General features: G+C 44.9%; 1 protein-coding gene across 1 annotated transcript; it reads right to left on the bottom strand.

Moving 5' to 3' along the window:
• Positions 1–105,094: 105,094 nt before the first annotated feature.
• Positions 105,095–271,980, bottom strand: ESRRB (estrogen related receptor beta). The gene is made up of 8 exons (XM_007064172.4): positions 271,856–271,980; positions 209,829–209,891; positions 159,944–160,353; positions 148,311–148,427; positions 132,683–132,793; positions 131,575–131,736; positions 119,422–119,691; positions 105,095–109,468 (listed from the first exon to the last, which is right to left on the bottom strand). The coding sequence occupies exons 2-8, from the start codon at positions 209,840–209,842 to the stop codon at positions 109,224–109,226; spliced, it is 1,329 nt and encodes a 442-aa protein (XP_007064234.2). The 5' UTR covers positions 209,843–209,891; positions 271,856–271,980; the 3' UTR covers positions 105,095–109,223.
• Between the last annotated feature and the right edge of the window lie 16,378 nt (positions 271,981–288,358).

Below are 288,358 nucleotides of genomic sequence, written 5' to 3'. Positions count from 1 at the left end.
GGCAGAGACGGGCTCCACCTAACGAAGAGAGGGAAGAGCATCTTCGCAAGCAGGCTGGCTAACCTAGTGAGGAGGGCTTTAAACTAGGTTCACCGGGGGAAGGAGACCAAAGCCCTGAGGTAAGTGGGGACGTGGGATACCGGGAGGAAGCACAAGCAGGAGAATGCGAGAGGGAAGGGCTCCTGCCTCATACTAAGAAAGCAGGACAAACAGCAAGTTATCTCAAGTGCCTATACACAAATGCAAGAAGCCTGGGAAACAAGCAGGGAGAACTGGAAGTCCTGACACAGTCAAGGAATTATGATGTGACTGGAATAACAGAGACTTGGTGGGATAACTCACATGACTGGAGTACTGTCCTGGATGAATATAAACTGTTCAGGAAGGACAGGCAGGGCAGAAAAGGTGGGGGAGTTGCATTGTATGTAAGAGAGCAGTATGACTGCTCATAGCTCCAGTATGAAACTGCAGAAAAACCTGAGAGTCTCTGGATTAAGTTTAGAAGTGTGAGCAACAGGGGTGATGTCGTGGTGGGAGTCTGCTGTAGACCAATCGGACCAGGGGGATGAGGTGGACGAGGCTTTCTTCCGGCAACTAACGGAAGTTACTAGATCGCAGGCCCTGGGTTTCATGGGAGACTTCAATCACCCTGATATCTGCTGGGAGAGCAATAAAGCGGTGCACAGACAATCCAGGAAGTTTTTGGAAAGTGTAGGGGACAATTTCCTGGTGCAAGTGCTGGAGGAATCAACTAGGGGCAGAGCTCTTCTTCACCTGCTGCTCACAAACTGGGAAGAATTAGTAGGGGAAGCAAAAGTGGATGGGAACCCGGGAGGCAGTGACCATGAGATGGTCGAGCTCAGGATCCTGACACAAGGAAGAAAGGAAAGCAGCAGAATACGGACCTTGGACTTCAGAAAAGCAGACTTTGACAACCTCAGGGAACTGATGGGCAGGATCCCCTGGGAGAATAATATGAGGGGGAAAGGAGTCCAGGAGAGCTGGCTGTATTTTAAAGAATCCTTATTGAGGTTACAGGGAAAAACCATCCCGATGTGTAGAAAGAATAGTAAATATGGCAGGCGACTAGCTTGGCTTAACAGTGAAATCCTTGCTGATCTTAAACCCAAAAAAGAAGCTTACAAGAAGTGGAAGATTGGACAAATGACCAGGGACGAGTATAAAAATATTGCTCGGGCATGCAGGAGTGAAATCAGGAAGGCCAAATCACACCTGGAGATGCAGCTAGCAAGAGATGTTAAGAGTAACAAGAAGGGTTTCTTCAGGTATGTAAGCAACAAGAAGAAAGTCAAGGAAAGTGTGGGCCCCTTACTGAATGGGGAGGCAACCTAGTGACAGAGGATGTGGAAAAAGCTAATGTACTCAATGCTCTTTTTGCCTCTGTCTTCACAAACCAGGTCAGCTCCCAGACTACTGCACTGGGCAGCACAGCATGGCGAGGGGGTGACCAGCCCTCTGTGGAGAAAGAAGTGGTTCAGGACTATTTAGAAAAGCTGGACGAGCACAAGTCCATGGGGCCGGATGCGCTGCATCCGAGAGTGCTAAAGGAATTGGCGGATGTGATTGCAGAGCCATTGGCCATTATCTTTGAAAACTCATGGCGATCGGGGGAGGTCCCGGACGACTGGAAAAAGGTTAATGTAGTGCCCATCTTTAAAAAAGGGAAGAAGAAAGATCCTGGGAACTATAGGACAGTCAGCCTCACCTCAGTCCCTGGAAAAATCATGTAGCAGGTCCTCAAGGAATCAATTCTGAAGCACTTAGATGAGAAGAAAGTGATCAGGAACAGTCAGCATGGATTCACCAAGGGCAAGTCATGCCTGACTAATCTAATTGCCTTCTATGACGAGATAACTGGCTCTGTGGATGAAGGGAAAGCAGTGGACGTGTTATTCCTTGACTTTAGCAAAGCTTTTGACACGGTCTCCCACAGTATTCTTGACAGCAAGTTAAGGAAGTATGGGCTGGATGAATGGACTATAAAGTGGATAGAAAGCTGGCTAGATTGTCAGGCTCAATGGGTAGTGATCAATGGCTCCATGTCTAGTTGGCAGCTGGTATCTAGCGGAGTGCCCCAAGGTCCTGGGGCCGGTTTTGTTCAATATCTTTATTAATGATCTGGAGGATGGTTTAGATTGCACCCTTTTTGCAGATGACACTAAACACCGCTACAGACTAGGGACCGAATGGCTAGGCAGCAGTTCTGCAGAAAAGGACCTAGGGGTTACAGTGGATGAGAAGCTGGTTATGAGTCAACAGTCTGCCCTTGTTGCCAAGAAGGCCAATGGCATTTTGAGATGTATACGTAGGGGCATTGCCAGCAGATCGAGGGACATGATCGTTCCCCTCTATTCGACATTGGTGAGGCCTCATTTGGAGTACTGTGTCCAGTTTTGGGCCCCACACTACAAGAATGATGTGGAGAAATTGGAGAGAGTCCAGCGAAGGGCAACAAAAATGATTAGGGGACTGGAACACATGACTTATGAGGAGAGGCTGAGGGAACTGGGATTGTTTAGTCTGCGGAAGAGAAGAATGAGGGGGGATGTGATAGCTGCTTTCAACTACCTGAAAGGGGTTCCAAAGAGGATGGATCTAGACTGTTCTCAGTGATAGCAGATGACAGAACGAGGAGTAATGGTCTCAAGTTGCAGTGGGGGAGGTTTAGGTTGGATATTAGGAAAAACTTTTTCACTAGGAGGGTGGTGAAACAGTGGAATGCGTTACCTAGGGAGGTGGTGGAATCTCCTTCCTTAGAAGTTTTTAAGGTCATGCTTGAGAAAGCCCTGGCTGGGATGATTTAGTTGGGGGTTGGTCCTGCTTTGAGCAGGGGGTTGGACTAGGTGACCTTCTGAGGTCCCTTCCAACCCTGATATTCTGTGATTCTATGATAAGCTCCAATGACAGTCTATTTGTTGTCTATAGAGTATCTATTTGTATCTGACCCTTTTGAGGGGGTTATTTTCTCTCTCATACCTAATTCAGCTGTACTGTAACTAGAAAAACATGTTTTTTTACAAAAATAAATTGAATCATCCTCTAAAAGATGTTTTTTAATTAGAATGGGGGAGGGGAACGGTTGGTAACTTGACCTAGATTTGTGAATCCAAAAATTAGCTTGGAAGATTCACAATCCTCTGACTTTATTTGGTCAGCTGATGAGGCCTCAGATTCCTTTTGTTATTCTGCCCCCAACCCAACTCTTCTGAGTAACACGTTTTGTTCTGGTCTCTCACATTTAAAAAGAATATAGCAGAAATAGAGGGGATTCAGAGAGGGGTAATGAGTAGAGCTGTTTGGAAAATAGCCTTTCTTCCTATAAAATATTAAGGCAAAAAGGAAAAAAAACATGTCTAAAGTTTCCATGGAAAAGTTCAACTTTTCAGCAAAAATTTGAAAACTGAAATATTTTCACCAAAAACTGAACTAATTTATTTCAGAAATGTTGCGATGGTGCCTCATGGGAGCTTATAGTTCAGACGGCTCATGCGTCCATTGAGGCCAGGTTCCCTGGTTGGACTACATCTGGTCACCCTTCATGAAGTTCAGGAAGGCAGTTGCATCATGAGTATTCTGGCTGGGCTGCATAATAGGAGATGTAGTCTGGCTGGAGAGCCTGGGCCATTGAGTACAGTGGGACATGAGGAAATCAAACAACTCCTCCCAGGAGATACTGTGTGAGGATTTTATTTTATTTTTTATGATACTTCAATATTTTATGCAGAAAATGGACACTTACTGGAAAAAAAGAATTGTCTTGAAAATCCAATCTACTATTTGAAAAGAACAGTTTCAACAGAAAATTTTCATACAGTCCTATTGACAAGACTGATTAGATCATGGAAAAATTATCATATGAAGAGAAACTGTAAAGATTGGGATTGTTTACCTTTGAAACAAGAGGAATAAAAGGGAACCTGATAAAGGCATATAAAATAATAAATGATCTAGAGAAGCTACCTCAGAAACTTTTATTCTTCCTATCTCAAAATACAAAAACAAGGGGAAATTCAATGAAATTGAGAGCTGGCAGATTCAAAACTGGTGAAAGGGAATACTTTTTTTTTTTTTTTCAAATCATACATCCTGTGGAACTCATCGCCACAAGAGATCACTGAGGCCAAGAGTTCAGCAGGATTCAAAAAGGACTGGAGATCTATATGGATAACAAGAATATCCAGAGTTTGTTATAATAAATATTTTTTAAAACAGAGGAGTTTTGGAGAGGATATTAATGTTCATGTATCAGGATGGATATAAGCCATCCTCTATCTATGAGGGTTGGAGAGAATTTTCCTTGGGGTTATGCTATCCCATATTTGCCCACTGCAGGATTTGTTTCAGCTTTCTGAGTTAGTTGATACTGACCAGTGTGGGAAACATGATACTGGCCTAGGTGGACCAGTGGTCTGATTCAATATAGCTGTCTCTATGTAATGGATGGAGATCGCTTCCCCCTGAGATACGCTAATGTTCAGAAAAGTTGTGTGCACAGGGAGTAGTAAGAGAACAGGATGATGCCTCAAAAGGGGCATGAAAGGAGGGTGTGGAAACTTGTGCATTGAGGGAAGGGAAGGAAGGATAAAAATGCAAACCAAAATGAATATATATGGGCAAGATACTGAGAGCTGTCCCTGGGACATTTTCCAGGAGGACACTATAGGGGACTTCATGGAAAATGAGGTTCTTTGCTTTGATTGATTGATAGCCCCTATCTTCTGTTCTGCTTCTGGCCATGCATCTTTAGATTTGAGCTGGTATGTTGTGTTAGCACCAAAATTCCCTGTGAGAGAGAGATGCAAGAGCGACTTTCATAGGCAATGTGTGGGGGAGAGGCTGGAATGTTGGAGGTCCCTACAGTGGAACATAATGATGAGGGGTTTGGACAGTCAACCAGGGAACCATATATTAATCTGTTAGACCCATAGATGCCCCTTCTGGACTACCAGCATGTGGGTGTGACCTTTTTCTGTGGGAACTCCTCACTCCAGAACAGAATCTTTCCCTTTTTGATCCCCTCCTTCTGACTTCTTTGAGTTGGGCAGAGATGCACGGAGTGAGTGTGTATGGGCATGCACGTAGTCTAGCTGAAAGAATCTGTTACAAAAGAGATTCCACTTCATTATTGCTGGTGCGGAGGACCCCTGAGAGAGAGAGAGAGAGAGACATCAGTGGATTCAACGCATCACTGCCTGGTAACTCCACTTCACCGTTTGTCAATTACCAGGACTAATTTCTATTCAGCATTAGGTTTAGGTTAATTACAGTCAGGTTCCTTTCAATACTTAGGTTAATCACAGTTGGATGTTCCCTGTGGTCACCCACCGATCCCCCTGGGGGTCCATTGTAAGCTTTGTTTGCTGCTTGCATCCTCTGAATTCAGGCTGGGACTGAGGCAAGATGGGTCAATGCTTTATTAAAAAGCAGAGGGAGCACCTGCTACCCTGTAGATATTTTCATCATCTAAGCCTTCACTAAAGCTTTTAACCAAAGAATTGTGACCTGAGGTGCCTGAACGCAAGGGAGTCGCCATGTCCTTTATAAAGCTTGTAACACAGGCTTGGATGTTCGCATATACCTGGGCTCCTTGTGGAACTGTTCCCATGCAAGGTCAATCTTGGGGGACCTGCAAAGCCCAGAACTTCTGATTCAGGAGACCTATACATACAAAGAAGACTCTCCGCTTTCAGTTAAAATGTATGTTTCTAGCCTTTTATGTTATGGGAATAATCTCAAATCTAAACTGATTGCCCGTGTTGAGGGTTTCACTGATTTATCCTCAAGATCACAGGTAATTCACTGTTTTTACACATCTCTCCCTTGCAGCCTGTCAGGCTGGCCTCTGAGATTTTTATATCCCACAAACATGGGTCACTCAATTTTTTGGAGTTTGGGGTATGGTGGCCTAAAACAAGTTACAACTGTGAGGGTGGCTTCACTCAGGCTGGCTCTAGCCCACTGTGTTCTGTATCCTAGATAGTTGCCTGTGGCTGAGCTGGTTCCTGTACAGAAGAACTAGTCCAGCCTCTGGTCACAAAGGATGGACAGCTCAAGAGTGTGAGAGGCAGTGTGGTGTATGGGGTGAAGTATGTGACTGAATGCAAGCGACTCCTGTGTTCTAATGACTCCATCTATAGCATGGCCAGGCTACTTATTCTCTGCCTTAGCTTCCCCACACCCCGGGGGATCACACTGACTACCTCAGTAGGGGGTGGTGCTGACTAGGGGGTGGATCAGTTTATATTTGTAAGGTGTTACTATATCTGAGCTAACATTCACCAGAATGCACCCAAAACCTTCTGCTGGATCGGGGTGGGCAAACCCTTTGGCCCAAGGGCCACATCTGGGTGGGGATTTTGTATGCAGGGCCATGCATGTAGGGATGGGGTAGGGGGTTGGGATGTGGGAGGGGGTGCAGGGTGCAGGAGGGGGCTCAAAGCAGGAGGTTGGGATGTAGGAGGGGTGCGGCAGGGGGCTTAGGGCAGGCGGTTGGGGTGCAGGAGGGGTGCGGCAGGGGGCTCAGGGCAGGGGGTTGGGGTGTGGCAGGGGGCTCAAGGCCCCCTTGAGTGCGGGGTGCAGGAGGGGTTCGGGGAGCGGGCTCCGGCCTGGCGCTGCTTACCTTGAGCGGCTCCGGGGTGGCAGTGGCGCGCAGCGGGCCTAAGGCAGGCTCCCTGCCTGCCCTGGGCCTGCGCCACTCCCAGAAGTGGCCAGCATGTCCAGCAGTGGCTCCTGGGGGTGGGGTGAGGCAGGTGGTTCTGCTGCGTGCTGCCCTCACCTGCGGGTACCACCCCCGAAGCTCCCATTGGCCATGATTCCCTATTCCTGGCCAATAGGAGCTGTGGGGAGCAGTGCCTGCAGGTGAGGGCAGTGCACGGAGCCCTCTGCCCCCGCCCTCCCCCAGGGGCTGCAGGAACGTGGTGCCAGCCACTTCTGGGAGTGGTGTGGGGCCAGGGCAGGCAGGGAGCCTGCCTTAGCCCCGCTGTGCCATGGGCTGGCATCCTCACCTGTGGTGGATGGAGCTTGGCAGCCCCCAGCTGTCCTTTGGAAAAAGTCTAAGTGTTGCCACCTATGTAGACAGCCCAGCACTTGTCCTGGAGCACAGGAGGTTGCAGGCAAGCTGAAGATTTTCCTCCCCCTCTACTCAAAACAAGGTCATTTAAGTAGGAGGGGCAAAGAATTGCCTTTCTGAGCCTCCCCCAGTTGTAAATCTGCTCCCATGTGCAGTAGGGTGTTATTCTACTGGTTATTCTGCATATTGCCCTGGAAGCTTGTTTCACAGGATCACCGCAAAATCAAAGGGAAGGGGAATTGGTGCCCTTGCCGACTCACCAAGAGATGAAATTCCAACACTGGTCACCTGTACTGAAAATGTACTCTGAGCCAAAATGGTACCATCCAAGTTACCAGCTGGAGCTGTAAAGGGCAGAGGAGTCATTTTCCGGTTTTATCACATCTCTTATAAGGATGTCCTTCATGACAGGATGTATCATGGCAATCTGGTAAAATGCATAGTGATAATTAGCATGTTTATGGCAACCTGAATTGGAGGTTCATACAGCACATTGCCAACATTAATAATGTAACTTCACATCATACCCTGGAGATAGGCAGGTGTTATACCCAGTTTACAGATGGGGAAATCAGGGCATAAAGATTAAGTGACCGGCCTAAGATTGCAGATAAAGTCAGGGGCAGAACTTGAGCTAGAACCTCAGGAGTCCTGATTGCGAATCATGTATGCTAACCACTAGACCACATTGCCCATAAAGATACGAGAGAGGAGAAGTGCTGAACAACAGCTTGATAATGCTACTTCATGACAAAAAAATCTCTGAGTCATGCCCATTGGAATCGGAGTTCTGGTCTGGGATGGGATCCAACAGCATCCTTATGTTCCACTGCTCCCTTCCCTCCCTTGCAGTCATTGCATATAAGGCTCGAGGTCTGTTAGATGTCCCAAGTTAAGCAAGGTCAGAGCTAGTTTATACTTAGTTGGAAGCCCCTTCCAGAAAACCCAGAGTCGTGCTGCAATGGTACTGGTGTTTGTTTTTCTGTTGAGTCCATACTGACCAACTGTCCTGTCATGGTGCTTGACAGTGCTGTGCTTCTCGGAATACCATTTTTTAGAGGCAATATAAAACCAAGGCCCCATCTACGTGTGGCCATTACAAATCTCATGAGATGTTTATGTAAGTGTTGACATTAATCCTTTTGTCTTTGTCAAATTCTAACCATGCTAATTATATTCTCCTTCTGTAAACTCTCTTTGCATTTTTAGTTAGATACAATACTATTATTCACTTTCTGTCCTAAACTGTTATGTGAACTATTAAACTGCTGCCAAATTCCACCGCAGAGGTGGCTGCATTTAATTGTTAAAGTGATTTTTCTACACTTCACTTCTGTGATTTTTCTACCGATTTTTGTGATTTGTTGTAATTAAAGGCATTATAGGATAATTACCAAGTAATAGATGACAGACACATTCTTTCAAACTGATTAGCGAAGCTGAGGTCTAGAAATATTAGAAAGGCATCACACTCAGTACTCAGGCGAAGAGAGCATCTTGGATGATACCCCAGCAAACATCTTTGGCCAATAGCTGTGGGCCTTTCTAGGGAGGGGTGTGTGTGTGTGTGTGTGTGTGTGTGTGTGTGTGTGTGTGAGGGAGAGAGGGGAAGGGAGAGAGAGTGTGTGTGTGGTGGCGGGGAGAGAGGGAAATGAAAGAAAACAAACTGGGAAGAACACAGAGAATTTCCCCCTCCCTCTAGCCCAGTGTCTTGTGAATGTCCTGATGAGCCATGTTGATGGGATTCAAATTCACTCTGAAGATGTGAATAGAGTGGGGGGAATAAAGGAAGAAGAAATTTTGGAGCGCATTGAAGTTTTGATATAAATCACAAGCCTCCTACCTATCTGTTTGGACAGAATGTAAATGCAAGTGTGTTTCCTGGTGATAGTCCAGGTGATAGCCTCTTTGGAATTCCGTGGAACGGCCAACTGTCCACGCGTAATAAATGATGGCTATAAAGGAAAGTGATCCCAGCCCCGATACAGCAAGAGGCATTTGTTTATATTCTTATAATATGTATCAGATTGAATAGAAATGATCACTTAAAATTGACAAATGGAGAACAGAGAGATTTGGTGGGAATGCCAAAGCTCAGCCAGGGCTGGGCTGGCTACAAACTTTCTTCAGCAAAGATTCTCCATGGAATCCATGCACCAAGCCAAATGGGGTTTGAAATCATGGCTCGGGGCATGGGGGCTCATACATAATAGTGATCCACATGTCTCTGAGAACTGCATGATGGCAGGAAGGGTATTTTGTAGCTTGTCAGAAAGAGTGCTGTGGAACTTGTCCTATCTTTGTGGAGGCTGCCATTTTGGGGGGAGGTGCATCATTCCCAGTAGCTTTATTTCCACTGGAGAGTGGCACTCCTGTCATGAAATTTTAGCTCTTGTTTTGAAATGGGCTTTCAGAAGCGAAATCCCACCTCTACCACTACTTCCTGAGCTCCCCTATGGTATTACAGAAATAACAAGAGGCATATTGTCTCCTCCATACAGGGAGGGGATGGAAACTCAGTAGATCCCTGTTGGTGGAAGGGTTCCACCTCTGTGGCATCATCACCCCCTGAACTAAAAGAACTGGGAGGGGATTCCACAAGTAGAAACATTTAGATTCCTTTAGATGGGGGAGAAGCCTGGGTAAGGAACTGTGGCCCAATGTCAAGAAACAGCCCTGACTGCATCTCAGTCAGGAGTGCCTGGGTTATTACACATATTTAATCTATTTTCCTAAGTTAAGTATCCTCACACCTTCTTGTCAACTGTCTAAATGGGCCATCTTGATTATCACTACAAAAGTTTTTTTCTCCTGCTGATAATAGTTCATCTTAATTAATTAGCCTCTTACAGTTTGTATGGCAACTTCCACCTTCTCTGTTTGTATGTATATATCTTCTTACTATATGTTCCATTCTGTGCATCCGATGAAGTGGGCTGTAGCCCATGAAAGCTTATGCTCTAATAAATTTGTTAGTCTCTAAGGTGCCACAAGTACTCCTGTTCTTTTTGCGGATACAGACTAAAAAGGCTGCTACTCTGAAACCTCTAATACCTCCAGTGGCTCCTGGAAGCTTGGATGATCTCTCTCATTCCAGCTCTCTCTTTTCTTTTCCATATGATCTTGCATATTATAGCAGTCCCAAAAATCCAGTTGAAATTAACTTCTTCTTTGTCTTCTGCCCCCTTGCTTGCTTGATGCCCTGCTGGAATGTCATACAATGCTTACAGACTGGCACAAGAATGTCAGTCCCAAAGAACCTCTCACAGCATTATAAATGGAGATGTTTCTAGTCCTCTGGGTGGAAATACCTAGGGGGACCTTCAGGGAATGGGCATAAACCACTTCCTGTCCTGTTAGGGAATGCTGTCTGCTTTCTAAACACTCATGTCTCTAAACTCGTGTCTCTCAGGAGGTGTCCAAGTAGATAATGACATAGAGCTCCAGCTGAGGGCAGCTCAGCTCGCTCCAGCAGGAGGCACTGTAGGGAACAGGGAGAGAGTGCTGGCTGTGGGGGAGCTCTCAGCTACTGCAGTCCTAGTCTCTTCTAGCAAGAGGCGCTATAAGGAATGTGGTAGAGGTGCTGGTTCTGGCTGAGGTCCCAATACACCAATCGCAGCAGCAGGCTCTGTAGGAAATGATGCTCTATGTGCCCCTATATCCTGCATAGAGTCAGAGACTCATTTACTCTCAGCTGCCCTACAGTGGATTATATTGGAGTATGGGGAATGGGGCCAAAAGGGAGTCTGGTGGGACAAAGATGAGGAGGGTGTGAGAGAGCAGGATGAAAGACATGACAGCTGGGTATGGAAGAGGAAAGAGGGAGCCAACTAAAGGAACAAAAAGAGAGAAGGAATGAGCAGAAAAGTAATCATGTAATGGGGTATACTGGCCTTTTGGCCCCCTCTAGTGTTAGAGACTCCCTTGCAGGAACGTTGGAATAAAGAGAGGCCGTGGAAATGGCCTGGTAGCAGGAAGAGAAGTGGTCCTGGGGGATTAGTAGTTGGATCGGGAAAACCAAGACACTGTCCCTTTAAGGGCCCTGGACCAGGAGCCCTATAGGTTGGAACAGGGCTCCCCTCTCTCCCAACCAACAGGGGGAAGCTCTGAAGGAGGGCAGTACAGTATATATGTTGCCTTCTCCCTCAGAACAGGGACCGCACTGACAGGGAGAAGGGAGCCAGAGCCCCAGCCCCAGCTAGGAACGACAGGACTGGCAGCTCCATGAAGAACTGTCTGAGGCAGAATAAGAGCTCCGTGTGTGGCAGACAAGCCAGAGATGAGTATGAAGTTCTGTGTTGCTGAAATGGACTTTACATTTGGGACATTGAGGACTATTTTGAACTGATTTTGATGGTTAACCCAGCCCCAGGTAGTTGGTGGTAGTCATCTCGGACAGTGTGGGAAGCTTCTAAGGGTCCCCAAAGAGGGTGAACAGAGGGTGCTCCAGAGGCACCTCTGGCCATGAGAGGTGCTCAGTAAACAGCAACAGAACAAAAGAACAAAGAAGGGGAAAAGGGAAGAAGAGAGGAGAATATTAGACAGCCTGGAAGGACGAAGCTAAAGGCAGGAAATAAGCTACAGCTTAGACAAGAAAGATATTCCAAAAAACCTGAGCCAGCAGATGCAAGCAGGAAATACAGCAAAGGGAACATAGCATGGGTGAGTACTGTCAATTCCCACCTGGCCTCTCACAATCATGTGGCTCAGGTTTTATACTGAAAGGAGGCCTGGGGAGTAAAAGGTGGTAGCTATTTGCTGAATTGTGGACTCCGTTTTCTCTCTCCTTTCCAGCTCCCTGAACACTTCCATGCCCTTTTCTGAGGAACAGGTGTCCTGTTTTTTACCATGAAAGTCTGGTCACCCTGTACAGGGGATTGTGCTCGGAAGTGTTTTCCTACCATGCTTGGGTTCTGTGGTAATGGCACACCAGGAGGCCACTTGCCGTTCATTTCTATGCTGCAGCCAACAGGCTGGGATTGTCATGAGAGAGAACTGGACCTTTGTGTGACAGAAATCAGAGAGCACTCTTTTCAGCTGATATGATCAAGTGGATCTGGAATAGGGGACATGGACAAAGCTTTCCTATTGGCTGTCAGTGACTAGGTCATTAGTACCCAATAAATCGTAGAATCATAGAATATCAGGGTTGGAGGGGACCTCAGGAGATCGTCTAGTCCAACCCCCTGCTCAAAGCAGGACCAATCCCCAATTTTTGCCCCAGATCCCTAAATGGCCCCCTCAAGGATTGAACTCACAACCCTGGGTTTAGCAGGCCAATGCTCAAACCACTGAGCTATCCCTCCCCCACAATCTACCAATCCTTTTTGTAGAAGGTGGAAAATCCAATCCCATAGTGATTAAATGCTTCAATCCCTGCTTGGCCTGATGATTGTGTGCCAACATTTTTATGGCTGACTTAGAACAACGCTTCCTCAGCTCTCGTCCCCTAATGCCCCTACTCTACTTGCGCTACATTAATGACATCTTCATTATCTGGACCCATGGAAAAGAAGCCCCTGAGGAATTCCACCATGATTTCAATAGTTTCCATCCCACCATCAACCTCAGCCTGGACCAGTCCACACAAGAGATCCACTTCCTGGACACTATGGTGCTAATAAGCGATGGTCACATAAACACCACCCTATACCGGAAACCTACTGACCACTATTCCTACCTACATGCCTCCAGCTTTCATCCAGACCACACCACACGATCCATTGTTTACAGCCAAGCTCTACGATACAACCACATTTGCTCCAACCTCTCAGACAGAGACAAACACCTACAAGATCTCTATCAAGCATTCTTACAACTACAGTACCCACCTGCTGAAGTGAAGAAACAGATTGACAGAGCCAGAAGAGTAACCAGAAGTCACTTACTATGGGACAGGCCCAACAAAGAAAATAACAGAATGCCACTAGCCATCACCTTCAGCCCCCAACTAAAACCTCTCCAACGCATCATCAAGGATCTACAACCTATCCTGAAGGACGACCCATCACTCTCACAGATCTTGGGAGACAGGCCAGTGCTTGCTTACAAATACAAAGCAAATACTCACCAGCAACCACACACCACACAACAGAACCACTAACCCAGGAACCTATCCTTGCAACAAAGCCCGTTGCCAACTGTGTCCACATATCTATTCAGGGGACACCATCATAGGGCCTAATCACATCAGCCACACTATCAGAGGCTCCTTCACCTGCACATCTACCAATGTGATATATGCCATCATGTGCCAGCAATGCCCCTCTGCCATGTACATTGGTCAAACTGGACAGTCTCTACGTAAAAGAATAAATGGACACAAATCAGACGTCAAGAATTATAACATTCAAAAACCAGTTGGAGAACATTTTAATCTCTCTGGTCACTCGATTACAGACCTAAAAGTGGCAATACTTCAACAAAAAAACTTCAAAAACAGACTCCAACGAGAGACTGCTGAATTGGAATTAATTTGCAAATTGGATACAATTAACTTAGGCTTCAATAGAGACTGGGAGTGGATGGGTCATTACACAAAGTAAAACTATTTCCCCATGTTTATCCCCCGCCCCCCACCGCTCCTCAGATGTTCTTGTCAACTGCTGGAAATCATAGAATCATAGAATATCAGAGTTGGAAGGGACCTCTGGAGGTCATCTAGTCCAACCCCCTGCCCAGAGCAGGACCAACCCCCAACTAAATCATCCCAGCCAGGGCTTTGTCAAGCCTGACCTTAAAAACTTCTAAGGAAGGGGATTCCACTACCTCCCTAGGTAACGCATTCCAGTGTTTCACCACCCTCCTAGTGAAAAAGTTTTTCCTAATATCCAACCTAAATCTCCCCCACTGCAACTTGAGACTATTACTCCTTGTCCTGTCATCTGCTATCACTGAGAATAGTCTAGATCCATCCTCTTTGGATCCTCCTTTCAGGTAGTTAAAAGCAGCTATCAAATCCCCCCTCATTCTTCTCTTCCGTAGACTAAACAATCCCAGTTCCCTCAGCCTCTCCTCATAACTCATGTGTTCCAGACCCCTAATCATTTTTGTTACCCTTCGCTGGACTCTCTCCAATTTCTCCACATCCTTCTTGTAGTGTGGGGCCCAAAACTGGACACAGTACTCCAGTGTACTCACCAATGTCGAACAGAGGGGAACGATCACGTTCCTCGATCTGCTGGCAATGCCCCTACTTATACACCCCAAAATGCCATTGGCCTTCTTGGCAACAAGGGCACACTGTTGACTCATATCCAGCTTCTCGTCCACTGTCACCCCTAGGTCCTTCTCTGCAGAACTGCTGCCTAGCCATTCGGTCCCTAGTCTATAGCGGTGCATTGGATTCTTCCGTCCTAAGTGCAGGACTCTGCACTTGTCCTTGTTGAACCTCATCAGATTTCTTTTGGCCCAATCCTCCAATTTGTCTAGGTCCCTCTGTATCCTATCCCTACCCTCCAGCATATCTACCTCTCCTCCCAATTTAGTGTCATCCGCAAAGTTGCTGAGGGTGCAATCCACACCATCCTCCAGATCATTTATGAAGATATTGAACAAAACCGGCCCCAGGACCGACCCTTGGGGCACTCCGCTAGATACCGGCTGCCAACTAGACATGGAGCCATTGATCACTACCCGTTGAGCCCGACAATCTAGCCAACTTTCTACCCACCTTGTAGTGCATCCATCCAGCCCATACTTCTTTAACTTGCTGAAAAGAATACTGTGGGAGACCGTGTCGAAAGCTTTGCTAAAGTCAAGGAATAACACGTCCACTGCTTTCCCTTCATCCACAGAACCAGTTATCTCATCATAGAAGGCAATTAGATTAGTCAGGCATGACTTGCCCTTGGTGAATCCATGCTGACTGTTCCTGATCACTTTCCTCTCGTCTCAGTGCTTCAGAATTGATTCCTTGAGGACATGCTCCATGATTTTTCCGGGGACTGAGGTGAGGCTGACTGGCCTGTAGTTTCCAAGATCCTCCTTCTTCCCTTTTTTAAAGATGGGCACTACATTAGCCCTTTTCCAGTCGTCCGGGACTTCCCCTGATCGCCATGAGTTTTCAAAGATAATGGCCAATGGTTCTGCAATCACATCCGCCAATTCCTTTAGCACTCTCGGATGCAACGCATCCGGCCCCATGGATTTGTGCTCATCCAGCTTTTCTAAATAGCCCCGAACCACTTCTTTCTTCACAGAGGGCTGGCCACCTCCTCCCCATGCTGTGCTGCCCAGTGCAGTAGTCTGGGAGCTGACCTGGTTTGTGAAGACAGAGGCAAAAAAAGCATTGAGTACATTAGCTTTTTCCACATCCTCTGTCACTAGGTTGCCTCTCTCATTCAGTAAGGGGCCCACACTTTCCTTGGCTTTCTTCTTGTTGCCAACATACCTGAAGACACCCTTCTTGTTACTCTTAACATCTCTCACTAGCTGCAACTCCAGGTGTGATTTAGCCTTCCTGATTTCACTCCTACATGCCCGAGCAATATTTTTATACTCTTCCCTGGTCATCTGTCCAATCTTCCACTTCTTGTAAGCCTCTTTTTTGTGTTTAAGATCAGCAAGGATTTCACTGTTAAGCCAAGCTGGTTGCCTGCCATATTTACTATTCTTTCTACACATCGGGATGGTTTGTCCCTGTAACCACAATAAGGATTCTTTAAAATACAGCCAACTCTCCTGGACTCCTTTCCCCCTCATGTTATTCTCCCAGGGGATCCTGCCCATCAGTTCCCGGAGGGAGTCAAAGTCTGCTTTTCTGAAGTCCAGGGTCCATATTCTGCTGCTTTCCTTTCTTCCTTGTGTCAGGATCCTGAACTCGAGCATCTCATGGTCACTGCCATGATGGCCCACCTTGATTATCACTACAAAAGATTCTCCCCCCCCCGCTCCCCCTCCTGCTCTCCTGCTGGTAATAGCTCACCTTAAGTGATCACTCTTGTTACACTGTATATGGTAACACCCATTGTTTCATGTTCTCTGTGTATATAAATCTTCCCACTGTATTTTCCACTGAATGCATCCGATGAAGTGAGCTGTAGCACACGAAAGTTTATGCTCAAATAAATTTGTTTGTCTCTAAGGTGCCAAAAGTACTCCTTTTCTTTTTGCGGATACAGACTAACACGGCTGCTACTCTGAAACAAAGTACACAGTGCTCTGCAAAATGTAGAAACTACATAATCCCTGCCCTGTGTTGTCTACAATCTAATATAGACAAGACAAAGCACAGCACAACAGTTCAGGTAAGGGTAAGTATGAAGAGCAGAGATAAAGGTAGGTGTTCAGATACCGCAGAGGTGTGTAGTATAAACCGTTCACAGGCTCTATTAAATAGAGATCAGTGGTAAATAAGGCAGGAAGGATTTTTCTGTCAGACGCTGCGTCCTTCAGAATTTGCAAACTGTATTAAACAGTTGGGTGTGGCTGGTCTATTCATTTTAAGAAAAGGATCCCTAGTTTACATAGCTCTGTGAGATCCATTTGTGGAATGAATCCCCAAAGAGTTTGTAAATAAAGACTAAAGGAACAGGACACAATTCTGTGCCCCAAAGGCACACAGAGCACATTTCTGTCTTGATGCAGAGATGTTAATACCCCTGGGCCTCTTTCTGAAAAGGCTGTGTCAGTTTGTGCCAACCTTCATCTACAAAACTTTGCCTTGCCTATAAAATTACTGGTTTACAGCTCCCTGATGCCTGTGAGAGCACAAGAGTCTAAAACTGCTGCACAGCACAGGAAAAGCAGCAAAACTTTTATTCTGGGATCAGTGTCATTTGCATGTTGTGGGCAGTGGGGGAATTCTCAGGGTCTTTTTGAGATGAACAGGAAAATAAAGACATCTTTGGCTATTTTCTTGTCTTGTACCATGGTAAGTTTAGCTAGAAGTTTAGAAATTCCTCTCCCTCTGCAGCTGGACCCTGTGTAGCATCAGTCTCTGTCTTTGACTGGCAATAGCAGGATGTCCTCTTGCAGGTCGGAAAGGTGCATATGTCAAAATGAAGAGAGTCAATGGAACTGATCGGGGGGTGGAAATATGGACTTATGAGGAAAGATTTAAAGAGCTAAATATGTTTAGGAGATGGCATAAACGTCTGCAAGCCTAAAGATGAAGGAACAAAGGAAACTATTTTTGGGTGGTGCCTGGAGTTATAATTAAGACTAATGGAAAAATTTTATGTTGAATATCAGAGAAGAGCCTTAGTAATAGATTTCACTATTAGCCGGGGAATAGTCTCCCAAGGGTAATGGTGTGAGCTGCATTGCTTGGGACATTTTAAAACTCAGCTGGACAAAGCACTAGAAAATGTATGGTAGGGAACAATCCAGCATTGAACAACGGGTGGGCTGGAGTGACCTCTCTTCCAATTGATCTTTTCCATGTGCAGAAAATATCCCTCCTGGGGGGAGGGATAGCTCAGTGGTTTGAGCATTGGCCTGCTAAACCCAGGATAATGAGTTCAATCCTTGAGGGGGCCATTTAGGGATCTGCAGCAAAAATTGGGGATTGGTCCTGCTCTGAGCAGGGGGTTGGATTAGATGACCTCCTGAGATCCCTTCCAACCCTGATATTCTATGTAAAAACCTATTATACCTGAACATGTCCATAATATCCAAGAAAGGACATGGCAATTTTTTGAAGCTGTGCAGAGGCTTGGAATGTTGAATGTAGTCCCGGTAGCAATGGATTAATGTGCAAAGTGCCTCCAGAGGTGCATGACAATGCCATTCATCATGTTATTTTTATAGGTCCTGTGGTAGTACTTGGGCAGGATCACTGAGGGCACCATTGTGTTGTACGAACACATTGCAAGACATAATGCATGCCCCAAGGAGCTTACAATGGCCCTGCAGTTTATTATGTGGTTATTGCCCATATCGCCAATACTTCCAGAAATGGAGGCTCAAACCAAAGTCTGGAAAAACAGTAGTAAGTGCATTTCATCTTGATAATAGGAGTGCCAAAAACACACTGAAAGTAGCTTTCTGTGGTAAAAATGTGCAACATGATTACACCCCTACATACCTCGGAGTGAAACTCAACCAGACCCTCACCTTCCATGATCATCTTGAGAAGGTAGCTGCAAAGATAAAAACGAGAGCCAACATAATTCAGAAACTAGCAGGTACAACCTGGGGTGCATCGGCTTCAGTGTTGCGAACATCTGCAATGACACTTGTATATTTGGTGGCTGAATATTGTGCTCCGGTATGGAGCAGGTGCCGCCACATGCGACTTGTTGACAACCAGCTGAATACAGTGATGTGGTGCATCACCAGAACCTTTCAGTCGACTCCAACACCATGGCTACCTGTTCTGTCTAACTTTGCTTCCTGACTGATATACCGAACTGCTGTGACACTCTGCGAAGTTCAGCGAATCCAGGAAAACAGATGTCTTCCTATCCACCAAGACCTTGACAATGGCCCCCCCAACACCTTAAGTCCTGCAAGCCTTTCTGGGAACATTTGCTTAGCCTCATGCAATCGGGCTATGATCAGAAGGAGGTTTGAAAAGCAGATTGGGCTAAAAAATAAGCGCTTTGTGCAGGATACCACACAGCAGTTTCCTGGGTTCACCCTTCCATGGTCATCTTGGTCAACTCTGAAGCAAATCCGAACTAACTATGGTAGATGCAGACATCTAATGCACAAACGGAAAATCAAGGACTCCCCAGAGTACAAGTGTGGCTCCGCACAATAGACTATCAAACATCACCACCTACTGCCCTATCTATAAATATGAAGAAGTCATCACTGTAGTAAATTCTGCTCTTCCTGATGTAGCCACTTGGCTTGATCAACTTCAGGTGAAATTGTAGCTGCTGCTCTACACCAGCCATATGAAAGAAGCAGCAGCCCATATGTGTGGTGAGGAAGCACTATATAATTTTATAACATAGTGTTTAAAAAAACAAACAGGATGAGCGCCAAACCTCAGTATCCTAGAATTGAATGCCTTTGTCCTGGTCATTTGCCCCCATACCCACTGCTTTTGTTAGCTACGGATGCCTGTGTGACAGGGTACTGCCTACTGGCCAGTCCTCCCTGCCACATGGCATGGCCCTTTAAGAGACTGGGGGTAGGCTGATACAGACAGTGTGAGGAAATAGGAAAGGGGTCCTGGGAAGAAGTAGCATTTAGAAGGCATCCTGTTACTGAATCTGTAAGGGGCTGGGACCTGGAGCCCTGCAGCATGTGGGGGCAGGGCTTCCCTCTCACCCAGCCAATAAGGAATGAGCTGGAAGAGTTAGCCTCCTTCCTCTCACACCAGGGCAGATGCTTGTAGGCACTGCAGGGAGTAAGAAGGCTCCTGCAGGGCCCTGAGTTAGTGGGAAAAGACTGTGGCAGGGTTTGTCTACTGAACCCTCCCAGCCTGAGGCTGGAGGGACTGACTGGGAAAAGGGCCAGCTGGAGGAGCTGACTGAGGCTCTACAGCTTTCCTAATGTACAAAGCCAACTCCAATGAAGAGAGCAAGGAGAGGGACAGTGGGATTGTATGAGGTACAGCCCAGCACCAGGAGGAGGGCTGCAACCTCCTGAACAGGGGAGGAAACTGATCAGGATTCTTGCATGGACCCAGAGTGGGTGTAAACTGGAGCAGCTAAATAAGTGAGTTACCCTCTGTAGAATGGTTTCAGAGTAGCAGCCATGTTAGTCTGTATTCGCAAAAAAGAAAAGGAGTACTTGTGGCACCTTAGAGACTAACAAACTTATTAGAGCTGTAGCTCACGAAAGCTTATGCTCTAATAAATTTGTTAGTCTCTAAGGTGCCACAAGTACTCCTTTTCTTCTTCCTCTGTAGAATTAGTGAATAAACCAGTCCCTGCAAAGAAGGCTTGAGCTGATCTGGTCTGGGTAATTTTCTGAAAAGACCCAAGGGACACTGAGTGCAATATGCCTGCAGAGCCATGATAGACCACAAGGGGAGAGGAACATGCTCTCTGAAAGGCTGATCCTTTAAACCCTTGACATGTAGAGCTGACTTAAATGGAAGCTCTGTGTGAGATTGTTAGCATAGGGCACTAAATTGTAAATTGTGGGCGGGGGAGAAGAACTTGTCTTGTATCTATTTGCAAGGCACCATCCACGTGTATGGCATTACAGAAATAACAAACAATACTGGCTGCTGGACTTCCTTTGGCCTGGACACAAGAGATGCTGACAATGAGCTTTGGAAAGGACCGATTTTTCTTAACCAATCGGGAGCTGTCCCTAATGTTCCTAATAGAACTTGTGCTATGGTTGTTAAACAAGTGCAGTGTCTGTGGGGAAAATGTGACAGAAAACAAATACCGAAGTATTAAAAGTAACAGAGTGGCTGTCAGGAGATAGGGGTTGTATTCCTGGCTCTGCCACTAACTTTTGCGTGACTTTGGCAAATAATTTAATGTCTTTGTGCCTCAGTTTCCCCACCTGTAAAATGAAGATACTGTTACTTACTCTCCTTACTAAAACACGTTGAGATATTTTTTATGAGAAGCACTATAAGCGCTGATTTGTTATTAATAAATATGAATAGTCGTGATCACAGAGAAACACAGAACACCTACTCACTGACTTCTATGTTTTGTCATTTCTTATGGTTTAATTTTTCAAACCATCCTCACTGAAGTGTTCAGAGGCAAAACTCCACCCAGTGTTCAGTCTTACAAACCCCTATCAGTTCTCGTGAACTTATCTAGTAAATGTTTTTATTTTTATATTTTTTCCTAGCTATGCTACGCTGACCTAGTTTTGCTCTCTAGTTCTGCCCTAGAGCACTGGTATATGACCATAGCTTCTAGCATTAAGTATTAACATACTTTGTTTTCTACAGCTTTCGGCAGCTCTTTCTCACTAACTATTAAGTAGCTTTCATTGTTGTGCTACACACTCTACAGCTTCACTCTAGCAGCTGAGTATGAAGCTGATTGTTTTTACTTTTAACCCTTTTCCAGTCATTGAAGTTGAAAGTTTAAGTTGCTGTGTTCATTGGGAATATTATGTTTTTATTCACAGGATACATCTGTGCTGTAAGAAATTTCTAAACTGAAGAGAACTTAGTTATAAAGTTGGTGACAACGTTACATTGGGCTGCAGGACTCAATCCCTTCAGCATCCTGTACTGTTACTGGCATAGTTTTGAGAACTGTAGAGAGATATGTAACTATGAGCTTTGTTGATCTGATCTCTACTACTTGGCTATTCACACAGCAACAAGTGAACTCCCAAAGTCCTGTCCCTACCATGTGCTTGGCCTAAGTGTAAAAACCTGGCATGGGATGTCTGAGGGCAGAATTCTCTATTTTGGATGTTCTGCGGTTGGGTTGGGTCAGGACCAGGAGGGAGCGTAGTGATTTACCAGTCTGGTCTGAAACTTTGTTCTCTGGGCCCACAGTTAACATCCCAGTTTGCGCCCTTATATGTAAGGGAAGGGAGACAGGCTCCCATTTGTCTCTAGGGCATCATTCTGAACCTGGCTCCAGTTTGATTATGAGTAGAAGTTCTTACCGTCTGATAACAGGTTGGGGAAGTCTCGGTCCAGTTCCTAGTGAGTAAACATCTAAATTCAGTCCTTGGCTTTTCCAGTGAAACTGTCAAGGAGGCCAGTCACAACAGTTTGAATGAGCCATAAAAATCAAACTCCTCTCTTACCTGTGGAGGGGGTCCTTCCTCAGCCCTGCCCTATTACTCCGGCAAAGCAGTGGTGGAAAACCATGAATTGCCATTTTCTATGCTATCCTTTGTGAATCCTCCATCTCATTTCCAGTCTTAACTGAAAAGACACTTGTCTTCCTTCCGTGTGCCTCCCAACTTCTGACTCGGATACTATTTAATACTAGCAGTTGGCACCCTTCAAAAGGCTGCCGCTACCAATGTTGGTGTCTGTAGCATATTTGCTCACTGTTTTCTTGGTTAAAATACACTTAACTGATGACCTAGATGCCTTTTAATGCCATAAAGGTCAAAGTTCAAATTTGGGATTTTTTTGTGTGTGTGTTTACATGGCAATCCCCAAAGTATGAGCTGATTAGGATTCAAGGCTGTAGCTCTGATAGGCACCTGAATGTTTGACATCCAAAACTAAAGTCTGGTAACGTTTTGGTGAACTTGGCTAGTAAATTCAAAAGCCATCTTTCAAACAGGACCAGGAGGGAGCGTAGTGATTAACCAGTCTGGTCTGAAGCCTGTTTGTTCCAAAGGATGCCCTCAGTGTAGTGAGTTAGTTCAGAACAGGAGATCTCTGGTTCAGGGTAGAAATTCATAGAGGAAAGTTGACCTAAATCTATAAATAAAGAACAGTTAATTGTCCTTCTGACAAATGTAGCCATGAAAATGTGAATGAGTTTACCCTGCTTTTGCTATGGATGTTAACAAGGGGAACTAACTTGTCCTTTAACCAAGGCCTTGCTATATATTATACTAGGGGAGCCCAAACTTTGGCCACCCAAAAGCAGATCCCTGGCATCTTGCTAAGAGCCCAAGCGCCGTGGAATCTGCATAAAATGCAACAGGTTGCAGCTGCCCTTCTCTTTCACACCAAGGTATAGGTGGCCCCTGGAGATTACAGGACCTGGCCTGGCTGCTCGTTCAAGGTGGAGCATTGCATGTTAAGATCTCGAGGTCACACATCTATATTAGAGATGAGAGAACTACTGGGCTGCACTGCAGAAGCTCGTGGGCTGTATTTGGTTTGTGGACCATGCTTTGGCTACCCACGCTATATAATGTCTCATCTTCCAAGCCCAAGACTATAACTAATTGTGGGTCCTCCACCAGCTCTCAGTGGATCCAGCCTCAGGTTTCTGATGAGTTGCTGCTGCCTAGACAGGCAGCTACTTTAACTGGCCCCAGCTGTATGAAGCCGCTGACAGCTACTAAAAAAAAATGACCCCAGGTCTCTCTTGATTCTCCCACTTTGTACATTTCCTATCCCACTCCCTTTTGAGGTTTCCTTATTTTAACTTCTTGGGAATCTTTCTTTCCAGGTCTTCCATTTACTCTGTATCTTTTCTCTCTCTCCTTTTTTTTCTTTTAAAGGAAAACCCTGTCTTTTGTTCCTCCTCTTTGTTGGCTTCCTTTGTCTTTTCCCCCCTTCCCACGCTCTCTCGTTTCTCCCCTTTGTAGGTGCCTAGTAGCCAGAAAAAAGGGGGTGGATACCTGGGCCTGCAGCTTTGGCATGGAGTCACCTCCAGAAGCACATACCAAACACTTCTGGAATCAGCCAAAAGGACTGCAATAAAAACAATAGAGCTGGCATCATCTCCACTCCTCGCTCCCCCAGGGCTCCCTGGGCTGCATTTATTCACTATCGTTAACAAGGATGGTGCCCCTAACTCCCTCCAGGGTGCCTGGAAAATGTCACCCTGTGATGTTAGAGTTTTAATCTCATTCCCGAGCTCTTCCTTCTGGCTGTCTCCGACCGTCATGCTTGTATTCTCAGTTCTGTATTCTCTAGCCTAGAAGGCTGCCTCTTCGTTATGCTCCATTTTTGGGGAGAGGTGGGAGTCTGGAATCTCACCATTTCCTCGCTCCACCTTGCCTCCCTCCACTAAGGTTCCACATGTGGGTACCAATTCTGGCCAGAAAAAACTTGCCACAACTCCCTTTGGAGTTGCTAGTCTGGCTGAAGGGGGCTGCTGCAGAGTGGTGGGAGATAGGCCACCCACCTCAGCTCTACTTGCAAGGCTGAACGTGTTGTTTCTGCAGCACAGCCAGCCCAATGTGGGAAGGGCACATGATCTCAGGTTCCCATGAGGGGTGGGTACAGCCCAATGTATTGCCACCCAGCCCTGGTTTTTAATAGCAAGTTAACACTTTGTCCCTACCCAATATCTTTCACTCGAGGATCCCAGAGCACTTTACAAACACCATTGAATTAAGCCTGCCTACACCCTGTGTGAAGTGGGTTAGTATCTTTACCCATATTTTAGGGGATGGGGAAACTGAGGCATAGACATGAAGTGACCAGGGTCACACAGCGAATCAGTGGCAGAGTCAGGGTTAGAACTTGGCAGTCCTGGCTCTTCCCAGCTCTAACCAGTAAACCTTACTCCATCCCAGGGGTGGAAGGTAACCCCTGTGTCCTGACTGTCTCTGGCTCCAACTACTAGACTACATTCCCTCTCTTTCTCTCTTTCTTCAATACTGATCCTCCCACCTTCCTTTCTTCTTCATTACTTTGCTTTCCACTCTTGCTCTTCCTCCTCCCCATACCAACGAGCTCTAGGAGGAAGGAGCTGATAATGTAATAAGTCAGGGTGGGAAACTCCCCTCAACGTTCCTTCGTTCCCCCCCCACCCCTGTCCATACAAGATTGATAATGAAACCGATACCTTTCACCGGCGTAATTTTCATATTTAATGAGCGTGACTCAGAAACTATTACATTAATTAGTCAAATCCCACAAACCGTTAATGGTGCACGCGGTAATTAATATTGTATTCAATTAAAAGCTGACCCGTTTCAGGTGCCTTCCCCTGGTTTGGGGGGCTCTTTGGAGACGGCGTATGTTCCAGTGCCTGAGGCCAACCCTTTTATTTTTTTCCCCAGCAGTGGGTGAGGGAGGTATTCGTCTTTTCCGTCTTGCTTCTGTAGTTTTTTCTCCACGAACATATGCTGGGTTCTTTCCCCCCGTCTCTGAATGTGGCTGCTCTCGCTATACAGACAACCTGCTTTCTGTGATTTATGGGTTAGTCCAGCGCGGGGCTCACAGACTGGAAAATTTCCAGTTTACACAAGAATTCCCTGAAAAATGAGCTTGGTTAATTTATTTCTTTCATTAACGAGTTCAAACTCTGAGATAATCTTTCTGAAACCTGCCCCCTCCCCTACATGAACCCTGACAAGCTCAAGGCCCCCCTACCCGACTCCTAGCAGATGCTCAGGTTGACTCCTCAACTACCTGCAAACAAAGCCACAGAGATGAAACTCACTTTCAAAACTTCTGCAAAGAGGGATATTCTCATTGCTTGTGAGAGTGATTCCTGGCCATGTGCTCACATTCCAGGGCTGCTATTTCAGGGCTGGTAGTCTAGGTTCCCTAACAGATCCTGCACCCATTGAAGACACTGGGATTATGGCCTTTGGCTTCAAGAGAAACAGAGTCAGACCTTTGTGCTGGGCCTCTGTGTGTCACAGCTGCCCACTTCGCATTCAGCTGTGTGTATTCAATGGCTGCTCTGTACCCAGTCTCTCAAAAGCTGCCTGGTGGGTTAGGGGACATACAGGTCAACAGGAGGCAGTAGGTCCTAGCTGCTATCACTGTGATCTTTGTTTATTGAACTGATCCAGTTGCTAGGTAGCTTGGGAGATGCTGGTTACAGTGACCTCATGGTCAGGAGTTCTCTGCTTGAAATCCTTTGTTTAGGTTCAGGCCATTACTCCCGAATAACTTCTCCTCTTCATCTTTTCAGAACTATCCTGGCCTCAGGTTTTTAGAGTCTGTGCCCAGCTGCTGTCTTTGCTTCCTCTCTCCCATGCTGAACAGTTTTGGGATATGCTAATTCCTTGAGCATTTTTGGTGCCTTTCTTTGGACTCTGGTTTCCAGTGTTCCTGTGTGCCTGCTGTAGGCAGGGGCCAGAACTGAGCACAAGACTCCTATGCACTCTCCTAAGGCTGAACAAAGAGAAATGATCACTTCCTCTCAGTCTCACAAAGGATAGCCCTATAGATACGTCCCAAAATAGCACTGGTAATAGCATCACGCTGCACATGCCTGTTTAATTTGGTATCTGCTCTGACCCGTAGGTCCTTCTCTGGATCACTGCTCTCTAACCAGCTCCCTCCTGGCTTCTCTCTGTGTGTGGTATTATTCCCCCAAGTGTATTGCCACCATTTATCCATATTAAGTCTCTTTGGAACAGAACAAAGATCCTGTTGTCATGTATATATCCTAATATAACAAAGACCCAGGAATGGAAAATACAAAAAATGTTGATGCAATTGTTTCTAAATATTATATTTGTCTAAGTTTTGCAGGAGGGGTTGGCTGGCCTTTAAGGAAACATGTAATATTTTCAATGACAGCAGCGCAAATGTCTTTTAATTACCCTTTAGTAAACTTTGTAATTTAATAGGACTTACTGATTAGGACTCCGTATCTACAACCATTAGGCTCCTGCAGGTTATTGAGTAGTAGGTCCAGTAATTTCCATGTATAATACACTGACCTGCCCTCTGGTTCAGAAGAAATGATCATGCATTTACACTCTGTTTGTGTGGTGCTTGTCATATCTAGGTGGTTTGATTACATGGTATTGTTAGACTGTAAATTAGCTCTTCAAGGCAGGGACAGTGTCCTCTCTTCTGTTTTCTTTTACAGAGCACAAAGTTTGTACTTAACATATAATCATAATATGCCATCAACGTAGAAAGTGTATCTGGCCACTGATTAGTATGTGCAATATCATTAAATAGCTGGAAGTTACCAGCTGAGTAAAATGTTACCAGCCGCTTCAAACTGCTTATGCCAGAGGAATAAGGAAGGCATCAAGTTGGTAGAATGGGGTATAATTTATTTATACAACTAAATTAAGGGAAGGACACTGTGGGAATGAAACCTTGGAGCACGCCCAGTGTGAACTAAGGCTGGAATCTTTAAAGAGACCTAAGGGAAGTCAATGGGACTTGTGTGCCTAACTATCTCAAGCCTCTTTGAAAGTCCCAGTCTAATGTTTCCATCAGACTGAGCTGAGCACACAGGTAGCTGTTAAAACATGCTGGACCTGATTCTCCCCTGCCTTGCACCGTGTGTCTTCATTTACAATTGCGTAATGAGGGTGCTAAGACATTACCAGTAGGGCTGGGTGAATATCTGGCCGTTCCAAAAAACCAGAAAAAGAAATTCAGTTCAACCCCAATTGAAAGCAACATTTTTTCAGAATTTTTGGTAAATTGAAAAAAGTTGGAAAAACATCTTTTCAGATGGAACAAAATGTGTTGTTTCCTTGCTAAGCATTTCAAAAATAAAAGCAAAGAAAATGAAAGGCTAGATTCACAAGACTGGTGGTGGTGCCACCCACTCCTATAACTTTCAGCCCAGTGATTAGTGCACTCACCTGGGAAGTGGGAGACCCAGATTTGATTCCCCCCTCTGAAGCAGATATTTCTTATGACGTGTGGCAGCATTTCTGTCCTGGCTACCTAGCCCTCAGCTTGATCGAAATGGCAGTTCTCATCTGCATAAGCAAGTTATTGCATTCTGCATCTAAAACCTCGATTGTCATTTGGGCACTCCCAAATTTATGATTTAGAGGATAAAATCCCTATAACAGTCCCCCTGTGGCCTGAGATTCCTACTTCAGGGGTTGTTCTACATTGCTCTCCTTGCAGAGATGGTACTGTTACTTAGTAGTTGTATAACCATTATACCCAGGGGCTCCAATCAGGCGTAGGCCTGTGCAAACATACAGCCTCTGTCCCACAGAGTGCACAATTTAAAAAGTGGTAGATGCTTAAAAATGTCTTGGATAGACCTATGTTCTTCTCTCCTAGCTTCCTAATTGTTAAGTCCCATTGCCTTGTTATCTTTTCGCTTGAGTGAGGTGGGAGGAAGTTTTGTTTCATGGTCTCTGTGTGTATATAATGTCTTCTGCAGTTTCCACGATATGCTATGCATCCGATGAAGTGAGCTGTAGCTCACGAAAGCTCATGCTCAAATAAACTGGTTAGTCTCTAAGGTGCCACAAGTACTCCTTTTCTTTTTACGAATACAGACTAACACGGCTGTTACTCTGAAACCTGTCTTTTGTGGCTTTCAGCAGTTTTTGTACCTGCATTTGTTGAATCTTAGCTGGCCTGGGGGCACACTAGAACTCCAGAGTTACAAACACCTCAGGAATGGAGGTTGTTCATAACTTTGAAATGTTCGTAACTGTGAACAAAACATTATGGCTGTTCTTTCAAAAAGTTTACAACTGAACATTGACTTAATACAGCTTTGAAACTTTACTATGCAGAATAAAAATGCTGCTTTCTGTTTATTTTTTTTTAGTAGTTTACTGTATTCGCTTTTTGTTTGTTTGTTTGTCTTTGTCTCTGCTGCTGCCTGATTGCATACTTCCAGTTCCAAATGAGGTGTGTGGCTGACCAGTCAGTTCGTAACTCTGGGGTTCATAGCACTGAGGTTCTACTGTATTTTATTTCCTTTGCAGTGTGAGTGCTCCTAAGCGATGCATCTTTCCTCCCTGGCTGGTGGCTCTGCCCACAGGGGAGGAGACATTTTTGCTGCTGCGGCAACATCCATCCATGCCCATGTTAGCTGTGCGCAGCCAGATGGAGGTTCACTGACATAATTTGGTCTGTAAACCTGCCCATACATACACTTGCACGTACACATGCTCATGTCCATACTAACAGGCACATAAATATAAATACTTCTGCTGAAATCTGGCCTGATATAGTCACAAGGAGGCTGCATCTCAAGCCATATGTGAAGTGAATCCCTCTCTGTTGCCAGCGTGTTTCTTACAGATTGACCCTACAGCAAAAGGGTTTTAACTAAATGGCCCCAGATACTTTTGCCCTAACTATTTTCCCTCTGCCAGTAGCTTTCTGTCTGCCTGCCTGGTCATACACACAGCTCACTTGACTTCTTCCCAGAATACTGATCATCACTCTTGTGGCTTACAAACCCTTTCCTTCCCTGCCCTCCATCAGTACTTCTAGCCCTGTCTGTGCACACAGACCCCTCGCGCTCACACACTGCCTGGCTGAATCTGTAATTCTGCTCCTTGGCTGATGCCTAGTTTTCCACTGGCACAATGCATGCTGGTATCTTCCACCTGCTAATACTTTGGTTAGTGTCAGGAGACTATGCGTTATTCTTGGATGTGATCCACCCCTTGCTATTTTAGACCTTGACACCCCCTCCCACCGGTAGCTCTGTTGATACACCTCAATTCTGACCTACAGCAATCTCTGCTATTTCACTATTGCACCTTCCTTGGGTGCTATCCTGTCAGACTGTTGTGAGGTTTTGTGTCTAGCACAAAAACCAACAAGTTCTCATCTCTTGTGCGATGCGGCCAGGATTTGAATACTGGTGTGAAGAAGTGAGCAGCCACTATACTAACCCACTGTGCCATCCACACCATGTACCATTTGCTCTTACATATATTTGATGTTTCTAATTCTGTTGCGCTGTGCTGATGTCATAAACCAGGGTTTATGATGAATACCAATATTCCCGTGGCCCAGGGCCTGCCTGGGTTGTTTCCATCTGGAGGGGATATTGATGGTCAGTTATTTCTTTGATTAAATCCTGTTCGTGTGCATTCTTTGTAAATAGCATCCGGTTTCCCTGAACACAACAGGAACTAAAAGGAGGCAGTTTCCTTATTCAAAAATCTAAGCCTGCTTTCCAGCCAGTTCTGTGCCCCAAGGATCTCTGTCTTTGCTTCCTCTCAAGGTCATACTAGCCATGTTTCTCTGGGTTTCTGGTTCCTTTCTGCTTCGATCTGCACAGACAGACTCAGTCTCACTTATCAATGCCCAAACCGCTGCATTTTCACTCAGTCCTAGGAAAATCCCTTTTATTCTTCTTCAGGTGGTATTTGCTCAGGCCTTCTCATGTGGCCTGCACCTTGGATGGTGGTTTCAGTTGTTTTCTCTGTCTTAATCAATAAAGAAGCTTAATTGTTCTTACATTTAGCCTGAATGAAAGGGGCCTAGCATGCCCATCAGCGTCAGTGACATCTGTGATTTGCCCATAAATCAAAGACCTGCTTGATAGCAGCTACCAACACCCTCTAGCACAACAACGCAGTATGTTCTTGAGGGGTTGATTTTAAAGGTTGTAAGAATTCTTGTGCTAGTCTATTTGCAGCTAATCTTGAGGCCTCCTTTAATCCATGGGAGTTTGCCTAAGGATCTCAAAATTTGGCTTACTGGAAATAGGAACCACTACAGAAGGCAAGGCACATGCCTACTCTGCTGCTCGTGATGCTGGGGAGCCACTTGCAAGGGTAGATGCTTTCCAAGAACAGGGCAGGCAGTCCTGAATTTTGTGTGTGCATCTCTCCCCAGCGCAGGGAGAGAATCCAACAATATTTCACCCAAATGAGAAATGTTATTGTGCAGATTAAAGCCACGCAGCGCCTGGTTTTGTCTTTATTTATGCCTTTCTATTTCCTTCTCTGCTGACATGGGTGCACATGCCGGGAAGCACTGAAGGACATAATTGGCGTTGTGAAAAATTATTGGGAAGCCAGGACGTTCCTTTGCAGTGATCCCCCCCTTCTCTTTCCCATCTGTCACCATCTAATGTGACAAAGTTTTTATCGGGCATTGAGGCAGAGGAGATTAAAAGTAAATACTGCAATCAGGAAGCAGCTGGGGGGAAAATGTAACACATTTCACACTAAGCTGAACAGCTCATCAACTTAGCCTTGTATATCTACAGTGGGAGGGAGCTGAGGGAGGAAAGGCTGCAGGGGGATGGGAAAGTTCAGCATGCTCCTCTACGCTGGAAAGCTGGAGGGGATTGTGGTTTCCTATGTATGCAGGGCTCCCACTTTCGGACATTTGTTTTGCTTGGGGAGGAAGAAACCCCACAGCCTTGTCTTCCTTTTTGTGTAATACGGTCCTGTCAAGCAGTTTGTTTGCAGGCTCTGATCCATGTATTGATGTTTGTGCTCTAGGCTCCCCTCCCTGCTTTAGAGATTATCCTCTGTGCTGGTGTAACTTTTGGGTGGGCTAGAGTTCACTTCATTTCCCATCTCCAGTGCCTTAAAGATACCCTCAGCTCCCAGGGAAAGTAGCTGGAGATCCAGAATTCAGCCCCTAAGGATTTTCAGCAAGGATTGCACAGGGTCAACCACATTCAAGTCCCAAAAGGAACTAAAGAAATGAATTTAATTAAATAACTATAACGATAAATAACTATAAAGATAAAGAAACAAATAATAATCTAATTTTTACAGCATGACATGGCTATTTTATAATCCACAGACATTACCGTTTTGGTTATATATAAACATAAATAAAGAAAACTAATTAAAATCTGAACAGTTCAGTCCCCACAGAAATACAGTGAGAAGAAACTGAAAGTTCCCAAAAGCCTAGGTTTTGTTCACCTAAGTCTCAGTTAGAGTCTTTGATCACCAAATCTATACAGACTGCTGAGTCCAAAACAACATCTTCCCTCCACTTGCTTGTAGGAATTTTCAGCTGGAATCCATGCAGACTCTTCCTCTGCTGAATCACTGCTAGCCAGTCAGCTAACTGACACTCAGTTAAGTGTACAGATTAAAAGAAAACCCTCTTACAAGCAAATACAAAACTGAGAATAGCAAAATATAAATGACTCTTTCCCCGTTACTGCCTTTAAAGAAAAGTTGGTGAATCAGACTAGTTGAGACAATTTAACTAGAACAGTTTGGCTAAAATCAAAACAACATTCAAAGCATATAATTAAAATAGAAGTTGTTATATTTCCCTCCCAATTTCCCCTTGCTTTAATTAGCATTGCCCATGCTTCCCTGTTAGAGGGTTAAAAATATCACTAACCTGCTGCAAAATGCTTCAGAGTTAGGGACAACAGCCTGTTCCTCCTGGGCTCAGCTTATTCCAACTCACACAGGACAAATGGCTCCACCTGCACACTGTGGCAAGAGCCAATAGGCCAGAGTGGGGAACCAGGCCAGCCCCACAGGATAGGAGTCACTGTGGGGTGAATGTGGGTCAGGCTTGTTCTGCACCATTTCCCCCTCCAGAGAGTCCCACCCCCAGGGCAGAACTGGGCCCTCACCCCTCACATGCTTCCCCTTTAAATGACACTCTGCAACCCCTGGACTTTGTGCTATGCTACTGCCCACCTCCCACTCAGCTGGGAAGGCTCTAACCCCCATGAAGCATGGGGTACTCTAAACTCCTGTCACACAATCACTAGCAGCTCTCAGGCAGCAGTGAGGGATGGAACACATGTAGCTGAATGGGAGGCAGCGCACTCTGACTGGAACAGGCAAGGTCTTAGGCTGGTTAAGCTGAACATCCGCGAAGTTTGGGAATCACTGGCTTAAAGCACCTTTATACAAGGAGCTCTGATTTAATGGTGGATGAATTGACATGCATGCCGCTCCTCTGTCCACTTGACAAAGTGTCCAGGAGCACTAGGCAACTGAGAACTGGGGGTGGGGAGACTGAGAAGGACATGAAGGGTGGAGGTTGGGGATTAGCAGCAAGGTGATCTGCAAAGGGTTAAAAAAATTGAAAGTCCCATTCTCATTCTCTCTCTCGTACATATGCAGCAACTCAGTTTCTTGTATTTTGCTTAGTAATTGTTTTTCTTTTCACAAAGTTTGTGAAAGAGTGTGTTTCTTCCTCTTTTTTACACAATTAGTTTTGTGTGAATTCAGTGCTGGTGAAAGAGGCTGTATTGACAGCTCTGGAAGGTGTCAGAATCCTCTATTTATCCCTAGGGTAAATACAGCTTTCTATACACACCACCCCCTGCTAATGTGACTCACTCCAAGCTTGGAGTGAAATGGATCTTCCAAGGGGTGAAAGGAGTTCAGTTTCTGGAATCCATTCAGTCTTTGGCTTTTCTGCTGAGTGCCAGTATGGGGGGCAATTATTGGCACTTCTCCTCGTGGTTTATGTGAAGTAGACAGCTGTCCTGCTGGGAACTAAATTCAGACCCAGCACCTTTAGTTAATTTGATAAGGTCTCCCTATCACCAGCTCTGCAATCTTGAAGACACTTTCCCATTTTTGCAGGTGCAAAATCCTACCAGCCAAATGCTGAAAAAACAAATCTGTCATTTCCTCTTTGTGTGATATGCCTTTGACAGTGCTTGGTAACTTCCCGGGTTTTTGAAAATAGGGAGCGTGTTTCACCTCAAGTCTGTGATGGCTCTTGTGTGAGATGGGACGTTAGTGTGCTGTTTTGAGCAACAGAATTAGGTAACTCCAGGGGCTTGGAATGGGACTCAGTGTTACAGGTATAGACTTGGTACCGACTCACAATTGCCACAATCAGATTGCTGTTGGGTGGCCTATGAGAATTATGCTGATGATCTCGATCTGGGGCCATCCAGCTGGAACAACTTGGTCAGGTCATGGAATCTGTGCTCTGGGTACAGCAGAGGGAAAGCTGTGTCCAGATTCAGTACTTGGATTGTGCTGTGGCTCTGTGGCCTCTTTAGTGAAAACAAGGGTTTGCCGGCCATTGCAGCTGCCTGGCTCCAGTAGTCACTTATGACTATAGGATAGTCTAAAAGGCAAGGCACAAGCATGCCAAAAAAGGTGCACTCAATCAATTGCCATAATCAGAACAATCTGGTTCCATGGAGCTTCTAGGAGAGATTGTGGAAGGCCTCTGGCAAAGGCTTCCCCTTTAAGGAAATGGACAAGATAGGAACCTGTCTAGTCCTAAATGCATTGGCACTTTCTCTGATTTGGCCAGCCCAGCGGTAAGGGGAAGAGTTCTGTCTGTTTATGACTAGGAGTACTGACTTGAATAATAGAGAATGGATGGATGTTGTGGGGCACAAGAGTTATTATTCCCCCCACCAGGATGGGATAAAGTCCTGACAGTTATCTGAAGCACAACCTGGCATTTCACACATGAAATATTTGGCTCAGAGCTGTGTATAGTGGCCAAACATGGATGATGACCAGGAAGAAGTAGTAAAGGGATGTCATCAATGTTAAATACACAAGCAGACCTCTGTGCTGGCATGCCTTCATCTCTGGGAGTTGCCAGGACCCACATGGTTCTGCCCATGTATAGACTTTGCAGGACCTAACATGGGAAAAATGGTTCTAATCATAGTGGATGCACATCTGAAATGGTTAGAAGTCCATATGATGACCTCGGTGACCTCCACTGCTACCTATGAAAAGCTCAGACAGACCGATGTCATCCTTGGGCTACCAGGAGTACTTGTCACAGACAATGGACCACATTTTACATGCATGGGATTTAAAGACTTTCTGATCAAGAATGGGATTAAACATATTAAAACATCCCCATATCATCCAGTGGCCTTGCAGAGACAGCTGTAAGGACTTTTAAAGTGAGGTTGGAGAAGAAGATTTATGGGAGCTTGGGGACAAAGCTGGCTCTATTTCTTCTGAAATACAGAACCACTCCTCCACCTACAGGGAGCGTGAACCTGGCCCAGCTGTTGATGGAATGGAAGATAATTGGGACTTCATCCATCCTACAATGGAAGGGGGAGTGTTAAGGAAGCTAGTTTTTCAAAAACCCATGACAGTCATGCTAAAGACAGGGAGTTGGACACAAAGAATCTGCTCTATACCAAAAGTTTCAATGCTCGCCAGCCAACATGGATTCTGGGTACTATCCCAGAGCAAGTTGAACCTTGGTTATTTAAAATCTGTTTAAGTGATGGGCAAGTCGTAAGATGACATCAGGATCATGTCTGCTTGCAGAGTGATGTGCAAGCACCAGAGCCTTTGCCCTTGGGTGATGACCACCTGGAGGAACTGAGGCCAGGAGAGGATGCAGGTTTATCAGGAAATAGCTGAGATGGGGTATTGACAGACTTGCTGGACCAGGGCACTGAGGAAAGGGGGTCTCTGCTCCTGGAGGAGGCTCAGGCTGCTGCATGCAGGTGGTACCCTCTAAGAGAGAGAGAAGAGCCCCTGGTTATTTAAAAGATTTACATTCAGGATATAACATTGAGAGGAGAGGAATGTAGTAAAGTGGTCATCAAGGGGTTAACTGGGTTACAAGATTATTATGGGTTGGAGCTATGCTCCACCCCTCTCTTACTTTTGATAATTAGGGTGCGTTCCCCCACTCTCTTAGGTAGCTCAATAAAGCAGCATGTTCCCCACCTGCAGTACTGTAAGTAAGCGTGTTTCTTGTGCACTTTAAAAATGGTGGTTTGTTTACTTGTTTCTAGCTTTTAGATGCTCAAAAAATTATTATAGGCAGAGCTGGTAGAGCCACCTCTCTTTAAGAATGCCAGACTCTTCCAGCTTAAGACCTTGTTTTCAGTTGCTTATAACTTTGCCAAACTTAAACTGTTCAGGTTGAAATTTTCCATGCCAGGTGTTTGCCTCTGGCTGAAATTTTCTATAAAGGTTTCTGCTAAATAGTTAAGCTGTTTCTGAGAATAAGATCATAGAAAAACACATTGTTTCGCTGGTGTTAAAAAAAATTCTTATAATGTTTTTGTTGAGAAGCTCTAGTACCTCCATTCATTCCAGCTGGGGTTTGAAATTGGGAGTCCAGGACATCCCTTTGAAAATTCACCCAAATTTGGCCAAGTTTTAAGGCTCTGAAAAAACCTATTTGCATGTGCTCAATAGCAACTGGTTAGAGTTTGGATAGCTAAGTTCTCTGAAGAGCCTGTGTGCATTGAGAATGCTTCAGCCTCCTACAGCACCTGCCTGCTGACTGCACTGCACGTGTCTTCCTCACAGTGACTTGAGTATGCTCCACCATAGGCCTGCAGATGCTAAGTAGGACTTTCTGCCACCTAATCTCACAGAGATATTGTGAAGATCAATTCATTAATATTTGTGACGTGTTCAGACATTATGGTAGAAACACCCAAGAGGAAATTAATACTTTTTATATTCAGTGTGGGCTTTGGATTGTGTGCATTTTAAATGAGACCTGGGCTGCACATTGAATGAGGGCAAAAAGAAGTGTTGAATAACTACCCATTCACTAAGTGAAACAGGGGTCCCAGGGAGAAATAGTTTGTGATTATGCAATTTAAAGACTGGTTGCGTGGGTAACCTTAATTCTGGCATTTCCTAACTCTTATGAGTTTGCCATCTTAATGCTCTTTTAATGTTGGTTTGGGGTTGTTGTTGTTTTTTTTGTTTTTGTTTTTTAAAGAAATTCAGTGGTGTTTAGTTACAATTAAATGTTGCCCAATGGTCTTAAACAAGTGAGGTTTTTTTCTCTGTGTTTTTTATTCCTGAGCCAAGTTATAAGGAAAGAAACAACAGGGTTTTACATAAACATAGGTTCAGATAGAAAAAGCCAAGATTGGGCTATGATCCAGTAGCTATATGACTGGGTGTGGGCCTCTGCCTCTTGAGGGACCCCTACATTGCAGTAGCTGTTCTAGAATATCTTTGAGTGCCTGATTGGCCCTTCAGTCCCCAGCCTGGCTTCATTATGGTACACTTGTGGGAGATCTGCACAAAGAGTTAACCCTTTGCTTATTGGGATGTAGTTAGGGATCTGCATCCTATTGCATCTATTTCTTTATCTCCGCCAAGTTGTTCTCTCTGAGACCATCAACATTTCCCATGTAGTCTGCCTCTTTCTAGCATGCACTTAGAATTCGATAGTCCCTCCAAATGTCTTTGCCAATCTAGTTACTGTAATTTTCAAGGTACTTGCCCTTTCAGCCTCATTTTCAGTCTGTTTTAGCCTGTCTCTTCGTCGTCCTCCTTGATCCCACAGTAATGATAAGCTTGGCAACAGTCTGTGCACATAATAAACTTGAGAGAATTCTATTCATGTTTGTTATACTGTGCCCATAACTGTGGAATCTGAGGACAATCTCAATGGCAGATCAAGGAGGAAAAGAGACGGTCTGGGAAACAGGTGGCACATGCAGTTTTAACAGTGTGTTAATTCCTTTTGTCTCGGGGCACCTGAAAACTACTGCTTCTTGGTCAAAAGTGAAATGAGTTGGGTTATCTTAGCCTGATCCCTTGGGGATGTTTTTACACCACACAAGCATTGCATAACTTGACATGACTGCATTTGTGGTCAGAAGAGGATCCGGACTGGAACAGTACCAGGTGCTGTAGACGTGGTACCAGTGGTAAAGTTCCATGTGGGAATCTTGCGTAACGCACATCTATGCTATGCCTGGCATTAACCAAACACTATCAGCACCTCACTTTCATCAGCACCAAAATCACTGTGTTTTTTCAAATTAATGAAGCAGGGATGCTTTTATTTCAACACAGATATTTGACTGAATAGCTGGGAATATGCAAAACTACTGACAAGGTCATTTGCATTTTGTGTAAGTGATGAGCCCCTCTATCAATTCATTCATCCCTCAGTTCAGTGGCAGACATCGCTCATTGCTTCTATTTCTCAGGATATCCATCTGAGAAGAGCTTTGGTTAGATGGCACCAGTAGGTGAATTTAATGATCTCGTATAGATTCAGAGCCCTTGGGTAATATTATTTGTCATTATACAGTTACCCCTTTGCTAAAAGCTAGCAGGATTTGGAGCCTTGTGATTCAGTTTCCTATATGGAGAAAAGTTGGTAACATGGAGTCAGGTATTTCCGTAGTGTAATTTGTTTATTTACCAGATGTGCACATTCCCAATTCTTTGAATTGGGGTGATAACAAATGACAACGGAGGCCTCTCCCTCTAGCCCAGAGGTTCTGAACCAGGGGTATGTGTATGTCTGGGGGTACACAGAGGTCTTCCAGGGGGTAAGTCAATTCATGTAGATATTTGTCTAGTTTTACAACAGGCTACATAAAAAGCATTAGATAAGTCAGTAGAAACTAAAATTTCACACAATGACTTGTTTATACTGCTGGATCTACTCTATTATATGGTAATGTGATGTGCATATATGCACTGTATTAGATATGCCTGTTTTATGTCATTTACTGATGCATGCAGGCATGTTAATGAAGCTGAAGTTGTAGTTTAAGTGAGGTGAAACTTGGAGTACGCAAGACAAATCAGACTCCTGAAAGCGGTACAGTAGTCTGGAAATGTTCAGAACCACTGCTCTAGCGGAAAGCTCAGTTAAGGCACCTCCAGAAGCAGCTTGTACTCTGTATCAGTCTGAGAAGGCCTCACACAGGTCTCTCTCTGGTTAACATGCTCTCTGCTCCTCTTCCTACTGCCTGGTCTGCACCTAAAATCTAGGTCGACCTAACAGTGTTGGTTAGGGATATGAAATATTCACATCCTTGAGAGACGGAGTTTAGTTGACCTAAGCCCTGCTATACCCACAGCTAGGTTGATGGAAGCATTCCTTCGTCAATCTAACAACCACTGCTCAAGGAGATGGATTAACTACAGCGATTGAAAGCCCCCTTCCATCACAGTGGGAGGTGTCTGTGCTACTGCAGCATAGCTGCGTCTGTTCCACTTGTAGTGTAGACGTACCCTGACTCAGCTCCTGCCTTTCAACCTGTGAAAGCCCTAGTAAAAGGCTGCTCAGTGAGACTATGGCTTACGAAGGTGAGCCTGGGCATCTGTCCTCCTTTTGTGCAGATGTTTTGTGACACAAAGGAATCTCAGAGTTTCAACTGGCAGACAAAAAAGAGTGCTTTAATTTGTACAATACCCTTAATGACTATCTGGGGACAGTTACTGCATGGCATCTTTAACTTGTCCCTTTAGAATTTCATCCTAGTTACTTGTACATCAATGACTCTGAACATGCAGCCATTGACACCGTTCTATATAATAATATTATTAAGAGGAGAATTACCTGCTACTCCAATTGTATGCAGGCACCACCACCTTGGGCTATGATCTTGTCACCTTGCTAAGCAGAATCTGGCATGGTCAATACTTGGATAGGGAGACCTTCAAGAAATAGGTTGAGACGGGAAGTCCTATTGGTGGTTTACTGTGGCATTTTCCCAGCCCTAGGAGACACTGAGCTGCTAGAGATGCTGCTTTTGGGTGATGCACAAAACTGAGACCCTGAATGCTTGCATATTTTTATAACTGGCTGTCTCCTAGGTGTATTTTAAAGAGCTCATGTGTTTTGTTTGGGCAATACTGAGTACCATGATGAAGTGCAAGTAACTCAATGGGATTTATATGAGCTTTTGAAGTGGAGAATAAACCCCATAGTTTGCAGAGTAAATCAATTTGTAAAGCGCTTTGGGATCTTTCTGGATGAAAGGCTCTATATAAATGTGAGTCGTGACCATTCATCATTATTGAATATGAAATAGAGATATACACTCTATCAAGCAGCAGCAATAGGCCGAGGCTCATGATTGCTCACAAGGCCCAATCAATCATCAGATCACGGAATAAAGCAGCTAGAATAAAAAAGAAAGAGAACCCACAGCAAATCATTCCAAGCAATGCAATTAATGGGTGTCCAATAAAAATAGTGATCTCAGAACTGGGGAGCATGGGCTTTTCCTGAGCAGCAAAGTCCAACAGGGCTGCACAGTGCGGGAGACAGGAGTTAAAAGACAGACCACTCCCAGATGGTATACCAGCCATATACACATCTAGTAGGGGCTTGCTAAGAAAACTATGTATATTCTTTTCAGAATTACCTTTTATTCCATCTGGTTCGGTTTTCTGTTGAACTTTTCAGGCTATAAATCTGGGGATTGAGCTGTACCTTCTGCAGGTAATTAAGACACCATTCCAGTTATCACATCACAATGCAGCCACAGGCCAAATGTGCCCTGCCAGTCCCCGCCTTGGTCACTCTTATCTTTAGCATGCAGGTGTGGCCTATATAAAACTACAGGTCCCAAAATGCTGTTCTCCATCTTGATCTAACCAGGAGGAGGCTTGGCTCAAATAGAGAACAGGATGCTGAGATCTGTAGTCTCTTTTGGCTGTTAACCCTTATAGAAGATGAGGACTGCTGCAATCTGTTCCATTTTATGCCAGTTAGAAAGGGTAAAGCATGGGAAGCTCCTGTACTCGGTGCTATGAGATCCAGTATCAGCTGAAGGCTAACTGTGGACTAGAACAAAAAGTCCTCTGTCTTGTGAGGGAAGGCAGTGTCTAGTGTGATTTTTGACTGTGCTGAGAATGCTTTTGTCGTTCAAGCTCTTGAGGTGTTATGAAATATAATATTCTGCTCTCTTTTGTTTGTTCACTATTATAGAAGAGAGATTGAAAATTAATAAAATATAAGGGGGAATGGCATAAGACAGTAGGCAAGTAAAAGTACAATCTCGTTAAACATAATGCACGGAGCCACAGCTCAAGAAAGGAATGGCAGGTAACTTCCTGTCTGCTCTTCACACGGGCCATTCAGTTTCTTAGTGGAGGACTGCTGGCCAGGTATGGTCTGCACTTTCTATGTCTCAGCCTGCAGCCACCTTCATCTTTAATACAGAAGTGCAGCCCACAGATGCTACAGGTCCTAGTGTGTCCCAGTAAGCTAAGTGAGCTGGGACTGAGCTATCTCAGACACTGCTTCTATGATTAAGACTTTGCAAGGCTTTTGCAATCCAGTTTTGAATAAAGGCTAAGGACTTGTAAGACTGGGAGATGGACAGTTAGCAGCAGCCAGTCCATGGCTGTGGAAATCTTGTGCACATGAGTTCAGGATGAAGTGTGGTTGCCTTCAGGACAGAATGTAAGACCCACCTTTTACCAACACTTCCGCATAACATTGACAATCATTATTGGGCGGGGGGGGGGGGAGGGGGGAGGTGTGTGTGTGGAAATCTACCACTCTGCCTGTTGTCCGAATGGAGAAATGAATAAAATTAGAAGGATTAGATCATTAAAGACCTCCTGAGTCCTAGGCACCATGCCCAATCCTGGGGCGGGAGAGAGAAGAGAAAACTCAGGGTTAGTTGTAAATCTCTTGTATTTTATAATTTAGTAAGATGCTCCATCACTAAATGGTGGGCCTGGTATAAATGCCTGGGTGGATAGCATACCATTCTTCAAGTGATCTGCCTTCAGATCAAGCCGGAGCATAGCCTATGTTGGCCTGCCAATTCCATAGTCTACTTCTCAGTGTTAAAGATTGAGTTAAAGTGCCTGCAGTTTATTCCATTTTATGCCAGATGGAATGCAGCCCTTCATCTCCCCTTCTTTTGAGGGATCTGCTGCAGGCCAGCAAGCAGACGCTTACAAATGCTTCTCAGGTTTAGCTTAGGCACTGTCACAGGGTGAGTAGCATACACCGAACAGGGTATTAACCTCTGTGGGGATGCTGTTAAATGTAGTTGCAAAAATCATCAGTTTTACTTCTCATTCCAGCAGGTCCCAGAGAGCCTACAGTAAAGACAGCAGCTGATACTAGGGATGGAGGACTAGATAGATCCTTCGCTCATCTTCACTTCTTTTCTTCTCAGGGTTTGATTACTATATTATCAGAGCACCTAGGAATCCTAGTAATGGATGAGGACCCCATTGTGCTAGGCACTGTATGAGCACAGAACAAAGAGGCAATCCTGGCCCCAAGGGGCTTTGATGCACTCCTTCACGTCAGGGATTCCTTGCAGATTCCTTGCAGTCTCATACTCATTCACGTTTGATAGTCATCCAGCTTGTTCTGGAGTTGGGGTTGGGGTCTGTTGTGGGGCTTCACAAGTTCAAATAAACATTCACACTTACAGCAGCTAATCCAAACTTCGAATCCTTTCAGATTCCTCATCACGGATTTCTCTGGCACATCTCTAATCCATCCACATTTAACACATGGATAGCTTCACTTTTATTTCCTAGATCCAGAATTCTTATCTTTCTGCAGCAACATTGTAATTACATTGTTATTTCCAGCTACAATCGATAGCCTCTCAGTCGGGATTTAATAGCTTCGTGATTAATTAATTAGTTAATGTAGCTAATTTTATAACTTCTTGATTAATAGATTAATTAGAGAATGTTTGTACAGCACTTTGAAAATGTAAAGTGCTATATAAGTGCTAAGTATTATTATTAATTATTAATATTATTATTTATTATTCTGTCTCCGTTGGCCAAATCCTAGTGAATAATTAGTTCAGGCTGAGTGTTTTAATGCCGGACTTGGTTTCAACTGATAGCAAAGCATTTAGTGTTCAGGGCTTTGTTTGCACTAATGGATGCTAGTTCAGATCTTTGCTTTCTTTTACCTACATGCAGGTGTAATATCTTTGGGGAAAAATAAATGGGACAATATTAGCCATTTAAATGATCAACTAAGTAAAATATCTGTCCTGTTCCCTAAGGTCTGTGTGTACTGAATGTGCTTGTGTTGTATTTTTGTCTCTCTTCAGATTGCAAGCTCCTAAAGACAGGGACTGTATCTTTCTAGATTAGAAGGTTGTACAGTTGCAAGCCTGTTTTGGTACTTAACATTAATGTTGTGTTTGTGTAACTATCGGAAATGTCACCTGATGAACCTCCAGTCTCTATGGAAGTTAATACCACTCTTCAGCCAGCTCTACACTTGGAAGGCTATGCTGGTATAGCTATACCAGTATGCTACACCCGCAAAACAATCCTAGTGTGGACACATCTTATGCAGAAAAACTCAGCACATTTGCCAGTGTAGCCTACTTCAGCCCCCCCATCCCCAATGCCCCCATCTCCCCCCTCGCACCCCCCACGAATGAAACAAGTTATACTAGTAAAAGTGCAGTTTTACCCATATAACTGTATCTACATTTGGAGCTTTTGTTGGTAGAGCTCTGGCGATCAGGGATCACGTCACGGATCACACCTGTTCATGCCCCTGACCAGTATAGCTATGCCAGCAAATGTGTAGTGTAGACCTGGCCATACCGGACTGTACATTGTAAACTGTGCTGGGGCAGAGAGGAAGACAGGACAGAAGGGATGGGAACGAGCTCTGTGTTTGCAAAGGGATGGCTCAACTTTTCAGGTATGAGCAGTTAAAATTGAGCCAGTTAAAGCTGGTACATTGGGCAGAGTCTTAACAACTGTAAAATCCCCTAGACCAACCACAAAGAAAAGGAAATCCACTGTGAGTTTGGGGTGACGGGAGGGGGAAGAAAAAGAAAAAAGCCAAAGAAAAGATGGGGAAACTTCAGGTATAAGTCCTGGTGAGTGACAGAGATCTTTGTATTTGTTTGTAACCAAATACAGAACTAACTTCAGGATAAACTATAAAGCTGTTGCTTGAGATAGAACACTGGTTTAGGGAGGCCTTCTGGCATAGTGGTCTGAGCATAGGACTGAGAACCAGGAACACTCACATTCCAGGCCCCGCTCTGCTACTGCTGCCTTGTGTGACCTTGGGCAAGTAACGACTCTCTTTTTTGTGCCTCTGTTTCCCCCTTTTTAAAATAGGGATGATACTGACTGACCTCATAGAGGGGTAATGAGGCTTTCATCACTGGGTGTAATACACAGCAGAAGTGCTGAGGCCTTGTCTTTATGAGACAATTGCATTGGCTTAATTCAGTCTTTCCCAAACTTGGGACGCCACTTGTTCAGGGAAAGCCCCTGGCGGGCTGGGCCGGTTTGTTTACCTGCCGCATCCGCAGGTTCGGCCCGCCGCGGTTCGCCGCTGCAGGCCAATGTGGGCTGCAGGAAGTAGCACGGGCTGAGGGACGTACCGGCCGCCACTTCCCAGACGCGGCAGGTAAACAAACCGGCCCGGCCCGCCAGGGGCTTTCCCTGAACAAGCGGTTTCCCAAGTTTGGGAAACACTGGCTTAATTGATGGTGTGATTTTTAAACCAGTTTAGTCAAACTGGTGGTAATCCTTCTGCAGACATTCTTAATTCAAATTAAGAATGGCTTATTTCAGTTTAGCTTAAGTGGTTTAAGCTAAAGCAAAATAAGAGTGCCGTACACTGAAATAAGAGTACCTGTCAAGGGGTTTGCACAGGTTTAATTTAAATCAGTTTCAAAACCTATGTAGAATTTTCTCATGTAGACAATGCCTGTGTATTATTGCTAAGCTTTTCTTGATCAAGATACAATGTGGATGCAGCTGTTTCACCAGCAACCACATGGTTTATCAGGAAGTTATTAATAGAGTGGTCTTCAATGCAGTGTTGTATTCCTGAGTCTGCAGACTATCAGTTTCATTTCTTGTGTTGCTGCGCTGAGATTTGCCCAGCAGCAGCCACAGAGTAAAATTAAGAAGACTGATCAGTTTTGCACTACAGTTCAGAATCTGAGGTCAGTTATTACATTGCATTAGTTTTATGGCATTTATTTGCTCTTCAGCTTTGGTGAATTGTTAACCCTAATGACTCTGGAGAAGGTGAGAAAAGAAGAAGAGTGCAGTGGCGGTGTAGAGTTAGCTGGGCCTATCATACTTGCATGATCAGATTCTTTAGCAAGGAACTGACCTGCTCTTTCGGGTTCAGTCAGAGTAAGTCGAGTTCATTTTCTTGCCAATAAAGAAGAAAGGTGTATTTGCTTGAGGGCTCTTACATAGGGTGGGGTGAGCCCAGAAATGAGGGTTCAGAGTACAGGAGGAGGCTCCGGGCTGGGGCAGGGTGTTGGGGTGCAGGAGGGCATGAGGGCTCCGGCGGGGGGTGCAGGCTCTGGGGTGGGGCTGCGGATGAGGGGTTTGGGGTGAAGGAGGGGGGGCTCAGGGCCGGGGCAGGGGGTTGGGGTGCGGGAGGGAGCTTGGGTGCGGCTGGGGAAGGGGGGTTGGGGTGTGGGCTCCAGGAGGGAGTTAGGGTGCAGGAGGGGGTTCTACCTGTGGCAGGAGTTTGGGGTGTGGAAGGGCATTCAGGGTGTGGGCTCTGGCTGGGCGGCGCTTACCTCAGGTGGCTCCTGGTTGGCGGCACAGCAGGGCTAAGGCTGGCTCCCTGCTTACCATGGCTCTGTGCAGGTTCCGGAAGTTGCGGCATGTCCCTATGGGCCTCTAGTCGGAGGCACGGCCAGGCGGCTCTGCGCACTGCCTACCCCAGCAGGTGCTGCCTGCCTCTGCAGCTCCCCTTGGCTGCGGTTCCCGGCCAAGGGGAGCTGCGGAGCTGGTGCTCGGGGCAGGGGCAGCGCCGGGAGCTCCAGTGGCTGCCTATGCCACATGCCAGCTGCTTCTGGGAGCCACGCAGAGCCAGGGCAGGCAGGGAGCCAGCCTTAGTCCCGTGGTGCCGTCGACCGGACTTTTAGTGGCCTGCTCAGCCACCAGGGTCCTCTTTGTGACTCGGCAACCCTAGTGCAACCCTCTAGTTTGGACACTTCTATTTCAGTTTACAAGAGTGCCTTACATTAATTTAGCTTACATTGATTCCTTACCAGTTTCGGCTCAATTGATATTCCAAGATTTTAAAAAAAAGACATTAAGATGGTGATAAGGTTGAGGGTATACATCAGAAGCTTAAGGTTTAAAAAAAAAGGGGGGGGGCTTTTGCAGTTATCCCTAAATCAAGCAGTATAAGCACAGGATATTCAGATTTAAGGTTACATTTAAAAGAAATCCAAACATTTTATGGTATGGAAGTGCACGCTTAAGGCACCCAAGCAACCATAACTCTGCCTTGTAGTGATTATACAACAACTATATGATTATAACAATGGCATTTTAGTTTCTGTGGGCCCAGATTAGATTAAAGTATTTTTAAAAAACACCCCCCCTCCCCCAATGTTTTTTCTTCTCATGGTGTTGCTACAGGGCAGAGTTAATGTTGTATCTGCAGTTCCTTGTTGTGCTGTTGTTTTTTAATTAAAAATTTCATTTGTGACCACTAAGCAAAAGAAATGGTGAATGCTACCATTTCTAATGATATGAAGATACATAGTATCAACTTTAAATTATGTTTAAAAATTTAACTATTAAGGGCAGACTCACTGTTATGCCAGAGCAGCACAAAGCAGCCAGAATGCACCAACTAGTTAAAATGAGATTACAATTTCTTTACATTGCCAGAGCAGTGCAAAGCCGTCAAAATGAACTGGTGAATCTGGCCCATAATTTGTAGTTGACTTATTGGGTAAGAGCAGGGGTAGTCAATCCTTTTTTTTTTTTTTTTGTCAAGGTCCACATTTCTTGGTCAAGATATGGTCAAGGTCCAGATTCCAAAGAACATAATAAAAAACAACAATGATGATGATGATTAGCAAATAAACAGATTCCGGGGTCCATTCAAAAGTGTCTGGTGGTCTGCCTATTGACTACCCTTGGGTTAGAGAGTAGGGCTATGTGAGAGGAACCCAGTCTTGAGTTCCAATGTGTCTGCACTTTCAGTGTTCCCTGGCACTTATGCCTCAGTGCACAGAGAATGGCTGAGTTACCTCTGATGGCACAGTGACCCTAGTTTAAAACTGACCTGTCTGTAACCTATATAGTAACAATTGGATATAGGATTTGTTAATAACTTGATGTAATTGCAATTTATTTTATTCAAATATGGATTGTGCACAAGATTTCAATGAAATTTCGTCAAAGGGAAAGTTTGAGGAGTCTGTTGTTCTGTTACTGAAATAATTCTGGACAAAAAACCCAAAAAAACCACAGTATCAATGTGAAATTTCCTAAAGAACTCATTCTAAGGTAACTTAAACTCATTAAGTAATAACTGTACTTTTTGGTTTTTCATATGCAACAGAAGTTGAATCCCTGTTTAAGGGCAAAATGAAACTCCACCTTATTTATGGAGGCACTGGTGGTTTGGCTCCATAATTAATAAGGCACTTAAACAAAAAAGAGTCGTCCCCCCCAAGGGTTTGCATTAATTTAACTAAACCAGTTTCTAAACCACTTTAGTTAATTAGGCACACTTTTTTTGTGTGTGTAGACAAGGCCTTAGAGATGGGAGAGTTAATACTAGAGCTAGTTGGGATAAAGTTTTCAAGAAATTTTGTTCCCGTGTTTTAACCAACTCTAGTGAAATGTCATTGACTTGTAGTACCCACAACTGCCTTTCCTATTTTCATCAGGCACTTCCCACCTGCAGCTTGACAAGTGAGGTTGCAGGCCTATTGTTGTATGCTACATTATTTTTGTTTGCTTGCTAGGTTCATATCCTATAGGCCAACTTTCCCTCAAGTGTGGGGTACACCCCCACCCAGGGGATGAGAAGCGATGGGTGCATGGGGTACGGCCTTTAACAACAAATGCTGTGGTTGTAGGGGGGCTGTATCAGTTTAATTTTCCTGCAGGAAGCTCAGCTCTCAAAAGTTTATGAAATATGATTGCAGGCAGCAGCTGCATACAAGAATATCAGTCAGAGAGAGGCTAAGGCAGCAAACAGACTTCACTGGTGAGATGCACAATTTCTTAAATGAACTGCGCCACAACTGACACAAAGCATTTGTTCAGCATTAACCCTGTCTGTACGGGGAGCTAAGCAGCACTTATAAGGCTACCTGTAATACTGCCATCTGGCTATTCCCAAACCCTACAATGCAGCCCACAACTACCATCATTTTTTAACAGGAGGCATGGCCTATTGAGAGTAGAGGTCTTAGCATGCAGTGAAGACGGTCATTTGGATTGAGGTGAATTGCCAGCTGGAATTTGTAGTCTCTAGGAGTTGCACCACTGTATTGAAAAGGAGGGTGCCTGGGATCTGCTCCATTAATGCAAATTAGGTCCCGTGTGCAGGCTTCCGGCAAGTTGCTGATTAGGCTCCCAGTTAGGCAAAGTTTGGGTGACCCTGATCTGTTGAGTCACTAAAGCTGCCATTGCCTCTGTTGCTTTTCCTTTTTCCCAGCCCGTGCTTAACACTTGAGATGGTGCTTGCCCCTTATCTTCTTCCCTTTGTCGGGATGGAGGAACCTGTGCTGTGCGTTAGCGTCTCTGTGTGTGCGTGTGTGTCTGGCTGCCTGTCATTACAGCACTAATGGAAATACTGCACGGATCACAACTCTCAATTAGCTCCTTGGGAGATTGCTGTGACAGCCAGTTACTGAACAGCAAGGCCTGAAGGAATGAATTAATTTGTAGTACACGGCAGTTAGAGTCACAGTGTTAGCGATGGAATGAGACGGCAATAGACCCTGATTAGGCTCAGGTTGTGTGATGCAAAGGAGTGTTACCTGCAGGATGGCCTTTCCTTCTCCCTACTGCCACCCCCCCAGGACTGGGGATAGTTTCAGGCCATAGATGAGATGAGTGTAGTGATCTCAGTTTAGCTCTTGGAGGCACAGCCTGAGGCTATCTGGCAGCCAGCAATGGACATTCATTCTGCACAGACCAGGGCATGATGCAATCCAGCTGGCTTGGAGCCAGGCCAAAGCCACTAAGTGAGTAGTGTTCAGGGAGCGTAACACTATCTTTCTTTCTGTCTTCAAACAAGATCTCTCTTCCTTATTAGTTTAGATAAGTGTAGATCAGAGAGTGTACCCTGGGGTTGCTGCTCCCAGAGATGCTAGTGTCTTGGCTTCCTTGTGCAGCACAGGATCTCACTATGATATGGGGAGAGGCAGGAGTGAAAAATCTGCTCAGCATGCACTAGCAGGCAGGGAAGCTTGGAAGCGCATTCCCAGAACATGTAGGAATTGTCACACCTGAATAAACAGACTGAAGTTTTCAGAGCCGCTGCCTGGAGCCAGTTGTGCATCCTTTATTACCCTGAAGTTCCCTAGTACCCAGCCCACTACTACATTATTGCCCATAAGCCTCTGGAGCTGCTGCTGCCCAAAGGCAGCATGACATTCTCTCTGACCCTGAAATCTCCAGATCTGCTGCCCAGAAGTCTTACCCTGAAATCGTCTTATCCTAAAATCCCTGGGATTGCTGCCCAGACCTAGCCTTTCATTTTCTGTTGTATATGATTTTGTTTTTAGCGCTATATAGGGGTGCAGTTATAAACTGGTTTTTAGGTATACGGAATTAGATTTGTTAGGATGGTTTTGTTAGGGAGCTTTTCTCCCCCTCCAGGGAGCATCAGTCAACTGGAGAAAAGAACTGTGAAATTGATGAGGTGCTGGGAATTGTCATGATTTGAAAGGAGACAGGCCCTGGGCTCCAGAAGTGCGTGATCTGCAAGCTGGGTACAGGAGCAAGGTTGAAGCATCAGGGGAAGATTAGAACCTATGTGATTTGCACTGGAACAGCCCTTGCTAAAGACAGGAAGCAGGAAGGGATTTTTTCCTTTGGAGAGTTTTGTTTTTTAATGAATGTTGTGCTGGTGAACAGTACAGCGAGGCAGTCCTGTTGTTGATACTGATGTGTATTCTAGTAGCACCAAGAATGTGCTGGGTGCCGTACAGAAATGTATGAAAAGACAGTCCCTGTCCCAAATTGCTTACATTTTAAAAAGACAAACACATGAAGAGTGTGGAAAAGAGAAATGACTTGCCAGCAATACAAGCCCTACAGGCTGTTGCCCACTGTTTTTCAACAGCACAGGGCTAGCCCAAGCGGCACCAGTGGAAGCTTCCTCCGTTTACTTGGAGTGTGAGCTCTTTGGGGACAGGAACTATCTTTTTGTGCTGTGTTTGTTCAGTGCCTAGCACAAGGTTTGGCAGCCTTCCAGAAGTGGTGTGCCAAGTCTTCGTTTATTCACTGCAATTTAAGGTTTTGCGTGCCAGTAATACATTTTCACATTTTTAGAAGGTCTCTTTCTATAAGTCTGTAATATATAACTAAACTATTGTTGTATGTAAAATAAATAGGGTTTTTAAAATGTTTAAGAAGCTTCATTTAAAATTAAATTAAAATGCAGATCTTATCGGTGTAGTATGATCCTTCCTCTTGCTTTTCCTTGCTGAGTTTTCCAATGTCTGGCACGTATTTGGATACTTTAAGCTGCACACAGGCTTCTGAGTGATCAGTTGTTAACCAGCTCCGAGAGGGACAGGTTTCATGTGTGAAAATACCTATTCACACAGGTATGTGGATCCAAATGCTGAAAGCATTGCAAACGCAATTTTCTTCAAACAGTTAAATTTCACTGGCAGGGACGTCCAGCAGGTCAGAATAGAGGCCCCATGGTCTCTCTCGGTAGCTTCAAGTGCACGCCGCAGATCTCCAAACTTTGATGCCCACAATTCTGAGCTTTTTAACTGAATGAGCTGCATTTTGAAATCTTCAGCACCCATCCACTGAAATACAGACAAATCCAAGTCGCTTTCGTTGAACTTTTCAGGTTTAATTAGAAAAGAAAGCACTGGGCCAAATGGCTGGAAATCTTGAAATCTGTCAGAAAATTCTGATTCCAGTTCTTGCATGTACATTCTAATCTCAGCGTCAAACGCAGTGCGCTGTTCCACGTGGCGCGATAGTGATGTAAGCAGCAAATCAGGACTTAAAAATATCCCAGCACAGTGGCGCTGGAACAATTTTTAAGGTGGGGGTGCTGAGCTGTGGCCCCTCTTGCTCCAGTCTGCACCCCTCACTGCCCCAGGCTGGGACCAGTGGGCCACAGCTGGGGGCGGCAGCAGAGCCCTGGGCCAGCAGCCGGGACCCCAGGCCGGCAGTAGAGCCCCCCTGGACCGGTGGCCGGAACCTGGGGCCGGCAGCAGGCTGAGTGGGGCCAGTGAATGGAACCCCGGCTGGCAGGGGGCCAGCGGCCAGAACCCTGGCTGACGGGGCTAGTGGCCAGTACCCCAGGCCAGCAGTGGAGCCTTTGGGACTGGTGGCCAGGACCTGGGCAGTGTGAGTGCCACTGAAAATCAGCTGCAGAATCAAACCAGATTCCATTCAGCTCCTGTGGCTTAATGATTTGGGGGCTACTGGGGATAATGGAACCAACATTTAGGATTATGGCCCTTGCAGCATGGCCTGGCAAATAGTAGTTTAGGTCCACAGGCAGCATTGTACCAGGTGCCTGTTTATTTTCTTGTAGTTGTGTGTGTAAACAAGGTGAGCAGGCCCATCAGCCAGATTCTTCCTGTACACATCCTGCCTTGCGTAGCCTCCCGTTCTTCATGGGTCTTTGGGTCTGTTGCTTGTGTTCATTCTCATGTGGAGCAGGTGCCAATAGTCTCACCCTGGACACTGTAACCGGTGCTCCTGGGCTGCCCAGCCTCCCAGTCATTGTGCAGAACTCAGAAGCACCATTTTGCTTCAGTATCACTGTAACGTTATCTGATTAAAATATGACCACATAGATCATTGTTGCAACCACTGTTACATATTTGCAACAAATCTTGTGCAAAATGTGGCATGTAAGATGTCTATGAAAAAGTTATGATTTGCTGAATATCATTATGCTATTTGTATGCATGTATCATTTTTGTATTTGAAGTTATGAGTATTGGCTCTATACCTGTATTTCAAATGTTTGCTCCTGGGGTAACACCACAAGGCAGTTAGCCAGCACATCTTGAAGGGACTATTCAAATTAAGTGGCTCATCAAGGAACACTTAACTCACAATGAACCATGGGAGATGCCCATCTACACTGAGTGGACGTTCCATCTGAAATATAGGTAATGGCTTCCTGCAATGACTAAGTGAAATCAGGCATGCACAGGTGACTTGCCCATGTGACTCCAAATGCTCATCTTGTCATTTGTAATTTTCCACTAGCTATGCTGAGGGCTTTGTTTGGAACAATGGGTTTCCCTCCACATGGCAGAAGATATAAAAGGCCCTGGAGACCCCCTCCATTTTGCCTCTTTTCTGCTCCAGCCTCTGTACTATGAACTTATATTAATGGAAGCATTCTAACCAAGGAACTGAGGACCTTCCTATGATTTGAAAGCAGCCAGAGACTTGACTTAAGCCAACAGTTTATTCTATCTCTGCTACAAGCCTGAACCAAGAACTTTGCAATTACTCTATGTATTTGATTCCTTTCACCAATTTTAACTCACCTTTTTCTTTCTTTTTATGAATTAACCTTTAGATACTAAAGGGTTCACATCAGCATGATTTTTGGGTAAGATCTAAGTTATATATTGGCCTGCTTGTGTGGCTTGTCCTTTGGGATCAGAAGAACCTTTTTATTTGAAGAGATTGGTTTAAAGAACCACTCATCTCTATGTCTAATGTTCTCGGGGATAATACGAGGACTGGAATGCCTAAGCAGACTGCTTTTATGACTTCTTGTTAGCCAATGTGGTGAAACAGAAGTTTACCTTTGTTGCTGGTTTGGTATATCCTATGGGGGCTTAGCCACCAGTCTTGGGGTGTATCTGCCCTATTTTACAGCAGTTTGTCCTGAATTTGGCATCCTCAGTTGTGACCCACTGAGGCACAGTTACAATCACTTTCAGATATTTCTGGCCCAGGGTGTTTGGTGTGGATTCTGATGTGATTTAGTGATGTGACTTACCAGCATTTCTGGCGTGGGATGTACTGGTGTCTTCACTGTGATGTTGGCTTTGCACGATTGTCCTTTATTATTATTGTAGAAGTGTAGAAGCCCCAGGCATGGTCCAGGACCGTATTATGCTAGGCACTGTACAAACACAGAACTAAAAGAGGGTCCCTGCTCCAAGGAGCTTACAATTGAGGTATAAGACAAGAGACAACAAATGGGTACACACAGACTGGGGAATATAAGGAAGCAATGAGACTATTGGTCAGCATGATTGGCTGTGATCTCAGCACACCAGCAACATAATAGGGATTTTACATCTGCTGGTAAAGCTCCTCATATTGTCCACTGGCAGTGATGGGACACCAGTGCAGCAATTTCTCTGTATTATTCAAAACCCCTTTTCTCATGGTTGTATCTTGGCCAGTTAAGAAATCTGTTTCACTGCTGGAACCACTTGCTTTGGGCCTTGGGACTCACCTTCGCCCACTAAGCTAGTTAGGCCAGCACCTTATTTAAATTCCTCTGTGAATTTCTGTGGCTTGCAGCCTGAAGGCTAATCACCTTGTTGGCAGTGATGCCCATTTTCCCCACATGTAAAATGCAACAATTCTGTTTTGGGATCTGCTGGCACTTGCTTTGTCCAGATCTAAATGTGGACACAAGGAGTGGAGCTGAGGAGAATGGGGACTACTGTGGGGAAGTTCTTGGACCTAAAGTGGCAGACAGCTATCTGAACGTTGAGACAGGGAGCAAAACACAAACGAAGGAATAGGGGAAAACAGCCTCAAAAAGAGGCAGAGAAGAGAATGAGAGGAGAGGAAAATTGATAAATAAAAAAAGGTGACTTAAGTGAGAAGAGAGAGGGTGATTCTCTCCTGATTAGAATTCATGAACTCTGTTCTTACATTAAGTCTATATATGACACCTGGCCTTTAATGTGAAGCTGCCTACAAGCATTAAAAATTAAAAGCAGAAGGTAGGATCCATCCATCTCGGGCAGTGCTGCTCCCCTCCTATCTGAGCTCTGCACAAAGCTATTACACATTGATAAATTATTTTGGGTAATAGCTGAGATATTACATTGTTTCTGAGTGAAGGTAAAATCTCTCCATGACATGGGCATTTATCAGGAGCGCATTTCATCCTATTTATTATGGCCGAGACGAGATCGCGGGCTGCGGGCAGAGCTGGCACGGCGTACTGATCACCTCCCCCATCGCCTCCCTTCCCTCTGTCACTTGGGTGATGGGATATTGATGGAGCTCATGACAAGTTAATTATTAACTAAAGATATGCAGTTCACCTTTGCCAGGGGAGGAGGCATGGAGAGGAGCAATGATGGCTCTTTAAAAAAATATATCCATTGTGTTCCTGGAATTCTTTCCCCTCTACCCAGTACATGGTCCCCTCATTCTGCAGCCCCCAAATTAATGTACAAGTTGTTTGGAGCTCACCTAGGTCCAGGCATTGAGTAGGGATGGATGGAGCTCTGAAGATGTGGTGATTGGTTCAGTTAAGCTTCCAAAAGCTGAGATACTTACCCTGCTTCCTTCGGTCTGAAATAAGTGCTGTAGAAATCCTATTGGAACAACTACTTCTATGGTACTTGGCATCTCCGGTTCTTGTGCTGGCCAGAAAACTGACTTAGCCAATGGTGCTAGAGCGACAAAGGTTTGTTTGAGTTCTGAAAATGACTTTTTTTTTCTCTTTGTGGGGAAGGATTGTTCTCATTTGCTCAGAAGCCTTTCAGCCATCCCTGGCAGTGTGGAGTGCTGTGTGAAGGCTGGAGGACAAGGGCAAGAAGGGAATTACCGCAGCTAGTGTGGTTATGTGCTTGCTTGGGCACTCTCTCTCAATACTTCCTTGGGTGCTGGAGTAAGTGGGGCAGAGTTGTCCCCCATTACACTAGCATGCCAACTACCATCTTGGCTGCCACCAGGGATAGAACCAGGGACTTGAAGAGCTAAAAGTTTGAGTCTCTACAGCTTGAGCTAAAGTGCCTGGCTGTGTAGCTGGGGGGCTGTAACAGATTCACATCCTCTGTGGATCGGGCACGGAGAGGTATACACAGCACACACTGACCAGTGGGTAACATTAGCACATACTTTATCACATTAAAATATTAGAGTGACTGAAGGGATTGGGACCTGCATCTTTTTACCTTTAGTTTGGCAGTTCCTCTAGTAGTAGGTCACTCCCATCTGATGGCAGTTTGGCCTGTGTGAAATGAGTTTGGGTTCCAGTTGAGTTCTTATTGGACCCAGTGCCACATCTATGGAAAACCACCATGTTGGGGAGAAGTGAATAGAAGTTTGCCTTGCTATTGGCTATGCTATGCCTGTTCTGGGGAAATACAAGCTTCAGTCTCCTCAGAGGCCAGTTTTGTGCACTGTATTAGTGCTCTAGTCACAACAAAGGAAAATTGTCTGTCAAAGAGCATGTTGATTATGTGGTTTTACTAATATATGAGCAAATGGTATCTCTATATGTTGTAGGCTGCCACAGCAATGATCCATTTAAAATGCAGTCACAGGTAAAAGGATCATTACCTAGTAACCGAGGACCCCTCTCTCTGTCCCTGTCTGGAGACCTTCTAGAACTGCATTGGCTCTGCAGAGGCTCTCTTGTAAGGTTCATTCCTTAAGTGAACATTGGCAAAATTGGGGGGTTGTTTTGTTTTGCAAAACTAAAGGTGGTTTGGATTCAATTCCCAGTATTTACATCCTCAAAAAGTTAATGATGGTTTGGATAAATCACAGAGTTTTTCCATCATGTTAGGCCTCATCTTCTGGGGGTCAGGCCAGGGTTTTTCCTTACACTCTATACTCCAAGGTTGTGTCCTGTCATACTTGAAATGTCCCAAGAAATGGGGCTCTGGTTTTGGCCTATGTCTGCCTTCAAGTGTCATATCTTGGATACTAAGTCTGCCAGCTGGTGGTCAGAAACAAAAAACTATTTAGCCAAGCAATGTGGTATTTTCTTGGGACTGAAAATGGGGGCCCTATTCCATCCCTCACCATTTGAGTTTGTTCAGATTTGAACATGGGAAACTCGTTCCTGTTTGATGCCTATGTACAAGAGACCAATCTTTCTCCCCCAGGGATGTCATCGTACATTTCATTAGTGCCTCTCACATTGAAGTACCCCAAGGCATGTTACAGACTATGGTTAGGCATCTCCCCTACAGTGCAGCCACTTCCTGGGTGGATGGCAGTAGCCAATATGCAGCAGCACTGAACAATGGAAGGGAAAAGAGAGAATTATCTGCTTGATCCCTTTTCACTTTCTGATACCAGGGTCCCATGTTGGATTATTTGGAACCGAAGTGTCATCTAATTGATTTCCAACCTTTCTGCTTCCTGACCCCATGGTTCCAATGATTCTGAGCGAAAGCCACAGCTCCAAGAGATTGTGTTGAAAATCCTGTTAGCCTGCTGTGTCACTGCCTGAAAGACACCCAGTTTAGCCTGAGTAGGTTAAAAAAAATAGCCCATTGGACATAAATGTTCAAGCTCGATTCATCAGTGGCCTCGTCAGATTTAGCTCTTCCTTGCTGATACCACCCCTTTTGCTCCTGCATTAAAATTGCAGTTTATAAAAGCAAAACTTGCAGAGATTTCACCTGCTTCATCCATCTGGCTTTTATAAATCTTGGTCAAAAAGTTTTTAGTCCCTTGATGATATCAAAGGTTTTGAGAAAGAGAAAAGGGCCTGGCTCCTACCTGCAGGTAAGGTGAGCACTATCTGGAGTTTGATGGGTAGATAAGCTGTCTGGAGTCCAGGTAAAAAACTGCCCCACACTGCAGTAAGGCTAATCTCAACTGTCCTTGTCTGGTCATAGTGATTGGTCTGCCCTCTACTTAATATAATAAAATATATAATAAAAATATATTAGCAACCCTGAACCTTCCTCCTCCCTCCACTTTCCTTCAGGATCTTTCAAGGTTACAGGAGTTATGTAACATACTCACCTAAAAGAAACTGCATGAACTTATTGTCTTCACCCTTATTTCCTGCACCTTACCTTCCCAAAATGCCTTTCTTGTTGTTGTCCTCTCTTGCTGATGTCTTTTTTTTTTAATAGGGGCCAACTCTGCAATCACTTACTACAGAGTATAGTGCTTACTGCTATAATATGTGCGTTGAAGTGAGTAGGGCAATACTCATGGTAGTGAAACACTGGGCCTGACTCATCTCCCATCATCAGTAGGAGTCTTTCCCTTGATTTTAGTGGGAATTAGATCAGACCACATGCCCAGAAATAAGTGTTTGCAGGATGCAGCCCTTAGATTTGTGTAAGGTCTCCAGGGAAGAGACTCCATTTCCCTTTGTTTCATAAAACAGCCTGCACAACGACCGGCACCGTCTAGAGACAAGTCGGACATGATGAGTTGGTCACCCTCCCTGGCTTGGCACCACTCCTGATCTCCTTAGTCGCAGCACCATTCACTGGCACGGGGTTCCAGGCAAGGTTTTCCGACACCATTGGGGCGATGATCACTGGACCGGCATCGGTCCCCGGCACTGGTCTCTGGCACCAGACCCTAGGCACCGATCCCTGGCTCAGCACCAGTCCCTGGCGCAATATCCATTGGCGCCGCCATGGTCCTCATGGTTGAGATCGGCCTTGTTGGACTCGGATGCGGACTCCTTCTACTCCAGAAGCAGCTGTCACAGGTCAGGTAGGCACTGACGTGATGCACCAGTGGTCCCCTGGCATCTCCAGTGGCAGCTGCCTGCACAGTGGCCCTTTTGGACCCGCTGGGCTTATCACCAGGCCCAGGGCGCTCCTTCCAGGGGCTGCAGGTTGGTGGCCTCCAAAAATTGAGCTCCACCACTGCCTGCAGACCAACCTATGCCTCGGGGCTCTGAGACAATGCCGGCACAAGGACCGTCTCCCATTCAGGCCACTGCTACCATGACACTGGCCACTGCCAATGTCTCCAGCACTAGTCAGGAGGATGCAAGAGAGCTGGAGGGTCAGGAAGACCCTGCACCGCCTTTGGCCTCATCATCCTTGTTCCCGGATGAGGTGGTGGCAGGGGCTTCGGCCTCGGGACCACCCCTGATTGACCACAGAGCCCACCAAGACCTGCTCTGCAGGATTGCCCGCAACATGGGGTTGCAGGCAGAGGAAGTGGTCGAACCTGTGGTCCCCATGGTGGACATTTTGGCACCATAGGGGCTATCTAGAGTTGCTCTGCCATTGATAAAAACTATCTAGAGCAATATCAAGACACTGTGGCAGACCCCTGCATCCATTCCACCTACTGCAAAAGGGGTTGAGCGGAAATACTTCATACCTTGTGAAAAGCATGAGTGCCTCTTCTCGCACCCACAGCCTGCTCTTTGTTGGTGGTGTCTGCGGTAAACAAGAAAGAGAGACAGGGTCATCAGGGTCCGACTCCAGAGCTGAGTTTGCGGCAATAGTCGAGGAAGGGAAGGCAGTGGCATGAACCTCTTTGCAGGCCTTGATGGATGCTGTGGATTCTGCCGCCTGCATCCTTTCCTCCGGGATAGCCATGAGAAAGTCCTCATGGCTGCAGGCATCCGGGTTGCATCTGGAACTGCAGCAGACCTTACAAGACTTGCCCTTTGATGGGGCAGGCCTGTTCTCAGAGCAGATGGACTCCAGGCTGCACAGCCTAAAAGAAGGAGGGGTAGAAATGGCAGGCTCAAGCCTTCCCATCTGCCCTGCCCCCTGCTCCCGGGCAGGGCCTGACCAAGCCATCGTCGAGCTCAAAACAGGCCTTTTGAAGGTGTGCCCAAGGATGGCACACCAGCCATGTCACCGGATCCTTCCCCTTGTTTCTTGAATCATCTGTCCCACTTCTACCACACTGGGTCCCAAATAACATCAGACTGCTGGGTTCTTCACATGGTAGAAGTTGAATATTCTCTCCAATTCTGCTCCTCCCCTTCCTCCCACCCCTATTCCCTGTCCCTTCAGGGACCCTTCTCACAAGCAACTCCTTATCCAGGTGGCAACAGAAAGCCCTCCACTAGGGCCACATACCTAGCCAAGTGGAAAAGGTTCACTTTCTGCTCAGCATCGCACACCTCCACTCCAGGAGCCCATACCACTCATCCTGGAATACCTGCTGCAGCTGAAACATCATGGTCTTGCAGCGTCGTCCATCAAGGTGCACCTTGCAGCTATTTCGGCCTTCCACCCAGGAGCGGCCAGGCGTTCAATCTTCGCTAACCGTATGGTTGCCGATTTCTTCTTCTTCTGAGCGATTATACCCATAGGTTAGACAACTGCTCCCTGCATGGGACCTTAACCTGGTCCTCTCCAGGTTAATGTGGCCCCTCTTCGAACCACTGGTGACTTGCTCCCTTCTCTACTTCTCATGGAAGGTTGCTTTTCTGGTCACTGTTACCTTAGCAAGGAGGGTGTCGGAGTTAAATGCCCTCACTTCCGACCCCCACTACACAGTTTTCCATAAGGACAAGGTACAAGTTAAGTCAGACCTCACCTGGCCTTCCTTCCAAAGGTGGTGTCATATTTTCACACCAACCAGGACATTTTTCTGCCTGTCTTCTTCCCTAAAGCCTCACGCTAATGTCTGAGAACAGAGGCTCCACTCGCTGGACGTTTGGCAGGCGCTGGCCTTTTACATCAAGCGCACAAAACCTTTCCAGAAGTTGAACTAGCTGTTCATGGTGATTTGTGAACTGGATGAAAAGCCTCCTGGTCTCATCTCAGAGGATCTCATTGTGGATCACGTCCTGCATCTGGATGTGCTACAAGCTGGCCCTTACGGCGCACACCACAAAGGGGCAGGTGTCTTCAGCAGCGTTCCTGGCCCAGGTCCCAATACAAGAGATCTTCAAGGCAGCAACATGGTCCTCGGTACATGTGTTCACCTCTCATTACGCCATCGTTCAGCATGCCAGAGATGATGCAGCATTTGGCAGAGTGGTGCTCCTATCAGTATTTCCATAACTCTGACCCCACCGCCTAGGTAGGGCTTGGGAGTCACCTAATTGGAATTGATACAACAATCACTCGAAAAAGGAAAAATGGTTACTCACCTCCTCGTAACTGTTGTTCTTTGAGGTGTGTTGCTCATTTCCATTCCAATACCCACCCTCCTTCCCCTCTGTCGGAATAGCCAGCAAGAAGGAACTGAGGAGGGGCTGGGTCGGCTGGGGTATATATTCAGAACCATAAAGGCACCACCGGGAGCTGCTCAGGGAAAAACTTTCTGACGACTGTGCATGCAGCGCGCACATACTTAATTGGAATGGATATGAGCAACACATCTCGAAGAACAACAGTTACGAGAAGGTGAGTGTGACAAAGTTCCTCCTCTACCTTGGTGGGTCTTGCGCTTATTGGTGGATTCGCTCACCTTGGAGCTTCACAACAGCCCTCAGTTTGGCCGTTTTTATGAACCCACAATCCAGGTCAACTCCTCCTGTGTCTGACCAGGAGTTGGGAGGTTTGGGGGGAACCCGGGCCCGCCTTCTACTCTGGGTTCCAGCCCAGGGCCCTGTGGAATGCAGCTATCTAGAGTGCCTCCTGGAACAGCTGTGCAACAGCTACAACTCCTTGGGCTACTTCCCCATGGCCTCCTCCCAACACCTTCTTTATCCTCACCATAGGATCTTCTTCCTGGTGTCTGATAATGCTTGTACTCCTCAGTCCTCCAACAGTATGCGTTCTCACTCTCAGCTCCTAGCGCCTCTTGCTCCCAGCTCCTTACACGCGCACCAGAAACTGAAGTGAGCTCCTTTTTAAAACCCAGGTGCCCTGATTAGCCTGCCTTAATTGATTCTAGCAGCTTCTTGATTGGCTGCAGGTATTCTAATCAGCCTGTCTGTCTTAATTGTCTCCAGAAGGTTCCTGATTGTTCTGGAACCTTCCCTGTTACCTTACCCAGGGAAAAGGGACCTACTTAACCTGGGGCTAATATATCTACCTTCTATTACTCTTCTGTTGCCATCAGGCCCGACCCTGTTACCGTTTTTTATGTGGATATGCTGACCTATCAGCTATGGATACATTAATTTAGCTCTGACGCGTGGTTGGTGAATCTTTTTCTAGTGGTTAGTGGAAATTCACACAACCACCACAAGATTCAGCATGATTTGACAGAGCTGTGTGTAGGAGTATATCAGGACTGGAATAGCAGAGGATGCTTCAGGCCAGAGCTGAGAGGCACTGACAGAGTGGAATAGGAGGGTTACTACTGGTGAGAAATGAGGTGCATTGGCATAGCTGTATGTGGGTTGCAGGCACAGCTGCTGCCATTCTGCACTGAAATCTTGCTCCCATGATTTGTTCGTCATTCTTATGAGTTCAAAATTCACTTAAATTTTAAATACGATTTTGAAAGTGCTCCCAATAGAAGAGCACCTCAGCAAGGAAAGCTACCTTATTGAGGTCAGAACATGTAGGGATAAAGTGAGAGAGGCTAAAAGTCAAGTAGAGTTGGACCTTGCAAAGGAATTAAAACCAATAGTAAAAGGTTCTATAGCCATATAAATAAGAAGAAAACAAAGAAAGAAGAAGTGGGACTGCTAAACACTGAGGATGGAGTGGAGGTTAAGGATAATCTAGGCATGGCCCAATATCTAAACAAATACTTTGCCTCCATCTTTAATAAGGCTAATGAGGATCTTAGGGATAATGGTAGCATGACAAATGGGAATGAGGATATGGAGGTAGATATTACCATATCTGAGGTAGAAGCGAAACTCAAACAGCTTAATGGGACTAAATCGGGTGGCCCAGACAATCTTCATCCAAGAATATTAAAGGAATTGGCACATGAAATTGCAAGCCCATTAGCAAGAATTTTTAATGAATCTGTAAACTCAGGGGTTGTACCGTATGACTGGAGAACTGCTAACATAGTTCCTATTTTTAAGAAAGGGAAAAAACGTGATCTGGGTAACTACAGGCCTGTTAGTTTGACATCTGTAGTATGCAAGGTCTTGGAAAAAATTTTGAAGGAGGAAGTAGTTAAGGACATTGAGGTCAATGGTAAATGGGACAAAATACAACATGGTTTTACAAAAGGTAGATCGTGCCAAACCAACCAGATCTCCTTCTTTGAGAAAGTAACAGATTTTTTAGACAAAGGAAATGCAGCGGATCTAATTTACCTAGATTTCAGTAAGGCTTTTGATACGGTGCCACATGGGGAATTATTAGTTAAATTGGAAAATATGGGGATCAATATGAAAATTGAAAGATGGATAAGGAATTGGTTAAAAGGGAGACTACAGCGGGTCATACTGAAAGGTGAACTGTCAGACTGGCGGGAGGTTACCAGTGGAGTTCCTCAGGGATCGGTTTTGGGACCAATCTTATTTTAATCTTTTTATTACTGACCTTGGCACAAAAAGTGGGAGTGTGCTAATAAAGTTTGCGGATGGTACAAAGCTGGGAGGTATTGCCAATTTAGAGAAGGACCGGGATATCATAGAGGAGGATCTGGATGACCTTGTAAGCTGGAGTAATAGTAATAGGATGAAATTTAATAGCGAGATGTGTAAGGTCATGCATTTAGGGATTAAGAACAAGAATTTTAGTTATAAGCTGGGGACGCATCAATTAGAAGTAACGGAGGAGGAGAAGGATCTTGGAGTATTGGTTGACCACAGGATGACTATGAGCCGCCAATGTGATATGGCCGTGAAAAAAGTTAATGCGGTCTTGGGATGCATCAGGCGAGGTACTTCCAGTAGAGATAAGGAGGTGTTAGTACCATTATACAAGGCACTGGTGAGACCTCATCTGGAATACTGTGTGCAGTTCTGGTCTCCCATGTTTAAGAAGGATGAATTCAAACTGGAACAGGTACAGAGAAGGGCTACGAGGATGATCCGAGGAATGGAAAACCTGTCTTATGAAAGGAGACTCAAGGAGCTTGGCTTGTTTAGCCTAACTAAAAGAAGGTTGAGGGGAGATATGATTGCTCTCTATAAATATATCAGAGGGAGATACCGGAGAGGGAGAGGAATTATTTAAGTTCAGTACCAATGTGGACACAAGAACAAATTGATATAAACTGGCCATCGGGAAGTTTAGACTTGAAATTAGATGACCATCAGAGGAGTGAAGTTCTGGAACAGCCTTCCAAGGGAAGCAGTGGGGGCAAAAGACCTATCTGGCTTCAAAATTAAACTCAATAAGTTTATGGAGGAGATGGTATGATGGGATAACATGATTTTGGCAATTAATTGATCTTTAACTATTCATGGTAAATAGGCCCAATGGCCTGTGATGGAATGTTAGATGGGGTGGGATCTGAGTTACTACAGAGAATTCTTTCCTGGGTATCTGGCTGGTGAATCTTGCCCACATGCTCAGGGTTCAGCTGATCGCCATATTTGGGGTCGGGAAGGAATTTTCCTCCAGGGCAGATTGGAAGAGGCCCTGGGGGGGGTTCGCCTTCCTCTGTAGCATGGGGCATGGGTCACTTGCTGGAGGATTCTCTGCATCTTGAAGTCTTTAAACCATGATTTGAGGACTTCAGTAGCTCAGTCATAGGTGAGAGGTTTATTGCAGGAGTGGGTGGGTGAGATTCTGTGGCCTGCACTGCGCAGGAGGTCAGACTAGATCATAATGGTCCCTTCTGACCTTAATATCTATGAGTCTATGAGTACCTGCTCCTGGCTTGAATATTCCCAGATGCATGTGGTGTAGGTGAGGACAGACTGTTTAAAATCCCTTAGCCCCTAAAGCTTTTTTCTGTGAAATTTCCATTGAAGAAATGCTTTGTCTGTAAAGGTAGGTCACAGGGTTTTGCCTAGCTCCTGAAAGGCTGTGAAGATTTTGCGTAAAACAGCCTTGCATTTTCAGTAGTAACTTTCAATTTTGTGCCCACATTTATCTGAGTCAAGACCCTTCTGAAAATCAGGGGCAAGGTTTGCAAACTGCTTAGAAGGTGTAAAGGGCTCAATAAATGCTAAGTCCAATAGTAGAGTATCTTTAATTTTTGTGTGTGTAACTGAACATATTGAGACATTGGTAGCAAGCTGTATGAAGAATAGTGTGTGGTTCATAGCTGTTGAATAGAATTTGTGCTTCTGAAGTCATCCTGTGCATTCTTAGGGCTTTAAACTGAGCCCAGTGCTCCTGAGATGAAGAGATGTAACATACATATTCCCAACCAGTGAGTCCACTAATTCCCATAGAGTCAGGCAGGCTCACCAGCCCATCAACATTTACCAGACTGCAGCTCCTCCACAAGAACACAGTCACTGACGGAGCCACATATGCAGTCTAATAGGCATATGTGACTGACATAATGATGTTTATACGATGCAAGCCCTGCGGGGCAGAGAACCTGTTTGTTTGACACTGTTTTGTAACCATACAGCATCATGTAGGAATATAAGAGCTGCCATACTGGATCAGACTAATGGTCCATCTAGTCTTGTATCCTATCACTGACCGTGACTAGTACTAGATACTTCAGAGGAAGATGCAAGGATTCCTGCAGGAGACAGTTATGAGATAATCTGCTCACGGGGATAGTTTCCTCCTAACTCCCAATAGTTAGAGGTTGGCCCGTGCCCTATTGCTGCACAGTGGCTATCCCTTCCAAAACTCTTGGTTTTTTTTACTAGTAGTATCTCTAGAGGTACTTGTTATCTATATGTAAAGGTCTGATCCTTTTTAGAATTATGCTAAACTCTTGACTTCAATTAAATTTGTAGCGATGAGTTCCACTGGCTAATTGCATGCATTGTGTAGCAAAGGTATTTCATTTAATTAGTTTTGAATTTTTGCTACCTTTCAAAATCATTGAGTACCCCCATGGTCTTGTATGTTACAGAGCTAGACAAATAATAAATCCACCTCCCACTGGCCCATTCTTACATCTTCTCATATTTCCTGCTGTCTTCTCTACTCTGCTAATGATGTCAGCCTTGATTGTGGGAGAAGCTGACAGACAAACACTGTGACGCTGTCTCCCACACTGCCCCTCATTCATGGAACATCCTCCACAGACTTACCTATAGAGCCATTTCCCTCAACTTCTTCAAATGCTTCCTCAAGACACACCTATACTGTGATGCCTTTGGGACGCTAACTGGCTCTGTGAATGCCAATAAGGAGATTCATTCAGTATTTATTTCTACCTTATAACTTATTATTATAAACCTACTGTTAAATGTCTTTGGCTCTAATCCATCTAGTTGTGCTCATGGGGAGTCTGTGTAACTATATGTGCCTATCTCTGTTAACCCTGTCCGCTCTCTTCTTTTTCCTCCAGTTGTTTGTTACTCCTTGTATCTTGTCCAAAACTGCACTGTAAGCTCTTCGGTAAAGGACTTAGGGCTCCTCTACACTACTGCTTAAGTTGATGTAAGTTATGTTGCTTAGGGGTGTGAAAAAACCACCCACTTGAGCATCACAACTTACATTGACTTAAAGCGGCGTCTACAGCACGCTATGTCGGTGGGAGAGCATCTCCCGCCATCTTAGCTTCCACCTCTTGTTTAGGTGGATTAATTATGTCAGTGGGAGAGCTTGCTCCCATCGTCATAGCTCGTCTTCACCAGACACGCTAAATTGACACCGCAAAAGCGCGGTAGTGAAGATAAGCCCTGAGTCTTTGTATGTGTCTATATGGTGCACTGCACAATGAGACCCAGAGCCTGACTGTAGCCTCCGAGTTGTGCCATAAAACAGATCCATAGTAACTGATATGCACTGAAGTGTACACCTTGTTACATTTCAGCACAGCAAATGTAACATTGCATGCCATCCCATAACAATAGGGGTTCTACATGTTAACGCAGGCACACATCATCCTATGCACACTACAAATGGATAGGGAGAACCACATCCCATATGCTCTCAGGTCCACCTTGAGGAAGAGTTTAAGTCGTTCTGTTTCACAGAGATGTTTAAAGAGAGAACCTTATAATAATTGTGTGGGGGTGGGGGCGTGTGATGGCGGGGTGAAGAATTTCCATAAACCCATTGCCTCAGCTCAGAGAACCCGCTAAGGGGCAGTGGTCAGAGAGAAACAGAGGGAGAGAGAGAGAGATATCAAGTGTAGTAATCAGAATGAAAAATGGAGCTCCGGTTACTTTAAACAAGAGCTAATTTATCACGAGAACGAGTGGATAAGTAGCTGAGTTTCAGGCGTTCAGTAAGTTCCCCGTTCTGCTCCAAAAATTATTCCACCCCTGTCTCCATGCTCCCATAAATCATCCCCTTCTTCACTTCTGCTCCGATTGCCAATTACTCCTTCCTACGACACGCTTTCCCCTGCCCGACACAATCTGATGGGGCCCTGCCTTTTAATTTTACAAGTGCTTTTTTCTTCCTCTCCCACTATCCCCCTTCCCCCCCGCCCCAGGTTCTTTTGTTCTGATTTTTTTATTTTATATTTTTATTTATTTATTTTTAAATAAGAAGGGTAGGGCAGAGATCTCTTTTTGGCACTTCCCAACTGGGAAGCTAGCTGGATTGCAGGAGGGATATGGGAATTAGTTATTTCTGCCAATGTGGAGTGGTTTTGAATTTTTTGTGTTCTTTTTCTAGGTGCATGGCAGATTCTAGATCCATCAAATCTATACCAGACCTAAATGGCTTATTGGTTGAAAGGTTGTTTTTCACCTTATAGAAAACCCTGTATTCTCTATCAGTTTGTGTTTTTCTTTGAACTAGATACTGCATATTGCATGTATAGCTTCAGTTCTCTGTAAAACATGGTTGCTCGAAAGAGTTTCTGTGCTGCACTGGCTGCAACTGTGGGAATTGTAAGCTCCGTGGCAATGCATTGCTTCTTCTGCAGGGTCCCAGTACTAGGTGCTGTACAAACACATAGGAAGAGCGCATCCGGGCCCTAATACAGGTAACTTAGGGTAGGTCTGTACTAGCAACTTTTGCCAGTGGAGCAATGCTCGTTAGGGGTGTGGGTTTTTGAATGACATTTCTATAGTAGCAGAAACCCTAGCATAAACACTGTTATATTGGCAGAAAAGGGGTTTTGCCGGTATAGCTTATTTCATTTGTGGTATAAGCTGTAGTTGCCCTGTTTTGACAGCATAAGCTGCATCTACTCTAGGAGGGTTTGCTGGTATATCTATACCACAACCTTTTTCTAGTGTACAGAAGGACTTAATATAGTGAGAATCCTCATACTGTTTACGCACTGGATGGGTATGATTTCAAATCTCAGAAAAAAATCTCAGCAAATATATTTTAAACACTAGAAGAATAAATGTGTCTTGAAACGTTGTCTTGCCTGTATATTTTGTTTCATAGCATAGACTACTCCATATTTAGTTGAGTCATATTTGTGTATGTTATAGTCTATATGTTTCACATAACTGCATTTTTTTGTTCACTAGTTCAGCATGCAAGCAATGTGGTTTTTCGGTAAGGATACCAATAAGGTAAAATAAGTGGGAATCCAACAGCTGCTGAGATTCCACCGAGGAAGAGGTTGGGTGGATGCTGTGCTCCAGGAGAATGGTGCCTAGAAACCACAGCAGTGGGTCCTTTACAAATGCTTGATAGGTAAGATACCATAAAAATTGTCTGTCTCTCCATCAACAAGATATGGACAATAACATGGTCTTTGAAGGGTTAATTAGATGATATGGATACAGTGTGTAGAAAACAAGAAGAGCTTACTAAGGGCTCATGTGTACACCCTTATTTACGTTGGTGAGCGCTTACATGAGTTGTCCCGTTGAAATGAATGGGGCTGCTCACTAATCTGAATAAGGAGTATACAGCCTAGCAGTACGTACCAAGAGCTAGTAATTCCTGTAAGACATTAAATCAAAGTGGATGAAACTTATTGAATCTGAAAAAGGAGATTCCCCTGCCCTACAGAAGAGAGGATAGGCAAAGTGACAGCTCCGACTGCCTTACTGCTGAGAAGGCTGCTGCCCAGAGCTGATTTTCGAGCTGGATAATGGATGGAGGAGATGGATTACCTAGTGATAAATCACATGGAGGAATCGCTGATGCCAGAACTCATGAGCGAGGGGCGCTCCAGCACACACTGCAATGGGTATTGCCATCTCTGTCCTAGGAGCGCTCTTCTCTAAATGTGCCACTGTGAAATATAAACAGGAGTTAATTAGAGTCTGCTCGTTGAATGAGGACTTTACATGGGAGCAGATGTGAAAAAGGGAGCATTTTCTTTGTGCTTCTATCTGAGCACATTTCCTGTGACCCCTTTATGTGAGGCAGGCCTCTGGGCTCTTGTTTTCACCCTTTATTCCTATCCTTCAAAGACCCTGTGTCATCACTGCATCCCCTTCTCTGACCAAGGAGGGTGGGAGGCATCTCTCACTGGGTCCTGTCAATGCCAGATTGGCCAGAGGAGCTAGTCACAAGTCTTTCCCTTCCCACGGGGGCTGTGTGCACTTCCTCTACAGTGTCCTCACCAGCCCAGGGACCTGAGCTTGGGCCTCCTGAATGACAGCATGTTGCAGTAGCAGTAGCCGTCCTTGCTTTCCTGAAGTCACTGATGCTTTAAATAAGAGTTCCACGCATTCTGCTTCACAGGATGCAGACATTCTATAAATTTTACAGGGAAGATTCTTGTGGCTACTGGAAATTAGCCTGTATCCTCCAATTCCTTCCCTCAGCCCGATGGATGATGTTGCACTGAGGAAGTCCGCATGCACCCAAACACCACACAAATGCTTTACATTTTCCAGCTTATCTAAGGATACAGATAATACCCATGTAGACTTGGGCACGTCCTAAACCTGATACAACTCCAAATGGGGGTGAAATGGACTTGGGACATGGGGGTAGACTGGGAGAAATAGAGCTGGGAAAGACGGTCTGCTAGCTGGTTTTTCTTACTTCATATAAGCTCTTTTCGATCTCTAACTTCTAGGTCTTTTGGCCCATTTCCCTTCCAGGATAGTGTTGTTCCTTATAGTCTATTCTCCAGGTCAGCATCTAGTTTAATTTTAAATGTTCTAAGAGATGGAGCTTCCCCCACTTCCCGGGGGAGGGACCATGCTACTGTCTACTAGATCCTTCATTTCATTCTCCCCTTTGGCTCTGCAGCCACAATGTACTAACTGCTCCACACCACGCTGCTCACAGGCTGCAAATGCTGTTGGCTCACAGACCAGGGTGAAGATGAGGCACTCAGTATGTTTGACAACATTTCAGCTTCATTCAAAACACAAGGGAGATTCTTTTTTTAAATCCATATTTGCCAAAGAGAATAGGACTAAATGTGGAAGGAAGGATGCCATGTTTTCAAATGTCCATCCGGGTGTTGATGTGAGAGCAAAAACACACCTCTCTTCCCTTCTCTTCCCTCCCCCCCCCCCCCCCCCCCCGGTTGCCAATTCTGATTGGACTTATTCCTGGAGGCTTCATCACATGACATAATATTTAATTGAATATTAATCTTTAATTCCTGGAGACTCCAGGACAATCCTGGAGGGTTGGCAACACTGCCTCCCCTGGGAAAAACGTGTAGGAAGCACAACTTGGCAGTGTCCCCTGTTCAGGTTCATAACAAGAGCTGGAGAACACAGATATATTCCCCTCTGGTGGGGCAAAGCTAATCTGCTGCACAAGAACTGGAAAGGTAACCCTATGAATTGCACGGAAGGAGTTTGAAACCCAACAAACTTCCCATAGAGTGGAACAGAAATCAGTGCCGAGCAGCATTCTTGAAAGCCCACAAGGAGGCAGTCAACAAACATGTCTCGCTGCTTACCTCTCAAACAGGAGGATAATCAATTGCATGGACACCCAAACCTTGCCCACCCTAGAGGCTGCGTTGGCAAACTGATTGGTTTAACCTGTAAAGTCCTGAGTGGCTTGGGACCGCTTCAGTAATTATTAACCTGGCAGTGTTGCTTTACGTAAAGAATCTGTCTGGTCCTCACCAAAGTTGGGCAATGCCCAGTCAAAGGTGGGGACGTAGTTCTTACTCTCTGTCTTGAGCATAGGTAATTGAGATCCCTCTGCAGCTATTAGGAATTGGGTTAGTGTGGCCCACATGTTGTTTTCAGAAGTAGGGGAGCCCTGCACATCTCTTTAAGGCAAGGATTTTTGAGGCTTTATTTATTTTTAAACATTTTTCTCCCCCCCGCCCCCAAAAGGGGATTAGGAAATAGAGGAATCTCCTGGCTGAGTTCTCCTGAGAACCTGGTACACCTGGAACATTGAAATGACAGGCTCCACTATCCTGCTCTGTTTCATATTTGGAAAATCCTAAATATGTAGTTTAATACTAGAAACTTTCCCCACAATTTCCTGTTATTTCACAGCAACCCTGGGGAGTGCTCAGTGCTCAACCCCCTGCTCGGCCCCAGGCCCTGCCCCCGCTCCACCCCTTCCCCTGAGTCTGCCATGCCCTCGTTTTCCCCCCCTCTGCCCCCCCAAGCCTCCTGCGCACTGCGTAACAGCTGATCACGGTGGGCAGGAGGCGTGGGGAGGGAGCGGGAGGCACTGATTGGTGGGGCTGCTGGCAAGCAGGAGGCACTGCAGGTTGGAGGGGGGGAGCTGATGGGGCGGGGGAGGGGGCTGCTGACATATTAGTTTGGCTCTTTGGCAAAGTACATTGGTAAATTCTGGCTCCTTCTCAGGCTGGCTGCCCCTGCTCTAGAGCAGAGCAACATGAAGGCTTGAAGACTTAGGCCTCCTAAGTCAGGTGCCTAAAGAGTTTAAGGTTCTTGAACTATTGTTAGCTCAGCCACATCTTAAGGTGTAAGACTTGGCATGTTTGTTGTTAGAGGTGTCAAAACCCAGATTCTGCTGCTTCTTGCAAAGTGACACTGCTCCCCTCAGATGTGCCTCCAGCAGTTATCACTCCACACGCTGGACTGTAGGGCTCCTTAGTACGCATTACAGGATTCTCTGATGGGGCTGGACTGGCTTATCCTTCAAGTGGCTCATAATTGACCCAGTGTGCCTTCCTTTCACCTCTTTCCTAGCCATTGTGCCTCTGTGCTGGCAGCGTGATACAAATGCAAAAATTCCTCAGGAAACTTCTGATGGGAAGCAGTCCTTGTCCATGCTGACCTGGCAGCCATCCAGAGGAGTGTAGCGGACAATCCTGAGGTGGGACAGGAAGACAGAGAGTATGGTCAGGTCAGAGTGGTCAGGTTAGACTTAAGCACATTGCTCATAGATGTAACTCACCTACTCCTGTTGGATACTGGATGAAATAATTTGCTAAAAATCCACTCAATTTTGTGTGTGTGCATAGGTTTGATGCTGGATTTGACTGCTGTGAAGAGGCTGTGCCTGGGGCTTTATCCTCACAGCAGGTACAGCAAGGGCAGTGCCAGCTTTTCCCACTCATGCACACACATTGCCCCAACAGTGTATGTTGACTCTTTAGGGGAGGGGCTTCCTCTGGAAAGTCAAAAGAGAGTTCTGTTTCCAATGAGTCCCTGGCCTCCCTGCTGAGCCAATTGAGCCTAATGGGTCAATTGCTGCCAACTGCAATGTGTGACTTAGAGACGAGTGGCTCAGGGGCCAATTCCCAATTTCCTAAGCCAGTCAGTCCCCTAACAAAATACATCCTGATGCTGTTTCTGTCCCAGCCCGACAGCCGTTCAGAGGGTGATTTCTCAGGAGACGCTTCTCCCTTTCTCACTCAAACGTTAGTCTGTGTTACTGTGTCTTCCCCTCCTGGCTTTATTGTGAGCCACTAAGCATTGGAATAAAACTAAATTAAAAAAGAAAAATAAAGGATAAGAGGAATAGGCTGGGCCCTGCTGAGGTGACCCAGTGCCACTGATACCATCATTGCAAGAGAAGAGCCTTCTCCTATCAAGAGATCTCCAGGCAGCACTAATGTTTCCTGCCACATTCATTCTGTCTCTAAAACAAATCTCAGTGGGGAAGGTTATCTCAGAGGCTCTTTAGCCTATGTCCGTCACAGCAGGAAACCAATTAGGCTGCACTGGTTGCTTTCCTAAGCCTTACTTGGATGGGGAAAGAGCCAGCAATGTTTGGGATTAACTGGGAAAGGAGGGAGTTGAACTCAATTCAGAATCCCTGCCTGACAATGTTAGGTTGGTTTGTTTTTAAGTGAATTTAGCACTGGTGAAAGGGGCCAGGCTTGGAACTTAAGTTGTTCGAATTATTCTGTTTGTAGGTGAACTCACGTTGAATTTTCCAAGTGTCATTTGTTGCACGTTACTTTCTGACAAATGGTTTAGTTCATATGAATGAATTTGACCCACACTGGGAGCAGAGTTAAAGTTGTGTTTGTGTGCTGTAAGGATGTGAGTACTCTTTCTTTAAATTTGTAGCAAGAAGGGGGGATTGTGGAGGGTTCTGGGCAGAAGCTGTGTAGTGAGGCAGAGAGAGAGAGAGGCTTTACAGATAACCCGGTTTCTTATTTCAATAAAGTTCCTTGTTCAGCATTAGAAGAAAGTAACTTTCTGTGATTCTTTACTGTTGTGACATGACACATGCAGCCTTAATACTGGCATTTCCTGACTCATGAGAGCTTTGCTTTGTGTTATCAAAGTCAGTTCTGCTCCAAAAAATGACTTTGAATAAGGAAGGCATCTTCTTACTGGGCAGATCTGCCCTTTGTGTGGATCTGCTGTTTTTAGTGACAATGTTTTACTCTTGTTAGTCTGTGTCACAGATCACGGAGCATGCTATGCCTTGTACTCTTCTACAGTCTTTCATGAGTCTTTTCCTGTGATAGGCCTTAAGCCTCCACGTCCCTCAAGGTGGCTTTCCAGGACTTTGCCACTCGTGGGACTGTAGGTCCCTAAGCTTCAGCATTGCTGTTTCATGCTTCAGCAGGGCCAATTTGGCTGGGCGGCCCCTAGGAGTCTTTTCTCTAGGCAGTTGGTAACTGGAAATAATATGCAATGACATGGGTCAGCCTTTTAAAAAAACAGGTATTTGTCAACGGAAGCACACTGTGCAGAGATGTGGATTCAAAAAACAAAGAAGGCCTGTATGAATGTATCTTGCCTTACATGTTAGCTTCTCCTTGGTTACTTAAGCAGGCCTGCTTAGCCTAGGGAGCCTTCAGCCTTGGGTTGGGGGAGGGAGCCTGCAGCTCCCACCTCTCACTTCCTGCCAGCATCTCTCTCAAGGCATGTCTACTCTGCAATGTAAGCTCAGGGTTAGTGGGACTCAAGTCAGCAGCCACTGGGTTTGAGAACCCAGGGCTTGAGCATCTACATGGGTTGCCAACCCTAGGCACAGGCACCAACTTTGTCATTTCCCAGGGGGTGCTCGACCCTTACTTCACCCCTTTCACCAAGGCCCCACCGCACCTCTTCCTACCCCGTTTTGCCCCTGAAACCAAGTGCACCCTGCCCTCGCTCCACCTCCTTCTCCCCAGCACCTTCTGCACGCCGCTGAACAGCTGATCATGGCAGGCAGGAGGCAATGGGGGGGAAGGGAGAGGAGCTGATCAGTGGGTCCACCGGTGGGTGCTGAGCACCCATTATTTTTTTCCCATGGGTGCTCTAGTCCCAGAGCACCCATGGAGTAGGCGCCTATGATCCTAGGTAAAAGATTTTTTTTATCCTGGGCCCAAATCCGGGACTGTGGCATCCACACTGCAGTATGCAGACCTGAATGTGATTGGGGGAGGGGAGAGTGTCAGTGTTTGGGATGGATGGTGGGGTTGATTGCCATGCAATGTACTTATGAAAGACCTGACCGGTTATCAAGTGAGAGGGAGGTAAGGGGGTTGATTCAAGTATGGATTGCTGTACGGAAGTGGTTGGTGTATGGATTGATGTAGCTAATTGCATTGAGAAATAGTGTTTGCATACAAATTCCCAGTTGTCCCTGGTCATGTGTTTACCTTTATTAATTGCAATACAGGTTGTACGATGTGATACAGTGATAGCAATAAACTTGCTTGATATGAACAAGAGCAAACAGTGAAGCCATGTACAAGACAGTCCTCCGGCTGCCTGTTCTTTCCTTTCCTTTCCTTCCACATTTTCTGCACACTTGGTGCTAGGGGAAGGGGGTGGAGGCCTCCACAGGGAAAGGGGTCAATATGGAGGACGGCATGGGGCAGTTTCCCTGCCCAGCCACTCATAGGGCCTGATTGCATAGGTTCACCCAGCCATGGAGTTGTCCAAGCTGTTCCTGGACTGTATCACGGTACTGTGGAGGGGATGCAGGCCATGGTGTGAGTGCAACAGGAGCTGGCAATCTTGTAGCCATTAGTGATAGCAGCCACTCAAACGGTTCTTTCTGCTGAGCTCTGTCCTCCTTTCTTAACTGTCATTCCTGTTCCAGGAACTGCAAAGCAAGTACCTGCTTCTGTGCTGCAACTGTGTCCTCAAGCTGTGCAGCCAGCCTGAGCCTTTCCTCTGGCTATTAAGTCTCTCTATCTTTGGCTTCTCTGCTTATTGGCCCCGTCCAGAACTTCAACTATAAGTTCATCATGAAATGCTTCCCTGTGAAACAGTGCGTGAAGGCACGCTGGGCCAGGCTTCCTGCACTGTGAGCCAAGTTGTGGAGGTACTGCAGCCTGTAGAGATCAAGGGGCCTGGAACAGGACAAGACACAGAAGCTGATGGTCTCAAATAGCTCAGTGCAGGAGCACAGCAAAAATCCAGGTGGAATTTCAAGGACATGAAATGTTACTTTTCCAATCTGAATTTCAATATTTTGTGAGAGGGATGCCTCAGACACGCCCTGGACATAGCCTGGTTAATTGCACTGAAAGAAGTGCAGAGACAATGGTAAGTTAAAAATCAAAGCCTTTCCCACCCTAAAAATTGCAGAATAATTTGGATTTGGGGTAGATGGTGGACAGTTGGTGGCCATACTACGAAAATTTCTCTATCATTTCAGACCTTCCACATTTTGGAGGACATAACAGTCCTTGTGGTGCTTGACTGACAAAGAGAGGTATTAATAAGCTACTGGTGGGAAACCAGCAGTGTATACCCTTGAAGTATTCAAAATACAGTGACTGAACAGCTCAGCTGTGAGTGGAGTGTGCTGGTCAGCTACTGAGGGGGCCCTGGAAAATAGTCTCTTTCCTGAAACATGACTGGCCCCAGAATCCAGCATGGGAACTGATGGGAGGCAGCAGCTGGCGCCGAATGGATCAGCTAAGTGACTCTGCTGCTGCTACCAATCCAAGAGGAGATTTTTCCACAGGAGCCAGTAGATCGCCATCCCGACGGACCAGGTCATCCTGAATTGCTGTAGGCTCTGAGCTTGACACAGTACCCAGTAGCTGGTTAAACTCCTCCTAAAACAGGCATGAGGTCAGCGAGTTGCTCAAGATGCAGTTTTGGTTCCTGGTTTTCCAGTACTCAGATTTGAGCTGCCTAATCCACTCCCTGCACTGGTTATTGGTCCAGTAAATTTCCAGTGCTGCCTGTTTCTTTGCTGTTGGATAATAAGTGTGGTCATTCATGGTACTCTTACTAAAATCCACTGTGTTGTGCACCTCGCACCCGTGATTAATCTGTTTGGCTGAGCTCCTGTCACCATGAAGCAGCACACTTTGCAAAGGATGACTTCTGGATGGTGTCCATTGCAAACACAGAAGCTTCTCTGAAGGGGTGTTAGCAGCTTGGTGGTCAGAATAAAATGGAAGGGTTAAACGCTGACTTGTTGAGCTGCTGTACTACAACAAGGGAGGTTATTTCTGTTTCCCTGGAGTCAATTGGTGATTATTCAGGGAGAGGACAAAGGAAGTTGACTCATGGGATTGTGGGAGACTTTTGGCAGACTCCCAGGACCTGGGACTGGGCAGGGTTGCATCTACACTGCAAAGTGATAGGGTTTGGACCCTGGGTCCCAGCTTGACTCGGGCTTGTCCCCCTACGAGGTCTTAGACGGAATAGGGGATTGGGCTCAAGCCTGAGTCTGAACCTGGGCTTATGTTGCTGTGTAGACATTCCTCAGAGTCCTCTTCGTCCAGTTTGTCAGGGCTTCTTTTTAACAGAATCAAATCCCTTACTTTCAGCTTTCCTACTTCAATAATTCCCCCTCCTTTATCCCAAGCCAGGGCATCTGCCCACCTGTGTAGAGACAGTACTTTGCAGCCCTGATCACCTGTGTGGTTGATGAAGTATTGAGTGACAGAGTTAGTTCAGATCATTGTCTCTCTCCTGGGAGGACAGCTCCAGGCAGGAATCAGCCTTTGTGTCCCTTTGTAGCCCACAATACAAAAGTAGGTACGTAAACTGAGTCACACATAATATTACAAAAATAGTGCACAAATCTCCCACAGTGTTGTAGAGTCAACACGGCTATAAAAGAGGATTGTAGGTTCTGTTCCTTCTCAAGCCGTACCAACTGAATGAGTCCAGTCAGGTACTTCTGTGAAAATCCATTGATGGCAGCTGTGAGTGTCATTGGGAGTAAAATTTGGTCTGCAGAATCTTTATTACTAATGATGCGTGAGACGTAAAGAACCCAGTTTGACTCTCAGAGCCCAGAAAAAGTTTGTGTTAGGGGCAGTTAGTAAAAATCTAATTGTATGTATAAACTGAGGACATTTGACCTGGAATCACTGAGATACCCTAAACATAAAGCTCCCTGCTGTGCTGGCATTTTATATGTGGTTGTGGGTGTGGTTTTTTGTGTGCATATATAAATAGACAAATGTAAATGCCTTGAAGGACAAGTGTAGTTAGCAGAAACTCTAGAATATGCTTGGCCCAATAGAGCCCAATTTTGTTGACCTTAAGGGAATTCCCCTGGGCTCCTCTCTTCCATCAGACTTTTCCCTGACTAAGGAGTCTTTGGGGGTTGGTATTTCGATTTGATCAAAAGGCATGTTGAGCATCTATAACTTCCATAGAAATAGCTGCTAGTTGCAGGGCTTAGTTTGTTTTTGAGGCAAGCTTGTTCTTTTTATTTATGTGCTTATTATTGTAGACATTCTGGGAGGATTTTCTTTTCTTTTCAGTCTTGTACACATGCCGTGAGTTTTTATAATAAGATGCACTGTATAAATTAAAACATAAATCTTTATTGTGGTCACTTCAAAATCCTCTGTACAATACACAGTGCACAGAATTTGTTAGCTTGGTTTAACACCAAGTGTATCTAATTCAGTTTACTTCCTACACTTTCATTTGCTACTTAGTGGGTTTCGAAGGATGCTTATTGAGCTGTATGTTTATTATTGTTGTCAAGTGCCCCCAATCTCTTTAGGCCCCAAAATGCACCTTCCTTAATTCCATGCTGTATTGTTCCTGTGGATATGCCTTTATAGTTAGTCTTTATAGAAAGAGAGAGGAAGTAAAAAGACCACTGGGCATTTAGGAGAATATACATATTCTAATGACTGGCTAGAGTATAAATGTCACTCTGCTCTCTACTTCATGGAATCAGAATTGTTTAACACTATGTCAGAGGCCATATACAGCTAATGGTGAATTGAGATTCTCCCTTGCTCAAGTGGTAGGAGTCTGTGCTTTTGAAGTAGAAGGATCTGAGTTCTTTCCCTGCTGTGACTGTGAAATTCCAAGTGGCCATGGTATGTTGCATAATGATAACTAAAGTCCCAGGTGGCCATGTGTTCATTGCACTACAGAAGCCTCCAGAGGGTAAGAAGGCATCTTCCATCCCACTCTCCCAATGCACAGATATATTCCAGAAGTGATACTGTAATGGACTCCACTTCTGGAGACAGGATACTGGACTAGATGGTTTGATCTGGGGTGGCACATTCTATGGTCTGTAAGCCTGATCTAGAGATGCTGTGTGGTATGAGCCTGCCTTTTGGGAAGGTACCTTTGTGGGCCTACACAAATGTAAGTTAAGTTTTTAATATAGGGCCACAGAATTTTAGACGTGTACATGGGCATCACAAGAGCGTTGTTGTGTGTGCAGTTTTAACAGTTTCTTATTTTTCCTTCTCTGAAATATCATCATCATCATCATCATCATAGAAGAAGTTTCTCCATTGGGCCTCACTATATGTGGAGTTGAACAGTGCTGCTTTTGCGCTACAAAAGCATTACTGTTTCTTAGGGTGACCAGATGTCCCAATTTATAGGTACAGTCTCAATTTTTGGGTCTTTTTCTTATATAGGCTCCTATTACCCCCCACCCCCGTCCTGATTTTTCACATTTGCTGTCTGGTCACCCTACTGTTTCTCTAGTGCGTCGTCCTGTGTTTTTGCAATAGCTATGTCATCACTGGTTTTAGCCTGGTTCAGGTGAGAAGGTAGAGATAAGACAAGTAGCTGAGGATTCATGCTTTGCACCCACCTCTGCTTATGCAGATCCTGGCCTGGGCAGACTCATCCTCTGGGGTTCTTGGGAGATGTGAAAGAGATGACTGCACAAAGTGACAAACCTGCTAATACCAGTGGGAGGTATTGTGCTCTCAGGTATATGACTGGGTTATCTTTGAAAACTCATGGCGATCGGGGGAAGTCCTGGACGACTGGAAAAAGGCTAATGTAGTGCCCATCTTTAAAAAAAGGGAAGAAGGAGGATCCTGGGAACTACAGGCCAGTCAGCCTCACCTCAGTCCCTGGAAAAATCATGGAGCAGGTCCTCCAGGAATCAATTCTGAAGCACTTAGAGGAGAGGAAAGTGATCAGGAACAGTCAGCATGGATTCACCAAGGGCAAGTCATGCCTGACTAATCTAATTGCCTTCTATGATGAGATAACTGGCTCTGTGGATGAAGGGAAAGCAGTGGACGTGTTGTTCCTTGACTTTAGCAAAGCTTTTGACAGTCTCCCACAGTATTCTTGCCAGCAAGTTAAAGAAATATAGGCTGGATGAATGGACTATAAGATGGATAGAAAGCTGGCTAGATTGTCAGGCTCAACGGGTAGTGATCAATGGCTCCATGTCTAGTTGGCAGCCGGTATCAAGCGAAGTGCCCCAAGGGTCGGTCCTCGGGCCGGTTTTGTTCAATATCTTCATTAATGATCTGGAGGATGGTATGGATTGCACCCTCAGCAAGTTTGCAGATGACACTAAACTGGGAGGAGAGGTAGATACGCTGGAGGGTAGGGATAGGATACAGAGGGACCTAGACAAATTGGAGGATTGGGCCAAAAGAAATCTGATGAGGTTCAACAAGGACAAGTGCAGAGTCCTGCACTTAGGACGGAAGAATCCAATGCACTGCTACAGACTAGGGACCGAATGGCTCGGCAGCAGTTCTGCAGAAAAGGACCTAGGGGTTACAGTGGACGAGAAGCTGGATATGAGTCAACAGTGTGCCCTTGTTGCAAAGAAGGCCGATGGCATTTTGGGATGTATAAGTAGGGGCATTGCCAGCAGATTGAGGGATGTGATCGTCCCCCTCTATTCGACACTGGTGAGGTCTCATCTGGAGTACTGTGTCCAGTTTTGGGCCCCACACTACAAGAAGGATGTGGAAAAATTGGAAAGAGTCCAACGGAGGGCAACAAAAATGATTAGGGGACTGGAATGATGAGTTATGAGGAGAGGCTGAGGGAACTGGGGATGTTTAGTCTACGGAAGAGAAGAATGAGGGGGGATTTGATAGCTGCTTTCAACTACCTGAAAGGGGGTTCCAAAGAGGATGGCTCTAGACTGTTCTCAGTGGTAGCAGATGACAGAACAAGGAGTAATGGTCTCAAGTGGGGGAGATTTAGGTTGGATATTAGGAAAAACTTTTTCACTAGGAGGATGGTGAAACACTGGAATGCGTTACCTAGGGAGGTGGTGGAATCTCCTTCCTTAGAAGTTTTTAAGGTCAGGCTTGACAAAGCCCTGGCTGGGATGATTTAATTGGGGATCAGTCCTGCTTTGAGCAGGGGGTTGGACTAGATGACCTCCTGAGGTCCCTTCCAACCCTGATATTCTATGATTCTATGATTCTGGGTTGGGTTTCTTCCCACCACTCCAAAGACTGGTAGTGTTCTCTCGGCTGCTGTGGGGATAAAGATATTGACCCATAATGCAGGGTGGTTGTGAGGCTTAATTCACTAGTGTTTCAAAGCACTTTGAGAACCCACGAAGATCAAAATATTATTAATGGCGACAGTGGAGAGGGGAGCACAAAGAGGGTACATGGGGAGGCAGAGAATAAAGGAGAGGCAGGGTATCGGGGGGAGAAGGAGGCAGCAGTAGGTTAGACAAGGAGAGAGGACAGGAGTGGAGTACTCTGTTGTCTCGGCCCATGTCCCTCTCTCTTTCCCTTGCACTCTGAACTCCACCTGCTCCCATTCTGAAAGCAGCTCGGACCCCTTATCAGAATTCAGGATTGCAATAGGTTGTTTTTAATCCTCTCCATATCTCCCTTATTTTTTTTCCCCTTGCCGAGCTTGCTGGGCTGTAATGTTTCCCTCTGTGTAATCCATCACAGACACAATGTCGCTTGTGCAAATTAAAATGCACCTCAGAATAATAAAAAAGGGGCTTTTTTTTTCTTTCTTCCCAGCAGCAGTTCCTCAACACAAACCATTTGTCTCTGGGCAGGAATTCAAGAAAGTTAACCCTGTATGTGCTCTTCTGGGGTGCACATGCACCTACTGTTGAGAGAGCCCAGGAAACTTGGACAGTGGGACAGCAGGTGACAAGGGTGTCTGTGTTGTGCATTAGGCTGCCCTATGTTGTTGAGCTCCCAGATAGTTGGAGCAGTGAGTCAGTTGTCTGGCCATTCATGGAGCAGATTACAGTACTCTTCACTTTCAGGATGGAGGTACAGCCCATGAAGACTACATGTCCCAGCATACAGTGCTCCATGGAGAACCCAGCTGCCAGGATCTATATGAGTATTGCATCTTGGTACCTATAGTTTCCATGGGTTTCTTCTATATCGAAAGATAAAGGGGGCATCATACAGCTCTGTGGGCTGTGTTTGGCCAGTGGGTCACATGCTGGGCACTTACAAATTGGCTACTATATAATGAGCCCATACTGAGAGAGGAGTATTCCATCCTAGCTGAGACTTTGTCTCTAAAAGCTTAGCTCAAGGACAGCATTTTATTTCTTTTTTAATTGTTTTTTTTTAACAGAAATTTCTCCTTAGTGACTTGTAAATTCTAGGAAGTTGTATATAAATTCTTAGAATATCTTTTGTAGGGCAAGGAAAGCCCAGAAAACTGATGAAAGGTAGATAGGTGTTGGAAGAGCTGGGTGGGTGGATGTAGGATAGTGGAGTGGAATGGGAAGGGGTGCTGTAGGGCAGGACTGAGGTGCACTAACAGAGCTTTCTGAGGAGATCAGGATTGGAATAGAAGGGGCATCCGTGGGTCAGGATTGAGGGACATTGGCAGAGCGGTATGGTGGAAGTTTACACAACACTTACGTGCCCCATTCCCCTTGCTCAGAACCAGCTATGAGAGCTCTTGCTTTCATGGACTGCTTCACCCCCAGACTTCTCACAAAAACGATGCTTTTGTGCATCAACCTGCTCCTAGAGCTCTCAGTCAAACACCTTTGTCTCCATAGGCGCTGATGTCTAGTTTTCCCCAGGTGTGCTCCACCCGAGGCTTTGCCCCCACTCCGCCCCTTCCCCGAGGCCCTGCCCTCACTCCACCTCTTCCTTTCTCCGCTCCACCCCCTCCCTGAGGTCCCCGCCTGCCCACTGCTCTCTACCCTCCCTCAAGCCCCTACCTGACCTGCTGATCAGCTTTTTAGCTCATCGGGGGCACCGCCAAACAGCTGTGGCTGTTTTTTTTTTTTTCCCGTGGGTGCTCCAGCCCTGGAGCACCGACAAGAGTCAGCGCCTATGTTTGTCTCCCTCGTGACTCCCTTCCTAAGTAATTCTCCTGGCAAATTTGGGGATTTATTAGGTTAGGGACAGACATCCTTTTAACTTCCAAGCTGAGGAGACTTTTCCCTAGCCTTCGACATCTGCATGTGCAGGATTCTGTGCTACAGGTTCAAGCTTGTCTGGGATGTGTGGGACATGGGAGGACATCTGAAGCTCCTACTTCTCTGCTCTGGGTTAGTAATATCTGGGAGCTATTGTCAGGAGTAAGGTGGAAAGGCCAGGGCCTGAGGGATGCAGGGGAGCTTAGCTGCCATGTGTTGTAAAAGCAGTGAGTGGAGCAAGTAAAGGACCAGGCTCAGAGCGAGCAAAATGAACCCAAAGCTGTAGGTCTGCGGCTAAGGAGACTTCCCCAATGTTCTTAATCATTGCTGAGAATATTGGAATAATATGGTCACTCTAAAGAGTTCTAATCAGGGCTAATGACGAGTAATGGGGCTGTGAGTGGGCTTTGTTGTGTCTGGAGAGATGGGTATATATCTGGCTGAGGGGAAATGCACAGCTGGATATATGCCCTAAACATCTAATGGCACTCTGGGAAATCTTTCCTCTGTTTGTGGGCCTGATTTTGCTGTCACTTAGAGTAATTCCAATGTCACAATTACAGCAGTGTAAAAGTGGTGTGGGTGGTCAACATTTGCTACCCCCCAGTTCTCCTGTATAATAGCGAATTTTACTTAGATATTGCGTTTTGTGTTAGCTGCTCAGCCGCTTCATTCTGGATGTCCTTCAGGACTCTTGGGTGAATGACATCCAGTCCTGTGGACGTCTTGTTATTTAATGTATTGATTTGTTCCAGCACCTTCTGCTGTGACACCTCCCTTTCTGGCAGTGTCTTGTCTATATTACCTGGAAAGAGTAATTCTGGGGTATGTATCTGCCCAGCTACCGTTCAGCATCTCTGCAATGTCCTTATCCTCCTTAATTGTTCCCCTTTCCTCTGGTAATCCAGCAGATCCACCAAATCTCTCACAGGTTTCCTGCTTCCAATATACTTGTCTTATATTTTATGAATGTGGTTAATTGTTTCAGAATCCCCCTGACATTCTATGTCCATCTTACATTTTACTATTTATGGTCCTTTTTACTGGCTTTGCTTAAATTGGATTTCCATTTTCTGGGCCTGAATAATCTCTCTGAGATTTGTTAAATGGCAAAATATATTTATGCCCGAATCCAAAGGCTGTATTCATTTAATATGCATGAGCTCTCCTGTGTCACAGGCATTCCTGCCAGAGCCATGTGAGAAGTGCGTGCTTTCAGTCATGATATTCTGTCCACTTCAGTCTCCCTATGCTCCTGCCCCTGAAGTGCGGGAAGGCAGCCAGCAGTGCCAATAGCCTTGGGCCCAGCCCCATTGCTGGTATCTCTGAGCCCTCCCACACTTTGGGGGCCTGTGGGGAGAGGCTGGGCGTGTGCCTGTCACCAGGGGAGGTAGACCTAGCCTGTGGAAAAGCTGCAGCACATACTATGGGGTATGAGAGGTTATAAACCATTCTGAGAGAGAAAATGTGTGGAAAAAGGAGAGAAATTGTAAGCAAATGGAGGACTGGGAACTAGGAAAACCCAGACTCTAACCCCTGCTGTCTGTGACCCATGGCAGGTCACTTCCCCACTCTGCCTCAGTTTTCCCATCTGCAAAGGAGGATAATGATAGTCACCCATGTCTCTCCCATGGTGAGTGAAAATGAACTGTTTGTAAGATGAAAAATGCAAAGTTTTATCTTGGTAAGGGAGGTTGGAATTTGAGCCTAAACAACTTCTTTGTGTCCCTCAATTTGAAAAATAGGAAGCCAGCACCAATAACATGTACTAACAGCCCTGCTCACCCTCTCACACCCGCTGAGTTGTGATGGGAATCAGGGGAGGCCCTGGGTTTTATGTTTGTTTGATGTGATCTGTTCAGCTGGGGGTGAGAACACATTCTGGTGGGCCAGGTGCCCCTGGGTCTGCCTCTTCCTGGGGGGCTGAACCTATTCTGTGACATTTCTCTCGTGATGGTGTTTCCTCAGTGCCCTTGCTGACTGCTGCGAGGGATATAGGGGGTACAAGAGAGGCAGGGCCTTTTTAACCAGCACGCTTAAGTCTCTCCTAGAAGCTCCATGTCTGGAACCTTCAGCACCAGCTCCCAGGACTGACCTGACTCTGCAAAGAGATGATGCGTCCAATATACTGTGGAGAGGCTGCAGCGCTGAACTAACCAAAGAGAAGCATCTCCCCCCACCCTGCCCCTGTTCCATGGGAACCCAGGGAAGATGAATTGGTCTGTTGATTCTGAGCAGAAGTAACTTGATAGTTGTGTGCCTCTCTGGAAAGCGCTGTGCTGCCCTGTGCCCATGTCTTGTTATGTGCTGGCTTCATTGCTCTGACAGCATGAAGGATGTTTGGTTTTGTTCCTAGTGCTGTTATCATTTATCATTCTCTTGTAAAGCTGGAACTGTCAGCTCGCATCCCCCCACCCCCCAATCCTGGCTTTCTGCTCCCCCGCCTCCCCAGCATTGAGATGTCTTGTATCCAAGAAGCAAACACTCTCTCCGTCAGTAGGGATGAAGAAATCAGGCCTGGAAGTGCAATGACGCCCTTTCTGCTCTGTCCGTCTCTCAGCTCCCCAGGGCCAAGAGTCATGATTTGTACAGGTCAGGACTCTGGCTTAGGAGGAGTGAGACGGACCTGATTCAAGGAGAAAGACTGCTGGTAAGAGCCAAATCATGAGGATTTACTCAGGGAATCTCCTACTGAGGCTGATGCCTGAGTAAGGACATCAGTATTCAATTTAAAATGACAGAGATTGTGAGTGGGGCTTTTCCCAGTCTTCCACCTCCTGATATATTTGTTGTTTGGTCTATGGTGTAGCACTGGGTTGAATCAAGTATGTGCATGGATGGGGATATGCTGGGGAGGGACATAACTGTAAGAAGAGTTTCCTGCCCAACCCCCCTTCTATACCCACCCAAGAAATAATCTACAATCACCCCTTTAATTGCAAACCAACAGCCCATCAATTCCTCAGCATCACTTTAGATAACCTAGAGGGAAACAGGGATATTTCTAGGGCATATGGGGTGGTAGGGGAGGGTAACATAGGAGCTGGATACTATCCCTTGCCCTCATCTGCTTTGGCAATGTTTTAAGTTAAAAATCAGAAGATAGTGCAGGTACATTTTGGAGCTGCAGAATGTGACAGCTCCATAAACTACTGTGGAAACATGGTGCTGGAAGGGTCTACTTTTCCTATCATTCGCCATCCTGCCTGCTCTTGCCACAATAACATAAGGAACATTGCATTGTGTTACTGGGAGTATTGTGTTCACTCTAGAGGGTGGTATCTCATGCTGTCCTGCTGATATGCACCCACAATGCCCTGGATACACTGCTTATAGCAGTGAGAAAGGTGTTCAGGTTCCATGGCCCACTCATTCCTTGACTGACTCCTGTCAGTTGTGCTGATGGTTCTCTCTAGGAACTGGGTTCAGACCAATAACTCATTTCAGGTAGGACACAGCCACTAGGGGCAGATGGGTCCATATCCCATTCGCAATCCCCAGAACCAGTCTATCCCTGCAAATATGATGTTTTTCAGGAGTTCAGAAGTTGGTCTCCATGTGTCAGGAGTCCAGTACAATTCAATATTTTCATTAATGATTTGGATAATGGAATGGTGAATATGCTTATAAAATTTGCAGACAACACCAAGCTGGGAGGGGTTGCAAGCACTTAGGAGGACAGGATTAGAATTAATTTCAAAATGACCTTGACAATTTGGAGAATTGGTCTGAATTTCACAACGTGAAATTCAATAAAGATAAGTGCAGAGTAATTTACTTAGGGAGGAAAAATCAAATGTACAACTACAAAATGAGGAAATAGCTAGCTAGATGGTAGTACTGCTGAAAAGGATCTGGGGTTTCTGATGGATCACAAATTGAATATGAGTCAACAATGTGATGCAGTTGTGAGAAAGGCTAATAATATTCTGGGGTGTATTAGCAGGAGTGTTGTATGTAAGACACAGGAGGCAATTGTGCTGCTATACTGGGCACTGATGAGACCTCAGCTGGAGTGTTGTGTCCAGTTCTAGGCACCACACTTTAGTAAAGATGTGGACAAACTAGAGAGTATCCAGAGGGGAGAGCAATATAAAAGATAAAAGGTTTAGAAAATGTGACCTATGAGAAAAGGCTAAAAAAGACTCCGGGCATATTTAGTCTTGAGAAAAGAAGTCTAAGGAGGGGGACACACCTGATAACATATCTGAAGACTGTTAAGGGCTGTTATAAAGAGGTCTGTGATAGATTATTCTCCATGTGGAGAGTTGGACTGGAATGGACTTAATCTGCAGGAAGTGAAATGTAGGTTAGATATTGGGAGAAACTGTCTAACTATAAGGGTACTTAAACTCTGGAACGGGCTTCCAAAGGATGTTGTGGAATCCCCATCACTGGAGGTTTTTCAGAACAGGTTGGACAGACACCTGTCAGGGATAGTCTAGGTTTACTTGGTCCTGCCCTGAGGCAGGGGCTGGACTTGATGCCTTCTCAAGGTCTCTTCCAGCCTTACATTTCTATGATTCTGTGTGTGATTGGAAGTTACTAGATATTGTTACCTGAGCTCTGTTTCTTTCAATGCACCGTGCAAATGAGAAGTGCAGCACTACAAATCATTCCATCTGAATCAGCTGCTAATGCTTCCCTAACACAGACTTTGCTTTTATGTCCCAGGTGTCGATGGAGTTTTGATGCGCACTGGACTCCGTATAGAGGGCAGCCTTTTGGGCATAAAAAATAAGAAAAAATCTTCACAGTAAGCAGAATGATCTCACTGCTCAGTTTTCTCTTCTTCTGGGCCAGGCACCATAATTTCCTTATGCATCTGTTGGAGCTGCCGGCAGCAGACTTCTTATTATCCTTATTTATAGAGTATCATAAATGTTTAGAGCTCTTTATAGACACATAAAAGACAAGATTCCTGCTCTCTGAGGAGCTGACAGGCTGCCAGTGCAACTCAGACATACAGGAGACATGAGACAGTAATTCAGACTTTGAGGAGGGCAGACGAGGCAGAAGAAGAGATAAAGAAGGGAGCCTTTGCAAAAGACGTATGTTTGAAGGAGGGACTCAGTGGAGGAGAGGGAAGACCCTCATGGCACGGAAGCTTGGAGCTGACCCAAGAGTAGGGGCTGGCATGGAAGAAGGTGTGACGCTGAAAGGGGAACAAATTAGTTAGTGAGGGGGTGATAAAGGGGGAGGCCTGAGAGGTGCATGTCGAGTGAAGGTGAACAGAGGAAATGGGAACAAAAGTGTAGGCAACAGTAGAGTTATGAAGGGGAGGATGCAACGATCTTTAGAGCAACCTGGCCAGTCCCGTTACCTTCTATATAGTTATCCTCTGCTGCTGCAGAAGGAGCTGAGAACATCTGCACTCCTCCTCCTTTCCCGCTCTTCCCTTTTGTTCTGCCTGATGTGAGCAGGGGGGGTGTGATGTTAATGAACATCATTAGCAACGCTTCTGTTCATATCTGCTCGGGAAGTGCAAAGCACCACTGCACTTAACAGAGGAAACCACTTGTAGCTGGAACACTCATGCCGAGGCCTTATCTCTGTTGGTTAGACAGACTGCCTGCAGCTGACACCAAATTCCAATACCAGGTTCTCTGTCAGTTGACACCATGCTGAAAATTTGTGTCAGCACCTGGCTGGGCCTTTACTCTAGTGCTCCCAATGTTGCTCATGCCAGTTCAGCTGAGCCAGCGTTAGCAATGGTGGGAATCTTTTCAAAAATATCCCCAGTGTTGGCAGAGCCCATGTGGAATGCAAACCCTTTGCAATGTGCTGGAACAACTGAGGATCTCATTCTCCAGTACTATAAATAGTTCATTATATTCAAGCTCACCTGACATGAACTTAGCTGGCATTCTGTGAGTGTGTCACGGGCTGGAGGAGTGGCTTGCAAGCTTTGCTATCCTTCTGCAGGATGAAGCGGTGTAGTTGTGGGTTGTGAGTGCTAGAGTGGAAGAGGCTTCTGTCTCCCTTCAGCTGTGTCCCCAAGCTGGGCCTGATTGCTTCCTGCAGCCTCTTATTAATCTTCTCCTGGGACAGTGCTATCAGCAGCCGATCAGCATTCAGACTGCCCTCAGCCACTAGCATTAACTCGATTAGGGCAGTGAGGAGTGACTTACAGGGGAAGCTCTTCTCCATGGTTGGCATTTACATACAGTGATTGATGTTGATATGTCCTCTAAACACATCCACATTTTGCATTTTAAACAAAGCAATTGCTGTAGAACTGCTCCCTGTCACTCAGGGGAATTTCCAGTGCCAGCAAAGGGCTTGTCTTCCTTTCTTAAAGGTTCTTTTCTCCTCTCCAAGGAGGAATTGGGGGTGGGGTGGGGAGCCTTTCACCTTGAGGTCATTTGTTCCAGTCCAGCCTCAGGCTAATAGAAAGAAACAAACATTGCTGTCTGGTGGCCTATGAAATGAGTTGGTGCGCACAGTCCTGGTTTTGGTGGGTAGTTATCCACACAACCACCACAGTTGGTACCAATTGGTTTCCAAGTCTCTGCAGAGAGGCCAAGGATTGAATTGTTCTTGGGGAGAAAACTCCTCTCACGTTCTTTCAGGGGGTCCTTCCAGCTCAGGTTTCCGACTTATTTTTTTTTCTTCAAAATTTCCTAAATGTTTCCTTCCTTGCACAGCAAAAGTAGTTTTGACTGGAGGGAAACTGCGCGAGAGTAGCAACAAAAAGCCACAAAGGATTAGTCTACAATTTAGATTGCAGCATTCTTGGGGGCAGAGACCAGGGCATCCACTATGTCTGCGTAATGTGGAGATCAATGCCCAGGATAAATAAATACTAATAATCTGTATTGCACTGTCCACAAACCAACAAAATGACATTGCTCCAATACAGAATGTGTCATGGCAACAGACATTTCATCCTTTGTCCCTGACAGGTGTTCTTCCCTCCCTTGATTTGCAGTGATGCAAGAGTTTAATTTTCTCCAAATGAAATTCACAAAGGCCCATTAGGCACCAGTCCCTGGGGAGACCTGAAAAGCTCTGCTAAGGCTCATGGCGAAAGCACCTCTATTTCCACCCTTTTCGCTCACTAATTCTCAGTGTTTGTGGCTGGTATTCTCATGGGATCTCAGAGGCTCTGCATGTTGTCCATTTTGATTCTAAAAGCTTCATGCCTGTGAAGAGCCACGCACCTCATTCCAACTACATTTTATTAATTTTGCAACTGTGACAGGTACAGTTTTGCTAATCACATATTGCCTGTGTTGAGTTATATTTGATGGTGCATTCAAATAGGCATTTGGTAGCCTTCTTAGCAGCTTGGGAGAAGAGGTGGAAAACGGCTCTGCAGACTTTTTTTGGCATTGATCATTTGATTGACAGTTGGCTTCCAAGACCAAGACACTTGCAGGACTATCTCTTGGCTTGAGTCCTGCCCAGGAAACAGATCAGCTAGCTTTACTCTCCATCCTGAAGTTCAGCCTGGATCAGGCAGTTTATGGGCTCTCTGGGAAGCTTCTTCCTTGAAAATGTTCCTACAATCTCCTCCGTGGCTCTTTTCAGAACTCCTGGCAAAATCCTATTTGGGTCAGTTTCTCCAAGTAACCGCCTACAATTTCCATTTCCCTTCCATTGAGATCGAGCCAGAGGAAGGGTCTGATGCTGGAGTTTTGGTAGCTGTAGGGCACTGAGCATAGTTTGATTTTTCAACTATTGACTTTTTTGGGCAGGGCCCAGGATCCTTTGAGTGACCGTAATTAATATATTATTTGAATAAATAAAGATACACTTTCCATCTACATCTTTTGTTAGTTCAGTGTTAGATTAGTGTAGGATGGAAGTTAAGGAGGACTCAGAGGGAGTTTCATGAGCATGTAGCCAAAGGCATAAAAAGAAAAAACAAATTATTAAAGTATCACAGAAGCTAGAAGCCTGCAAAAGTATTGGGGGGCGGTCCCCTGGACTAGCAGGGAGTGGAGGGAGGAAGAGACGGACATTGCAGCAAAGCTAAATGATTTCTTTGCATCAGTCCATTCCTAGGTTCCTAACTTTATTCAACCAATGTACCTTAGTATTGAAGTAAAGCTAAGTGAATTGTAAATATCTCTTAAAAGGTATTGGGATGATCCAGGACGTTACAACATTTGCTAATAGTAGCTGACTTTAATAAGAGAGTGTATAGTTTTGTTAGCTCAGCTACTTCATTCTCAAGCTCATGCAGATCTCTTGGATTTATACATCTGTGGTGTTGGTGATGTGTTACTATTTATCAATTTGTTCCAGCACCACCTCTTCTTATACCTTGATCTCTGATGGTGCCTCATCTTCCCTACCCGAAAAGAGTAATTCTGGAGGCAGTACCTCCCTGACATCCTCTGTGGTGAAGTCTTGTGCAAAGAAACCCTCTGCCTGTTGATTTCGGTGTTGGTTATGGCCTATAAAGCCCTAGGTGGCATGGGAGCTGCCTGCCTGAGAGCCCTTCTCCCTATGTGATACCTGCACAGGGCAGCCAGCCCTTTGGTACTAGAGAGCTGCTGGGAGAGCATTCTCTGTGAGAGTGCCTTGATTCTGGAACTTGTTGTCCACGCTGATCTGAAATGATCAATGCTGTTGACCTTCAAGGCATGGCACAAGGCGATGTCCTAATCTGTACCTGACATGTTTCTCTGTAACCCAGGTGGCAGCAGAAATCATCCAAGTCTTGCTCCAGAAATGGAAGGGGAGAGCAGCTGTGTAGAGGCAAAAGTCAGAGATGGAATCCGTGTGGATGGGAGGTAGCAGTATATTCCCCCAGTGCCAGTGGTTCCTCTTTCTCCCTCCTCTGAGGAGATGGCAGTCTCCCATTTTCTTGCCATATCCTTACTTGTGGCAGCCTTTTTGATGGGGATAGGATAAAAGGCTATAAAAAATCCATGCCATTTACTCTTCTGATTAACTAAGCATGTAGCAAGTGGCAAAACTTGTTGCATCAGCCAACTAGCAAGGGAGGGAAGCTGTGTTGTCTTCTCTTCTTTCCACTGTTGTGATACTTGGGCCTACAAATTTATCCTAATTGTGAGTTTTTACCTGTGAAAAGTGAATGTAAATTCATAAGATGTCACAATAACCCATAACAAACGTATGGAGAAGGTGCAAAAGTGAGACAAACAGAATTAGTCCAGACAAAAAGACCTACTGATATAACTCAAGGACTGTTTGGTCACGCTTAGTAAACAAGAAAATCACTGAACCAAAATTGGTGCTGGAAATTAGGCCTAATTGGTGGACAAAATAATGAGGGGATGGGCTATTCTATCCACCATTCTCTTTTGGGCTCCTGAAAGAGAGCAACTTTGGGGAGAAAAATTGACTTCTGGAGCAAGCTTCCCCATCATAGTTACCACCGCCACCATCTTCTGGGACCCTGGACCTTCTTTGTCCTAATCCAGAGAGAGGGACCAAGATAACACCACCACTGGCTCCAGCTAAATCCCAAATACCACCTGGGATGTGAGACTCCCCTCCACTCTCAGGGGGCAGCTGAGCACTTGGATGGTGTTCTGATATTTTTTTGTGCAGGACCTGGCAGCATTTAGCTGGGAACCTAGCTTCCCACACAGGCTGTAGAAGGCATCATGCAAAACGGGGCTGGTGTACATTAATGCAGTAAGGATTCTCCACAGGAAGTGGCTCTGCTGGTGCAGGAAAAAGGCCATCTTTTTCTGGGCAAGCTGGTTGGGTCCATGTTGAACCTGGCTTGATGGGAAATTGCATTATGCCCAGTGTCTACCCACATCTCCTTAAGACGTGGAATTAGTGTGACAATCAGGGTCCAGACACCTCAAAGGGAGAACAGGGGGGCTGGACCCCGAAGAATAAGCCATTGAATCAACTGGTTATATACAGTATTATTAAGTATAAAAATGTATCCAGTAAAGTCTTTTATTAAATCTTTTAATGTGAACTTGATGGTCATTAGAAAATAGGTATGTAGGTTATGGTTTTGTGTGTGTGTGTGTGTAACATTGTAACTGTAATGGTGGTGCAATTAATGGTGGTGCAACTACAGCATCACCTCACAACAGTGTGAGGAAGCAATCAGGCAGGGAGACCTCCCAGTCTAGTTGTTTACGTGAAACCAACTTCAAGTATCCCACCATTGCCCAACCAGAGGAGACAATGGTGGGGCCATTAAAGCCAATGGGAAAACATTGAAACAACTTGAAATTGAAAAGAAAATCCCAGTCTTGGAAAACTAAGGGCGGGTCTACACTACAAATTTACATCAGCACAGCTGCACCTATTCAGCTGCGCTGCTGCGGCACATCTGATGAAGACGCTCTAAGCCGACGGGAGAGAGCTCTCCCGTTGGCTTAATAGCTACTGCCTCTTGTGAAGGTGGAGTTATGTTGGCAAGAGAAGCTCTTCCACTGTCCTAACACTGTCTACGGGGGGGTGGGGGTTAAGGTCGGTATAACTACATCATTCAGGGGTGTGGATTTTTCACACCCCTGAGCAACGTAGTTATACCAAAGTAAGTATGTAGTGTAGATCAAGCCTAAGAGAGGAGGGAATTTGCCCCACCATGAATCACTGTAGTCTGAGAGAAAAAAGAAATACTTCAAACCCCCTCTCTTTTTAGTGAGGGATATCCAGAAACTGAGGGCTGACATCTAAGCAGGGTGCTGTCTGTGAAACACTGGATCCCCTAGGATACAGGGAACGCTGGGAAACTGTTCAGAGGCAATAGGTTGCCTGTACTAGAAAAGGGAATTTAGCTGATATAGAAGTGTAAAACTTGAGGTTGAATCTTTGTTTTCCTGTGTAACTTGTATGTGTTTGCATTATTACTTCATCTTGGAATCTGTGATTTTTTTTCTGTTAAACTTTTTGTTTATTTTTACCCCAAATAGGTGTCTGTTGTGCAAACAGTGTGGCGTGTGTCCCCCCGCAAAGTTAACTGACAATTGGGGGCCTATTTCACAATTTTGGGGGTGATGTCCCACAGGGGAAAAGTCTAAGTGTCTGGTAGTTAAGAATTCGGTGTAGACAGATTTGGGGAGATTCGGGACTGGAAGGGCTGTTGAGGTCACTCTCCAAAGAGTAACTTGGCTGGTGGAAGCCAGGGTGAGACTTTTATGCTTGTGAGTTGGCTCTTGGTGTCAAGGCTTTGAGCGACATCAGCATAGTATTAAGGCACCCGAAGTTACAAGGCAGGTGGTGATAGAACTCGTGACAGGAAACAAAACAGGAAGGTGGGTGAAGGAAGGAGAGCTAGAGAGGTCAATATTCTTTAATCCGCTGTGCATTAATCATTGAGAAATGAAGAGCTAACCTCAAAAAGGGGTTGAATCCTCAGCCAAGTTTGAGATGCTGAGATTCTGAGGAACTGCTGAAACCTCCTTTTTTCCCTCATGCGCTATCATTATATCGTTCTGTCCCCTCTGTCTTTTGTTTCTGAGGCACTGTGTGTTCCAGATTTGCTGGGTAGCCAGTTACCTGATGTATATGAGAAAGACTATCTCATTTCTCAATCGCAGCTGGGAGGTCACCAGAACACCTTCCTGAAGGACATTCAGCCAGCACTGCTCATCTCCTACCACAGCACCTTAAACTGGGTCAGCCCCCTCCTCAAGGATATCACATCAGAATCTCATTGAGTTATATAAATGACCAAGACAGATGCTGTTGCAATTCCTTTCCTTTGGTGGTTTGGATTTTTGAAAAGAATACTGCATCATTGCTAGATAAACCATTCATGCCACCAAGACACAGTGGCCAGAGTCCGTGAAAAAGGCACCTGCCTTAATGACTTGTGGGTGGGTGGGTGCATGAAGCCAGCCACGTATACATGTGGTACTAAGGAGGCGGCAGTGTTCGTACTTGCTGTAGTATTTCATTGGTGACTGAAGCAGGTTGTAGGATAACTTATATTTAACTTAACAACAAGGGATAAGTTAGAAACACAGCACTCCTGTTGCTGTAGTCTAGCCTGGCTGTATTCTCTGTCTCTGTGAGTGTGTCAGAACTGCATAGTGTCCTGTCTGATGTGTGGCATCTTTAAACTCCCTACTAAAGCTTAGACTTCTTATATTGGTCACCTTCCCTTTTAACAAACTGGTTTCTGAACAGTTGGCTTCTAAATCCCAGCGATTTAACATCTTTTATTTTGTATTTGAGAGGTCTTAGTCAATGTGTTGCAATATTTCAACAGGATTCCAGATCTGCTGTAAAGCAAAATATATTTAGGCATGTCCATTATTTTATTTTATTTTATTTTATTTTATTTTATTTTATTCATTCACTTGTATTGCAGTAGTGCCTAGGAGCCGCAGTTGTGGACCACGGCCCCACTGTGCTAGGTGCTGTCCAAACACAAAAAAGGCTGTTCCGGCCTCAAAGAGCTGACAATAGACAACAGAGGGGTACAGGCAGCAGGAGCACAAAACAATGAGATGATACTGGGCAGCATGATGGCCAGTGGTATTATCAGACAACTTGGTCTCTTTCACCTAGTCCAGAATAGGATCAATCCGTGAAGCATTCCTCCAGCGTATCTGTTCTCCCTTCATTCTTCTCTGTTAACTGCTTGTTTTCTTTCATGTTTCCATTTCTGGGCACCTTTAGCAGATGTTTGATTCATTTATAAAATGGTCCCACTTTCTTTGATCAGTGAACGTGAACATGGTGTCACTTCTTCAATCGCTGTAACTTGTTCAGGTCAACAACCATCTTGCCAAATTCTAAACTTTGTTTTTAATCTGTATGAAGGATGTATGCCTCTGTTATATCTTGTTTTGACTTGACTAATGTCTTGGACAAGATAACAGAGTTATTTGTCATGCTTTGGTTTTTAGTCTCATTTCTGGTAATTGAGTGTGTTTTATAAGTCAGTTATATAGCAATTCTACCAGTGATTTTCCACATTGCAGCGGTGGTGCTCTGAACCTGATGGTACTAAATATGGATCTCCTCTTGCATCGCTTACTTATTTGACCAAGTGTCTGACTAGATGGACTCTACATTCTGCTAGTCCATTTGCTTATATGTAACTTGGGCTAGATATCTCAGGTTGAAATCCATACTTTTTAGAAAAATCCAGAAATTCGCTGTTCTTGGACCATGGTCCAATGTTTGTTGTTTTTTGGGTGTCTGTTATGTGAAAAGATGGATTTAACGTCTTTGATCACAGCTGTGGTATCTGCAAGTGTCACCGTTCTGGAAGTCTGCTAGAACAGTCCATTATAAGCAGCTGGTCCTGTTTTCCTTGGTAGTTCTAATATGTCCCCTGGAAATGTTGGTTGATCATTGGGTATCATAGGGCATAGGTGCCGACACCCTGGGTGCTCCGGGGCTGGAGCACCCATGGGGGAAAAAATGGTGGGTGCTGAGCACCCACTAGCAGGCCCCCCCCCATGCCTCCCACCCACCAGCGGGCCCCGTGGATCAGCATCTCCGCTTCCCTCCCCACACCTCCTGCCCGTCACAATCAGCTTTTTTGTGGCATGCAGGAGGCAGGGAGTGGGGGGAGGAGCGAGGACACGGTGCGCTCGGGGGCGGAATTGGGTGGGAAGAGGCACGGCGGGGGTGGGGCCTTGGGGAAGAAGCGAAGTGGAGGCGGGACCTGGAGCAGAGCCGGGGATTGAGGGCAACCCCCCCTCCCCCCGGCACTTTGGGAAATCGGCGCTCGTGTCATAGGGTCTCTGTTGGTGTTATGTATCCGTGTACTTCGGGCAGGTCCCACACTAGCTCACCATTTCAGCAATATCACTGTTCCACTGTGGCCAGAATGGGACTTTCCCAGCTCTTCTTTAGGACTTCATCATCCCAAAGTGCTCTTTGTGAATTCTTCCCAATGGTTTCCATCTCCTCACTGTAGGAATTAAGATATTTGTACTTTGATGGGAACTTCTTTAATCAGTGAAAGCTCACTTTTTTATATTGGGAATATACAGGTGGAAAGTAGAGTAGAGCAGAACAATTACCTCCCATGTCTTACATATGACATTTCTGGTAATTCACGCAGAATGACATTTGCCTATTTTGAAACTGCATCAAATTGTTGACTCATTCAATTTGTGATCCACTCCCGGATCTTTTTCAGCAGTACTACTGCCCACCCAGTTATTTCCCATTTTGGATTTGTGCATTTAATTTTTTCCTTGGTAAGCACTTGTCTTTATTGAATTGCATCATGCTGACTTCAGACCAGTTTTCCAATTTATCAATGTCATTTTGAATTCTAATATTATCCTCCAAAATGCTTGCAATCCCCTCCTAGGTTGGTGTCATCCACAAATTTTATAAGCATGCTCTCCACTCCATTATCCAAATTTTTAATTAAACTACTGAATTGGTACCAGACCCAGGACAGACCCCTGTGGGACCCTACTAGATATGGCCTCCCAGTTTGATAGTGAATCATTGATAACTGCTCTCTGAGTTTGTTTTTTTCAATCAATTTTGCACTCCCCTTATAGTACTTTCATCTAGATGACCTGATTAATTTCAGCTGTGAAGTGAGGATTAAAGAGAAAATTATGACACTCTAAACAGCCAATGATGATGCCTAGCATCTCTCTTTTAATTTGTACATATGTATTCTCTGCTGCTGTCATGGTTCTCAAACCAAATGTTACAGCCAGCCATTCATTGTCGCATCTTGGTAACACTACAGCTCTCCACCCTCCTTTTGAAGAATCTTGTGGAGGTCTTGAGTCCTTTCAGTAGGGCAAAAAGTAGCAGCAGTGATGCTGAGTTCAGTACATCCTTCAGATATTTTTAGGACATGTCTATACTTACAGCTAGATCGGCACTGCTGCAATTGATGCAATGGTGTCGATTTAGCGCAGGGGGTCTCACAAGAAATTTTTTGGTGGCCTCAGAGTGTAGCCACTAACTCTTGCTGGTGGCCACTTTAAGGAAAAACAAATAGATATGCACATATACAGGTCCAGATCATTGTAATTTATTTATGTAGGTTTTTATTGAAGACTCAATAATAAAAAATAATGTACAGTTGTCTCTGTTCTTTACTGGACCTAAACAGAATAGAAACAAGTAAGGTGCTTTGCATGTTCTTGTCTGTTGTTTGTTTCTTTGTTTCTTTTGCTTGTTTGATTGTTTTTTTTTTTTTTAGACTTGTTAGCTGGTAAGTCTGTTTCTGTGAAAAGTGTTGTTTGTATGTTTGTTAACACTGCTTTGCGCTCCCCCGCCTCCTCAGTAACCACCCAGGAGTCTGTGGCCACACAAAAAGCCCCTGGTGGCCACATGTAGCCACAGTGGCCATATTTGAGAAACACTTCTTAGCAGATCTGGTGAAGACCTGCTAAGTCAATGGCAGAACGCTCTCCTGTCGACTTCTGTACTGCAGCTCCCCAAGAAGCGTAAGGTAAGTCGGCCGGCGAGTGTCTCCTGTTGACACAGCATGGTGTAAACACCACTGTAAGTCAACCTAAGTTACATCGACTTCAGTTATGTAACTTACCTAACTGAAGTAGTGTAACCGAGGTGGACTTACAGCTGTAGTGTAGACCAGCCCTTAGTATTTCATGCTTTGGCTTCCATGCCCATTCTGAATCTTTATAAATGAATTTTCTTAAGTGACTTGCCCAAGCTGCATAATTGGATGTGAATTCACTGACATAATTCAACATACCTTGCTGTCTCTAATTTTTTATCTTTGGGCCGCTGCATATTTTTGTCACTGGAGTCTTAAACTCATCAAGCATTATACCCTTTTGGTCAGTTTCTCTCCTAAGTAAATTTCAGTTGTGTGAAATTCACTCATAGCCTTGTTCCATTTAAGATAGTTTTTTGCAGTTCCCAGGAATTTTCACACTCATTCCTAATGTTGAGTAGAAGTGCTATAGTGCTGCACCAGGCTGCTGGGTTATCTACACACACACTCGCTCCTGTGAGAGTCCCTAATTCTGGGACATTGTGTGGTAAAAGGCTTCTGGTGCTGAATGTATTCCAAAAGGCAATTTCAAAAAGCAGTGTCTGCCAAAGAGTGTTTTGAAAGTGCAAATCTTGGAGCGTTCTGTGTCCAAGGAAATGTGTCAAAACCCTGCCAGTGCAGCTAATCTTCTGAAGAATGTGGCTCCTGCCACCTCAGCAAACATTTTGTTCCTTGTAGGCATGTGGAAATGTTCCTTTTTAGTGTTTGCATTCAGCTCCTGGGGGGGGGGGGGGCAGGGGTTTCAATGCACTACCTCATTCTGCATCCTTTTTTCCCCTCTACAGTTTCTAAGGAATTTCTAAGCCATCTGTTGGCTCTTCTAGTCTACAAATGACTCTGCATCTTGTTTGTTGCTGAGAGACATCGCTTTCCTGTGGACGCATCTTCATGGGACACAGGCACATCTTGGTTCTGGCTCGTTACCAGCATTGCTGTTCTGACTCCTCTCTGTGGCATTCTCTCTCTTGACTAAGCCAAGCACATCACATGTGTGCAAGCCCAACTGATGGCTGTCCTTGGTGTATTATGACAAACTCTTGTCTTGTTTAGCTCTTGTACCTTAATGACAGTTCACTCACTCTCTGGGAGCTGGCATGTGTTCCTCTCGTTTGACTTTTGAAGTTAAATATTTGCTTTGTGTTGCTCTGCTTCCGTTTATTACATTCACTTGCACTTCTGTGTGTATTTTGTATGTAGACCATTTGTGCATATCTTTAGTAGCTATTATTTTGATTTGGCAGAATCAGTCTTTTGTATTTATGAAGAGCTCATCTTTAGTTGAGGGATTCTCACATTCTTCCTTTAGCCCATCATCCACTTTTCTGCTTTGTCTTCACATTTCTGCAAAAAGTTTGGACTTATTATTATTTCTGCGTTTGCCCAAATGCTTGACATTTGCTGTCCTCCTGACAGTTGCCACATTGCTAATATTGTTCCTTTCTTGGTGTGTATTTTCTTCTGCCTTTTTTGAGTCCTCATCTGGAATATATCTTTCATAAGGAACACTTTTTTTCTAGGGGTACAATTTATTCTTAAACTGATCATTGCTTCTTCACAATTTCCTCTCCCTTAAAATGCATTGTGGATATGCCACACTTCAGCATAGCCATTATCAAAAACTGTGCAATACTTATGGCTTATCTTCCATTTTATTAACTCTTCTGGCTTTCAGCTACAATTGAAATTGCTATTTGAACTTTCCAAGTCTCCTCAGCATCCCCTACAAGAGCTGCTATGAGATTTATATGTTGCATTTGCAAAGGGCTTGCTGCAGCCATTCTTAGTTCACCGTTCTCATTGTTGAAATTTGTGTCACTTACTTCCATTAAACATTTGCAGTCTAGTTGCAATTTACCAGCATTCCATTCTTTTCACATCTGGTTACATGTGGTATTTCATTGATAACTGAGGCAGGTTTTAGGACACCTGATTTATCTAACGATCAACAAGAAATAACTGTGAACTGCATCTGAGCAGTATGTACTTTGTGAGCTAGCCTGGCTGTAGTTTTTGTCTCAGTCCTGCAGCTGGTTCCAGTCTGCATGTGTGTCTGTAAGACTCAACAGCAGTGTAGCCCCATAAAGCGTCCTGCAGGATGAGTGGCAACCTGAAATTTCTTTTCAAGCTTAACCCTTTTGTGCCAGATTAGTATACATCTGCATGTCTCTGTCTCAGTCTGCAAACTCCACTTTGTTTTGTGAACACCGTTTTGGTTGTAAAACTGTATCGTGCCTTCTCTGTTGCTTTTTACCTTCCATTTTGGACTGGGATTCCAGGAGGTGTTAGCAGTGCTTCCTAGGAGAGGATTAACAATGGAGCACAATCAAGAGTTGTTAACCTGGATGGTCAAATGAAAGAGCCCTAGAACAAAGAGCTAGCTGCTGCCCAGGGAAGCCAGAAGGCGTCAATAGGGACAGGAGGAGGAAGATGATGATAGGAGGGTCCCAGAACCCTGAAAGGACACTGATCCAATCCTCATCTTCCCTATACGACAAAATCCTTATCACTCCTCACGTGTAGCTGCAAGGAAGCTGAGGCAGGGATTTCCGTGTGGGTTTTGTTGTTTTTCCATAGATCTGTATATCTCTTATGCTTGTCTGAGAGTGAAGTATGATGGGTTTAGAGATTCCTGTGCAAAGTCTGTGTTGCTTTACTTACTTGCTTTAATTGTCAAGTAGCCCTGACGGGTGAAATAGTATTCCAGAGGGTCCACAGCTTCAGGGAAACTCTGATAGAGCGAAGTAGCCACTAGGGAGACATGGGAGAGTTGGTACTAGTTTCAGGCCCTAGACATTTGGACTGCAGAGTCCAATATCTCAGAAGGGGAGCTGGAGAAAGGATATGCACCCTGAGATTGTGTCTGGAGGCCCAGAGCCAGTTCTTAGTCTCTGTCCACCCCCAACAAGTCTGAGGCACAGGGGATCCATCCTGGTGAGCATCTGCCTGGGGAAACTCATCCAGAATTCTAACACCTTTATTGCATAATATTATCTCCAGTTGGAAAAACTGAGGCACATAGAGGTAGTGAGAGGGCTGGGGATAGAATTATTCTCACAGTACAATCATGTGAGGTTTTGGTGTGCTTTCCTGGGAGAATGTTGTAAAGCTCTGAAAAAAACTAATGGGAGATAAATAATTGCTTGTTAGCCCTGATTACATTTGCTCGGCTTGGTTGGTCATTGGGTTGTGGTGAGTTTACATTGTCTTCTAAATCAGATCCAGGGGATCATTGGTTAGCAGTGGCATTAACTGCTGGTAAAATGGTTGTTTATGTTTTGGTTAATGAGTTTGGGTTTGATAATGTTAATGGTATGAGAAAATTATGTGCAAAGTTGACTGATTTCAGTGTTGCAATAGAAATTAATTTTACAACTCTGAAAATGTAATGATCAGAGGTGATTATAATTTTGGCTTCAGATGGATCATTTTCCTTCCAAATATAGTATTTCTCACCCCAATAAATGTATTAATAACCTATGCATTGCACTCAATTTAATTGACAGGTGGTGTAAATTAACCCTCCTCAAAAAGGTGATTTACGTGGTTTGATTCTAACTGATCTATTAAATACAGGGTTGGTTTTTGTGTTGATTTCCGGGCAATTTAGGTAAAGTGGTTTCAGTTTGCTCTATTTTAGCTTCTGCTTATCTGATCGTTGCTCTACCTTTATTATTCTACAATTGCAGCCATGTTGGGAGTGTACGATAAAGCTTACTGAAAATGTGCCAATTCATCAGAGCAGTAAATACATCCCAGGTGTAACTCCATTCATTCCAGTAATGCATTTGGCTCAGACTATTTTGTAAAAGAGTAAATGTTTTCATTGTAAATGTTTTGGAAAAGAGAATTTTGATTATGGAATTTACAAAAAGTGGGATTTCTAATCAGAAAATCAGTTTTAGTAGAGAGACAGCAGCCTCAAGAAATACTTTAAAAACTTGGCTTTTCCCAAACATTTCATTTGTACTGTAATAAAGAGAGATTACCAGGTAAAGGGCAAGGTGAGTTTATAATTCTTTCAGTTTCGGGTGGGAAAGGAATCTATTAGGGCAAGGATTAAATGAATAAAAAAAGGAAGGCGGGTATATAGTTTCTTAAATCAGAAAAAATCACCAGTCTAAGTATGGTATTAATTAGTTCTTGTCTGTAAACTGCTTTGAAGATACACACTAACTGCATACAGTACTGTGCATGAAAGAATGACTAAAGATATCTATCTTCTATACTATTTAAACTGTAATCTCTTCTTAGGCAGGACCTTGCTTTCATACATGTCTATAAAGTATCTAGCTCAGGCAGAGCAAATCATCGGAACAGCTGCCTTAAAGGGCAAATTAGCTTTGCACCACTCATTTTCCTAACACATACTCAGAGTAGAGGGGCCATGCAGGGAGAAACGTCCTGCATTCTGGCAATCATCAACATCAAAATGGTCTCTAGGGGCCACTATGGGCCAGGTATTCATATGGGCTCATTTCTCAGCACCCTCTGTTGGGGTCAGATTTTCAAGAGCTCAGCTCCCGTTTAGGCACAAACTGAGTGACGAGATTTTCAAAGGAGCTCGGTACATTGGATGCTGAACTCTTCTGAAAATCTGACCAGAAGGGTCACCGTGGGAGCTGCTGAGTGCCCTCATGTCAAGCTGGTGTTGGAGCCCCTCATTTTTGTAATCTTTTCTCACATCAGTCCTTACTGTCTGTTGGTCATTCTTGATGCTCTTCTTTGAATTTCCTCCGACTTAGCAACATCTTTCTGATACAGAGCCCTATGGAAAGCGAATATCCCCTCCCTGATATTCTGTGAGCTGAACTCTGCATATAAAGGCCAAAATCATACTGAGCCTCATTTAAATCTGTTTACAGGTGATGGAAGTCTCTCCACTGGCTGAAAAGGCCTCAGGATCAGGCCCATTGTGTTTCATTACAGCTACCATACAGATAATGTTGTGTTACCCAGTCTCTCTTAGCCACCCCTGGTTTACTTTTAGGTTTCTCCTGCCCATCCTGATAATTGGGTTTCAGTTTATTCCCCATAGTTAGTTTTCCAGTTTTTTGGCTGGTGTCAGTTACAGGTCAGTGGCAATGAGAGAAAATTTCCTTGGATGATGAAGCATTTGGATGCGGTGTGTGGAATGAGTCATAACTCTGTCATTTACTGGTACAGGAGAACAAAGTTTAACACTTTTGGTGGTGGTGAGGGGATGCAGAGATCACCAATGTGTTTGGGGGTGGGGGTGGGAGGACAGAGTTTGGAAGAAGGATAGATTTTTGGGGGGGTGCAAAGATAGTTATGGGTGGGGGAGCATTCGGGGGCTATGTGTGAGGGATTTGGGTTTACTCACACTACTCTTCTGATCAACCCTCTTTCAGCCCCTGCTTTCCATACTAATCCTGTTCAGATCCTGCCCCCTTCCTCCTCTAGCCACCACTGGTGTCTTCTCCTCTTCTCTATGGATTACAGGCCAGAGAGGCCTCCTGGAGTATGTCTACACTGCAGCGCAGAGGTAGACAGACTCGCACTAGTGAGGCTTGAGCTAGGATGCTGAGAATAGCAGTGTGGACGTTGCAGCCCCAGCAGAGACTGGAGCTAGCTGCCAGAGCTCAGACATGGGGTTGGGTAGGCTTGAGAGCCTGAGCTGCTGTCCAAGCTGCAAGGTCCACACTGCTATTTCTAGTGCTAGCTCAGGCCTGTCTACCCATGCTGAGGCTTGCTTCCAGCTGCAGTGTCCAACATACCCTTAGTTACCTGACACCAGGTACCACAGTGGTCATGGGTGGCTTGGAGGAGGAACTACAGCTCTGCCCCACAGTGCTGCTGAGTTCATACCATGCACGATGTAAGATGCACTCAGCCTGGAGTGAATAACACAGAGAGGGGAACTGACTGGCCCTGGGTCCCAGTATTGGTGGTAGCAGTAGGCTCAGAACCCAGGTTTGATGACTCCCAATTCTCTGCCTCAGCCAGTGAATCACTCTTCCTCCATCTGCTCAATGTGTGAGATTTTCACATCCTGTGAATGCCAAATGAGGGCAAGTTACACCACTTTACTGCTCCCCTTGATTTTCTGAGCAACTTAGAGCTGCTACGCAGCTTGCATCATTCTTCATGTCACTGCTGCATTTAGGCCTACTGTGTATTTTATGATTAGCGAGTCACTGTTTCACTGGAACAGCTTCAAGCTTTTTCATCACTTGCTTATTTTTGTGCCCTATGAAAGTGCAGCTCAGGCTGCAGGGACAAAAGTGCAATAACAGAGATGGACCTTTCCCAAGCCAGTGCCAAGTACAATGCATACATCACCATAGGTTAAAAGCAGAATTGCTGGCCAAACTTTCAACAGCCAGGTTTATTTACCTGCTCACAAGAGAATTTTGACAGAATCACAGAAATGCAGGGCTGGCAGGAACCCCAAGAGGTCATCAAGTTCAGTCCCCTGCACTCAAGGCAGGACTAAGAATTATCTAGGCCATTCCTGACAGGTGTTTGTCCTACCCGCTCTTAAAAATCCCCAATGATGGAGATTCCACAACCTCCCTAGGCAATATATTCCAGTGCTTAACCACTTGACAGTTAGGAAGTTTTTCCTAATGTCCAACCTAACCTGCCCTTGCTGCAATTTAAGCCCATTGCTTCTTGTCCTATCCTCAGAGGTTAAGAAGAACCATTTTTCCCCTCCTCCTTGTAACAACCTTTTATGTAGTTGAAAACTGTTATCATGTCCCCTCTCAGTCTTCTCTTCTCCAGACTAAACAAACCCAATTTTTTCAATCTTCCCTCATAGGTCATGTTTTCTAGACCTGTAATTATCTTTGTTGCTCTTCTCTGGGCTTTCTGCAATTTGTCCACATCTTTCCTGAAATGTGGCACCCAGAACTGGACACAATAATCCAGTTGAGGCCTACTCAGCGCAGAGTAAAGCAGAAAAATTACTTCTCGTGTCTTGCTTAGAACACTCCTGCTAATACATCCCAGAATGATGTTTTTTTGTTTTTTTTTTTTGCAACAGTGTTATACTGTTGACTCTTATTTAGCTTGTGATCCACTGTGACCCCCAGATCCCTTTCCACAGTACTCCTTCCTAGGCAGTCATTTCCCATTTTGTATGTGTGCAACTGATCGTTCCTTCCTAAGTGGAGTACTTTGCATTTGTCCTTATTGAATTTCATCCTAGTTACTTCAGACCATTTCTCCAGTTTGTCCAGATTATTTTGAATTTTAATCCTATCCTCCAAAGCACTTGCAACCCCTCCCAGATTTGTATCGTCCACAAACTTTATAAGTGTAGTCTCTATGCCATTATCTAAAACATTGATGAAAATATTGAATAGAACTGGATCCAGAACTGATCACTGCGGGACCCCACTCGTTATGCCTTTCCAGCATGACTGTGAACCACTGATAACTGCTCTCTGGGAATGATTTTTCAGCCAGTTATGCACCCACCTTCTAGTAGCTCCATCTAGGTTGTATTTCCCTGTTTTGTTTATGAGGTCATGTGAGACAGTATCAAAAGCCTTACTAAAGTCAAGATATACCACATATACCGCTTCCCCCCTATCCACAAGGCTTGTTACCTGTGAAAGAAAGCTATCAGGTTGGTTTGACACGATTTGTTCTTGACAAATCCATGCTGACTGTTATTTATCACCTTACTTTCTTCTAGGTGTTTGCAAATTGATTGCTTAATTATTTGCTCCATTATCTTTCTGGGTACAGAAGTTAAGATGACTGGTCTGTAATTCCCGCGTGGTCTTTATTTCCCTTTTTATGGATGGACACTATATTTGCCTTTTTCCAGTCTTCTGGAATGTCTCCCGTCTTCCATGACTTTTCAAAGATAATGGCTCAGATATCTCCTTAGTCAGCTCCTTGAGTATTCTAGGATGCATTTCATCAGGCCCTGGTGATTTGAAGACATCTAACTTGTCTAAGTATGGTAATTTTTGATTTGTTCTTTCCCTATTTTAGACTCTGATCCTACCTCATTTTCTCTGGCATTCACTATGTTAGAAGTTCACTCGCCACCAATCTTCTTGGTGAAAACCAAAACAAAGAAGTCACCTCTACCATTTCCACATTTTCTGTTGTTGTCTTTTCCCCCCTCCTTGAGTAATGGGCCTACTCTGTCCTTGGTCTTCCTCTTGCTTCTAACGTATTTGTAGAATGTTTTCATGTTTCTTTTTATGTCTCTAGCTAGTCTGATCTCATTTTGTGCCTTGGCTTTTCTAATTTTGTCCCTATATACTTGTGTTATTTGTTTATATTCATCCTTTGTAATTTGACTGAGTTTCCACTTTTTGTAGGACTCTTATTTTAAGTTTTAGATCATTGAAGATCTCCTGGGTAAGCCAGGGTGGTCTCTTGCCATACTTCCTATCTTTCCTACGCAGTGGGATAGTTTGCTCTTGTGCCCTTAATAATGTCTCTTTGAAAAACTGCCAACTGTCTTCAACTGTTTTTCCCCTCAGACTTGCTTCCCATGGGATCTTGCCTACCAACTTCCTGAGTTTGCCAAAGTCTGTCTTCTTGAAATCCATTGTCTTTATTGTGCTGTTCTCCCTCCTACCATTCCTTATAATCATGAATTCTACCATTTCATGATCACGTTCACCCTAGTTGTCTTCCACTTTCAAATTCTCAACCAGTTCCTCCCTATTTGTCAAAAAATCAAATCTAGAACAGCCTCCCCCCTAGTAGCTTTCTCCACCTTCTGAAATAAAAAATTGTCTCCAATACATTCCAAGAACTTGTTGGATAATCTGTGCCCTGCTGTGTTATAGTTAGAAAGCTTTTCCTAATATCTATCCTAAATCTCCCTTGTTGCAGATTAAGCCCATTACTTCTTGATGTACCTTCAGTGGACATGGATAACAATTGACCACAGTCCATGTATAACCCCCTTTAAACATAGTTAAAGACTTGTTATCAGATCCTCCTTCAGGCATCTTTTCTCAAGATTAAACATGCCCAGTTTTATTTTAATCTTTTCTCATAGTTCAGTCTGTTCTAAACCTTTTATCATAGTGCTCTATACAAAGTGAAATGGGTATAGTTACCCTATAGTGCACTGCAAAATGCCACCTCCCCTCAGCAAAGGGGGAAGGAGCATTTCAGAAACCCAATAAACATCACCTTGGCTGGCTTAGTTTGTACATGTCTGTGTTTTATTTCTTGTTTTGTTTGAAATGCCCTGTACCACAAGAATACAATTTATTTATTTAACAGTTTTTCAGGAGCAGATAATAGTTGAGTAAAATAGATACTGTTTATTGCACTGTCTGACTATAACTCCCTGCATCATTAGCACAGCCTCACTCTCCCTCCGGCTTCCCCATATAATGCAGCCACAGAAACAAGGTGGACTTTGACCATGTGTCTGGTTGCAGCTTGTGGATACACAGTGGAAGCTCTTTCTCAGCTCAACCAGTTACATTTTAGGGTCTTTCTCAGTGACTTTTCCTTTAATAGTTTCCTACATATTTTCTGGTGCAGCATGATTTTATAATATGTTTGTAATAGTTCAAAAATTGATGCAGTCAGGTTAATGAGAGAGAATAACGCCCCCTGTTCGGCATGAACTATACTGCCAGGCTGTGATTCAGTGTTTCTTCCGTAGCGTCATAGTTTCACTGTAAGGTAATGCCCGTGTTTGCCCAGAAACATAGTTCCATGCAGCGTTTCACCATTTATCTGAATTGATCCCTGTGCAATTTGTTTTGCTCTAGAGGCCAGAGGCCTCTGTTTCCCAAGAGGAATGTGACTGTCTAAGAGGTGCTTTCCCCTCTTGAGTAGGACTACCTTTTGTAGCAGCTGCCTGCTATGTAGTTTATCTGCCTATGCAAAGCTTTGCTGTGCGTGGTACATAGTGAGTGGGAGCTGTGTGATGCAGCTCCCATTAGTGTGAATGAATGGTGGACTCAGCTTCATGCTTATGCACACTTGTTGAGGCACTTACCTCTGTGTCTTCTTTTAAACTAATCTCAGGTGTTTCGTAACCACATGCATCCCAAGTTTGGATTCCAGCATCTCCTACACCATGTGAAGTTACAGTAGTACAGGACTGGATCAATGACCCTTGCACAAGGCATGAATTCCCTACAGGGTTCCTAGGGAATCTGTCCTAGAACCTCTTTCCTATTTAAAGGCTAGATTGTTACATCGCTGACCATGTGTGGGAGATGTTGCTGAGCATACACTAGCCTAAGCAGTTACTGCAGCCCCCCAGGCTCTCTAAGCGTGAGAGGCCTGGAGTGTGACACACCCATAAACCCAAATGCCATTGTCTTGCTCGCCTGAGCATCCGTCCCCATAGTTTAAGTACTGCTGTCATATTGGCTGGTTAGAGTAAGCCTGGATGTAGGTTTCCTATGACTACCTCACGTGCTAAAGAGCTGTGGCCTTGTTTCCTAGTTAAAGAAGGTGGGGCGGCTGTTGGAGTTTGTTCCAGGCATGCGTTCCCTTTGCATTTCCAGGGGAGAGATCACAGCCCTTGCTTAAAGGCAAAGCGATTCATTAACACACTGATTGGTTTTTCCAGCCCACTGAGATACTTATATGTCTTGGTCCAGGGTCTGTCATCTTAGAGTGTGAGGGGACGTGATGGGCACAAGGATTATGCAGATAAAATGGAGAAAGAGTCCTGCAGCTCTTCTGAGGGCAGCATGTATCCATCCAGCCTGCTTTAGGCTCTGCTTATCTCCACTGGTAGCACATTAGGGGTGAAGGGTGAGGCGATAACCGCAGAAAGCACTTCAGAAGTTTTACACTCCGCTCTCACTACACAAATTACACCACTAAACTATTCAGGCTGAACTAGCCAGCAGCCTTGGGGAGATGGGGCCTAGATTCAGCAGCTCCCTCCTTCCTCTCTTCTCCCTCCTGTGGGGCTCAACTTTCCCTTAGTGACTCAAAAATTGTCCCACCAGTAGCAGTGTAGGACAAGCCCTTTTGCAACAAAGAGAAGGCTCCTTCCAGGGACCTGTGGCTGAGGCCATTGATGTTAACCGCTTCTGAGGGCCTCTACAGCCAGGTCTGTACCAGGGTGCTGTGCACAGAAAAGAGGCATGGCCGTGCTCGCTCCGAACACAGGTCAGTGCAGCTGCCTGCAGAGCTCCAGGTGGAAGTGGCATTGACAGGAAGTGAATCCAGGGTGTTGGCCACAGTGCTGGGTAGAGCGCATCCCAGTTTGTGAGTAAAATTACCTGATGCTACACAGCCAGAACCAGCTGCCAAAGAGCAGCATGTACTCAGAGCTGGCTACACGCCAACCATACGTGTTTCCCAGCTCAGGTCACGGAGCATTACGTGGATGTTTTATACAACCGAAGCCTGTTTCGAGAGCAGCTGGTGATCAGCACCGGAGTCTGTTCCAAGCACAAGGCTGCTGTCCATGCTCGGCCTTGAGGAAGTGGATGCACATCTCCCAAGTGGCTGCTGGCTCTGCCATCTAAGCCTTGTATTGGGTGGTTCTGTCTGTTCTCTAACGTGGTTGATCCAGAAAGGGAGTGAGTGTAGCAGTGGCAAATGTAGTTTGAATGACAGCCCTGGACAATGATGCCTGCTGCTCTCATGGAGATCAAGCTCCACGATACTGTGTGCTAATGTGCCTCACCCTTGCCTCAGAGGTGCTACTTCTAGGGGATGACCTGCTCAGTCAGTTCATAGCCTTTCTCCTAAGACTGCCAGCAAGGGCTCACTGAATGCCAGTCGTGCTGGTAGGTTTAGGATGCATAAATTAACCAAGACTCTTCGCCCTCCCTCCCCAAATCTGGTGCCAGAAGATAATTTTGAGCCATCACTGTGTCAGACTGGCTTTGAACAAGTGCCCTAGAAGAGGTAGTCACTGAAACTCCTTCCCCAATTTCTTCAGCCACCGAAGTTCCCCTCTGACTGCTGGAGTTGTGGTATTTCCCACCTCGAAAGCCATTCTAGAAACCTGGTTAAAGGTGGGGAGTAGGACAGGCACAAACCCTTCCCCATGAAAGTTTCCTGAAAAGAAATATTTTCTTTTGGAGCCAGCCCCATGAGGCCTCACGAGGCTACAGAGCATTCTGAGATGGGCTGTTGATTATTTTTGGGGTGGAAGGGAGGCAAGGGACATGGCCAATTGTATGTGGGAGTCAGGGATTAAATGACTCCATTTAAATGTGTTTTCAGTTGGCACCAACTAGCAGCTTCTTAGGCCTGCGGTACATAGTTTTCTCCAAAGGACAGTTCCCTTTGTTCCCAACTAGTGGGTGGAGTAAAGTCCAAGCATCTCTGGGGGCAAACATCCATTCTCTCAAAAATGGACGGGTAATCCTTGGGTGGGAGAGGGGGGTATTTACATTTGGGCCCCATTATTGCAGACAGGTATTTGTGTCACATGAGTGGGGGAAGGACTATTTACTGAGTTGACGCACTGCATGGTGGAAATGGGGGGATTTTAATTAGCACCATGGGTGAGGTTGCAGAGACTATCATGTGAATCCAGCACCGGAGCAAAATGTCAGGCTCCTCCCCGTGAGGGGGGGGACTCGCATTCTCAGAAACATGTAGCCTCCCACTTGCCGAGCCTGGGGGAATGTGGGATTGCCCCAGGCGTGGAATAGCCAGGCGTGATGACACACTGTACAAGATCACCAAATATCTTCCATGGGCAGGAACATCTTTCCCCATCGGAAGTGGGGCCTCTGTGTACATGTGTTCTGTGTGGCTAGAGGCGTGCAGGAGGCAACCGTTTTCGAGTGAAGAGGTCCCATGAGGCTCTTCTCTAAACAAGCACCTGCCCCATGGGCCTGCAAGCTGGCACGAGATGACAAACAGCAGGAGCTGCCCTCTCTGCCTCCTCCCTCACAACACCAGGAGATGAAGTCTATTGCCTCTTTTCTTCCTCATGTCCTGCTTCAACCCCCGCCCCCATCCCCCCTCCAGAGTTGGTGGAGGGAGCTGGGGAACAGGCTGGCCCGGATAGGGCAGAGAGCGTAACTGCTCAGGGGCCCACATTCCCTTCAGCCCCTTCTGCAAGTGCAAGAGCGCGAGCACGCTCTGGTACTTCCTACAGAGAAAACAAAAACAGAGAAACAGGTGACTGATTAAAAGAGTTTCCCCCTCTGTACATGAGATTCTGCAGACAGGCAGGCAGGCAAGCAGGCCGACAACTGGACATTAAATAATTCTTCCATAATAAATGATTGGAGATAAAAGCCGGCCCCTGCTGCTGTTTGGATTGCTTTGTGTCTGCGTCTTTGTTTCTAGTTTGTTCCCCGGCCTCTGCGGGCTGGCACCAGGGCTGTCAGACCTTGGCCTCTAGCATTTCTAGGAAGAGTTTGTGCATGGGGACCTTGCCCTGCAGTTTGATGCTGTAGAAGTGCTGCACGGCTTTGGCGGCCGTCTGCCGCAGGAGGGGCAAGGTCAGCAGCAGCTTGCCCGCCCGCCGTGGCTCCTCGTGGCGCTGACTCAGCTCGTAGTCCTGCAGGGCTTCATGGAGAAGGTCCTGGAGTTTCTGCACCGCCTCCATGTCCTCTATGTGCATGGAATCTGTGAGGGGGCAGACAGATAGCAAAGAGCAACGGTCAAAAAACAGAACTGCATTTTTAATTTGAATCTAAGGCTTTGTCAATGCTGCGGCTTCTGGAAAGTAGCTCCTGGGTAGGAAGCATCAGGGCCCCTGTGAGAAGAGCTGGCAGGGCTGCTGCTGGAAGTGGTGGGTGCGCCCCCCAGTGTGGCTCCCTGTGCCAGGCTTTGCAGCACTCTGGAAGTGGGTGCTCAGGGGCCAGTAGGGCTGCAAAGGGTGGCTGGTGAATTGCATTATAACCAAACCACTTCTACAGGTGGGCTAGAGAGCTGTGCAAGAACAACGCTAGCTTGAAGTTAGGATGGGTACTTGGCTACTCCTGTGCCTACCAGCCCTCTATGTTCCCGAGGGGGAGTGGCATGAACAGTGAGGGGCTGCTGCTGTGCCATCAATCAGGAGTGATCGCAGTAGGTATAATTAACACTTCCATAGAGCTTCATCAGTATGAACTAACTGCTGTGCAGCTGCTCGGGATGGCAGAGAGACGGAAACACTTCCTGGAGTACTGGCAGGGCCATGCCCAGCTCAGGACATGGTGGAGCAGAGGGTCACAGAGCGGCAACAGCGTGGCTTTTAACCAGCAAAAGTAAAACTATCCTTTCTCCACAGCTGCTTTGTGGCTCCCCCCTTTTGCTGAGCAGTGTGACTGGAGTGGCTGCACAGTCTATCTGGGGCACATGGGCAGCTGCTAACAACAAGCTTTTGCCCTTGAGGTGAGTGCTTACAATCATATTTTGCCAGTCTGTGTGCTTTACAGATAAGCCTCAAACCCCAGCTAAGAGGGAGGTGTGTTACAGATGGGGAAACTGAGGCACGGAGCTGCTAAGTGACTTGTCCAAAGATACAGCGTGTCAGCTTCAAATGAGAACACCAGATCTGATCCTTATCACTAGCTCTATGCCCCAGCTCACGCTCCCTTTGTTCATTCCCTTGGGGCAGTGGGATCGGGTGGAATCATGTACCTTACTGTGCTTTATATACCAGGTACTCTTGGAGTGGGGTTGCTGTTGTGTGATAGGTGAATCAGAGTAACAGCGCTGCTTCTCCTTGCCAGCTGACTTCTATAGGCCGAAGAACCCTAGCAGCCATCTATTTCCCATTTCCTCCCCTCTGTTTCTTTTATAAAGACCCAGCCGCACCCCAAACCCGCTCTGCCTATTGCCTTTCTCTATGCTGAGAAGAGCTCCAAATCTGCAGTGGCCTGCAAAAACTAAAATAACAGTGCAGGATTAATTTCCCAGCAATCCATCAGCGAGCCAGCGTTGATTGCATTGATAAACTGTTAATTACAAAATCAATGGCTATGAATTTTTACAGCTGCCAGAGCACCAAGGAGGAGGGATGCTGCCAGGCTGTGGCCCACAGGGGCGTACGGCATGGTAATCTAAGGACTCCCTCCTAACGTGTGCATTCAGCAAGAGCCATGCCTGCACTTCTGCAGAGCTCCGTGAATGGGGGGACAGAGTGCACATGTGATAATGGACAGCCAGTCTGTTGAAGTTGCTGCAGACAGGGCCTATTGCCTCTCTCAACAACAAAAGTTTAGTTTAAGCTGGCACTCTGGCGCCCCATAGGAGCAGGGGTCTCCATATTCTACCCTCACAGAATATGTGGCACAGTTCACCCCTTGCTGCAGAACTGTGCTCAAATCACCTCAGCACTATGTCTTCAGGCAGGGCAGCTGCAGGGAATAAAGGGATAAGGTTACGGACAGGATGAGATGCCCCAAACTAACTAGGGCTCAACTGCGGGGAGCCCCTCAGCAGTAGAATTCCTCTGAATGCTTAGGCTCTGGGTGGCAACGGCTGACACTGTGGCACACACAGCACAGAATAACAGGGCAACTGGCGATTCAGAACCTGCTCCCTGCCGGGATGTTTCGAATGAAGTATTTGGGAAATGGTGGTCTTCACTGCTCTTTATTTGTTGTTGTTCTCCAAATAAAACCACACTCCTTCTCTCCAGTAGTCCCACACAGCAGCTCCTTGAAGCTTTACACACAAAAAGGGTCAGTGATCTGCCAGGGCTCCAGCAATGGAAGCTGTCTCCCAGCAATCTCCTGTCTGTGCTCAGCTGAATCACTCAGCTTCTTCACATAGACTTTCAGGCCAGAAGGGACCATTGTGATCATCTAGTCTGACCTCCTGCACATTGCAGGCCACAGAACTTCACACACATAGGGGTGTCAACCCTCCAGGACTCTCCTTGAGTATCCAGGAATTAAAGATTAATCTTTAATGTGCTGAAACCTCCAGGACTATGTACAACCAAAACTGGCACTCCTATACACACACACACCCCCTCTTTTAATAGACCCATAACCTCTGGCTGAATTATTGAAGTCGTCAAATCATAATTTAAAGAGACTCCACGATTTACTCTAGTTTAAACCAGCAAGTGACCCATGCCCAATGCTGCAGAGGAAGGTGAAAAAAACCCCAGGATCTCTTCCAATCTGACCTGGGGAAAATGAGCATGTGGGCAAGACCCACCAAGCAGACACCTGGGAAAGAATTTCTCTGTAGTAACTCAGAGCCCTCCCCAGCTAGTGCCCCATCTCTGGCCACTGTGGATTTTTGCTAGTAGCAGTTGCAGATGGGCCACATGCCATTGTAGGCAATTTCATCATACCAGCCCTTCAGCATTGATCATGTTCAGTCTTGAAACTAGTTATGTTTTTTGCTCCCACTGCTCCACTTGGAAGGCTATGCCAGAACTTCACTCCTTTGATCATTAGAAACCTTCGTCTAATTTCAAGCCTAAACTTGTTGAGGACCAGTTTATATCCATTTGTTCTTGCGTCAACAATGGTGCTTAACATAAATAACTCCTCTCCATTATTTATAGAGAGCAATCATATTTCCCCTCAGCCTTTGTTTGGTTAGGCTAAACAAGCCAAGCTCCTTGAGTTGCCTCTTGTAGAGTAGGTTTTCCATTACTCTGATCATCCTAGTAGCCCTTCTCTGCACCTGTTCCAGTTTGAATTAATCTTTATTAAACATGGGAGACTAGCACTGCACATAGTATTCCAGATGAGGTCTCACCAGTGCCTTATGTAATGGCAATAACACTTCCCTCTCTCTGCTGGAAATACCTCACCTGATGCATTCTAGGATTGTATTAGCCTTTTTCACGGCTGCATCACATTGGTGGCTCACAGTCATCCTGTGGTCAGCCAATGCACCTAGGATTTCTCCTGCTCTGTTGCTTCCAACTGATGTGTCTCCATCTTACAGCAAAAATTCTTATTAGTCCCTACATGCATGACATTGCATTTTGCACTATTACATTTTATCCCATTTCTATTACTCCAGTTTTCAACATCCTCTAGATCTTCTTGTATGCTATTCTGATCCTCCTCCGTATCAGCAATACCTCCCAACTTTGTGATAGCCACAGATTTGATTAGCACACTCCCACTTTTTGTGCCAAGATCATTAATGAAAATGTTAAATAAGATTGGTCCCAACACCAATCCCTGAAGAACTCCACTAGTAACCTCCCTCCAGGCTGACAATTCACTTTTCAGTATCACCCATTGTAGTCTCCCTTTTAACCAGTTCTTTAGCCACCTTTCAATTTGCTCATTAATCCCCATCTTTTCCAATTTAACTAATAATTTCCCATGTGGAACTATATCAAATGCCTTACTGGAATCCAGGTAGATTAAATCTACTGCATTTCCTTTGACTAAAAATTCAGTTATCTGCTCAGAGGAGATCAGGTTAATCTGGCATGGTCTAACTTTTGTAAAACCATGTTGTATTTTAGCCTAATTACTGTTTATCTCTATATCCTTAATTATTTTCTCTTTCAAAATTTGTTCCAAGACCTTGCCTATAATTGAGGTCAAACTAACAGGCCTGTAGTTTCCCAGATCACTTTTTTCCTCTTTCTTAAAAATAGGTACTGTATTAGCAATTCTCCAGTTAAAGGGTATGACCATCCCCCCAGTTTACAGATTCATTAAAAATCCTTGCTAGTGGGCTTGTAATTTCATGTGGCAGTTCCTTTAGTATTCTTCTGTGGAGATTATCTGGGTCCCCTGATTTGGTCCCATTAAGCTGTTTGAGTTTGACTTCCACCTCGGATGTGGTAATTTCTACTTCCATATCCTCATTCCCATTAGCCACTATTCCCAAAGCTCTTTATTAGCCTTATTAAAAACAGAGGGCCATGCCTAGATTATCTTTCATCTCCTCCCTATCCTCAGTGCTCAGCAACCCCACTTCTTCTTTCCTTATTTTCTTTTTGTTTATATAGCTATATAACCTTTTACTAGTGGCTTTAGTTTCCTTTGCGATCATAGAGTCTTAGAAAATCAGGGTTGGAAGGGACCTCAGGAGGTCATCTAGTCCAACCCCCTGCTCAAAGCAGGACCAACACCAACTAAATCATCCCAGCCAGGGCTTTGTCAACCCTGACCTTAAAAACCTCAAAGGAAGGAGATTCCACCACCTCCCTAGGTAACGCATTCCAGTGCTTTACCACCCTCCTGGTGAAAAAGTTTTTCCTAATATCCAACCTAAACCTCCCCCACTGCAACTTGAGACCCTTACTCTTTGTTCTGTCATCTGCTACCCCTGAGAACAGTCTAGATCCATCCTCTTTGGAAGCCCCTTTCAGGTAGTTGAAAGCAGCTATCAAATCCCCCCTCAGTCTTCTCTTCTGCAGACTAAACAATCCCAGCTCCCTCAGCCTCTCCTCATAACTCATGTGTTCCATTCCCCTAATCATTTTTGTTGCCCTCCGCTGGACGCTTTCCAATATTTCCACTTCCTTCTTGTAGTGTGGGGCCCAAAACTAGACACAGTACTCCAGATGAGGCCTCACCAATGTTGAATAGAGGGGAATGATCACGTCCCTCGATCTGCTGGCAATGCCCCTACTTATACAGCCCAAAATGCCGTTAGCCTTCTTGGCAACAAGGGCACACTGTTGACTCATATCCAGTTTCTTTGTCCACTGTAACCCCTAGGTCCTTTCCTGCAGAACTGCTGCCTAGCCATTCGGTCCCTAGTCTGTAGCGGTGCATGGGATTCTTCTGTCCTAAGTGCAGGACTCTGCACTTGTCCTTGTTGAATCTCAACAGATTTCTTTTGGCCCAATCCTCTAATTTGTCTAGGTCCCTCTGTATTCTATCCCTACCCTCCAGCATATCTACCACTCCTCCCAGTTTAGTGTCATCTGCAAACTTGCTGAGGGTGCAGTTCACGCCATCCTCCAGAACGTTAATGAAGATATTGAACAAGACCAGCCCCAGGACTGACCCTTGGGGCACTTCGCTTGATACCGGCTGCCAACTAGACATGGAGCCATTGATCACTACCTGTTGAGCCCGACTATCTAGCCAGCTTTCTATCCACCTTATAGTCCATTCATCCAGCCCATACTTCTTTAACTTCCCTCAAGAATACTGTGGGAGACAGTATCAAAAGCTTTGCTAAAGTCAAGGAACAACACATCCACTGCTTTCCCCTCATCTACAGGTGTCCAACTCTGTTTGGCTTTTGGCAGTTGTCACTTTTTCCCTAAACTTTCTGTCCTCGAGGAAGTAGCTTTCCTTGCTGATCTGTCCCATCTTCTATTCCTTGTAGGCTTTCGGCTTTCTCTTAATAACCTCTTGGAGGTGCTTGCTCATCCAGTTTGGATGAATTTCCCCCCATCCCGTGCTTGGGATGCAAGTTTCAGATAGCTTCTGCAACTTGGCAAAGTAATTCCAAGCCCCCTGTACATTCATATCCTTGAGTTCTTCAGTCCAGTCCATTTCTCTAACTAATTCCCTTAAGTTTGCCCTTTTGAAATCAAAGTCCCTAGTTGCAGACTTATTTTTGTTTATCCTTCCACTTAGTTTAAACTGAATTAGCTCATGATCAGTAGAGTTGGGGACTGGCTCAGAGGTATATCTGTAGGTGCAGGTGTTGGCCATTTGCGTGCAGGCATTTATATGTGTCCCTGCATTTGTGCAAGTGTGCCCCTCGAGATGGAAATTGAGTCCATAGTGACATTACAAGGACATTAAGGTTAAGTCAAGTACTAAAAAGTTAGAAAATGCCAGCCTAAGGTCAGCTGTGCAACCTTAATTCATCCGCCTGTGTGTATAGATTGTGATACAGTTTTTAGTTACATGATCACATCCTATTTTTTCCACAGGAAAAAAACAGAGGCATGCAGGGAGATCTCACACACTGTAACTCACCCCACAGACTGTCTGCTCCAGCATATCCTGAGCTGGGCATTGCCCTGCTTATGCCCCAGGCATGAGCATGGTCAAGAGAGAGAGAGCAACACTGAGTATTGAAGCGCCTATTGCAAAAAACCCTGATGGCAGCATCGAGCTCCTATGTCCCCACTTAAAGTATAGCCCACAAAACAACCTCCTGTGGTACTCCTTAGCACTTCAGCCCAACTGGGTGGGTGTTAGGGCCTGTAGCTTCCTTCACATCACTGCTCTGGTTTCTGCTCCCAGTGTAATGCAGGGACCTTCCTTTTAGGTTAGAGGCTATTTCTTCATAAAGAGTTTAGTAGATTGCCAAAAAGCCACAATCAAGAAAGAGGCCCACTGTGGCTAAAAGCCCATCCTGGTCCAGTGCAAAGTGAAGGCAGCAATTAGAAATATAAAAGCAACTCATAACAAATGGAAAAAGAGGGAAATAGATGGCAATCAATATAAATTAGAAGTGATGAAGTGCAGAAAATTGATAAGGGAAACTAAGGACATCAGGGAAAAATCTATGGCTGGCCGGCTAAGGACAGTAATGAAGGTTTATTTAAAAAGAATATTAGGAACAAAAAATCTAGCAACAGTACTCCATTACTAGGTGGAAATTGTGCACTTGTTAATAATGATGCAGAAAAGGCAGAAGTATTCAATAAATATTTCTGTTCTGTATTTGGAAAGAAGCATAATGATGTAATCTCATTATCTGAGGATGAAGAACTACTTTTCAGTCCCTGAGTAACTGAGGACGACGTTAGACAACATCTAGGCATGAACATTTTTAAAATTTAAAATGTAAATAAGAAGGCCCAGATAACTTGTACCCAACAATCCTAAAATATTTGGCTCAGGAGCTTTCTGGCTCACTGATAATTTTTTAATAAATCTTGTAATACCAGGGAAAGTCCAGAAGACTGGAAGAATGCTAATATGCCAATATTCAAAAAGGCCAAGTGTGATGACTCGGAATTACAGGCGAGTTATCCTGAGTTCAATCCCAGGAAAAATAATGGAAAAGCTGATTCAGGATTCCATTAATAAAGAATAGGAATATAACATTTGACAGTCAGCATTATTTTATGGAAAATAAGGCATGTCAGACAAACCTGATTTTGTTCTTTGGTGAGATTGCAAGTTTGGCTGATAAAGGTAACTGCATAGAAAAAATAGACATAGACTTTTGTAAGGTGTTTGACTTAGTAGTACACAACACTGATTAAAAAATTAGCACTGTAGGATAGCAATAAAGCATGTTAACTGGCAAACTGACAGATCTCAAAAAGTAGTTGTCAATGGGAAATCATCTTCAAATGGGGTTCTGCAGGGATTGGTACTAGGCCTGATGCTGTTCAACATTTTCATCAATGATCTGGCAGTAAATATAAAATCACTGCTGATACAACTTGTGGGTGATACAGATTGTCAGAGTGGTAGCTAATGATGAGGACCGTGTGGTCATACAGAGCAACCATTGAAACAAAATGCCTTTTAATACAGCCAAATGTCAAGTTATCCATCTAGGGACAAAGAATGCAGGCAATACTGCTAGAATGGGGGATTGTATCCTGGAGAGCAGTGATTCTGAAAATAATTTAGAGGGTCATAAGCAGTTCAACGTGAGCTGCCACTCCAAAGCTATGGCAAAAAGGGCCAATGTGGTCTTATAAACAGGAGTAGTGAGTAAGGGGAGGACTTTACCTCTGTTACAGCATTGGGGAAACCAACTGGAATAATGCATACAGTTCTGGTGTCCACATTTTAAAAAGAAGGTTGAGAAATTGAAGAGGGTGTAGAAAAGAGCCACAAAATTATTCAAGGACTGAAAAAAATGCCTTACAGTGAGAGATTAAACAGCTTGATTGGTTTAGCTTACCAAAAAGAAGTTTGAGAGATGACTTGATTAAGCTGTATGAGTACCTTCCCGGGGAGAAAATACCAGGCACTAAAGGGCTCTTTAATCTAGTTGAGAAAGGCATAACATGAACCAATAGCTGGAAGCTGAAGCCAGACAAATTCATGTGAGAAAGTAAGGCCAAACTGTTAACAGTGAGGGTGATTAACCATGGAACCAGCTACACAGTGAAGTGGTGGATTCTCCAGTTCTTGATATCTTCAAGACTGGATGCCTTTCTGGAAGCTATGCCTTAGACTATTACAAACACAGCTCATTGAGCTCAAGGCAGAGTAACTGGGTAAAGTTAAATGGCCTGTGTTATAGACCAGGGGTTCTCAACCTTTTTCCTTTCTGAGGCTCCTCCCAACAGGCTACAAAAACCCCACAACCCAGCTGTGCCACAATGTATTTTTTTCTGCATATAAAAGCCAGGGCCGGCATTAGGGGGTAACAAGCAGGGCAACTGCCTGGATCCCCACGCTCCAGGGGTCCCTGCAAAGCTAAGTTGCTCAGGCTTAGGCGGCGGGTCTCGGGGCATCAGCCCCATGCAGTGGGGCTTTGGGTTTCTGCTCTGGGCCCCAGAAAATCTAATGCTGGCCCTGCTTGATGGGCCCCCTGAAACCTGCTCGTGGCCCCACAGGGGACCTCAGAGCTCTGGTTGAGAACCACTGGACTAGATGATCTAATGGCTCCATCTGGCCTTAAGCTCTATGAATCTCTGAAAGCTTAGGCAGGCAGGTCTCATCATGCAGTAGCTTTAGCTCTGATGACTTTCACTGTTCCCTGGTGGACAGATGTGCGAGTAGCAACCTTTTCAGCTGCATGGGCAGTATTAACATAGCACACACTATCTGTTGTGATTTGGGGCAAGCTTTCACTGCCCTAATCCCAACCAGTGCACCTCACTCTGCTCTGGAGGGCCTCTCCCCATTTTCTGGCTAAAGTGGAGTTTACTGTCCGTGGCCTGTTCAGACCTTGGCTTCTCTGGTGAGGCTGCTAACGAAGGGGGACAGTCAGTGCCGACTGTAGTGGTGGTTTTGGTGTTGTAGCCACTTGTCAACTGGGATTGGAACCCTCAACTAATTTCACACTGGCCAGCACCCCATACATTTGAGTACGGTGTAAAATCTGATTTTACAGTCTGACTTCTCTCTAGTCACCACTGAGTTGGGCCAGATTCAGACAGGGCCTTTGAAACAAAAAGTGCTGAATCCCATTTTCCAAGAGCCATCTGGCTCCCTCTGACCTGGGCTTGAATAGGAACTGGTGACTTCAAGGTAAAGGGTTCCATATCCCATTCCCTGATCCAGCCTGTCCCCCTGACCTAGGTCTGATTGGATCCAGTACACTAGAGGGAAAAAGCTCCATATTCAGTAGTTCTGTCTCCAGAAGCCAGCCAGTCCCCCCCTCAACAAACTTGAGGCCAGATTGGAGCTGGGGACTCGCGAGTGAAAGGGTTCATATTTCATACCTCAACTCCTGTCCCAGCCAGTCATTCCTCTCCAACCAGGGCCCATATTGGGAGCAGCATTCTAAGAGGGAAAAGGGTCTATACTCTATTTCCAGACCCCCTGGAGATAAGGCCTACATTTCCACCAGGTACTTAATTCACTTCTAAACTGAAGGAAAAACAGTGGGGGAGAGTGGGTGCTGTGTTAGACCCACTGGAGAGACTCATTGTTACCAGGAGGCAGAGCATAGCCAGGCACTAGTCCTCTGACTCCTCAGGAGCATCTTAGAATGCTAGATCCAGGTTGGCCTTGGCTCCCTGAGCCTCACACCAGTCCGGGTCATGGCTTTACCTGAGTTGGCAAGGGCCAGGGCCTTGAGTGTGACAAACTCCTCCTTCTCCACCTTCAGCTTCTTGTACCGGCGCACCAGCTGCAGGATGGCCATGTAGAGCTCCAGCAGCCCCGTCAGGCGCGAGTGCTCCTCATCCATTATGTAGTCCTCGGCGTAGACCAGCTTGTCCTCATAGGGCAGTGAGCGGTACACAATGCCCAGGATGAGGATCTCCATCCAGGCGCTCTGCAGGAGGCTCATCTGGTCCCCCAGGGAGAGATTAGAGAAACCTGGCAGGGCAAATGACAAGCAGGGTCAAACTGGGATCGGCTCCAAAGGCTGTATCCCCCACAGCTCCCCAGTTTTTCTGGGAGTCATTCCATCTTCCCAATCCCCTGCTCATTACATGGGGTCTCTGAGCACCTCTCCAAAGCCTGTGGTGAGCCTGCCAGCTCTGGTCAATGTCCTTGGGTTTGTGGGGCTCATGCTAGCACTCAAAAACTGCTGTGGAGACAGTGCTCTGAAGTTGTGGCCTGGGCTGGAGCTCTAATGCCACCTCCTTCCCCCCAGGCTTCAGAGCCTGAGCTGCTATGTCTACAGAGCTATTTTTAGTGTGGTACTGGGAACCCACGTCTCTTGACCTGGGCTGGAAGGCTTGCTGCTGTGGGCCGTGTAGACATGCCCTGGGTAGGTACTTACGTGTCTGGCACCTCTGGAATTCACCCATCTCTCTACTTCCCAGTCCACCTGAAGCCCTGCCTGGAATCCATCCTTTGTGCTCCCCATTTTTCCTTGCAGCGCTGTCCTGAATACAGCCAAGTCCTCAGGCCACACCATGGTGGGATGTACCCTGACCCTGTTCCTCCTGCAGTACTGCCTGGTAGGTACTTTGCTTCCCTGTTCCTCCTGCTGTATTTTATGTAATGCAACCCATTCTCTCCCCACCCCAGCCAGGAACTCTGCAGGCTTGACAGGGAAGCACTCCAAAGGGAGTCAGTGGACTCCTGATGGGGTAGGAAGAGAAGACGCTTGCCTGAGTTTCAAGCTCATCATGATCGAAATGCCATCTCAGCCAAAGTGGCAAATTCTCTTCCACTGTAGCACACTGGAGGATCAAAAGTTAAATCCATATGAAAACATGAGCCACTTCTGACCATCACGACTCCCCGCACTCAGCGACTCCAGCTTTCTAGTGAAAGAGCCCCACCCAATATTGAAAAATGCTCAGGCTGCCAGACCAAACCCTAAAATACCAACAGATGCGTCAGTATGAACAAACCAAGCAGCAAGAAGGTACAGATCCCTCCACAGACATAGATCCTGGCCACATGAATAGAGCTCACTACAGAGACAGGCAGACCTGAGGCAGACCCTCCCCAAATACAGACGAAATGACCATAAACTGGGAGGCACAAAGCACTGCTCACACCAAAAGAAGAGTGAGTTCACAACCCACGTGACAGAGGAGAGCGAGACGAGAGGCTTTCTCTGCTCCAGTGTCTGACATAAAAGGGAGTGTGAGAAAGATGTCTCCTGAAATGATCAGACCTCATCAGAAAAGCAACGAGGAAAAACTCTGCTGGAGCCTCAGATAAAGGAGCGATATGGCAGAGATGGCCTCAGGCTCTGTAGCAGCCTGACATTGGATCCTGAATGGACACAGTTGCCCTGCGTCTATTTGTCAGAAAACACGGTATGTAGTGTCCCTGTCCACCCTGACAGAGACCTGAGCGGGGTGTCTGTCTCTGTTTACACTTGGGCAGCACTGGGGCAGCCTGTCCTGGCAATAGAGTTTAACAGCACTGAGTTGAAATGGGAAGGCCTGGGTATTTCTAAGCAGCAGGAACACCTAAGACTTGGTGTAGCATTCTCTCCCCTCCCTCACCTTCAGGCTGCCGCCTCTCTCTCCAACACTGGCTTTTTTTCCCTCCAGTTTTCTCTCATAACTCAGCGTCCTCTGCCCCTGGATCACTCTCCTCCTGCAGCCCTGTCTGAGCTCATTAGCCTCTGCCTCTGAGACTCCCCAGCCCGGCAGGCTGCGAACTGTGTGCAGCGAGATGCCCTTTATTCCCACAGCCTTCACCGCTCACGTCGCTGTGTCTGGGCCCAGGTCACCAGCCACTGCAGTGATCATTTGATTTCTCTTGTTATCAAGTCAGCAATTAACAAAAGAGCTGGTGATTGCTGTATTGACCGACTGTGGGTTCTATTTTTCTATCTGTGCTATCTCAGCCCAAGGAAGTGAGGGCAGAGGGATGGGTTAGTCTTATTTATTTATCACTACGCCATGTTTTGTGTTTGTGTTGCCAGGGGAAGAAAAGGGTGATAATGGCATGGCAGCCCTTGGACATCCAATTTCCCTTATCAGGCCCCTGAATAGAAAAGAGGCCCCAGGCTACATTAATTAACAGATACCAATCAGATGTCACGTGTTGTGTGTGTGAGGTCTGGGGGTAGCAGTGGGTGGGAGGGAGGAATCGATAATCCATTGGGGAGGAGTGCCAGAGGGAATAAGGGAACAGCTAAAGACCACCAGGGAGACAAGCTGGAATAGAGAGTGAAATGAGTTAGATTGAATCCCTAGCTGAGTGCTATCTGCCCAACAGCGTCTGGTCTATCATCACTATGCGAGGGATGCTCGCGCAGAATCCCCATTGCCACAGGCTTCTCTCCAGCTAACAATCCAGGCCTGTTCCAGGCCTTGAATATGTTTGTATAGGAAGGACCTGCTGCGTTCTTGAGTTAGCTGTGCTCGGCCAGGAGTGCGTGGAGCTCCTGGAGGGTTAGGTTTTCACATTAGTAAAGTTTGGTGCCCCCTACTGCAGGCTGTCACAGCCAAGAGAACAGTAACATATGGGTTCCTTCTTTTAAAAAAATCTGTTTCTCTTAGATCTGCCTCTTCATTGTCCTCAGCCCCTCCTCAGCAGCTAGTATACAGTCCCCTTTTACCCCAGCCCTTGAAGGCAGTATTCTGAGTAAATGGGAGAATGGGCTGATGTGAAGTGCGTATCAGGCTCCTGATCTCCTGACGCCTTGCTGACACTGCCCTCTACTGCATGTGGAGCTGATGCTATCCCCTCTGGGAGAGAGGACATCTGCTGTGCAGAGTAGTTATTATAGCTTCGGTTCCCAAAGTTTATAGCCTGTCTCTCTCTCTCTCTCTCCTATCTGCACTCCCCATTCCTACCCTCAGTCCAACTACTGTGGCATTATCCATTCATTCAGCTATGGAAAGGAAGGCTGGTCCAGCGCTTCGGGTTCTAGCCTTGAGGGCCCTAGATTCAACTCTCTCAGCTGTCCTGGGTCAGTTGCTTAGTCTTGCTCTGCCTCAGTTCCCAATTTGTAAAATGGGGATAATAGCACTTCTCTCCCTAAAAGAGGTGTTGTGACAATAAATATGGTGAAGATTTTGAGGTGCTCAGCCATCTGGTAATGGGGCCCAGACACACAGAATTTCCTCCTGCTTTTCTTTTTGGATATTGTCAATCAGTTCTTCCAAGTTATTTCCTTTCTTTGCAGCTGCTGGTGTGCACAATATGTGGCTTTGCAGGTGCGTGTACAAAGTCCATCCTGCTCTCTATGGATCTCGTGCATTGCTTTGATTCCTCTGGCCTCCCAGAGCAATGCTCAGACCCATCCACCTCTGTAAGTACACCTTATTAATCACCAGTCTTCCCACGATGTCATCTATGACGTCTCCAGCTTGACCTGCTTGTCCCCAGTCCCAGCAGGCAGTACATCCTTTCCCCACTATGCCAGCACCATCAGAAACAGCCCCCTTTGCTCCTGCACAGAACTGTGTCCTAAACTTTCTCTTCAAAACACACCGTGGAACCCCATCTCCTGCTGGGTTCTGATTCTCCCTGGGCTCAGTCATTATCTCCAAAGTGTCGCCTCTGCACCCTAACTCCCATCCCACCTGCAGCTGCTGGTCTAAATCCCCCTTTCACACAGGCATGCTCTCCATTGACTGCAATAGGCACCCACGTAAGAGCGAAATGTGGCCTGCTTCCTATACTGCCATTGTATTGTTACAATGGCCTGTACAAATGGCAAGCACTTGTGGAAAACTGCTAGAAAGTATGCTGGCTGGAAATGAATTGTGTATATTAGATGGACCTATGCAAGTAGTTTTCAACCTTTCCAGACTACTGTACCCCTTTCAGGAGGCTGATTTGTCTCGTGTACCCCAAGTTTCACCTAGCAAAGTCAGACATAAAAATACAAAAGTGTCACCGCACAAAATTACTGAAAACCTGCCGACTTTCTCATTTTTACCATATACTTATAAAATAAATTATGATCCCCCCCCCCCCAGTTGAAAAACTCTGATATAGTATACAGAGCAGTATAAACAAGTCACTGTCAGTGTGAAATTTTGGTTTGTATTGATTGTGCTAGTGCTTTTCATGTAGCCTGTTCTAAACTAGGCAAATATCTAGATGAGTTGATATACCTGCTGGAAGACCTCTGTGTACCCCCGAGGTACATGTACCCTTGGTTAAGAACCACTGACCTATGGCACCTGTGCCTATCTCTCTTACCCCCTTCAAAGATCAGTCATTACCAGAGAACTGTGATTTAAAGAGCCAGATTCTGATCTCACACTGGTATAAATTAAGTAACTCCATGGACCCCAGGCGAAGTGAACTCTGGATTTACGCTTGTGTCACTGAGATCAGAACATGGCCCGAGGAGTTTAGGTCGAGATTTGTGGTAAGAACTAGAAGCAGTGAGCAAGCCTGTCCCCAGGAAGAAGGAAGCTTCCTGTTCAATTGGAGCTAGTTAGTAGCAGTGTGAGGTTACAGGTCAGTTGGCATCAGCATGGACTCTACACCCAGCTTCAGCCATCTCCCCTGTTCTTGTCCATTCTCCAGAATCTCTGTTAGTTGGACTAAAATTGGGAGAGTTACTGGCCATAAAGACCTAATCTATATGCACAGCAAACTCACCAGTTGCCTCCTATACCAATGAAGAAACAAGACTAGGGAGGCAGGAATGATAAGAAACAGTACCTAGACAAAACCCCACTGAATGCAAAAATAGAGATACAGGGTTAGCTCCTCAGGTCTGCCTGAGCTTTGCTCAACACAGAGCAAAGAAACTGTTTTATGTCACCTTTGTAACCCATGCAGCTGGCTAAAGGCTGTTTGGTGCAAGTTAGAGCACTATTTAGGGCTGCTCTAACTTCCACCCAGCTACAATGGCCCCCAAGGGATAGTTATGGCAGTTGGGGATTGTTGGTCATGCATCCTTTGCCATAGCAATGCTCCCTAGGCCAGGCAAACAAGATTGGTGGTGCAGAGCCAACTACACCAGGCCTATACTGCCTGGAGATTCCCCCTCTGACAGGGGAATTCTCAGGAAGCCAACTAAGCAGCTTTACACCAGCAGACTGGCATAGAGGCGCAACAGTGGGGGGCCAGCAACTGGCTTGCAAGCTAGGGCCCCCAGTTCCCCAATTTTATTTATTTGTTTTACAGTAGAAGGATCATGGCTCTGTTGTCCTGGGCACTGAATGACAATTAGAAAGATAGAGCCCCAAAGATTATACAGCCTAGGGCCCTGATGCTGCAATTGCTGTGTGGAGAGGTATATATTGGTTTCACCTTGACCAGCTCTCTAATATACAGAGCCCAACTGCATTAATGATACAGCATCTAAGAACTTCCAGCAATACGACTGCATTACCTGTGCTGTTTGCCAGCACAGCATTCAGAAAGACCCAGCAATGAAAGGTAAATCGCCTCCACTAGATTATGACACTGGGGAACCTTCAGCAGTGAGACATGATTGTCTCCGTGCTACTATATTAGGGCCTGGTCCTGAAGGGTGCTGAGCACTCAACTTCCTGACACCACTCCTACCGCTTATGCCCTTGTCCTGAAGCATTCAGGAACCTACCGTGATGTGCTGCCGCTGCGTTCGCTCTGCTATACCCTAGCACTGTACCTGGTCACCTCTAGCAGAGAGCCACACATGCATTTCCTTCCCATGTATTCCAGCTGCAGGTTGCCATATCCACTGTGGAAAGTTATTTGATTTGCCCTAGCTGATGTAGTGACATTTGGTTTTTTTTATTTCAGTGATTTGGCAGGGTGAGCTCCCAGAATTTTTTTTTTTTTTTAAACCCACACACATAATTTGTGGCAAGTGGAGTTCATAATCTGTTAATTTATTATCATTTCTGTCATCCTGGAGGGCCATTAGCAGAGGTAATAAAGGGAGCTGTAATTATAGGATCTGAGGCCACTCCAGACACAGCTGCTGTCACTCCACTTGCCATATTTCATTCTGTGCTGGTGCTATCAGCTTCCTAGTGAAAACAGCACAACGGCTACCTTGGGACAGCCTCTGTTGTTGTCCCTCGAGAGAAGTCTCCTCTTCCCGCAGAAAAGCACATGTAAAAGGTAGATGAAATACAAAGGTGATTAACAGAGGGGCTGGGTGGAAGGAGAAAAAAAAGGAGAGCCTCATCCAAAGGGCAAGGACTCCAAGCTGGCTGGGGAGGACACTGAGCTAATAATGTTTGCTGAACACTTTTAAATCATGTTTTCATGTTCCTGATTGCAGGAGAGTGGCTTTAAGCTTAATCAGTTTCATTTTGCTGACATTAAAGAATAAGAGTTTGCTCTGGGACCTGGTACCTGAAGTGCAGGCAATCCTGTGCCTTGGTTTTAAAAACAGCATTCTAATTTAACACAAGACTGACAGATGTGATCTTTAGTCATTTCGCCTTGTTCTTAGTGTCTGAGATCCAGGGGCTAGATTCATGAGGGGGGGCTTAGGCGCTTAACTGCCACTTTAGGTTCCAAAGGCTTTGTCTACACTGGCAAGTGAAAGACAAAACTTTTGTTGTTCAGAGGTGTTTAAAAAAACACACACACCCAAAAGACAAAAGTTTTGTCAATGACAAGTGCTGGTGTGAACAGCGCTTTGTCGGCAGGAGCGCTCTTGTTGCGGGTGGAAGTTTTTTGTCAGCAGCCGTGTCGCTAAAAGCTGCATAGTGTAGACATAGCCTTTAAGTCCAACATTTAGAGCCGCAAAAATCCCTATTCCCAGCAGCTCCTTAACACTGCAGGCACATAAGTTTCCACTGATAAGGTCCCCATGGCATTTAAATTTCTGCCAGGGCCGTGCGCATGCCCCCAGCTGCTCAAGTGTGGGGGGCAATGACAACTTAAGTAGTCACTGGAGCAGGGATTTGAACTCTCCCACAAGTGCCCACTCACTGAGTCAGTCTCAAACTCTAACCCTCTATGGAATAAAACCCCAAAACAAAAAGCACAGTCACAACTGGGACAGATCACAGCTATGAAAAGAAACCAGCCAACTCCTCCCCATCCCAGTTTTGGTCTGAGAACTAAGAGGTCAATTTGATGTCATAGGCCATCCTGAGGCTGCCATTTTGCCAAATTCATCTGTTTTTTTTCTTAGCCATTGTGAGCAACTGAATGACTGCAAAAATAGTGTGAACTAGAGTTTCAGGTAGGGCATTCTGTGCCTGAAAGCGGGCTGACCTGCAGCTCTGCCAGAGGTAGTATAAAATTACTGCAGTAACAACTGCCAGAGGCTCAAAGAAAATACACAGCAAATGGCTGTCCTACCTTATCAAGGTAGATACCAAATCCTCTGGTGTCTGAAAAGGTTCAAAAGCCAATTGGCCATAAGTCTGGCCATGCAATAGTGGAACTCTCCCTTTCAGACCAAAAGATCCCAAGTGTGGCCATTAAAGGAGCAGAATAGTAGGAAGTGTGCCATGGGGTGTATCCACACTGCAGAAAAAGCCATGTGGCAGCCAGTCTCATGAGGCTTGCACTACGAGGCTAAAAATAGCAGTGTAGGTGTTCCCACTCAGGCTGGAGCTTGGGGGGGAGGGTCTCAGAGCCTGGGCTCCAGCCCAAGCAGGAACGTCTGCAGTACACGGGAACCCTCAATCTCCTCTGTCCCAGGGGAAGCCTTTATCTACTGTGTACTTCCCTTGTGAGCTACCTCTGACATACAATTTCTGGTGAAATACCGGCCAATGTCTATCCCTGTACTTGAAGAGAACTCTATTATTTCGAAGGAACCACAGTGCCCCACTAAGACAACCTTGCGGACAATTCAAAATTACGGAATGATGTTACAAAAAATATTCCTTCAGGACCCTCTGGTATAGTGTGCTCCTAATGTGTGAGCCACGTGCCAGAATGCTGTTGCCTGGATTTGCCAATGGGAGATCAGTTTAACATCATAAACAAGCTGTTTGTAAGAAGGAGTCTGCTGGGCTGTTGCAGGAAAAATACCTGTAGGGGCCTCTTCCCCTTGGCCCCAGGGCGATTTAAGTATTTTTATACAAAGTGGGACAGCTTCAACAAGAGAATCCCAAGTGGCGGAAGGCATCTCTGGCCAGTCTTGACTTGAGCTAACTACCTCTGAGGGCCTAGCTTAGGCAGCTCCCCCCTTAGCATACTGGCTTCTGTTAATCCCCTTTTTAGCTCCGAACTCTCCCCAGGCCTGGGTGCCTAACTTGCGGCTCTGAATTCTACTGGGTGGCAGGGTGCCTAACGGCTATGCACTGCAAATGCTCAGCCTAAGTGCCCCTTGGGAATCAAGCCTCACATGTCTACGAGCGCAGTTGTGTGGGAACCTGAGCATGTGATCACCCTGATGTGTGAGCTCCTTGGTGTCTGGGGTTCGGGGAGTGCAGACTCAAGGGAACAGACTGCATTGACATGCCCATTTGAGTCAGTCCCCTTCCCAGCGCTCCTGATGCGCTCAGTTTGTTTTAGTCATTTTCTATTTCTGATGGGGGATTAAAATAAAAAGGCTGTATCCTATTTTATATGTATTAAAATCTCTTGTATAAAGCTGGACTGAGCCCTCTGACCCACCCAGGAGCTGTGTTGATTGGGTTGCCACGCTGGGTTTTTTTTTTTTTTTGCCGGAAAGGGAAATACAGAGAAAACAGAGGAGGTTGCAGGCGTACCCTGTCCTTCTGGAAGAAAAAAACTGCCCCTTTTACAGAGCAGCAGTCACCTTGCGCTTACATCCCCGTTCTAGGAGAGCAGCAGGAGCAGCAGCAAGATGGAAAGTGCATTGGTTCCAAAATGAAATTCAGGGAGGAGTAGCTATTCATCACAGGTGTAAGCAAGAGATCCCTGAGCTACTGTAGGGCATCCCCAGTGCGTAGCAGTGATAATGGCCTGCAACACCTAGGTGTTTGGGAACTAATAGCCACAGTGACAGTAATCTGTGAGTAACTGTGTTTGGGTATGTCTGTCTAGCAAAAACAAAAACAAAAAAACCATGGCAAGGACTCTCGGGGCTGGGTCAACTGACTTGGGCTTGCGCTCAGGAGCTAAATATAGCAGTGTAGACATTTGTGCTGGGGCTGGAGCCCGGGCCCACCTGAGCAGGAACATCTACACTGTTATTTTTAGCCCTTTAGCGTGAGCCTGAATCAGTTCACCTGAGCTCTGAGACTCACTGTTGTAGGGTTTTTAGGCTGTGGAGCCATACCCCTAGCTGCATTGCGTTAATGCCCTTTCTGTTAATGGAGTTAACCCTGCTGCTGGGTTAATGGAGCAATCCAGGCTGAGATTCCTCAATCAGCAACATAGCCTTGTTTGTGCTGAATCAGCCTCAGGTGGATTCCACAGCTAGCAAGTGGTGTAATCCCTGATACTGAAGATCTCCTTTAAGAAGGGCACCCATGGCATTAACCTCCGCTCAGAAACACTGCCCGCAGAAAGACCTATTTCTTCAAACTCTATAATCAGGGGTGTGGCTCTATGAAACACCTAACTCGTAGGCATCTAGCAAATCACTGGAAAAACAGTGGGAGCCACAAAGCCTGAGTTAGGCCCCTAAGCTCCCTGTACAATGAATGGGGGAGAGGTAGGTGCCTAAGAATGGGATCCACAAAAGCCTGCACGCTAGGCAGAGAGCCATGTAAAGTAGTCAGTGGGTGATGCCAGCAAGAGGGGTGTGTCCTAATCCCCACCACCCACCCACATCATGGAGATAGGCAACTAAATCCAGGCTGCAGGCACCTATTTCTGCTTGCAATCCATAGCCAGGACCCACTGTCTGGAGTCAGGTGGTGTAGCCATCTCAGCCATTTCTTGTGAGGAGGAGGTGACAGTGGTGACCTTTCTTACAACCTTTAGCGCAGTGGTTTGGGTACTCACACGGGACATGGGAGATCCATGTTTAATTCCCCCCTCTCTGCCTGCTGGGTAGAAGGGATTAGAATAGCAGTTGCACATCTCTCAGGCGAGTACCCTAACCACTGAACTGGAGAGTGTTCCTCACACTCTAGGGCCAATTAATATATTTTTTTAATGAAAGTAGAATGACTTCAACAAGAGAGACCCACATCAGAATATCCTATATCCCAGTGGTTTGGGCACTCACCTGAGAGGTGGGGAAACCCCTGTTCAAAACCCTTCTCATTGGACAGTGCGGGAATTGAACTGGGGTCTCCCACATCCCAGGTGAGTACCCTAACCACTGGATGTAAGGGAGGCCCCCTTGTGATGTTTGGCATGCTCTGAGTACACCTACTGGATTGGGACCTGGGGGAGATAGGCGGGGGAATGCCTGTCTTCCCCTGGTTTGAGGATTTTGCTGGGGCTTAGGCATGAGAGAGGCGTCTGGACCCCTGCCGGATGCAGCAGTGCACATGCCCAGAGGGGCCTAGGGAATTTTTACAGTGGAAATGTAGGTGCCAAGTGAGTTTAGGCGCATATAGAGTTGAATGATAGCTGAGCAGGGATTTTGTGGATCACAGTGTTATCTAAATCTGCTCTTCAGGTGCTTAAATCCTTTTGTGGATCTAGGCCAAGGTACCCACTTCAAACAACCCAGGAGGTCTTCTCAAGGGGAGCCTCCAACCTTAGAATCCAATGATGACAAATTTTACAGGGAAACAGTCACTTAGAACAAAGAGGAGCGGCAGCCAAAAAGAGAACAAGGACAAGCTGCAGAAATTAGTCATTGTGTGAGCCAAATGTCTGCTAGGCTAGGACAACTGACCTATTGCAGATATTCCCAAATGATCAGATGGGGTCGAAAATGTTTCATGGAAACATGCTGCATGGCTGAAGCAAGGAACTGATGAACCAAGAAGCGGGATGGAAGAGTGTGAACTTGTGCTGAAGCTGGAGTAATGTGTGCAAGATTTGGCAGCAGATTAGGTCCAGTAGCTGAGTACAAAATGTTCCTCTGGGCTTGGGGGAAAGAAGGGAGAGGGGATGAGACTGCTGTATCAGATTATTCATGCTGCATGTCTATCTGAAGCAGTCTTCTGCAACGCAGCAAAGTGAGCCTTGGGGACACTTTCTGAAAGCCCTCCCTACTAGCCACTGCACTTTTGCTTTGCAATCAGAACTTCTGTTCAAGGTGCCAGGGCATCTCCCCTTGATACTTTATGTTATGGAGCTTGACATAAGGTCAAGCCGTGGACTCAGAATGCAACTCTTCCAACAGCAGGAATCACATGGGAGCCCCCAATATCTGAATGAGGGAGATGGCCACTCCTTCAGTCCTGGATCTGTTACTGTAGTGCTGATATTCTACATGGACTGCTGCTGCTGTGCTGAACGAAGAGTATGGAAGTCCTGTGAATGCTCCAGTCAGCTTCCCGTCAGAGGTTGATCACATCACAGTCAAAGTGTTCCCAGCCTCCATCGACACAGGAAACAGGAGCTCCAGAGCGGCGCCTGAATCAGTCTCCTGTATGAGTGGGCCTTGCTCTGTGGCTTGGCTCCTTATGGCTAGGAAAGCTTCCCCTTCAGATGGGCAGTGAGCTCCCTATTCCGTGGTGGTGCAGCAAATGTCATGCAAAATCATCGAAGCCTACCACTGTACCACCTAGTCCCAAAGGTTAATCAGCAGGGGTTATTGCTGTACCACTCGGTCACAGGCACTACTGACTGCTGTACAATATCATCTCTAAGGCTACCACGTAATCCCAGGACACTACGTGTATATGATAATTAATTTACACAAATTAATACATACTGTATTGGAACTCAATGTTAATGAGGCTTCACCATGAGCAGCTTTCTCTTGAAGTAGATTCAACCCATCAGAGTGCCAAGATAAAGTGATGCTCACAGAGGTAAATAATCACCTCCCCTTGTCTTTCACACTAATGCCCCCATCCGTAACTTCCCCTTCATTACCTGGGATGTGCTTTGCCCATCCAATGATCACCACCAGTTCCCTGTCTGCTAAGTCACAGAGGGTTGTCAGCGCTTTGATGTCACTCTCCGGCATAGTGGGGTCAGGCATGGCATAAATCTTCTCTGGCTCTGCCACCAGCAAGTGGGAGACGATCTTAGTCACTGCAAATGTCAAAGGAGAAGTTACTACTGTACCTTTCAGGAGATGGTGTGTATGTAGCAGCTTTCAGACAACATTTAGCAGGATACACAACTGATAGGAGTTCTCGTACCATACGGCCTGCAATTTGGGATCTCAGAAATGTGTTTTGTTCACAGCAGGAGGGAGACTGCACTGTAGTTAGAGTAGAGTTTTCAAACTTCTTTGGCTGCATATCCCTTTCCAAATAATATAGTCTACCAGGTACCCCCATCTGAGATAGGATAATAATAGACCTATGATTAGATTGCCAAGTCTTCCTAAATAAAATGCGTTGTCCGCCATTACAGGACTTTTCTCATGAATCCCCTGATAGAGCCTGCGTACCCCTATGGGTATGTGTACGCCAGTTTGAAGAACACTGGTGTAGAGGTTGGAAACTAGAATCTGTGATTCTTCAGTACTGAGCCAACACCTGTAGAAGTCTGAAAAAAGCAGGAGCCCATTTTAAGACATGGCTCAGTTATACCAGGTAGATCCCATAGGGATATGACAGGGTGAGAGAAGCCTAAGATGAATGTGATGGACAAACAACTGTTGGGATTTTGAGAAGTTCAGAAAACAACTTGGTGACATGGTAGAGAGAGATCAGGGTGTGGGGCTGATTTAGTGGATCTTGGGTGCAGGGAAGACCAGAGCATCACTGAAGTTATACTGTTAGTCTCTCTCTCTGAGAAAGCTCTGACTGATGATCCAAAGAATCCCATCATCAACGGGCCACAACCTCAGATGACACTATTCCACCCACACACTATACTCATTGGAAAAAAAATGAATATCTGACAATGGTGATTTGTAATGGAAACAGAAGGGGACAACAACCACACAACATTATTTGTGCATCCATGGCACCAATAGAAAAAGAAGCTGTGCTGGCCTTAAGGAAAACAATAGGAAGCTTGTACATACATGGCTTTTTGGCTGGAGGAGGGATCTGTAAGCTCAGATAAGTACTGCTCTCAGAGTCCAGTCTTCTCTTGTACTTCTGGCGTCCTCCACGGACTCGATCCAGACGAACCCCTGTGGGTAAGAGAGGAAAGAAACTCGTGATCCCCTAGCAGTGTCATAGTGAATCCTGGAATTTCACTGCTACAGCTTTGTAAGAGAGGAGGCCTGGATATTCTTCCTTACCCAGCAGAACTTCCCTGACCAGGCCACCTGGCCTGTCCACTGAATCCAGCACAGCTGTCCCAACAATGCCAGCTGGGCAGCCTCCTGCTCTGACCACATCACTGGGATAGTTACCTCTCCTGAAAACATTAATGAAGACAAAACCCAACCCACCTCAACTCTTGAATCATCGTCTGTTTGGTAGATAAATTGAGGGCTTCAGATTTCAGTGCCCTCTGGATGATCATGTTTTTAAAAAGGAAGTCTCAGAAATGTCAATCAAACCTGCGCTTATGAAAAACCCCCTTTAGATTGTTCTTAAAAATGAAAAGTTAAATGTTCTGTGACCTTTCACTGTCTATATTTGAGGAAAGCTGCCCATAACAAATAAATTATGAAATATGAATAGAACCAAGATCTGTCGAGCAAGGCAACCCATAACGAAAGTAGAACTAAATATAAACAGAAACAAGACAATGCAACCTCTACCACAGTAAGGCAATAATAAAACTGAACTAGGCAGAAAGCGAAGATTTGTAGCAACAATGCCTCAAATACAATGAGTTAAACAGCAAACAAAGCATCAAATACAACACCGAAATCACTATACCTATACAAACAGCAACAGCAGGATCAAGCATCGATACAAGAACAGCAGCTGAAATTCTACATCAGTACTAGACCTGAGCAAATGGTGGAAAAATAAGACCATGAATAGTTGTCCAGATTATTAAATAAATTCCTTTCTTGTTGGATCCTTGGTCCTTTGTGTTCAATTTCTATGAAATTGGGGGAATTGAATTTTACATGGACAAACAGCTATTGAAAGTCAATTGTGAGTATACATGGACATTGAATTTAAAATTTGCAAATGCAAGTATTCACACCTGTAATATTTGTGTGCTGATTTCATCCAGAGTACAGAAACAACACCATGTGACTTATCTGACCAATCATAATAAGCAACAAATATTTGGTGATCAATCCATACAGTAAAAAATAAAAATGAGAAAGTGATAGATGAATAAATTTTGAACAACTCGTACCTTTGAGGAAACTGCAGTCTGCTCACAGATATTTTACAGCAGAAAGAGACTTAATCTGACAAGTAAATTATTCATTTCAGATCAGCACTTTGTTCACTAACCAATACCAACAACACTGGAGGAACTATATGAAATCAGTACCAGAAGCAATGATACCCCTAACCGATACGAGCACTCATACCCTGCTACTAACCCTACCATCACTTACTATGGATGTCTGTATGCACCAGTACCAATACTCTTAGCAGTACAAATACATCGACACCAGCAAACTCCAAAAACATTCTCCTACAGCAACACGTATAGGGCTACCAATGGTTGTTGGCAAAGCCCAACATCGGCGCCCACATAAGGGCTATGGTGTAGTTTTTAAGCTACAGGCCTGAGTAGTGAGTGATGGCGAGCCACACTGGCGCACAGTGACACCTGTGGTACTGATGTAGGAGCAGAGTTGTTGGCGAGGCTTCTGTTGACAACGGTGCTGGGTTAGTGCTGTGTGGCAGGGGCGCTTAGTTCCTGGTATTGCTATTGGTGCTGGTGTTTGTATGCATATTAAGGCCCTTGGGGCTGCACAAGGAACTTCCTCTTCATGAAGCACAGCTCTCCAGTCTGCTTCTTGCACATGAGCATGGGCATGGGTAGATAGGTACATTCAATCAGTGCCATCCAATATGATGGAACAGATTGATTCCCCTGGTATGCCTTCCCCACTCCAGGAGCCAGCATTGTAGCGGGAGGAGCCATAGACCCACCTTGCTCCCTTTCAGAGTCCTGCTCCCGTGTGGAGAGAAGCAGAAACGACCAGTCCTCGAAATCCCCAGAGCAAAGGAATTGCTATTGTGAGTTGCCCTTGCATAGCCCAGCATGCAAGAAAGAGAGGGGTAGAGCATGAGATGCGGATGTCAGGGAGTAGAGGGAACATGGCTGAGTTAGGCTCTGCTACACGTGGTTCTCCACTGGCATCGGACCTTGCCCTAGTGGTATAAGTTAAAGCTGTCTCCCTGCAGATGAGGCTGGGCTGCTAAGAATCAGGATGAGATCAGCTCCATGTCAGCCCCTCTCTGCACCAGGCCCCGCACAGTAGAGAATCAAGCCCTAAAACTATAGTTTAAGCCATCAGTCTGGGCCCTGGAACTATTAGTTTTAATTGAGATGTTAGGCTTCTCTCTCCACTGCCTTCCCCTTCATATTGTCATTTCCATGAGTGCAGAGGGGTGCAAAGTACGTGTCCCACACAATCACTCTGAGTTGGCAGCATTTTACACCCACTTTGCACAGGTGCAAATGATGACACAAGGGCCCTGATGATGTCTGAGCTGTGCCTGGATATAGCGGGGAATGGTGGCTGCATAGAGCAGGGTAAAAGACTGATCTTCAGCCACCTGGCCCCAGCAGAAGTTAGAACCACACAGGGCTTACTCTAACTTCCACTACTGATGTAAAGGCCAATGCCTGTAGATGCACAGATATGGTACGGCTCTACTCCACCACATGCCTGCTGCCCACATCACTCCCCACAAATGCCCCGATACACCCCTTCCCTCCTTGTGCATGGGGTGTGGGAGCTGACTGATGTGAGAGGTGGCAGAGCTTTCAACCAGCAGAGAGTTCACTTATATTGCTTTCTTTTAAGGCCACTCTGTGTCGTTTACATGGTGCAAACTTATTTGGCACGAAGAGGCCTTCGCGGACTGGAGAATCTTACGCAAAGTGCAAGGCAGGAGCCAATCAGCCCCAATGAGTTCAAATAGTTTTTTTTCCTGTGAGTAAAGTCAGGGTATTCAGGGGCTCAGGTACCAGTGCTGAGCAGGGGGAGGGAGGCTAGATGGCTTGACAGAGAGATATGTCAGAAGAAAGCCCAGGAAGTGAAATGTGTGGAGTCAGAGCATACTGAGCGAGTTTGCTGCAACTGGCACATTTTCTAAGCTGGTCACTGATCCAATGAAGAGACCCACTGAACTCACAGAAAGTCGATAGGACCTGGCTTCCATATTACAGGGGCACCTTGGAAAATTTTACCGGGTGTTTCTTATTTCCCTTCTCAGCACCGAGGAGCCTGGCTGGACAGCTCCTTCTCTGATGTCCCATCAAGTTCCAGGGAGAGAAGAGAAAAAGAAAACAGCAGAACTTGGAGCCTAGGGAGCCTCTAGGGAGACCCAGGAAGAATGGTAGACTTGTGTGAGTACAAACCTGGAGTCCTGTATTAGCCAGGAGACGCCAAGACTGGCTTCTATCCTTTGACTTCTCCATTGAGATAAATGTGTTCAGATTTCAAAAGACAGAAACCCCATGAGGCCTCCACCGCACGCTGTGCTGAATGAGCAGTGCCTCAAGTCAGTCAGTGAGAAAATATGCCTCCCCGGGAAGTGCTGAGTAAGCAGCAGAATGGGGAAAAGGCTGTGAAAGTGACAAACATCACGAATATGACTGAATTGCCTGGCCCAAGCAGGGCTTTTTGAATGAACCACAGCTTCCCATTCCCTCTCACTAGAGGCTCGCAGCTCCTGTTTCTTCTATGTGCTGATGGGCAGATATGATATTAGAGGGTGGAATCACCTATCCGCTTAGTAGAGGAAGCTGGGAACCAATCTGCAATTCCCCAGAGTGCACTCTCTGCACATTTTGATGAAGCGAAAGGAAAAAAACCTGGGGAGGGAGTCACTTTACTTTTACCAAGGAGACATGCAGACAGGCGCATCGTCCCCAGCATTTGGCTGGTGGAATGGCTGCACAGGTTGCAGAGGTATTAGGGATCCTCAATCAGATTATAGGGACACAAAGGACTTAAGTGCATTAAAAGAGATAAGAGAGAGAGACAAGGAGATTTACCCTCCATCCCTCCTTCCCTGGCTGAGTGGATATAGGCCTGTTCCTCCAAGGACTTTGGCTTGTTAATTTTGAATGAGACTGTATTTTCCTCCTGTTCCCCATCCAGTGTGACACTCCTTGAGGCAAACGCTTTAAATAAGGTCACAACCATTGTTCTGCCTCAGCAGCACAAGCATTAGCCTTAAAGAGACAGGGCGTAGACTGACCCACATGTGAAACATCTCATCCGTCTTCCAATCGCTAATCGGAGCGATTTGTAGGCGTGACAAGCAACTAAATGCATGTCAATCCATTTGTTACGTGTCTTATTACTGATCCTGGGAACAGTATGAAAGATACTGGAGAGACAAGTAACAAGAGAAGTACTCTGCCCCGAAGAGCTTACAGTCTTAACAGTCCCATACAGACACAAAGGCAGCTCAGCTGATAACAAGAACGCTTACTTTTCTCTTGAACTTTTCACTTCCCTGGGTTTTGTTACTTTTCTGTTTGGTTTGTTTATTGTCTGATTTTGTTATTGCCTCTTACAAGGAAGCAGGGAGGGAAGAAGAAGGGTGTTAAAATGGGTTTCCAAGAGAGATGTGAAAAAGGACTGGAAGTGTGGTGGGTGGGGTGAGAAAAGCACTGCCAAGCCCGGAGCAGCATGGGTGCAGTCATAGAGAGGCAGCGTCAAGTCCAAAACAGGATGGGTGCGGCTAGAGAGGCAGTGCCAGGCCCGGAGCAGTCAGATGAGATAAGAATGGGAGAAAGAAACAAAAAGGGAGACAAATTGTGAGCCTGAGTAGAACAAGGAGGGTAAAGGAAGCAAACAGAGATGAGATGAGAGGCACAGACGAGCCAGGACACCAGGCTGTGCAGGGCCTGGAAACATACAGATGGATGTCAATCCGAAATCACATGGTGGTTAAGCATTCTGCTTAATTCCTTTGAGGTTGAATTGCAGGGTGTGACACCTGGTATGCAAATACTTGTGGGAGGCAGCCAAGCCTTTAGTGGACACACCTACGCATGATTTGCTGCCTTCAACCCATCCCAGGATGGGAGCAAGGGAAACTTGTTACCCTCCAGCTGCTCTATGACTTTCCAACTCATTTCACACAGGGGCCACCACAGTCCAGTTCCCAGCAGGACAGATGTACCCATCACAAAATCACCACCAGGACTTGGCACTCACTGGCCCCCATGTTGGCAGCTTCAGCAGAGAGGCACAGACAGAATGGGCTTCAGAATTCCTTCCTCACACCTAGAGGGAGTCCCTCCGCATCAGGTGTGAGGCACATTGGCATGGAAAAGTTTGGGGGGAAGCCCGCTTTTTCTATTCCAGTTTTCGGGCAGGGGCTCCTTCTGACATGGATGCTTTCTGTGCTGAGAATGTAAACAATTCCACAGATCTGCTTGTGCAGTAACAAAGGGAATGGCACACTCCAGTCCTGTCGCCTCTGAAGGGAACACCTGTGTTAGCCCTGACACGTATACGAGACTCCCTTCTGACCAGCGTCTGCCATGTCTGTCTGGCTTTCTTTGATTGGAGGTGTATGTTATTAGTTCCCCTGCCTGCCCTATCCCAAACGGGGTCCCAGGATGGAGGTAGGTGGAGGCCCTGGACTTGGGTGTTTGCCTGGTCCTTTTCAACCCATCATTCTGCCCTGGTTAGGGCTGTCAGTTTTCTAACCATCCTGTTGGTGCCACTCGTGTTCCAGGAGCTCATGTGAAAAGGTCTGTGCCAGTGCCAAGCCTCTGCAGTGCAAGAGCCAATCTGCTGATCTGTTCAAGCTCCCTGCAATTCTCTGCTGTGCCCCCTCAGAGAGACATCTGCCTGACGAGTTCAGGATCAGATGTCCCCTCACTGACTTGATAACATTCAGGCTTTTGGGGTTTTTTCTTAATGGGAGTAAAATAATTCCAGCGTTTTTTTAAAAGCTGGACCCACGCCTAGTCCGTCGGAAGTAAAAATAGCCGAGTGTGCAGAGGCAGCAGCACGGGAAATCAGGTTTAGTTTCTCTTTTATATTCTGGGGGCTAAAAATACTCTTAAAAGCTCTGTGAAGCTGAGCCTTGGCCAGTGGGAAATGCAGCCTAGGCCCAATATCAGCTGTCACGTCGAATTACTAGCCTCACATCACTTTCTATAGAGTCCTATCACATGCTCCTGAACTGATAGTAACAGAGCGATCTATCCCAGCCTGAAGGGCTCACAGCAGAATTTTGCCAAGTGGCTTTGATGGGATGATTGGTACCCAGACTGAAAAGAACATAATTAAATGGAGCACTAAGAGAAATGCATAGGCCAGGGAGTGATGCCCTAGTGTTGGCACCACCGCATGGCTGTTCCCTGGATACGGAGGCCAGAAGCTGCTTTCACAGGCTAACTGGAATCAGGTACAGCTTCTATTCCAGTGCACCACTACCACTGGTATTCATACAATGCCATAGCTGTGAGCCCCCCTCCTGGAGGTAGGTACCTATGCCAAATCAGCAGCTTAGGTACCCCATACCCTAGCAGCCGAAAATATCTCTTGCTTTCTCTCTCTCCTGCTCACACTCAATACCTTTCTCGTGCTCGCCCTGCATTTGCATGTTCCCCCGGCCGTCCCACCCCCTATTGGTGGCCTGCCTCTGGCCCTCCTGATGTGGTGGCTGGCAGGTGACAGGTGTTAGGCACACTCTGCACATGCCCATGGGATCAGACCCTGCTGGCAAGATAGGCATTCCCCTGAGTTTGAGAATCTAGGTACGGGGCCACTGTGGCTTTGGCTTGAGTTAAGGCTCCAAGTAGCTCGCTAGCCACTGGGATGGATTTGGCATTTAGGCAAATGTTGACTGGTGGAAGCTTAGCCGCCTGGGGCCTCAGACGCCTAGGGTTTTGGCAGCAGCTTTGAAAAGGTCAGTGGCAGCTAATGGTGGACTTAGGCACTAAAGTACCTTTAAAGATCGGGGCCTTAGACACTTGGAAAATAAATGGGACATAGGCTGCCGAGTGTCTGTCACTTTTGAAAATGAGACCTAGTAGGCACTTCTGAAAATTTTATCCAAGTGCCTTTAACTGGCTCAGAGGAGCAGGTATCTAGCATAATCCCACCCCTGCTTGGAGCGCAGTCTTGCTTTCATAAAACGGTTTTAGTTGGCTAACAACATGTAGCTATATAGGCCTGGACATCTCTGCAGAGCTGGGACCTTCACCAGCATGTCAGATGTCTCCTTTCTCAATGTCCATTTTGTCAAAGTACTGAATAGAATCCCCCTGATGTGGGAAAAGCAGATGGGGGGGGGATGGGAGTTAGATCTATTAAGCTCTCCAAAGTCCCCTAAAATAAATGCCACTTGCAGAGTGCCTGGTGCAGACATGAAGCTCTTTTTCTGAAACAAGAGCTATATACCACTAATGGAAGCAGGACACCAGGTTTGCTGGTGCAATGGTCCAATTCACTATGGCAGCAGACTAGATACCAAACTAGACAGCTCAATGATACACAGAGTGGGGGAAACTGGACCAGGTAACCTAATAGTCTGTTCAGGTATGCCAATGGTCTGATCTGTTATGGCAGGAAGCTGACATACCAGACCAGATGGACCAATGATGTGGCTCCAGTATATAAATTCTATATTCCTACAATGATAGGTACTCAGGGTGTGGGTGACACAGACATCAAAGTGTTACTGCCCCTGGCTCCTGCTCTAAAGGGCATGGAGTTTGTTTGTCTGTTTTTAAGCACAGGGGTATTTTAGAGAAAGAAAAATTGTTTTTCATTCTCTTTCTTCATTTGGATGCTTAGAAAAGTGATATTTCTGGCATGAGCTAGAGGCAGAATACTCTATAAATACAAAACCATTAAATCCCTGCAGCAGCAACCTGATCGGGGCTGCCTTTTAATTTCCTGACATGAGCTGGCCACTAACCCAATTACCCAGAATTCCCAGAGGAGTCCTCATCCTTCCCACGAAGCACCGAGACAGCCCAAGCATATTGCATGGATTCCAGCTGAGCTTTCACTGAAATCAAATATCATTTAGGAAACACATGGACTGAAAACAAGGATGGGGGCAGGAGGTGGAGGAGGGAGGTTTCTGGAAACACTTTGCTCTATTGAGAGATTCTGAAACTTAAACAGAAAAGAGACACCCCAGATTCGGTTACTGTGCTGGAAGCAAGCTCTACTGTTTATCCAGCTTTCTGGGGCTTTGTGCAGGGTTATTAAATGGAAGTGGATTGAGATCACTGATGCCTGCCATCTCCCGTTTAGTTACAGGACCACCATATTCTATTCACATCACGAGAGATGTGGGTTGGCCACGGGTGAGAAGTGAATCCATTTCTGTTACAAACACTGGATGGCACCTGCCATTCCATGCAGCTGGTTGGGTTGGGAACAGCAAAATGGAGGCTAAACCTGAGTAAAGTGCCATTGTCTACAGGACTTCACAGCTCACAAACTGGGTTCACACAAAGAAGGTCAAGTTGCAAGGGACAGTTGTTTGGGGTGAGAGATGACTTTGATTTCCCTTCTTCTCATCACTAGAAGTGAACAGTGACTACTTCCCAAATACACGGACATGGAGAGGCTTGGAGAGCAAAAAGATCGAGTTGGTATAAGGTTGGAAGGTCCTAGGATTGCGACCATTCCCATGGCAGCTGGAAATGTGCTGGGAAGGTATACAGTTAACAGAAAGGATAGTTGGGTCAATTCTGTGGTCACTGTTTACTTCCCATTCATATTTTATTTCATTACCTGGCCCCACAGTGGTGGTACTCAGGTGATGAGTGCACCAGAAAGAGATTAGATTAGGAAGAGAGGAGTCCAAGAGCTTGTGAGATTTGCAACAGAAAGAATTTGGACGCACTGTTGAATTTTAAGGGCTAGTCTACACTGGCAACTCTGCCACAGCAACGCTTTAACGTTCCTTATGTGGTCACGGCACAGCGCTCTAAAAAAACCCATCTCAACGAGGGGCGTAGCTCCCAGAGCTGGGGCACTGTTTACACTGGCACTTTACAGGGCTGCAACTTGCTGCGCTCAGGGGGGTATTTTTTCACTCCCCTGAGCAAGAAAGTTGCAGCCCTGTTCATTGCCAGCGTAGACAAGCCCTAACATATTTTCTGTCACGTCCTTTGGAAATTCACGAGTGTGACAAGTAGCAAAAGGTAGCGAAGGAAAGGCTCATTCTGGAATCTCAGTAACTGGGATTCCTGTACCATGGAAGTTCCAGTTCTTGGGAGAATGGAATCTGTAGAGAGGAAAATAAATCATATCCCATTTTTGCCAAGTCAGAGTGTCTTCTGGGAGTCTCTTATTGTTGAGAGTCCCTCTTCTGCTCCTGGAGGCCCAGCCTCTTCTTTCTGCTATGAAAAGAACCTTCTTTGCATTTGTCAGTCTCACCACATCCCATCTCACAAAGAAACACAAGTTGCACAGTCACTGGGGGAGTCCTCAGAATCCTGGTGCAATGTTATTGGTGCAGGAAAGTAAGAAGAAACTTCCCTTCCCAGACACGCTAAGTATGGAGAATCTTCACAGAGCAACAGCTCTTGCCCTAGGATGGAAGTTCCCATTCCTGCCTTTATTACTCTAGTTCTTATGGGTAAAATGCTGGAAATCTGGGAGACTACAGTTGTTGTCTGCTTTATGCAATAGCTGAACACTCCTTTGCCTCAGGGGAAAGTTTCCCTCATACTATACCTGCCAGGTGAGAGAGCATACAGGTTCCTGCAGTGGCCATGGAGGCACCAGATTAGAAGGGGCATCTGACAAACCCCATCCTGGTACCAAACTGCAATTCCCCAGAGTACTAGGTTTAGTTTGAACAGATTTCAGATCCTTTTATGGAATCATTTTTCCTGAACTAGCAGATTCAGAAACCACCCCTCCTGAGCAACTTACTCTCAGTCCTTTACAAGCAGTATTTTTAGCAAATTTGAGGCTGGTGAAATGTGTGTAATTAACGTCTGTGGAGAGCAAAGCGCCTCTGTTTATCCACAGAATAATGGGTACAGCATGAGCAGTGGTAGTGTTAATCCCCACCCGTGGTCTTCTGGGACCATCTCTAGAGTGAGAGGGGCTCCTGGCTCCATAGCCCAATCAATATTTGGCTTCTTTGCTGAGAGTGCCAGTGTAGGAGCCAGTTAGTACCAACTGTAATGACAGTTTTTACCAGTCCACGAGGAACTGGATGGAGGCCATTAGCTTATTTCAGAGACTTGCTCCCAGTCCTTACAGCGAGTGGGGACTCAAAAGAGATGAGTCTCAGCACACTGCTTGCAGGGAGCAGAAGATGGCTAAGTCTTAGCAACATAAAACAGATTCTTACTGCTTCACTTGAGAAAGAAAACAGCAAGAATGCAGGATGTGCTCTCCATGGCCGGCCAGCCAGCAAAGCATGACAGGATTATTAGAGGGCTATGCACTTTGGTGACCCCTCCTCTTTCCCCCGCCCCACCCATGTGCTTTGTGAAGGGATCTGGCACTCCTGACTTCAGAGCATTTTTCCCTTCAGAGTTTCTCTGACTCCTATTAGATGTGTGAAATGCTGCTGCAGAAGTGCAGTGGAGCTAAAAGCAGCATCGAGGGAGCAGGCACTGAAAGGACGGGGCCTTTGGAAGATTAAACAGTTTCTCTTTCAAAGTGAAAAGTGACTGAGTGGGCTGAGCCTTGGTAGCCTGCCAGGCGTGTGCCAAGCTGCAATGGGAATAAGAGGCACCAACACAGAACTGTGAGCAGTGGCAGCCACCTGCCGTTTACGCGGCTTCAGGGACAAGGCAAGCATTCCTTGCGGGGAAGGGTCTCAGTGGGATATCACAAAGGGCTGAATGCCCACACAAGGAGGAAGGAAAGGCTTGTGTCAGAGAACTCCTAGGGCCATTCTGCTCAATAAGCTGCCTGTGAGCTCGCCTAGTATGGGGCTGGAGGGTATCTTTGTTGTGCCCTCAATACTTCTGGCAACTTCTAGCTCCTCTCCTTCTTCGCTTTGCGCATTTGTCTGTGGTGAGGTTTCCAGTGATCCCAGCAAACAGGCCTCCTCCCATTCCCTTTCCCCTCAACAAGGGATTTTTCCAGGGGGAATTTAACATCCAGCTGCTTCTCACTGGCCATACATCATCCCCCTTCCCATGTCTTGTAGCTGCTCACGCTATTTATGTTTAAACAAAGGATTGGCACCCTCTTCTCCTGTTGGCTCCGTCAGGGAAAACTGACACCATAGTCATTTCCATAGCAACACCCTATGAGGTAACAAACATAGGATTATGACCTCAGTGCAGTATCAGAAAGATGGAGAAATTGGGCTGGGAGACCTTATCCAATCAGCTTCCATCTGGAACCAATCCCCCTTTCTCTGAACCCATTTACATGAACATTGTCTGAAATTACATCCTTCTCCTCCACTTTTAGACAAAGAAACTGTGAGCATGACTGAAAAACTCTTAGAAAAAAGAAACACAACAGCTGACTGAGGGATGAGTAACAAAGGCTTATTCTCCCCATAGCTGATACGGCACAGACAGGGATTAGAAGAGTCACATCTGCAGCACTCCAGAGATCCACAAATCCATGATCAGGAGGTAGCAAAGTATAAGCACTTCAGGCAAGACTGTGCTGTAAGCACTGCCTGTGTTGGAGTGGGATAAGGAGGAGCTATGTTCCAGCAAGTGTGTGTCTGAAACAGACAATGCCGGTGGGGGCGCACAGTCCTGAACATCCCCTCTCTTTTGCAAGAAGCAGCATATGCTCTCCCTTTACAGGCCCAGTTCCACTGTCCTGTGTGTGGGGTACACAGGAATCTGTACCAGTTTGCTCTAGATTCCCCAGTCTTTGCACAGTAGGAACACATGGACCAGGATAGTGCCTGGCCCTGCACAGGAGATGGTGAAAGGTTCTCAACCACTCTCCCCTGATGTCATTCAGGCAGGGACACCGAACAGTACAGCACAAATAGCACAGAGTTCCCAGGTTACATGCCTTTCTCTGGCGGTTAGGTAGAATTTCAGGTCCACACAGCCTTGGCTTCTCTGCTGAGACTGCCAACAAGGGGGCCAATTAGTACTAACTGGGGTAAGCTCTAGATGAAAAGAGAGTGAGATTCACAGGCAAAAAAGCTACAAAAAGCAAATGCTTTAGGAATAGGAGCCAGATGTGCTCTGCAAAAAGAGTTTTCTGCACCATGCTGTATTCTCCCTAGCAAGTCTCCCATGCTCTGCCGCATCATGCTGGAAGAACCTGAGATGTCAAAGCTCCAGTGCCTGTGCAACTCCCTGGTTGCAGCCCCATTGATCAGGGCTCTCTTAAAGAAAGTGGCCTGGGGATATCTGAGAACCCTATTGATCTCTCACTCGGCTCCCTTCCTGCCTGTTTCTCATTCACTTTCCCCCATAACAAACCTGCACTGCTGTGTTCATCCCAGGGATAGTCCTGCTGGGTCTTAAAGGGGCACAGTCATATCAATGCATCCTACTGGATCATTCCATCTTCACCTGATGCAGGGGGGAGCATGTGTATTTCTGCTCATGCCCACACATACCAACTGTGGTCTGAGCCTGCTCCCATGGAAATCATGCCATGGATCCCAACAGGAGCAGACTCAGAATCATTACCAGCTTTCTTCGTGTCACCTCTACATATTGTCCCCAGACATCCCTCTGGCTTAACTCAAGTGCCGAGCAGGCAGGAAGGTATAAATATGTAATACAATAAATTAAAATTAATACTTTCCCCCTCTATAGTACCTACTGCTCAAAGATCTCAAAGCACCTGAACTAAATATTAACCAGTGCAGTCTCCCAACCCTCCTGTGAGGATGGTCAGTGTCTTTACACTGAACCATTACAGAAGATAGTTGCCCAAGGCCCCAGGGGCGTCAGAGAATAGAACCAGGGTCCTGACTCCCTGATCTTTTGCTTTAACCATTAGACCATCTGTAGTCTCTAGTGCCCACCTCGTTTCCTGGCAGCTGGGGGGAGAAATGTGTTAACAGTCTTTTGAAAGGGGTAAACACCAAGAAGAGAGAGGGGAGTTACTTGGTGTGATATAAGGGAGTGGGGAGAACTAGGAATAATTAGACGAAATTATTAAAATGAAGGAAACTTAGCATGGGTATCCAGATACACTTCTTCACAGTGAGCTCTTCAAGAAATCAGAGCAATCTCTCCAGGGAAACCCTGCCACTTGGGACTTTAAAAACTAGACCAGACAAAGCACTAGAAAATGTACAGAGGGGAACAATCCTGCCCTGGCTGGGAGATAGAGTGGATGATCTAATAGAATCACAGAAATCAGAGATGGGAAAGACCAATGAACCTTTTATAATCGAAATCCTCTGTCAATTCTCCATTTTTGAGCAGAAAGTCAAACAATTATGGATTTCCTCTTTCCAGAAACTCCTGACTCTGTGGAGACCATGTACCATAAAACCATTTTTCCCCCTTTTTGGCTTTGGCTTTTAAAAATGTGTATTGACTGAATTCTATACAATAATATGTTGTATTTCCACAGGACTTTACGTAAGTTAACTAATCAATCCACAGAGTCCCCCTGCAAACCAGGTCAGTATGATCTTTATTTTACAATGGGGAAACTGAGGAACTGAGTGGAAAAGCATGCCTTAACTCTCCCAGCAAGTCTGTGTCAAAACCAGGAATCCTGGATACCAGATCTGTTTTCAGATCACTCAACCAATCTCCTCCTCCCTGGCGTAGATTATTATATGCACATATATTATACTACTGTTGAACTACCTTTATATTACGTATCTAAAATATTACAGGTCCAGTCATAGATCCACTGACATCAGTAGCAAAACTCTGATTGATTTTAATGATGCAGTTTCAGTCCCTATAAGAAGAACAGTAAGGAACTCTGCCATTAAGGCTGTTTGGTATCATAAGACACGACAGCAAATAAGTGTCAATAAACATGAAATAGCAAAAGAGACCAGAGGATACTTCATTTTCTGCAGTACTGAATGCAGTGGTGTCAAGGGGGTCAACCCCTAACCCAAAAGTAGGTGCATCCCTCTTATAAACAGATTGATGTATCCTTCAGACTCCATCACCTTCTAAGGCAAGGCCATGGAGGGTCAGACAGTACACTGCTCACACCCTCACAAAGTCAGTCACTGGAGAGCTGTGGTAGGAAGATATCTAGCCCCAGACATTACACATCCATCAAAGAACAGGCAAGGGTTTAAAATCTAATCTACATTCCTAACAGCACTGGCTGCCACCAGCCTGTCTCCCAGGAGATAAGTATCAGCACCCCACTGCAAAGCAACACACCCTCCTGGCAAGAGCTTACAATTCATCACTGGCTCATAGGATGGCGTGCCTGGAAGTGAGTAGTGTGAAGTGCTGGCATCCTTGGCTCAAGCGTGCTGGACCTGCACAGACAACTGCCGGCTGCTATTCACTGGGGTTAGGCTGAAGCCGCTGTGCTTTGCCAGGTACAGCAATGCAGAGAATTATAAGCAGTGCCTCTCCTCCCCTCCTCTCCCAGAAGGAACTTGGGGAAAGGAAGCTTTAAAGTCAATCCATAAGAATGTGTTTAATTGCCACTGAATTCCCAGTGGTTCACCTTGAATAGACAAGGATGAGGGGAAAGAGCAGCACAAGAAAGGAGCCGAGTGCTGCTCAGAGAACATTGCGCAGATCAATAGGCTGAGAGGGGAGAGACAGGCTGAGCATGCAGGGCAGAGGGACCCACCTGCTCAGGGACAAAGGTCTCTTCCCCACCACTTTCTTAAAGCCTCCCCTCAGAATGGAATAGCTGTCAGACCCTCCTTGCACTCTGTGACATGTCTTCATGCCAACTTCACCCTCCCCTACAAACAACCCAACCTGTTCATTAACAGCAACAATAATTCCCTCTTTCCTCCAGTTGTACAGGTACTAGTACAGTTACTCAGCCAAGTCACTGTGGGAGGGAGGGATATGCCCCCATCTGGGGTTCCTTTAGAAGGGGAATGTACACTATCGTGGGTCAGGCTCTCACTAATTGTCAGATTTGCAGATCCATACAAAATATAACATAAGGACCCTGCCCTTTGGAGACTGAGGCCTGGTCTACACTGGGGGATGGGGGTGGGAGGGGAGAGATGGGGGGCATCGATCTAAGTTACACAACTTCAGCTACGTGAATAACATAGCTGAAGTCAACGTACTTAGATCTACTTACTGGGGTGTCTTCACTGCAGTAGGTCGACTGCTGATGCTCCCCCGTTGACTCCGCCTACACTTCTCGCTCCGGTGGAGTACCAGAGTTGATGGGAGAGCACTCGGCGGTCGATTTATCGCGTCTTCACTAGACACGATAAATTGACCCCCACCTCCCCCCCCCCCCCCGGATTGATCGCTCCGGAGGTAAGTGTAGACATGCCCTGAAACTAGCCCTCATAGGGCCCATCTTCCCACTTAGCAGAAACAGATTGTTGTCCTTCCTGAGTCCTTTATAAGGGCTGCACCTTGGGAAAGCCAGGGAGGCCCCTGTGCAGTCAGTCTGGAAGCTGGTAGGAGGCCTGGCCCAGGCTCAAAGGTAGTGAGTGGTCCCGAGTCCCTAGTACCCTCTCTCTTACCTTCTTTCAGCATCCCCACTTTGAGGCATTTCATGAAGCGACAGGCCTGACAGGACTTGCGCCTCCGTTTCGTGATCTCACACTCATTGGTGGCTGGGCAGCTGTATTCAATGTTCCCTGCAATCAAACACAGAGATGGTCACTCAAGAGGCCTTGTTCCCTCTAACAGCAGGAATCACTATCATGGCCAGAGTACAATGCCTCCTGCCTGCACTGGGTAATACACTTATACCCCCTACACCACCCAGATGCATACTGTCCGTTCCTTCCTTCACACACTAGGGGACTGTGATGACGAGTCCATCTGTGAAAATGTTTGGGGTAACCACACAGGCTGGGCTTCTTTGTTAGAAAAGAAAAATGAAAACATTAAATAAAAAGCAGTACTTGCAGGTGGAATTAGAGTACAAGCCCAGCTGGGGGTGCTTGGTCTTCAGCCATGTAGCGTCTCTGAGATGCACTGCTTACCAGTCTAATCAATGCACCTGGCGTTATCATTGGCACATATCCCTTATTGTTATAACCGTATCCCCAGGAGCCCAACCCATGGGGATTGTTCCGTTTGCTGCCCTAGTCTCAGCCTTTCCTGTGATGATTGTGTTTCCCTCAGGGCTTTGGGACTCTTGCTGATCTTTTCCACCTTTTGTTTTTGGGGGGCAGGGAGCTGGGGAAGTGACTTTTCTCTTCACTGTCTCACACATTGACTCTAAGGGCTTATGATCTGGCACATTACAATGGGATAGCAGGGGCAGGGAAGTGCTCGGTCTGGAGTAGGACATTCCTGTGGAATACCCCAGGTTTGATTACAGGAAGGATAATGCAAACCTTTTTGGTTTCACTTGATGTGCCACTGATGTCCCCTGATCTTGTCTGTGAATTTATTTGGAGTTCAAATGAACTCCCAACACAAAGTCAAATTCATCCAAAAATACTGATTTTTTTCCTGGTTTTGGGTCAAAATCACAAGGACAAACACATTTCCAATGGTTTCCCATGGAAACTATAAACTGAACGCAGATCTCCTGAAACTTGGCCGCTGGACTTGGCAAAAGGTGCATGGCCTTCAGCAAACCTGGCCAGAGACTCTGGTTTCTTAATGAAAACAGAATCTGGTTTTGTTACAAACAGGGACTTCTTCTGAGGACTTTGCTCCAAAGAGGGATGTAGGCTTCCTACTGCATTTGAGGGATATTGACCCTGTCAGTTCCTACCGCTAGTCCCTGAGCTCAGCACACAGAGCCCCCATGTTTCCAGGTGCACCTCTCACTCTCTTCTTTTAGATCACCTCCCACTCCAGCTGCCAGGGCTCTGGTTCACCCCTTGCAATGCCCAAGGGCAAAGAAAGCACCCCAAATTTATTTCCTGCCACATGGCGCACTATCATGAAGCAAGAACACAACCTCAGACACAGGTACAATGACCTGACATGAGGATGTAAGTGCTGTAATGCCCGGTCACAGCATCACAGAACTTTTTTAACCCTATTGTTAAAGACAGTAACAAATGGGGCTGTCTCACCTCCTGCCAACCACTCTTCAGAAGATACTTCTGGACAGGACTGTTCAGTATAAGGGGTGAAGAGAGGGGGTTGGAAATCTAAGCTTGATAGTGATACATCGACAGCAATAATGTATTTAAGGAATGAAGGTCTAGTAGTTAAGGCAGGCAGCTTTGCGTCAGGAGTCCCAGGTTCCATACTCAGTTTTGTGGGGGGAGTTTGTTCTGGTGGGCTAGAGCAGAAATTGAGATTTAGGACTCCTGGGTTTTCATTGGTAGCCCTGGGAAGGAGTACTCATTTAGTTTCAGAGTAACAGCCGTGTTAGTCTGTATTCGTAAAAAGAAAAGGAGTACTTGTGGCACCTTAGAGACTAACCAGTTTATTTGAGCATGAGCTTTCGTGAGCTACAGCTCACTTCATCGGATGCATAGCATATCCTCACTTCATCGGATGCTATGCATCCGATGAAGTGAGCTGTAGCTCACGAAAGCTCATGCTCAAATAAACTGGTTAGTCTCTAAGGTGCCACAAGTACTCCTTTTCTTTTTACTCATTTAGTGTTAGAGCAGAGGTGAGAGGGAGTCAGGACTCCTGGCTTCTATAACCACATCAGGGAGGGAGAGTTTGATTTAGTGGGGTTGGAGCAGAAGTCTGGGAGTTAGGACTCCTGGGTTCTGTTCCTGGTTTTGCAGTGAACTTGTGTGATCTTCAACAAGTCCCCCCTCTGTATAACGAAAAGGAGTACTTGTGGCACCTTAGAGACTAACAAATTTATTTGAGCATCAGCTTTCGTGAGCTACAGCTCACTGTATAATGGGGATGCTCTAATACCCACCTTTTGCATGGGGATGGGGTGAGGGGTGAAGTTTAGTTAGACCAACCCCATGTAAAGCCCATTGAAAATCTGAGTGGAAGAGGGCTAAAGATGGGCAGAGAAGGGAAATTCAAAGTGAAGGATTCACCAGCTGTTTATCTCACAATGTTATGTGGGAGAATTTCAGCCCCACACTGGTGTCATGGGGCCAGGAGCACTGTAAGCCCCAAAGGCACAAAGACTTGATGTCTGCATGCAGTATGTAGAGCTTTCACCTTCAGATTCTTGTTTTGTAAGCCCTGCACCCTGACAGTGATCTCCAGCGTCACTGTTAAATTCTCAGCCATCGCTCGTCTGCATGCTCGCAGCACTGCCATCACACAGTTGGATCGGAGACACAGACGCTGTGTGGAAGCGGAGAGAGCTGCACAAGCCACTTCCATTCAGTATATACCTCAGCATTGTACAGCACCTGAATTTCAATAGCCGTCTAAGTATCAAATATCTCTGAAAACTGGAAATTGAGATTCAGCCTTGGTCCCAAGGTAATAAATGAACTCCCACTTCTGTTCTTGTACATCCAGTGAGCCACAGACTGGAGAGTGCAGCGTCCCTGCCCTCAGGGCTGCACAGCTGCTGTGTCCCACATGTGAGGAGCTGGAGCAGTAACACCCCGAAGGAGAAGAACGTGGCAGATGCATTCTGTCAGGGGGGTTCCCGTCTTCCTGTTTCCAAGCCTCTCTTTCACAAGCAAAACCGCAGCCCTCCCAAATGAGGCCCCACCTCCTGCTAAGAGGCCCACAGCACCATAGTGTTATGGGATTTCAGCAGTCACCTCATGAGGCAGCAACACTGCACTATGCTGCTTTGAGGTTTGTGCGTCCTCATATCGAAACTTTGCATCTGTGGATGGCAAGGGCTCCTCACATTGCAGCTAAAGGTCATTACAGATGGATTAAGGCAAAGATTCCACCGCTTCACATTACTCCCAATTTGAGGAGCCAATTGTCATGTAAGAAATTGGGACTGTCACATGAAGGTACCTGAGAAAGCTCTGACACTGTCAGATGGAGTACCAGTCTGTAAATGCTACAGTCTGTATGCAAGAGCCAGTGGCTCCCCACAGTCAGTACAATAGCCACAGCAGAGCAAAAGGAGGGTGCTCATCTCTCAGACCGACCCTTCAGGATGGGAATGCAGTAGTCCCTTGCATAGTGGATCCTTCATTTCCTGGCTTCTCTTTTAATTCTATCCATGCTTCTGTGCCCCTTTCTTCCCTGCCACACACCTTGCGTCGTCATTTACATCTGGCAAAGTATTAAGCCAGAACAGCATTTTACATCCACTTGTACAGGTGCAAACATGCAAGCCAGTGGAGAATCAGTCTCAATATGTCCCTTTCACGCCAGTTCACCCCAGTGTAAAACTCCATTTACTTCTGTGCAATTACACCAGATGTCACTTGGCCCAAATGTGTTCTCTGCTGTAAACAGGATGACGTGCAGGGATGAAGTACCTTTGCCTAAAATGGCTCTTCATTTTGCAGGGGGTGAAGCGAGGAGGACACCACAGAGGAGAGAAAGACGCAGTCAGTGTTAGCCAAGCAAAACTCATCCAAGAAAAGTTACTGTCTTCAAAACTTTAGCAAAGTTCTTTGACTTTTTTTTTTCTCCTCTCAATTTCTTTTATGGGTCCTGGGCCGGCTGCCAGCACAGCTGAGCTGCTCACGCTGGCTTGTAATTTCTGTAAGTGCCCTGTGATAAAGTGATGAGATTAACTCATCGGAATTCCGGCAGCCTCCTGCTGGCTGGCGGTCACGCTGCCAGCTCAGTCACCACAGACTGGGTGCTCTGGGGAAGGAAGGCTAAAAGAACTCGATTCTCTGCGACAGCCAGCGGAGGAGGCTGTGCGTGTCAATGAGCAGCTGCAGGGGTGCGTGTTTGTTCCTACATGTGAGTCTGTATCTGCATGTGTTTGAATTTGTGGTGAGTGTGTGCGCCTCGTGTGTGTTTAATATTATATGAGCCAGAAGGGAAGAGCAGAAGATGGGTTAACCTAAGCTCCCAAGAAACAGTTCTGAACAGTCTCTCATTACAGGGGATTTCGTCACTTTAGAACAGTATTTACCTCTGATCCAAACAGATCTGCACATTATTTACATCAGAAATTACTTATGAAACTAAAAGACAGGAGAGGCAGTGTTGTTTAGTGATTAGAGCAGGACTCTTTGGTTCAGTTTCTGGCTCTGCCATAGACTTGCTAGGGTGGCATGATGCCACTCTTCGGTCCCCTAGAGCATGGGAAGTGGGAAGCAGGATTTCCCATCAGGATTGGTCTCACATCCATTTCAGATCACACCACTTGTTCTTCCTTTATTCCATTTCTCATAACATTAGAGAAGTTTCCTCTCATTTTCTTTCTTTAATCAGAAATAGCTTCAAAATGGCCTAAATATAAGAGATTACTTTAGCAGACAAATTATTTTGTTCAATCAAAGAGCAACACGTCATGTGCAGAATACTGCATCTACATTTTAGCAGTTCTGCATGATCAGGACTGCACAAAGCCATACAGGCTACAGTCCTGGATTTCCCAACATTTGGACAGTTCAGTGGGAATAAAACTGGACTATTCAACAAGCAACTAAGTCAGGGGACACGGTCATTCCAGTTTCCATCAGTGCTTTACTTAGTTACTTTTTATCTCGGGTTCCAGTTTGGTTCCTGAACTTGTTCACTTGGATCAATCAAGGTTGTCCACCACAAAAAGAACCTGGAAATGATACAGCGGCACCTGTACCAGTAAAGTTCAGCAGTGCTCTCTTCCCAGTAACTCACTCAGATTTACGTTAACGCGGATACTATGTGTAAGTGACAGTTTGCAGAATTGATTCCGTGTTAACCCACTGCTTTTACACATGCATCATTTACAGGCACATTCCTTGTTTGGGTTGAAACTTTATATTCTGCTCCCTATGAAAATATGAAGGAAATCCCTTCAGCCATATTCAAGTGAGGTGAGTGTGTGTGTTTGTGTCTGGGGGGAAATACACTCTGTGACTATGATTTTCAAAAATAGGATCCTGAAATTAGGCTCCAAAATTCATATTTTAGTGACCTGATTTTCAAAACTGGTGAGCACCTTTCAGCTCCCGACTGCCATTTATTAGATGTCTAAATATGGATTCAGGAGCCTAAAGTTAGAGCCTATTTTTGAAAATTTTGGCAAGCACTAGTGTGTGCATGGGTGTAATCTTCGGGACAATGAGATTTTGAGAAAGCAGATTCTGTGCAATAGCACTTTGGTTAACCAAGAATTTCATTTAACCAGGTCTCATGGCAGGGAAGGGTGAGATTCTAAACACCTATAAGGCATGATACCATCAAGGGCGTCTGCTGACAGTAGCCACAAATGCCAAGCTTGAGTCACCAGCATGTCTCTGCTTTGTTTATATTTTAATGCTATCACAGGATTTTAACAAGTAAAATACATTTTTACTAAAGTCCCAGGGAAGATATGCTTCTGCATGGAGCCAGTCTGCATGATTCTTCTCCTCAGAGAAAAAGGAAAACCAGGGGTGTCTGAGATGCTGTCTGATTTCAAGGCAGCTGATTTCAAGACATCTTCTCATTATGGGTGGAGGGACTGTGACCACTGTTCCCTCTAAGCTGTGCGTGTGTGCATGCACACACGGATCCTAAACCCCACGCACACGGTGAAACACCACGCACACAACAATTTGCACCGAAGAAATTTTTTGTGCACAGGGCCTGTCAAAAATTTGCACAGAAGAAATTTTTTGCACACACGGCCTATCAAAAATTAGAGGGAACATTGACTGTGACATAAGATATAACTTAGCCAATCACTACATAGCTGACGTTAGTTTATGCAATTTTATTGGTTGTAATGGAAAAGTTGTTCTGAGCTTTCAAAAAAAAATCCTATTTCTCAGTTGTGACCTTGCAGCTGAGAAAGAACATATAAATCTCTGAGGATAAGTTTACAAGAGGGCTAGCGTGTGCATATGCATGCATACCACTGCTCTCTACGGGATGGAAGCAGAACTGTTCAATTGTGTGTCTTAAGCCCTATAGGGCCAACCACTAGGAGGAAATTTCCTTTAGCTCAAACACTAGTGGCTTGGAATTTTGGAACAGGAACATCTGGATTCTATCCTTGCTGCTGCTATGAAGTTCCCAGGGGCCTCTCTGAGCAGTGTAGCAACAACCACAGAGCCCTAGAAATCCATGTATTTGTTACAAGCACTTTGTTACCACCCCTATGAGGTGGGTGATTAGCATTATCCACATTTTAAGCCTTAACTGGTGTAAACTCCAGCTGTGTTTTTTCCAGAAATTGCACATCCTGCTATGTCCTGCCATAGCAGCTACAGTCAGCTATTTGTCCTGAGGGTGATGCTTACAGGATCCAGGGCATTCATATGAGTGAGCTCTCCACTTTGGAATTCACTTTCAGACATATGGCTGATCCAGAACCTGGCCAGGTAAAATATGATGTAAAATGTTTCTGTTTGTCTGTGTCTTCACTAGCTGTAGGTTCTGGTATCTCTTGTCATTTAGTACACTGGCTAGATTTGCGGGTCGGAGACCCAGAGTATAGTACAAGCTGATTTTGTGGGGAGGAGAATACAAAAATTTACATTTATTTTATTGCCTACCCAGAACTCTAATTTTTTTAACAATTGAAAAAAAATCAAATATATCAAAATACCAGCCCAAACGAATAAATTAATAATGACTAGAGCAGAGCAAAATTTGGAATTTCCATTGTGAGAGAAATTCCGACATTTCAACATTTGCTTTTGTCCCAAATCAGGATGAAAAGTCAACATTTTTGCAGAATGGAAATTCTGAAAAATTCCAATTGTGAAATATCAAAACAAAATGTTTCAACATTTGCAAAATCAAAATGTTTCATTTCAGTTTATTGAACTCACCCAAAAGACTTTGAATCTGATCACTAATGCACTGCATATTCTAACACTGGCACACTGCCTCATGCAAGCTGTAGTCTGGGAGCCTAATACCCCCATTCGCCCCTTACGTGCCAGGTTATGTGGCTGGACTACATCTCCCACAGTGCACCCACAGTCATGTTACTCCCATGATGCACTGCACACTCAGCCAGAGGGAAATCTGCATTGCATTATTGGACACGTGGAGCCCAGCTTTGTGGAAGATGAGAGGATGGGGGCCTAAACTACAACTCCTACATGGCAATACACTGATTGGGAAATTCAGTTTAATATTTTGTTACCCCAAATGAAAGATCTCATTTAGATTTTCCCCAGTGGAAAAAAAATAAAAAATGTCCAGAAAAACCAAAATTTTCCCACAATTTTGTTTTTGGTGGAAAGTGCATTTTCTGTTGGAAAAATCATTCAGCTGGAAAATTCCTGACCAGCTCTCATGATAACTACATAGCAAACAGCTTATCCCTCCAATCCCCCAGCCTATCACCTTCCCGAGCCTGAAAGAAATGGACTATGCAATGTGTTTAGGAGAGGGAAGCAAGCTCCAAAGCTGATGGGCTTTCACAGAAAACACTCTGCCAGTCCTTTAAATCAAAAGATCTTCAGCTTGGGCATCTTGTTTGAGCACAGCTATGGCAGTATCATATCGGGAGAGAGGATATGACAAGTAATTCAGTCCCAAACCAATTAGGGGTCGGCAGCTTTCAACTCCACTATGAAATCAACAGGGAGTCAGTGCGGCTAGGGAGCATCAGTGACGTGCTCTCAGCATGAAACTCTGCTTTGCAATCAGAGGCCACATGCTGCACTCGGTCTCACTGTTCACAGGAATCAGGATTTAGCACCATGCAGAGAACAGTACAGTAGCATGTTGCTCCTTTAGCTCCCCAAGTAACGCCTGTAAAGAAGACAGGTTAGAAATGCTTGTATGAAGTCATTAATTCTGCAGATTGGGAAACTAAGTCACAGAGGAGTGAAGTGATTTGTCCAAGGCCATAAGGGTGTCAGTGTCAGAACTGAGTACGGAATCTATCTGCAGTATCTGTCTATCTAGGTTCTTATACTATGCACATCACTGTGCTATCTGCATCCCCAGTCCCAATTCTGTGCTTGAACTATCAGACAGCACCTCTCTCTGACATCACAGCCACAAAAAAGATGATCTGTGCTGGCAGACAATGTAATAGGTTAGACCAAAACACACATCACAAATACATCACACAGGTGCACACAGACACATGCGCACACGTATATTAAGAAGCTTGGATGGTGATTTAAATTCTCTCATTTGTTATCAAATCTAGTGAATGAAATAAACCTGCAGGATGAATACGGCTTTTGGAAACCTGTTTGCTGTTGCTACTGATATATAGAGAGCCTCTGTCTCTTCCTTCCTACTGCCCCCTACTTAGGGCCCTGTCACACTTGAGAGCTCATTCTCCTTTTGCTCAACATGTCCTGCAGCAAAGCCTTTTTTGATCGTGCAATCTGCAGACCGCCCTGGCTCCCAAGCAGGCCCTGCTTCCTCTGATCTGATCACCTTCTCTGCCTCTGCCCCTCATCTCCATGATGGAATAAAAGCCTCTGTCTCAACTGCATTAGACCAAGCTCTGCAGCTCAGATGAATAAGAGCATTTTGGTGCCCTAACTGCCAGACCAGCCGATGGAGGGATGTGAAGCTGCCTGAGATGGGCCGATGACAGGGTGAGAGAAATCCCCACTTATTCCTTCTCCCCATCTGTTACACGTTACAATTAGGGAGCAGCCAGCAAGCCTGCTGCACTCAGCGGGTCTCTCTGTGCTGTAGGATGAAATCAGCTGACAGCTTACATAGGCTGGTGGAGTCTCTGATTGCTCTGTCTCTTTCCCCTTTGCTTTCTCTCATTCTTTCTGAACTCTACAGCTGCTGGTCTTTCCCCATCTCTCCTGATCTATTGTGGCTGGTAGTTTTCAAGGGTACGGTAAAGACTGCCTTCTCCTCTGCTACAGAGATTCCCCAGTGTTGCTCCCCTAAAGGGTTAACCTTTTACTCTCTTTCCATACAAAGATCCCCTGGTGTGTCGTCCCCCTCCCCAAGTCCCTCCTTTAGCATTGATTGCCCAAATGTTCAGAACTGAAATACCAAGAATGGATCAAGAGAGGGACGACACTCAGCGCTGCTAAGCGAGACTGGATGTAAAAGTTCAAACTCAACCCATGAAAACTCTGCAATGACAAGCCACAGAAATATTGCATATGAACAGCTGGGCATTCCATAGTGGTTCATGTTTTCTACATGGTGTGATAAGAGAGGACAAGCCAGGCAGAGGGAGATGGACCATGTCAGTCTGGGGCAATGGAGAGTTAATTTCCAGGGAGTGTAACAGTAAGTAGAGATGCCTGGAATCAGAGATAGAAATAATCTATCCACAGAGACCTATGGAGGATTGTTCCCTGCCCAGCTCTGTCCAGTCCAGATTCCAGCATCCTCAGCAATGAGGTGTGATCAGATATGAGGGAACCACTCACTGAGTACAAATAAAACGTGTGTCCTTCCCACATACATATTTAATTAATTTAATCAGAGTCAAAGGTGTCTTTGTAGTAAATTCAATACACTTTCTATTGCAGGCTGAATGATGCTGTCCATCTTTTCAATTGGAGAGAGGGGGGAATGTATGTACAGCGTGTCTATGCATGTGTGCTTATACTGGTGCATGTATATGAATGGACATGCAAGTATCTGTGTATGGCAGCCTGCCTGTAAGTGTGTGTGTATTTGTCTATATTTGCATGGTATATCTGTGTACGTGTATACACGTGTGCCTTTGTTGGTATGCATCACTGGTCCTGCAGGTACACCTCTACCCCGATATAACGCGAATTCGGATATAATGCGGTAAAGCACCGCTCCGGAGGGGGAGGGGGGAAGGGCGGGGCTGCAGGCTCCGGTGGATCAAAGGAAGTTCGATATAACGCGGTTTCACCTATAACACGGTAAGATTTTTTTGGCTCCTGAGGACAGTGTTATATCGGGGTAGAGGTGTATGTACAATTCTTCTGTGTACCTTTGTGTGTGGGTGGTATGTAATAGGTGTACATATGTGTGCGCATGTAGGTACGCATGCAGGTATATCTGGCTATATGTTTGTGTCTGTGTCCATGCATGCACACATTTGGGGATTGTGGTGCATGCGCTGCTGTTTACACTGAAACGCCAAGGCTGAAATTTTCAAAACCACTTAATGACAGGTTTCAGAGTAGCAGCCGTGTTAGTCTGTATCCGCAAAAAGAAAAGGAGTACTTGTGGCACCTTAGAGACTAACCAATTTATTTGAGCATAAGCTTTCGTGAGCTACAGCTCACTTCATCGGATGCATGCAGTGGAAAATACAGTGGGGAGATTTATATACATAGAGAACATGAAACAATGGGTGTTACCATACACACTGTAACAAGAGTGATCAGGTAAGGTGAGCTATTACCAGCAGGAGAGCTGGGGGGGGAGGGGGAACCTTTTGTAGTGATAATCAAGGTGGGCCATTTCCAGCAGTTGACAAGAATGTGTGAGGAACATTACGGAATTTGCAACTCTGACTGAGACTAAACAGAAATTGGGTGCCCCCCCCCCGGCATCTGAAAATCTTCATCTAAATCTTTACAACCATGGGCTGTGCTGCTGAGAAGGGAGGGGTATCAGCGTGTCTCCGTATCTGCGTGCACTATACAGCATCTCCATGAGGCCTATAGTGCTTCAGAACTTAACGGATGCAAACAGGATTGACAGGTTTGTGTGAAAACCTCTTTTCCTGGAGCACTGTTGTTTTCCCCACAAGGTGCATAACATTACTAACAAGGCCTCAACCCTATCCTGATGCCCTCAGCAGGCAGGGATTCTGCTCTCCAGATGAGCCTGTGCCAAACGAATACCCTCCCAGAGTAAACCCTAACCCCCCTGCCAGCTACAAATCAGTGGGTGACTCCAGGAATGGGGAGGGGTGCTGTCTCTTCACTGCAAAACTGGAGAACTCCCTGGAATTACATTTTCTGCAGCAACATTTTGAAAACAGCTTTGCCACGTGTGATGATGATGTTGAAAGCTGGGAACCTAGCAAAGCTTCCCAGAGTCACCGAGTATAAAGGCTTTGGGTCACATCCAGGGGTGGGGGAGAGGTGGAGGAGGCTTGGCAGAGCTGTGCTGGGGAGCAGAGGATAGATTATGTGTATTTTTGTTGGTTTTCCTTCTCTCCTTTAAAGTGCCACAGGAGTACAAGAGCTTCTTCAACCACAGGAACCCAGCCCCCCATGGAGTGAATGTGTGAGCTCCCTCTCCCACCACACTGTACCTTGAATTGTTCTTTTGAAGAAGGCTTTGCATGCCTCGCAGGAGGCCACGCCATAGTGGTAGCCAGACGCAATGTCCCCGCACACCAGGCACAGCCTCTTGGGGATGGCATTGAGCATGTACTCGCACTTGGTGGGCGAGTCCTCCATGATGGCGCTGGCACAGTCGTCATAGCGCTTACGGCAGGACCCACCCCCAATCCCCGCACCATTGAACATGGGTGGGGAGTCCAGGCCATTTGGGTGGCCACCCATGGTGATGCCGTAGCCACCACTAGCATCAGAGGAGCCGCTGGGACTATGATGGCTGATGGCATCAATGCCAGAAGATGGGCTGGACGGCTCAGTCTTAATGAAGGATCCGCAGCTAGAGCTGAGATGCCGCTCCTCTGTGGACATTCTGCCAAGCAGCCTGTAGGAAGAGAGCACAGAAACTTATCAGTCCACAGAAATATCAGGCAGGGTGCAGTCACCACAAAGTCCATCCCATTCCCACCTTTGGTCTAGTTCAACCCACTCCCTTTGACTTCCTAATGGACATCAGTCCAATTTGTTCAGAGCTGCCTCCCTACTCTCCACTGACCTGAGCAATGGGTAAGTAAGCACCATGATATTTTTTGTAGGTCACCTTTTGAGACAGTCCCAAATTTCAGTGAACAATCTGTTGAAGCGGCTATGTTGTTAGCAATGCCAGCTGGTCATAATCTATCCAGAGCAGGAGTTCACTACCATGGAGGACAGGTGAAGATCATGAGCTGAGCAGGTCTGTAGTGGTGTCAGACGAGGTGCCGGATCCCTCAATCTGGGATTCCCAGACACTGCTCCAGGCAAACAGAGTTTACTAGCAGATTCCATAGTAGGACATGAACAAGAGAGGACACCTTCCGTTTGTAAATTCCCTTGCAGTAAAGTGGGTTATTATGCCCACTGTTTTCTTTTTCACCTTTTCTTTTTTTCTTAAACATTTGGGAATCCTCTAGAAGAGAGGCTTCAGAAGCTGACAGATAACAGTTTGTAAAAGCCTCCCAACTGTTGAGGGTTTTTTAGAAACAAACAAACAAACAAACAAACAAACAAAACCTCATCTATAGTAACTATGAATATTTTAATTAGCCATACATATGTTTGATCTTTTCTTGAATCCCACTAAACTGTCAGCCTCAATGATGTCTTGTGGCAGTGAGTTCCATGAGTTAATTGTGCACTTTGTGAAAAATTATTTCCTTGTATCAGTATTAAATTTGCTGCCTTTCAATTTCACTAAAAGACCCTTTATACTTGTGTTGTGAGAGGGTGAAGAGGAGTGCCCAGTCTACCTTCTCTATGTCATTCATTACTTGGTGTACCTTTGTCATTTTCCCCACTAATTCATTTCCCCACTATCTTTTCAATCTTTCTTCATACAGAAGTCTTTCCAGGCCTTTCATTGGTCTCATGAGCCATCTCTGAACCTCCTCCATTTCTGCTATATTTGTTTTTAGAGAGGGTGACCAGAACTGAATTCAATGATCCCAATCCTCAGCTGATGTAAATCAGCATAACTACATTGAAATCAATTCTCCAGCCGCAGGTGTAGCCCAGTGTTCTAGATCAGGATGAATCTCCAATTCATATAAGGACATTATATATTTTCAGTGTTATTTTTCATCCCATTTATTATACCTTCTACCATTGTTTGGTTTTTTTTAAACCATTGTTACATACTGAGCAGAGACTTTCACTGAGTTGTCCACAATGATGCTTAAGTCTTTTTTCTGAGTTATTACAGTTAATTTAGAACTCATTGCTGGGATTCCATCCGAGACCCTTTCTACTCAGCTTATCCAGAACACCTCGTCCAGTTCTGGGAGAACACTTCATCCAGTTCTCTGGGATCCAAAAACTCAGTTCAAGTCCCCTCATCACTTAGGCTTGTACCCTATGCCCACGCAGGCCAGGGCCAGACACAGGGGTTTAGAAACAGAGTGATACTACAATTCCAAATCATGTCACACACTACACAGTTTATATACATTTTTCCTAACTACTAACGTCCATATTTCTTGACCTGATTGGTTTGGCCATTACACAGATCACATAAGGAGAAATTGCTTTATGTCCTTCACCTTATTTACCTTTCAAGCCTATCAGTTCAGGGTGTTCCCACTTATCTCAAATAGCCCGAAAATGCCATCTCCAGCACACAGCCTGTCACACCCTTGTTTACAATTTAACCTTGCACTCAAATCAAGCTATGTGCAAGTTTACTCATGCCCAGCAAGATCTATGCCTACATCCATCAACGTGTATGAAAAATTGAATGATTCCTTCTAACGTACATCATCCTACATTTGTCAACGATTAATTTCATATGCTATTGTGCTACCCATTTACCCAGCTTTGTTAGGACCCTCTGGAGTTCATCACAGTCTTCTCTGGTCTTGAATAACCTAAATAACTAACTTTGTGTCATCTGCAAATTTTGCCAAGTCACTGCTCTCCCCGTTAAACAACCCATATATGAACCTTGAGGCACCCCACTGTTAACCTTCCTTTGCCATGCTGAAAATTAATCAGTTATTCCTACCCTTTGTTTTCTGCCTCTTAGACACTTTTTAATCCATACTAGTACTTAACTTCTCACCCCAGAACTACTGAGTTTCCCCTCTTGTGAAGGAATTTGTCAAAAGCTTTTTTTAAATCCAAATAAATGATAGCAATTGGTTGTCCTGTGTGCACTAATTTGTTGACATGCCCAAAGAATTCTAACTGATCGGTGACACATAATTTTCCTTCATGGTTGCCATACCCTAATCATCTAGGTATTTTATCATTCTGTTTTAATTTCAGCCAAGGTACCTGTTAAATGTACCACCATCCAGCCATCAGAAGGTCAAACCCAGAAGAGACAACATGACAGAGCTTCTCTCATGTACCAAAATTAGAGTATGCATGAGTAGGTGAGTACTTATTCCAATGTGTATGTGCTTCATGCCTGTGTATTTGTGTACATGCAGCTACACACTGGAGATGCAGCAGCTTTAGGATCCTGTATCTTCATAACCTCATTGTAACCAAGTCTCTCCTAATTTTCCCTCCTCTACTCTCTGTTTAGCCCAATATGTTCGATCTAGATCTGCCAACAACTCTGTTACCTATTGAGACTTCTGACCTCAAGAGTGTGGGCAGGCATCTCCCATCCCTGGCCTGATGGGCTCCTCTGCGCCAGGGTTACTAAAGAGGAGCCCAGCTGTTAGTCCCACTCAGAGACAAGATCTGAAGAGTTAAGGGCAACCCAAGCCTCGCCCAGCAGAGGGCTACAATGGACTAAGATCCACCAAAAGTTTGCAGAAATGTAGCTGACTGCAGCTGCATTCATCTTAAGTAGAGAGGACAGCTACAGCAACCACAGATCTCAGCATGCAAAGCTACCTGTCTGTTTTGGTCAAAATACAGCTTTGCATGGTGAGACCCACCTCTATCCTCCATGGCCACATCTCTGTATTAAAGATGAAAGCTGTGGTCACACTGCTGAAAGCTGCCGGCTTCACTCTATCTGACCACCACTGTCAAAGGAGTCCAGATGCAGCTCTGATCTGAAGAGCAGCTGGCACAATATCATCAGGTGAGGGTCACAATGGAAGGCAGAGACACCAAAAAACAATGTTGGTTGCCTCTTATTGCACAAAGGAGCTCACAGGTGAGAACAGGCTGTGTCATAACACTGGATGGAGGGACTGATGCTGTGCATATAGGCAAGGCCCCCACACTATGTTGGGGGATAATGAAAAAGATCAGACTGGGATGTGAGCCACATTCCCAAATTCAAACAGGTGAATTAGAATCCCAGCCTCTTCTTTTAAGAAGACTGTAATTCACATGCTTAAGGGGAAGGGGAGACAAAGGAAGGCAAATTTACTGCTGGGGGAATTCTGCACCAAAAAATAAAATTCTGTGCACAATATTTTAAAAGTCTGCAAAATTCTGCATATTTTATTTATTAAATTAACACCATATAATCACTCTGGTTTCAATTATTTTGGTAATTTATGTAAACTACAATCCAATGGATGAAGAATGGGAGAGGGGAGCATTGGAGGAAATCCCACAAATCCCCTCTAATAGTAATGTAGCTAGTATTGACCCTTTACTTCTAATTATTAGTCAACAAATATATGCAGCCATATGCTCAGTGTTACATCATAGGCAACTGAAGAACAAGGGAGGGCTGGGGACTCAAACTCACAATTTATATTGACTACTGACCATCCCCAGAAAGGTCAGTAGCAAACAGTTCATGGAGCACATTTTGATAGGAAATTTTTTCGGTCCAAAAATTTAGACCAGTTCTAATCACTAAAGCACCATAAGCATTATGAGGCCACCCTGTCCTTTACAATAAGGCTCCTTTAGACCACTCTGGCAATGTAAAGGAGCCTTAAACTTTTTACACCAGTTTTATACTCCTGGAGGAATTCACTAAGAACAATGGGAACAATTCACTAAGCAGGCAAGCTGCTACACTCTGCTCTGCCTGAGGGGACATGCCTACTTCCCCAGAAACACCCCAAAGCCCTGCCCCTCCATGATGAGTATGCCACAATAGTGAGCGAGAGGTACAGAGTGTTTCTCTCTCTCAAATGCATGACTGCCCAGCCCTCCTGTCCTGCTGGTGATTTATCTCTCTACTGGCTGCTCCAGGCACCCAAACTGACCTGTCTGCACTGCAAGGAGGGGCGCATGACCGCTTTTGCGGCTTCCCTTTGCTTCCCCGTCAGAAGTCATTTTTCTGTGGGGAAGCAAAGAAATCTGCGGGGGCCATGAATTCTGTGCACGCACAGTCATGCAGAATTCCCCCAGGAATACAAATTAGACCCTTCAATGAATTGGGAAAAGGATACTGAAAGCTGATAAATTAAGGGTCTGGGAAAATATAAGCCAAACACAGAAATGAAATACAACCAGGCTAGCATACCCCATAGTCAGGCACCAAACACCCCTGATGGAAGACAGACAGCATCAAGGGCTAACAAAACAGACGTAGAATACTCTGATATTGTGTCTCAGCTGGTAGCTACCCACATCCTGGGAAGAGCACATTCCACACGAATCACAGGAAACATACTCAGTCTGCTGCAACACATAGTCTAATGGTAGCTTTCAAAAATATAAAGCAAACCCCTATTAGAAGGAATAGAGTTGTGACTGTTAGGAGAACAGTACTAGTGAGAATTCCCCCATAATAGTTCAAGAAAATCCAGATACACTCTCTCTGGCTGAGATTCAGGAACATTTAGAAGCATCTTCTACTTTATTCCCATACTGAGTCTTCGTTTATTAAAAATAGCTTTTAAGTGAGGTTTCATATAGGTTTCATGCCCCTGTCTGGGCCAATCGTAACCCAGCCCAGAGATGACTCTAGTTTGCAGCCACTTCTCAAAATCATAATCCCTGATAGTCAAACGTTTATTTAAAGGACTGACAAACCTGGAGACTGAAGGCCTCTGTTTATCTCCAGCATAGGAAGGCCACGAATAGAGGCAGGGTGGGCTTCCCTACATGCTGACCCATCAATGTGCTGCCTTCTTGTGCTGGAGGAATGTGAAGGGAGCTCAGTCTCCTTGGCCCAGTTCAGTCCTCTGACTCAGTGCTGAGACCAACACACAGGGGCTGGATAGTGCCACCTGTGATGGTGGTTTTCGAGATATTGACACCAGTCCTCTAGGATCTAGACTGAGTCCTCCCCAAGCCATTTCACGTGGGACACCGACTAGCCAATAGATGGTAATAAGTAATGACTAGTGACTACTAAACTAGGCCAGATTTGCATCAGTGACCTGGAGCAAATGGCTGCATGTCCCACTGAGGAACAGAACTGGCAATCAGGACATCTTTGTTAATTACTGAGCCTGTATTTTTACTTTCTGGTCTATGACACAATTTGTGCATCCCATCACAGCCCAGGGTTAGCACTGTTCTGGGTCTCCCAAAAAGCTCCATGTGCTGAGCAAAGCCTGACAAATTCTGACCTTCCATAGGTTCCATGAACACTCCTAACAAAAAAATCCCCCCTTTGGACCAGGAATGTTTGTTATTTTTAAGATGACTCAATTTGATGGCAGCAAAATGCACAAAATGAGGCATTCTGAACAGCAGAAATAACTGCAAAATAGTTCCACCTGTCCTGCAAGTTCACAAAGTGAACAGCAGCTATTTGCTTGAGTCTGGTTACCTTACTGGGAATAGGTTTCAGAGTAGCAGCCGTGTTAGTCTGTATTCGCAAAAAGAAAAGGAGGACTTGTGGCACCTTAGAGACTAACAAATTTATTTGAGCATAAGCTTTTGTGGGCTATAGCTCACTTCATCAGATGCATAGAATGGAACATATAGTAAGAAGATATATATACATACAGAGAACATGAAAAGGTGGAAGTTGCCATACCAACTCTAAGAGGCTAATTAATTAAGATGAGCTATTATCAGCAGGAGAAAAAAAAACTTTTATAGTGATAATCAAGATGGCCCATTTCAGACAGTTGACAAGAAGGTGTGAGGATACTTAACATGGGAAAATAGATTCAATTTGTGTAATGACCCAGCCATTCCCAGTCTCTATTCAAGCCCAAGTTCATGGTATCTAGTTTGCAAATTAATTCCAGTTCAGCAGTTTCTCGTTGGAGTCTGTTTTTGAAGCTTTTCTGGACCCATGGAAAAGAAGCCCTTGAGAAATTCCACCATGATTTCAACAATTTCCATCCCACCATCAACCTCAGCCTGGTCCAGTCCACACAAGAGATCCACTTCCTGGACACTACAGTGCTAATAAACGATGGTCACATAAACACCACCCTATACTGGAAACCTACTGACCGCTATTCCTACCTACATGCCTCCAGCTTTCACCCTGACCATACCACATGATCCATCGTCTACAGCCAAGCTCTGCGATACAACCGCATTTGCTCCAACCCCTCAGACAGAGACAAACACCTACAAGATCTCTATCAAGCATTCTTACAACTACAATACCCACCTGCTGAAGTGAAAAAACAGATTAACAGAGCCAGAAGAGTACCCAGAAGTCACCTATTACAGGACAGGCCCAACAGAGAAAATAACAGAACACCTCTAGCTGTCACCTTCAGCCCCCAACTAAAACCTCTCCAGCGCATCATCAAAGATCTACAACCTATCCTGAAAGATGATCCCTCACTCGCACAGATCTTGGGAGACAGACCAGTCCTTGCTTACAGACAGCCCCCGAACCTGAAGCAAATACTCACCAGCAACCACACACCACACAACAAAAACACTAACCCAGGAACCTACTCTTGCAACAAAGCTTGATGCCGACTCTGTCCACATATCCATTCAAGTGACACCATCGTAGGACCTAATCACATCAGCCATGCCATCAGGGGCTCATTCACCTGCACATCTACCAATGTGATATATGCCATCATGTGCCAGCAAAGCCCCTTTGCCATGAACATTGGCCAAAACGGACAGTCTCTAAGTAAAAGAATAAATGGACACAAATCTGACATCAGGAATCATAACATTCAAAAACCAGTAGCAGAACACTTCAACCTCTCTGGTCACTCAGTAACAGACATAAAGGTGGCAATTTTGCAACAGAAAAGCTTCAAAAACAGACTCCAGTGAGAACCTGCTGAACTGGAATTAACTTGCAAACTAGATACCATGAACTTGGGCTTGAATAGAGACTGGGAATGGCTGGGTCATTACACAAATTGAATCTATTTCCCCATGTTAAGCATCCTCACACCTTCTTGTCAACTGTCTGAAATGGGCCATCTTGATTATCACTACAAAAGTTTTTTTCTCCTGCTGATAATAGCTCATCTTAATTAATTAGCCTCTTAGAGTTGGTATGGCAACTTCCACCTTTTCATGTTCTCTGTATGTTGGTTTGTGTGTATAAAAAGATCTTCTGTGCTTTCCACAGTATGCATCCGATGAAGTGAGCTGTAGCTCACGAAAGCTTATGCTCAAATAAATTGGTTAGTCTCTAAGGTGCCACAAGTACTCCTTTTCTTTTTGCGAATACAGACTAACACGGCTGTTACTCTGAAATCTGTATGTATATATATCTTCTTACTATATGTTCCATTCTATGCATCTGATGAAGTGAGCTGTAGCCCACGAAAGCTTATGCTCAAATAAATTTGTTACTCTCTAAGGTGCCACAAGTACTCCTGCTCTTATTGGGACTATAAAAGGAGAGAGACTTGATCCAATTCTCCTCCGAGCTGGCACAGGACGCTCCGTTACTATTTCTGTGCCCATGTAACAAGCTTAGAGGTTCTAAGCGTTTCGTTCTTTTCACCTTTCCTAATCATAGGTCATTCCCTCTAATCCTGTTAGCATCTTTGTTGCCCTTCTCTGGATTCTCTCCAATTTGCCAGTCTTTCCTGTAGTGAGGTGTCCAGACCTGCATGCAGAACTTCAAGTGCAATCATGCCAGGGCTCTGTGGAGAGTCTCTTTCCTGGCCGTGCACTACAGCGTTGGCTTTTCTAGCCGTTGGATCACATTATAAGCTGCTATCACTTGGTACCACTAACCCAGTAGTTCTCAACCAGGGGTCCAGGGCCGCCTAGGGGGCCTTGAGCAGGTTTCAGGGGGTCCGCCAAGCAGGGCCAGCATTAGAATCGCTGGGGCCCAGGTCAAAAAGCTGAAGCCCTACCTTATAGGGCTGAAGCCCAGGTCCCTGAGCCCCGCCACCCGGGGCTGAAGCTGAAGCCTGAGCAATATAGTTCGTGGGGGCCCCTGTGGCATGGGGCCTCAGGTAATTACCCTGCTTGCCACCCCCTAACACCGGCCCTGGCTTTTATATGCAGAACACCAATTATTGTGGCACAGGTGGGACGTAGAGTTTTTATAGTATGTTGGGGGGACCTCAGAAAGAAAAAGGTTGAGAACCTCTGCACTAACCCACCCTGGTCTTTCTGAACATAACAGCTTTAGCCACCTTGCTTCCATTAGCACAGGGGATTCTGCCATTTTCAGCCTCACGTTTCTAATTTCTATCCATTTTACCAAACCCCTCTAGCACAGCTTCCTCACTTGCTAGGTACTTGTTTCCAGGACCTTCCAGCTTGGGGACTGTCTGTGAATATAATAACTTGTGCCTTTCACATACTCTTCCAGGACCTTTTGAACATTTCATCCCAAGCATGATAAAGAACTTCTCTCACCCCTCCCTTTACAGTCTGTCAGCCAGTCTGCGATCCATTTCACAGGATTTGCATCCAAACCAATTGGATCTAATTTCCCTAATAAGATCTTGCATGGCTCTATGTCAAATGCCTGAGTAAAGTCCGACAGTCTATCCACAGTATTGCCTTTGCCCACTAATTATCTAATTGTATCAAGAACGGCTATTGTCTGTTGAACTTGTTTCATAAACCCGTTGTTGTTTATTGCTCATGATGCTGTTAGCCTCTACACACCCAATCCTGCCTTTAGACACGCATGCACAAATCCCATTGACTTTGGATGGAGCTGTACAGATTTAGATGAGGGCAGAACTGGGCTCTGGAAGCTTACAGATTCCATCTATTAATATTGGTTGCATTATCTTCCTAGGCAGTGATGTTAGGTTAATGGGAGTTAGGAGTTCTCCCAGTTCTCTACTAGCTTTTCTCCTGCCTTTCATCCTCCCCCTCTTCCCTGAAATGGCTGGATTGCTAATGGCTCAACACACTCTTAAGAGCAATGTTAGGAGCTGGAAAGGCTGCTAGATAGACAGTGCTAGAGAAGGCAAAGTATTCTCACTATAACATTAAGGTAGTGAACACTGCCCTTTAACACACCTTTTAACAGAATTTTCAAATTCAGAGATAATACATAAATGGCAAAAACTCAGGATTTGTGCAGTTAAAGCACCCATACCGATTTTTGGCACGTTATTCATGGTGATGTCTGTAAGAAGTCACCCTTTTCCCCTACCCTCGTCCCCATCCCCACACACATAGCTGTGGAATACCAGACTTCTTCCTGCAAAAGGCCAACATTTTCTAATCTCCAGTAACACTCTCTTACTTAGGACAGTGGAGGATCAGTGGAACAAAGACACATCCCTACCCCCCGGCACAAACTCTATGCCAGTGTGAAATAGCTGGAACAATAGCTGGCTTCATGTTAGAGGGGAGCTCCCATCCACCAGAGGGATTTTCTGTTGGCTACTTTTGGCCAGAATCCAGCTACTCTCTGCTATCTGAGCAGCACACAGTGGTGGGAGCAGGACCAAAAATCTGGCCCCAACTCTCCGCCTCCTGCCAACAATACCAAGAAGGCGGGGGGTTGGAGGCTACAGGAAATAATTCTGCTTAACTTCTTCAGTGGCTGAGTCTTCACCACATGGACAAATGAACAGGGAGGAGGCAGTGGCATCTCATCACCCAAGCCTAATACTAGACTCCAACTTCCTGTAAGGGAGCAGGACGTGGTTATTGGAAGTTCTGACCTACAGGCCAGGTCTCTCAGGAGGGTCTTGTGCCCAAGTCATGTATAAACTGACCGAAAGTGATCGAGATTTCCATGACCAAGATTTAAATCATGGTTAAAAGGGACAAACACTGAACCATTTCCCATAAGAAATTGCAGACATTTCTGGGCATGGGAAAAGTGGTGGAAGGAACATTCTCTCGTGTGTTTCTGAAGTGGGGGTGTCAGGATTGCTATCTATTTGCAGAGGTTTCTCTGTTCTGGATACTCTGGCAGAGCAAAGAGTCAAAAAGGGGCCCACTGGTTCCCACTATGGGTCTGGATTCTAAACTGTGTGAAATCTTGATTATTTTAATCCCTAAACTCTGCCATAAAGTTTGTAACCTCTGCAAGCAATATACCAGTAAAGCATCTAACTTCCATGTGCCTATGGCTATGCTGGTGGAATTTACCACTTTTGTAAAGCCTCAAATGTGGGGGGAGGGAGTTCATAGGGGTGACAGGCTTTTCTGGCGAAGGTCTGTGGGGCCCCCACTATAATTCTGTTCAACTCACATCAGATACCAACTTGTGAGAGCTGAGAAGCACATTTGCAGCAGCATAGAAGTTTTAAGCTCCACCAGCAAAGGCTGCAGAACTTTTAAGCCTCATAAACACCACCAACCAAACAGAAACTGCACTGAAGTCAGAAGCAAAGTCTGTCCAGGCATACAAGTAGGAAGTAAATTAAATTTTTATTAAGGTTGGAAAAAGTAAAGAAATTCTCAGTTCAGGGTGCTGTGGCTGCTTTTTAAAGCTACGTTAACAGAGTCTAACAGATTTATAACCAAAATAATCCCAAACATTTATAAAATTTGCAAATGATGCTAGTCTGGGAGGAGTTGCAAAATACTCATGAGGACAAAGGAACAATCCAAACAGACCTAGAGAGATTTAACATGAGTAAGAAAAAAGAAAATGAGAGTCATCTTAGAAAAGTGTAGTAACTATACTTGAGAAAAAGTAGTCAGAAACCCAGATGCAAGAATATAATTAATGCCAATCCACTTGGATTTATGGAAAATAGATTCTGTCACACTAACTTGATATCTTTTTTTTATGAGATTACAAGTTTGGTTGATAAAGGTAATAGTGATTACATAATAGACTTCTGTAAGGCGTTTGACTTGGTACAGCATGACATTTTGATCAAAAGACCAGAACGGTATAAAATTAACATGGTACACATGAAATGGATTAAAAGGTGGCTAACAGGTTTTCAAAACATAATTATAAATGGGGAATCATATCAAGCAGATATGTTTCCAGTGGGACCACACAGGGATCACTTCTTGGCCCTATGCTATTTAACATTTTTATCAATGACCTGAAGGAGAACCTAAAATCACTTCTGATTAAGTCTGCAGACACGAAAATTGGAGTGGTAAATTATGAAGAGGAACGGTCACTAATACAGAGTGATCTGGATCACTTGGTAAGCTGGGTGCAAGCAAACAATATGCATTTTAACATGGCTAAATGGGAATGTATACATTTAGGAACAAAGTATGTAGGCCCTACTTACAGGATGGGTACTCTATCCTGGGAAGCTGAGACTCTGAAAAAGTCACTCTCAGTGCAACACTGTGGCCAGAAGGGCTAATACAATCCTTGAATGCATAAACAGATGAATATTGAGTAGGAGTAGAGAGGTTATTTTACCTCTGTATTTGGCACTGCTGTGGACACCAGGACTGGACACAATATTCCAGCAGCAATCACAATTCAAGAAGGATTTTGATAAATTGGAGAGGGTTCAGAGAAGAGCCAAGAGAATGATAGTAAGGAGCTCAATCTCTTTTGTTTAACAAAGAGAATGATAAGGGGTGACTTGATTATAGTCTATAAGTACGTACATGGGAAACAAATATTTAATAGTGGGCTTTTCAATTTAGCCGAGAAAGGTATCATATGATCCAATGGCTGGAAGCTGAAGCTAAACAAATTCAGACTGGAAATAAGTGTACATTTTTAACCTGACAGTAATTAACCACTGGAACAACTTACCAAGTGTCATGGTGGATTCTTCATCATAGGCAATTTTAAAATCAAGATTGGATTTTTCTAAAAGATCTGCTCTGGGAATTATTTTAGGGAAATTTTATGGCCTGTGTTACACAGGAGGTTAGACTAGATTATCGTAATGGTCCCTTCTGGCCTTGGAATCTATCAGTCTATGAAGAATACTCGAGAAAGACCAAGCAGAGAGAGTTGGCAGCAGATCAGAAAAGAGTTTGCAATGTGATGTGGCTACAACAATGGCCAATGAAATTTTTGGGCTGCGTATGCAAAGGGATGATGTCGTGGAGCAAGGGAGGTGAGAGGGAAGCTGCCATGTGTGTAGGCCTGTTTGACAGCTTATCACCTCTGGATAGCTCATAATTGCCACATGCTCTCCATTCTTTCAGGTCTGTCAATAAATGACATAATGTCATCTGAAGGGCAGATACTCCTGAAGTCTTCCCGGTTCCTCTGACCACTCATTATGAACCCTGCATGTTGCACTGGCAGAAGGCAGAGAATCATCACATGGGCACCACCTCCTGACAAACTTGGTGGCCCTTTTCAGTGCAAGGTCTGAATCCCAAAAATACCAGGATCTGGTCTGGACACTTTACAATTATATAGCAGAGATCCTGCTATAGCTGGCGTAGGCTGGAAGGGCTGGTGTGGGTTAACCCGTTCTACAACTAAAGAGCATCCTGTTGGAATTCATGAGCTCAGCAGGGCAAACTTCAGTTTTGTAGGGCAGCAGGGAAGAGTTTCTGGGCTGTAAGTGGACAGGGTTTAGGGCAAAGTTAGAGATGGTATTATAAATTGGATCTTAACGGTGACGTTCTTGAGTTTCTAGCATGTAGGGCTTGGGGATTTTTAAACTCAAGCACTTTGCTTAGGTTGCTTTAAAGGTCAAGAGAGTCTCAACTTTAATTTAATTTATGTGTTTTTGGCCTGGACTACAGAAGCTTTTCTAAGAGCTCTTTCAGCTCCCCAGCAGCTCCTCCCTTTGGATTGTCTGGTTTTCTATTTCTCCTGAGTCTCCTATGCCTCTTCTCTAGAGTAGTGCAAATCCCCACGGTTTCAGGTTGCAGGGGTTTGTGTTCACATGGATTTTTTTGTACACTCACTAATATCAGATTTCTGTTTTGGGCTCAAACACAAAGAACAGCTCACAGCAGAAGGCTGCTGAATTTGCCCTGATTTGGGGTAAAAATCCTCAAGTGCTAAATGGCTTCCACCAAACCTGGACTTAGTTCCAGATTGTAACAAAGCCCAGACTTTTTGAGTTTAACCTGGAGTATTTTTCTATTGCTTTTCTCTTTGCTATTGATCTGGATCTGGTTTCTTTTGTACAAATACATTGCAACCACCTTGCCCCCTTGTCTCTGATTTGTTGTGCAGTGATCTGGTTTTTTGGGTGGGGTTTTTTAAAAAAAATTTTTGGCCTTATATTTTCCTGTAGGGAGGAAAAGCTAATGAGTCCAGAGGTTGAAAGAGATGGATTGAAACTGTAAACAAGTGAGTTTGCCAGTAAACCCAACAGCTCCCCACCCTGAGAAGTCTATCTTGAGGCAGGTCTCCAGGGGGCAGTCTCACTGGTGGCCACAAGAGAACTGGGTTATATTAGGTCTATTGATATGGGCTGTTGGCTGAGACCCAGTTCCTGCAAATGGATCAAAGAAATCGATTCCTGGCATGGGGCCAGGGGGAGGCTTAAATCCACGCTTCCTAGCAAATTGGGGGATGGAGAAATAGATGCTCAAATTCAGAGTCTTGCACAAATAATAATCACTTGTCTAACACCCAGGAAACATTTTATTCCTCTGATCCATTGTATAACTAGATCCCAGCTATACATCAATAGCCCAGGTCTGATCATACTGACAAAAGCTGCCCCACAAGCTGTCTGGATGCCTTTTAAAAAATAAGAGTCTTCTTGAAGTGAGGAGACTTTCTGGTTTTCCTGTTAGCCTTTATCCCCCTCCCCACCTCACCCCCCAGTCCTACTCCTCATTATTTCACCTTTAAGAGGACTCTCTTGTTTGTAAACTGTAAGAAGAATTATACAGATGAATTAAGACAATTAATCTGGAGCTGTGACACATATTATCAGTTCACTCTCTTATTAGCAGGTCAGCTTCCGATGCTGCTTTGCCCTCTGGTGCATTGCAAGCATTTCTTCCAAAGTAAATTGCTTTATTATGTGGGCTAATGCTTTTAACGGAGAGCTACTGGTGAAATCCCAACAAAACGAAGACCAAGACTGACTTGCAAATCATTATTTATCCAAAAAGATCCCAATTTCCTCCCTAAAATCCTGTTTTTCATGTCTCCAGCCTGCCTGCTTTTTACTACACTGCGCCTTCCGCAATCATTCCTGTATCTGCAAATCTAACCACACCACCTCCACAATACTGCTCATATAATGCCCAAGGCCACAACTCAGCCCCTGCTGAAATTTTCAGCCAGACCTTCATCTCCTCTTGGAGTCCCCTTCTCTACAGTCTACTTATCTATGGTATTTACAAGATACTTTTCACCTTGGTATCTAAAGTGTCCTTCCCAATGTCCTTCAAACACTATGGTAATACGTGCTATACAAGAACCTAACAGAATAAAATAGAACCTTTCAACTCCAGCATGCGCAGCATTCTGCGTCCACGCTCTCAAATGTGGAAAGCAAGGCAAACATGCCACCCTCCAACACCTTCCCCGAGATCCCATTCATTTTAGCATTCTGCACTGCTCCCTTGGCTCATTTAGCACTCCTTCCCTCAGTACCACCTTCGCACTGTCAGTGAGAAGGCCTTCTCCTTTGCAACTTCTTTCAGTCTGGACCAGCCTTCTTGCTCCTCCCTGCCTTATCACCAATTCTCTATCACATTTTAGATCTCCCTTGATAGCATCTCCCCTTAACTTTGCCTATGCTTCATGTTGAACAATAGCAGAGGGAGGTGGGGGATTATTTAACTCCGTGAAATGTTTGGGTAAGAAGCTGAGAGAAAAGACACTACACAAAATGAAGTGGCACTGAATTGATGGAGAAATCAGGGACACAAAACCAGGAACAAAGGTGAAAAGAGACTAAAGAATTACCTTCTAACTATGTATTTGCTGAAAAGTGGACTCTGGATTTATTTAGACATAGGCAGGCTGGAAACCCCAGCACTCCTGTTCTTCAACTTCACTGTGTTCGGGGATTCTCTGACTTTGGTTTGTTGTTCAATTTCTTTTTCTGTCCTTTCTTAGTCTCCCTCCATTACACCCCGCCCCTCCCCCAATCCAGAGCAGGAGCAAGACATTGCCTCTCTATCTTCCCTCCCCACCCACCCGAGGAATTGAACCAGTCAGCGGCAGTCTGCTGGGCCTAGACTCCACCCACAGCTCTTGGAGAAATCTATAATTAAGCCTCTCATCATTATAAAGATTAGTCAAAACCAGCCTGAGCTGGACAACTGATTGAAATCTCATTCCACACAAATTATGGCACGGAAAATATCAAGGGGCAATTAGTGTTTTTCAATCAGGCCTTTTTCTCTCTGACTTCCCTGGAAGCCGTCATCAGACTGAGAGGGCACAAAAGTAGGGTGAGGGTGTGAACATGGGCATAGGAGCTGGCATAGTCTGGCTTCCACAGAACCCCTGGGCTATTGCCAGAATAGTATAGGGAATTAGGAATGGAACAGCAGGGGTGCTACAGACGTGTCACGTGGCAGAGTCGGGGCCGGGGGGCATGAATACTGCAAATCAGGATTGAAGTACAGCTGTAGGGCTGTGGGGTAAGTCCAGGTCTAGAAAAGAAGTGGAGGGTGGGGGTGGCACTACAGATAAGGACTGAGATGCATTGGCAGAGTTGTGTGAAGTACACTTGCATGGCACATACCTATACTGTGTCTGGCTTTCGCCCTTTCTCTCAGCCTCTCAATCTCACAAGCAATACTGAAAGCTAGAGAGGGGTTCGCTTAATGTGGAAAATTTGTAACCCAATCCCTTTGCTGGTGTCCCTAAAACACCCAACGTACCTATGTGTACCAGAGGCCACTGTTAATGTACAGCACTGTTTTCAGCCACAAATTTAAGATATCCCAAGGTTTCCAGTGCAATTTTGTTCACCTTTAAAGACCCATCTTTGGTAGCTATTTAGCAGTTCCCTTGAGACACATGTCTTTGCGATAACAAGTAGCCATTTACACTGGACCCAAATTCCAGTCTGGGTTTTAGAGTAGCAGCCGTGTTAGTCTGTATTCGCAAAAAGAAAAGGAGTACTTGTGGCACCTTAGAGACTAACAAATTTATTTGAGCGTAAGCTTTCGTGAGCTACAGCTCACTTCATCGGATGCATTCACTGGAAAATACAGTGGGGAGATTTTGTAGACTCCCTCCTCAGGCCCTACGCTACCAGCACTCCCAGCTATCTTCGAGACACAACTGACTTCCTGATGATTGTGTGCCAACATTTTTATGGCTGACTTAAAACAACGCTTCCTCAGCTCTCATCCCCTGTTGCCCCTACTCTACTTGCGCTACATGGATGACATCGTCATCATCTGGACCCATGGAAAAGAAGCCCTTGAGGATCTCCACCATGATTTCAACAATTTCCATCCCACCATCAACCTCAGCCTGGACCAGTCCACACAAGAGATCCACTTCCTGGATACTATGGTGCTAATAAGCGATGGTCACATAAACACCATCCTATACCGGAAACCTACTGACCGCTATTCCTACCTACATGCTCCAGCTTTCATCCAGACCACACCACACGATCCGTTGTCTACAGCCAAGCTCTGCAATACAACCACATTTGCTCCAACCCCTCAGACAGGGACAAATACCTACAAGATCTCTATCAAGCATTCTTACAACTACAATACCCACCTGCTGAAGTGAAGAAACAGATTGACAGAGCCAGAAGAGTACCCAGAAGTCACCTACTATGGGACAGGCCCAACAAAGAAAATAACAGAACGCCACTAGCCATCACCTTCAGCCCCCAACTAAAACCTCTCCAAAGCATCATCAAGGATCTACAACCTATCCTGAAGGACGACCCATCACTCTCACAGATCCTGGGAGACAGGCCAGTCCTTGCTTACAGACAGCCCCCCAACCTAAAGCAAATACTCACCAGCAACCACACACCACACAACAGAACCACTAGCCCAGGAACCCATCCTTGCAACAAAGCCCGTTGCCAACTGTGTCCACATATCTATTCAGGGGACACCATCATAGGGCCTAATCACATCAGCCACACTGTCAGAGGCTCCTTCACCTGCATATCTACCAATGTGATATATGCCATCATGTGCCAGCAATGCCCCTCTGCCATGTACATTGGTCAAACTGGACAGCCTCTATGTAAAAGAATAAATGGACACAAATCAGACGTCAAGAATTATAACATTCAAAAACCAGTTGGAGAACACTTCAATCTCTTTGGTCACTCGATTACAGACCTAAAAGTGGCAATTCTTCAATAAAAAAACTTCAAAAACAGACTCCAAGGAGAGACTGCTGAATTAGAATTAATTTGCAAACTGGATACAATTAACTTAGGCTTGAATAGAGACTGGGAGTGGATGGGTCATTACACAAAGTAAAACTATTTCCCCATGTTTATTCCCCCTCCCCCCCACCACTGTTCCTCAGACATTCTTGTCAACTGCTGGAAATGGCCCACCTTGATTATCACTACAAAAGGTGTCCCCCCTCCCCCCCCCCCCTCCTGCTGGTAATAGCTCACCTTAAGTGATCACTCTCGTTACAGTGTGTATGGTAACACCCATTGTTTCATGTTCTCTATGTATATAAATCTCCCCACTGTATTTTCCACTGAATGCATCCGATGAAGTGAGCTGTAGCTCACGAAAGCTTATGCTCAAATAAATTAGTTAGTCTCTAAGGTGCCACAAGTAGTCCTTTTCAGTCTGGGTTTTGAAATTTTAAATTTCATTTTAAATCCACCTCATCCATCCACCTTCCAGACCGTCTGTCTATTCACTCCTCCCTCGTACTGACGAAGAAGCTTCCATCGCACTCAAGCCCAGCCCGAATTCAGCCACACCATGCGATGCACTCTTGCCTGACTGATCGAAGAGATGAGAAGGAGCCATAGGTCATGATAACTGTTGTTCTATTCGATAATTCCATAATCTGGAATTTTATGGCGCATGCATTCATTCTCTCCTCTGTACACTCATAAATACTGCAAGTGCTTCCAACTGTTCGACAGAGGAATCAGAGAGATGTCACTAGAACTGTGATATGGGACAGTCACCTTGTTACAGAGTGTGAAGTGGCCAATAACAATGAAAAACACAGTTTCTAGGGAAACAGTCAGAAAGAATGTAATAAACTTTCAATATTCCAGGCCCCTAAAATATCAATTATCCTAGGACTAAAAGAACAGAAATTCAAAAAGAGTAGAAATATCTTCTGACTACAAGACAGACATACCTTTAATTCCAGCTGCCCAATATAGATGATTAGAAAGCATCACAAAGACAACTGCAGGAGCATTTTACCTTTTTCATTTTTTATGCAATATAATCTGGTACTGAGAATGCCTAGTTACTGACAAAGTTCAAAACCAGTAATAGTCCACTGAGGGTACTGAAAGTTCACCCTCGCAATGAGCAGGTCCTTTTATTATAGTGATAATTTATTACATGTATAGAGAACCTTTCCTCTCAGAGGATTCTGCAGACCTTTACAAATTATACTTGTGTTATATCTAATCTATGTAACTATAACATGGTTCAAAAAAGAACTAGATAAATTCCTGGAGGATAAGTCCATCAATGGCTATTAGCCAGGATAAGCAGGGATGGTGTTCCTAGCCTCTGTTTGCCAGAAGCTGGGAATGGGCGACAGGGGATGAATCACTTGATGATTACCTGTTCTATTCATTCCCTCTGGGGCACCTGGCACTGGCCACTATTGGAAGACAGGATACTGGACTAGATGGACCCAGTATGGCCGTTCTTATGTTCTTAATGGTTTTACATCTATACATGTCTGTATCCATATATATACAGAATATGGAGTCCAAGACTGTAATGGATCTGCAGATCATGACTGAGGCTCATCAGCGCACCCAGAACTGAAACAGAAAAGGGTTCTGAAGTCAGGTCTCAAGTGCTTTGGGACAGCTGTGTGAAGGAAAAATGCACAACAAATGCCCACATCATGCCTTAATTTTTAGCCAGTTCTAGGTGCCTTTCACATCTCTGAGCACCAACACACACAAAAAACCCCAAACCAAACATGAAATTTCTCCCTGTGCCTTCCCAAAGCAGATGACATCACTGGATGGAAAATAAAAATAATCAAATTCAAAAATATCAAAGCAATGATTTCAATTGAGAAGCTGGAATCCTCTCTCCCATCACTGGAATTTGTCATTCTGCCTTGTGTTATTCCTCAGGGAGGAAAGGGAAACGCATCAAACTCACAACTACTTCAATGTCAGTTTCACTTCCTGCTCTCCTTTTTCAATATTTCTACTAACAGACAAACAGAAGCCAGAGAGACAGAATAACACAGATGGGAAACCCAGGGAGAAGGAGATTTGCATCTGCTTATATGGGAGAGACAGACTTCCACTGTGTATCTGCCTAAGGTGAGCATTGTGGGTCAGATGGTCTTCATTGAGTGTATATGGGAGAAGGTGGTTTTCAGCTGGGACTTCGGGCCAGGAGGCGCACAGAAGAGATGGAGATTTGGGCAGATTTTCCTAACATTTGGCAGCTCCGTTAAGCAAATAAAAACTGACCTGACTTTGGATCAGCCACATAAATGAAAGAGAATGAAACAGATAGAAATTAATCTGTAACAAATCAGTTTCTATACTTATGCGGGTATATCTAAATATAAGGTACTGAAGTGGTATAAATATTAAATCAATTAGGAATTTGTAATGAATCCACCACCATAGTATCCAGGCCACATTATACAGATGTGCTGAGGGAGAGGTGTATGTGAGGTTACGTGTGTGCGCGCATATGTGTATATGTATATGTGGTAAATATATACCATGCATGTATAATATAGATTTATGCTACACACACACTGCTCTCCCTCTCTACATGTGTCTAAATACCATGGTGATGGGTCCCTTGCATTGCCCAGCTATGATTTAATATTTATATAGCAGCATAATTGTACACAGAGCTTTACAACAGACAAAAACATACTAAGTAAAGAAGAAAATCATTGCCTACCAGCACCACAATATCTGTGAGCAGCACCCTGCGTCAGAGCCCTGTGTCTACCGGGACATGAAAGGGAGAATGTCTCACATGATTTTCCATATATCTGCACTACACTGAATCTGATATTTTAGAGATGTTCATTCTCTTTCCTGAGGGACAGAAAAGAGGGCGCAGCTCTTAGTGACTGCTGGTAGGAAAGGGGCTGCCCTCTGCAGGGAAGGGTGAAGGGGAGTCATAGGAGAGCATGTTTCAGAGACACCCTAGCCCACCCTGATGGCGGGTCCCCCCTAGTGCATGCATTCCGTTTGCCCTTGGAATGCTATCACTTATTATCACGCTGACTTCTCCAGATGGGGCATTTTGGCTATTGATCTGATAAATAAACAGCCTGCTCGCTCGATCAAAATGTTATTTTGCATTTCAATTACTGTTCACTAATGCAACCTTCATCCCGCCAAGAGCGCTGCTGGCAATGACACTCGACCTGGCACAGGCGCTGCGAGCAAACTCGGCAGCGCCTGCTGCAAGCACCTAACGGGATTACCACCCTCCATTAGGTGCGTAGAAAGAAAGGGTGATGGACAGACAGTCTTGCGATGAAGGGGAACAGATGTGCAGAAAGGGAAGTGTGTGGGGGCTGGAGACAGGGCAGGAATAAGCAAGAGCATGAACACATTGACATCAGGAGTTTGCCAGGCATTTGCCAGCTGGAGTTCTCCAGGGGGTAAGTCAGCTCTAGCCTGCAAATGGCTGGTTCTGATGGTCCATCTTCCAGATGGGACTGAGCTCACTAGGTTGGAGACATGCGAGAACTCAGAAATATGAGAATTGGAAATCAATCTGTGATTACGGGCCAGCAGCGTGAATTGAAAACCAATCAGTGGCAGATGGGGTGGCTTCCAAGATATTATTTTTCTCCTGGCTATTTTGGGGTTTAGCAACACAAAGGATGCACACAAGGCATTGCACTCAAGTTTGGGGAAAGAGAATCCGCTTAACTCCTGACTACAGCCTTGAAGAGATGAGGAAACATGGCGAGTTCTGGAGGTGGCGTAGTAACAACATGACACACAAAAGTGCTGGTAAGAGACTGTTCTATAGTTCCTGGCCTAAATCACATGACACGGGTCAGGATTCCAAAAGTTTCATATCCTGTCAAGTGGCAGGTGTCAGTATCCAGCCTCACAAGTACCTTCTTTTACACTGTCCCTTCTTTAAAAAAAAAAAAAATCAAATGCAAAGAAAACATAAAGCCAACTAAAAATACCAATCCCAAACTAACACAGACTATTTGTAAAAACACACAAAGGGAGGTGCACACATATAGGTCAGCCCTAAACTACCGCATAGAAGCCTGCTTCTGTCAACAACAACCTTCTCTGCAAGGCAATGACTTTCTGATCACCTGGCTACCTCTTGTTTTCAAAAAAACTTAGCTCCTTCTGCAGATAAAGCTGATAAGGTGGATCTGCCACAGAAAGCTTCTGTCCAGTGCCATGTCGTCCCACTGATGTTGAAAGAGCCTTTCTTCTGGGATCAACTAGATAATATATCCTCCAATGCCACACAGATGTATTCTCAAATGGAGGGACAGAAGATCACTTTGTTAGTGCACAGAAGGAGCTCTCGCTGTGGGGTTAAGTAATAAACATGCTCACTGCAATAGGAGCTTTCCCGACATGCCCCAACTGGCTGACAGACTGCTACTGTTCACACCACCAGGACTGCCCCCTAGGTGCACGTGCGCTCTCTCTCTCTCTCTCTCTCACACACACACACACACACACACACACACACAGACACGTGCATTATAAAACATGTAACCTCATCTCTTCAGTCAGGATTCTACATTTGGCTATGGAGAGTCAAAATCACAACAAGGCTGATATCCTCACCTTGCTCCTTGTGTAGTCATTTACATCCATTCAGCATGGGTGTATAATACCGCCATTATGGTTTGGTAGCATTTTACACTCACTTTGCATAAATGGCAACACAAGGTGCCAGACAATGGAGAATCAGGCCCCAGATATTCTGCTTCTGACTCAGTCCAGAACATTTGAACTTTCCATTTTTGTGGAGGTTATGAATTTTTAAGGGCCAGTTTGCAAAATCTTTATCCAGACCTGAACTCTGCCTCCCAGTCCAGCCACATTGAGTGTCTGTGTGTCTGACAAAGTGGGAAACTGCTGGCCACCTAGGGGTTAAAAATAAACAAGTCCATATAAAACATCCACATTACATAAATGAAACTCTCAGTATAATACACTGGAATGAGATCAGTGTGATGTGTAAAGACAGAATCTATAACTCCACACCCTCTGACCTCATCTACAGTGTCTAGCCAACCTCCAGCTATCTTTGACCTGATCTATAGCCCAGCCCTGACTTCTTGAGACTAAGCTTTATCCCAGCCCTATCTCCTTCCAACCTCTTCTAAACTCTTAAGCCCTGTCTCCCCAGAGCCATATACCCTAGTACGTCTTACTCCCTCTGAGTGTCCTCTACTGACTCATCATTCTATCGCAAATACTCTCTATGTGACTTATTCTGCACCCTAACCTTTTATTTTTCCAGTGAGCACTGTATTCCCTAGCCCCATGCATGCCCTTGAGACCCATTATATAACTCAGCTTCCTCTCTCTTGTTCATCATCACAGTGGGGCAACATGATATAGGGCACTGAGCACAAAATCAATTCTAAGTTCTTATTCCAACTCTGACACCCTCCTCTGTAGACTTGGGCAAGTCATTTCAACACCTTGTTCCTCAGTTTCCCAAATTGACTGACCCACCTCCCAGGAGCATTGTGAGGGTTAATCCGTTAAAGTTTATACAGTGCTTGGAAATATGAAGCATATAGATATTATGAGAATGAGTGAATTAAACATGATGGCTAGATTTTATCTTAAGTGCTCACATAATGACCCCTACCACAAGCTGTCAGTAGGGTTTGAACCCATTCCTTCAGCGCCAAAGCACAGACCTCTGCCATTTCAACTAAAGGAGTAACTCCACTAGCCGGCAGTAGTAGTAAGCAGGTTTCTTCTATGTGGACTAGCCACTAGATGGGAACACAACATATACTTAGGACTTCTTATTTTAGGTTATAACCAATAAAAACATAAAACACCCTGACACAAAAAACAATGAAATCTGGAAATGGTTACTTGTATCCAAGGGCTTGTCTATGCGGAGCAGTAATGTGGACAACAGGGCTGTAATTTTGAAAGTACACTAACACTTTGAGCATTTATGGGTCCATGTAGACCCTGCTGGTGAACACTAAAGGTTCCCAAGTGCATTTTAACACAGTACTTTTTGAAATATACTATGTTAAAATGCACTAAAGACATTACAAAGAGATTACTCATTACAGAATATACAAAGAGAAAGCCCCCCAAAAACCCAGTTTTTGAACACCTACATAAAACTCAAAAATTGCTAAAAATAAACCCTGAAAAATGAAATTAATAAACTTTGACAAACAGAAGCCTTACATATACTTTGTAAACATCTTACAATGAGTATTAGCATCATTCAGACCAACTCGGTTTTCCTTCTACTTGCCTGCACCACTATCTCACTACACCCTAAACTCACTCAAGAACTTCATTCTACCTCCATCACCCCGGGGCCCATTTCAGATTCCAGCCATCTCCTGACCCCCATCTCCATACAACCCATTCTTCTGTTACATCCCAACTAGAGTTGGGCAAAACTTCTCAGACAAACATTTTTTGGTGAAAAAATGCAGATTTGGTGAAACAAACATTTATTGACTTTTATAGATTCATAGATTCCAAGGCCAGAACGGACCATTGTAATCATCTAGTTTGACTTCCTATATAACACGGGCCATAGAACTTCCCCAAAGTAATTCCTAGAGCAGGTCTTCAAGAAGAACATCCAGTCTTGATTTCAAAACTGGAAGTAATGGAGAATCCGCCATGACTCTTGGTAAATTCGTCCAGTTGTTACTTACTCTCCCTTAAAAACTTACACCTTATTTCCAGTCTGAATTTGTTTAGCTTTAACTTTCAGCCATTGGATGATGTTATATCCTTCTCTGGTAGACTGAACATCCCATTAAATATTTGTACCTCATGTAGGTACTCCTAGCCTGTAATCAAGTCATCTCCTAACCTTCCCTTTCTTAAGCTAAATAGATTGAGCTCTTTGAGTCTATCACTATAAGGTATGTTTTCTAATCCTTTAATCCTTTTTGTGGCTCTTCTCTGAACCCTTTCCAATTTATTTACATCCTTCCTGAACTGCAGATCCCAGAAGTGGACCCAATATTCCAGCAGCAGTCACACCAGTGCCAAATAAAGAGGGAAAATAACATCTGCTCCTCAAGATTCCCCTGTTTATGCATCCAAGAATTGCATTAGCCCTTTTAGCCACAGCTTCACGCTGGGAACTCACGTTCAGCTGATTATCCATCACAATACCGAAATCTTTTTCAGAGTTGCTTCCCAGGACAGAGTCCTCCATCCTGTAAGTAAGGCAAACATTCTTTATTGTTAGATGTATACAATTTCCATTTAGATATATTAAAATGCATATTGTTTGCTTGTGCCCAATAACCTGTCCGTTTTATTATTTATCACTCCCCCAATTTTTAGGTCATCTGCAAACTGCATCAGAAGTGATTTTATGTTCTCTTTGAGGTCATTGGTAAAAATGTTAAATAGCGTAGGGCCAAGAACCTATCCCTGTGGGCTCCCACTAGAACAGGGGTGGGCAAACTTTTTGGCCCAAAGGCCACATCTGGGTATAGAAATTGTATGGTGGGTCATGAATGCTCATGAAATTGGGGTTGGGGGTGAGGGAGGGGTGAGGGCTCTGGCTGGGGCTGCGGGCTCCGGGGTGGGGCCAGAAATGAGGAGTTCAGGGTGCAGGAGGAGGCTCTGGGCTGGGGCAGGGGGAAGTGGGGTGTGTGGGGGGGTGAGGGCTCTGGCTGGGGGTGCGGGCTCTGGGTGGGGCTGGGGATGAGGAGTTTGGGGTATAGGAGAGTGCTCTGGGCTGGGACCAAGGGTTTGGACGGCGGGAGGGCGATCAGGGCTGGGGCAGGGGGTTGGAGCAGGGGGGGTGAGGGCTCTGGCTTAGGGTGCAGGGTCTGGGGTGGGGCAGAGGATGAGGGGTTTGGGGTGCAGGAGGGTGCTCCAGGCTGGGACCGAGAGGTTCGGAGGGTGGGAGGGGTATCAGGGCTGGGGCAGGTACATGCGGGGGGAGGGGGGTGGCTCATGGGTGCAGGCTCTGGGTGGCTCTTACCTCAAGCAGCTCCCAGAAGCAGTGGCATGTCCCCCCTCTGGCTCCTACGCAGAGACATGGCCAAGCGGCTCTGCTGCGCACTGCCCCATCCGCAGGCGCCGCCCCTGCAGCTCCCATTGGCTGCGGTTCCCGGCCAGTGGGAGCTGCAGGGGCAGCACTTGGGGTGGGGCAGTGTGTGGAGCGGAACCCCCTGACTGCCCCTATGCGTAGGAGCCAGAGTGGGGACATGCTGCTGCTTCCAGGAGCCACGCGGAACGGTGCCGGACCCTGCTCCCTAGCTGGAGTGCCAGAGCAGGGCAAGCCCCAGATCCCACTCCCCCGTGGGAGCTTGAAGGTCGGTTTAAAATGGCTGGCAGTCCGGATACGGCCCATGGGCCATAGTTTGTCCACCCCTGCACTAGAAACACATCCACTGAATGGTTTTTCATTTACAGTCACGTTTTGAAACCTATCAGTTAGCCATCTTTTAATCTATTTCATGTGTGCCAGGTTAACTTTATATCATTCTAATTATTTTTTTAAAATCAAAACGCCATGCTGTACCAAGTCAAGAGCACTATAGAAGTCTATTACATCAACATTATTACCTTTACCACCCAAACTTGTAATCTCATCAAAAAAAGATATCAAGTTAGTTTGACAGGCTCTATTTTCCATAAACCCATGTTGATTGGCATTAATTATATTACCCTCCTTTAATTCTTTATTAATCTAGTCCCATATCGGGTATTCCATTATTTTATCTGGGATCGATATCAGACTTACAGACCTAGAATTACCTGGGTCATTCTGTTTACCCTTTTTAAATATTGGTACAACATTAGCTTTCTTCCTGACAATACAGCCTTCTTCCTCAATTGTGGCTTTGGGGGCATCTAGTAAAGTGTTCTTAAACAATTTCCAATAATCATTAACATTTTTTTTAATTAAATTCTTCCTCCAAGCTGAGTTGGCTCACGGCTTTGTGTCAGTTTTGCCAAAATATTAGTCTAGAAGGGAAAAAAAAATTCCAAAGAAATCAAAATGTTTTGTTTTGACATGTTCTAACCAAATGTTTTGATTTTTTGGGTCAAAAAGACTTTCCATTTTGGAATTTCCTTCAATTATATTTTTAAATAATTGCTCAGAATTTAAATGAAAATTTTCATTTGGGATCAAACAAAACTTTTAGCTTAACGTGAAGTAGTTTTCAGGTCAACTTGAAATTATTCCTCCCCCCAATATTTTGGGACTGCCAGTGAACTGAAAAATCTGTTATTTGAACAGCTCCAGTCCCAACTCCATCTACCTGTGACACATTCTGTATCTGAATCCTGCCTTGTTCTGTCTTATCTGCAGTACAGAAGATGCAGCATTTCATGTCCCCCTTTAGATATGTATTGTGTATGGAAAGGGCTTCTATTTTGACACTTATCTATAAAAATAGGGAGATTAATGGTGAAGAAAGAGGGAGGCTTACAAATTACATTGAAATAACTTTAAAAGTTCTAATGCTAAAAGAGAAACCCTGACAATTCACAAGTACGTGGATACTCTGCCCTTAATTCATGTGAAATGGTCACCCTGTATTATGCAGCGCTTTGTAAGGGTAGGGGGATTAGCCACATGTCGTAAGCTTCACACAGCTAAAACCAAACACGCTGTTTTGAAACCTGAGTGCTCATGGAGAAATCCTAGTCTGTTTTTCCATATGGTGCCATTTAAGCTTTACACCGATTCTCCTGCTACAAGATGAACTTGGTGCTAGTGTCTGGTAAGAGGTTCAGAAATCCTGACTGCATATTGACTTGCAAAAGTGGCCTGAACATTTTATCCCCTTTGAAATGAGCTTGAATGAAACTTCTTCCTCATCCACTTGTGATAGGAGCTACAGAAGCTGTGTGAGCCATTGAACAATAGTGAATTTTACAATCTGTTGAGGAAGAATGGTTGTTAAGCAATATCCTATCTACCACCTAAATCCTACTCAAATCGTTTATAGCTCCACTGGAAGACCATCAGAAATTAGGTAAGAGAAATACCCACATCTGCATTTAGGTCCTGAACCAGCTCCCATTAAAGTTAAATGGTGAGAATCCCATTGACTCCAGTGGGAGTTGGACCTGAGAATACAGGACACATGTACTCGGATGGATATGGTAAAAAGTAGTGCCATCCATTGCCTTTAGTTTGGAGGGTCAGATTTCCGAGGTTCCTGCTGGAGGTCCATCTGCCTACCATGCCTGAGCTGAACCAGCTCTTCTTGAAATAGGTACTTAGATCAAAGGCAAGGCTGTTCCAAGGAAGGAAAGGGGGTGAGCAGACCTGCCACAATGATACGAATTTGTCAGGAGTCACTAGTAATGCTAATAAACATTGCTAATAAACTGTAGTGTCAGTCACGCTGCATGAATTGCTGAGGGTGCTAGATACCCAACTGGTGGCAACTGCAGTATAACTCCTTTGAGTATTACTGGAAGTAACGAGTCAATTAACTTGTCCCAGTCCTCTGGTGACATCCAGTAGTACAATGACCCCGGGAGACCATTTCACCACTATCTGTCAGCAAGTTCACCTACCCTGTGCACATCACTCTATAAGAAATCTTCAGCAGCAACAGCTACCCTAAAAGTGTCCCTCTGTGAATGACTCCTTTATTTACTTGAGTTCAGAACAAGCAAACAACAGCCACTCATCCCAAGCTCCAGGTGCCTTTGACAAGTGTTGTGCCTTCACAGATGCAGAAAATTCAGTCCAAGTCCAAACAACTTTCTCCTCCCAAAAACAGCAATATCCTCACAACAGAAGGAACTCAAGTGAGTCCCCAAGCTCAGACGACAAGAATTAACCAGAACAGAGCACCAGCCACTTGACAAGAGAGCATCCCAGTATGCAGTGACAACTGCTATTCAACAGAAAAACTGCAGATCACACCAGCTACCTAGCAAATCACCTGTTGTAGACTGCTGAGATACCAAGTGCATCATTGCTCATCCCTAGGCACATACAGGGAACTTGTATGAAGGTACTGCCTTTGATACAGTACAGAATGGGTCAGCAAGGGAGCTGTGATGATTGAGATGCAATCCTGGGTGTCAGAGTAGCAGCCGTGTTAGTCTGTATCCGCAAAAAGAAAAGGAGTACTTGTGGCACCTTAGAGACTAACAAATTTATTTGAGCATAAGCTTTCGTGAGCTACAGCTCACTTCATCGGATGCATGCAGTGGAAAATACAGTGGGGAGATTTATATACATAGAGAACATGAAACAATGGGTGTTACCATACACACTGTAACGAGAGTGATCACTTAAGGTGCGCTAATACCAGCAGGATAGCGGGGGGTGGGTGGGGGACCTTTTGTAGTGATAATCAAGGTGGGCCATTTCCAGTGGCTGCTCCTGACCCAGCACAAACAGCTAGTCCCATCAGTGTTATTTTTTCTATTTTTGTGTGTGTAATTTAGCTGAGCTGTTTAGGTTTCTGGCAAATCTGCAAATGCTTTAAAGTTCCCTGATGCTCCAGAACTGCTGGATAGCGTTTCAGGCTACAAAGGACTGAAAGAACCCTTCATCTGTCTCTCCCAAATATTAAATATCCCTGTAACCCACTTTCCCCTCCTGCTGCTTGTGCGGTCTCTGTACCTCCAAAGATCAGGGTGGATGGAAGTGAAGGGGAGGGAGTCCCCTTGGATCAGTGTTTATTCTAATCAATCAACTAAAAAAATTGCAGAAGAGAGTAATTATTAACAATCAAGTAAAATTGGATTATTTCTCTGCACTGCGGTGCTGACTGGATGGGTAGGTTGGTATAGAACTCAAACTCATTGGAGCAAGCTACTGAACTAAAATAGCTGACCTCAGCAGTTTGTCAGGGAAGGTAGAAACAGGGAAATCATCTAACCATATGGGGATACAATTTGAAGGGCATGGAGTTACTTGGTCAGGCTAAATAATATGGTGGCCATGTATGGATATGTTCAAATCAAGCAGCATATCCAGTTTCAATTCAACTGACAGTGATAGGCCCACCTGTCAGATCATCCCAGGATATCAAAGAATCTTCCTGATTTTGAGGGATCACTTCTGGACTTTCCTTCTTTTTAAATAGTAGATCAGCCTCCCTCCCCACAAAAGGTGATCTACAAGCACAGAGCAAAGGGCCTCTGAAAACTACAAGAGCAAGTCACTGAATATGCCATGCCCTCAGGGACAGCTCTGATCTTTGTTTGTTGTTTTAATCAGGGATTCAAGCGCAAAAAAAAATCCCAAAGGAACATTATGATGAAGCTTTTACGTGCACTGAAGTCAGGAAATTCAATATTACACTTTCCAAAACACGTGCGACATGGACACATTGCGTAGAGGGCCATATTTTCAAACAGTCACCTAAATTGCATCCATAAAAAATGCCTGCATGAACATGCATTTTTGCTTCAAAAATGAAAGCAGACTCAACTGCCCACAAGCATGTATCTGCATGTGCAATTATGTGCACACGTCTTTGTGCATACAAATACTTGTGTGTTTGCCTGTGAATATTTTGCAGGCATGATTCAGACACCTATGTTCAAAAATTTGGCACACACGCCACATTAAGGGCCAGACCCTCACCTTGTGTAAATTGGCATAGGTCCCTTGAAGACAATGTAGCTGGGATGATTTACAACAGCTAGGCAGCTAGCTCTAAAACACTAAAGTCATCATCACTCATAGTAATACAAAATATTATCTAATTGCAAGGGGAGTGCAGTATGGTTACCAAAGGAAGCAGAACGTGGAGTTTCCTGACATCCTGTGTATGTAAAACCTCAGCCATTAAATTAAAATTAATATACCATAGGTTTTATATTTAATAACTCGGTAATTAACTTTTCAAAATAAATATTTACTTTCCTCTATCTTAGGTATCATTATATCACCCTATAGAATCTAACACTTAATTGCTTTCCTACCTTTTGCACACTTATTTTTTTTAAATGAACATGATCTTTTTTTCCCCAAGGGAAGGGGAATAATCAGGCTTACTTCCTGTCCCCAACTTTTTTTTTTTTTAACACTGAAATGTAGGTTTTGAGAGGTATGCAATGTTACACACAATCCCTGGCGCATAAAATCAATGAATAATCAATTTAAAAGTAAAAGGCAGCAATAAAGCAGCTATTGTGTGCAACGACTTCCCCGAAGGGCCAAGTCAGTTTCCCTCAAAGTTGGTTATCCCACACTACCTGCTTACTAAACTTAGTGAAATGGGTCTTGGCTACCTTATGGTTTTCACGGTCACTCCCAGCAATGACAGCGTGGCTGGGGGTTTTTTGTGATCAGAACAGCCCCAAAAGGTTTTGACGTTGTGGACCGTATGTCACTGCAGCAATGTAGCTTAAATTCTACACCATTTGGCACCTATTTGGGGCATCTTCGCAGATAGGAGAGGAAAGTGTGTGGAAGGAGGAAACAGTGCTGAATGAACAGCTCTTTAGGCCTTTGTTTGCCTGGAGTGGAAAGGGTTAAGCCTGCTTTGAGGTTCACTTTGTTCTCCATGATTTGTGCAAGCCCAGCAATCAATCAATCTTGCTCTCTTTTTTTCCCTAGGAACCACTGCAGGAATATCATGCTCAGGATCTTGGTTAAATCCACTACTCTTTTCCATCAAGTCACTCCACCCCCACCTCCCCACAGCATCCCCTCCCAAAAGGGGCCTTCTGAGCTCGTTTTGCTAATGTATTCTCAAACCAAATTAGAGGCCCTGACTCTCGGTGAAGTTCGTGAGTTAGTTGCTGCGATGCACTGAATTAAAGATACCATCTCGGACTCAAATCAGATTAGAGCCCACACACACACACATGCAAAAGCCCACTTTCTAATCAATTTTATAAAGGGCCTTCAGCAGAGATACACTAATGGTATTGAGCTGAGATCTTTAAACTAAGTCTGCAAGAAGTCTGTGGAGATAAAACACATACTGTATTAAAGAGAGAGCTCTTCGCTGTGCCCTTCCCACTGAGAGCCCAGCGCACATGGGAACAGCAATTCAAAATACAAAAACAGCCCTCCTGACACGGACAAGACGTCCCCCCATCCTCCCCTCTCCTTTTCATCCTTCAGACCTCCATTTGGCTCTCTCTCTCTTTCCTTCCTTCCCTCTCAAGCTGCTGCAGGAGGTCCCTGCACACCATATTCTCCTCTTCGTGGGAATTACTGAGCCTTAGTACCTGCCGGGAAGGGTGCTAAAACTAACAAAGTGGGGATCCTTCTAGTTCTGACAGCTGAATTCCAACACTGCTGCATCTCCAGCAGGCAGGGGTCCCAGATAGCACGCCATCTTGCTTGTGGCTGAAGAGCAGTCTCAGTTTCAAAAGAGCTGTCCAGTGGCTGCTTACAAGACATTAAACCTGATGTGGTGCTGGCTACATCAGGATATCATAACACTGAGTTGTGATGCCACAATACACACATCCTAGAGTAAGGATGTGACTGAGTCTACCACAGAGGATGGTGTTTAGAAGGTGGCAGCCCTTACACTTCATCTCCCCACCCATCTTCAGCTCTCCCACAGACTAGGAAATCCTCGTATTTTAAATAATATGTTTTTAACAGACATGTAAATAAATATACATGCTCCCTAGAGCAGATTCATTAACAATTCTCTCTGGGAGGAATTTTCATGTTGCAAAATATATAATTTTTATTTTATATTATCAATAAAATGTCTGAGATGAAGGGCAAACCTTTAATAAAATCAGCTTGTCCTATTGTTTTCCACAGAGGTGGTGATTGTAATGTGAATTGGGAAGGATACAAAATGTAAATATGGCATTTTGCAGCAGGGGGAACTCAAACTACACCCAGCCAAGAGCTGTAGCAACAACTTGCCAGAAGCCCAAGGTCTGCATCTAACTGGCATAAAATAGAGAAGAATGCAATTGCCTTACCATAAGCACAGAGTTGTGGCTCACAGAGACTACAGATCCCAGCCTGCAATGCTCCTACTGGCCACACATCTGTATTAACCATTCAAGCAGCTGTGGGCTGCATGACAGGATTCTGACTGATGCATAACAAGGGAATATCTTTCACCAGCTCAGAAGCCTCTTCTCCCCCAACCCCCACCTCCCCAAAGCAAGATGTAGCCTGGCAGAGAAGAGAGGGATGAGAGACAAAGGGTAAGCAGAAGTGAAGAGGGGGATGCGCAGCAGCAGGAGGAATGGAATGGAGACAAGAGAGGAAAACTTGGGGTCTGACTTTTTCTGTTCAGAAGTGCAGTTGGGTGGAGCTGGTTCATGCTCAGAGCTCAGATATGCTCCCCCTTCCCTGGGAAGGTTCCAGGCCTTGCACTGCTGTGCAGTTTTATGATGGTCACGCGCTGAGGACTATGCCAGTTTTCAATGCAATTAACCTTTCCAGACTAATGAAATGGTTCTATTGGCTGCGATGGTGGTGAGAAGCCCCTTGGCTCCAGCAGGCTCCTGAGAAGGGGTTATCGAGGTCACACAGCATTACCGCTCTAGTTCTATTTGCAGGCTGCAGCTAATCAATGCCAGACCTGAAAGGAGCAGTGATGCCAGCCCCAGCATCACATGCCAACATTGTATTGATCCCAGGAAGAAGAGGTGACTTGAGCCTGGGCTCGTCGATCTGCTGTGTCACAGGCAAAGTTCTTCCAGGAATGTACCCCACACGGCAGGAGAGCTCAGGAGGAAACAAGGCATCAATTCCAGGGCTGGGGAAGGGCAAGGATTAGTCTGTGTGTGGTACAAAGGCAACATGCTGCCCCCCTCCTGCCTGGGAGAGGCAGTTCCTGGACTGACTCCCAGGCTTCCAGCCTTCTCAATCTGCTAGGTGGGAGCAGCCAGGCACCGGGATCTTTTTGAGGACACTGCATGCATCATCTGAATGCTTGGAGCAATGCAGAGCCTAACACTGGCAGAGTCACCTCCCGCTTTCTAGTTACAGATCTGCATGGGTTAATGCAGCCAGTGGATTTGGGTCAAAGGGATTCTGGATGAGCACAGATCCCTCCCACAGGGCTTCTCCCACAGCTCAGGCCTGTCCTACAGTACTCATTCCATATGCCACTCTGTTGCTTTAACCCATTACTCCCCAGCTCATATCTGTCCTACACTGTTCAGCCTTACTACTGGCAACTCAAGCATGCAAAAATCATGAGTCAGGCTTCCCAAAATCACGAGATTTTAAATAATAATAAATGTTAGATTCTTTTTATTTGCCTCTATGTTTCTGAGCCTTCTGGGGTTTCTTGAGTCATGCTTTCAAACTTTTCTCTGCATTCCTGAGGGCTAGAGAGTTACTTTTTTCAAATGAAAGTGGAGAAAACTGAGTCCAGGAGCTGATGCTATAAGAAAAAACACCAAATGCTGCAAGACTTTCAATAAACTCAGAAGAGTTGGCAACACATCAGGCTCCACTGAGCTCTGTCACTTTACTCTGTGCTATGAAACGCATACTACCCTTGTACTGTGTGTTCATACCATTGCTACCATCATCCTCTCTCCCCAATTCCCATCTTTTGTCCATTACATACTTTTCTTGGATCTTTTATTATATTAGATTGTAGACTCCAAGGGCTTCTCGACACTTAAAAGCTAGAGTGGTGCAGCTGCACCAATGCAACTCCAGGCAGGGATTGACTTTTATGTTTGTGCAGCATCCAGTACTTTAGGGCCTATATCCTGATTAGGACCAGTAGATTGCAACCAAAATACAAATTAATAATAATAGTCAACTGACCAGCAGCTTCCTGATATTAAAAAAAAATGTGATTGCTCCTCTGATCTACAGCTCTGTCCATAACTTTAAGAAACACACAATCCCAAAACGGTTCCAGTCCTAGTCATAGGTGCCTACAGAGGTTAGTCTAGGGCCCTGGTTATTTTTAGTATAGCTACTAGCAGGAAGGGAAAGAATAGATAGGAGCATATTTTTTAAAACTGAGGAAAATGCACGCATCTCATCACCTGATGTGCTAATCAGGTGCCTCCATATGCAAGTGACTCATTGTATGTTTGTGGGAGGAGGGAGGGGAGTACACACACAAATACAGGCCATATTTGCAAAGCCATTTTTAGAGGAGCAAGGTCAGCTTCTGCTTTTTTTGCCTAAAGTTTCTATGACAAGGTAGTGCATGCGCAGGTCTCCAATGTGAAAGCTGTCCCCTTGAATTCAGAAATGCATCTTTGAGGGCACAGGGCCCAGCATTCATGGCATCCACGTCTGGAAACTCCAGTCCTGACAAAACAGGAATGGAAAACAATCTGATTTATGGGATTATGGATGGAGCAGAAAGGTCTCTTATTAAAAGCATCATCACTATCATTACTAGTATTAATAGAGATGTGCCTAGATGCCCCACTGTACTAGGCACTGTACATACTCCTACTAATTGATTGCACTTATTAGGGCAGGGACAGTCTAAGTAGGAAGACAGACAAATAGTAGAGAAAAGAAAACACTATGACCCTCATTTTACACATGGCGAATAGAGGCACAGAGAGATTAAGTCACTCGTCCAACATCACATAGGAAACCTTCAATTTTCTTGAAGGTCAAATTTTTGCCATTTCTTCTCTAAAAATTTTGTCCTCGAGCTAAATTAATGACTCTTGGTGAGAAAGCAGGTAAGAGTTTTGCCCAGCAATAACATCAGTGGAAGACTCTTGGGTAGGGGACAGAAATAAGCAATGAAGGGAAAAGGATCCTTCCATTAGGCCAGTGTGAACTCAGTTTCATGAATAATGACTTTATGGATGGAGGTTGGGGCGGTTGCGCTGTTACCTGCTGCGATGCTCTTACCTCTTAATCAGCTCCCCTTGATGGAGAAAACAAAAGAGAACACTGGTTGGAAGTCCTTGGATTTCTTTCATTCCAAGACTGCTGACTGCCTTGCCTCACTAATTTTCATAGAATCATGGAAGTTAGAGCTGGAAAAGCCCAATAAGTTCCATCTAGTCCACCAGCACCCCAAGGGGTCAGTGTAGGACTGCTCCGTAAGTCAGTTCACTGGTGCTTAACCCAGTCTTGTTTTTCTTTCCTCCTCTAATCTGGACAAAGTTTGAGTGACAGTTGACTGAGTTTCAAAGATCAAATGTTCTAGATAAATGCTAACTAGCCATCACCTTTACAAAGCAATTCCAGAGACAGAAACCCAGACTCTTCCCCGGGGGCTGCAATAAAATGAAACAGTTTACAGTACGCCCCCAGGGTTCCTGGCAGCCTTGTTTTGTAAGAATTAATAATGTGTAATACTAAAAATCATATAAATATTACTATTCTTCCTCCTACTAAACACCCAACAGACTTGAGATACTATGGAGGTGGAGGCTATACAGTAGTGCAAGTAGCTTGTAGATAGATGGAATTAGGTCCGAAGATGGAAAAGAGAGAGATCATGACTAAGGCTAAGATTTTGTCATGGAGGTCATGGAATCTGTGACTTCCAGAGACTTCTGTGACATTCTCCACTTCAGCCCCAGGCTTTAAGCCACAGCTCCCACCTGCCAGAGGCAGTGAGGGAGATCCTGGCCCTCTCAGCCACTGTGGGGACCCCAAAGCCCCAGCAGTGGTGGGTGCTGGATCCTCCTCCATCCCCATTTTGTCACAGTAATTTTTAGTAAAAGTCAGGGACAGGTCACAGGCTTCCGTGAATTTTTGTTTATTGCCCATGTCCTGATTAACAGACATGTCCTTACCTGAAGCCATCACAAATGACTTTTAGTGCCCTCGGTCTGGGCTAAGGGTGTTTACAGCTCTACCTGTTACAATAGTTAGACTACAGTGAAACTGCTCTGTTCCACATAACTGTGAACTCTGAAATCTTGCCCTTTCTCTGACACATACCCTGAACTTCTCAAACCATTTCCCAAGACAGCCACATGACCCTCACTTGAAGCCAATGGGAGAGTCACGGCTCAAACACTGCCTAGCAAAATTTACCCCATTAGTATTGTGCTTTCAGGGTTACGGTAGTTTGTCTGGATCCTAGTTACTATACTGAGGTGCATCTCTCTCCACAAATCAGGGCTCTAGTTGTATAGTAACCATCCATTCTTCATATCCGTGCACTCTGATTTGCTGCAGTCCTCAGGGCTCACCTTCCATGTGCCCTCAACAAACAGCCACCTCATCATCTTGTTTCATCCAGATGACAGAATAAGAGACAATATTTTTACCCCATTATGTCTCAAAACATTTCACTCCTTAGACAGATAAGTATAATCAGTTAATATAAAGGATATCAAGCACTATTGCAAAGTTTTATTAGTATATTAACAACTTCTTGTTAACACAAAGTTATTGGCCTTGGATTTTATTTAGCTTTATGGTACAGTTATTACCTCACAAAATGGAAGCACTCATGTTATCCACTCAATAAGAAGGACATTTTAAAGAAAAAAATTGACAGAATGTGGTGTTCATATTATTGCAATAACTTTATACGTACTACACAGTGCCATTCAGCCAAAAGGTTTTCAAATCACTCTGCAAATTGATCACACATGAAGGGATCCATTCATCCTCTCCAGAAATGTAGCCACCTCTGAGGCAGAACACAGCAGCTATTTTATAGTACACATCAATGCTGCACGACAGTTTAAGATAGGAGGAAAAGAAGAATCTTGTGTCTGGTTGCAACTCCAGCAGAACACAAGGAGCAAGAATGGAATTACCCCAGTTGAACTTTAGTCAGGACACTGGAATTAATGCCCCAACTGATTAATACCCCAACATGATGGGATGGTTAAGGACACAGTAGTCAGAACCTTAGCTTCACATCTCATCTGAAAGACGATGGCCTGTTGCACAGCCCCCCAACACCAGCACTCTGCTGTGGTTCAACTCTTCAAGAGTGAAGATCTTGATTCACCAGCATCACTTCTTACACTGCTCTAAAGTTTTCCTTGCAGGCCTCCCACAGCATACTAATCGGGCTTAACTCTGCCTAGCCTGTTAGATCAGCCAAAATCATAACCCAGGCAAGGATAACCGCAAGCATGAGGATGGAGCAAATTATTTGTTTTTAAATGATGTAACCATCCATGAACAGTCCTACAGAATTTAATAGAAAATTATTGCCTTTTCTGTAGGATTTTTTTAAACCACCTTAAAGAATTTAATACAGAACTTATCATGTTGCCCAGCCCACCTTTTCTAGTCCATCAGCTATGCCAGCGCTTTCCACCAATTTGTCAGCCCCTCACATAAATGTCTACAAGCCTTCCTCCATGCTGCTACTTATACTTGGGATGTCCTCTGAGGGAAGAATGGAACTGGCAAGATATGCACCTACCAGGGCCTTGATCACTATCTGTGTTCTAACCTGCTCCCCTTTCTTTTGTCAATGACTTATCCTTTTAGATTGGAAGCACTGCAGGGCAGGTACCATCTCTGACCATGTGTTTGAACAGCATGCCGCAAAATGGAGCCCCAATCCTGGTAGGAGGCCTCAGGGTGCTACTATAATGCAAATACGTAAGCGGATATTTGCCCACCAACATCAGACTATAAATCTGCACAACTGCAAGTCTGTGCTTTGGAATCTTCATGACTTGATTAATGAAGTACAGGGGTGCTGCAGATCTGGATCAAAGTTCATTGGCAGAGCTGTGGAAATCTGCTGCACATTAGGTTTAAGGTACATAAGTAAAATAAGGGTGGGCTCAGATCTTGAACAGCAGAGGCTGTGGCAGGTCAAGACTGAGGTGCACTGGCGGAGAGGCAGGGGGAAGTGGCTTGCTCACACCGTGCCTTGGTCTGCCCAATGATATGAGTTCCTCACTTTCATGAGCACTAAATTCACACAAAAATGTTTTTTTAAAAACCGACCACAGGCGATTAAGCTGTGATCTAGATTAATTAGCTGCCATATTTCATTTTTAAAATCAGAACTGGCCTGCACTGACACGGAGGAAATGTGTAATATTTTCACTCCTATCTAACAGACCGATCTTTCACTTTGTCTTGAACTAAACAATCACTCCTGGCTCCGTGCGCCTGTGCCAAGCTGCCAGCTGCACCCACTCCTATAGGCAAGTTCTAGAGCACCCCTGAGAAAGGGTGTATGCGAGTGTGTGTGTAGGGGCGGAGGGGGGGTCTAATGAAAGTGTTGACCTCTGTGTAACCAGAGTGCCCTGAGCAGCATCGCTTCAATGCAGGAAACAAAAAGATTGATGAATTGTATAATGTACTTTTATTGTTGTTAATATTTCTGAGTGCTGCTGGTTGGTGCCTCTTGGAGACTAACTGGCCCTTTCAGTCACAGAACAATATTAACTCCATTCTAGAGACTTGCTGTCAGGGACAGAGGCTGTGTCCTCACTTTCAGAGTGACGAGTAAATGTCAAAATACTCACCCGACTGACAATACCACGTTTGAAAGGGACTTAGAATCACTTGCGAGTGCATGTTGCCACCTCACCTCCTCACTCCCCATGGAGCAACAGTGCCTTGCTCTTTCATTCGCATGCACAGATATTTGTTGCTTACTCAGAACTCTGCACCTTTAAATCCAGGCACAACAAAACTGTAGAAAAGGTGCTGTAGGGAACAATCCTGCTCTGGTAGCAAGATCTGGATGGAACCCAGTGGGCTTTTCCTTCACTAATTTCTAGACTGCTATTCCCCTTTCCCCCATCCCTTGTTTGGTCTTTGTCCTTTAAGACTGTAAACTCTGAGGGGCAAACACTTGTCTAATCCTATGTTCTTCACAGACATAGGATTAGACAGGCACTACAGAATAAATAATTCCATGATTCTATTATATCGCCAGCCTTGGGCCAGACACTGGAGTGGAGGCCTCTGGTTCCTGGAGTTCCCCATTTCATGGCTGAGTCCCCAAGCATGAGCATCTGCACAGTATTGCAATTCACACTCCAGTTAGGTCTTCCAGTACCCTTAGGCGCTAGCTTTTCCAGGTGAGCCCAAAGGGAGCCTTCCCTCTGGCCAAGATAATAGGAACTGCACGGAGCTGGGATGGCTGCAAGCACCTTGGATGCTTGAAATAGCTGGGCCACACTGAGTAGGCCTCATTTGTAACTTGCATTTTGCATGTCTTAAAAGAATAATATGTGCACAAGGATCACGCATGAATGTGCACAAGATGCATGCACAAGCATCAAACAATACACACATGCATCGGCACACTGAAATCCATTAACGCTAACAAAGAGACATATACGCCACTACCCACCATATGTACACAAGCATGCATACTCCTACATTCACATTAAACACCAACATAAAGACATTAAACAAAGCATTAAACAAACACATACAGATGAACACTTTCCACAGAACCCCCCATACCCCACATTACCCAAACCTACATACTCTGTGACAAGCACCTTTGCAAATATAAGTGGCCAGAACACAAATCAGCCTGGCCCTTTAATGACCCTTTAAGCAGAGAGGGTCTTTGTCATGTTCTACTCTCACCTCACTCACTCTATTTTCAGTATAAAATATTTCAAATCAGCAGAGAGGCCAGGTGAGAGTGAGGCTGGCTACTGCCATTCACTGCTGTTAAACCGCAATGGAACAACTGAAGGGCTCAGTAATTCCACGGAGCAGGACTAAGCACTAGGTTAGAGCACAGAGAGTTAAAGCCACTGCAAGTGTCAGCATGAGCCCACTGAGCAGGTCAAAGGAAACCCTCAGATAAGCTAATCACCTTTCTCTCTCTAGGATTGATTCACTGTAAGTTTTCCTCCCTGTCTGTTCTCTTATGGCTATTTTTATTTTATCCATCACAGAGGCAAAAATGACAAAACGGGATGGTTCTGAGCTTCTGCTCCCTCCAAGTGCCAAGCCAGGACTCAGCAGGCCATGTGCTCCACCTCACCGTGAACACCACCTTTGGATTCCATTCCCATCAGTTTCCATTAAGCCTCATACTGGGACATGGTTCCTGTCTCCTCCCACTCCTTTGGAGCATCCACATAAGATAGGGCTTCTCTCAGCTTCCAATTAGTGTGTCTTCTCCAATTTCCAGGACACTAAACATGCTGTAATAAATTATCTCCTGATCTGATGAGGGCAATCCCTATTCCTCAAACTCCATGAAGTCCATTACTATAACTCTTTCCATTATCAATGGCTCCATTTCAAACGCTTCCGCTCTTTGGAATATCCTGCTTCCCAAGTCTCACCATCTCTCTCAGGTACAATTCACCTCTGGCTGCGTATAGTTCCAGATCTCAATGTCACTCATCAAGAAGGCTGCAGGTAGCAGACTCTGCTTTCACAAATGACCTGGCACTATCAGAGACATCAAGCACAAAGGACATTGTATATTTTTATGAAAGCTTAATCGCTGTGGCGAAACCTCTCTGCAGTGCTACACCTTGCACCGATCTGGCTGCCACTTGCTCAGTGTGACATGTTCCTCAAACCTGAAGGAAAGCCCATTTCCAGCAGAGTGGCTCAGAGGCATACTGATGTGTTGGTTTGAAATTGCTTGTGAGATGGATAGGACAAAGGTTAGCGCTGTTATTATTGTTTATTGGATTTAATGTTTATTTTTAGGTAAATCCTGACTCAGTTTTTGTGAAAGTCGGTTTTTCTAATATGCATTTTAAAAAATCCTTTCCCCCCAGCTCACTATAGATAAAAACTCAAAACCCCGCCTTTCCTTGGAATGAACTGCCCCTGGCCTGGGCATTTGCAGTGTATATTTTATAAAACTTTATCTTAAATGTGGGGAGTTTGTCACAGTTTATCAGTTTCAACCTAAAACCAGAAACCCTGGTTACACGAATAAGACAGTCATGAGGACTGGGTTCACTTTCTTTGTTTTTTTACCCCAATCATTATGTCTAGGTTACATGTCTGATCCGACACTCCCTGACCTCAGTTCTGCCCTTGCTTGTTCTGCCTCCAGTTTGCATTCCATCTTCAAACACTGTTCCTAGAGTGACTGGTTGTAGGGTGCTGCTCACATGAGAATTGTGTGATGCTAGCCTGTAACTCCAATTCTCCTTCAGACCACCTGTCTGGGGTGGAGGGGCAGAGGTGTGATTATCAGCTGGTATCAGTCATCGAGCCATTGCTGGCTTCCCTTCTGGCCTGAGAGATCTTGGGTAAAGAACTCATCCCTTTTTCAGCAGCAGAGCTGTCATCTCTTCCAAGCTTTGTCTCTGTGGATTTTGTTCACACATTGCTCATTTCAGATGTTAAGGGTCTAGAGAGTTCTTTTGGAATTCCTCCCCAGTCGGGGCTATCAGGCAGCCTGTCTTGTTTCAGAGCAGAGGTTATCATCCTTCTTTCACTTTTTCTTGATTTCATGTGCTGTTGTGAGGGCTTTACTGTTGCTCAGTTTGGTGGCACTATAGAGTTTCAACAGCATTTGCATGGGTCAACTCCCTCCACATGGATTTCTTCCTCATTCTCTCATCAGAGCACCTTCCTGCCTGGAGTTCTCAGGGATTCTCCACATGACAGAATACTTCATCTGAGCCTTGTTTTATTCCTCTCTGCCATGTTTTTATCCCAATAATATTCTTTGCAACTTCAGTGAGTTCACACTTTGTCTCCTCTCACACTTCATTTGCCATTTTGTCCTCTGTGCATTTCAGCAATGCATCAAATTCATCCCCAATTACCACTCTGTAGCTTCCTCCAGCATACTCCAAATTATTCCCAAAGGACTGAAGGAATTGTTTCATGCATTAGAAGCATGAAACCTGAACTCTGAAAGAAGCAGCTGGTGATCTGACTCAATAAGAGCACCTGGCAGTTTTGCAGAGTATAGAATGCTAGTTTCTGTCTTCCCCGTACAGTGGGAGCATTAGTCTGCTTCTCACAGAGATCTCTTTAAACAATTCCAGGTGTATCTTCCCCTACTATGATGTGAAGCTGAAAGGCCTAATATTGATCTCACATCAGTTTTACACTGGGGTAACTAATGATTTCAATTGAGTTACTCCTCATTTACCCCAGTGAAAATAAGAATCCGCCCAAAGCATCTTCAGATGCAGAACTCAAAAGACTTGATGACAGTGTCTTCATTTACTGACCTCTCCTATCTTAGGTTTCAGAGTAACAGCCGTGTTAGTCTGTATTCGTAAAAAGAAAAGGAGTACTTGTGGCACCTTAGAGACTAACCAGTTTATTTGAGCATGAGCTTTCGTGAGCTACAGCTCACTTCATCGGATGCATCCGATGAAGTGAGCTGTAGCTCACGAAAGCTCATGCTCAAATAAACTGGTTAGTCTCTAAGGTGCCACAAGTACTCCTTTTCTCCTATCTTAGTCTCCTATTTACATTCTTACCAACAATATTCTTCTATACTATACATGCACTGACAGCATCTCATGGTTGTTAGTTACTTTGAGAATGTGCAGTAATCTATTACAAATTACTCATTGCTGGATGTAAAATGGAATCAGTTACACATTAGTCACTCCTAGAAGTTATGAAGTACTGATTAGTTTACTTCTGCGTGGGGAAAAGTGAATCACTGTGAGTTACTGCCATTTAGTATGGTCTTCCATCTCAGAAGGCAACAAAGATTCCTTCTTGAGCTTGTGAGGCTCTTTTGTCTCGTCTGATGGTCCGCCATGAGAAGTATCAAAGCCCTAATGTAGCTGTAACACTGGTGTTGTATGATCATTACATACGGAGATTGCTCATATTGGACAGCATGACTTTCATGGCATCATTCCCCATGGTAGAAGTACTTGGAGGAAGTAGGACTATTAAAGATTGAATAGGGGGATTAGTTTAGTGGCAAGCCAAAAATGATTGGGTTACTGCTTTTCAACAACATCTGCCTATAACAAGAAATAAAAGAGGAACAAACATTTTGGAAGTAAGAAGCACCCTGCTAAACCAGCTATTAATAAAAAGAAAGTAAAAGAATACTTAAGAATATATATTCATTAGTTGTTCGGAACAAAATGTATTTTATGACAGACAGGGGATTAGCTAACAAACATCTGGCTCCACAGACTGTTATTTTGGAAAAGTCATGGGGAATGTGTATACCACACTTACACAATGAATCTCTCTCTCTCTCCCTCTAGTGTCTGGACTACAAAGAGCCTGTTACAGACACTGAGCAACATACCTGAGTCTTCTAGCTCAGTCATTCAGATCCTGAAGTCTTGTGTGTTAACTCCACTGCCAACCATCCACCCCAGGGATATTGCCTTACAATATCATGAAGCATGGAGGTGACAATTCTCCACACAGTTCTGCTGTAATTGTACCTGGAATACTGTGTTAATTTGTGGGCATCATTTTATCAGAATGATACTGACAAACTGGATGCAGCTTTGAGCACCCAAAAGTGATCAGGTGGTTGTCTGGACTCATTAGGAAGAGAGATCAACAGATGACTAAGGGGATAACAATATACCAATATCTGAAGAGAGAATAAACAGCAAGGATGGACAGAAATTGCTTAGCATGATAGTAGAGGACATAATCAGGAGGAATGGGATGAAATTAAGAAGGAAAACTTTTGCACTGAATATTAGGAAAAAGTATTTTCTGTTATGAGAACTCCTTAGGCTGTGGAATCATCCCTGGAGGGAAGGGATGGAAGTCTCCTCACTTGTGACACTTACAACTAGACTAGATAGAATACTGGAAAATGTACCATAGAGCAGAATCCTGCATTGCCATAGGAAGATGGGCTGGAATGACCCAATAGTTACATCTCTAATATCTGATTCTGTGATTGAGACAGGAATTAAAGAACTGCCAAGATAAGTGGCTGAAAGGAATCCACATTTACTTCTCAGACCACAAAGTAATTTGATTATTTCCCAGAATTACATATGTAAAAAGTAATCTGTGATTGTAACTCTTCCCAGTACTTCATCAACTCTGATGTGTCAATGCAGCATCAACCAAGTCCTGCAGGGGGCTGCAGAGTTCTTCTGACTTTTCTCATCTGGTGCATGGATTGGAGTACCGTAATGGTCAGAGCTATTTTAAGGCAGACTGAGGCAAAGATGATGGGCACTGACTGACTGATCTCCCAGTAAGGTATGCAGTTCCATTCTTGTTTTGGAAAAATGACACTACTTTCTCAGGTCTCTCTCCTATTCCTATTTAACATCAAGTCTCCTTCAGGTTTAAACTAGTGACTGACAGATCCTGTAACCTCAGAAAAATTCTGCAATGACAATTTTTCCATATCGAACTGCCAAAGCAGAAGGTGCTGTGGCTATTTGAAGCTGTAGCTGGGGTTAACCCCAAACTCCTGTTAACGGAGCAGTTGTTTTTAACTCAAAGTGCTATATAATCTTGAACAGCTCTTACAGGAGCAGACTTTTTGGAGCTTAAACTGGCTCTGTCCCTTTACTCTGCCTTACCCAATGCCGCTGTCATGTCTTTCTTCCTCACCCACATATGCACATCTTCTCAACTGATTGCGGTGAATCGCTTTGTGGTGTAGTGCTTCTGTCCTTGGCCTGCCTTATTCACTCTTGCATTGAGCTCCAACGCTATCTCACGAGACGTGCAATTACCCCATACCCTATTCCACACCACTGCACAGCAAGACTCTGCTCTGAGAGAATAGCTGCATACATTGCTCTTTATCAGTTATTTTCAACAACAAAGAAACTCCCCAAAACTGGAGCCCAACCTTTGAAAAATAAAACAACCAAAACATTTTCTTTCTAGTCCTTCTGAAGCAAATAAATTAACTGGATCCAAATCTCCAGCCTGCTGCCCACCCACTTGCACGCTACAGGAAACTGCCAGCTGGGGAGGCTCCACTTTTCAAGAGCAAAGGTTTGAAGGTGATAGACTATGGAAAGTAACTCTTTCCTCTGGTTCTGCCAGTTTGTCTTTCTTTCTGTGCCTGTCTACTGGACGGTAAGCTCCCTTGGGCAGGGACTACCTTGCCTGCTGTGTATTGTACAGAGCCCAGCACATTTGCCACAGTCCCACTGGAGCTGAAGGGGATTTGGATGCCTAAATCCCATAGGCTTTGTTGAATATCCCAGCTTTTACAAATAATGAGTTTAAATTATTTTTAAAATATGTATTTTGTTACATTCCCTTTACCATCCATACATTTTTAATCAAATGAATTATCTGCTAAGCAGTGGTTGAGAACTTGTAATAGACACCAGCCACCTGACCTTTCTTAATTAATCCAATTCATACTTTCTCTAGTCCAGCACCTTCAAAACTTTGCTCTTGAAAGACTGACCCTTCCCAGCTGGTGATCTCCATAGGGGTCAGGAGTGTGTGCAGCAAGCTGGAGATTTGGATCCAGCTAGTCATCAGGATAACAATCCTATTTGCAAATCAAGTACCTTTATCAGATAACCAGCGGAGACCAGAACAATATCTAATAGTTCAACATCAGCACCAAGATATATAACTGCTTCTGTACAAAAACCTTTCTTCTAATCCTTCTTAAACTCAACCAGACTGATTGGTTTTTATTATTCATGAATTAATTTTTAACTCTTGGTCCAACAGGGGAATTGAATCTATAACATTTCCCACAGATTGAGGCAAAGAAGCTCTATGTCGACAGAGCAGAACAGCCAAAAGCAGATTTTTTTCCTTTCAACTAACCATTAAAAAATGGTTGTGTCTATCATTTTCCTAAACACCTTAGGTGAAAATTTAAAGGAAAAAATGAATACATTAAAAATATACATAATACTGTAGTGCTGAGCTGTGGGAATTCATTTCCTTTTGCAAATATACACAGAGGGAAAATGAAGGATGATAGGGAAATAAACTGCAGTTTTGGGGCTTAAAAAGGCAATGGTCTTGAGGCAGGGGAGAAATTTGAAGACCGGATCTGTTCTGGAATGGGAGAAACGGGTATGGGCACTGTTTAGGGCATATGGTTCTTTCAGCCTTTTAACTGTAATTTACTGGAACCAAAAGCAAATAGTTCTCATTTTAAATCACAAGCGGCTTCTAACAGTTATAACAGGATGGTCAGAAATGCTGTTTGCTTTGATAGGGTGTGACTTGAATTATTCCTTATTCAAATAACTCTTTCAAAAGTGATGGACTATACAGTGGGAAGCATGTTACATTTTGTGCCCTCCCATAAGCACCATACTTAAAATCTCCCCAAAACAAAATAAAAGTTCCCAAAGTATACAGAGATTAAACCAAAGTGTTGACTTTTCCGGCTTCGGCACAAGTCCCCAGCTTCATCCAAACAGTACTTTGTGGTTTGCTCCATATTTTGCACATTTGTCTTTTCATCCTTTCTCACATTTTAATAGAAGAAAATATCACTGCATTTCTTTAAAATCAGAAACCCTGATGTGGGGGGGAAATCTATAAACAAAATATCTAACCACATTTAGCTATCCAATGATATCTAATCTTATTATCTACGATCTAATTATATCTGCTCTAATTCAGACTACAAAAATCTATAAATACAGATGTTATGTACACTGTATCTAGATACCATTAAATTTCTTTTTAGTTCTAGAATGCCTTTTGTTCAAAGATCTCAAAAGCTTTGAAAATATTAATTAATTAAGCCATAGAACACTTCTATGAGGAAGGAAGTATTTTCATATATACTTTATGTACACACACTGTATAGATATACACATTTATAGACAGTATTCACACACACTATATTTAGAGCATACATATACACATATATTCACATATACAGTATATGTACCTCTTTTATATAGAAATATACACACACACACACACACACACACACACGGTATGTGTGCTTGTTTATTTATAATATATTACATGCAATGTTGTTGTAGCCATATTGGTCCTAAGATATTAGAGAGAGAAGTGGGTGAGGTATTATCCTTTAACGGACCAACTTCTGCTGGTGAGAGAGACAAGGTTTCAAGCTTACACAAAGCTCTTCTTCAGGTCACACATATATACACACACAGATTATACATATAAACACTTATTCACATGCATGTGAGAATAAAACTGTTTCTTTCTCATCTTTACTCATGTTAAGTCTGTGTAGTGTGTAAGGTGCAACAGCACAATTTTCATCAATTATTCTAAGGGCGACCTGTCTGGTATCATTTGTATAAGGTAGAATGTATGGACACATCAATACATCTCACCATCATTTTCAAAAGGTCACACTTGCTACGATCTGTTAAGGCAGAAAAAGCCCACAAGGAGTGAAAGTAAAATATTTTCTAAAGCTGAAGTGCCACTGTTACAGGCCCCCGTATAGGGATTAATTTGGCTTTGAAAGTAAGTTTTGACTCTATCAGACAGCTGTGCTTCCTCTCCCTGCCCCTGATCCCAGGTTAGACTGCATTGCAGGCTACACTCAATTGCCTGGAAATCACTGCTTAATAATCCAGTTAAGCGTAAAGAGTGCCTTGCTCCCTTCTGATACCTTTGCACTACAGATGAATCCGATAAGCAAACTGACTGCTAAAAGAGTGTCAGGAAACGGGTATTAAGGTCTTTGGTTTCACAGGAGTAGCTGCCCTGCATCTCAGTACAGAACAGCGCCTCCTCCCCCCCGCCCCACACACACTCCCTCACAATGACCAAAAATGCAAACGGCAGAAAAACAGAAACATTTGAGAGGCTGAATGAAGCAGCAAGTCAGAGGGGTGGGGAGAGGAAGGCAATGCTCAGAGAGGCTGAAAAGGGGCTAGAGAGGGACTGCAATCTGAGTGTTGTAAAGATATTAATCTGACCTTCCCCCCACCTTTTAGACAGCTAAAATATATATCAGACAGTGTTTGCCTATCATACCCAATTCTGAAACAAGGAACAAATGAAAGACAAAGGTAATTCTCAGAAACAGTCTTTCAATCAAGGATAATTGTAAAAAAATGAAAAGCAGACGAAGTATGAATACACACACGCAAACATTTACAAAATTTTGGAATTAACCCTGGCTACCAGTACTGTGGTAACAGTTATAAAATGAGCCCCTGAACTCAATGTCACAAGCCTATATTCTTAACTGTTGTATTTCTAGGTCTGCGAAAATCCCATAAAGAATTTTTTTTTAAGAATAAGCAAATAAAACAACACTATTGATGTTTCAAAACATGTCAGATTGAATGAACAAAAACATGCAAGGAAAACTTTTTAAAAATAAAATCAGGAAAACCAAAATTATTTGCTGTCCTTCTTTTTGTGTGTTTATTTTTTTTTTTAATTCTACAAACTGGTATAAAGCGCAGTGGAAGGATGTTTTGTAATTGTTTTTGCTAGCAGATTTACAGACACATTCAAAAAAATCTTTATTTACTGGCGGCAATTGACATAAAATTATATTTATGTCCTTTACTTTTCCCCACATCTTTGTGGAGGAGGAAAAACTAGATGCTCTTAAAATGATCATCTCCATATGCAAAATCATAATGACAGAATTAAACATTTTTAAGGCTGTTCTTTTGACCTTTCTCTTGAGTCAAAGGACAGTGAGACAATACGCTCACCGGTATCGTTCACGGTGATGGCTCCATCACCAGCGATTGAGGCTCATTATTACTGAAGGGAACTTTAAAGTGCCAGGAGAAAAACAGAAGGAATTCAAAAATAATGTTTTGTGAAACTATACGCGTGGGAAAGACTGGGAGAATAGGAGAAAAATAGCAACAAGAAATCTCCTAACAAAAACAGCTGTATTAAAAATGCACAATCAGTTCAGAATGAATGGCATTTTGAAAAGAGACTCTCTTTCACAGGCTCCCCAACTGAAAGTATCTGGCTCCCTCTAACCCATCCAATGGCCTAGTTTTCTTATGTTAAAGAAAGTGTTTGAGACTTAAAATGTATGGTGAACTGGACATGATTTCCTGGGACAGAAAAGGAAAGTTGGGACTGTCAGAGAAAGGTTCTCACCAAATGCTCTTAGCCTCCTAAAGAACAAATGTAGAACAGGTTTCCTTTTTCTCCCACCCCTCTCAAATGGGATGTAAAATCAGGGAGATGCCCTAAGAATGAACACCTCACCGGCAGTGCAGCATCGGACAAGACAGGCCGCCTCTCTCTATGCTCAATCCATTCCCTTTCACACTAAAAAACAAAACAAAAACAGTTCTGTCATGGAATGTTACTGCAACTTAAATCCCAAGCGCAGAAAGGAGCAGAAAAGCAACTAAGGAAGGAATTTGCATGAGAAAGCAAAGGACACTCTTCCCCTCACACACAAGTTAGTGATTTTTTTCCGAAGGGATTCTGGTTCTATTGTCGATAACATTCTCATGGGCCAAGTATATTCTTTGCAAACTGACAAAGTCAGATTAAGGATGACTAGGGTGGGATTTTCTGGGATCCCAAAAAATTGAATTGGATTTCTTGTGCTCCTTTCCCCCTCTCCCAATAGAAAGAAACAGACCTGAGTAGGCTCCCCCATTTAGAAGAGGGGAGCAAGAAAAATTCAGCTCAGCAGGGACACAAACCCAACACAGGTTGTGTGATAACAGCTTGCCACCTGCTTTTCACAAGTTGCCTTTGCGAAGTGTAAGGGGGCACTGAATGGGAACATTGCCTGCGGTGATCAGAATGCACTGAACAGTGCAATGTGCTAGTACTTATTTGTACACAGTGCTCTTTGTAAAGGGCATCACAGAATGCTTTCCAGAGGGTGTCAGAAGCAGTAGGGAATAGGAAATATTAGTGAAACAACCTTAATCATTTGCAATAAAATAAATTATAAACACACACACCCAGTCAAAGCAAGGTCAGACCTATGGAAAAGAAAATTTAGCATTAGTAAACCCTAGGAAGACAGAGAGGAGCAGTGTGCAGGAATGGTGAGGGTTAACAATACACAAGCTCCTGTCCAGCCAGCACAGGGTCAAATGATGTGCAGTGAAAGTTTCAAGTCCTCTATCCCCCAGAGCTTGTTTGCTAATTACATTTGCAATTACAAACATGACAAATATATTATTGTACAGCCCGCTCCACCTTGAGCAAGCATGTTTCTCCTCACGGACAGTCGCTTCCAGCAGCAGAGCTCTCAAAAGCTCTACATGATCAACAAAGTAAAGTGTGCTTCAGCCGCAAGGGTCACTTTGTGGGCATCTCTAGTGCTCTGAAGAGGCAGGGCAGAGTTTTAAAGAGAAGCGACATGACAGGTACAGAAATTGATATTGATAGAAGTTACTGAAATTTAGCTCCTCAACAATAAATTCCCCCGAAGTTGGCTAAGATTTCTGCAGGTAATTAGTTATTATTATTTTCAATAAATAATAATTTATCCAGCTCAATATCTATTATTAATAAATAATAAGGCTGTTACATTACATTTCCACTTGCAGATCCCAGAACACATTGCAATTCAGACTAACCCACAAACTACATGGAGCAATCACCTCGCCTGCTGCTGAAATGCAGCCGATCCTGGATGGCAGAAACAGTGCAAGATTTTTCCTGTTTTCAGCAAAATACACAAATCTGATTGCTGTTGCTGTTTTCATTGTCCACCAGCCTCTTCAGACAAACAGCCAATAGATTCATGGCTACCTATGGAACTTCTGTTTATTATTTATTTGACGGTGGTGCCTCGGAACCTCAATCAAGGTTCCTGGCCTCTTACGCTAGGCACTGTACAAATGCTATACCTACCTACTCATGCAAACTAAAAATAAATGTAAAAAACCTTTTGTATTCCCCAGCTGCCAAATAACTAACTAACTATCTAAGATGCGGAGATGGACTTGCGGAGGAGAATTTGCCCCGTCTCTGAGGTCTACAATAAAGTCTGTCTGTCTCTCTCTCTCTCTCTCTCTCACACACACACACACACAAAATCTGGTTGCCGTTAGCACTTCCCGACTTCTGAACTGTGGGATGCAGAACAGAAAGGACAGAATTTGAGAGTAGGGATTTGGCTTTTATATCCAGCATACACCATCACCTTCTTCTTTTGCTATTTCTTTCTCTAACTAAATGCAGCCGAAACATTTTACATGCTTTGAAGAGGTTTCCCAAGAATGTCCATCACCCCCATAGAGACCATGAGGTGCAGTTGGGTTTAGATATATCCATTCCCCCACCCCCTTTCCTTTTTACATTTCTTTGGAGAGATTCCATCCTCCCAAAACATGAAGTCTTTGGCAGAGAGTTGTTGATGTCACATACAAACCTCCTTAATGGACTAAAATTATTCAAAGAGCATAAGAAATTTTGGGAAGCATGAAATTAAAAATAATGGGAATCAAGCATAGGTAATAATGCAGCAGAAATGGGGCTGGGAGTCTCTGAGTCAGGGCAGTTGGTAGTGAGCAATGTAGTCTCTGAGAAGAAGGGTCTGGGATATGAAATCTCTGTCACAGCAACTTTCTTTGAACGCAATCCCTCCAAAGTCTTTTCCCTCTCGGGCTAAATGCAATATTTATTGATTACTTCAAATCAATACAACGAAAGATCTGTTTGGTTGGGTTTTCTTTAATAAATTGATCTTTCCATATCTCTCAATAATTAATATGATTAAAGTTTTTTTTTAAAGTGGAAGTTGGGAGGAGGAGAAGGGGATGTTAATAAAAATCCTATAAAATAATTTCCCAAATTCCAGTGCCAGACAGGTTCTTGATAAGCTCAGTAAAGCAGGACCCCATCCTGTGATGGGAACCTGCTCAGGGAACTCAGATACTCAGTCCTTTTCATTACAGACACTTCTCAATTTATGCTGCCAGTAAAATATAACAAAAAACCAAAAACAACAACTCCTTGTTCTAGTCCTTCAGAAGTGCTCAAAGTACACAGCTACAGTCAGCATCTGACACCAATTTCCTTCCATTCACAGACTATGGAGATTTTGGAGGTTACTGGAAACAAAGTCACATTTCCTCAATCTGTAAATAAGAATCAACAAAACAAAACAAAAACAAATGAAAACAAAGTCTTTCTCTGAATTTGCTCTTTGATTGTATCAAAATTCCAGTACAGTATCTCTCTGTGTCTGTGTTTCTATGATCATACAGATACTTTATTCCTTTTAACTTTTGTTTTCTAATTGCACAATAATATTTCAGAATCATCATCGGACAATGATTTGTGCATCTCTCTTTTACATCAAAGGAAAAACATTGAAAGACATAACATTTAGTAGGATGCCCTAATTTGGCAATTACACACACACACACACACACGTAACTTGGTCAGTCTCTTTCTTTCTCTTTCCAGGATATTAATTAGAAATGGCAATGACATTTTCCTACAGTCCTATCAACATCTTAGGCAGTAACAAAAACAAAACAGAAAAAGAACCTCTTCTCTCATCTGGGAGTGTGAAATTAATATTAAAGGATAAAATGCCAGATTTCACTCTCTTGTGAAAAAATCTTACGTTTATATGCCGCAGAGATATAATAGAGGCATTTTATATATACGTGTATGCATACTGTATACATTAAAAATTGTATGTACATGTACTGTACTTTTGATAGACATCGTAAGCACAGTGTAAGTATGTTCATTCCACCTGCCCTGACCTCTGAGACAAACTGCAGACTCAAATCATTAGCTTTTATAGTTTGCTAATCCTACCCTTGCAAAAGGTTCCTCCTTGGACCTGCTTCACCTGCCACTGGCAGAAGAACTGTCCCAAACCCCAGTACATGGAGGCGGCAATGGGTCCCTCAAAGCAGTAACTCCAACACATCAACTCTCTCTCTCTCTCTCTCTCTCTCTCACAGACACACACACACACACACTCAGAGTCAACAATTAGGAACAAGTGTTTTTTTACTGATCCAGCACTGCAGGAAACAATGCATACCAATAACCGGAGTCCTCCCTGACTCCTTGCGTCATTTCTCAGGTCAGGACACACATACAGGCAGAAGAAAAGGGAACTTTTACTACTCAGAGAAGGTGAAATTCAAAGTATAATGGAGTTTGATTAGAAGAGGTGAATTCCTCTGCTCAGTTAGTTCTTGTCTGGACTCATCCTGGATTTGGAACTTGTGTAACTTAGATCTTTCCCTGGACTCCAAAGTGGTGAGGTGACCATTTTCCTCTCTCTCTCTCTGTCTCCTATGTAAACTACAACTTCTGGGCATTCCACAATGGATCACCTAAGGTGCTATGCACACTTATCCCCCCATTTTACCACTATTAAAATACATAAATAAAGGAGCAGCTTTCAATATTTTAAAGTTCACATTCAATGTAATGTTCAGTTTGCCAAAAACAATCGTTGCAAACATAATTAAAACAAGAGAGTTTGGACAGAAAATAACATTATTTCAATACCCAATATTCAGCGTAGTAAGCCACTGTATGTAGGATAGTACACTCATGCAAATAGATACAGATATAAATGTGTGTGTATATATGTATATACACACACACACACACACACTCACTCACTCTACAATATGCCGTATGTACATATATACTCATGCATACACATTTTACACTTGCTGCAAAGTGTACTTGTACTATTTACACATACTGGATAGATAGGTAAATGTACATATATTGGGCCAAATTCTGCCCTGACTGATACACACACACACACACACACAATCACACTGAAATCTGATCTTAGTTACACAAGGTGTAACCGAAGCAGAACCTGGCCATTGTATAAATTTTTATTTATACACATTATCTGGAAGGCTTCCTACATCTTTCCTCTCCTCTTGACTTTCTCCAGATTCTGAATTAGTCATGGCTTCCATAGCACTTGCCCCATGGCTTGTGCTCCTTTAACTTTTCTTTACTTTAATTTTTTTTAAATGCGTTTATTTGGTTTTTTTAATTCTCCCAATTTAGTTTCTCTCTCTCTCTCTCTCACACACACACATACACACACACATACACACACACACCAAAAAAAATTGTAAATAAGCTTAGAAGCCATGCAAGCCCAGGAAAAAGAAGACAGAGATCACACCAGGAGTTTATCATTACCAAAGAATAGCTCCTCCAGCCCATTTTGAAGCCATGGATCTCTCACATTTCCTAGCCACTTTCATTTGTCTAACCAGAAGCCAAAGTTAAGGGGGCACAAGCAGGAGTGAAGCACCTTGGATACACGATTGTTGGGGGCTGTCCAGGGAGACCATTAAATAGTAAAAGGTACTAACAATAATCAAATGAGTGATTTACTTTTATTGTTTTTGTACTGTCTGAATTGCTTTTCCGGATTCAACAAGTAGAACGGATGAACAGAAAAAAGTTAACAAGAGCAGACTTGACAGTTGGTAATTATCAAGCTACAATCAAACTATATTTCATGGAGGTAACAGCGCACTTTCAAAACTTTGACTTTGTATTAAAAACACCTAATGGGATGCAATCCACTTTTCCTTTACAAATCTGTTTGTTTATTTTTAATTCAAAGTGGAACAGCCAAAAGCGAAGCACCAGTCACAAAAGCCATAGGGCTTAAACTGGTAATTCCCATTTAAAATAATAAATCTCATGTTAACAGCACTGTTGGAAGCAAAGGAGTAAGGTAAGGAAAGAAGGAATGAGAGCAAGTCAGGAAAAAGAGAGTGAGAGAAACAGAAAGATGTGAGAAAGATGAAAGAGAGCTGTAATGAGAAGAGCAGAGTAAAAGGCATAATTTTTTAATTCTCTTTTAATTCATGCTAACTAGGATGCAGTTATTAAACAAATAATGAACCAGCCAAAGTGACTATTTCCGTCTCTGGTGACACCATGGAGCCCTTGTAGGTGACACACAGACTAATATGCAAATACACAAAAGGAGACTCGACTTAGAAAGAGATTTGTCGGAGAGGAGAAACATACTTGAAAAGGAATTGCACCGGTGGACCGGACACAAATTGCAAAAGGAATTCATCCTGTCTCCCAAGTTCCCCAAAAAGGATCAAATCCAACTTACTTGCTAAAGTGATTTTATACAAAGCATTGTCGGGCACGTTCCAACGTAACATACAAAGAACGAGAACACCAGCAGGTGCCGAGGAATCTGTCATCAGTCCAGCTTGGGATGCCTGCTCAGTAGCTCTCCTCCACTCTTTCCCCGCGCTGGCTGCCCTAATTGCAAGCCTAGGAAGGCTGGCTTTCCACAGATGAAGCTTTTGCCTTTCTTTTAAATAAGTGAACCCAGTAAAATATCTGTGTTTTCATGTACTGTATCTACTTTGTGTGGACAGTATATATCTATTTACACCCAGGCACTAGTTCATCTAATAGAAATTTTACATAGCCCTGAGCACAAACAGAAAGTAAATCTGTTAAAGCAGAACATGCATTGTAGATTTTCTGTTTCATCAGTCTGTGTTCCCCAGAGATGAAGCATTAAAGGAAGAAGTTGCAAGAAGGAAATTAATAAATTGGCACAAACTAAAGTCAAATCAAACTGAGTTGTGGATTCCTTAGAGAGATTTTCCTTTCACCTAAGCAGGCTTTTTGGTCTGCACCTGTTCTAAAAGGAGATTTGCTTCCCTCCAAGTCTCAGACAGGAGCATTGATACCCCCTCACACAATCCCCTGCCCACCTCTACATAATTTGTCCAAAAGATAGGAAATCTGCGGAAGAATTTCTCCTCAGGGGTGGTGCGGGGGGAGAGGGAAGGAACCTCAAGTAAAAATTGCTTTCCCCCCTTCCCAACTCAATGTCAGACAATACTCAGGGTCACACAAGTGCCAGCCTGTCATTTCCAGCACAGGCAAAACCAAACCAAACCAAACAAACAGGGCACCTACTGGTTGTGGTAGCTGAGAGGGTCTGAGATGCAAAGTTCGGAAATGTCCATCAGTCCAGTTTTAGCATTCCCAGTTGGCAGAGAAAAGCAACTAAATTACAGTGAAGAGAGAGTGAAGGGGAAAAAAGGGAGCCACAGAAAGGGGACCAGACTGCAAGAAAAAGGACAAGGAAGGAAAGAAAGGGGGTGGGAGAAAAAGAGGAGACAGTTAAAGAGGGTAGGAGAGAAAGAGAGACAGACATATGCACATCCACACACATACACTCATCCAGACACACTGAAGCAGGCAGAGGGAAGGGAGGCAGCTGAGAAGACACAGGCACAAGAGATTTAGATCCCACTAACTCCACTGTAGCTTTAAGACTGAGAGACTGATGAATATGGCAATGCTGCTATTGGTTACCACTAAGGGGCTGGACTTGAAGTGACAGAGCAGAACTGGGCAGGGAGGGGGGTGAGAAGGAGGGAGGTGGGGGGCAAGCTAGTGAGACTTCAATAGACTAACATACCCACACATGGGCTAATAGCATCAGAGGAAGAGAATGCTGATCACACAGCCATAGAGCTTGTGATCCTGCAGTTGGCTAGGCAAAACCAGGGGAACAGGGCGTGACCTTCGGTCCTTTACACAGTCCCCCTTGCCTTCTACAATGTGAATTCCACTGGCAGCAGAACTGAGTGAGACAGGACCTCGTGGCTGGTGGGTCTCCTTTGTTTTTTGTTTGTTTCCAGATACATAGCCTGTGCATTCCTCTGAATGCCTGTGACTGTTAAAGTGTCTGCCAGGGGGAACACTTTGGGGTCAGCAACAAAACCTCATGCTACTTGTGCATTCATAGCAATTCCTGATCATTTCCTCAAGTTATCAGGAATCACAAAAGGCTTCTCATCAGAAAGTGTTGAGGAAAAACTGACCCTAACAGAAAGGAGAGACACAGCAGACACAATATAGTGCTAAGTAGCAGCCCAACACCAGCTCCCGAATGGACACTGCTGGATACAGCATAGCTGTATCCGGGGAGGATCCTATCCACCCCTGACAGAAATCTGAGGGTTCTGTCTCTATTTACACTTTGGCAGTACTTGGATTGTCATGCCAATAAAGTCTCATAAATGAATGTGTGTGACTACCAGTTTGAATGCATGTGGGAAACAGAACTTCTTGGATTTATTGGCACTCACCAAAGGATGATGTCTGTTAGTCAAATGCCACAGCGATGGGTGATTTAGAAATGCAAATGATAACAGTAATATTAACTACCATCACCTGATTCAATCTTAAAATGTAAGTTATGGTGACTCTCCCCGCATGTGCGTGCACACACACACACTTACGCTTCAGCCTCTTACCTACCGACTCACTGTACTTAGTGTTCATAAAGCACTCAGACCCTGAAGTGAAAGGTGCTTTATGTATTATTACAATCTACATGCACATCCACACATGTACTTCAGTGCATGTCCAGAGACACTATCAAATACATTCACACACAGTAGTCCACACGCACACCTAGACATACATACGTACCAGTTTGCATACATCTATGCACACAGACACATGCACTGTCACATGCAAACACATCACTCCATTTGTATATCTATACAAATACACACACAGCTAAACAGATATACACACACACTTGTATGTGTGTACGCAATTCAGTGCTGGGCGCACACCAATATACACACACAGTGACTCAGCCCACCCAAAATACACACAGATAGACTAATATATGCAGATCCCCATATACAAACCCTCAAATACACACACAGAATGATTCATTCTGAAATATACATATGCACCCTCTTTCATACAAAGAATAGGGCCTGACTCTGATCTCATACCAATTTAAATCAGAAATAAATTCAATGAAACCCATGGATTTACAGTGGTATAAAACCTGTATAACCGAGACCAGAATCAGACCTTCAGGGTAAATGCATGCATTCCAGATACAAACCTTTAACTCTCGCCCAGAGGTGCAAAGAAACACCCGGAGAGGTTAACACAGCAGAATACATTGATACATACATTTGCAGAGAAGTGCTCACAAACCTTCTCAATCTCAGACTCAAACTATCAGTCACACACATTCACTCTCTCTCACACACACAGACATTTTCAAGGCTCTGTACACATTTATTGGCTGCCATTAGAGTCAACGGGATCTCCCCCAACTCCCACACCATCATGTTCACACACATATTTTCACCTTCAAACAACACAGTTACATTGGCACACTCACCCCCATCCAAACACTCACACTTAACCCCACACATGCAAAGTCAGAGTCTCTCATACATGATCATACTATACAGAGACTCACACTGGCAGTCCCTCTCCTACAAAGTTCTATTACTGATCTAGTTGTTTGTTGCTATCTTCCATGTTCTAAACCAGACACATGCAAATCTTATTTTCACTTCTCTCTGCCCTGCTTTCTACTTTTTTTTAATCTTTGGAGTTTTGCTACTCAATAAAATAAAAATTAATTTAATAAATAATTAAGAAAAATAGAGATTTTTAAGCCAAAAAAGTCTTTCTATATATCTGTGGACAGCAGAACCTCTTGTTCTCCTATGCCAAGGGGGAAAAAAATCCAAGTTAGGGCAAAGAGGAGATTGCTTCATTATATAACAGAGCATTAAATCTGAGTCCATAATTGGAGGCTATGGTGTAATACACCAGGTACAGCACTAGGCAGATTGGAGCTATTCAAATGAGGGGAATTACACGGCACAATGGCAAGTGAAATTTGACTTGGTTCAGTATTCAGCAATGTACATTGGCTAAAGTAGTTTAAATTTCTCATATAAGCCAAGGGGATCCGTATTTGCAGGATATTGAGGAAGGGATAAAATAATGGGCTAGATCCTCAGCTGGTACAAACCAGCATAGCTCCACTGAAGTCCACATTAAGTCAGTACAGCTAAATCAATTTACATCAGGTAAGAATCTACCCAATGTGATCAAAGTACTGTATAAAATAATGGTGTGCCCTGACCTGGAGAACAGTGTTTGATTTTGATCAACTCACCTTCAGATGTAACAGACTAAATAATCAAAGTAAAGTGATAAGAATGGTTAGAGGTACAACATGGTGGGGCTTACAAAGAAAGAGACTGCAAAAGTGAGGATGATTCAGTTTGGAAAAGAGACGGGAGAGGGGACTGGAATGGGATGTTTGAGAGTATGACATACTTACAGCAGAATATAACAGGTGATTTACAGCAGAATATAACAGGTGACATTCAGATTATAGAAGAGCTGTGTAAGCTCAAAAACTTCTCTCTCTTACCAACAGAAGTTGGTCCAATAAAAGATATTACCTCACCCGCCTTGTCTCTCTATATCCTGGGACCAACATGGCCACAACACCACTGCACTCAGATTATAGACAGTTCTGAGAAACAGGATTTATATGAACTGGAATAAACATTTACATGCATACATCTTTATGCACAGGAGCATATAAAGATTTAAGCACTTAAATCTTTACCTCTGAATTCTGCAGTTCGCTAAGACTTTAGCATGTAAATAAAAAGAGAGACCTGGGGAAAGGACTCTGTTTTGAATTATGAGGATTTTCAGATAAGTGAGATTTGGTTAATAAAGGTTCCACTAGTGAAAGCCCATAGTTCCCTGCTTTCCCCATTTCCCAGAAGAATAATAGTACATTCAGTAAGTGTAAAACAAAATAAATTAAATACTATTATATATACTGCAGTATATATTGTTAACTTGTGAAACTCACTGATGCAGGAGGCATCAGGCAAAATATGTGGCTCGATTTTTGGAACTCTGACCATTAATAGCATTTCCAACTCTTAAGACATTTCTACACCAAAACTTTAGTTGACCTATATTAGATCAACTTACAGCCACCGTAGTAATTACTGAGGTGGTGCATGTCCACACTACACTCCTTCGGTCGGTGGTACACCAGAAGCGCTTCCACCGACCTCAGAGGAGCAGTGTGAGGAGCGCCTCAGCTCCACTCACAACTCCCCACCAGAAGCATGGCTGCCCCACAAGCACCCGGCTCACTACTGGCTCTCCCCCGCACCCCGTTCTCTGCTGGGAGCCTGGTTCCCCCCGCCCCCCCGCTCTTGCCTTCCCACTCCCTACTGGGAGCCCGGTGGCCCACTTGCCCCACCTTTGCCTCCCTGCTCCCTGCCAGGAGCTCATTACCCCCCCGCCCCACCAGGGATGCCAGGAGCAGCTCAGCTCCAAGCGGCGTGCCCAGGCAGTGGGCAGCAACCTAGCTGGGAATGGGGAGGATGAAGCCGTGAAATTGACAAGAATGACAGTCAGCAGCCAATGTAAGTAAGTAACAGAGCATCTATATGGACACTGTCACCCTAACTACACCAACATAAGCCCTATGCCTCTCGTGGATGTGGAGTTATTACGTTAGGTGTAGCAGAACACTTAGGCCACGTCTACACTACCCACCGGATCGGCGGGCAGTGACCGATCTATTGGGGATCGATTTATCGTGTCTAGTGTAGATGCGATAAATTGATCCCCGATCGCTCTGCCATCGACTCCGGAACTCCACCACGACGAGAGGCGGAAGCGGAGTCGACGGGGGAGTGGTGGTTGTCGATCCCGCGCCGCGAGGATGCAAAGTAAGTGATTCTAAGTTGATCTAAGATACGTCAACTTCAGCTACTCTATTCTCATAGCTGAAGTTGCGTATCTTAGATCGATTCCCCCCCACCCGCAGTGTAGACCAGGCCTTACGTCAGTGGGAGCAAAGCTGTAGTGTGTACACTGACAGACATAAAGCTGCCTTATGTCGACCTAACTGTGTAGCGTAAATCAGGGCTTAAAGCCTAAAACAATGAGATAAGAGGAAATCATATCTCACGCTTAATGACATAAGGGGATTGTTTGTGGATTTTATCCTCTTATTCCACATGCATTGATGGCTTTTTGAGCCTCTCTCTGAACATCAAGTATTGTCACATCAAGATGTCAGGTGCCTGCACTGCCAGAGATGGGATAACTGAAGTAGATGGACCAACTGTCTGGTCCACTATATTAAATCTTACAGTACGTTCCTACAGTGCATTAAAGGATGCAGAATAAAGAATAAAATACATTGTATAGTAGCAGAGATCAACTTTCCTTACCACTACATAAATGAAAAAGTGAAGCAGAGGTTTTATTTCCAAGGCCAGAGGACTGGATCCTGTAAGAATTTTCTATTACGTGGTACTTACGTTTTATTAGACCAAATGATTGATGGAAAATTAATCACTTTATCTGATGGTTGCACACAGTACTAATGTCAGTGATAGGTGAATTGCAAAAGGCAGGTTGATTCAGCATGGATATGTTTACACATTTATCCAAAACTTTGTGCTCCCAATCATTCTTCTCTTCAGATTTCTCTCAATCTTCCTCCACGCAACTGGGTCAGGCTGCCCCCTGCCCTGGTATGCTCTCTATTGTCAAGAGGTGCAATGATCTTCTTTGGTAAGTCTTCTTCTTATTCTGAGGGTGAATGTTTTCTCCACTGTGGTTCACAGAAGCCCAGGAACACCTCTGGTGGGTCTTGTTTTCAAGCAGTAAAAGCAACCTGGCCAGAGCATGTGACTCAGAGTATACCATGGGATTGTAAAACCCTGGAGTACATTGTGTAAGAGATGAGAGATCCCTTTATACCCATGAGATTAGCAGGTCCTATTGGAAAGGAGAAAGGGATATTACCAAAGAATTTCACAAAACCAAGCATACTGTGGGGTGTCTTTATATTCTGAAGTGGCAGATCAGTGGGATCCAACAGGTGGATTACTGTGGCCCACTACACCAGACTGGAGGGGCAGGCAATCTAGTCAGCCTCAAAGGAGGGAGGGAGGGATAGCTCAGTGGTTTGAGCATTGGCCTGCTAAACCCAGGGTTGTGAGTTCAATCCTTGAGGGGGCCATTTAGGGATCTGGGGCAAAAATTGAGGATTGGTCCTGCTTTGAGCAGGGGGTTAGACTAGATGACCTCCTGAGGTCCCTTCCAACCCTGATATTCTATGATTCTGTGAGGAGACCTGATAGGAGGGGTGGGGAGCAAATACCAGGATGCTTCCTGAAGGAGTCCGAGGTCACAGCAGGGAGCAGACTGTTCAGAAACCACTGATGATGAAATAGAAGCAAGAGGCCATCCAGTTGCCCCTTGAAGACGTATTCCCAATGTTGCACAGTTAGTGATGGATGATGGGAGAGGTTGGAGAAAATCCATAGGGGTCCTGTTGGAATATGCCCTGTGATATGGAGTTTGGAGGGACCTTTATCTAATCTGAGAATGGATAGGATTTGGTTCAAGGGTGGTTGAAGCTTCTGATTGGTCTTATTTATCTGAAATCGAGTCTCCCATTGTGGACTATTGCTCACCTGCTGCACCCTGACTGATTTAGTGAGCAGCCATTTTGTGTGCTGCTTCAGGCAATAAGCGGTCAGCTTGGTAACTGGCCTTTCAGGCAGCTGCCACTTTCCCAATAGCTGAAGTTTTCCTTTTGTGTCTAAACTTTTATCAGGGCCTAGGGGAGCCAGCCAGGGAGTCATCCAATTGGCTGGCACAGGCTCCATGTGGTCTAATTAACTGACATCAGTAACACAATGGCGCTTTGTGCTCAGATAATGGGCTCCTGCTGACAGGAACTGACCAGGCAAAGATGAGATGGGAATCTGTGAAGCGGCTGGGCAGACCCATTTTTGGTGCAAAAATTATAATCACTTTAGACCCAGTGTAAATGGACAAATGACACTTTCCGTGCCTCTGGAGTAGCTAAAATTTAGCTACTAAAACATAGCTGCTAAGTGGAGCTCTGCTTCCCTCCTCAAGAGCCTGAGGGGATGGCCACTATAGGCTTTGCCACATCTGCCATCTTGAAGTCTCTACGGAACAGGGCCACAAACCCAAGACACTGTCTGTGGAGCGTTAGAGGCTTCATTTTGCTTTCAAAAAGCCGATGTTGACAGTGCTCATAAAGCTTTTCTAGCTTCTAAAACTGCCAGTGGGGCTTCCTCTCCTCACAGAGGAAAACAACAATGGCAACAGTGAGTAGGTTTGCCAACTGATCTTAACCCTGCCCTTGAATGATCACCTCTAGGAGAGAGACATGAATTCAGTTACCCTACCACCCATTCAGTACATAGTCATTCTGCTGGGAATACCAACAAGTGAGCCACTACCCGTGGGGATGGTTTTCATGATGTGGCCACGTGGATTTGATTCTCTCCAGTTAATATCACACCTGACTCACTGAACAGTCTTCTTCTTAGCGTATGCGCAATGTGCCTTAGGTAGCATGTGACCAGGATTCATCGCTGAATTTGGTCCGCTTGTTGGATCATTAGCTTCTCCAGACTGAGCCAGGTACTGATAGGAAGTGTGATGTGAACGCTGATCCATGACCCCCACCACACAGTTATCAGATGGCAAATACTTTCATTCGCTAATAGGATGGAATGGAATCTGTGTCCTATAGGCAAATTGTTCTATAGTTTGGTATCAGTCCTCTAAACCAGACTGTTTCCTGCCCAGAAAGAAAACAGCAAATTCACATCACTACAGATCTTTGGTACTTTTACTGGCTTTCTGATGAACTGAGATTTTCTTGAGACTTATTTTCTGTTCTTTAATGACTAAGCTATTTTCTGATGGATTAATTTTTACTTTTTTAACTTTTATCATGGAAGAATGGTCAACTTTCCAGCAAGCTGATTGATTGAATGACAGAAATTTCATTTGGTCTAATACAGCAGCAACCTACAAATCATGCCAAGCAAACCTGATTTCACTCTTTGATAAAATTATGGGTTTTTGTAGATAAGGGGAATGCAAACAGATGGAACAGATCTAGATTTTTTTTTAAAAGTCCCCACTATGATCTCCCATGATAGTCTTGTGGGAAAGTCAGTAAGGTGGCATCTGCACAGAAAAAAAATTTGATGCAAAACTTAAGAGAGCTGGGCAAGTAACTTGGGTATACATGTCTGTGTCTGACACCATTAAGGTACAGCATATAGCATACTGATGTGATAAACAATTATTTTATGCTGCTTATGAACAAGTTACCTGGAACTTGTTTACCTGGGGACGTTGTGGAATCCCCATCATTGGAGCTTTTCAAGAACAGGTTAGACAAATACCTGTCAGGGATGATCTACAGGATATACTTAATCCAGCATCAGTGCAGGGGGATGGACTAGATGACTTCTTGAGGTCCCTTCCACACCTACATTTCTATGATTCTATGGCAATAATATTGTAACAAAACCATTACCCACTAGGGCTTTACAGATGTATCTATCTTGTACACATGATCACTCAACTTCACAGTGGCAGTGTGGGTAAAATCAGATCCTCTTGCCCCTAACGATAGGCCCTAATCTCCTGAGCTAAAGGAGAACCTCCCTTAAGCTGTTGGCAGAAGTACACCACTCCCATTCTATCACCTTCCACAGCAATCAGCTATCCCCAACTGTGACAACACATAGGATCCCTCCCCTACTCTGCTCCGCTTTCTCTACAACTGTCCCTGTAAAACTCTTCATGCACAGATCACACAGAACACATATTGCACAGTACGAAATGTTTATCTGCCACTCCAAAGACAATTTCCTAACATGAACCAAGCCCCCCACAGACCTTTCCTCAAGCAAAATTATTAACCTTACTTGTTAATTGCATCCATCCGAAATGCACTGCTACCATGCTTGTAGTTAAGGCTGCATATTTACTGTAGAGGGCAATAAGTGGCAATGGTGTGTGCTGTGCATTTAGGATGTGGTAGTGGTGATGTGTAAGAGGGTGGATGTGTATGTAGATTAAATATACTCTCCTTGATTTTGAGGGTTTCTGTCAGTGGGATTTGCCTTAACTCTTTATTAATGATTTTTTAACAAGGGAATATGTACAGCAGCCAGTTCATTACCATTATGATGTACTTCTATAGAGCCTTCTGTCTGCAAATCTACTTGTGTCACAAACATTAATTAGCCCTCAGACTCCTGGAAGATAAGTCAGTATTCTCATTCCCATTCTATAGATGGAAAAACCAAAATACTGAGAGGTTAAGTGACTTGCCCAAGTGTCTTGATTTCTGGTCCTCAGCTGTAGCTGCAGAATTCTGTTCCCCAAAAATCTGACCTATTTTAAGATTGGTAGAATTGAGAGGGGGAATAGTCATGAAGTTCTGATTTTTTCCCCCTTTCCTGCTTAGATACAAGAGTGTTAAGCAGCCTTGAGATAAGATAAAAATAGCCACTCCTTTGTCATGGAGAAATCAGAAAACAATCTAAACAAGAGTCCCCATTTTTGTAGGTCCCACGCTATTTTTGTCTTTTTATTCCTGCTTTGCAGTACTAATGGCAGGACAAGTTCTATTTCCAAAGCAGTGCATGTGCCTGAGACCCCTGATGCAAGTGTACACACAAAAAAGCATCCCAAAAAGAGGCACATCAACTGCTGAATTCAAAACAAGAAGTCAGGGAAGGAGATGAGCAAGAAGTATTTTGCCAAATGGAAAAAAATAAAAGGTATCTGGGAGGGAGGTTTTATTTTCCATCTTTGAAAGAGGTTTTAAAATGGAAGGGAGGTGAGGTGGATGTGGGAAGGAAATCTACAAAAAGGATTTGAAAGATCAGCTCCCTCTTGCATCATTGCCTTTGTTGGGGCATTTGATATGGAATTTTTGGTCCAGAAATGTTTAACAAGACTTCACAGTATTTTTGATCATATTTTAGCAGCCTATTGCTGTAACAGATCTTTGCATAAATCCATTCAAACTACAGCAGACAGCAGCCTGCCACCCACAAAGAAAGATGGATAGCTAGAAAGGCAAATAGATGGATCTGTTACACCAGGCAGAGCTATGATGAGAGCTGTGGTCTGGATCTAAACTTTGACCTATTGGTGATCTTCTCCCTTGTGATTCCCTCCATTTACTGTATTACCTTCAGCCCTTGATGAGGCTGCCCTGGTAGGACAGGACACAACTGAGGCATTAAATGGTGAGTGATCTTATTCAGACTGACAGTTACATATTTTCTATTAGTATGCTTCCCATTCTCCCCATCCTATCTCCAAATCCCTGCAGAGCTGTGACAGAGCTTTCTCCACCTGTGACCTCAGAGACACTGCTCACAGTCCAGACAGCAGCACCAGGGTCCTTTGTTCAGCTGCGGGGCAGGAAAGGAAGAAGATCAAGGGGCCTTGAAATACCTTCACTTGGGATATCACCAAGACTTCCATTACAAAGCACCAAGACATCACAAACACAGCTTCCCCAGGCTGACGGGTCACCCAATCAGATGGCAGAGAGAAGCAGACAGCATCTAGCCACCTGCAGCTCTTTTATTTCAGCACAAAGGTTGAAAGAGCTAGGGGCAGAGGGCCACAATGGAAAGTCAGGGGAGTAGGGAGAAGGTTAGCAGGGTGCTCATTCATTCCCCTGATTCAGGGGAGTTTTCTGTCTTTAACTCTTTGCACCCTAACTAGTCTAAAAGAAACTGACCTCAGGACCCTAATATTTACGATGATAGGCTCTCGACTAAACTGATCAAAAGAAGTGCCTCCTTGTTATCAAGAGGAATAAAAGTTATTTGCTCCTATGCTGCAAGGAAAGAGTTAAAAAGTCATTGCCGTGTGCTGCAAGGGACATGTTAATGGGTCTGATGTAGAAAGGCAAAGGGGCCTGAGGAAGTGGAATGCTTTGTAGCTGCTACCATCAAGGGAACACACCTTAATTCCCATTGAAGGCTGCATGGGGAAGAGAGAGGGAAAATTTTCAAGTTTCAAAGCTTCTCACTGAAAAAATCTCAAGTTGCTCTGAGCTCCCTTTCTCTGGAACAACAACAAAGGGGGCTGCAGTGTCACAGGCTGTATGATGACTCAGTAAATACTTTGTTTTGTTGTCACAGAGTATGTGTCACTTGTGGCTAGTTTGGGTCCCAGAACCGGTACCACATTCTTGATTGCTTTACGAAAATTACCAGAGAAGACAATTAGGAAGAAGTGTCCTGTTTGGAGATCTCTTACAGTCAGCCTGGAGACGAACATAAGGTAGTTCTATAGCTAGTACAATCAGCAGCCCAGCAGGCAAGGATGTGCCACCCGCCAAGAGTAAGGTGTCACTAGGTGCTTCTACAATGCCCTGGGAGGCACCGCAATGTGTGGCCATCACTTCTCTTTGTTAAACCTTCTCTTTCTTGTGAGCTCAGAGAGCTGGGGGACAAGCAGAACAGACTGGAAAAGATTTGTCGAGTCATTTATTACTTCCTCAAATGTAATTAGGATTCTGCAAACTAGTCCCATTGTGGTGACTTGGAGACCCCTGACTGTATATCCAGGGGAAAACCCTTGGGCAGGACTCAGAGTGCCCTAATAAAACCCTGCATTTCGATGTCAGTGATAATTGCACAGGAAGGGGCCTCAATCTTATTAGCAAAGCAGAGCAGTTAGAACAAAACTTTTGGTCAGTGGCTACTATAGCACCGGGGCTAATGACCAAGATGCAGAATCTGCTCATTCTGTTTCATGATCAGCAGCATGGTAGATGCATTCTAACCAGAGGCATTGGATCCATTTCGCAGCACAACACAGGGAATTTCACCAGGCAGGCAGCCCAACACAGCTCTTCCCCCGATATGGCAGCACAACACAGGGACATACTACAGAGCACAGAAAGTGAGCTCTATCTGAACATACCTAGCGCATTCAGCAGCACGGTAGGAGTGCTCTTCCTATGCGGACAGAACTAGTACATTCAGAAGCCGAGCACATGCATTCTACTGGGATATACCTAGACCTAGACTGTCTGTATTCCAATGCAGCCACTGAAAATGCTCCTTGGAATTAGACTGTAAATTCTTTGGGGCAGGGACTATTTCTCCCTGTGTACTATACCATATATTTACACACACACACACAGAGTATGTATCATTAATATAAGATACTACGGTATACCCTTGCTATCGAGAACCCCTGGGGATCCAAGCCATTTGTTCAGTATAGCCAGGGGTTCATGATAGTGAGGGTGGGGGAGGGCCACAGCCAGGACAGTGCTCCCCTGGCCTTGGGGCTGCAGTGGGGAGAGAAAGAGAGCTCCTCTGGCCCTGGGGCCACTGCAGGTGCTGACAGTGCTCATCCAGCCCCGAGCTTGCCACTGGGGCGGAATGCTACTCCAGTCCGGTGGCCAGAGGGGCACTCTGCTGCCAGCCCCGTGGGCAGAGGAGCATTTTGTCCCATCCGCGGCATTGGGGCTGGAGGACCTGTCAGCCCCCCACCGCAGCCCCAGACTGGAGGAGCCCCCTCCCCCTGGCAGCCAGAGGAGCTCTCAGCCCCCCACCACAGCAGGCAGGGCTGGAGGTGAGATCCAGGGACCACATTCACTATAGCCCAAGGTTCACTATTGTGAAGAGCGTTATAGTGAGAGTTTAGTGTAGCAATGACTCCTTTTGGGTCAGTTATCAAATGCTTACTTTGTGTGGCTTAGTGGGTAGCGCACTGGATTGACCTGAGGAGACTTGGGTTCTACTCCCAGCAATACCACTGGCCTGCTCGATGACCTCAGGCAAATCACTTCACCTCCCTGTGCTTCAGTTTTCCCATCTGTAAAATGGGGATACGATACTGACCTCCTTTGTAAAGCACTTTGAGATCTATGGATGCAGAGTGCTGTATAACAGCTGGGTATTATCATTATTTCAACTGAGCAGGACAACTCTCACAAATATTTTTTGTTCTCTCATCATTAGAGCTGGGAGCTGGACTCCTGGATTCTATTCCCAAATCTGCCATTAATTTACTGTGTGGCCTGGGACAAGTAATTTAACCTCTCAGTGCCTTACTCTCTCCAGCAGTATAGCGAGTATAACATTTCCATCACATAGCACTGTGGAAGTTAATTAATTAAATATCTGTGAGCTGCCTGAGAGCCTCAGATGTGCCCCGCAAGCTTCTCACACAATGGGTGACAATTAGCTACATGCTGCAATATCCAGGGGAGAGAGATATGGCACCAGAGCTCTGCATCTCCTGGGTGCTACCGGGCTAAGCCAACATTACTGGAACAATTTCCTTGTGTGGTTGGCAAATGCACTCGCTGAGATGCCAACTTCAATGAAACCAAGAGGGGACACTGAACACATACAGACAAGGGGAGCACGCAGTATAGAGGAAAAGGAATTTCGACCACTGGCAGTGGTCAGGACATGGTGTGGGGTGGCAAGGTACTGTGCACATCAGTACTAAGCAGAACACTGTGTGTGGTCAGCATGAGCACTTGCCAGTCACAACTCTACTGATCAGCTGCCATAGGAAACTGATGGGGGCTGTGAGGCATACACAGGATCCAGTAGTAGTGAAGGGGTTAATTGATTAAATAGCCCCCTGCTTCACCTAGGTTAACACTGCTGACGAGATCCAAAAAACTCTCCCCAAAGAAGCAATTGCTCTTTCAGGAGGAGGAGCTAGGTCATCAGATAAGGGTGAAATTGCTTTAAAAGCCATTTTAAACAAAGCAATTCGGGCACCCAGGGGCAATCTCAACTTCTTGGGCTGATCAGGAGAGACAGAGGGGATTATTTATTTATCAAGCTCCTTTCCCACAGGGCCAGACATTTCCACTTGGGAAGGTTTAGGAGGGCTGGGGAGCTGCTTGGAATCCTCCAGAGGTTTCCCTAGGCCAGGGTCTCAGGGAAGTTAACACAATTCATGTCCAGAGTGCCCAGGTGATACAGGCTGTGCAAGAGTCTCAGTGAGAAAATAGCAACGGACACTGAAAGCATCAAACAGGCCTCCTGAGGGATGCAGCACACATGGGCTCTGGGCACCCAGCAGGCTCTGACTAGCTTTCAATTAAGTCCCTTTAGAGCAACTGTGGTTGAGTACAAGAGCTTTTCTCTTTGCTTGTGGTTAGGCTGCTTCCCTTCAAACACAGAGCAAGTGCCTTCAGGGACTCAACAAGTGTTTAATAGACATGTGTGATGGAGGGAACGCCAATGAGAGGACAAAGACCTTACACTCCTAGCAGACACACTCAAATCAGTCCACAACTGGCAAAGCAACTCAGGGAGCAATCAGCTACCAGATCCGGCTGCTTAGAAAGCAGGTCAAGTCGTCACCTAGATCCAACCCATACTTAAATAGCCCAGATTTTGTCATGTGTACCAAGATGTCAGGGCAGGGGTACAAAAATCGCTCAGGAGGGAACATTAGGACACACTAGGAAAAAAATAAAATAAAAACATCAGGAGTTTCTCTTGCCCTGAAAACTCTGAAATTGCTAGTGCAATTTCCTTCCCTTTCACCAAATCAGTGACTGAGGAGGAGTTACTTCCTAAATTCAGAAAGTTCCCACTTGTATCTGGCACGGCACCTTTCACCAGTGATAAATTCACCTGAAAAAAAGAGCTACAGAGACACAAATCCCCACAGCAACACAGTTCTGTTGTCGCTAGCAGAGTCATAGGGACGCAGCGTTCCCAGGGTGATCTGACTCCGATGTCATCTGCAGAGTCACTGGGACATGGATATACCATGGCACTGAGAATACCAAGCAGCATGGTTTTTTTCCATTGGGAGGTACTAGAGTGGAGCAGAGACTCAAAATAGCCACCAGGCTGGACTTGGCTAGTTCGGTCCTTACACTTGAACATAGTAGTAGGTAAGATATACCATGCTGTCCTGCTTTATGGCTGCCTGTAATTCATTAGCAAGGAGGTAATGCATTGAGGAGGAAGGGGAAGGCTGTAAATTACTACTTCAGACACACACCTGGCAAATAAAGGATGATGGGTGGAAAGCTCATCTTGTTCAATCTTGGTGATTTCCTTCTGCCTCCCTGAGTTTTGCCAGCACTTTTCATTGGATACAACATTCTCCTTCACTCCCCATCTTGAACTATTGTATAGCGTTGCTGTGTGCTGTTAAATGCTGCTGCATTCCGTCCAGAAGTGGCTTCATTTCAGTGATGGGCAAAATCATCTCAATAGTTTGGACATTTGGGATCCCTTGAAAAGGAAAGCACTACTGGAATGAGATACCATCAAACCTGGTGATCCAAGATGGCCCCAGAGAGTCTGATGGCTTCCAAGAGTCCTAATGTTCTTGGATTCACCCATGCAGACCGCCCCCTCCTCCCAAAGAATAGGGCTTCTCTCCCAATCTTGTTCCATGTAGTGGACTGATTTACAAATGGAAGAAATGAAGTAAAACGAATCCTGTGCCTGCCACAAGAGGGAATGTGAAGGGAAAGGGGAAGAGAGGACAAACCTTCCCGACCCCCTGAGAGGCAACATCCAATTAGATCTGTTCTATTCATACTTCCAAAGGCATCTCCTTTGCTACCCATTCATTTCTGAAGGGACCAGCCACATCTTTAGGGTTGGTGTGTCAAATAAACCTTGTTTCTCACTCTGTGCTCATCATTATGTGATGATAGCCTGCTCAGATCTGGACAAGAGACAGATACAGAGACTGTCTCTGCCCTGCTGAGCTTAGAATGCTAAAGAATCAGGGCTCGCTCTTGGAAACTGCACAGTCTTGCTGCTTTGAATACCAAGACTTGTGGGTTTGGAAATGGCCATGATGCCATAGCAAGCCTATTCCCAGTTCCTAGGTGGCAGGGTTAATAGATTTTGTGGTTTAAAAAACATTGTTAGGGATAGTCGGTTGATCCCTTATGTTTCTTACTAACAGTTTTAGGATATAAAATCCTAAACACATGGGCGGTGGGTGAACTACAGGCTTGGGAGGCTAGCCCCCAGCCCACCCCTTCTGCCTGAGGCCCTGCCCACCCTTCTTCCCTCCCCAAAGCCCAGAGAACCCCCACCTGCTCCCCCCAGCCCCAGAGCACTGGGCGGCGCAGCCCCAGTCCTGGAGCGCTGGGCAGCGCAACCCCTGCTCCACCCCCCCACCCCCCCAGCGCTAGGCAGCCCCAGCCACGAGCCACCTCAAGTCCCAGCTCCAGCAGGCTCCCCGGAAGAGAAGCAGCCTGCCTGGGCTGGGACCAAGGGAGAAGGGGGCCACAGAGCAGAACATGGGCGGGGCCCCACGGGGCTGTTTGGGGAGGCACAGCCTTCCCCAGCCTATTATATTTGCCGCCCATGCCTAAATAGTTTTTAAAATCCTGTTTCCAATCGAGCGGTTTATTTCTTGTTTTTCTCCCAGGTTGGACAGAGAAACAGACAGCTTTGCTTTTGCTTCTGGCCATTTTCTAGTTAACCTTGCTTTCAGATTCCCATGCACTAGCATCCTGCTGCAATGTTTGCGTTGCAAAAATGGAAGGGAAACATTTGTTTTTTCAAAAACCTTTTGCACTGGAATTTTTAAAAGGTCATGACAACATTCATATTAGACTTACACCTCATTTTAGCAGAAATGTAATCAGACCCAAACTGAACACAATGACATCCATTTAACAACCAGAAGGCTTTACTGTTGTCAGTTCCTCTGAGAGGCCACCCCACTGAGTTTAGTCTCCCCACAACAAGGGCTGAGACTTCTGCCAGAAGGGGCTGTGATACCTACAATGATCAGCAGCAGGTTGGTAGCCTTTCAGTGGGACCTAGTATTAGCCATGCTCCTCTCCCACAACATACTCTCCTTACGCTCAGGCTGGTCTACATGAGAAAGTTGAATGAGTATAGTGTAAGGTGCAATTTTAAACTGATTTAGTTAAACTGGTGCAAAAGGCAACTATTATTTCAATTTAAACCATGATTATCTGAGAAATGGTATAATAAACGAAAATAAATCCCTCAAACTGAGGGGGTTTGAAGAGAGTCCACACAGGAGGTTGAACTGCTTATCTTCTATATTAGATTAAAACCAATTTAAGTTACATTGGTGCAACTTATTCATGCAGATAAGCGCTTAGCTCAAATTGGTAAGGACCTGAAATCATTTCAGTTGATACAAGGCACTTGTGAACCAAAATAAAAGTGTCCATACAAAAGGGTTGCATCAATTTAACCGTAGCCACAAAGCAGCATTAGCTAGGGGACTGGTGGGGGAGGGCCCGCATAGAGACAGTCACTTGCTCACAGTGGGGTGGGAGTCACCACATTAGAATCGACAGTAGAAACACTTGTTGGAGAAATGGTGCCCAAAAGTAACAGCCTAATAATAAGAGCCGAGAGCACCAGAACAGTCCCATGTTCCTTCCATGTTTGAGAGAAGTTCCCACAGCAAGAAAACCACCACTAAAAACCAGGAAGATTTCCCTGTTTCCAATGACATCGGTATGTCACTGTGAGCAGTAGGGGCCTAAGTGCCAGATTCACCTAGCAGGCTCTTGTAGAGATTAGTTATTACAGTGAAAATCTAATACAAGAAGGTATGGTGGCTCCTCCCCTGGGGAGCAGCCCCTGGGCCCATACTAGGAACGGTTGCAGGGCCCAGCCATCAAGAAAATCTTCTGAGGGGGACCAATGCCCTTTGCTAGTATGGAGGCTGGGCCCAGAATCTACTCCTATTAAACACAACCACCCAGCTCAGGATGTCACTGTGGCTGGTGAAACGTTAGCTAATGAAGATTGAGTCAGGCAGGCAGAGACTATCCCCTCAGCCTGTTAATCCACTTAGGGGAAGGAGAAGGGAAACCTGATCTGAATTCCTGTGTTCCCTGCAATAGACTATACAGACACTGGCACTTGGGAGAAGGAAAAGAACCAAACCTGGATTGGTGAGAGCTGTGGAATGGATTTATATGCCCTTGGGGAAAGAGGAGGAAGAGGATAGACTCAGGATGCAGCCCTCCCAGACTGGATTTTGGTGCTCACTAGCAATGGATCCTGGGATGAGCAAAAACTGAACTGGGTTTGTGTGTCCCCTGCGATGGATTATGGGGGCATTGGATAGGCACAGCTGCCAGACTAAGTGGCATGGATAGTGCACAGCACCTAACATCCATTTCCAGAGGAGCAGAGAGGCTTGAAAAGGGGTTGGCTACAAATTCAGAGGCCCAAAAGTCCGAGAAAGAAGGGGAGAACGTATTCTTCAAACTTCTGTTTCCCTCCTTCATTCCTGACAGATCCTATTCCCTCTTCTCCAGCTGACGTGGCTTTCACAGCAGCAACAGCAACCTGAAAGCCAGCTGGAATTAACCTGAGCCTCTCTGCAATCTCCATTCAACACAGCCCAAACCCAGCATGCTGGGACTGTGGCTGCCAGACACAGGAGGTGTTGGAATATCCGTGACCACTAGAGGGTGCTGCCCATCTCAAAGACACAGTCAATGTCACAGAGCGCGATCCCATGTCACAGATTCACTGAGATAGTGAAAAGAATCTTTATTTCCAACAGTTGTGCAATCAGAGCAGCCAAAAATTAGAAGCTGAATAATTAATGAATTCAAACCAGTGTATCTCCCCTCCTCCACATCGTACGGTCCCATTTGTCCTCTGCCTCCTGCTCAGTCAGATGATTTCCCTCCTACCAGAGGTTAAAATCACTTTTATTCTTTTCACCTAGGTCCTGGATCCAAAGCAGCAAGCAAACATTTTCTGCTTGACAGATCTGTAAAGAGCGAGACACTCAGCCTCTGAGCGCATGCAGTTCCCACAATGCCCAAGGCCCAACCTTATGTCCATGCTGCCACAAGGAGCTGGATGGAGGCAAGGAAATGCTCCGTCCCCCACAGTTACTGCACTAGCTCAGTCTACCCGCTCCATGCAGTTCTCCAGAAGACCAGGTGCCCCACAGTGGGGGAGATGCCCATGGGCAATATTTTCAAAACAGATGTGACCAAGTTTGCCAGTGCAGCAAGTATAGCTATGTCTGTAAGACAAGCTATGCCCACTGTGCTGACCCAACTGTGCATTTTGTAACTACATCTTTATGATGTTTTTCCCCTTGCCATCCTTCCCTGATTTGGAGAGTTCTGCCACTCATTTCCAAAACTGTAGCTCATTAAGGAAGGTAGCAGGTCTAGTGGCTAGAAATAACAATGGAAGTCAGAATTCCTGAACAAGTCAGTCCCCTTTGTGCCTCAGTTTCCCCATCTGTAAAATAATACTGACCTGCTTCATATTGTGAAGAGGCAGGGGAAGGGGGGACGATGATATATTTGTAAAATGCTTTGAGAGCTATACATGGAAGGCCATAAAGAATGACAAGAAATTCTGGTCAGGATACTGAGCCAGTGCGAAGCAGCATTGCTCTTTTAAGTCAATGTAGCTACACTGATTTTTACCAGCTGAGGATCTGGCTCTACACTATTTTAATGAACAGGTTTTATTTCTCCCAGAGGGAAATTGTAGATTTTGTGCTCCCATGTGGATGGTGGCTCCCACCTGAAGGTACTCACTTTTTTTTCTTTCCGTCTGACCAAAGGCAGGAGCAGATAGTTTGCTGTTTATTTCCTCTCTCCTTTGTCTGTGAGTGCCATGCCGTGCTTAGCTGTCTGCCTGCCTGCAGGGATGCTCACCAGAGTTCCTGCTCAGCAGCAGCTTTCAATTTACGGAGCATTTTGGCACCACTATTTCTATCCTCCCCTTTACCTCTCACTCTGTCCTGACTGAGGAAGAACTTGATTGATTCTTTTCATTTTTTTCGAGTTTAAATAGTGTGTGGGTGATGAAGGGATGAGAGTGGGGAAAGGTGTTAAAGGAATTTTTAAAGAGAGGGAGTCACAGGTTAAAGGGAGAACCAGGCACAGTGCAGGCAGATATTATACAAGTTTCCCACAACCTTAACTTGGCTTTTAGGCTGCTTATGCCATTCTCAGAAACATACCTGTTAACCTGGAATTTCTTGTGCTCAAGAATTTAATGGATTTAAAAAAATATATCTATTTAGTCATATTTGATTCATCCACAAAATATGGGAGGGAAGAGAGCATTTGCCACCATTCAATAATAATGAGACACAGCACATGTAGTGACTTGCACTTTCCAAAAATTAACCAATATTAAAAAATGTCAACCGTTCTAGTTAAGAAAGATGTTTTATATAGTCCTAGAATTGTGCTTAGCTATTATGTGTCTGTAAAGCGCTAACAAGCTCCTATCCTGATTAAACTATGACACAATCTAAGTTAGACGTAAAACAATGAGCAATGGAAGGGGAGGAGAAAGGATATAGGAAGAGTGCATTTTACAGAAGGTGCCTAGAACCTTTAAAATCAACATCACCTACAAGATCAAATGGAAGCAAACACAGTTCAAATATTGATATTTTCTACTTGTAATTGTTGCCAATAGTCAGTAAGTGGAACTTTCTCCATCGTAAGTGTAGGAAACTCCACAAATACCACAGTACCATAGAGCAGCAAAGGCTAGGTTCAAATACCACAATGATCAGCACAGTATAAGACACCTACATCAACAGATTTTAATACCACCCATTTTATCATTTATTATTACAGTATACATCCCTGAGACACATATCTCTGAATAAGTACATAACGAGTAAGCAGAGATGCAATTTACACAAAGTTAGGCATTTTGAGTGCTGAACAGTTCTGTATTCTCTAAGAAAATTAATGTTTGCCAGGCTTTTCTCCACATGACAGTGAAGATTTTCAGGTCATAGCTCCAGGTTTTCATATGCCCCAGTGACATTCTTTGGTCTTGCATTTTGCTGCATGCAGTAACAACTATTTAAAAAAAAAAACAGGTTGACAAAAGCTCACGAGTATCCCCAATAATTTATTAAGAGTAATTACCCTGTTAAAAGCAGCAATGTGTGGTTCTCAATAATGTTTGCATGTAGCGAAATTATGAGCCTTGTTCTGCCACCCTTACTCACACAGAGAAGTACCTCAATAGTGTGACTTACAGAATCAGATTCCACTCAGTGTGAGTAAGGATATTGGAATTTGTCCATATGTAACTAGCTGATATGCAACCACATGAAACAGCAATACATATTCTAATGGCATAGATTGGGGGCAACATGATTCTTAAGCACGTAAGCAGAGCAAGCACCTAACCTATTAAACTCAATGATATAGTATTACACGCACACGTATGTTAAAACAACATTATTTTATGTTATTAAGGTTGCAAATCAAGCACTCAAAAGTTACAAAATACCAGAAATAAGGTTGCCTGTGCAGCCTTATGATTATGATTGATCATGTAAATAAAGATTCTTACTGTGTCTTTGCCCAGACAGTCCTAGTTCTTCCCCTCACCCCACAATGTCCAGTTCCATGTTCTCTGTCCCACCCTCCAGCCCTAATTACTGCCCCCCCCACCAGCTTCTATCCCAAACTATTCTCTCACACCCTCAAACACTCTGCATTCTTGTCCCCTCTGCATTTAGCAGCTTCCTTCTTCGTGTTGTCTGGTAATAGCAAGGGGGCTCATAGGCACGGGAGAGACAGGTTCAGCCCTGAATGGACAGAGCATTTGTGGGAATTTCGCTGCTGTAAATCTAAGACGTCTCTACTGAGCAGGTACTACTGCATTTTTTCAAGGGCTGGTAACTTGGCCAGATGTGGGCAGATTTCCATGGGGACGGCAGAAGGCACATACCTGACCCAAAGGCTAACTCTGCCAAAATTCAAGTCCCTGGCTCCAAAGCATTAGGGCAACAGGGGTTTTCAAAGAGATCACCACCATTTTTTTTTTAAACAATTACAAAACCATGTATTATGACTGAACCATTTTGGTGGAATTTTTTTTCAAAAATATTCAGCCTGATGCAGACACCTGGCATGGAAAATTTCAGTACAAATAGTTTGTTTGGCAAAGTTGTAAGCCACTGAAAATAGGCTCTTATAAAGGTAAGTCCTGGGCAACCTTAACAAAAGGCAGTGCTACCAGCCCAATTTACAAGCGCATCCCAAGACAAATAATTTATGGAAGTTCCAATTGAAGGTGCAGTAGCTGGATCATTTAAACAGGCTGGTCTTAGTTTTTAAGACTTAACAGTGTTTGGCTTGGTCTGTATTTGTACTGCAGACCTCCAAGGGGAAAAGGAATGTGTAGAACATGCATTCTTTATGTACCACATACCATCTTACAAGCTCCAGTATTTGTTTATTTCACATAACTATATCAATTTATCCAATGCCTATCCCAGACTCAGTTACCCAGGCAAGTATATACACATTTTCAGTACAAGATTTCAATTATCTAGTTATTAATTTGCCCAAGAACCACCAAATCCTGAGACTACAAGTCGGCCTACTTCAGCTCTCCAAACCTATGACCACAGCCTTCACAAACAAATGCAATAGGAAAAGGAGTTGTAACCAAGAGGGCCACTACTGAGAGATGAAGCAGACTACCCTGTCGCTCTGTCGGTAGTCCGACTGCTTTTGGATGCACAAGGTCCTCAGCTCAATTTCTGGCTGGATTCCTCATACGCAAGGCTAATCCTGCAGCGGATGTTTACTCGTTTACCGCCTTCTTGGTATTCCATAGTGTCTACAACAGATCCTGCCATTTTTAATTATTCTTGCCAGGATGCACTACCGATTCTCATTATAGTCATAGGAGAGATGGAGACACTTCCCAAAACAATTCTCTCTCTTGGGATCAGATTTCTCACATTTGTTTGCAGCCTAGAGTTGAATTGTTGAGAAACTTCCAAGAAAACCCTTTCGGGGAGGGAGGGGGGGAAGGGTCAATATTATTCTCTATTTGCACTGCGGCAGCAGTGCCCAAAGATCAGCAAAATGTCTAGTGCCACCCCTGGGCAGAGCCTGGGAGTAGGCCTAAGGTCTTCACTTCCAAGACTGTATTTTAGCCACAAATCCACCTTCCTTTCTGATGAGCAATGAAAACCTTCCAGTTTTCGTAAGAAATGTTGCTTCCAGGAAACTTGAAGTGATATCTAGCTGCATGGCTGGCAAGCGTGGAAATGTCCAGGCACAAAATGGCTAGAGGAACCTTAACTGAATTCTTTGACTTTCACGCAATTACAATCTAGATCTCAATGCTATTGTGATATCACAGATTTTGCTTTTAACATTATAATACCTGCCCTGGTCACAGGCAAGTTAGTGCCCATTTCATACAGATGGGAAAAGAAGGAGCTGTTCTCTCTGATGAAGTCTTGTTAGGAAGACATTTCAAAAGGGAGGGAGAGAGAACAGGGGGATTACAACTCAAAGGTGCATCTGACCGCTCTGTACTGTGTGTTTGCACAAGTGCGTGAGTGTATCCCCAGGTGATGTTATTCACAGGCACTGGCTGACAGTAAATAAGACAGTTGAGCTTGATTCATGAAGGATGACAGGAAATCTATAGCATGTGGGCTATATAATCTGCTTGTTACTGCGTAGCAAAATGAAAGAACAACAGTCCAATTACTGAGTCCTTGCTGATCCTGGGCACATCCTTCAGGCTCTGCTCTGTGCAGATCAGCCAGGGTCTGTCTGGGTCAAGGGGAAGCCTGCCCTTGCACTGACTGCAGGGAAAGGCAGCAGCATTTTGATCCCTTGGAATCACTGTGCTGCCTTGTACTGGATCCAAATGGAACAGGGCTGGTGGCACGTTTTTTGAAACAATCAGCTGGCTCCAGATTGGTGTGATTCAGCTGAGCCTCCAGTCAATGAGTGGCTCAAGCAGAAACGGTCACCGTTCTAGATTTAACCTGACACACTGGGATGGTCCCATACATGCTGGCCTCATAGGCTGGGGCTGGATGAGCCAAGCAGCAGCACCACCACCATGTACATAAGGTGCATCTGGCTCAGCACCAACAAACTGGAAAATGCAGGCCCTGAGACAACACAAAAAAGTCAGGGCATAATTACACAAAGCAAATGAACAGAACAATCCAGGAAACCACAGTGTTACAGAGTTAGATAATAAATACCAGCTGGAGGGAGAGGGGGATTCAGAGACCAGAGAGAAAAGGGACATCTGCAAATGGAATTTAAAAACAGATGGAGAGGAGATGAGGGAGAGTTGCAGGGAGCTTGTTCTAGGTGTCTTCAGCTGCAGAGGAGAAGGCTCTCAGACCAGCAGTGGAGCGCATCCATGAAGGGGCAGAGAAGCAGTTTATGATGGATGAGAAGCAGTAGCAGAGAAAGCAGCAGATAGGCCTGCAAAGTCAACTGGAAGGATTTAAAACCAAGGAAAGTGATTTTGCATCAAATCCTAAAGTGAATGGGGAGCCAGCAGAGTCATCCAACGGTATGTCTACACGACAAAATTAGGTCGAATTTATAGAAGTCGATTTTTAGGAAGCAATTTTATACAGTCTATTGCGTGTCCCCCCACTAAGTGCATTAAGTCGGCGGAGCGCATCCACAGTATCATGGCTATCCCAGAGTCTCCGCTGCCCATTGGAATGCTGGGTTGAGCTCCCAATGCCTGATGGGGCAAAAACATTGTCGCGGGTGGTTTTGGGTACATGTCGTCAGTCACCCCTCCTTCCGTGAAAGCAACGGCAGACAATCGTTTTGCACTTTTTTCCATGCAGCTGCCATACTGCTGTCAGCAGCCAGTGCAGTAGGGCAGCTAACCATCGTCGTCATCCACCGTTTCCGCTACAACTCTGTAGACAACATACCATGGCAAGCATGGAGCCCGCTCAGCTCACCACTGCTGTTGTGAGCATTGTAAACACCTCGTGCATTATCCTGCAGTATGTGCAGAACCTGCAAAAACAGGCGAGGAGGCAATGACAGCACGATCACGATAGGGATGAGTACATGGACACAGACTTCTCTCAAAGCACAGGCTCTGGCAATTTGGACATCATGGTGGTAATGGGGCAGGTTCCTGCCGTGGAACACTGACTCTGGGCCCAGGAAACAAGCACAGACTGGTGGGACCGCACAATATTGCGGGTCTGGGATGATTCCCAGTGGCTGCAAAACTTTTGCATGAGTCAGGGCACTTTCATGGAACTTTGTGACTTGCATTCCCCTGCTCTGAAGTGCAAGAATACCAAGATGAGAGCAGTCCTCACAGTTGAGAAGCAAGTGGCGATAGCCCTCTGGAAGCTTGCAACGCCAGACAGCTACCGGTCAGTCGGGAATCAATCTGGAGTGGGTAAATCTACTGTGGGGGCTGCTGTGATCCAAGTAGCCAACGCAATCACTGAGCTGCTGCTATCAAGGGTAGTGACTCTGGGAAATGTGCAGGTCATAGTGGATGGCTTTGCTGCAATGGGGTTTCCTAACAGTGGTGGGGCGATAGATGGAACGCATATCCCTATCTTGGGACCGGACCACCTTGGCAGCCAGTACATAAACCGCAAGTGGTACTTTTCAATGGTGCTGCACGCCCTGGTGGATCACAAGAGACGTTTCACCGACATCAACGTGGGATGGCCAGGAAAGGTACATGACGCTCCCATCTTCAGAAACTCTGGTCTGTTTCATCAGCTGCAGGAAGGAACTTACTTCCCAGACCAGAAAATTACTGTGGGGGATGTTGAAATGCCTATAGTTATCCTTGGGGACCCAGCCTACCCCTTAATGCCATGGCTCATGAAGCCATACACAGGCAGCCTGGACAGTAGTCAGGAGCAGTTCAACTATAGGCTAAGCAAGTGCAGAATGGTGGTAGAATGTGCATTTGGGCATTTAAAAGCTCGCTGGCGCAGTTTACTGACTCGGTTAGACCTCAGCGAAACCAATGTTCCCGTTGTTATTGCTGCTTGCTGTGTGCTCCACAATATCTGTGAGAGTAAAGGGGAGACGTTTATGGCGGGGTGGGAGGTTGAGGCAAATTGCCTGGCGCCCAATTACGCGCAGCCAGACACCGTGGCGATTAGAAGAGCACAGCTGGGCACGCTGCTCATTAGAGAAGCTTTGAAAACCAGTTTCATGACTGGCCAGGCTATGGTGTGACAGTTCTTTTTGTTTCTCCTTGATGAAAACCCACCCCCTTGCTTGACTCTACTTTCCTGTAAGCCAACCGACCTCCCCCCTTCGATCACCGCTTTCAGAGGCAATAAAGTCATTATTGTTTCAAAATCATGCATTCTTTGTTAATTCATCACACAAATAGGGGGAAAACTCACAAGGTAGCCTGGGAGGGGTGGGGGAGGAGGGAAGCATTTGGTGGGGTGGTGGATGAGGGGAGGCAGGAAGGACAAGGCCCAATACGTTTTTTGAACTGTAGTGTAATGCCAGCTTTCTGTTGCTTGGTCAATCCTCTGGGGTGGAGTGGCTGGGTGCCCGTAGCCTCCGCCCCTGCATTCTTGAGCATCTGGGTGAGGAGGATATGGAACTTGGGGAGGAGGGCAGGCAGTTATACAGGGGCTGCAGCGGCGGTCTGTGCTCCTGCTGCCTTTCCTGCAGCTCCACAAGATGCCTGAGCATGTCACTTTGCTCCCCCATTAGCCTCAGGATTGCATCCTCCCTCCTCTCATCGCACTCATTTAACGCTTTCCTGGACTCTGCCATTGTTTGTCTCCACGCATTCTGCTGAGCTCTTTCAGTGCGGGAGGACTGCATGAGCTATGAGGACATTTAATCATGAGTGCGTTTTTTTCGCCTTCTAATCTGCGCTAGTCTCTGGGACGGAGATGATAGGGGGAGCGTAGAAACATTTGCAGCTGTGGGAGAAATAAAAGGGAGAGTAGTATTTAAAAAGATACATTTTAGAGAACAAAGGAAAGACTATTTCACACTGAATCAAGCGATTCACATTACATAGCACATGTGCTTTTGGTACAAGGTCGCATTTTGCCTCTTATAATTGAGTGCCTGCCGGTTTGGTGTGAGACATCACACACGCTTGGCTAGGCAACAGAATTTGGCTTGCAGGCAGCCATGGTAAGGCAAAGGGTTTTGGCTTCTTCAACCTTCATAACATGTGGGAACGGTTTCAAACAGCAGCGCCCTCCTTTCCCATACCAAGAAAAGCCCGTTGGGTTGGCCATTTAAAAGGAGGGGCTGCGGTTTTAGGGTGAATGTGCAGCACAGCACAAACCACCCCGCCACCCAATTCTCTGGGATGATCACTTCACACACACCCCCCACAGATCCCTGTCAGCCCCCCACCGTATGGCTAACAGCGGGGATGATTTCTTTTCAGCCAAAGGCAAACAGCCCAGCAGGAACAGGCACCTCTGAATGTCCCCTTAAACAAATTTCCCATATTTCAACCAGGTGACCATGAATGATATCACTCTCCTGAGGCTAACACAGAGAGTACCTCCAGGAGAGCTTCATGGAGATGTCCCTGGAGGATTTCTACTCCATCCCCAGACACGTTAGCAGACTTTTCCAGTAGCTATACTGGCCGCGAATGCATCCCAAGTCTTCAGGGCAAATTAATCATTAAACACACTTGCTTTTAAACCCTGTATTATATTACAAAGGTACACTCACCAGAGGTGCCTTCTCCGGCTTCATGGTCCAGGAGCCCGCCTTGGGAGGGTATTGGCTCCAGGGTGATGAACAGTTCCTGGCTGCCGGGGAGAAGGGATTTTCCGCTTGCCTGCTGTGCGCTATCCTCAACCTCCTCCTCCGCTTCTTCATCCACAAAATCCTCATCCCTGTTGCGTGAGACTCCCCCCTTGCAGTGTCCACGGACAGTGGTGAGGAAGTGGTAGGGGCTCCCCCTAAAATTGCATGCAGCTCATCATAGAAGCCGCATGTATGGTGCTCTGACCCAGAGCAACCGTTTGCATCCTTTGTTTTTTGGTAGGCTTGCCTCAGCTCCTTAACTTTCACACGGCACTGCTGTGTGTCCCTGTTGTAGCCTCTGTCCATCATGCCCTTGGAGATTTTGGTAAATATATTGGCATTTTGTCTTTTAGAAGGGAGTTCTGCCTGCATGGATTCGTCTCCCCATACAAAAATCAGATCCAATACCTCCCGTTCGGTTTATGCTGGAGCTCTTTTGCACTTCATGGTCTTGGGACTCCATGGTCACCTGTGCTGATCAGCTCGTCACGCTAGCCAAACAGGAAACGAAATTCAAAAGTTCCTGGGGCTTTTCCTGTCTACCTGGCCAGTGCATCTGAGTTGACAGTGCTGTCCAGAGCAGTCACAATGGAGCACTTTGGGATAGCTCCTGGAGGCCAATACCATCAAATTGCATCCACACTACCCCAAATTCGACCCAGTGAGGTCGATTTTAGCGCTACTCCCCTTGCCGGGGAGGAGTACAGAAATCGATTTTAAGAGCCCTTTAAGTTGACAAAACAGGCTTGGTCGTGTGGACAGGTGCAGGGTTAAGTTGACCTAACATTACTAAATTCGACCTAAACTCGTAGTGTAGACCAGGGCCAAGGCAGGGAGGGCACGTGGTCAACCGTCAAGTCAGTCAGAACAACAGTGGCAGGGCCCTATTTTAACTGCTATTGTGCGGCGAACCAGGAAGATTTCTTTATTTCCCTCCAATCTAACTTGTACTTTTCCTTCTGAGTGCCCCGACCCTCCATCACTTATCATCCATACCTATTCTGCCAAACCAGACAGCCCTTCAGAATGGAGGCAGACGGCAGCTCCCTCAGCCCAGGCAGCAGGCAAGCAGCATGGCAAATGGGGCAGGATTTCCCCAGGATTTGTGAAAAAGGCCTTCTCCTTTGCTGAGCAGATACTCTGGGGGTTGCTGTCCTTTTCCTGCCTCCCCCTTCACCCGTGCCCACCCCTGCCTTGTTATCTGTCAGTAAACAGTAATTAAAGATGTGGCCTGCTTGATAAAGCTCCCGCCGCCCTCACATGTGCTGCCCTCTCGGACGTGTCTAATTAAAATCCTGATGAGAAGATGAAGAAATCCCAGCAGTCAGGAGTCTGGGACTCGCCCAGTACTTGGCCTCTTCATTACAGACAACGAGGCAGAGAGATATAAAGGACCCCAGGAAATGCTCTGACAGACCAATCGATGCAGCCTTTTGTGGGACATGATGGACCACTCCAGGCTACCTTTTGAACTGCACCGGATAACGAGGATGCCGCAGCATGGCTTACTGTATGGGCCGATGCGAAAAGAGCCCTCACTAATCCCGCTAAACAGCACCTGGGGGGTCCCTGCTGACTGGTAGCACTTCAGGGTCAACTCATAAGACCATTTAGTGAATTCAACTTGAGTTATAATAGCTTGTCACCTGCACTCCTCTCACCTACACAAGCCACAAACGTCAGGGTCCACAATGCCAGGGCACTGGAACGTTTTTAACTTCAGTGCACTCAGACAGGAAACCTGTGTTAGTGCATGTGCGAGAAAGCAACATCTGTGAGCATACACACGTGGCAGAATGAGGCGGGGGGGGGCATGTGTTTGTATTACTAGTGTGTGAAATGCAGTTTTCATTTTAGGAAGTTCTTTATTTAATTTTTTTCCATTTCATTGTATGCATTTGTATTCACCTCTAAAAGCAGCATTTGGGGCATATGAAATTGAAACGAAATGGTGAATTTTTCCATTCAAAATGCTTACCATGAATTCTATACCACTGTACTCACACACATTTCAGCAAAATGGCTATCTTCATGTTTATTTTTTAAAGCGAGGCCATTTTTACAAGGAAATGGGCCCATTTTCACTTGAAAATTAGCCTGCTTGCTCAAAACATTTGCACTGCTCAGTAAACTGTGTTGCAAAAAATGGTTCCAGTTTCAAGATCATAAGAAAGCATGAATTCAAGTTGTTTTGTATTTTCTTGAAGTTTTAACCGATGTGCCCCTGGGGTATATGTAGAGAAGAACATTTTGAGCGTGAGTGTATGTGTGTACTCTTACTGGAATGAGGGAATATTTGCATGCAAGAATGTACGCGTGTATCTATTTGGTTATAAGTGCAAGCGTACTGAGTGTGTGCATATGACGGACAGAGAAAGAAATAAAGTGTGTACAACATGTGGGGCATATGTAGGAATCTGAATTCTTTTAAAAGTTCATATTCACCTCTCCTGTTCTGCCAATCTTTGGCATCCTCAGTGTGGCCAACTCCTGCGATTTTATCATAAGCCTAGCAATACTTTAAGGGTTTCGTAAAATGCTCGCTCCTGGACTCAGGCAATTATCCAAGATTCTCTGCTTTAATACTTTAAATAAACAATTTTCTAGACTTCCTGGTTGCAGAGAAAAAAATTGAAAATTTGATACCTAATGGTGCAAAAAGGCAGAAGACAATCTCATGATTTTTACACCACTTGTAATATTTCAAGGCCTAACTCTTGGGTTTTGAATGCTAGGGGTTTGCGAAATGGTATCCTCTGCTATTCCTGTTCACACAGCTCTGTCAAAACCCGTCACTCCTGACCTGCAGCGCTCCCTGCTATTCTAGTTCTGGGCTCTGCACTCAGAGCTCTGTCAATGTCTAAAAACTGGACACCACAGCAGGAGTGCAGGAACCTCCTCTTGCCCCACCTCTTCCTGCAAGGCCCCTCCCCCCGCTCCCTCTATTGCTCACTGCTCTTCCACCCTCCCCCCCAGCCCATTACTGGATCCATTCCACATCCCTCCCTCCATCCAGCTGTGCTCCCTCTGCTCTGGGGCTGGGACAGGAGCTGCAGCCGCTGATGCAGAGCCTGCCTGCCCACGAGATGCAGGTAGAAGGCGGCCCGGGCTGAGCAGGGGCTGGTGCGAGTTGATGAGCCAGCACCTTCCCCACCTATGGTGACCGGACACTAGAACGAGAGTGATGGTAACACCCATTGTTTCATGTTCTGTGTATATAAGATCCCCCTACTGTATTTTCCACTGCATGCATCCGATGAAGTGAGCTGTAGCTCACGAAAGCTTATGCTCAAATAAATTTGTTAGTCTCTAAGGTGCCACAAGTACTCCTTTTCTTTTTGAGAAACTACAAAATAAGTGACTCTAGTGCTGGTCTAACACGGAGTTTAACATGCAGACAAAAACCAAATCCCACAGCCCACATCGCAATTAGAATCAGCAACTGTCAGTAGCAGCAGGAATTGGTCAGTCAGGTGCCAAGTTACCCACTGGCTTCAGAGGGAACAGTGCAGAAGCACTGGTTATAATGGAGTTCACAGATACTGCTGGAAGAGGAGAGTAATGGGGGGAGGGGGAAGGGCTGCAGAGAACAGTGCAGCAGACCTGACAGGGAGGAGCTCACAACTACTCCACTTGCAGTTCCCACAATAGGGGGCACTCTAAGATATGAGGCAAGAGCACTGGCAATAGAAGCTCTCAACTACTCCAGGCCCAGCAGAAGATGCTGCAAGGTAGGAGGCAGGAACATTGGCTGTGGGGAACCCACAGCTACTCTAGGCACAGCAAGAGGCAGTGTAAGGTCAGAAACTGGAGCACAAGTGTGCAAAGCTCACAGCTGCTCCAGTCCCTGCTCTTCCAACAGGAGGTGCTGTAAAGTAAAAGGCAGGAGCACTGGCTGTGGGGAGCTCTCAGCACGGTCCCAGCCTGTCCCACTACCTGTACTTGATGGAATGACACATTGCTGCAGCAGCTAATAAATAGAAGTAATTTGATTAGCTTTCCCTAACTAGCGATAAGATCCTGACAAACCCTTTTTAATGCGTTTCTGGAGCAGGATGAAATTGTTTCATTTGGAGAGCAGGGCCCCTTGGGAATTGCCTCCAAGCTCCTTTAGTGAGAGGTAAAAATATGCCAATCATTAATGAGGGGAGAATTACAGAGACTTTAATGCAATCAGAAAAGAGGAGCCCTGAGGCAGCTGGGGAATAAAACCTGCCCTTAAATCAGAGGCAGGCAGCTAGAGTATGGAAATAGAGGCATACATGAGCATGCACAGACAGAGGCATACACACACACACACACACACACACACACACACAGAGCTGTCGTAAATAGTTTTGCCTGGATGACAATTACAAATGCCTGCCTACTCAGCAAGCTGTATCTATCTTGCTTAAAAAGTGATCATAAAAATCACATCTGGCAGCATCTGAACAGTTCATTTCATTCACTCTCTCATCAGATCCACTTGTTAAAGGGGGAAGATTGTCTTCTCTTAATACCTGCCCCCATATCGCGCTCTCTCACACCCACACACACAAATGAATCTTTGACAATTTAGGTTTTCAACAGCTCAACCCAAAAATATTTTGTGCAGAAGGAAGAATGGTTCTTGGGTGTGAAGGGATGCCCCTTTCAGGGCTGGACTCGCTGCGTGAACATAGCATGTATAAACCCTCATCTCATCCCAAACCAGAACCCTCATACCAGCAGCAGTGGCTGCTGTGGGTATATTACAGGGCACCTCCTTGCCCCTGGTCATTTCAGCACATTCACTTTCTGCTCAAGTGGAAGCAGCTCTCCCGTGAACGCTCTAACATTTATTCAAAAGCAAAAATTCTGTAAGCTGCTGGTATTTTCCCTGGCACAGTGGCAGGCGCATGTGGTTTTGCCAGGCTCTGCTTTTGCAGATACCAGGGTTCTTTAGGGACCTCCTTTTCCTAAAGAAACAGCTTTTGTGCCGGAAGCAGAGCAGCGTGGGATTCTAGCCCCCAGCCCATAGAAAAGGGATTGACTGGGTCAGCAGGGACCAGACTCACTAACACCATCCATGTTGTGGCTTAGTGGGATGATGACCAGAAGAGCAGCTCTTCACCTCCTCAAATCACCTTCACCTCTTCCCACCTTGTCTCATCTGCTGCTTCCCTGGGATCAACTCACTAATAAGTGGAGGCAGTGTAACATCAAAACCCAACCACCCCTTCCACTTTTCTTCTCCTTGCAACAAACTCAGCAAGCGATGTCACATGAGGGGCACACACAAATCTATTAGCCCTCCTCCCTGCCTTGGATCCACTGGCATGAAGAATTGGCAACAAAGAGGCAGCTTTCAGCATCCAGTGTGATGGGTGATTTAAGGCCTGTTACTACCTGAGGAAGTGTGGGTTGGTGGAAGTGAAGTGGAAGGTTGTTCCCTTTTAGAAAAGCCTCTGAACTATAGAAGTGTTTAATGTGTGGGGAAGTGATACCACTGCCCTCTGCTAGGTGGAATGACAGCCGCTATTTCAGTGCATCATAAACCCCGCACTGGTAAAACTAAGGTGATTCCTTTTTCACTGCAGAGGTAGGCCTGTACTTCTGAAACAGAAAGGCCTAAGTTCCGTCCCCACTTATGATGGGTGGTCACACAATGACGTAGCCACTGAACTGAAGTCCCAGGTGACCAAGGCTTACCAGCTGTTTAACCCTAGAGACAAAGGGGCTTGTGCTCAGTGAGCTCATACAAAAGCATGTAGCGGGGAACCTGGAAACCAGCAGAACGGTAGAATGGGAACCCAGTAGGAACAGAAAGCAAAGGGCATGTCAGGAGACCTGGCCTGGCAAACAGACCCCAAAACACCAGCAGAAAGAGTGCTTAGCCCTGTGAAGTGCACGGCCAATGTCACCCAACAGCAATTCCCTCTGGCCACCTTAAGTACATCATGATGGGCTCCAAAAGAAAGACAGTACAAGTCCTCTGTGGCTTGAAGGAGAGTAAGAGTGGTCAGTTACCTGATGGAAGGGGAGGGAACCTTAAAAGGCTCTCCCACACTTCCTCAGTAGTCTTGCCCCTCTAGGAATGAAAGTGTCAAACAAACTGGTCATGAGACAGATTCCTGCTGGGTAGGTCAGTTAGACTGAAAATTAGTGCTCCCTGAAAACCAGAGAAGCCACTTTCCAGGAATTATGTGGACAAAGCTAAGAAGACCTGGCGTAACCAACATCAAGGCAGCAAGATGGTCCCTGGTCTGGCAGAGAACTCAGCAAGGGTCTCCAGCAGAGCTCTTCTTGACCTGCTGCTCACAAACCGGGAAGAATTAGTAGGGGAAGCAAAAGTGGATGGGAACCTGGGAGGCAGGGACCATGAGATGGTCGAGTTCAGGATCCTGACACAAGGAAGAAAGGAGAGCAGCAGAATACGGACCCTGGACTTCAGAAAAGCAGACTTTGACTCCCTCAGGGAACTGATGGGCAGGATCCCCTGGGAGAATAATATGAGGGGAAAAAGGAGTCCAGGAGAGCTGGCTGTATTTTCAAGAATCCTTATTGAGGTTACAGGAACAAACCATCCTGATGTGTAGAAAGAACAGTAAATATGGCAGGCGGCCAGCTTGGCTTAAGAGTGAAATCCTTGCTGATCTTAAACACAAAAAAGAAGCTTACAAGAAGTGGAAGATTGGACAAATGACCAGGGACGAGTATAAAAATATTGCTCAGGCATGCAGGAGTGAAATCAGGAAGGCCAAATCACACTTGGAGTTGCAGATAGCAAGAGATGTTAAGAGTAACAAGAAGGGTTTCTTCAGGTATGTTAGCAACAAGAAGAAAGTCCAGGAAAGTGTGGGCCCCTTACTGAATGAGGGAGGCAACCTAGTGACAGAGGATGTGGAAAAAGGTAATGTACTCACTGCTTTTTTTGCTTCTGTCTTCACGAACAAGGTCAGCTCCCAGACTACTGCACTGGGCAGCACAGCATGGGGAGGAGGCGACCAGCCCTCTGTGGAGAAAGAAGTGGTTCGGGACTATTTAGAAAAGCTGGACAAGCACAAATCCATGGGGCCGGATGCGCTGCATCCGAGAGTGCTAAAGGAGTAGGCAGATGCGATTGCAGAGCCATTGCCCATTATCTTTGAAAATTCATGGTGATTGTGGGAGGTCCCGGACGACTGGAAAAAGGCTAACGTAGTGACCATCTTTAAAAAAGGGAAGGAGGAGGATCCGGGAAACTACAGGCCAGTCAGCCTCACCTCAATCCCTGGAAAAATCATGGAGCAGGTCCTCAAGAATCAATTCTGAAGCACTTAGAGGAGAGGAAAGTGATCAGGAACAGTTAGCATGGATTCACCAAGGGCAAGTCATGCCTGACTAATCTAATTGCCTTCTATGACGAGATAACTGGCTCTGTGGAGGAGGGGAAAGCCGTGGACGTGTTATTCCTTCACTTTAGCAAAGCTTTTGATACGGTCTCCTTTAACTTGCTGGCAAGAATACTGTGGAAGTATGGGCTGGATGAATGGACTATAAGGTGGACAGAAAGCTGGATAGATCATCGGGCTCAACCGGTAGTGATCAATGGCTCCATGTCTAGTTGGCAGCTGGTATCAAGTGGAGTGCCCCAAGGGTCAGTCCTGGGGCTGGTTTTGTTCAATATCTTCATTAACGATCTGGAGGATGGCGTGGACTGCACCCTCAGCAAGTTTGCAGAGGACACTAAACTGGGAGGAGTGGTAGATACGCTGGAGGGTAGGGATAGGATACAGAGGGACCTACACAAATGAGAGGATTGGGCGAAAAGAAATCTGATGAAGTCCAACAAAGACAAGTGCAGAGTCCTGCACTAAGGACAGAAGAATCCCATGCACTGCTACAGACTAGGGACCGAATGGCTAGGCAGCAGTTCTACAGAAAAGGACCTAGGGGTTACAGTGGATGAGAAGCTGGATATGAGTCAACAGTGTGCCCTTGTTGCCAAGAAGGCTAATGGCATTTTGGGCTGTATAAGGAGGGGCACTGCCAGCAGATCGAGGGACGTGATCATTCCCCTCTATTCAACATTGGTGAGGCCTTATCTGGAGTACTGTGTCCATTTTTGTGCCCCACACTGCAAAAAGGATGTGGAAAAATTGGAAAGAGTCCAGCAGAGGGCAACAAAAATGATTAGGGGACTGGAATTATGACTTATGAGGAGAGGCTGAGGGAACTGGGATTGTTTAGTCTGCAGAAGAGAAGAAGGAGAGGGGATTTGATCGCAGCTTTCAACTACCTGAAAGGGGGTTCCAAAGAAGATGGATCTAGACTGTTTCTCAGTGGTAGCAGATGACAGAACAAGGAGTAATGGTCTCAAGTTGCAGTGGGGGTGGTTTAGGTTGGATATTAGGAAAAAACTTTCACTAGGAGGGTGGTGAAGCACTAGAATGCATTACCTAGGGAGGTGGTGGAATCTCCTTCCTTTGAGATTTTTAAGGTCAGGCTTGACAAAGCCCTGGCTGGGATGATTTAGTTGGGGATTGGTCCTGCTTTGAGCAGGGGGTTGGACTAGATGACCTTCTGGAGGTCCCTTCCAACCCTGATATTCTAGGATTCTATGAAGAAAGGGCTCCTGAAAGACATGGAATTTGGGGGCTGGTTCACTCTGGATTCTGTTTCATTCATTGTTGAGGGAGGACTTATGATTCTTGGTACTGTCTAGTTGTTGAGGGAGGGCTTGTTCTGGTTCATGGTTCTGCACATTTCAGACCAGGTCCAATTTTCAGCCCTGGCCACTCTATCTGGGGTTCCCCTGTAATTCAAGGGACCCTCTGGTTCTGCCCAGAGGTTCAGTCTGGTTCAAGGTTCTTCCAAGGTTCTTCCCAGGGATCCTTTCCCATTAGAGATCCAGTTTCTATTAGACATATGGTCCAGTTTGGATTGTAGTGTCATTTCTATCATAGGTCTGCCCCGGTGTGGAGCGGTCATGTTCCTGTTGGAAAGTGCTCCATCTCAGATCCTGTACAGCAGCCCCTGTGAGCACAGTCTCCTTTATGCAGCAGGCAGAGGTGTGAGATGACATCACACTCTGCAGCTTCAGACACAGGACTGCCTCACTGTAAATGACTCCCTCTCATTCTGGTTTGTTATGATTAAAAATGCACATCGCCTGGCGAGGCCTTGGAGTGGAACCCACCTGGAAATTGGATCATTAATATTCCCTCTCCTGCCCATTGCCATGATTTCCAGCCTCTTCACAAGTGATTGTTTCAATGCAACAGTTTCGGCTTGAAGACTAAAGTGGCGGGGGGGGGGGCGGGGGGGAAGAAGTTTGAGACCCCAAACAGGTTCTGTTCATCACTTTTCAGCCAGTTTTTCCTACATCCTGGCATCCAGTCAGGCTGCACCACTGGGCTCTGTCCAGAATGTCTTCCTGCATCTCACATTGCCTCTAACTCGTCTTCCAAAGGATCCCGAAGAGCTTCACGGCCACTGAGCCTCAATCCTCCTGGGAGGTGGGTCAAGATTATCCCCATTTTACAAAGAAAAAAAGGCACAAAGAAGGAATTGACTTGTCCAAGGTCAGACACAGTCAGTGGCAGAACAGAACCCAGGAGCCCCTGACTCCCACTTGTTTGCTCGAACAACAAGAGAATGCTTATCACACTCATCTGTGTCACCACATATACTTTCAAAGATCTGGCTGATTGAGAGAGTCAACCTCAGTTAAAGCAACGAGGAGTACTTGTGGCACCTTAGAGACTAACAAATTTAAGGTGCCACAAGTACTCCTCGTTGTTTTTGCTGATACCGACTAACACAGCTACCACTATGAAACCTCAGTTAAAGAAGGGATAGGACGCAACAGAAAGCAGGAAGGTCCTGGAGAATCAGGAATGGAGACACTTCTCATTTCTAGCTCATCTGGGACCCACATTGACTTGTCTCATCAACACGTGCTGTTAATCTATCTTCAGCTTCCTGTGGTTCATGAATAATTTAAGTAGTGAGAGCGGTGCAATTTTCCCATCACTGCTTCTGCTCTTTAGGAATGCATCCTTCTTTTTGGGTCCACACTTTAGTCCTGACAGCTCAAGTGTGAGGGGATAGGAAACGAGTAGCTGTAACAATCCCTTAGATGGATAGGAGTTGCAGGTTGAATGGTACTGAGCAAGCAGTACTGGGAAGTCTGGAGATGGCACAGCACTCTCAGCCCATTGTAAATGCCCACAAGACCTTCAGAACCTCCCACTCCCTGAACAAGGTCATCTATACTACGTTAGGTAGCACCCACCCAGCACAAGGCTGGCAAGACAAGAGCACTGGTCACAGGAATCAAAAGGCAGATATTTTCTTCTCAGCCACAAGCATCCTCTCCACCCTGTCCCAATACAGGGTAGAGGGGCTTTGCTCTTTACTTGAGAGCAGCCAGGCTCATCGAGAGGACATTGCTTTGGTTTTAACAGAGGGAACTGCAGGCAAAGCAGCTTCAAAGAGGCTAATTGTACATACTAAAACAGAGAAGTTAGAGATGGTGTAAGCTACCAGATCCCATCCAACTGATCCCACCAGAAACGTACTTAGCAACTCGTGCAGGACTAGGCTGACTATTGATGCAGGAAAATCTGTTTATTAGGTGGATTGGCCAAATGTCGATTCATTTACTTGCCAGCACCTTTGGCCAATCTACCCAGGGGACACCTTTCCCCAAATCAATAGTTTGGGTACTTAGATTGTACGCTTTGTGGCAGGGGCTGTCTATTTGTACATTGCCCAGAACAATGGGGCCCCAATCCCGCACTGGGGCCCCTAGGCACTGCTGTACTATAAACAACAATAGCTGGGAGAAAGTAGGAAGAGGAATCATAAAAGCAATAAAGATTGTGTATTCCTTGCTACTAACACAATTGCTGGGCATTGTCACAGAGGGGCCACCCCACCTACACTGAAGAGGAAGAGTAAACGGGAAGGATCAGAGGGCCTAGGGGGAAGACAGGATTTGCCATACCTGCTCAAGCCACTGGCCCATCAACCCCAGTGTCCTGTTTACAGTAGGGGCTACTAATTAAGGCTTCATTAGGAAGTCAAAAACCCAACCCCAACTGACTGTGTAGTGCTGCACGTGAGGAAAAGTCCTTCATGCAACAGAAGGCAGCTCCCCACAGCCACCACTCCTACACCATTGCCTACAGTGCCTCCTGCAGCATGAGGCTGGCTTTAGACCTCCTGGAGTTCTTCATGTGCCTGAAGCTTGCTTTTTGCACACTGAGCCAGACCCTCAGTATCTACTGTAAATTGGCACAGCTCCACTGAAGACAAAGTTGTGGGCCTCAGGAGGCATCACAGACATTATGGTGAAAGACACTTTAGAAAAAACTATAAAAAAACCCTACCACAACACTGTGTGTAACGCATATCAAGCCAGTGTCCATTAGAGAAGCATGGTGGAGGATTTCCTGACACGAGAAGAAACTTAGTCTCATGATTAGGTTAGTGTCATAGACTGCTGGTGGCGGGCAGGTCAGCCATTCTAGTTCTGTCTCAAACATCTGAGGTTTCTATCAGATCTCAGAGGCATTCCCTCACCCTTTCTCCCATCATAACTGGGTTCCACAGCATCCTGATCCTGCTCACACTGTGTACTTTTTAGGGTGGTGGTCTCTGTGAATGTTACAAAGGACAGAGTATAGGTGTTCTGTTAACACTGTATCTTAGTGAGTACTGGCCATCATGCCACAAATTAACGAATTCCTGAGATTGCTTAAGGAGCTGGAGGACAGAAACCCCATCTGGTATAGTCTCCTCTTCCCAGCCAATTGTTTCCATCCTACCTGAACCCTGGCTGGACTTCCCTTTCCCCCTGTCCTCAGCTAGCACTGCTCACAATAGGCTCACTCCTCTCCACCCTAACCCCCCCTCCCCAAGGACAAGCAAAGTTATTACAATAATGAATTAGCCAGGCTGCTTACCGCTGCCAGTGGCGAAGGCAATTATCCCACTCCACGTCCCCAGCCGCTGCTCAGCTCCCTCATAAAGAGAGGCTTTTGGGGCCGCTTTGTGCTTTGATTGGAAATGAAGAGATTGCTAATTAGGGAACCCCTGCTGGGACCGGGCTGGCAGGAACAATGGTGAAATGGACGGAGCACACGTCCATTTCGAGAGGGAGAGAGAGGAATGTGAGCTCCTCTGCAATGTAGGCATCCTCTACTCACACTATAAACAACAGAGACAATTTTATAGCACTTTTCACCTTTTAAGCATGCTAATTTGTTTATGGGAGGCTATAATTTGGTGTGTGTTTGCATAGGTCAAAGCCCATAGTTTCTGTGTACAGTATTTGCATGCCCCCTCCCCCGACACACACACACACAGTCAGCTCCAAAGATGCATTTTCTTGAAATGTGCATCTATATGGCTCAGTGCGTATTTCTATCACTCACTGGACAGCACACATCAATCCCGTATTAACTGGGAAACACACTTAATGTCCAGACAAGCCTTTCCCATCTCTAACTTCTATACAAATACTTATTAATTCATAGAGTCACTGAAGTTAGAGATGGAAACAACCTATCAGATCATATAGTCCATCCGACACTTATCCAGTATAGCCCTGGGCCCTATAACTAGTTTTCCAACGTTTTGCTGTCCAATTTAATTTTAAATGGACAACAAATTAATTTAATTTTAAATGGACAATGGAGCTTCTACCTGGATATTACTTCACCACTAGTAAGAAATTTTTCCTAGTATTCAGCCTGAATTTTCCTTCTCTTAAAGTTTATCCCAATTCTGTAAATTATAGCTTTTTGGACCATAAACAACTGTTCTGTTGTTAAAGCTAAAAGAATAATGTGACAAATAATTTCTCCTATGTTGTTTTGTGAATTGTCCATGAACAGATTGTGAAGTTGTTCCATTTATTTCACACACACACACACACACACCCATCTCATAGACCATCTATAGCAATATCATTATACATAGAAAGCGCTTGCTCTAGGTTCTAGTCACTTTGACAGTGGTTAAAAATAAAAAAAAGTCTATAAAAGTAACAGAGTAACATACAAATCACACTCATTAAAAAACAGCCTGTCAGCAACAGAACAGACTATCACCACCTCTTTATTTGTTATGCTAAAGTATTAGTGAATTTCTTCAGTCATTCTTGGTTTTGGGTGGTTTGTGAAAATTTGACTGCAAATATTTGCAACTCACGCTGTGTTGGTCAGTTACATAAGATATTCAACCCAGCAACAAAACCAGTACCACAACACATATGCAACTAACCAAGAGCACAATTTTCAAATTGTATATTTAACTATCAGAGCAGTAATTTGTGCTCTGTTTCTTTCACCATGTGACTCATGAAACTAACCTAGACCCAGTTAGGTGACTTATGTAACTAAACACAATGCAAACTTTAAAACTGAATCTACATTTAAAAGTTTACTTTTGCACATATTTTTTAGCTCAAATGCTTGAATCTCTTTTGTGAGAATTCATTCAGTAAAGCTTGAGTGTGAAAATCTTGGCAGAACATGATCATAAAAGGGTCGCAAACACAGTTGAACTGAAAATCCCTTTCAAATTCACAGACTGTTTCCCCCCACTGTTTGCTCAGCTCCAGCATTTATATCCTTCAAACCGCTATAGGTAGTTTTCACATTTCCCCCTTAGTCATCATTTAGCCAAACTCTACATATTTAATGCTTTTGATCTTTCCCTCATAGAGCAATCCCTCCAGCTCTCTTACAATTTTTGTTCTTTAACTACCCTCCAAGATTCCTCTATCTTTCTGCCACTGCAGTACATAGACTGGCAGTCTTATCAGAGCTGTACGGAGAGGGAGTATTCTACCGCACTGGCTCCATGAGGTGCTGTTTCTGTGTGCACAAACAAATCCCATTGAAAGACTAAAATTCTCTCTCACATTTTTTGGGTGCCATGCCACTGTGCCAACTCAGATCCTATTTGCTGCTCACTATTATTGCCTACCATTAGACCTTTACTGCTTTCCACCTATACATCGGTTATCAGAATGTTTCCCCTACACATATGTATATTCCAAAAGAAAGAAAAAACCATTAAACAGTTACAGTTGACACCAATGTAGTTATCGATATCGTGTACAAAACCCAAGCACTTAAAAGCAAGGAAATAAAGGGCCAGATCCTAAATTGCTGTAATTTGGCATGGCTACACTGACATATACCAGCTGAAAATCAGCTCCCATAAGTATTACACAGCACACATCATAAACAGAACCGTGTTATTCAAAGAAAGACCTATTCCATCACAACAGCCATATGTCTGACGCATGCAGGTCATTTACATGTATTATTCTGGCTATTTTCATTTCAGGATCTAAGTACTTTGTTTTAAAGGATGTGGTTAAATGGGAAACATCAGTTAAATGTGTTTATCAGCTGACAGATTTTTTTTTTAGTAGAATATTTACAATTGTTTTTTTAATGAACTGTAATTTAATAAAAAAGAGGAATAAGTGTCAACTTATGATAAAATTATGAATGTAAGTGCACCTGCATTGGAGACTGATCAATAGATGTCATTAATGGATGCACACACACACACACACACACAGTTGGTTTTTGACTGGCCCTAATGCACTACTAAGGGGAGTAATCTCCCCCACCCACCCATATATACTGCCTCTGCATGGCAACAGGACAGTAGCTTGCATCACAGCTAGTATGCAAGGTGGAGGGTACAAGCAGAAGCTGAATGGCCAAAAATCCATTTCTTGTGAGCAAGTGGATGAGGAGGAAGTGGAGCTCTTTCCCCTGCCCCCCACCCTCTGCTGAACTTTCCATACATACACAGGTGTGCTGCAAGAGTTGACCAGGCACAGGAGAAGAAAGCAAGCAAGCTGCACTGTGAGATGGAGCCAAGTAACTTACCTCCCAATTCTCCCTCACTGGGAGAAGGAGGGAAGCACAGTAGTTGTGAAAAAAGAAAAGGAGTACTTGTGGCACCTTAGAGACTAACCAATTTATCTGAGCATAAGCTTTCGTGAGCTACAGCTCACTTCATCGGAAGTGAGCTGTAGCTCACGAAAGCTTATGCTCAAATAAATTGGTTAGTCTCTAAGGTGCCACAAGTACTCCTTTTCTTTTTGCGAATACAGACTAACACGGCTGTTACTCTGAAACCAGTAGTTGTGAGTCACAATTATTCCCCAGGGCTCTTCCTGAGGCCACCCAGCTATGCACTGCCCCTATATCCAGGGCAATGCTTAAAGCCGCAATCTGGCCTGTAATGTTTGTGTTTCTTTTTCCAGAAGGGCTTTGTGTAGGATTTATGTTTTGAGTTTACTGATGAAAGAATCACATTTTCAGGGTCAGAGTTAGGTTGTTCTGTTGTAGTTTAATATGCATTTCTTTTTACTTGGTGTGAATAATGTGCATATGTTATTTATATAGGCAGCGCAAAATGTATAATGTCCTTATCTCTTTACTTCCTTGCTTTTAAGACCTTGGCTTTTATAAAGTATGTGATTTGCCACTGCACTGTTGCCAGTTAGTCACCTCAATTGGTTTCTTAAACAAGGTCTTATTTGGGATATTTCCCTTTTTTAAAACATTTTTCTTCTTTTGTACAAGTAACTGAAGACACAGTTTAGATAAAAGAGATGGAGGGGTCACTAGATTATTGGATTAAACGGAATGAGTGGCATTTACCACACCAACACTAGCTGGAAACCAACACCATTCAGTGAGAGATTTAAGAAGCTAATCAATTGAGCTTAATCAAAGAGCAGTTTAAGAGGTGATTTGATCATAGCCTATAAGTACCTACATGGGGGAAAGATTGCTGATAGTAGAGGGCACTTTAACAGAAGAAGGCACAAGACCCTATAACTTGTAGCTGAAACTAGACAAATCTGAGACGAGAACTAAGGTGCAAATTTTATAGGGAGGGTAATTAACCACTGGCACAATTTCCCTACGGACATGCTAGAATTTCCATCATTTGAGGTATATCTGCACTTTGATCTGGGGGTGTGATTCCTGGCTTAAGGAGACATCACCAAGCTAGCTCTCATTACACTAGCGTGCTAAAAATAGTATATAGCCATGACAGCACAAGTGGCGGGACATGCTAGCTGCCCTGAGTACGTACCATCCAAGACCCAGCACGCCAGCTCAATGAGAGGTAGCATGAGTATGCCACCTCGAGCTGGGAATCACACCCTCAGCTCAAAGTGTAGGCATACCCATGTAGTCTTCAAATCAAAATGAAATGTCTTTTTAGAAGATATGCTCTAGCACAACCAGAAGTTATACAGGAATTACTGGATGAATTCTATGGCCTGTGTGATGCCGGAGGCCAGCCTAGAGTACCACGGTGGCCCCTTCTGGCCTGGGGGGGCGGAGAAAACAAACCCTATGACTTTATATTCATTTTGCCACTTTGAAATTGTTGTAGAAAGCAGTCATCTGAAAGAGTGCGATGTGTACAAGCCACACAGTATCTTTGCTTCAGTCAGTTAAAGGATTCACCTACAACAAGGGCTGTTGGAGAATATATTATCCATCATCTCTTTATTTTTCCATCAGCTAGTTTTCATAGAATGGCAATTTCTTAAATATTTCACTCTCTCTGCCCTGGAAAATTGCCTGTTTATGCCAATGAGAATATCTGTCTAATCTATCAGCATTTCTAAAGCACTTGGATATCACAGTGCTAAATGCTGTGCAGCACATGGATTTAAAAAAACAAAACAAAAAAAAACACAGACTGGTCAGTAAAATTCATCCATGTTTTGAGTTTTGTGATGTCATTGGGCTGGTGAAACTCTGCAAAATATATTAAATATTTTAAAAAGATCTGCTCTGTTTACTCAAACTTTTCAGAACATGTACCAGTGGTCAATGAGACTTTACCACTAAAAAATAAAATAAAAAAAAAAAAAGAATTTTTTTTCCTTTTAGTTATAAGACTAAAGTCAGCTTTATCACAGCTTTATCTTTTACTCACTGCTCCTACAATCAATAGCTTCAACGACACCTTGTCAAGGTAGTCAGATGTTTTAAGGGGGTAGGTTATCATCCAGTCTAGTGCCACCTGCTCGTGCCTCAACTTTGCTATTTGAGGGCAGGTTATACAGTATTGGTACAACACTACAGATACAAGCAAGACAAGAAGGAAGCTGACCTTGTGTTGTAAGTTTCCAGGACAGCTCCTCCACTGGTGAAATACCGCTGCATTCCAGAAATAAGGTCCTACTGACAAATTGGCAGCTTGGCTTCTCTTCTCAGAAACGTGCTTTTGACAGAGATGCAGGGGCTCCCAAATGAGCAGGAAAGCAGCAGCACAAACTCCCACTTGGCTGCATTTTAAGAGATGCCTGCAGAACATCTTCTCTTTTAAAAAATGTGTGTTTGTACAACAGCAAATCAGCAGTTATTCATATTTACCTGACATTTCAGCTGGGCTCAGAAAAAGGGAGACAGTGCTGTTTGTGGCTTGGCATGGAGTATAAATAGTAGTGTGGCCCCCTACCACTCCTGACCTGCCAGGAGTGTGTCAGGTCTTTGAGGACTCCAAACAGGAGATCACACACCATTAGAGATTCAGCTTTTTATTCCAGTCAGGATCAGGGCCCAGATGTGCTAAGCACTGTACAGACACACAAGGGGAGAGAATGTCCCTGCCCTACAGAACTTGCAATCTAAATTTGAAACAAGATACAAGGTAAGTGTAACAATCAATCAAGGACCACCAAGGGGGGAGGAGGAGTCAAATCATTCTGAAAGTGTTATTTTTCTTTTCTAATGAAATTAGCTGTTCCTGACTGCCGCCCAGCCTAGGCATCAATGGAGAGTTCAGACTCTGGACCCATCCAATCTCCTTTTCTCACCCCATGATCTTTTGAGGAAGACCATGTTAAAGTAGTAATTCAGGAGGTGCCTTATTCCCACAATGTGCTCTTAAGCTACCTACAGAGCACACAGCACTAAGCACCAAGACACTAAACTCTTCCTAATTACCACTGCATTTTGCATAGAGAGCATTGTGAAGGGGTTACCTTTTTACAGGGGCCTCATCTACTTGTTGGAATTTTTAGTTTTTAGCATTAGACTTTGTGACAATAAAATTAAATGTATTTATTTTCCATAGTTATTTCAGTGCTTTACAGGGCCCAGTTTTCAAAAAGGCCTTTAAAACTATACCTGTAAAATTCATAAGGGCATCTGTTTGCACAGACAAAAACAGCATTCGTGCTTGCAATTGCACATGTATGAGAAGTGAACAACTATGCATCCACAGTGCGTCACTGGAGAAACTTGTGTGTTTTAAGCATGCACTTCTAATAGGCCCATTTTAAAGCCTGGCCTCACAGTGCTTATAGCTGGATTTGTGGCTTGTCTCAGTAGTCAAGGTCCAGAACAGAACCGGAGGCCTGAGCTTCGTAACCCAAACAGAAAAGCCTGGGAGATTGGAGTAGCCCTCACCTAACCCTTCTCTTACCTTGGGCAACTCTAGTCCTACCCAGCTCCTCCTTCAGAAGCCATGCTGCCATTGGCCAATGAGCTATGCAGTAAGCAACCCTTGGGAAAGCAGCATTAACTCCCAAGCAGAAATATGCAGCATCAATCAGGGAGGACAGCTGGTTTCTAGCCCCTTCTACAAAACAACACAGAGTGAAGACCCAGTGAAGTTCCCCTGGTGTCCCAGGCAGTCAGAGGGGGTACACTATTCTGTTGACACTTACCACCATTCAGCCCTTACTGTCTGTAAAGCAATTTGAAGATGAAGAGCTCGGTCAGTGCCTGAGGTTGGGCTATTGATGCACATACTCAGCAGGGGATAAGAGCAAAGAAAGACAAGGGCTGGAGCAGAATTAGGTGCTCAAGTATTTGGGAAAACTCCCCATACCCTGCTACGCAGAGCAGCAGGTCTGTGATGGCCCTCCCAGACGGACCACTTGAAAGTTGGCTCACTGATACCTGATCCACGCTGTAGCCTCAGCAATGTTGTTTTAGAGGAGTGACACTTTCAGGGGCTGGGAACAGCATGGAAAACACAATCCCGACTGCCCTGCCCTAGAAGGGAGAGGAGAGGGACCTTCACATACACAAAGATGCTCTCGCTACCCTGGCTGCCCCTCAAAGCCACAGAAGCACCACCAGTCTTCCCCATCCCCCAGAGGGAACAGAACAGGCATCCCGTCCCCATCCTACTCCAGCCCCCAAGAGGAGTCTAGAAGTGGTACCTTCTTACCACACAGCTGAATCCTTGGCTGTGAAGGTAAATTTTTTCAGCTGCCCCAAGACACTCCTGTTTTACAGAATATGTATGGTAAGCAGCAAAAGAGCAGGAGCTCAGCTTCTGAGTTTACACAGGCTAATAGCAATAAGGCAGCTGGCTACACTGGGGAAGAGGAAACCACATGACCCTGAGCTACTATCTACAACACAGACAGTCACTAAATGCTAACGGTGTGGGAGGAAAGGTTGCTTCCTGTGAACACTTATTCTGTGAATGTTCATGGCCTTCAAATTCTCTCCTGCTTAGGCTCCCTTTCTTAAGGGTGGAACCTCTTGTGCTCATCTGCCCTCCCTGAACCCCGCTTCCCCTCCATGTTGAAAGGAGCCTTGGGCTGGGCTACAGCTAAAAGGAACATCTTTATGCTTCACCCTCCCTCACCTGCATGCAGGAAACATGCAACAGAAGGTAATGCTTGAAGCTACAGGGAATAAAGATCCTCTCAGGGATAGGGTGTTCACTTGGCTGACACGGTGTAGTTCACAGCTAATTCAACATTACTCCACTGATGCATGATTCAACAAAGCGATACACCTTGACCACAAGATGAAAACCCATCAAGTGACTGAATCCTCAATTTCAAACCTCCTGTGGGCCTGTGCAATATGGAAGTGGGACATTTTTCATTGACTGAAGCCCATGGCTGCCATGTAAACTGTACATGGGTACAGATAGCAGAAAATGCTGTAACATACCACCTTCATGCTTCTGAGCCATTCCTATAAATGGTTAACATGGGGCCCCAGGATACATGTGCCCTCCAGACACCTTCGCAACAGCCAATGTAGATTCAGCCCACGCTGTTGGGAGGGGGAGAAGGGGAAGACAGAGAAAGAACAAGTATACTCAGCTTAAACTCAGTCTGTGCATAACCATCAGCCCATTCCCACTCTGGGGCCTTGTACTGTTTATACCGCTGCAGCACATCTATACTAAGAGTTCACTGATGCAGGTACACTGCTTGAACTATACCAGTATTTAAAAAAAAAAGTCCAGTACAAAGATAAGGCTTTGCCCTAGGATTAATGTGTTGCAACTCTGTGTAACAGCACATCACACATGCATGTAATTCAGCTATTAGCATACGAAGTGATGACCAATGTACTACTCTCCCAGAGATGTTAATAAGGGGAAAGGCAGCACTGTAGCATAGGAAAACAGGGTTGGCACATGTAAGAGTTCAGGACAAGGACACAGAGAACATGGAAAGCACTTTGTTTAGCAGAAAGAGCAGAGGTGCTAAAGGAACTAGAAATAAAATAACTAGGTGATTCTACATAACCATGTCTTCCTTTCACTGTTCCCCTCATCCACCTTCTCTTGTTCCTTCACTTTGTTTATTGTACCCTCTGGTTGTGTCTCCTCTTAAAATCAGAATGTAAGACCCTCCACTCCATCTTTTATTATGGCTTTGTGCAGTCCCCAGGGCAATAGGACCCTGATCCTGATATAAATGAATAAATAAAAACAGGACGACATCAATCGTTGTGGCTTGTACCAATGGCCTCAGCCACAAGGTGGGAATCTTTACAAATACAAAGGAATGAGCAGGGGCAGAACACAACATGGGATTGAGCAGCGTTTTTCATTCATTTCTTAACATGTTATAACCATGGTGCAGTACTGTGTGCTCTAGGAAACGCAGTACTGCCAGTTCCAAACATTCAAATATCATGAGCCACTGCCTCCCCCCCAAAAAGTCACAAGATTGGCAAGAGATTTTTTTAAATAGATGTTGGGTTGTTTTGTTTTGAACCTTAAAGGCCCAAAAATCAGAGGGCAACATGTTTTCAAGCTTTTCTCTGCAACAATGATGCTAGCAACTTTTTTTTAAAAACAAAAACAGAGATTTTCCCATAATCACTAGTCTCCAGGAGCTGAGGTTTTAAGTAAAACATCCAGTATTGCAATAACATCGAAGATCTGGCAACACTGTACAGCGAAATACAGAGACATAATATATAGGGCAACTACATTGATTTTTTTAAAAAGTGTATAGTGAGCAGCTGGTATGACAGCGTACAAAAACACTTTACTTTGGATTAAAGCACTCTCTGGTTTTTGCAGAGGATTCTGCAAGAGTCAGGGTCTTTGCAAATAGCACATACAACCTTCCAATCTAGCTATAGGCAGTTGTGTGAGACCTGAGTGAGTTTCTTTATAACCCTAGGAGAACATTCGGAAATAAAGGGGGTACAAGTTGACAGCGCATGTACATGCACGGGAGAGGGAACAGAGGAGAAAGGGGCGCAATGATCAGTGTGCTGGCCGTTCAACTCTGAAGACAAGAATCCAGCTCTTGTGTTAGGCTGCAAATGAAAGTCAGTTGGGTGGAGGAGTATCTGGGGTGGCTGCAAGTCAAAACGGGGGCACACCAGCAGTGCTGTGTGCAAGCTAGGACTGAGATGCTTCAGCAAATCTGTGGGAGAGATGCTTTCACAGCCCATCCATTTGCTATGCCCTGCTCTCCGCCCCTCACTTTATAAGCACTCGCATTTCACCTGTGAGCTTCTTCACAAAAAGAGAGACAAGAAGCAAAGCATGTGGCTGCCCAGGATGGCATATCTAGGGAGAGCCAGTAGAGGAGTAGCACTTTCTCCACACTGACCTCAGCAAACAGAAGGATGGTTTTGGTACAGAATCCCCTAAAGTGATAAGAACAGCACTGTCACTTCAGTGCCAACTACTTCCTGAAGGATCAATAAGCCAAAGTAATCAATTCTCTCAGACAGTCCTTATTCCTTAGGAGATGCCTGAGCCCTTATTTGCCATCATTTAACCTCTTCAGAGAAACCAGTTTCAGAGCCCTCCTATGCCTGATTGCTGCTCTGACATCAGGAGGGATGAATACACTCCCAAAGTTCCTGCTGACACTTCATAAAAGTAGACATCAGGAGCAACAGCTGGGGTAGGTGAGCATTACAACGAGCCACAGCACCAGGGCCACTTCAAAAAGAAAGATCCAAAATTGAGGTTTACTGCCAGGTGGAAAGGGAGGAGGTGGGAAGGGAAAAAAGGTCAGGCAGAGAGGAAAAAGGATGTGTTCTGCATGGCACAAAACGGGATAATGGTTACAATAGGCAAAACGCACTGGAAAACTCAGAGTATAATAACAATGCTGAGCATTTCTATGGGGCTTTACACCTCCAAAGCCCTTGTTCATCCTTACAGCCTTCCTGGGAGGCAGAAGAGTATTAATCCCATGTTATAGATGGGCAAACTAAAGCTCAGAAGTGAAAGGACTCAACACAGGCAGTACAGGGAGACAGTATTAGAGGTGTGATCAGAACTCCTATAGTCCAATGGTTAAGGGCATTGGACTATAGGAGCACACTCCAACAAGGGAGAAATTGGAAGGAAACTTGGGTACGAATCTAATCCCCAAGAAGGGGAGCAAAAGTGCAACATAAAGCTACACAGAAATGCAACTAGAGTATAAAGGAGTTCAAGAGTCAAGTGGATTCATATCTGGAGAAGGAGAGGACTGAGGGTTTTTGTTGACAAAGCAGGAAATGAGGATTGCGATCAAACAAAAAGGGGAGGCTGGCTTGCTGAGCTAGGTAATCTGTCCAGGCCCTAATGCTGGTGAAATTCTTCTCACCATGAACATCACTCTCCTGGCTTTGTGAGCATCACATGACTCCTCAGTGAAACACCTGGGCTGTAACTCACAACTGCTGGGCAAATGGTAAAGGGAAGGGAAATGGCAGTGGCTCCCCTAATGAATGAAAATAAAGAGCCAATTAAACTTCCCTCTGATACATGTGAGACTTAGACCCTGGTTAGGCATCTTCTGTTCCGCATCCAGAGGATGATGTTTAACCAAACAGGAGTGGTATCCCACTGAAAGGGGAAATTCCCAGCGGGACACTCAGTGCTTTCGTCTAGGTCTTGAGATTTCAAACTGTTCAACTGTGACATTTTCCAATTGTTATGGCTTCCTCTTAATCCTGTACAGTTGGATTCATGGCAACACAGTACTTGGCTTTACAGGCGGAGAGATAAAAACCAGTCCCAATAATTTTTCTTAAAATAGTCTGTAACATATGGCATACATACCCTGCCACTGCGTGTTCTGTAAAGGTTTCAGTTGAGCTGTGTATGTATTTTGTGAAGCACTTCAGGATGAAAGGCAATACATATTCCTAAATTCTTCACAAAATGTACACATACACAGCTTCACTGAAATGCATCCACCTCTGGGGTGGAGGGCAGAAAGCCATCCACAGTGTGCTGTACAGCAGTGGAGGGAGAAAGGAAGGGAAATTTTTGGTTAAAGGACACCATGGTAAACCCCTGCATTTACAGAAACTGCCAGGCAGGGATTAAAAGAGATTGAAACAGGAGGGGAAGCTCTTCCTGCACCAGCCAAGAAGCAAGGGTTCTGTGATGGGGAGAACAGAAGAAAATTTAAGACTTTACCGGGTGCAGTTTGGCCACAGAAATCAGCCTCAAAGCTGTGAAGGGAATACTTTGCAGTAGATCTGCCCTGGGTGCCACTACTATGGAGGGCACAGGAGAAGGCAAAGAGAATGATTGTTATATATATATTCAGAACATATATTATATATAAAACAATACATGTATCAATGCAGCGTTTGGATGAACTTCAAGATTTATTGTTACTTACGGTAAATACTGACACGGGCTTTACCTTAGTAAATATTTACCTCTTGGATTAATAAAGCTGGAGGTTCATCTTAACAAAAAACAATAGGACAAATTCAGACCTCATGCACAATGCCACTGAGGTCAACAGAGTTATACCATGGCTGAACGCAGCTCAATATCGATCTGCTTTTCATAGGATGAACGTTTAGATAAAGTTTTTCGTCTACCTATCTCAGATTATGGATCAGCATCATTATTCCTATTTTACAGCTAGGGAAACTGAGGCACAGGGAGAGGAAGTGATTTGATAGTCAGAGCCAGGAAGCACACCTGCTACACTAAAAGACCCCTGCAGAAGGGAGCAGAGAGACTTTCACAGCACCAGCTCATTTCTTACACTTCAGTCTTTGCAGGTTTGGTTTTCACACCCAACCTAGGCCAGTGCCCTTCTGTCCTATTTTCCAACACACCAACACTTAGCAAAATAGGGTTGGGTCCTAACCACTGAAGTCAATCAGAACACCTATTGTCTTCAGAGGGACGAGGCTCTATCTAAGCATTTGTACTGAACCCATCACCAAAACATTTATTTGTCCCTGTGGCCGCGATTCTGATTTCTTAACTATACTATTCGACCCAAGACTCCTGCTAACCTGAAGAGTCATATATGGCACACTAACAAATCTGTCTGCAGAGGCAGCACAATTTAGGAGCTTACCAATCCACATTTTTAAAAAACAAAAAGGGTTCTCGATGAGACAAACGGGACCAAAACTAATCCATTAAAACATTAAATCGAGTCTTCTAGAAACAGATAAAAGTTTCCTCTTCTCATAAACATGTGGCCCTCCACCCAACTATACGTTAGTGGAGAATTTATTTGGAGTTTCTATTAGGCCTCTGCATGCACTCCATATATCTTGCCTATCTACAGGAGAGCTGTTCTGAAGCATCACTTGACTTTGTTTTAAATAGCTCGCTACAGTTTCCATTTTAGCTTTGTGAGATGATTATTTTTTCTTACAGAACTGAAGTTGTACAGCAGTTGAAAATGCTGATGGCTTAACTGATTTCATTTTTTTTTTCCATAGCAGCCCTAAGGGTTTTAACTCTTTCTGTGGCACTGAAATCCTGCTTTGGAGTTCAATGTTTAACTCGCGCTGGGAGACTCATAAATATTCGGAGTCACTCTCTCCCTCTCTGTTTGATTAGGAAATGAGCCTTTAACTCAATGTAATCCCCAAGCCATTAACAAAAAAGCCCTCAACAGCTCCACTATTAGAATTTCACTCCTAACCCACAGAGGATTGAATTAGATTAACATAACTACCCGCAATCTGAGTTTATTTTCTGTGCCAGATAGAAATGTGTTTTCAGGAAAGAAAAAGAGCGAGTGAGAGAGCAAACATGAGCATAATGAAATGTAAAAATAGAGGGATCAGAAATAGCTGGACAGATGTACAGGTGAAGAGAGAAAAGGAGAGAAAGATAGCTCCATAATAATTATTAACTGGCTGCTGACTTTTGGGCAGGGGGTTATTAGGAAGGACCCTAACAGCGTAGAATTGTTTTAGTAAGGACAGTGTTTCCCCCCAGGTGTTTATTCCCAATTTGCAGAGATTTACAGGTATACACCTGGTATGCTGCATTTCAGACACCTGTACAGTCAGTTTAGCACAGGTTTATTCAAAATTCCCAGGAAGTATTTTTTCACAACAACAAAAAAGAGTATGTATGTGTCAATTACTTTGCAGTCAAATGAACAGAGAAGGGTGTAATGAACAAGATTTTTCATTCCTCAAAAATCACAAACAGGCCCATGACAAATTACATTTAAGGAATCAGTTTGGAGGAGATGAGGTTAATGGGTACTTAGTCCACATAACATTAATTGTTAGTGAAGCAGAAACTAAATGATAACAGGCTGCATTCTTCCACACAATGCATCAAAGTTTTTTCCAATCATTTATCTAACCATGCATAGAGATAAAAGAGAAAGATGTCCCATAATCTATTGATCTACAAGCTATACAGCAGCAGGCACTTGATAATTTTTCCAAATGCAAGAACAAAACAAAGAATCTGCAGATTATACAAGAAAAGATCCACTGTAGCGAAAAAGGGAGTAAAGTCTAGCAGTTTCATGGACGCAGCCAAGAAATATTCCAAAAATCCTTAAGACTAAAGAGATAGCGGGTTTATTGGGAATACTTGCTCAGGAATGTTGGGATCTCTGCAGAAGTGTTTAATCATGGATATTTGCAGTCATGTCTGAATGTAGGCATGTTGGATTTTTGCTGCGTGCATGGTGGAGAAAGAGGTTGCTTTTTTCATTTTAAATTTTTAAGAGGATCTAAAACTAGTTGTACAGTACCTTCTTTATTTAACTAAAACAACAATTTTGATTTCTTCAATACATTTTAGAATAACCTGCTCTCATTTGAATAATTCAACTATAAAGGGAAATAAACAGAGAAACAATAAATGTAATACTGTGCCAAACAAACATTAAAAAAAATAAATTAAAGAGCAACAGAAAGTGAAAAAAATCTTACCAGTCAGAATTAAGCTTTCTATACTGAGCATTGTCAAGCTGAGAATTCTATTTGATTTGCTTTTTGGAGGAAGCTTTGAGTTGCAATTATTTTAAACGAAAATCAACATGTTTATCAATGTTGTCCTGCAAGCTGTGCCTCTACAATTCCAGTTCGTTAGCTTCAGTCATTACATGGACGGTTTAAATCTTTACAAGTAACAATTTGGAATAAGTTCCAAAAGAAAACAAAAATACACTCGCAAGTCAAAGACTTCGGGAATGGTAAAATTTGCATTGAATAAAAAGCCACAGTTCTATATGATGTATATTTATAAGGCGAGATCTGGCCTGTTTGTCACCTTCCCTCACTCAATCCCACCACACCAATCTTCATTTATTTCTTAGTACTTGATACTTGAATCAAAAGGCAGCTCTCCCGTTGTTCTGTTCATATTTTCATTAGAAGTTTGTTCAGTCCAAATTATTTCAAACCAAACCATTTTGTGTTCTCTTTGTTGCTTTCAAAATGTTAAAATATCTGTCCTAAAAAAAGTTGCCAGAGTGTACTTTGGGAACAATGTATATAACCAAAAATGTACCACACAGGAAAAACAAAAATAAAAATTGTAATCTTGATTTTTTTCCCCCATGACACATTATAAACGCAAGAAATTTCAAAGAAGCCACATACGTTTGTAATAAAGATTGTTCTATCCTTTAAAAAAAATATTGAAAGTAAACAGTCAAAAATCCCAAGTCTTTGAGCCCAAAATAAGAAACAAGACAAACGATTTCATTTATTTCCGTTTTTTGACCCAAAAAAATGTTTACATAATGAATAAAAACTAGTTTCAGATTCATTTTTAAACCTTTGTAATTAGAGCTTCTCCTACTTTTTTCTTTAACAAAAACCACACCAAAATACACACCAATTGTATGAGTTTTATTTTGCATTTTAGATACCTTAAAGCAAATACCTCACACAATGGAGTCCTCCTTTGATTGTCACTATGCTGACTTCTCAAAGTCTTGCACCCCTCTATTGCGAAATTAAGTTGTTTGGGGACCTTTAAAATTAGACAAACGTCAGCTGCTCAATGCCAAACGCCTTTGGTGAAACAAAATTTCATTTTCGTGTGTGTGCTAGAGAAGGTGTGAGCCAAAACTAGGGGTTTTGGGGGGTGGTTGGGAGAATGGTTGTTTTTTTCTTTTAGTAATTGGTTGCTGAAGTTTCCAAGTATGTGTATTTTATAGAAGCGGTGGGGAAATATCACCTGTCCTTGGTAAGCCCTTAAAGCAGAGTTACATTATACAGTGGCCTTTTCAGAACACCAGCAAAGCTGACTATTTCCATTCCCAAAACAAATCCCACTCTGCTCAAACTTTCATTTGTTTTAAGAAGAAAAAAACCCAACATCCAAATAGTGAAACTGACTGATTTACATGAAATTCTGAAATCATCTTGCCTGCTTGTGGATCACTCTGACCTTCCTTTGACAGTGTGAAAACAGAAAAAAAAAATTTAAATCACATTGAGATGCTGCCATAATTTTAAGCCCAGATAAAAGGATTAGTACATGGAGACATTTGGATCCAAAACACAATAAAAGGTAGAAGTTAAGTACTTACATGCTGCAGGTTGAGAGAGAAGCTCTGGGCTGGAACAGAATTTCCCTTGCCCTCAGGTGTTTCTAATTGCGGATTAAATATCTTTTGGTTCTGCCTGCACCAGCCGACAGTCCCCTCTGCGTCTCTGCCTCTTTGTGACTAGGACACAGTACTCCGAGTCCCAACCTATAAATAGATCCCAGCTCTGTGATTGATATAACAGGCAGCTGACAAAAAAAAAAAAAAAAAAAAAAGAAACACCACCACACACACTATAGGTCTTAAGGAAAGCAGCAAAAGCTGGACTTTCACCTCTGCACTGCACCCAGAGAGGAGTCCCCCACAGTCACCACTTCCCCACAGCAGCATTACAGCAACTTTGGGTATGTAAGCAAGTGAACAAAATTCACTGTATCAAAAGAAGAAGGAAAAGGAAAAGTACAGATGCTGGCTTGGATTTGACTCCTTTACACCTTGAAGTTAAAAAAGAAAAGACAAGAAAAAGTGTGAGCTGAGTACAGTTCTGAACTGTGTTTTATTCCAAACTCTTTCCATGAAACTTTGCATTCCTGCTACAGAATAAACTGGGGCTGACACCTGGGTTAGTAACTGCAAGGTTAGACAGCTTCCTGAGGGACTCTGCAAAGAGTTCAGGGCTTGAGAATGAAGTTACTGTTCTCCATGAACCATTTGATCAGGACACTCCCTGACAACTAACATCAGGATATTGACAAAATTCCCACTTTTAAAGGAACCCCCAGACCAAGGAATTCCCTGTTGGCTAATGTTAGCTCAGAGTAACAAGTTACTAAACTTTGGGGGATTTGTATAGGAGTTTGGGGTTTGATCAAATCCTTGAATATTTGGAAAAACCTCCCAGTGATTATGTTTGTAGCTATGGAATTGTCTTTCACGGAATGGGGTGAGCCCCGTTCTTTGGGACACGTATGCATGACTGGATAAAGCCCTTACGGATGGACTGTAGCAAGCAATCCTGCCTGGCCCCCATTGGTAAGTGTGGGGATGGTCTAGATGGGACTTTACAGGGCTTTTCCCTCTCACACTTCTGATTTCTTCTATTTGCTCCCAAATCAGTCTCAGCAGCAGATCAGTTGAAGTCTCAAGCTTCTGTAGAAAGTGGCTGTTAGCACTATTCTCCAAGCCTTCTCTGACTCCCAGATGTTTAACATCAGTAGTGACCTCCATGGGGGATATGTAGCTCTCCATACAAATTGGACTCAAAGGTATGGCCTGATGGGTGGCAACTGCAGCTGGGTATTGAAGGATACAGAGGGCAGAAGGAAAAGCTGAGGGAATAATGATCTTCTCAACATTAGACATTTGGGGGGGTCTCACGCAGTGTGGTAACGAGGACCAGTTCAGCTCCGGTGGTGAAAACAAGGTACCAGCACTCATCAAAAACTTTTACCACCATGTCATCTAGATTTCCTCTGAGCAGGGTTAGGTAAGATGATGTTCAAAAATTAGTGTCCCACCTACACTACTGCTACTATTTCCATAAAGTTGCACCAGTGCTAGTGCAGTGGTGGGAGATTTCCCAAAATAAGCCTAGGAGACACACCAGCATGGCCCAGGTTTCAGGTTACACCAGGTGATTATTCATGTAAATAACTGAAAGCAGTTTCCCTACTTTAAGGCCAAATCCTTCAGTGCCGACACAGGCAATGCATTCTTTGGAGTCAATGGGCCTTTTCCCTGAGTAAAGAGGGCAGGACTTGTTTTTCATGAAATAAGAATTATATGTCATGTCATTTCCCTAATATTCTAATTCTTGCAGCATGGTCTAATGGACGAAGCAGTGGACTGGGTGCAGGACACATGGGTTCTGTTCCTAGCTGTGCCTTGTATGATTTTGAGCTAGTTGAGCTCTGTGCTTCAGTTTTCCCATCCATAAGGCAGCGATAATGATGCTTAACCTCCATTGTAAAGCACTTTGGTATCTACAGATGAAAAGTGCTATACTTAGCATTATGATAAACAGTGTGCCAGATTCAGCCCTAGTATAGTGCCATTGACTTCAGTGGAGATGCACCCATGCCTTTCAGCTGAATTTGGCCCTTTGATTTTTGCTGAGACGAACACCAAGTCAATATCTAACTGAACGGACAACAAATCTTGAATTTCATCAAAAACACAACCATATTTTCATGAATGTGCTCTAATTTTGGATGCCTAAAGGGAGAGACTTGGGGTCAGATTTTGAGAGGTGTTGAGTACTTGGCTCCCACTGACTGTCTCAGAGATGCCACTCCAACCCACCCCATCATGGGTGGAAGTGGTATTGTAGCAGCCTTTCCTCAGTTTCCCCAGAGTCTTCTCTGGCCATAGGAGTGACCTGGCCTCCAGCCAATCCATCTAACAGAGTCCAACTCCTTCCCTTCACTTGAAGTCCAACACAAAACAGCAAAACAACTGAATCTTCAGCCCAGCTGGGCTCAGCTGCCAGCCTCCTTCTTTGCAGGCTAATCCCAGCTGCAAACTGTACCAACACTGACCAAGTTTCTGGCTTTCACTCTCACCGCCCCCGGGTTAGCACACACTTTCCCCTCTCAGGGTTTCAGACAGGCTACAGTCTCTCATTGGCTCCTGTCTCCACCGAGGCTCCTTGCCCACCGCAGGATAGTGTGTCTGGTCTGCTTCCCCCACTTCCAGACTGTCTTCCTCTAAAGTCCAACCCTGCACAGGTATAACAGGGCAGGACTAACTGAACTAGGCTGACTGGCCCCAAGTCTATCCTTAAAGGGGGCAGGCCACCCTATTACAGACTTCAGCTGGAATTTTTAGTGCTGAGTACTTCTGAAAATCACGCCAAGGTGCATCAAAGAGGCTCCCAAACATTAAGGTACCCAAATCCAGTGGCCATTTTTGAAACGTTTGACCTTAATACAAGTCTAGTTGTATACATTCTGAACCAAATAAATAAAAATGCAACCAATTCGTTCCTTGCCTTTCCATATCACCTATCTCCAAACTGTTTACAAACATTACTTAATTAAGGCCCATGCAAGGTAGGCCAGTATTATTATCCCTATATTGTATTGGGGAGAGGGAGTCCGAGGCACAGAGATACCAAGAGATTTGCCCACACTGTCTCAGCAACACAGTGGCACAGCCTTGAACAGAGCCCAGAATTCTTTGAATCTTCATCTCCTCTTTTACTAGAGCACATGAATTTAGTTGTTATACTTTGGGAGAAAGAAGTCAGAGGTCCAGGAAAGACACTCTGCTGAGCCTGAAGCTGGTTCTTTTCACAGAACTCTCATGGCCCTGACCCAGTCAACTCCTATGTGGAAGCTCCTCTTCATTCCAGCAGTAAATGATTTGTGTCAGGCAGTCTCACAGAGACATGGATAGACAGGGGTAGAAACCCTATAGCAGAGGAAATCCTACAAAGACTTTACACCCACCACAACACACTGTAGAAAGGAGACCAGAAGACTGCAAAAAAAAAAAAAAATCACCTCAAAATATATTTAAAAACAAGCTACTTGTAGAGTGGATAAAGTTTAATATATTTTTCTTCAAACACCTAGTCTAGAGTATTGCATCTGGAAAACAGGGACTGTATCTGAGCAGTCTCTCTCACTGGTTATTTGCTGTTGCATTTGTTATTAAAAGGTGCCTGTCATTAGTACCTACTGTAGTTAAAGTTGAAAGCAGCTTCCACTATAAACTCCTGCTTCACGGGCTCATAAATGCCCCCAAACTATTATTTATGTATATGAAATTTTCAGTAATTGACTTCTGCTCAAGGGTGAGGGGTCTGGGGGAGAGGGCAGGAAAAGTGTAAGTGTGGTGGGTGGGTGGCTGGGAGGGAGCAAGGGTCAATTGGGCAAAACCCTTTCAGCCATTTGTAAATTATTATGGAAGAATGAAACATACTACACTTTTCCTCCAATGTTAAAAAAGAAAAGTAATCATACTTTAGACAGGGCTACAGCAAATATATATGAAGCTTGAAAGATGGCTGAGACAGACAGCTGGGATCTTCCTTTGAATTGAGTGTGTGGAAAAAAGCAAGCACCCAAAAAATAACTTCTATGCATGCTAAGCATATCTGCCATGATTTTAGCAGAGCCCAATGTAACTGCACCTGTTTTAATGTCAGAGAAAACATAAGGATGTACAACTACAACAAAAAAAATCAATAAAAATCATATTCCATAGTTTTAGGATATTCTATCCACAATCTTTTTAAAAAAAAATTGTAGAATGCAGCAAAAATAGTTTTTTAAAAAACTTTCCCATTAGGAAGATTCAGTTGTCATTTTAACAATCTACAAGAGAACTCTCACCAGCCAAAAACTGCAGCATAGGTGGGATATCATCCTATAAGCCTTAGTGGGGTGTGAACTTCAGAGCCTTCAAATTGGGACCATTTAAATACTAGCATTATTATGAAGAAATATAAAGAAAATTAAATAAAAAAAACCCATGTCAAGGCTGCCTGGTTAACACCACTAAGCGTGACAGAAATGCAGAAGTAGAGGTTCCAACAGCAACATGATTTTGAGTCCATTGCCTATATGGAGTATTTTCCAGATCTGTTTTTGTGTTTAACTGGATTGTTTAAATATACTCCTCATACACAGGATGCACAAGACAGTGGAGTTGCTGATGCCAGTGGAAGCCTAGCTATTGTGTTTCCTGACCTTTGGAGAATTTTAATGCTGTAACCTTAACATTACATTAATTTGCATTTTTCTGTGTAATCTATATTCTCAACAGGGCTTTTCTTGGTGTCCTCTGAATAAAACTCCATGTCCAGCACTCTCCCAACAAGCTCTAGAATCATGAGATATTCTTGCACCTTGCAATGTCCTTTGTACCACTGGAGAAAATAACACCACTGACTCAATGCAGTTTTGACTTTTATTCCTTCTTTAGTTTCAATATTTTTTATTAATTCTCAAATATTTTTAACTGTGGCTGTCCAATCGCAGTTTTGCCATTGACTTTAAGAGTATTTGTGCCTGATCGTACTCTTATCAATTTATTTACTGTTGAGTTCACCAATATTACACTAGTGATCCACTGTTAGGTACACACAGTATAGTGTACTCATGTTAGATATTAGTACTTAAGTGGAGTGTATTCAAAGAATTCAATGTGTCTGAATTTGTACAGAAATAAAATGTATGAGGCTCTATCTAAAGCTTATTAGCAGCAGGACAATCACACGCTGCAATATATTTAAATATCCCTCCTAAACACTTAATTCTGAAGCATTGACTCTGCCTACAAAAGTTAGTGAGTTTATATGATTGTTTAAATGTCCACTTCCTAGATTTGCTCCTTGGGGAAGGCATCTTCCTCATGTGTTTTCTATATATGATGATAACATCTATGTACTTCTGTGAAGCACCTACCGCACTTATTTGTTATTTATAGCACCAACAAGTACACACCTGTGCAGACAGAGCATTAACTAGGTACTTAATAGCCTGCTGGTATGTTTGAGATTTGTATAAGGTCAGCTTGAGACAAGCAATACTGTTTCATGTTCTCAATAACCTTGGGGGCAGGGGGAGGGAGAGAGAGCACGGCTAGTTTTATAGCAAACACCTATTGTAATAATATCCATACTAACATTGATAGCAGGAAAAGGGGGAGGAAGACAGAGATTTAAACCAGTTTTAGTGCCAAAGGAAATAGGGAGGAGCTGAATAGCCAGGGACATGGTGGTACCCTTGCTTAGGTTTGTTTGTTTGAGAACAGACTCCCTTAGAGCATCTCTAACAACAAACAACAGTCACCGATGGGCCCAGCCATTACATTTGGCTCCAGATCCAAACTTCCAGAATATATGAAGTTTGATCTGGAGTTTTGGTTCAGCCCACCAGAGAGATTAAAATAAGCTTCCAAATTCACATTGGGCTTTTATACTGAAATAAAATGATCCTCCCCGCACACTCTACAAACTCTAACAAGTCAGTCATTTTTAAGAGATCCAAAAGCAAAAGTCCCGCTTCTATGGGAGCCCTAAAGCAGGGCATTCCTTGGCTGCAAACACCATTTCTAGCTAATGAAGGAATAAACAATTCCAGGAGGAGTCCCCCAGCTTCACAAAGCTTGAAAATCAACAGATAAATGAAACTCAAAATTACTTGCCTGCTTTCTGAGGTCTGCTTGGGAAGAGCCCAATTCCGCAGCCCTTATCCACATAAAGAATAAGCTCCCTGATCAACGATAATCAGATGAATCCACGGAAGGAGATAAGTCACCAGCATGAATTGCCTGGGTTTCAAAAAAAGGAAAGGAAAGAATCTAAAGCAAGTCTCTTGTGGGGGACCACAGGGCACAAAGCTCATCTCTAAAGCAGTGCCAAGAATTTCCTGCCTTGCCCAATCTCTTAGGAAAGTCACTAACTTCTCAACATTCTCCCCTTACTCCAAGGCAGAGCCCTCTCCTGTATCTCTGATCCAGAGCTAAAGCTGCGCTCTCCTAATCAAAATTAAGAAAGTGTCACTCTCGGGGCGTTTCATAAAAGAAAAGGAGAATCCTATATGTGTCATACAGTGAGCATTTTTCTGTTCTTGAAGGCCAGCGAGATGGCAAAAACAGCACTCACGCCCAGAGCTCCTCAAACCAACATTTTGTCAGATCTCCTATACCAAGCAGGGTCAAGACCAGTCCATACTGGGAGACCTCCAAAGAATATCCGGAACAAGGAGTGGTGTTAATGATTCAATAAGGCAGTAGTGAACCCTAGTATCAGCATGGAGTCAGGAACTGCGCTGCTGGAGCTGCTAGTTTATGGATGAGACAAGTCAAACCATCTAATTTTTATTTTGGTATTTAAGATCCCATTTTACAAACAACTGGGGTGTTAGAATCAGGCCAAGACACCGAGGTTATCTCAGGAAATTAAATTCTACCTTCCCAAAATTCACCCTTGCATTTTCAGCTCTATACAGTATTTCCTTTTCCAGATGTTTGTGTAGGGCTGCTGTGCACTGTTAAACAGCTGCTACGCACCACCCCAGAGGAGGTTGCATTTCAGTTGTGGGTTAAGTGATTTCTATCTCTCTACACAAATTCTGCTAGTGTCTCTCAATCCTTCCCCGCAGCACCCTCTGCTTTTCCAGTCCTGGTGCTTGAGGTCCACCCGTCAAAACACACACACATTCCAGCTTTGCCAGTTTACCTCAGTTAGCCTCGGATTCCCTCAAACAGCTCTACCAATGCACTCCACTCTAGACCTATAGCAATCCTTGTTCTTGCAGTCCAGCTCCCAAAGACAGGAAACCTTTCATGTGTTAGAGCATGTCATCCACATTAAACAAAACCCTTGTTTAAATTAGATCATAGTGCATTTGCTATGAGGCAGCTTGTAGGAAATTCCCAGGGGGAGTCCACACTGCTGTTGCTCTGTCTCTGGCAGACAACGAGCACTTCCCATTTCTATCATGTCAGGCATCCACCTGGATACCCAGAAGAGAGCTATTCTGAACAAGACAATGGGAGCAGCACGTGCTGCCTAATGCACACACAGACCATCAGGCAGGTGCATGTGCTGCCCATGCCATTGTCTGGGTTCTATTCACCTTTTATCACCCCGACCTTGGTCCAAAAGGTACTTACAGCCAAGAACAGGTAAAGAAAGTGCCATAGGTATCACAAAACCACAGACACAGCAGCACTGGAGGCTGTCAAGAAAACATGTTTGGTGTGCAGCTGAGGAGATACTGGGACTGCCTCTCTCAGATGGGCTGAACTGAACCCTAATGCCAAAGATGCCAGTGTTTGAGGGCATTGAAGGGAAGACACTAGGACTCTGTAGCAATCCCTGCCTACTAGGTGATGGTAGCTACAGCTGAACTTGAACTAACCCATAGTCCCACACAAATGAAACAGTAGTGTGGTAAAAGTGAAGCCTATAAACAGCTGAATCTTTCCCCTTTCAAAAGGCTATAGATCTACTAGCATTAACAGTGCAAAGAAACTGCTAGCCAAGTTCTGCAATCTAAAGTGAATTTACCCAAAGTCCCATGCAAACAGCTCTCCTAGGATTCTTGTTTCTGCAGGATTCTTGTTTCAGGTGCAGATTCTTTCATTTTAGTTGTGTTGCTCTGTACCTTGTTATCGCTTTATCCAGGACTCCTCCTGCTGCGGAGTCTATCCCAGCCTGGAATAACCAGTCCCTCCCATTGCTTCTGCCCACAGCCTTGTTGCTGTTTGAAGGTAAGGTTCAGCTCTTTGCCAGTCCCACCCTCCAGCAGGGTGTCACTGTCATTCTCACAGTGCATACAATTGCACATGTTCCAGCTAGGACTGCCCATAACAGAGGAAGTAAAACTATTGGTTGCAGATCCCGATCATTAGAATAGCCTCTCCCCTGGCATACTGAACACCAGGCAACTCGCCCAGGAACTTGTACACAACTTTAAAAAGGCATCAATAGAATTAAAAGACATAGCAACCCTTCTCTACCACCTCCTGTATGAGGATCTCAAAGGTCTTCACACAAAACTAATGATCCAGTTTCCCTCACCCCTGTGAAGTAGATCCCTTTTTATTATCCCCGTATTACAGATGATGAAACTGAAGCACAGCGAGGGCAAATGAAGTGGGATAGATTAACAGTTAAGAACAGGATAATAGACAACTGGAGAAAATTTTAAAATAAAAATAGACTCTAGGCATATATATAAATTTGTTTGTGATTCAGTGGCATAAAGAATGCTCTCTTCATACAGCTGTTTAATAAAGAATAATGCTATTCCTGTTTCTTCATTAAAGGCCTATATTTCTGCTTCACACATCACTGACAGGGAAAGACAAGAATCTAAGAACAGGTGAAGGTCTCCACGGGAGGAGAGCCCAGAAGAAGATATTTGTATACTCTAAGGGTAGCATACACTAACACTGTTGCATTATGTCTGGGTTTTTATCATGGGTAGGCCTCTGTTTGTCATGTACAATTTAGAGGGATGCTGCCCAGTCAAGTCTGACAAAATTTAATTTATGGATCAAAACAGGTTATTACAACACTTAAGACACATGGGAACTTTTCCATGTCTTTTTCTTAAAAGAAACAGTTTATTAAAAAAATTAATAAACCTTCCTTACAGTCTCTCACTGGCTGCCAGTCCATTTCTAAGTAAAATGCAAGACATTGGTTCTCATCCACAAAGTTCTAAATGACATAAGCCCAAGTTATCCAAGACCCCTCCTCTCCCTTGCCACACCAGAGATGTCCTTGAGAAATACTTCCTATCTCTTGCCTTAGAGTGAAGTTCAAGCAAATCCTTCTCAGGAGCAAGCCCTGGTCTCTGGAATTTTCTCCTGCTGGAAATACAACTGAGCCCAAATTTGGCCATGTTTAGAAAATGCATCTGTTTCCAGTAATGGTGAGCTCTGGCTTGTTTTCCCTCCCACCAGCCCCAATCGCTGTCCTCAAACATTGTGAAGCTAATGCATTTCTTCATTATATTGTGTAAAGTTATGTGCTCCCATTTTAAACAGTGATGGACAACCTCACAATGTTCAATATAATAAAATTTACAAGCAAAATCCATTCAGCCATTTTTCAGTATTATGAGCAAGTAAAAAAGTAAGGAACTTCCCCGACAAAAAAATAATGTCATTAAAGTCTTGACACAACACACGTGACCTGTAGTTAATGTTTCTCTCCTAGTAATTTGTTAATGTTTACAAGTACTTTTTAGATTAACATTATTAGTACTACTAATTATAGATGTACTAGGATGACTCTATAGCTACACCTGTAATTCCCTTTCCATTATTATGTAATAGCTACTGTATGGTAACACCCAGAGAATTTATCTACCCTGTAATAAAAAGCTCAGAGCCCAGGTCAGCTGACTTGGCCTCACAGAGCTCAGGTTGCGGGACTAAAAATAGCAGTGTAGACAAGACCCTGGGAGGGAAGGGAAGGTTCCAGTGCCCGAACTCTACCCCAAGTCTGCACATCTAAAGTGCAATTTTATAGCCCTGTAGCCGGAGCCCAGTGAGCCAGAGTCAGCTGACCTTGGTCAGTCACTATCATACTGTAGGTCTTTTATTGCAGTATAGATGTATCCCCAGAGGCCTCAATCAGGATCAGGGACCCTTTGTGCTAGGCAATGTACCTCCACCTACAAAGATATAGTCCCTGCTGCAAAGAGCTCACAATTTAAGGCCTGCACTACACAGTTTTTGTCCCAATGTAATTATTTCAACTAGGGATGTGATTATATTTTGATATAGTTCAAGCAGTTTAACATCCTAGTATGCATAAACATGCATATAGGGGTACAGCTTAGTCCTGTAAAGAAGCTATATTGGTATAACCACCTTTATAGGAGGTATACCTGCATCCATACTGGGGGCTGAACCAATCAAACTACATTGGTTTTTAAACCAATAGAGTTAAAGTGGAACAAAAATTGTGTGTAAACCAGTCCTAAAAAGGCAGGAGTCATAACAACAGGCAGAAGGAGGATACAATCAAGTATAGACTTGCAATTCTAAGCCTAGTTTTCAGTTTTCCTCCAGAAAGAATCCTTTCTACCTGAAGTTTTGTATTTCCAATCTCTAGTTAGATGCTTTTAAAAAAAAATAAATAAAGTTTGAGGTTAATCCATCAAGGCATTTCTGACAAACAGGACTTTGGGAAAGGAGGTATAATCCCCTTTTTATAACTCCATTAAAGATTTTTAAAGGCCTGTCCCAAAAAAAGCTTGCCCTGGAATCTCCACATTTATTTTATTCAATATTTCTTACATTTAACTTTTATTGCACTCATCTTCTCCACTCATTCAGTCTGCCTATCTGCTTCTTCTGATAACACCAGCTCCTGTCATGTTTGTACTATGCATAACAACAATCTTTTGCATCTCAGGTTACATCTGCTATGGTTACAGATTATCTGATGGAACCACAAATGAAGGTGCTTTTGCAGCATTTTGGTAAACTTTGCTTCTTTTTTATGAGACTGTTGCTCACTTAGCAGACTGTCACGGGGCGCAGACTCACCCGGCAGCGCCTCCTGCTGGTCGTCGTCAGGGAATTAACATCCAGCCTTCGGAGTACCTCCCTCAGGCCGGTGTCTCACTGCCCCGGGCCCCCGTGTCCCTCCCGGACCCCAGTGCCCTTGTCTTGGGTGCTGCCCCCTGGCAATACCCCCACAGTTCTGGGTCTCCCCCTCCCAGGGGAACCCCCCACCCACTATCCCTACCTCACCTCAGTCATAGGCTCCTGCCAGTCACCAGCTAGCCCCCCGCACCCTGAGGCAGACTGCAGTATGAGCCACGCATGACAGGCAAGGTTGGGTTTGGACCTGCTGCCTCTGTTTACCCGTGGCTGCCCCTGCAACCTCCGTACCTAATAGGCCTTCCCAGGCCTGCAGCCTGGGGCCTTCCTAGGCCAGAGCTCCCCAGCTCCCTTGGCCTTCCCCAACCCTGCTCCCCACCTAGGTACTTTCTCAGCCCTTGCAGCCAGGTCCCTCTCTCTCCAAGCTAGAGGGAGTCTCTCCTAGAGATTCTGGCTCAAAGCCTTTATGGAGCCAGCTGGGCCCTGATTGGGGTGTGGCCCCCCAGCTGCCGCCACTTCCCCCAATCAGCTGTGGTTTTACTTCCTTCAGGGCTGGAGCAGGTGCTCACCCTGCTACACCCCCCCTCAAAACCCCCAACTCTGGGGTTCAGGGGGAGTCTTGGCCTGGGCTCCCCGAGGTTACCCCTACAGAGTCGCCCTTCCAGGCCTGCCCACTTCTTCTCCATGGCCTTCCAGCCCCAGGCCATCTCCCAGACTTGGGCTTCGGCCTTCCTGCGGGCCAGCTCAGCGGCCTCTAACAGCGCCTGTAGGTCCTGGTCCTCCAGGCCCTCTTCCCTTAGGGTCTGGGTTTCCACAGCCACCTGTTCTACTCCGACCTGGGTCCGGGCCTCCTGCTGGGCCCAGTCCGTCTGGGTTTCGTCCTCGGCGACAGCCCCCTGTGATGGTCTGGGTTCCCTCCATCCTGATCGCCACCTCTTCCAGTCTTGACCCTTCCAGGCACATAGGCACCTCTCCCAGCCTCTCCTCAGTTCTCCTGAGGGGGCAGTGCCTCCTTATGTGGCCCCGTTCCCAGCAGCCCCAGCAGGTTCCCTGCCTCCGGGCTGTCTTGGGCTTTTCTTGGTCCCTGTGGCCTGGGCAGGCCCACCGCATGTGGCCCGGGCAGGCCCACCGCATGTGGCCCGTCTGCCCGCAGGCCCAACAGGTTGGCAGCCACCTGTGTTTCCGCACTTGGCAGCCTGCCCGCGGGACCTCTCCTTGTCCCGGTTGGGGCTGCGGCGCCCTGCCCCTATCCCCATAGGGACAGTCCCGTTTCAAATGTGCCGTTCATCCGCAGGCGTAGCAGGCCTGACGCTCTGCCTCCTGGCCCTGGCGCTCAGCCCCTCACGCCATGTTCTCCGGTTCCTCGCAAACCCCTCTCTGAGGAGTTGTATCAGGGCCCGCTGCTCCCTAGCCAGCTGCCCCATCCTATCGTCTAAGAAATGGGTGGGTCCCTTATGTGCCCAGAATCCATCTTCTCAACAGACAACTTTCCTTGCGTAGGACACTGATGGCAGTTGTGTTCTGTTGAGCCACACCTCAGGATAACATTTTATTGTGTTGGTACTTTATAAGGTATCACTGATGCTATTTCTTTGTATTAAAAACCCCTGAACATACCTTCTGTGAATTGCAACATTTCCCTCAGTCTGTGAGGGAGCCTGCACTGATATTTTTAGGTAACCCACTTGCTCAATTTTCTTTCCCCTCTGTGACTAGATTACTGACTTATTCTAATTCATGTTGCCAGACACATTGTTCATCTCTTCCTCATTCCTGGTCCTCTTTGTTTTTCTTTCCCTACCCCCATCCCCATGTTTAGGTCAGGAGTCACTGTTGTTAGTCTAAATAGGGCTAGTACACTTGTGTAACACTACATTTAGTGACTGTGTTCTTCCATTGCTAGAAAGGGAGAGAAAAGAAGTTGTCGAGGCCCCGCCCTCACTCCCCCTCTCCCCTGAAGCTAGTGGAGGCTCTGCTCCAGCCAGTGGCTGGGGTGGCCAGGGGAGGCTTGGGCTGGCTCGGTGCTCAGGCCAATGGCCTGGGGCAGCTTGGGCTGGCCGGCGGTCTGGTGCTCGGATGGGCCAGCTGGCAGCTCAGGGCAGCTGGGGTGGGTGGATGGGCCGGGGCTCGGGCCGCAAGTGGGGACTTAGGGCCTTGGGTGGAACAAACAGGGGTAGGGGTTAGCCTCCCCAAAGGGGGGTGGGGTTCACCAGCTGCCCATGTCCCTTATCCCCCATTCTCAGTGTAGTGTTGTGGTAGGAAGCATAGAGACATTTGACTGCACTTCCACCAAGGATATAGAGAGAACTATGGTGAAAATTTCAGTTAGTATTACTAATCAAAGCAGATTTAGCTCCCATTTCAATGCAGGTGAAGATATTAGAACCAGTCAGGAAAGAAAGGTAGCCTGCCTTACACGTGTGTAGAGTGAGTGTAAAACACCACTATTATGATACTCGGAGCGTTTTGTGCTCACTTTGCACAGGTGTAACTGACTGGACAAGGTGCAAGGTAGGAAACAGTCAGATCCCAAGGAATTAGTGTTTCCCTTGAGTAATTGCATTCAATCAATTCTGGTGCTATTTAGGTTTCCTGGGTGTTTTCCTTTTTGACCTAGCTTGCATTTTGTTTCTCATTCTGCTTTTCCCCTGTCCTGGGGCACAAGCAGCCTTTTCTTATTCAGCCCTCTCATTTCAGCCTGCCCTGTCTTGTCCTCCCCTGTGTCCAGTCTCTTTGTCCCATGCTTTCCACCTTCTCCTTCCCCAGCTCCTCTCTTTCCCCCTCCTTTTGTTTTGGCCCACAATCATCCCCCAGCATATCAACAGCAGTGGGAAGTAACCTAATTAAGAGTTACTTGATAGACGAACCACTCCTAATATCCCACTGGCAATTCAACAATCCTTTCTGCAGCTAGGAAAATATTTCCATGCTAATTAACAAAAACATAGGGAATTTCCGGGCGGAAGGAACTGGAGATTCCCATCTGAGCCCACGTGTCTCATGCTGAGTTAGCAATTGTACCTCACAACATATTTCCCTACCAAATTCCTGTCTTATTCCATTATTAACTGTTTACACTGCCCCCCTGCTCCTAAGGCCTTGTTAGTCTGACTTCTACTTCTTGTAAACAAACCCAGGCTAAATTACTTCAGTGCCCATCTGTGTCTCATCTTCTGTATTTGTCACTGGCTCAAGCAGCCACATAACTTCCCTTTTCTCTCCCAATTAGGGCTCATCTGAATGGGGTCCCACCCCAAGTTCTCAGTCCTAAAGGACAGAGATGATCCTAGATCCATTTTAAAAAGATTGTTCCAGCAGTGTGCTTGGTCTCCATTTCAGCCCCAGCCATTTGCTGTCCAAAGAGGACTGGGCACAGTTTCCAGGAGTCTCCCCCTACTCGTCCTTTTGATATAACTAAAATCATTCCCTAGACTCATAGCACTAGCTATGCACTTGGATCTACAGGATCAATGTTTTCAGGTGGGCATGAGGGTGGTGATGGCAGTCAGTCACAGTCAGGGTGGCGACGATGGGTTTTGTGAACTGAAAAGCTGTTTATCTGCCAAGAACCAAGCAAAAATCGCTCATCTAAATGGTGACCTGCAAAAAAAAAACCACAATAAAACGGGAGTGAGGAGGAGGCCTTTTGCAACTGTTTGTTTCTTTATAATGGATAAAGGAAGTCTGAAAGGTTTCCTTTAAAAAAAATCTCGACTTCTACCTTTGAAATATCAGGAATGTCAAATCGGTCCTTCCCTAGTTTTGGTAGAGGACTCACTGGAAATCTTAGATGCCGAACGTGAGCTTTCTTACTCCTTAATGGATGCACTGGGTGTCGAATATTTAGCAAGGATAATTTTTATCCTAATGATTTATAGTGTATTTGAGATAAGTTACTACCCAAAAGCAACCAAAACCCAAAAGGTTTTAAGTAGTGTAAATAAAAATCACTTCCCCTCTCTGTTAATCAGGTTTCAGTAGCATGACATTAATGGTAACTTCAGTACAAGCGATCATATACAAACAGAATAAAGTCAAGTCCAGTGATACAGACACTTCATGTTTTAAAAGGGCCAATTTCACAAAGCTGAAAACAATTATGAGCCAAATCACCTGGGAGGAAGAATGGGAATGGTGATTGGGTATTGTTCAAGAACACTTGAATAAATGCCCAAAAAGCCACAATACCACATTCAAGGAGAAGATCATATTTGTTTAAAAAAACCAACAACCTGGTTTAGAAGGAAAGTGAAGGCAGCTATTAAAAATAATAAACAACCAACAACAACAACAACTGGAAGAAAGGGGAAGTTGATAGCAATGAATATAAATCAGAAGCTAGGAACTGTAGAAAACTGATAAGGGAAGCAAAGGGACACAACAAGAAATCTATGGCCAGTAGAGTTATGGACAATAAGGAGATATTTTTAAGTACATGCGTTAACAAAAAGAATCCTAACAATGGTATTAGTCCATTACTGGATGGAAATGGTAGAATTATCAATAATAATGAAAAAATGGCAGAAGTGTTCAATAAATATTTCTGTTCTGTATTTGGGGAAAAAACCCAGATGATGTAGTCAGCATATGATACCACTCTTTCCACTTCACTAATATCTCAGGAGGATTGTAATACCATGGCCGCCACCTGCCTCTATTTCCCCTCCACCAGAGCCCCCAAAGAACTCAGTTTCCAGCCACCTTCTCAGACCAAAATCCTTGAATTCACTCTGCACCAGGCTGGCAACAGAATTAATCAGAAACAGAACTCAAAATTCCCCAAATACAAACAAAGTCTTTCATCAGTTCCAGCTCTACACAGTCTCCTGTTTCCCAGGGTTCCCTAGCTTACTGCTAGACCTCCTACCTCTGACCGTTGTAGTTACTTCTCTCAACCACACAGAACCCTGCAGCTTTCTACAGCCTTTTTTATTTGAATCAGCAGATTCCTCTTGGTGTGGCTTATTCGCTAATCAGGGCTGGCTTAGCCCCAGCCCAAGGGCAAGCCACCCTATTACAAGGATGTTAAACAGCAATTACTAAAGTTAAACATTTTTAAATCACCATGGCTGGGTAAATTGCATCCAAGAATTTTAGAAGAGTTGGCTGAGGAGCTTGCTGCACCATTAATGTTAGTCTTAGAACAGTGGGGAAGTTCCAGAAGACTAGAAGAAAACTAATGTTATGCCAATATTTTAAAAGGGTAAATGAGATGACTTGGGTAATTATAGTCCTGTCAATCTGACATCGATCCCAGGCAAAATAATGAAGTGGCTGATACGGGTCTCAATTAATAAAGAATTAAAGAAGGATAATATAATTAATGCCAATAAAGAGAGGTTTGTGGAAAATAGACCCTACCAAACTAACTTGAAATCTTTTTTTGATGAGATTACAAGTTTGGTCGATAAAAGTAATAGTGTGGACGTAATATACTTAGACTTCTGTAAAGTCTTTGACTTGGTA

Source organism: Chelonia mydas, chromosome 6 (assembly GCF_015237465.2).
Source record: "Chelonia mydas isolate rCheMyd1 chromosome 6, rCheMyd1.pri.v2, whole genome shotgun sequence".
Classification (NCBI taxonomy): Eukaryota; Metazoa; Chordata; order Testudines; family Cheloniidae; genus Chelonia; species Chelonia mydas.
This window is presented reverse-complemented; position numbering and strand designations above follow the sequence as displayed.

Bases quoted from the DNA above. Each gene is read 5' to 3' on its own strand.
- ESRRB (XM_007064172.4), bottom strand. The intron at 119,692-131,574 runs GTAATGAAGGGG...TTGCCCTGCCAG, and splicing joins ATGGGCAAAGCACATCCCAG to GTTTCTCTAATCTCTCCCTG. The intron at 109,469-119,421 runs GTAAAGCCATGA...GCCCCCTCACAG, and splicing joins CCTGGCCCTTGCCAACTCAG to ATTCCATGCACATAGAGGAC.